The 254,975-nt window shown below is 49.1% G+C and overlaps 3 protein-coding genes and 1 long non-coding RNA gene across 7 annotated transcripts; 2 read left to right on the top strand and 2 right to left on the bottom strand.

The window, feature by feature from the left end:
* Positions 1-16,453: 16,453 nt before the first annotated feature.
* Positions 16,454-50,486, bottom strand: GOLGA5 (golgin A5). 2 transcript variants are annotated; one of them, XM_045060425.1, is made up of 13 exons: positions 50,268-50,486; positions 47,345-47,918; positions 40,058-40,285; positions 38,097-38,316; positions 37,518-37,641; positions 34,588-34,791; positions 30,741-30,911; positions 28,183-28,311; positions 25,604-25,702; positions 23,520-23,675; positions 20,300-20,405; positions 18,854-18,917; positions 16,454-16,980 (listed from the first exon to the last, which is right to left on the bottom strand). In XM_045060425.1, the coding sequence occupies exons 2-12, from the start codon at positions 47,886-47,888 to the stop codon at positions 18,880-18,882; spliced, it is 2,019 nt and encodes a 672-aa protein (XP_044916360.1). In that variant the 5' UTR covers positions 47,889-47,918; positions 50,268-50,486; the 3' UTR covers positions 16,454-16,980; positions 18,854-18,879. The 2 variants fall into 2 exon arrangements, with proteins under 2 accessions (XP_044916360.1, XP_023111737.2); XM_023255969.2 differs by having other exon boundaries at positions 23,450-23,675; positions 50,268-50,483.
* Positions 50,487-83,019: 32,533 nt separating this feature from the next.
* On the top strand, positions 83,020-119,442 carry LGMN (legumain). Its single transcript, XM_003987931.5, has 14 exons — positions 83,020-83,168; positions 93,317-93,482; positions 104,590-104,687; positions 105,936-106,017; positions 107,711-107,796; positions 109,109-109,184; positions 109,891-109,953; positions 110,739-110,805; positions 111,883-112,001; positions 112,088-112,177; positions 114,202-114,402; positions 115,488-115,658; positions 118,567-118,634; positions 118,903-119,442. The coding sequence occupies exons 2-14, from the start codon at positions 93,345-93,347 to the stop codon at positions 118,943-118,945; spliced, it is 1,302 nt and encodes a 433-aa protein (XP_003987980.2). The 5' UTR covers positions 83,020-83,168; positions 93,317-93,344; the 3' UTR covers positions 118,946-119,442.
* Positions 119,443-128,244: 8,802 nt separating this feature from the next.
* RIN3 (Ras and Rab interactor 3) lies at positions 128,245-252,666 on the bottom strand. 3 transcript variants are annotated; one of them, XM_045060423.1, is made up of 10 exons: positions 252,121-252,666; positions 212,537-212,741; positions 197,123-197,240; positions 172,474-172,546; positions 164,213-164,304; positions 155,192-156,751; positions 152,714-153,022; positions 137,540-137,671; positions 132,131-132,294; positions 128,245-129,401 (listed from the first exon to the last, which is right to left on the bottom strand). In XM_045060423.1, the coding sequence occupies exons 1-10, from the start codon at positions 252,135-252,137 to the stop codon at positions 129,081-129,083; spliced, it is 2,991 nt and encodes a 996-aa protein (XP_044916358.1). In that variant the 5' UTR covers positions 252,138-252,666; the 3' UTR covers positions 128,245-129,080. The 3 variants fall into 3 exon arrangements, with proteins under 3 accessions (XP_044916358.1, XP_044916357.1, XP_044916359.1); XM_045060422.1 differs by lacking the exon at positions 252,121-252,666 and adding an exon at positions 251,576-251,941; XM_045060424.1 differs by lacking the exons at positions 128,245-129,401; positions 132,131-132,294; positions 137,540-137,671; positions 252,121-252,666 and adding exons at positions 151,272-151,755; positions 251,576-251,944.
* LOC109500989 lies at positions 172,037-177,020 on the top strand. Its single transcript, XR_006599936.1, has 4 exons — positions 172,037-172,221; positions 172,418-172,538; positions 174,902-174,983; positions 176,159-177,020. It is a non-coding gene; the product is annotated as an uncharacterized LOC109500989 (long non-coding RNA).
* Positions 252,667-254,975: the final 2,309 nt, after the last annotated feature.

The following is a 254,975-nucleotide window of genomic DNA, read 5'->3' as shown; positions in this document are numbered from 1 at the left end:
AACCAAGAGTCGGATGCGTAACCAACTGAACCACCCAGGTGTCCCCATGTTGTTCCTTTTAAAGGCTGAATAATATTCCCTTGTATGGACACACTGCATTTTGTTTAAGACATTCATTTGTTGGTGGATATTTGGGTTGGCTACACCTGTTAGCTATTGTGAACACGCTGCTATGAATATGTAACCATGAACATATGAACAATATCTGTGTTTGAGTCCCTGCTTTCGATTATTTGGGGGATATACCTAGAAGTGGGATTGCTGAGCCATATTTTTAATTTTTGGAGGACCCTCCATCCTGTTTGCCATCGTGGTCACACCGTTTTACATTCCCACCAACAGCGTACAAGCATTACGATTTCTTCACGTCCTCGTCAACACTTGCTCTTTTCTGTTTTTGTTTTAAGTTTAAGAGCCCAGAGGGGTCAACTGGTGAGTGGTTCCCAAATGTCATGACTTTCATTTGAGCTCACGCTTCAAGAGTTGTTTGTCTCTCAAACACATTTACCAAGAATTCATTACTTTCCTGTCTGTACCCTTTGGTCCAGTGTGTCCAGGTCTGGGGATTTCCTGGGAACTGACCACTAGCTATTGTCCCAGGTCTGTGCCCTCTTCTTCCTGGGTCTGCTTCCAGCTGAATACTCTTCCCCACAGCCAGCTGTGGCCATGACGGTGTTCTCACCCATTGCAAGGGGTGCAGAACTGACCCACCCAACTTCTGCTCTTGGCTTGTTAAAGGCCTTGTCCACCCTGAGCTTTCTTTCTCTTTCCTGAAAACACAGCACAGGACAGTGGCCAAAGGGAGGGTGGAGCATTCTGTCTTGCCATCCAAGGTCTCCAAGCATTTGACCTGGTCCCCAACTCCTACAACCCTACAGGCACACCACCTGGGATGTCTATTGTCCCCTTAGTGTCATTCATGGGGGCATTGTTTGTAACAGCAGAAGATTGGAAGTGAGCTCAATGTCCACCAGCAGGTGACTTGCTAAAGAAATGAGACACATGTGTCCAGTGGGACTCCATTCAGTTGTTTAAAAAATGACGAAGTTAAAAAAAAATTAATAGACAATTTTTAGAGCATCTGTAGGTTCAGAGCAAAATTGAACCAAAGACACGGAGATTTCCCACATGCCCCCCTTCCCCCACATGCACAGCTGCCCCCACTATCAACACCTCCCCAGAGTGGTACACGTGTTAACAATTCATGAACCTATGTCGGCACATTATCACCCAAAGCCCATAGTTTACGTTAGGGTTCACTCTTGGCATTGTACATTCTGTGGTTTAGACAAATTTAGACGCACATTCATCATTATAGTATCATACAGGATAGTTTCACTGCTCTAAAGACATGCTCTCTTATTTAAAAAAGAAAAGGCAAGAATTAAAACAACGCAGTTGACCCCCTAACACGGGCGTGGGGGGCACCAATCCTTCATGCAGGTCAAAAATCCAGTATGACTTTGACTCCGCAAAAACCTAACTGCTAAAAGCCTATTATTCGCCAGAAGCCTTACTGATAACAGTTGATTGACGCGTATTTTGGATGTTATGTGTATTATGTACTCTATTCTTACACTAAAGGAAGCCAGAGAAACACTGTTATTAAGAAAATCATAAGGAAGAGAAAACACATATGCAGTACTATATTTATTGAAAAAGTCCATGTGTAAACGTACCCACAGTTCAAACCTGTGTTGTTCGTGTATATGCTAATATTTGGTTTTTGTTTTTTTTAAGTGGGAAACAGAGTGCATATTTGGATTTGCTTGTATGTGGATAACACAATTTCTGAAAAGGACCCAAGTTGCCTGTTTCACCCTTAGGTGGGGACAGGTGGGGGTACACGGCAGATGGGAGTCAGGGTTGGGAGGTCAGTTTGTCTTTTTGTGCATTTTTTAAAGTTTATTTATTTATTTTGAGAGGGGGGGGGGAGGGATGGAAGCAGGGAGCAGGGGATAGGCAGAGAGGCAGGGAGAGAGAGAGAGAGAGAGAGAGAGAGAGAGAGAGAGAGAATCCCAAGCAGGCCCTGCACTATCAGAGCAGAGCCCGATTTGGAGATCCCATGAACCGTGAGATCATGACCTGAGCCAAAATCAAGAGTTGGAGGCTTAACCAACTGAACCACCCAGGTGCCCCTTCTCACGCATTTTGACGGTAGAACCACGTGAATGTATTACCAGTTTAGAATTTAAATAAATACAAGGTAAAATTTTTAATAAACTGCTTTTCCATTTTATTGTAATTCAAAGTTCAAACACACTCCATCCAGGCTCCTGATAACGACTCCCTGAGCGTAAAGGTGCCGGCTGAAGGCAGAGCTGCTCAGGGTTCGAGCTGCCGTGCGGCCTCCACGCACCACGGGCAGCTGGGCCACAACCTCTCCCAGGACTCCTGTCCCCGTCTGTCCTACATCCGGCCCGCTATGCCCAGCTGAGCCCCAGCCCTCCATCTGCTGCCCAAACACCCAAGATGCTCCCCCACTTCCTGCCAACTGAGCATCTTAATTACACGTTAATAGTAATTGCCCGTGACTAGAATCTTCCACAGTCATAGACGTTAACCAAAGTCACGCCTAACGAGCCTCACCGTTAATTATCTGTGCTCGCTGCTCCAGGATTTAATTAAGCCTTGGCAGGAAATAGCAATCCGCTAGGAGGAGCGGGGAGAGCTGGCACAGATGCCCTCTTCCCGTCAGTGGTCTGGTAAAGCTGCTCCGAGTCCCGGGGTTTCCCGGTGAGCAGGAGGGGACGCTGGGGGAGGGGGGCTGCATTCACCCAGTGCTGGCTGTTTGCCAGGCAGACCCAGACTGCATACTCCGCCCGTCCAACCCGTGCAGTCACCGTGGAAGCTGGGTCTCCATTGCGCAGATGAGGAGACAGAAGCTCAGAGAGGCCCAATGACCTGCCCAGCAATAGACAGAGCCAGGGCTGAGTTGCAGACTCCTACATTTCCACTCCTCCCTGGAGGAATGATCGTGAGGCTGGTTTTCACTCTAACCTTGAACTTGTGCAGTGGTGTTTCCTTTCTCCCAAGTGTTCCCAAGCATTATTTCATCTCACTTCCACGTTCGTTTATTAGGAAAACAAAAAGTGGGGTGCCTGGGTGGCTCCATCGGTTAAGTGTCCGACTTCGGCTCAGGTCATGATCTCGCGGTCCGTGAGCTCGAGCCCCGTGTCGGGCTCTGTGCTGACAGCTCAGAGCCTGGAGCCTGCTTCGGATTCTGTGTCTCCCTCTCTCTCTCTGCCCCTCCCCTGCTCATGCTCTGTCTCTCTCTGTCCCAAAAATAAACGTTAAAAAAAAATTTAAAAAAAAGAAAACAAAGAGCTAAAGTAGCTGAAACTGAGACAGAATGTATTGCACACACAACCGCACGCCAGGGCCTCATGCTCTCAGTGTCACGGCCAGGAAGGCAATGGAGTGTATGGGTAAGAGCGGCCCTGGGGCCCGACTGCCTGGTTCCAGTCCCGGCTCTGTTACTAGTGGCCGAGCAACCTCGGTCAGATTACTTGTCCTCTCCACCAGTGGTGCCTAACTGGGCGGTTAAAAGGACCAAATGACAGACACACATACCCCTTAGCACAGGGTGTGGCACGTGGACTGTTTCTCGCGTGTCACTTTTCTTTCAAAGTCACTTTGATTGGAAAAACTGGGCTCAGCGATTCACGATTCCCTGCCCTGCCTTTTGCAACGTGACAAGAACATCAAGAGTGTGCATTTAGTTCCTCTTTTGATGCGTCTTCCTGCTAACATGACCTGATTTTATAAAACATATTCAAATAGTAAATATGAAAAATGTTCTTCCTGACTATACTCAACCTGACTAGTAATCAAAGAAACGAACGTTCAGCCGAGACACCACGTTCTCTGTTGGACTTCTAGAAATGTTCTCTCTCTTTTTAGTTCTAACGCCTACTGCTGGTGAGAGTGCACCAGGAATTGGATTCACTTCTGGGGGGTTAGGGGGTAAGCTGGTACTCTCTCTCTCTCTCTCTGGAGGGAAATCAGGCAATTTGCAGAGAGAGTTTGAAAAGTGTCTCTGCCCTTTTACCTACTAGGTCCACCCTAGGATATATCCTTAGCCACTCATTCTCAATTAAAAAAAAATATATATATATATATATGTATATAGAGAGAGAGAGAGAGAGAGACAGAGACAGAGGCAGAGAGAGACACACACACACAGAGAAAGACACAGAGAGGGAGAGAGTTGCACACAGCTTTCCATCACTGTGTTATTTTGAATGGTGAAAATGTTCTTTCCCTCCAAAATATCCAGCATTAATAGAATAGTGAAGTTATAGTCCAACCACCCAGTGGACATATTATGAAACAATTTAAAATGGTGTTTAGCAATTTTTAAAGCTTATTACAGAAGAGTCCCATGTTGAGATCTTTGTTTCTAAATATATCATTCTCCACTGAAAGGAACCAGGGGGCTTTTTGCAGAAATGGTTGATTCCAGATCCAAGGCAGGGAAAGTTCCAGGTTAGACTGGAATGTCTTGGTGTTCCAGAAAGCAAAGAAGTGCTTCAAAATGCATGGAGACAGGTGGACAGGATGTGGGAGCTGGCTTAAAGGGGCTCCCACTAAGCCAAATCTGGGATAATTTAAACATCAAGAGGTTTAATGACGAGAGTGGAGTTTATTTTGATTTTGATTTTTTAAGTGTTTATTTACCTGTTTTGAGGCAGAGAGAGAGTTAGCAGGGGAAGGGCAGAGAGAGAGGGAGAGACAATCCCAAGCAGGCTCTGCATTGACAGCACAGATCTCACGAACCGTGAGATCATGACACGAGCCAAAATCAAGAGTCGGACGCTTAACTGACTGAGCCACCCAAGTGCCTGAAGACTGGATTTTAATACACTGAATTAAAAAGAAACCATGAGTACAGAGTGAGCAAATAAAAAAAAAAAGAGGAACAGAGGGAAAGAAAAAGGCCAGCTAACAATGGTAGAAAAACAACGACAGATTTAGAAAATCACCATTTTGCAATTACCGATATAAAAATTCAGGCCAGGATTGTCAGTGCATTTTGAAACCACTGTTGGGAAATAGGACATTTCCATGGTCTCAAGGTATCACCCCCCAAGACACTTATTCACAAAAAAGGGGGAAAATATGCCTCTATGATGGCGAGATCTGGCAGGAACCATTGTAACCAAGTGGTCAAATACAGCATCACTGACACCGTGTGCCTCCCGAATTGATGTAATGACCCAACATCACCCGCATAGAATTCTTCCCCAAAACAGTAAGCCTGAATCTAATCATGAGGAAACAGACAAACCCACAAAGGACAAATGAAGGGGAAGGAGAGCTGTTCAGGATTAAAGGGATTGAAGAGGTAGGATAATCCAGTGCAACCTCGGATTGGATCCTGGATCAGGAAAAAAAAAAAAAAACAAAAAACAAAAAACAAAAAAAAACACTTACAAAACAGCTCACAAAGAACATTTTTTTTGGACTCTAAGAAAAATGTGAACAGGAACTGGACATTAGGGAATATCCGTGCACAATGTTGGGTTTCTTGGGATACGTCAGTGATATTGTTAAATAGGAGACTTTATTCTTAGATCCCAGCTGAAACATCCTTGGACGAAGTGTCATGAGGTCTGCAATTTACTTTGTCATTCAGAACAAAAGAAGAAAACAGGTGGGGCAACATGTTAACAATGAGGACATCTTGATGAAGGGTCTATGGATATCTATTGTGTTATTTCTTCAACTTACCCGTGAGTTAAAAATTTTTGGAGCCTATTTTCATCAACATTGGCAAAACTTGCGTGGGGGGGGGGTATTTATGACAATATTGTCAGATGCTTGTGTCATCAGAGTAGTATATAAACTTGCATATACATGTGGATATACAAATATGCAGACACCCGTGGTGGTTGGCTGTGATTTTTATCACTCGGCTTCCATTCCACCTTTGTCAGCTAGCAGCACCTTTATTTCCTTCTGGAACTCATCCCTTCCTCTCTTGGTTCATGAAGTTTGGATGGGGGCATAGGAACCACACCCATCCGTCCCCAGGGATTGGTGGGCACATGTTTTCAGTTAAGTCCAACCAGACTCGCAGAACAGTGGACATCAACCCCGGCGCTTTTGCGGGACCTATGGGGAAAAAGCAGTCCTCTTTTCCGCTGAGGTTTTCCTGTCCACCTGATGGGATGTAAACAGAAGCAGGGAAGTCATCTTTTTTGGGGAACAGCTGCCTGTGAATCAAGCCGACATTGAAGGAAACCTAAGAAGGAAGGAAAAGGTACCAGTTTACAGTATCTGATACTTGTGGGAATGCAAGCTGGTGCAGCCACTCTGGAAAACAGTATGGAAGTTCCTCAAAAAGCTAAAAATAGAACTACCCTATGACCCAGCAATTGCACTATGAGGCATTTCTCCACGGGGCACAGGTGTGCTGTTTCAAAGGGACACACGCACCCCCATGTTTATAGCAGCACCATCAACAATAGCCCAAATGTCCATCGATGGATGAATGGATAAAGAAGATGCGGTATATCTGTACAATGGAGTATTACTCAGCAATCAAAAAGAATGAAATCTGGCCATTTGCAACTACATGGACCGAACTGAAGGGTATTATGCTAAGCGAAATTAGTCAGAGAAAGACAAAAATCATATGAGGACTTTAAGAGACAAAACAGATGAACTTAAGGGAAGGGAAGCAAAAATAATATAAAAACAGGAAGGGGGACAAAACAGAAGAGACTCATAAATATGGAGAACAAACTGAGGGTTACGGGAGGGGTGGTGGGAGGGGGGATGGGCTAAATGGGGAAGGGGCATTACAGAATCTACTCCTGAAATCATTGTTGCACTATATGCTAATTAATTTGGATGTAAATTAAAAAAAAAAAAAACAGTATCTGAGAACTTGGATTTAAACGTGAAGTTAGGTGAACCTGTAGATCTCCTTTTTGCTTAAACCAGTTTGAGCTGGTATCTGCTGCTTACACCCAGGGAGTCCCGACCACTATGGAAGTGCTTAGAAAAGTGTATCAGCTTTCTCTCACCATATAACAAATTACCACAAGTCTAGGGGCTTAAAACAATACATACCATTATTATCTCATGATTTCTGTGGGTTAGGAGTCTGGGCACAGTTTAGCTGGGTGCTCTGTTCTGGGTCTTACAAAGCTACAATTAAGATGTTGGCCAGGGCTCCTGGGTGGCTCAGTTGCTACGCATCTGATTTCGGCTCAGGTCATGATCTCATGGTTTGTGAGTTCAAGTCCCACATCGGGTGAGCTCGAGCCTTGCTTAGGGTAAGCATGAGCCCTGCTTCGGTTGAGTCCTGCTTCTCTCTCTCTCTCGCTCTCTCTCTCCCCTCCCCCCTCTCTGCCCCTCACTCACTTGTACTCTCTCTCTCAAAAAAAAAAAAAAAAGATGTTGGCTGGGGCAGTGGCCTCCTCTGGAGGCTTGCCTGGAGGAAGAATTTACTTCCAATATCATTCACCTTGTTAGCAGAATTCACTTCCTTGTGCTTGTAGGACTGAGGGCCCTGGGTTTTTGCTGGCTGGAGGCCGGAGGCTGCCCTCAAGTCCTGGGTGCTGCCCACAGTGGGCTTGACACATGGGCTTCCTCTAAATGCCACTCATTTCATCGTCAACAAGGAGAATCCAGTTCACTAAGATAGGATCTTATGTAATGTAATGTAATGTAATGTAATGTAATCACAGGGCTGACACCCTATCCCCTTTGCCATGTAATGTAACCAAATCAAGAGGGTGACATCCCATCACATTTGCCGTATTCTATTGGTTAGAGGCAAGTTGTCGATCCCAGCTACACTCATGAGGAGGGAATTACCCAAAGGCATAGATGCCAGGAGGTGAGAAATCACTGGGGGTCAGCTCAGGGTCTGTCTGCCACAAAGGGGGTGAGGAGAATCTACTTAACAAATGCCACACCTCCACCTACCCACCCCTAAACATTTATTTGCTCTTTATGAGCAGTAAAGCACCACGTGTATCATCCCATTTCTTCCTAATTTCACTGTGGTTGCTACTGCAAAGAGTCTGGATGGGGAGGTGTTGAAAGGACACGAGAATGTTCTATATACCTTGTTGCTTGGAATTTTTTTTTTTCAATGAGCATGGAGTCATTTGAAACTATGACTTCAACTATACCTGCTCTGTCTCCGCTTCTGGATCTTCCTGCACATACGCAAGTGGGGGGAAGAAAAGACTGGAAGGAAATAGGCCAAAATGTGGAGGCTCATTCGTTTGGAGTGGTGGGCCTATGGATGAATGATATTTTCTTCTTCACACTTTTCTGTGTTTTTCACAATTAAAGAATATTATTCTAATAATCGGGGGGGGGGGAAGTCCAAGTGATCTGAATGTTTTTCAGGTCCAATTTTACAGTTAAAAATAACGCCAACCCTCTTTGTTTACCTTCTGCAGAAAGGCAATTTCCTGCTTGGGTGGCTGATGGAGTGTCTGTTCCTAGAGTTTGGAGAAATAAATCAGATGACAGCAGGGAACACACACCTGCTTCCTCTCACACTGATAAAGAACAATTAACTCTCATCAGAACATATCTGGCTTTGCCCCAGGACTAAGTGCTATTTGAAAAAATATGGCAGGTTTTCTCCAATGACTAAAAGCTCCTGGAAGGTTCTAGCCAAGATGGGAAATAGAAGACTTGGTACCAGACAGATTTGGTAAGCTGACATGTTCCATAACCACATAGTTTAACCCCATGACTATACAAAAACAAACAAGCAAAAGATATATTTGCTGTCATGTTTGTAACTAGCGGGAGAACCTTTATGGGTCTCTGAACTCGTTTGCTTGTGTGTGGAAGTAGAGAATTTAATACGGAGGGTCTTATATCAGAGTCAATTGACCAGACCATATCTGTGGTCAAAACAAATAAAACACAAACACCCAAAGTTGAAGCTAAGCTTGCTGCAGCAAGGGAGAATGTGTCTCAGGAGCACCTCCACAGGGGAGATGAAAGGGACTTCTTAAGGGTTGAGGCTTGTGTTGAATGATGGTGAGGGCATTAAAGATTTGGAGCAGTTCTGGGGGGGATACCATCATGGAGCAGGCACGATCTGGTGACTATCACAGTGATAGTTGTCTAGAAGGAGAGCTAAAACGGGGTTTGAATTAATATCGGTGAGAGAGCAGCAGATGCTCAGAGAGGAGCAGTGCTGGTTGGAAGAGGGGGTGTTTAGTAATTTTTGTGCTCACAAGAGTGGCCTTGTCATTATCTTGCTCTAGGTACTGTTTATGTTCTGCTGGGAACACGATCAACTGATTGTCAGCAGGATTGGTCTCCACTTTCTTGGTCCATTTCAACTTTAAAACAAACATACCACAAGGGACGCCTGGGTGGCTCAGTCGATTAAGTGCCCGACTTTGGCTCAGGTCATGATCTCATGGTTTGTGAGTTCAAGCCCCGCTTGGGCTTTCTGCAGTCAGCACAGAGCCCACTTTGGATCCTCTGTCCCTCTCTCTATCTGTCCCTCCCTTGCTCTTGTGCTCTCTCTCTCTAAAATAAATAAACATTTTTTAAAAATCTTACAAAATAATAAACACGCCACCAAATAAAAAAACTAATATTTGAATACATTTTCACCTTAGAAACTGCTGTTTCTTTTTTTTTCTTTTCTTTTTTTTTTTTTTTTTTTTTTTTTTTTTTTTTTTTTTACCTATGGGGAACTTCTTTGTGAGTCTTTCTAGTTTCCCCATTCTTAAAAATGAGGAAATGAAGGGTCAGAGATGTTTAGTGACTTTGCCACAGCTAGTTAAGCAAGTCAGAAAGTAGTAGCATCCAATTTTTGGTTAGTATTTCTTCAAGGTCACACATCACTGTTCCTCCTTAGTCCTAGTTTCTAAAATTGCATCCGTTCCAGAAATCTGTATTGAATACTCAAGTGCCATGCACCCTTCCAGGCTCTGAAGATATAACTGAGACAAGATGGGGTTGCAAGCTTGGAGTCTGGTTGGGGTGATGGAAAGTGGTGAGGCAGCTCCATTCAGCATGAGTATTAAGAGTAGAGATTTCTATGTGCTATGGGAGCTCATAACCAGGGAAGGACACTATTGGTCATCTACTGTCACTGTAGCAAATTACCACAAACTTAGTGGCTTCAAACAATTTAAATTACTTTCTATAGTTCTGGAGGTCAGAAGTCTGCAGTGGGTCTCACTGAGCTAATATCAAGAACTTGGTAGGGCTGCATTCTTCTGCAGAGACTCTAGGGGAGAATGTTTCCTTTCCTTTCCCAGCTTTTTTTTTTTTTTAATTTTTTTTTTCAACGTTTATTTATTTTTGGGACAGAGAGAGACAGAGCATGAACAGGGGAGGGGCAGAGAGAGAGGGAGACACAGAATCGGAAACAGGCTCCAGGCTCCGAGCCATCAGCCCAGAGCCCGACGCGGGGCTCGAACTCAGGGACCGCGAGATCGTGACCTGGCTGAAGTCGGACGCTTAACCGACTGCGCCACCCAGGCGCCCCTCCTTTCCCAGCTTTGAGAGGCTGCTTGCATTCCTTGGCTCATGGCCCCTTCCCCATCTGCAAAGCCCCCAGTTGAACCACTCTGACTCCTGCCCTCACATCTCCTTCCGACTCTTCTGCCTTCTTCCATCTTTTAAGGGCCAACATAGGATTACTGGGTAATTCAGGGTAATCTCCTTGTGTCATGATCCTTAATTTACCAGTGATTTGTAGTGTCCCTTTGGCTATAAAATGTTCACAGGTTCCAGGGATTAGGATACGGACATCTTTGGGGGGGCCATTATCCTGCCCACTATAGATACCCAGCTTAGTATTTCTTTTCTTTTTTGGAGGGAGGGAAGGGAGCTGTTCACCCTTCATAGAGAAAGTGGCATTTAAGCTGGAGGAGTGTGAGTGGAGGAGATACATGCCATCCTCAAGCAGGAGGGGACAGGAGGTTAGAAGGGAAGTGTCCTAAGCAGAGGGGAGGTCCGGAGGCTGAAAGGAGGCATGGTGCATGGGTGGACACTTAGTTAGCTATCGCTGGGTTACGTTGCACTAACAAGCAACCTCCCAAGTCTCAGGGCCCCACAGAAGCAAAGATTTACTATTCATTTAAGCCACATGTCCACCTTGGATACACTCCATGTTTGCTCCATGCCTTCACCCCATAGGACCTAGGCTGCAGGAGCAGCCACTGTCTGGAACATGCTGGGCTCATGGCGGAGGAACAAGCAGGGCCCAAACCACAAGATGATACTTAACATTCCTGCTTGGGATGGCACATCCCTCCTGCACTCACATTCCACCAGCCAAAGAAGTCAGTCTGTAAGGCTAAGGCAGACGTCAGCAGGACAGGAAGTAAAATCATCCCACAGGAAGAGGAAGTGAGTCATTGGGGAAGATCGGACTGGAACGGTACAAGAGACCGGAGTGCAGAATATGATGTGTGGAGCGGCTTGAAGCTTGGAGGTGGTGAGGACCAGACCATGCAAGGCTGCGATCTGCATCATTTCCCCTTGTTGGAGTGCAGGCTCCATGGGGGCAGAGCCGGGTCTCTGCTCCATCATCCAGCTCGGTGTTGGCCAGCCTCTTCCATCATCACCACTCCCCTCCATGAAATCTCAACGTCAGATCGCCTGGTGCACATTAGGTGCAAACCTGGCTTTACGTACGAAAACAGTAAGATATTTCTGCCCTCCTAGGAACCAGTTCTCACCCTGTGGGTGGCGATATCGGCCCGTGAGGAAGCGTGTTCTAGCTGCAATTACATTTAAGGTTTGAATTAATTCTTGAATTCCATTGATTTACACCGAATATGTGAGTTAAAGCAAACTGCCAGTAGCTGGAAAATTTGCATGCATTAACCTTACTACTTTAGGTAAACTTACCTTAACTAGCACTCCTCGAGAGGAGAGTGGTACAGTGAGCTACAGAGGAAAACATGATATGAGGAAAGAGCCTGACTATATGTGGGTGTCGCTTGGCAGAACTTCCAGAAATTGAACCTAAGCCTCTTTCTGCTTCCAGAAATCTTCTCCATTATCTTTTGGGAAAATCCATGAAGCACGACTGAACTTCCTCTGATGATTAAAGCTCTTCACTATGTACACCTCGGGTCAGCAGTGTCCTCGGGTCACCTTTTGTTTCTATATATTATTTATTTATTTTTGTATTAAAACTTCTGTAATGTCTATTTAGTTTTGAAAGAGAGAGACAGAGTGCGAGGTGGAGAGGGGCAGAGAGGGAGAGGGAGACACAGAATCCGAAGCCGGCTCCAGGCTCCGAGTCCATTGCGGGGCTCGAACCCACCCATTATGCGATCATGACCTGAGCCAAAGTCGGACGCTTAACTGACTGAGCCACCCAGGCGCCCCCTGTTTCTGTATTTTACATACTCATGGCCTGTCCCTTTTTGGGAAATCCTGGCGAGTTGCCTTATCGGAGTCCTCACTATTGTCAGTGCACCTGGCCAGCTAGTTTCTCTTCTTTGCTGTAGTTTTAGGAACTAGATGCGTTGCATGAACAGGAGAGATGCTGAGTGAAGGTCTAAGGCGCACTGGAGGGAAGGACCAGAGCTTAGGGCTTTGCCGGATAACAGTGAATGAAGCTCAGCGAACATCAACAGAAGGCCAGTTATGGGCCAGGCATGGGTCTAGGCACTGAGGATACAACAGTGGATAAAAAAAAGTACTGTCTCTGCCCTCTGGGGATGGCAAACGTCCGAAGACATTTGAGTCTATGAGTCTGACAGCGTGACAGCCGTAACACCGCGCAGTGAGTCATGCTACGCTTGGTTAGTCAAACATGGGATACGTTTGTCTGCAGCTGTACTCTTGGATTTCATTTCAGTTTTGTTTGTTCTTGACTTGAACAAACATGAAGAGTTAACTGTGAATGTGGAGGTTGAACAGTTATGGGGGAAATGAACAAATTCGTCGATCTGGTATTCCTTTTTTTTTTTTTTTAATGTTTATTCATTCTTGAGAGAGAGCAAGCAGGGAAGGGGCAGAGAGAGGGGAAGGCACAGAATCCGAAGCAGGCTCCAGGCTCTGAGCTGTCAGCACAGAGCCCGATGCGAGGCTCGAACTCACCAACCGGGAGATCCTGATCTGAGCCGAAGCGGGACGCTTACCTGACTGAGCCACCCTGGCGCCCCCATCTGGCATTCTTTGTAACTACATAGGAAAATGTACTTCCTGCCTCGGGTTCAGCCTGCCGTCACCTCAACGAAATGAAATCTATACTATTCATCATTTGTATGTAGAGCAATGGTAGTCTGTGGATTTCTAAAATACAGATTTTTAAACGTTTTCCCTGGTTAAAGACATTGGTGATTCAGGGTCGGAGGCGCTTACTAAGGAGAAACAAAAAGGGATTTCAAATTCCAAGTCCTTCCCTTGGACTACGGGTCCCTGCCACACCGGCCCTGAGGCTCTCCCTTCCCGCATTCTGCTCCAGCCACGCTGGCCTCCAGGGGCTCACCAAGCACACTCCCCGTTCTGGAGGCTTTGGCCTTGCGTAAGGCCCACCCACCCCTGCACTCGGACCCCGTGCCAGCCAGTGGTCACTTCTGCAGAGGATTCCCCCCGCCCCTCCCGCACTTCGTGGGACCTTCACGTTGTTCTTCCCAGCATTTAACACCAAGTGTCTCGTGAAGAATGTGTTGACAGCCTGCCTTCCCACTTAAATGTGAGCCCCACCCGGCCACTCCCAGTTCCTAGAAGGGACCAAGAATACTGGGCACTCAAAATGTGAATTACTTTGTAGCCTTATTATAGCTTAAAATACAACCTTCTGTGAATAAGGCTTCTGCAGGTAACACACTTGACCCTCCAATGTTCTGACAAAAGAAAAAGTCTTACCTATTTTGGGGTGTCTGTGTCTGGAAAGCAGGTCACCCATTAGAAGTGTGATGTTCATAGGGCACCCGGGTGGCTCAGTCTGTTAAGCATCTTTCGGCTCGGGTCACGATCTTGCGGTTCATTGAGTTCGAGCCCCACGTCGGGCTCTCTGCTGACAGCTCAGAGCCTGGAGCCTGTTTCGGATTCTGTGTCTCCCTCTCTCTCTCTCTGCCCCTACCCCGCTCATGCTCTGTCTCCCTCTCTCAAAATAAATAAAAACATCAAAAAAGAAAATTAAAAAAAAAAAAAAAACAAGTGTGATGTTCATTTAGTCCGTATTCTTCTCATTCAGGAGTCAATGTCATTCAGGAGTCAATGGGAATACTAGTCAAACGTGTTCAGAATGACCTCAAAGACGTTTTTCTCAGTAATTTCTTTCTTCTGACCAACCACAGCCCGAAGTGCCTGCCTTAGGCCATCGGTCCCTGACTATGCTCTTCGGCTTTTCCAGTTCTTTCCTTCTACTTCCACCTCCCAAGGTGCCCATGTGGGCCTTTTTCCAACACAGCTGGCCTCTTGCAACAGCTAGCGGGAGCCCAAGGAGGCGAATTCGAGTAGTTTGGGTTTTTGCTCCCACAGGGTGAGTTGGATGTAAGCCTTCTTAAACTAAGGCTGGACCGCCCAGCCTGGCAGCCTCCCCCCTCCTCCACAGACCAGGCTGTTTAATACATGTTCACAAAACCCCTGCTTTCCTTCGAAGGTTTTATTCTACAGAATAAACTTCAACAGAAGTGGTAGTTTTTGGTAAGCACAAAGTCTAGAGAAAGAGAAATATTCCTATAATAATAAAACAATCTTATTTTCCAATTGATGGCTGTAAATATAAAGCAATGCAAGCGTTCTGATAATATATGTATATTTGCATGTATATAATGTATATATAATAATATACCCTATATATGTATTACGCACACATAATGTCTTTAAATGAATACACTGGATTGAGAAGGAAAAAGACCGACTCTCATGCAATCATTATTTTTTTATTACTTTTTTAATGTTTCTTTATTTTGGGAGAGAGAGACAGAGCGTGAGCAGGGGAGGGGCAGAGAGAGACACACACACAGAATCCGAAGCAGGCTCTAGGCTCTGAGCTGTCAGCACAGAGCCCGATGTGGGGCTTAACCCTATGAACCGCAAGACCATGACATGAGTCAAAGTCAGATGCTTAACTGAGCCATCCAGGTGCCCCTCATGCAATCCTTTTAGTCAAGGTTTCATGCTATCTGAGCATAAATGAAAGGAAACACTGTTTAGAACTCCCTAGTTTGTTAGTGGCTAAGGATGGTGAAACTGAAACTCAAATTAAAAAGTAACCGCAGAAAAATAGTCTTGGAAACACTTTGTCAAACTATTTCCAAAGCCAAGAATGTACAAAGCCTTAAAAAAGATGTCAAGGCATCCCAACAAAAGCCAGGAAGACACGCAGAGACGGGAAGTCTGGCAATACACGATGATGAAGCATGTGCTGTTTTCCATTTTAAGTATGTAACCTGGTTTTAATCATTTTCCAGAAAAATTTCCAAATTAGAAGAGAGGGAAAACCACCTTTAAAAGATATTAACAAGATTAAACCCTTACTTTATTCTGGTTGAGCTCAGACCTGACCTCACAGCTCACGCTCCAACAAGCTATTACACCCGGGTAAGAGCTATGACATAAAACCTACAGGTTTATTAATGTGTCCCCACCCCAGTGTCTCATATCCACCTTTAGATGATGTGCCATTTCGGCCTTTTTCGTTCATGCTAGTTTGAGAAAAAGCTCAAACACACATAAGATAACCTTTAAAACTTCATTTTCTGATGAAAAATAAGAAACATATACGTCTGCTAGGGTATTAATTTTGAAGAATTTATAGGTCAATTAAAGTCATAGCACAGATGTCATTAAGAACGGAAACTCTGCTCAGGTGTTTGGTTAAGCACCAGCAGACTGCTTCGGAAACATTCCTGATAGAACTGTACCCCTGCCCAAGATCTACATGAATTAATCACATGCGAAGAGAGACTACCAGTAACCAGGGGACAAAATAAGAATTCAGGCATGTGGGGGAAAAGGAGTGCCAAAAGAGACATTATATTGAACTTCAAGCGAAGAAAATGTCTCTTTTCAAAGAATAACTCCATAATGTCTTTGCAGTGGAGTGTTTTAAAAATGCAAAGGTTGAAAAAACAGATTTGATTCCTAAACGCTACACGCAGGGGCTATGGACATCCTGAGCTGACTGACCCAAGGTCCAGGCTAGAGGAAAGGAAAAGAGGACGGTGACCGAATGCCCAAGAACCCGAGGGAGCTGGCACACTGGGACAGGAGGGAGTGGGGTATCCCGGAGAGGGGGCAAAGCACCAAGAATCAGTGACCGGTGACGTCACTGCTCATTTCTGCTTTTCTCACTAAAGCCTGTTCGGAAAGGTCCCATTTAATGGGGGGTGAGAAACTATTATTTTACAAAAGAAAAATGCACAGCAAATTTTATGTATCTATACAAAGCCTTAGACCAATCAGGCCTTTAACATGTAAGAAGCAAATCCATATTTGCAAAGCCAAATATATGAAAATACGAAAGCAGACCGAATTATCAAAAAGAAAACGTTTTATTTGTATCAGTAAATACAATTCGTTTCCCTGATTATAACCCATAATGCGTGTCACCTAAAATATAGGCTGGCCTGTACAGGGGCGAACGAGCCCAGCACATCTGTGTGCTTGCGTGCGTGTGCACGCACACGCGCACACACACACACGCACACACACATACACACACACACACTGAATCTTGGACTTCAGAGAAAGCAGAGCTGAGCTTGTTATGTTACTGTCGGTTTCAGAAACTCTTACCATTTGAAAGAAATGGGGGGAGGACTTAGGCAGCAGAGCACTTGTATAATAAGTGAACGAGTTCAAAGCTTGTAGTGATGAGATGAACTTGCACCCCGTTCTCCGCAATTTTAGGCCACTGGTCCTTCTGCAGATCCCAAGTCTGAAAACAGATGACCAGTCACCAAAACAACTGGGTTCGGTTTATTTGCCATGCGGCTGGTCATGGTGCATTTCTGGTGTGTACGTCAACAGAACGATCATGACCCAGAGGTGAAGCAAAGCCTAAAGAAAAAGAAAACAGTTTCTAGATTAGCCAAGAGATGAATCTGCACCAAAGGCCTACTGTGCAGTGCACCGAGGGCAGGAAGCATGTCGTATTTGTGTCCGTATTCCTGGGGCTGGCACCGTGTGTGCAACATCACAGGCGCTTGGTACGTGTTTACTGGGTAGAGGATGAAGAAACAAACGTGCAAGCAACTAAACTAGCTAAATGTAATGGACAGTAATAGTTGTGATGCCTGAAGAATTCTCAGTTGAGAGTTATCAATGTCCTTAACACATTCGTAACATGCACAGGTATACATAAATAACCAGTCGGGTGATTATAACGCAGAGTAGATGGCATAATGAAAATTGCAAGATGTACATGAACTTGGTTGGAAAGGCTTTATTTATTTTTTTAAAGTAGGCTTCAGGCCCAATGCGGGGCTTGAATTCACATCCCTGAGATCAAAAGTCTCACTCTACCAACTGAGCCACCCAAGTGCCCCCGGTTGGAAAGCCTTTCTGGAACAGAGCTACGGTTGGTGTTTTGAAAAGGGTGTAGCCATCATCTGGTGAAGGGGAGACGGAAAGACATTCCTGCAGGAATAACGTGTTGAGCTTCAGGAAGTGATTTAGGGTCTAGCACGGGACCTACAGTGATGAATTCCCACTAGTTCCCTCGTGGCAGCACTAAGGTTACGTGAGGCTCCCTTGCTACGTGCCTCGCCATTCTGTCGTGTGCCATCACACCTCGTGCTGACGGGGGTGCCAGCGCTCTTCAGTCTCTGACACCAGGAATCGACTCAGTGTAGGCCTGTTCTAAGCCTCTGTGATGCCATCAATTTTTTTCTCTTGTTCGCTCCATCCCTCACTTAAAAACTTTTTTAGTTAGAGACAGAGAGAACCAGCGGGGGAGGGGCAGAGGGACACAGAGAGAATCTCAAGCGGTTTCCACCACCAGCACAGAGCCTGACCCTGAGCCTCAAGACCCTGAGATCATGACCTGAGCTGAAATCGAGCCAGACACTTAGCTGACTGAGCCACCCAGGTTCCGCTCCTTAAAAACTTTTTATTTAAAGGAATAACTCTTCCCTCTAGTGGATCACAGAGAAATTTCTTTACTAAGTAAGCTTTTTTTCTTTTTCAGGAAAACTGCTTGTCTTAATTACTCTTAGCCGCCCTCACTCCGAACAGTTAGAGGGCTTTTTTGGGTCACAAGACACATGAAACAGTATCCCAAACTATGGTGACCATTTTATTAGAGCTAAGAAATCTGAAAGAAATCAACCTTACGAGCCTTTCAGAAAATAAAGCAAAACACATGAAAACAATCAAAGAAACTTTACATAAAATGAAATCGATTGTTTTGCATTGCATTTTTATCATCAGAGGGGCTTAGAAATGGAGGTAACTATAAGGGGCGCCTGGGTGGCTCAGTCGGTTGAACGTCTGACTTCCGCTCAGGTCATGATCTCGCGGTTCTTGAGTTCAAGCCTGGCGTTGGGTTCTGTACTGACAGAGTGGAGCCTGGAGCCTGCTTCAGATTCCATGTCCCCCTCTCTCTCCGCCCCACCCCTGCTTGTGCTCTGTCTCTCTCTGTCTTTCAAAAATGAATAAACATAAAAAAAAATTTTTTTTAAGAAATTGAGGTAACTATCAAACTTCACTACAGTTAATTTTGTTATAGGAAAAGCCTTTGAGCAATTTATATTTTAGATGTAATGAACTGTAAGTATACTTGCATACCTGAAGAAAAAAATCTTAATTTCCAAAAATGAGTTCTATTCTCTTTCAAAATTGATTGCTAGATTTTTGGTCAAAATGATCAGCAGCTGGAAAAAACTCATTAAAAATCAAGTGCAGCATTATTTTTTCAAATAGGTTTACTTACCATATATATAATTACAAAAACTCGTGCTATGGGGTATCTTCGGAGAAAAATTCCCAGGCGGATGCTGTGCAAATGGAGGGTGGGGACGAGAGGAGAGAGTTAACACTCAAAGCACATCTTCCTGTGGTAACAGCTAATGAGGCTTTTTAGGAGTCCTCTCATTTAAACTATCTATATGGCCACCATAACAGAAAAACCATTTTATAGTAGATTGTTAAATGATTACTTGGAATAACCATAGAAACATCATAGTAAACAAATATTTGCTTTATTGATTGTGGCTTGACTGTTAAATATATAGCACAATAGTTTCCCTTAAATCTCCAGCTACAACTACAGGAGGCAAGTTGGTCCCTCTCTAAATAATTTTTCTTTCAGAGACCAAAGAAGTTACAAAAGATAAGCCAAGTGTCAACACGTGAACAGGGAAAGAGTCTGGTTGGTTAATACCTGCAAAGAGCTAATCTGGAAGCTTCTGCACAGACGCATGCGTCTAAAAGGCAAAGAACTACAGAAACTCAAGCAAACACTTAACCACAGTAAACGCGGGAGCAGCGTGACGTTAGACCTTGTTAGGCCTCTTTGAAACACTTTTTCCCCATCAAGATGGTACATATACAAGCACATACACCCTTCTTCTAGGCCTTTCTGTGTCTTTCACCGCCATCAGCATAACGCCTCGCATATAGTTTCTCTAAAAATTATTATGTACATTGAATAAATGAGTAGCTGAAATAAATGTGCTTAACAGCCTGGAGATAACAACTATGGCATCTTTGGCCCGTGGCCTCAGCAACCTTAGCAAATCATCCTCCTGATTTTTAACACCATAGCTCTGACACAAAAAGGTAAGAAAAGATCGCTCTATTTTGCAACAACTCATTATAATTGTGTTTAATTATAAACACTAAGAGGCATAAGACTTTAGGGGGTTATTGAAACGTGAACTTTAACAAGGCATACATAAACTGTTAAAACATTTTCTTTGTAGGGTGGATGTATGCTAGTATAAAGTTATTAATATGTAATAACATGCATATAAATGATATATTACTTATGCAGTATAAATATACGTTAAAATGTGTACTGTTCATTCATATATAGTAGCATCTTTTATTCTCATCACACGATAAAATGAAATAAAGCATTCCAGTGGATGCATTTACATGAGGCAGAAGTTTTCTCAATGGAATTTAATAAGAGTTTTTAATAGGGTTTATTATAAGAAGAGAAATGATCAGGGTTAATAATCTTCAATAAAATACAGGCACTGGCAAAGCACATAAAGCAATTTCATGAGACTGAATGAACTATCATGAGAGGAAGTAGGGAAATGTCACTTTAAATATCAGCTCTGCCTGATGGGACTTACTGTGACTGAAACCACCAGAAAATGGTACAAAAATAGCTGAAGATCCATCATTCGTCATTACTGTCCTTGCTTACCTAAACTGGTCAATTGAACTAGCAGCTTTTCGGACTTTTCCATACATTCCTGCCAGATTAGTTTCTGTATCATTAAAAAGAACAGGAACGTTTCGCAGCCGTGTGCCTGTTTCAACAAGAAAAGAATGAATTAAGGTACAAACGCCAAAATCAATGTCCTAACATTTATAGTTGAATATATATTGTATTAAAAACAGATCTCAAGGCTAACTTTCAAATAAGCATTACATCCAAAGAAGGCGAGTCCATAAAGAAAGGACATAAATTTGATTATATAAAATGCTAAACTTCTATATCCACAAAAATAAAAATTAAAACCTAAAACAATTACTTCCCTACAAAATTAGCAAAAAAATTGAAGTTTACAAATACCATGTTGCTGAGAATCGGCATTAATGAGTAGGTTCTTCCTGTGCGGGCAAGAGAGAGGCCAGACACACCCTTTCTACAAAGCTGATGACTCCCAGCTCTGTGTCTCCAGCCCAGCCCACCAACTCCAGACCCATCCAATCGTCTTGTTTTGTTTCCATCTGGATATCTAACAGTCATGTCAGGCTTAGCACGCCCAAAACCATGATTCTGACGTCCTGCCCTCCCTGCCAACCTACTCACCCTGCTGTTTTCCCCATTTCAGTACACGAGAGCGTCGTTCCATCAGCTCAGGCCAAAACTCCTTTCTTTCTCTCAAACTCCACAGCCGATCTGCCCACTCACCTTTAAAATAACCCTCCGAACCCCATTCAGGTCCTCACCACCACCATCTCTCACACACGTTAATACGATGGTTCCTCCCTGGTCCCCCACCTCCACTCTCAGCTCTCTACAGTCTATTCTGGATACAGCAGCCAGAGGCATCTCACTAAAACACAGTCAGAGGACTTATCCCCTCAGGGCCCTTCAATGGCTTCCGACTTCATTCAGGCCAAAACAGTCTCCTCCAAGTTATCTGAATTCCCCTTAGACTACTCTCCCCCCCACTCAGTCTTCTCCAGCTGTACTGGCCTCCTTGCTGTTCCTGCGATATGCCAGCACCACTCCTGCCTCAGGGCCTTTGCACCTGCTCTTCTCTGCCTGGAAACTCTTCCTGTAGAGCTCCTTCTAGTCTGTTTTACCTCCTTTGGGACTTTTAATAAAGTGCCACCTTTCCAATGAGGTCTATTTAAATTACAATCCCATCTCCACACTTGGCACCTTGTCTCTCCCTTCTCCGCTTGAGTTTCTTCTGTAGCACCTATCACCATCTCACATAATTTACTGTCTAGCTCCCCCCACAGCACCAGAATGTAAGATCCACAGGGCAGAGATTTGACCTCTTTTGTCAAACACTGTATCTCCAATGCCTAGAACAGTAGCTGGTACTGAGTAGGTGCTTAATAATTACTTGATTTTGGCCACAAAAATCAAAAGCCTTTAAATGTGTATACCTAGGACTCAGCAAACTCCATTTCTAATAGCTTATGTTAAGAAAAATAAAAGATATTTACAGAGAATAGTTTCCTCAGAACTGCTTATATTAGTGACAAAATTGGCAACCTAAATCTCCAACCATGAGGAATTTATTAAACAAATTATGCCATTTCCACAATGGATGTATATAAAGCAATAGACATAAACTACTGTAAGAAAATACATAATTAAAACTGATTTATATGAAAAAGTTAATAACCAATAAAACAGACACTACAAACATATATAGGAAAAAAGTCTGAAAGGAGATACTCCAAAATGTTATCTGAGAGTAAGATTACTGGGTGATTTAATTTCTTTTTGATATTTTTAACAGTAACCATGCTATTAAAAAACATACACACACACACACACATATATATACATACAACAATGTGTTATTTTTTAAAAACTTAAAAAAACTTTTAATAAAACCAAAGAACTGTGAGGTTTGCTGAATGACTACTTTGTAGACTTTATGAAGCTCTGAGATTAAAAACCTGATCTGTTGAAGTTATACTAAAGTCTTTAACATTCTTCTTAGTTATGTATTTGGGAATCTACAGATTTCTTAATTATAGAGCATGGATATACTTACATGACTAAGTATTAGCTTTAATATTCATAATTACAGATAAGATTAAATTTTTTAAAATGTTTATTCATTTTTGAGAAAGAGACAGAGCGCGAGTGGTTAAGGGGCAGAATTTAGAAAGAGAGACACAGAAACCGAAGCAGGCTCCAGTCTCTGAGCTGTCGGCACAGAGCCCGACGCGGGGCTAGAACTCATGAACCACAAGATTGTGACCTGAGCCGAAGTCAGATGCTTAACTGACCGAGCCACCCAAGCACCCCCAGATTAGATTATTAAACTAAATCTTTCTTTAAGTCTTCATGAAAGCCCCTCTCTGCCAAATTATCTGCCTTGTCATCAAATCTTGATGAATGTCCTACATATTTCAATATGATCATCGGTCTTTGGGCCTCTCTTCTCTAGGACCCAGACTAGCGAGGGATATATATAACCAGTCCATTGTCCTGTTTGCTAAGATCATGTCAAACAGATGGCTCAGGCCTCGCATCAGAAGAAAAGTGGGTGCTTTGCTGGATCAAGGTTCTTTTCTTTCTTTTTTCAAAGTTTATTTATTTAAAAAATGTTTTTAATGTTTATTTTTGAGAGAGAGAGAGAGAGACAGAGCATGAGCGGGGGAGGGGCAGAGAGAGAGGGAGACACAGAATCTGAAGCAGGCACCAGACTCCAGGCTCTGAGCTGTCAGCACAGAGCCTGATGTGGGGCTCGAACTCACGAACCGTGAGATCATGACCTGCGCTGAAGTTGGATGCTCAACCGACTGAGCCAGCCAGGTGCCCCTCAAAGTTTGTTTATTTTTGAGAGAGAGAATGTGCACATGCATGAGTGTGTGTGCACACACAAGCAAGGAAGGGATAGAGAGAAAAGAAGAGAGAGAATCCCAAGCAGGTTCTGTCAACACAGAGTCCGATGTGGGGCTCGATCCCATGAAATGTTGAGATCATGACGTGAGCTGAAACCAAGAGTGGGACACTTAACTGAGCCACCCACGCTCCCCGAAGCTTCTTTACAAATAAAAATGGTCTTTCTGTAACTTTTCAAAGTCATGTCTGAATTAGCAAGGTTGGAATTAAGGCAACGAAAAGCTCTTTGGAAATTCCTGTTTTTGTTACCTTCGCCATTGTCAACTCCAGACATATTAATGGAAGACCCGTTATTGCTACTTCCGCTGGCAGAGTTCACCTGCTGCTCAAGGCGCTCCAGCTGAAAGACCAGAGAGTTCTTCTCTGTGCTGAGACTCTCCAGCATGGTCTGCTTCTGGATGAGAGTCTCTGTTAGCTGATGGAGCCGGTTTTCTAACTCGGACTGACTGCTATTGCTCAAAGTTTTATTAGTAAGCTGAAAGGCAAAGTGTTCACAAATTACATAAAACTAAAGTTATACAACATAGAATCCACATTCCCACAGGTAAAGTGTGGCATTAATCAACATCTCAAACCTCTGTGATCCTACTTTCACTGCTACAGAAGAGATTTTCAAACTGTATTAATGGGCCACAAAATCAACTTGGTGGGTCATAATCCACATTTTATGGGACAGAGTATACAGCACATAGTATGTGAGAAGACTGTTTTGTGAAACTTCTGTTTCAGTTTTGTACTTCTAAGTACATGTGAACACGGGGAAACAACGTGTTCTTTGCTTCTTGCTGTGGCCTCGTGGTCAGAAATATTCGAAAGCACTGATCCACGATCCATGACAGTTTGAACTTCTCCACCTGGACTCAAAACCCCCCATAACTCAGCAGTTGTGGTACAGCGCAAAGACCACAGCCTGAGGTTTTCACCTCTGCTCTGCAACCCCGTGGCCAGTCCGACTTCGGACGACTCACTACACTGCTCTGTACGCGGTATGTAGGGGTACGATCGCTGATCACCGTTCTGATGGTGTAGTCACAGGTGTATCCCACTGAGGTTTTCGTTTGCATTCCCTTGATGACTGATGGTTTTGAGCACCAACTTATGTGCTTATGTGGCCGCTCATTTATGGGTGGTTGTTTTGGGGCAAGATATTAAGATGCTGATTTCTTTTTAAAGTGTATATTGATTGACTTTCTTATATGAGACAAAGGTTTTCCTCTGCTCCACTTAGATGAAAAATCTTTTAAGAGATGTCCTCCTACAGTTAATTCTTAATTAAAATAGCCCAATTATCTTAGGCTTAGTAGGCACTCAATAAACATTTAATAAATATAGGAATCTCTATCTAAGGATTAAACCAATTGGCGGTTTCTGCTCCTCTCTTTTGACTTTCTGCTGGCAAAGTCACGTTACCATTTAGGCACTTCACAAAGGCAGGTGAGGGAAGAATAGAACACTGAAATCAGTTAGCTGTTTCCAACTTTTTTTTTTAATTTTTAAAAATTATTTTCATGTTTATTTATTTTGAGAAAGAGAGAAAGCAAAGCAGGGGAGGGGCAGAAAGAGGGGGAGACACAGAATCTGAAGCAGGGTCTGCACTGTCAGTGTGGAGCCTGATGCAGGCTCGATCTCACGAACCTTGAGTTCATGACCTGAGCTGAAATCGAGTCAGATGCTTAACTGACTGAGCCATCCAGGCGCTCCTATTTTCAACTCATAAAAATTAAAATATTCTAAAATATCTTAAGTTACAGACTACTATGAAGTCTGAGAATTTAAAAACCAAAATTATTTGACTTTTTATGTTCAAACTAAGTCATTAACCAGCTAAATCTTTATATAAATTATTTAAATGTTCAATGGGTTCATTGCTTATTAAGTCAATAAATATAAGGGACAAAAGGATAATGTAGTTACAGGGTAAGTGAATGCATGATTCTGTCACAGTTAATGATAAATATGGGTAAATCTGGGTGGTGGGCACATGTTATTTCCCATGTTTTACATTTTCAGGGTTGAACATAAGTCTTGGTGGCTTTATGAAAAACATATCAATTGTTAATAAGAAGATTTATCATTGGATTTTTCTCAGGAAAGAAACCGTAATTATGAAACTGGCAACTGGCACAACCATCACTGAAGTTAGAAGACATGAAATTTGAGGTAAATCACGTGTCCTCAGATGGCCTTGGCTACAAGACACTTTTAGGAGAAGCCACAGAACACAGCAAATGCAGCCTCAAATGGCATTAGAGGAATTTCTGTATCAGACTGAAAGTAACACCTCACTACTGCAACAGCAGAATTCAGGTGAAAATATGGGAAAAGAAGGTCATTCTGTAGCCTCTACAAAAAAATTAGCTTTGCAATGGTATCTCTTCCCAAGTTGTGAGCACTCATTCATACCTGATTCCTAAGTTTTTGAATTTCTTCTTCCCGATCCTTAATCCTGCTTTGCAATGTGTTCTTTGTTCGATACAGATCTTCTTCTATGTAGTGGAATTCCTACAAAGTAAAACATGAATAAACAGAAGCTCTATCCGTGTCCCCCATTTCATCCCCAGTACCTAAAACAGTGCCTGACACACAGGAGGCCCTCAGCCAACATGCGCTGTGTCTATCCTGAATGAACAAATGAACAGACTTGGATGGGTCTGATGAACGGTACTCCACCGTGCTGTATCAATTCGTACATGATGAATAACCAAGCACGATTCTGTAAGTGATCGTGTGTCTTCATTCTTCTTGGGTAGATGTGTAGGAAGAGATCTGCTTGATCACGTAAGTGTTGTCTAACTTAGAGGAACAAAACCTGCCAAATTATCTTGTGAATTGTTTTCAAAACACCTGCACCAGTCTGGATTCCCACGCAATATGACAGAGTTCTAGTTCTTCCACATCCTTCCCAACATTTGGTACCGTTAGTTTTGGTAAGTGTAGCTACTCTATGGGTACGTACTGGTATCTCAGTGTGGTTTCTATTTGCATTTCTCTACTGATTAATGATGCTGAGCAGCTCTTTGTGGACTTATTTGGACCAGGCAATATCGTGCACCTGTTTTGCTCTATCATCGCTAAAAGGGAAAAAAAGAAATACCTCCAGGGGCACCTGGGTGGCTCGGTCGGCTAAGCATCCGACTTGGGCCCAGGTCATGATCTCACAGCTTGTGGGTTTGAGCCTCACGTCGGGCTCTGTGCTGACAGCTCACAGCCTAGAGCCTGCTTCTGATTCTGTGTCTCCCCCTCTCTCTGCCCCTCCCCTGCTCACACTCTGTCTCTCTCAAAAATAAATAAATTTAAGAAAAAAAATTAAAAGAAAGAAATACCTCCAGATTCATTAACAACTGCACGAATGTGCTGCTGGTTTGTATAATGCATATGATGAGTTGGTGTCAGTTGCAATTTAAGACAAAGCACATGCCAGGGAAGACAGAGTAATGAACTAAAAACCCTCAAAAGCATTATGCTTAACCGTGCAGACGAAGTAAAGGGAGCTACGTGAAGAAGTAAACGTGAGACAGGATCAAGCTGCTAGACTATGTTAAAACATTTAGTTCAGCCTGCTTATTTTACTGATTAAAAAAAACTGAGATAAGTGAGAATAAAGAAAATGAGGCAGTAATTAGGGTAGGAGAATCTCAATTTACAAGAAGGTCTGATTTCTTTTAAGCTCTTAGGCTAGCAAAAATTTAAGGCTGAAATTACTTAAATTAATAAGGAGCACCATAGGACTATTTAATCCCAAGATTAAGCACTTACACCCAGAACATCTCATGACTAAATAAACAGCCTAGAGCTACATTCAACTGCACTTGCCTCTACTTAATTATATCATTTTAAAGACAGGCACTGGCAGTGGATGCGGTAAAACCATCTGCCATAATAAAATGAAAATTATCTAACCATCAAGGCCATCAAATTTTTGCCTTTCACTATATAATAATAGCCCCTTGAATAAATTAAAATGCAATTTCTGAAAGGGTGGCCAATTTTATAACTAAATTATCTAAGACGGACTATGATGTATCTGCAGGCTGCTACTTGGTGAATTTTTTTCCTTCCTTACTACTCAGGAAACAGCTCCAAGTGGTACGTTCATAATAAAAACAAATTATTTCTCTGAGAATAGAACAAGTTTCAGAAATGATAAATCCTAATAAAAAAGATCTAAGAATATAAATGCACAAGGCCGGAAATGTTATAAGTGATGCACAGATAATTCTAAGAATAGTTTTCTGTAAAGTAAATACAGATTTTATTGTAAGGATAAAATAAGATAATGTGTACTATGTGCTTACAACAATGTCATTATTCAGTAAATTACAGATGTTATTAACATTAGATACAGCATCTTGTTCTGAAAATGTGGCTGTAAGCATGTTTAACTGTTTTAATAATGAAACTATTACGTAAGTCTATTAAAGTAAAATAATTTGGCTTGGGGAGCAAACAACTGCCGAGTAAACAAAGAAATACAATTATAAATATGACTTATAAGAACACTGTATAAATATTTCTTCTCAAACAGAAAGAACAGCTTAATATGGCAATAATGTATTTTGTATTTCTAGTAAATAATATTACTGTTGTTCCTAGAAAGTACAAATGTAATAAAACGTGAGAATCAACTGATGTTTTTTAAGCTTTCTGTACATACACACTGTGACGAGGAGATATACCGAAATACAGGTGAGGTAGTAGAAAGAACTCTGGGATGGGAATTCTGGGTTCTATTCTATTCTCTAGTTAGCTGTGTGCTAAGAGGCAAGTCCCATAACCGTTTTGTGGTTCTATTTTTCATCTGTCAAATAAACAGTGAAGGGGTGGGTAGTGACAAGGCAGGAGGGACCCAGAAGGTCGCATTTACCATCACTACTCCAAACCCATCCTACAAGAGTGTCAGTGAGGTCCTTTACTAGAAGAGTAGCCTCACGGGACCGCCAGCAGAGCGCCTTCCTTGGTAATCTCCCATCTAAAATCTTTACCTGCTTCTGTCGCTCCAATTCTGCCTCCAGTTCTTGTTTAGATGCTTTTTGTCCAGCTATTTGGTCCTGCAGATCTTGTAACTGTTCTCTTGCTGATTCTGCTTCACTAACCTGCTGAGCCTCCATATCCTAAAACGATGAGCCTTATATGTGAAAGCAATAATTAACCATTCATTTCAACATTTATTGAGTTATCACTGTGCACCATGCCCTGGGCTCCGCGGGCACTAGAGGGATACAGATGAGAGGACATGGTCTCAGCCCAAAAGGAGTGGATAAACAGACGCTTCACTGTATAATATGGCAAATGGTGAGAGACACGAAGAGGTTACCATAGCTGCCGCAGCACATGAACCATGTGATTTAATGAGCATGCGTAAACAGTGGCTCCCTGGGAGACTTATAGCTCTAATCAAAAGCTAACAATTTCAAAAGGAACAGAAACATAACATCAAAAAGGACTTTGCTGCACTGGTCCCATGGGAATGCAGGTTATAGTTAGTTTTTGCATGTGTGCTAAGTACTCAACAGAAACTAAGAAATAACTGTTCTCTCTTACCCTCAGGTTAGTCTATTATTTCATTTTTTTTTTAGCTTTATTACCATTATGTTTTTAGATCTTTCTATATTTCTCACTCCTTCACTTAGCGTCATTATTCTCACTTCTTCAAACTCAAAAACCACCTTCTAGATTTCCTATCAAATCTGCTAGTGGCAAAGAAGAGAACTCTAGGTTTCTCTATTTCCCCTGTATGGGTTAAGCATGCGTCCATTCATACAGGCCCACAAGAGATGAAAATCAGCATCTCAATCTGCTTTTGATCTTTTGGTACAGTCTGTCTTGAACTCCTCTCCACAACTCCGCACTTCACATACTGTTTGGAAGAACGGACAGATTAATGATACTTCCAGATAATAACAGATATTCCCAGATAACACAACTTTGTGGATTTAGAGGAAAACAGCAATAAGTACAATTATTTTTCCCTACCCCTGAGTTTTCGGGGTGAGTAGTAGGTAAATTAATCTTGCCATCAATTTGACTTAATCAAATGAATTCTTGAGCAGCAGGTGGGATGGGCAGTGGTTAAGAACGTGTTCTGGAATCGGACAGACTAAGGTTCTAACCCTGAATCTGCTACTTTACTAGTCACAGGGAAGCTACTCTCCTTCTCTATGACAGATTTCTTCAAACTACAGAAAGAGAACGCACCATACCTCCCTTCCAGGTTTATGGTGAGGAACAAATGGAAAGATGTACACTCAGAGCTCAGCGCGATGCCTGGCACAGAAGTGCTGAGTGAAGGATAGCTATTGTAGGCCAGTAACAATTCTCTCATTCTGATGGATATATTTTAATCCTTACTATAGACTTCATCAACTTCTTGAGAATAGTCAACGTCATCAGTGATGCTGGGGTAAGGATGAGATATTAAATACAACAAGTCCTATTTTTCATAATCTCATCCAAAATACATGTATAAATAAGACAAGGTGTGAATAGAATTAGCATCCAGTCCATTTCTAAATTCATGGGACTGAATTTTTGGAATTCAAAATTACACGAAAAAAAAAGTCCTACTTTACAGACTATGAGGACAACAGTCTTTATCAGCTCTTCTACTTGGCCAATATGAAAAAATCCAGAAGTAACATCAGCTAACAGTTGCTGAGGGCCTAATCCATGTTGGGAACAATGCTAGGCCCTTTTACACATATCCCTTATCCTCAAGAGCAGCTCTGTTTGCCTTCAGTTTACAGATGAAAAAACTCAGGCTCAGTGAGACCAAGTGTTTGGCACGGGTAACACATCTGCTAAGTCTGATATCCAAGCCACACGCCAGACAAGAAACCCTACCCTCACGACTTCCACACCTTCCTTTGTAGGTCATCTCACAAACCAATCACTTGCTGAATTCGCGCATGGATGAATATTCTTTGCAAAATTTTTTTTTTTCTTTTTTCTTTTAAAGAAGGCTTGTTAGCCAGCACTTTATGTTCTCTCGTTCTCAGAGACTCCGCCTAGGATATTTACATCAAAGACTCCATGTTGAATCTAAATGAAAGGCCCCATTTACTTGTGGATTAAAAACAGCAATTCACATAAGCCATAGATTATTAAGATTATGCCTGTAACTCTAATGAAGAGACCGTCCTGTGTCCATTCCAGTATCAGAAAACATCCCAGTTTTATAGACAAGCCCAAATCTCATGTGTGTTTTAACCACTAGATTGTAAATTCCATAAATACGAAGGTTCTGTGTGGTTCCTTGCTGTTACTCTGAGCCTACAGGATGCCCGGCACATGGGGGACGCAGGGTAAGAATTTGTTTAACGAACGAATCTAGTTACCTATGTTTGTTATTCCCAGAACTTCATAGTCAGTGGACAAGAAACCTATCGCTTTAGATTCACTTCTACATGGTCACTGCTGGTCCCACACAAGTTCCACTCTCTGTCTCCCTGTCTTCCCTCAAACCACAGACGCCCCCTCTTCTCACCTGCCGACAGCTGGGGGTGGGTGGTTGTCTGTGCAGCCGACCCGCAGTGACTCTTACCTGTAGTTCAGACCTCAGCTGATGGATGTGGCCCATCAGCTTCTGTATCTCCTCCTTCTGCAGCTCCTTTTCATGGCGAAGTTCTTCCAGCTCCACGCTGTGGGCAGTACTGCTGTCGAGGCCTTCAAAGCCAGAGCCTTCCTTCAAGCTGTTAATCAACTTTTCTTTAGACTATTACAAAAAAAAGAAACCTCTTTAAGCAAAACTGAGATTAGCTTGTATACCGAACACCATCAATCTTGCACTACCGAAGCCACTGTGCAAACAGCCCAATTACGTTCTCCGCCAAAGAAAGTCCACATTGGGATGAAAATGCACTAGAGCCTTGTCACAGACTGTCCTTGGGTTTTGGTCCCCAGGCCCGTGTTATTGTTGAGAACTTGTTATTAACAAGATTCTTCTCATATGTTCTTCTCCTCCCTCATGCTTTTTTCCTCCATCACATTCTACTCAACAAATATTTACGGAATGCCTACAGAGGGTTTGGCACTGTGCTAAGTGTCTGTGTCATGAAGATGTCCCCCGTTGGGATGGTACCCTCAGCCTTATAAACCAGAAGGGAAGTTACAAGTATCCAGTAAAAGGCAATAAGCAAGTTGAGAGAGGCATCTGCCAAGACTACCTGCAGAGTTCCAAGAAGGAAAAACCACTTCTGGGGAAGAGAAGGCTTTACCGGAAAGCAGCAGTTATGCTGATCCTGAAAAATGGCTAGGATTTGGACAGGTATAGAGAAGACAGGGCAAAGCATAAAAATGCAACAGCATCAGGGTGAACAAGGGTATACAAGAAACAGCATCAGGGTATTGAGAGATGTGCTGAGGTACTATGTTAGGCCCAATCTGTGGGGGCTTCAGGTGCCAGGCTAAAATGTTTGACTTATTTGGCGGGCCAAAACAAATGATCAAAAAGTAGACCGGGAAGTGAGATGACCAGAGCTGTATTTTAGGAGGGCTAATCTGGCAGGGGTATAAAGTAGGCATCACAGACTATGGCTGACGGGCCAGATCTGGCCTGTGGCCTGTCGGTGGACAGCCCATAAGCTAAGGAGGGTTTCTACACGGTTATAGGATCATAAGAAAATAAACAGTATGTGATGGTGACCACAGAGAGCCTGCGAAGCCTGCAACATGTACTATCTGGCCCTTTACAGAAAAGGTTTACCAACCCCTGGTAGAAAAGAGGAGTTGGAAAAAGCGATTTAATGTGGGAAGACCAGTTTAAAAAAAATTTTTTTTAACGTTTATTTATTTTTGAGACAGAGAGAGACAAAGCATGAATGGGGGAGGGGCAGAGAGAGAGGGAGACACAGAATCGGAAGCAGCCTCCAGGCTCCGAGCCGTCAGCCCAGAGCCCGACGTGGGGCTCGAACTCACGGACCGCGAGATCGTGACCTGAGCTGAAGTCGGACACTTAACCGACTGAGCCACCCAGGCGCCCCATGGGAAGACTAGTTTAAAAAGTGCTATTGTTCTAGGCCAGCAGTAATGACCATCACTCTCTTCCATCAAAAATAGTCTTTCCTTTTTATGTGGTAGAACTCTGGGCGACTTCTTCAAACTTCTCTGTATTTTTTTCAATTTTCTATAATAAACATAATTCTCCCTCTCTCTCTGGGCTAAGGCCCAGACCTCTGTGCTGAGCTCCAGGCCTGTATTTCTGATCGCCTTCCAAAAACTTTCACCCCAATGTCACATCAGTTTTGCAAACTTGTCATCGCCTGTCCTACCCTCCAGTGCTAGCCTACCGGCTTCCCTGTTTCTCTGCCACACGGCAGGGGAGTATCTAAACCAGAAAACCGGAGTCCTCCTTCCTTGCACTTCCATTCCCCCCCTCCTCCAGTTAAATCTCTCCATCTCGCACACCCCACCTCCTCCAAGTCTGTCCCGTCTGCCACCCTCACTACCACAAATTAGACCAGTCCTCACTATTCCTCACCATCCGTTCTGATACCCTCCTCTTTACCGTCTCCATCTCGCCATCCCGTCCTCACCCCTCAACATCTGTGGCAATTCACTGAGCACCTCCTAAGAGCCGGGTCTCGTGCCAACTCTCCCCTCGCATCCTCATCACGGCCAGTCCTTCCGCTCCTTCTCTTTCTCGCCTCTTCATCCCTAACCGTCACGGTCAAGGCAACTAGCTGCCGTCCACCACATATGCCATGCCATGCTCCCTCAGGCCCCCTTTGCAAGGGCACAGGCTGTCCTATCAGAAATCTCCTCCCCACAAGTCTTCCTACTCCTCCTCCAATTCCTCTTTATACGGCATCTCCAGTTGCCCCTGACTCCCCCTGGCAGATTTTAAGGGCTTAATGCATCGATAACTTCATCCCGCCAATTACCTCAGGTTTTTTTTTTTTTTTTTTTTTTTTTTTACTAACTTAACTGCTCTTTTCAGAAAGAAGACATACCCTCAGCACCTACCATAATGCCTCGTGAATAGTTAAGTACTCAATAAGGACCCTTTTAAATGAATTAGAGTGACATAGCAAAAATAATTGGAATGGTTTGGAGGAGACAGACATGCTGTCTCATGAAGGTGCTCATACCCAACAGGAGGCAGGAGCTAAAGGAAACAGGTGGAGTCAAAATGTCATTGTGGTTCAAGCTCTATTGCCTGGGAAGAAGGCATGATATTTACCGAAATAAGAGAATGAAGGAGAAGCTGGTTTGGGGGATGGGACATCCCATGTAGAGAAACACGGCAGGCACTTAGAAACAGGTCAGGAAGTTAGGCTTGGAGACAAGCTGAAGTCACATCAAGGTGGCAGGCACAGGCAGGGGGGATATATACATGATAACGCGAAGAAAGGAGTTAGAGAGGGCTTAGGATGGAATTTGGGAGGACTCTCCTCTTTGGAGACTGGGAGAGGGCCCAACAGAGACAGAAAGAGCAGTGAGAGAGGATAGAGAGAGAGAAGGCAGTGCGAGTGGCACCAGAAGGCAGGAGTTTCAAGAAGGGAGGGGGGCTAACAGTGTCCAATACTCCACCAAAATCAAAGTGGGTGGAAACTAAGAAAGGAAGAAAGTACATATTCAGGTCATTAAAGGCCTCTGGGAAGACAATTTCAGAAATGTAGCAGGGACAGAAATTACACGAAGGAGTTAAAGTTACCAGGTCTAAAATAGAGACAGCATATTCACAAAAATTCTGGTAAGTCTGACATTGAGAGAAAGGACAAGGAAATGGATCGAAGTGGTCAAAAAAGCCAAAAGTATGGTTTTTTTCCTTAGGCAGGAGTTCGAAGACCTTGTCTGCTCTTCCGCTAAGTGACCATGTGCTCTTGAGTATGCTGAGCCAGAAGAAGGCAGCAGAGAGGGGAAAAACAGGGAGAGGACAGACTCAGGAGGAGGAGCTCAAATGAGGTGGAGCGGGAACCAACGCACAGGCTGAAAATGCCTCCTGACGAAAGCCGCCGTTTCCCTCCGATGGCAGGCAAAGGAAGGAGAAGCTGAAGCCTACGTTAGCTGGAGACTGACACAGTGTTGCTCAGCGGAGTGGAAGGAAGGTCGGCTGAGATACCAGGCGGGGGAAGCTGCCTGAAAAACCTGACGGAGGATCAGCAAGGAAGAAGGAAGTGACTGCTTAACAACGATCATCGGTATAGCCGTGGTTAAGACGACAGGTGGCGGGCCTGGCCTGGGCAGTGGCAGAATGAATTTTAAGCAGAAAGAAAGAAAGGTGGTTGGAACAAGCGACATCTTAGCCTTTTACAAAACCTCTGAGTAAGGCACCTGACGTGAGCCAACCCAGCCAAACACGAACAAATCCTCTCACAGATCAACGTGGAGTCAAAAAGTGTCTCCCAACTGGCGAATCCCAACATCCACAGTGTACATCTCAAGCTTACTTGGAGTATTCTAGTGGCTTTTTGCTTGTAGTCGATGAGTTCCTGCTTAGAGGACTCCAAGTTGGACTTAAACACTTTGACTTGTTGCTGCAGCTCGTCAACTCTCCTCTTCTCGTCCGAGTATTTTCGTTCGGCCAGAGTAACCGCCTCTGCCAAATTCTGCCGTTCCGCTTCCATGTCATTAAGGCGTGCAGCAAACTCGTTCTGTGACAAATTTTTATATCTGCTTACATCATTTCCTTTGAGATATATTTTACAACCACCTAATCAGATATCTTACGGGATTTTTTTTAGCTCAGTCCAACAACCTAACAGGGAGGTTTAAAAACAAAACAAAACAAAACAAAACATACCACCTCATTTGTTAAGAACTAAAGAATAGAGAATTTAAGGTTGCTGGCTCCCAAACGTGGCAATGCATCAGAATCAATTAGGGAGTTTTAAGAAAAATGCAGCCACCGAAGGCCTTCCCCAGGCTTACTGAATTGGAACTTCTAAGACTAGGCTTGGAAATCTGTTTTTTGGTTTTTTTTTTAATTTTTTTTTAATGTTTTTATTTATTTTTGAGACAGAGAGAGACAGAGCATGAGCAGGGGAGGGGCACAGAGAGAGAGAGGGAGACAGAATCTGAAGCAGGCTCCAGGCTCCGGGCTGTCAGCCCAGAGCCTGGTGCAGGGCTCAAACTCACAGACTGTGAGATCATGACCTGAGCTGAAGTCGGACACCCAACCGACTGAGCTGCCCAGGCGCCCCTTGGAAATCTGGTGGTTTTTTTTTTGTTTTTTTTTTTTTTGAGACAGAGAGAGACAGAACATGAATGGGGGAGGGGCAGAGGCAGAGAGAGAGGGAGACACAGAATCGGAAGCAGGCTCCAGGCTCTGAGCCATCAGCCCAGAGCCCGACACGGGGCTCGAACTCACGGACCACGAGATCATGACCTGAGCTGAAGTCGGGCACTTAACTGACTGAGCCACCCAGGCACCCCAAGAAATTTGTTTTTTAAGAAACTTCCAAGGTAAATCTGGTCACTTGGATACAGGTGAATCTGGTCAGCCTGATACTAAGCTGATCAATGAATAAAAGGCCTACAGAAAACAGAAAAGTCTATTAGAAAGCAAATGAAAGACGTAAGTAAATAGCTACATCTTTTCTAGCATTATGGCTAATGTTTTCCTTTTATTTCACATTTTTCTAATCAACTGCTCAATGTAATTTTTTAGCTTAAGAAACTTTTAAAGCCACTGAATGACTGAATTAAGTATAAAATATACCATATTTTGAAAATTAGGTATACAAAAAAGAATGTAAAATATCTCATTAATGATATTTATTGTTAACTATATGTTGAAATGATAGTACTTTGGATATACTGTATTAAATAAAATACACTCATAAGATTTTCAAAAAGCCCACACTAGCTGATAGTTACTTTCAGGACTGAACTATTTTCACCTGTTGAAAAGACAGCCTGGCCCAGTGGTTCTCAACCTCACTGCCCAATGGACACACCTGTGAATCTTATAAAACTCAAATACCACCGCTTATGCCTACCTCACACAATGTGATCAGGCTCCCTGGAAGTGGAGACCTGGCATCAGAAAGTAGTAAAAGCTACATGATCCTAATGTATAGACGGGGTTGAGAACCACAGAACTGGATGCAAAAATTAATTTAAGAGTAAAATTTGGGGCACCTGGGTGGTAGTTGGTTAAGCATCTTTTTATTTTTTAATGACTTCAAATTGAAGTCATACTATTCTTTTTTTTAATGTTTATTTATTTTTGAGACAGAGCATGGGGAAGGGGTAGAGTAAGAGGAGGAGAATCCGAAGCCAGATCCGGAGCCAGAATCCAAAGCAGGCTCCAGGCTCTGAGCTGTCAGCACAGAGCCTGACGTGGGGCTGGAACCCACAAACCTTGAGATCATGACCTGAGCTAAAGTTGGACACTTAATCAACTGAGCCACCTAAGCGCCCCTAAGCATCTGACTCTTGATCTCAGCTCAGGTCTTGAACGCAGCCCTGCGCTGGGCTCCGCACTGGGCATGAAGCCTACTTAAAAAAAATTTTTTAGGGGCACCTAGGTGGCTCGGTCGGTTAAGCGTCCCAACTGCAGCTCAGGTCATGATCTGGCGGCTCATGAGTTTGAGCCCCATGTCAGGCTCTGTGCTGACAGCTCAGAGCCTGGAGCTTGCTTCGGATTCAGCATCTCCCTCTCTCCCTGCCCCTCCCCTGCTTGCACTCTCTCTCTTTCAAAATAAATAAACATTAAATTAAAAAAAAAAATTTTAAGAAAAGGTGTTTTTAAAGAGTAAAAGTATATATTAGGTACATTTCTCTAGAAATAAATGAAATCGGATAAAATGGAATCAGAAAAAGCTTAAATAAAAACATAAACAAGATGCCCCACATCAGCAACTTTTTTCTAAGTGTTTTATTCAAAAGCTTCTCAGCACCATCTGGTTGTAAGAAAGAAGCCCCAAATCAGCTTTTAATCAGATAATGGTAATGTTGGTTGCACAACAAAATTAAGTGAAAAAATGTCTGTCTCTAATGAACATTAACTATTTTAATTGTATTTCTTTTTTTAAGGGGTGCTGAGGGGCTGCTCCCCTTTTATTATCTGACAGAGCTTTCTCTCACGAGAGTGTAACACCCCTCCCCTCTGGGACCCTTGTCCGACCTGTGCGTCGTCCCTTCAAATACCCTCTCAGAAGAAGAGCCCCCACGTCCCCCTGCCGATGCCTTGTCAATCATAAAGGATACTGAACTTCATTTTAAATGTATTTCAATACGTAGGATTAAATTTAGCGAGGATCAAGCTAAATTTCCAAGTACTTGGATTTTGTCACAGAAAGAGAATTTTCTGAAACGCACTGCAGAATTTTATTTGGCAGAAAATGTGTTAGGAAAGCCATGCCTCCTCTCGAACCTGCATCTGTTTACAGCTCTCCTGCTCTCTCTTCCGGGCGGCGTCCGCTTCATGCAGTCTCTCCTGAAGGGTTTGCAGAGCTTGGTTCTGTAGGCTACTACCTTCGCTGTGATCCTGCATTATTCTAAAAGACAAGACATCACTCGAAGAGGCTCGTTTCCACAGTGTACAAGTGGTCAGGTAGAATAATTTTTAGAGCATTGGCTTATAAGCACAAAAAAGATGGCTTGACTAAAATATTCTTAAAGAAATCTTTCTGCCTTTTAATGGAACGTAACCTATATTTTTAGGCATCCAAATATAAGCACACAGCACACATCATCATATGTCAAAAGATTAATGACCCGACGTTCTTCAAATATTTTTAAATGCAGACTCTGCTAACAATGCATCTCAAGATTCAACTAGTAAGTCGACTTTTAATCACACACATTTCACGTTAAAAAAAACATAAATTTCCCCTCTGTAAATTTCAAAAGCTAAGTTTCCACAAAGTGGGATATACTACAGTGTTTCTAATTACTTGTATTGGAAAGAAACGTCCCAGCCCCCTTGTTCATGACTTCTAGAGTGAGCTACCTCGATTTTTCGCTCTGTAAGGCTTCCAGGGCTTCTGTGCGGGAGCTCAGTAGCTGGTCGGCTTCCTGCAGCCTCACTTTCAGCACACCCAGCTGCGAGTCCTTTGCGGCCACTGCTTCAGTCAGATCGTCGACCTGGGCTCGAAGTTCTCGAGTTATTCGATCACTCTTTGAGTGGTCAACATTCCACTTTTCAACTCTTGCTCTTGCTTTGTTCAATTCTAAAAAAGACAGAGAGAAATGTCTCTATGCAAGCAGACACGCCTTTCTCACAGCACACACAGATTCTCCTCTGCGCCTTTAGGACTGACTGCCAAAAGTGGGGGCTTAGACGTATCTTCAGATTATTTGCTCCAAATGGGATACCCACTTCTCAAGGCCAACACTCACATCTACATTATAGTTAACAGGCTGGAACGGGGCATGGTAACAGCTGCTCTTCTACAAAAAAAAATTTTTTTGAGACATAGCATAAAGTATTTGGGAGCCAAAACCAGTATAGAGCAGAATTCACAACACTAAAATGGTCGGTGGATTCGTAGAGTTCTGCTAGAGACAGGACGAATGCAAATCCAAACCAAGGGCACACACTCCAGTAAGACCAAACAAACAAAATCAAAACCTGAAGATAAACACAGGAAAGAATCTGTTTCTCTCAATCATCATAGCAAAAAGATGCTATTTTTTTAATGTTTTATTTTTTGAGAGAGTGCAAGTGGGGGAGGGGCAGAGAGAAGGAGACAGAGGATCCAAAGTGAGTTCTGTGCCGACTAGAGAGAGCCCGATGCAGGGCTCGAACCCACAAACCATGAGATCATGACCTGAGCCAAAGTCGGACGCTCAACCAACTGAGCCACCTGGGCACCCCAAAAAGATGTTTTTCAAAAAATTTTTTTTCATCCTTATTTATTTTTGAGAGAGAGAGAAAGAGAGAGAGACAGAGTGTGAGTGGGGGAGATGCAGAGAGATGGAGACACATACTCCAAAGCAGGTTCCAGACTCTGAGCTGTCAGCACAGTGCCCAACACGGGGCTTGAACTCACAGACCATGAGATCATGGCCCAAGCTGAAGTCGGACGCCTAACCGACTGAGCCACCCAGGTGCCCCCTGTTGTTTAAATCTAGAAAGAACAGTGCAGTAAAGATTTCCACATCCTTACATATGATCTGTAACAACAGTCTGCCGGCAAAACAAAATGAACATCAAAGCAAACTCTACATGGTCTCAGGAAAGGCTCTATTTCCATGTCCACGTTAGTCTGGTAAAGTGAAGTTTTTTCTAAAGTCAGCCCAACAAGTCTTAAACTTCCTTCTTCTTGTACTCTTCTGGGCATCCATCCACGTCTTGGCCAAACTTTCCCACTGTCCCTACACTCCTTTCTAATCACTGCCAGGATCCAGGGCAGAGACTTCTCTTATTTTCCCTTGGCCACACTTACATTAACATTAACATACTCCCCACCACTACCTCACTTGTGGGATTTTTTTACTTTTAAATTACCTATTTCTGAGGAATCCAAGGGTTTTCTACTCTAGGGCCACTTCACTGCACATTTCGAGACAGTACTTTTCAAACTGAATTCCATGTTTGCTTTACAGCCCCAGGAGCAGTGCAATACCGTGACCTTGCCCACTGGTGCCCACTACTTTGTTTAATCACACCTTTGGCTCATGAGCAGCTCCCCCTGAATGCTCAGAATAAATCGATCAAATGAATCAGATGATTACTGATGTTCCGTTCTCAGTCCCTAAATTTCATGACTCCTAAAGAATGACCAAATAAGCCAATGTTCTGGTTCAGGTCGGTGGGAGGATGACTGGCCTAAATCTGGGCCCTATTTCTATGAAAATGCTATTTTATAAGTCTCATCTGAAATATTTCTAAGTTTTGATGTAATCAAACCTTCGTTTATTTTTGAAATGTTAAATTCCTAACCCTGCACAATTGAAATAAGGCTCTACCTTCTTGAGTTTCCTTGGATCTTTGAAGTAATGAGGCCATTTCTTGATTTAAAGACTGAACCTCATTCCTCAACAGTTGGTTCTCCAACCGAAGATTAGACAGTTCATGTGATTTGCCATCAGGAGTAGGTGCTGGGTTGTGGTCAGTGCAGGAAGCACTTGATGATACATTTTCCTTTGAAGAATCCTCTTGAACTTCATGGCCAGAATCTGAATTATTAGAGGTTTCTGTAAAAAAAAAAAAAAAAAAAAAAAAAAAAAAGAACACACTTTTGTTACACCAGAACAGGCACTGCATACACATTAGTAGCTTACTTTGGTAGAATGCCTTTTGGCTCAAGTTGACTGCTACAGCTAAAATGACGGCTTAAATTTAAATAAAATACAGGTTAAAGTTTCAATAGACTTCCTTCTGATGAAATTTCATGCTCCTACTTGGAGGCTACAGACCTCTAAGGATCTCAAAGTCTGGATATACTGAATGAATGGTGATGCAGAACAGACACAAGAATACAGTTCTGGGAAGGAGAAAACCAGAGAGAATTTAAGTGGCTGGGTTTAGGTAAAAAGGGTTTCAGTCTCCCTTTGGGCTTTAAAGTATTTTCTTAAAAAAAGAGACAAGTCCCAACAGTGAAACCACTGGAAAGGCACGAAAGAACAGCTGTGGGTTTCCAGGCAAGGAGAGTAATAATATGTGGGAGCAATTTGTTACATACCAAACTTGAGTCTAAAAGGTCTTACTCAAGGAGCTAGAGATTCATAAATTCAGATTCATCCTGCTTTTGTTACAAAATGTGATGCAGATACATTTTTAACTTGCTCTAAAAAAAACTAGGTAGTTATATAGCTAAATGATAAAATGGACTAAAATAGTAACAGTACAGGCAAAAGAGCTGACACTTCAGAAAGGAAGATAAACTACTGACCAATAATCGTATAAAAAAGTTCTCAACATCATCAGTGATCAAGGAAAAATGCAGATTGAAACCACGAGAACCAATGCACACCCACTAAAATGGCTACAATTAAGAGGACGATGCCAAATGCTGACAAAGACATGGAGCAGCCAGAGCTCTCCTAGATTTTACTGGTGGGAGCACAAAATGGTATAACCACTGTGGGAAAAGGTTTCAGTTTCTTATGAAATTAAATATGCAGCTACCATTTTGCCTAGTAATCCCCTTCCTAGCTTTCCACTTCCTAGAGACATGAAAACATTTTCCCGCAAATAGACAAGAACAAAAATGTTCATAGCAGCTTTATTTACAATAACCCAAAACTGGAAACAATCCATTGTCCATAAAAGAGACTAAAGTGTGGTATACTCAGAACAAATTACTGATATATCCATGGATCTTACTGATGTGGTGAGGAAAAAGATAAGAGAGTGGACATACTATATGATTCCATTTATATGGAAGTCTTAGGAGAAAAACTAAGGTGAAAAAAATCAGAACAGTGGTAGTTGGGGAAATGGGGTAGAAAGATGAACTGGAAAGAGACATGAGGCAAAGGGACAAAGGAAATGTTCTTTATCATAATAAAAGTGTGGGTTACATAGGCATAGCCATTTATCTGTATAGCTAAGATTTGTGCATTTCAATATACAGAAAAAAATTATGAGAAATCGAAATCTGAACAATGATTAGGTATTAGGTGATACTGAGGAATTATTAAAATTTTAGGGTGATTATGGTGTGGATGTTTGTTTTTAAAGCTTGCATTTCTCTAGGGTCATCAAATGAAATATTTCTAGAAGAAATGATAGGAGATCTGTGATTTGTTTCAAAATAATTCTGTGGCGGGTAGAGGAAGGGATGGAAAACGGGAGGGTATAAAAGAAATAAGAACGGCTGTAAAACTGTTTAGATAATGTAGCCAGATAATAGGTATTATTGGAGGGAGTCATCAAAATCTACTTTGATATATCTGAAATTTCCAAAATCAAAATTAAAAAAAAAATTTTTTTTTTAATGTTTATTTATTTTTGAGACATGAGCAGGGAAGGGGCAGAGAGAGAGGGAGACACAGAATGTGAAGCAGGCTCCAGGCTCTGAGCTGTCAGCACAGAGCCCGACGCGGGGCTCGAACTCACGAACTGCGAGATCATGACCTGAGCCGAAGTCAGACGCTTAACCGACTGAGCCACCCAGGCGCCCCAAAATCAAAATTTTTTTAAAGAAATAAAGTATATATCCAAAATTGTGGGATATATATAAAGTAGCATTTAAAAAGACATTTATAGGGGCACCTGGGTGGTTCAGTTGGTTGAGCATCCGATTCCTGATTTTGGCTCAGGTCATGAACCCAGGGTTGTAGGATTAAGCCCTTCATTAGGCTCTGAGCGGACAGCACAGAGCCTGCTTGGGATTTTCTCTCTCCCCATTTCTCTGCCCCTTCCCTGCTTGCTCTCTCTCAAAATAAATAAATAAATACACATTAAAAAAAATAAATAAAAAGACATTTTTTGTATTTAATATATACATCAAAAATGAAAGGAAGAAAATTAATGAGTTAAAGGCTATAAAAACAGAATAAACCCTGGGGCGCTTGGGTGGCTCAGTTGGTTAAGCGTCTGACTTCAGCTCAAGTCATGATCTCATGGTTCATGGGTTTGAGCCGTGCCATTGGGTTCTGTGCTGACAGCTCAGAGCCTGGAGCCTGCTTCAGATTCTGTCTCCCTCTCTCTTTGCTCCTCCCCCACTTACACTCTGTCTCTCTCTCTCTCTCTCTCAAAAATAAACACACACACACACACACACACAATTTTAAAACAGAATAAACCCCAAAGCAAAAATTAACAATAAAGACCAGAAATTAACAAAATAGAAATCTGCTAGAGAGAATTAAAATGGTCTTTTGAGGGACATATCACAAACATTATGCCAATAAATTTTTAAATGTATATGATGTTGAAACCTATCAAATTGTATACTTAAGTATGTGTAGTTTATTATACGTCAGTTATACTTCATTAACACTGTTTAAAAAAATAGGCATTTATCACAGTGTCAGATACTGATATTCTTCTAGTAGTATCTGTGATCAAGCTTTGGTTTCTGCAGGGTTAGTATGAATGATTAGGTTGGTGTCCAACTGGGTTAAGGTTTCAGCTACGACCCTTTTACTATTTTCCTAAAATTAAGTAAAATAAACACAATCCCCCAAAGTACATATGAAATAGACAAACTCTTAGGGAAAAAAATGTAACTCACCAAAAACAGAGGAAATAGAAAACCAATAGAATCAATAGTTAAAACTCCAGACCTGATGGTTTTACCAGTGAGTTCCAGCAAAATTCAGGGAATAAATAATCTCGGTTTTACATCAAATAATTAAGACAACAGAAAAAGAGGGAACACTTTCAAATTCATTTTATAAGGCTAACATAACTGTAATACTAAAACCTAACAGTATTACAGGTCACTCTCACTTATGAAATAAATGCAAAATCCTAACTGGAATATTAGCAAACTGAAAGTCAAGTCTGGTTTTAGGTTTTAAAAAAGTCAATTGATTTGTATCCCATATTAATATTAAGGAACAAAAAGCATATTAAAAAAATCACATGATATCTCATACATACAGGAAAAAACACTGTAAAAATTCAACATAAAAACTCAAATTAGAGGGATGGCTGGGTGATTCAGTAGGTTAACCGGTTTCACCAGCTGTGGGTTTGACCCCTATGTTGTGCTAACAGCTCGGAGCCTGCTTGGGATTCTCACTCTCTCCTTCTCTCTGTTCCCCTCGCCCGCTCGCTCTCGCTCTCAAAATAAATAAACTTAAGAAAACACAACTCAAACTAGATACACATAGAAACAGTCTTCACCTGACAAAAAGTACCTATAAAAAAACTAACACAGACATTATATTTGGTTAAACTGTAAACCATGGTTAAGACAAAGAACAAGATACTGGTTCTCAGCCCAAGCCAATGCAGTGAGGCAAGAAAAAGATTCTTTTTAAAGATTAAAGGGTTAAGAAGGAACCAAACTGTCACTATCCACAGATACTGTGTTGTTGAAAATCTGAATGTACAGAAAAATAAAAGATGAAGAGCTATGTAGGCAGCTGTGTGTCAAAAGCCAATACATCAGGAACAGAAAGTAAAACTTTAAAAAGGATGCCATCTACAAGTTTCAAAAAATATAAACTACCAGGAATAAATCTGACAAAAAATATGCAAGACTTTGATGAAGAAAATGATAAAATCTTAAAGAAAGACACTTACAAACTAAGTTGAAATTGTACCATGTTATTATGGGTGAGAAACCTCAGTTTTGTAAAGATGCTGATTCTCATCCAAACGGAAGCAATAGACTCCCAATAAAAAGGCCAAAAGAATTTTTGTGAAACTTGGAAAGCAAATTCTAAAATGAATATGGATGTACAAAAAAGTCCAAGAATAGCCAAAACATTCTTGAAAGACCAGATGGGAGAAATTGCTCTAGGAGATATCAAGACACTATAAAACTACATGAATTAAGACAGCGTGGCATTGGCACAAAATGCCAGGGGTGATATTGCAGATTGACAGGGAAAGGAAATATTTTCAATGACTAATGCTGAGATAACAGTATGGGGGGAAAAAAATGGAACTAGATAGGCATCTACCTTACACCGTTTATCTAAAAAACCCCAAAATTTTAAATAAACATAAAATATGAAAGGCAAAACTATAAAACCTTTAGAATACAGGAAAATATCCTTATGGCCTTAGGACAGGAAAAAATTTTCTAAGACACAAAAAAACATACCACAAAAAAAAGAATGCTAAATTCATGTACATTAAGAACTCTACTGAGATACCACAGAGAGAAGTGGGGGAAAACCAAGGTAAAACAGAAGGAGGTGTAGAAAGAATCACCATCTGGAATATATAAAGAATATCTATGAATCAATAAGGAAAAAGACAAATGATCCATTGGAAAAAATTGATCAAAAGACTTGAATAGCACTTCCCAGACTGAAAAGATGCTCAACCTCATTAGTAAGGAGAAAAATAACAACACACCTGATTAACAAAACACAAACAGTCACTGAAAATATCCAATGTTGGTGAAAATGCAGAGCAGAAGCAATATTAACCATAGTTGTTCAAGTATAAATTGGTACACCTCTTGAGAAAACAATTCTGGTATACTACTGTACCTGGAACCCTGTCACACCCTACAACCCAGCAATTCCATTTATAGACGTTTCTAGGCATCCTAGGGCACTGCTTCTCAACCTAGGGTGATTTTGTTCCCAAGGGACATTTGGCTATATAGATATAGATAGATACACAGACAGACAGACAGACATAGAGAGGGGGGCAGGGAAGAGAGAGACATTTTTGGTTATCACAATTGGGGATGCTACTGGCATCGAATGGATTAAGAGGCCAGGGATGGTGCCTCCTACAACAAAGATTTATTCCACCCAATAGTCCCAAGATTGAGACCCTGCCCTAGAGAAACAAAACTTCATCTTTATAACTCCCATGTATTAACTGGTTCTAACTCATTTCCCTGTCAACAGGTTTCCTTTGACTCATCCTTTACAATCAAATGTAAGTGGTTTTCCTTAAAAGTAGGAAAATATCATCAACTTTCTTTGAAAGACCTCTATTAGCATGCCATTGCTATGGCACTTACAATTTATCTGGCCCTAGTAATCACCTGGAGAACAACAACAAAAATATCATATGCCCTACCTCCAGCCCCAGAAAGTCCGATTCAAGAAGTCTGGGGAGGCACACAATAATTCACTTTTATTAATCACACAAGTGCTTCTAACGCGTGTTGTTCAGGGACCACTCTTTAAAAGAGAATGATGTATACGAATAATGGGTTTGAACATGTAAACGGAGGCAAACAAGGGCCTTCACAAACAACTCCCAACCTTCTTTGCTACCTTCATTTTCTTTTGCTGTCTCCTACACACTGTGCCCACAACAACTACTCTACCAAACGTGTACAGAATCTCTGCATTGAATGCTGTCTCCAACCCCTCTTCTTTTTCACCTGGAAACTTCTACTCATTCTTTGAGACTCAACTCAAATCACAGAGCCCCTGTGAATCCTTACCTGAATACCTTAGTTACTTTCTCCTTAATGGCTCCACAATACTCTAACCGTATTTCAATTTCTGTATTTACTATACTATATACTAATATACTATAGTTTTGTTGTCGTTGTTGTTGTTGAGAAAGGGGGGGAGGGGCAGAGGGAGAAGGGGACTGAGGATCCAAGTGGGCTCTGCACTGAGAGCAGTGAGCCTGATGCAGGGGCTCAAACTCACGAACTGTAAGATCATGACCTGAGCTGAAGACAGACCCTCAACTGACTGAGCCACCCAGGTGCCCCATAAATTATGTTTACATGTCTCTCTCGCCCTCTTGACCCTGTTAAAAAGAAATTTAGGACTGTGTGTACATAGTCAACTGTTACTGCACGATCCTGTCTTGAAAGCCCCAAACACTTGCCTCTTTACCACTTTATCTTGACAGATTTTATTCACCAACAGCCAGGACTACGGGAGAAGCTTTAATATTTAAGAAAATAACAAGCTTCCATTAACCATCAACTTTATAAAGAATCTCTGCAAGAACCTACCATGTTCGCTATTTTAAAATGGTTAGTAGGTACCTGAATTAGCCATATTACCACGTTAACCTCATTTCTGCAGGTGAGAAGATCTATATATACAGGTAATTTCACAGCAATGAAAACCAGAATTCTAAACTGTTACTTCACTACCAGGTCAATGCCTTCAACCCTTCAACTCGGATCGAAGTCAGTCTCTCAGCTTTATTTCTGAGGGATGCAAGGGGTAAACACACACACACGTGCGTGCGCACACACACACACACACACACAGAAAAAGCCCTCACAATCCAGAATAAATGTGAAGTACATCCTCCTATTTTATCATCCCAAAAAGAAATGAATTGAGATAGTTCATTTCATAAAGAAATTATGTTTTCTTTCAGATTTCAAAATTGTCTTTTTTTTTTTTTTTTGTAGTTTAAAATATCTTAGAGAATCATCCTGGGCAGAATTTCTTAGATGCTAGGCTGGGTAAAGGTACCCAACAGACAACATTCAAAGGTCCCTATTATAACTGTACGCTGACTAATGGCTTCCGTGTCGTCTACCACGTTCATTCCACATTTTAGAAGCTGCCTTTACACCAGTGGGGAAAGGTGACATAACAGAGGATGAGAAACACTACCAGAACATTTCAGGTTATGACACGTCCCATGGCTTAACTCTAAAAGAAACCAGAGGGCTGATTAACTACCATCGCCTTGGCTCCTAGAAGGATTTTCCTCAACGGTTTTGACGGTGGTCACGCTGGTGTTGACAGAACCGACACTTGCTGTCCGAGAACTCTGAACGACAGGTGTCTTGCTCCTTTCTTTTTTGATTTCCACCCTCCCGGTAGGCTCCTTCTGTGAACTGTTAAGAAAGTCAAACAGCAGCTCATCATCAGGTTCTGACTTTTTTCTTCGAACAAACTGGGATGAAGGCCTAGGAACAGACGTGTTTTCACCAGAATGAGAGGTCTCCACTGATGTCCTAGATCCTACTTTCACATTTGCTGTGCCAGCTAAGAGAGTGGCTTTCTGATTTCTAATGTTATCAGCTGCTGAGGAAATATAAGCAGCTTTAGATCCAGTCTGATAAGTCAAATCTGTATTTTGCTGAAGTTCAGGATAGTCAGCATTTTTGTTATATGTGATGTTGCCGGTGTTCTCTTTTCTACTGAGAGCTGTTGCAGCCCCTTGATCAACTCGATTTAAAAGATCTTCTGCCTTCCCAGCAAGATCAGCAAACCAGGACATGATGGTAGCAGAATAATCCTATTGGTGAACCTGTAAAAAGGACATAAAGTGGTCAGTATGGCATAACAGCAGAGCACAGCAGTGAAGACCAGGCTCCGGAGTCAGACAGTCCTGGACTGAAAGCCTAGCGCTGCCCCTTACTAGCTATGCAACCTTGTGCAAACGACTTCACTGAAACTGAGAACCTTTACCTGGAAAATGAGGAAAATAAGTGTATTCACATTATAGGACGGCTTTTTTTTTTTTTAATTTTTTTTTTCAACGTTTTTTATTTATTTTTGGGACAGAGAGAGACAGAGCATGAACGGGGGAGGGGCAGAGAGAGAGGGAGACACAGAATCGGAAACAGGCTCCAGGTTCTGAGCCATCAGCCCAGAGCCTGACGCGGGGCTCGAACTCACGGACCACGAGATCGTGACCTGGCTGAAGTCGGACGCTTAACCGACTGCGCCACCCAGGCGCCCCTATAGGACGGCTTTAAGATGAAGTAATCTATTAAAAAAACTCTGCAAAAGGCCTGACACACAGCAGACACTCATTTTAGTAGTTGCTATTACCATAATAATTACAGCTATCTCTACTGTTATAACTCCTATTTCAACAATAGGCAAAGGTTACTGTAGCAAACGTAAGTAGCAAATAATCAATATAGTAAAATTCCAGCTCAACCAAATAAAAAGAATTCCCTGAAGTTTGTTTTAAGGTGCTAAAACTTGAAGAAACTTCTGATTGATACTAAATCTCCATGTTCAAATGCAGCAGTATTATGGATAATTTAGATGTGCACATATATCATCTGTCTAAAGTACACTTACAATAATTTACATTCTCAGTACCTATTATGTGCACACTGGCTAAGTTCAGAATAAAAAAAAAAATGACTGCACAGCCATTTATTTGATAAACAGATCTGAGTATTTTTTGGTGTGCCAGAATGAATCGGAATGATGAATTAGTCCTTACAGATACAGAAGCGTACTAAAAAAGTCAACACCCATTTCTTGAATGTGCACATTGCGGTGCCTGGCATGCTCTTTCATCATTAACTCTTTCTTGTTCTTAAACTTCACCTGAATGTCATGAGCTCCAAAACACAGTTCTCTTTCTCTCCATCTAGATTAGGTTCTATCATTCTCTGTTCTCATGCTAGGCTTTACTCTCACAACCTTCCATGTTTTATATGATTTTTTTTTTTTCTGCCTCTTCCTATTGGAAAGAGGAGGAGGGAAGTGGCTGGATGAAGGCCAGGTCTGTTTTGCTTACCACTGAATTCTCCGTAAATACTGCTGAATGTAGTTTGTATGTCAAATGCCATACAATCATTACCTTTATCACACATAATTTTCACAACCACATCACGCAGTAAGTAGCAATGTTCTTTTTTCACAAACGGGGAAAAGATTTAGAAAGATCCCAGAGTTTCGATGGCAGCTTAGCAACTCAAATCTAAGTCAGCCAAACACAGTTTTTTTTTTTTAACCGCTGCCTTTCCCATCTAGCCTCTCAGTAACTGAATAACCTCAAGAAGAAACTCACCCTCTAAACCTGTTCCTTACAAAATGGGACTATTATATACCTGTATATTTCACAGTTTATGTGACCTCAAATGAAAATGGAGGTGCAGTGCTCTGTAACATATAAAACTCTTTACAGATGTCAAGTATTATTCTCAAGCAGACATTGGTGGCGATTGGGCGGCAAATGATCCTTACTAATTAAAGGAGTCAAAGCATACTTATTAACCCCCTATACCTCGCCTCCTATTTTAAAGTTAATGGGGCTTTAAAACAAAACCCTATGCCTTAATGTTGATTATCCAATTAAATACAAACAGCGGTCCTGGGCACTTGCCCCACTGACAACTCCAGCGGACTTCAGAGGTGCAGTGCCCCCAAGTAATTAACTTCTCAGGCAATGCCCCAGGAAATGGCCCACAGGGACGGAGATGAAGAGAGGGTGACAGTGCGTGGGCTGGGGATGGGTCCGCAGACAGCAGTGGCAGGGTCCTGCTTCGAAGGCCAGGTGTCAACACAGAGGAAGGGAGGCTGGGGGTCAGTCGGTCGGTCCCAGGGACTTTGTCGTCAACAGATCTCCGGTAGGCGAGTACAGACCCCCGCTTCGCTCCCCACCCGCCAGGCTGAACCTCTGGAGGGGGAGGAGCTGCCACACCAGGCTGGGGGCGGGGGGCGGGGAGGGAGGAGAGGGCAGGGCACTAAACAATGCCGGCTGAGGCCCGAGGGGGCTCTCCTGCCCTCTCCCTCAGCCCCCCAAAAACGCAGAGACCAGAGTCTCCGCTTAGGGGACGCCAACCCCGCGCCTACGGCCGTTAACGCCCTAGGCGGACCCGTCCGGCCCACTGGGCTCACGCTGCCGCCTCACCTGAGGACTCTGGAGCGGCTGCACCGCGGCCTCGTCGCCCGCCAGGGCCGCCCCCACCTCGGCAGCCGGCGGCGAGAGGGCCAGGCAGACGAAACCTGGTCCCGGCCCGGCCGCGGCCCCGCGACTCTTCCGGGAGACGTGGAAGGGCGGCGAGGACCCCAAAACAGAGTGGCTTCCGAGCTGCCTGAGCGGCCCGGGACCGGCAACAGCCACCTGGAGGCGACTCAGGCGGTGGCGCAGGCGGCTGCGGGGGCCTCGCTCTTGGCCACGCCCTTCTTCCGCCTGGTGCGTGCGACGTAGCTCTCCTCCCTTGGAGGACGACGGTCTGCACGCGGCCGGCATAACATTGTAGGCCACGCCCCCCAGGGGGGCGGGACCCTGGGCGGCACCGCGGGGTGACTGAGGCGGTACCCCGCCTGGAAGGAATTTGAGGCCTGAGTTGGGCGGGGCGTGAGACCTAGGTGGACCCCCAGCCTTCACCTTTCCCTCTTCCCCTGCCAGTTTTTAGGGTAAGGATGCTGAGGACCCAGGGCAGGAGATGGGAATACAGAAAACAAGACCCCTGAGTTCCTGGAGATTCCTTTCTAGTGGCAGAGACGGATTTTAAATAAACCAATGACTGAACAAGACGATTTTAAGAACACTATCAAAGTTGCACAGACAAAAAGGGAGAAGTGACTGGAGGTGGAGGAAACACTTTAAATGGTGTGATCTCTCTGAAGAGGTGACCTTTAAGCCGAGACCCAAACGATGGAAAAGACCCATAATGGGTCTTTCCATACAGCAATATTGTAGTTATGTTATGCATACAGTTCCTAGAATACTTGAAAATAGTCTAAAATCCACACTCAATAATTAAATGCTCAGCTCCTGCTATGGTGCACAGGATTGGGCTAATCTGGCTCTAATTGTTGACAAGCCTACAACAATAGTCCCATACATCCCCATTTTCAGGTTGCGGAAACTAAGGCTCAAAGAGGTTAAGTAGCTTGTCTAAAATCATCTGTCTTAATGAGGAGTCCACAGTTCTCGAAAGCTTGTGCCCTTAGACTCAGTGTTTTATATTCTCCAATTGAATATTGGGAGTGATTACAATTCCTGTTTCTCTTCTTCCCAAGTCAGGTTCAGCCCAGGCTAGTGAATGGAAACACTTTCAGCAGCAGCTGGAAGTAATAATAATAATATCTAACAGTTTCTGAGCCCTTATTAAGTGCAGAATACGGTTATGCATCGGATGTGCCTCACCTCATTTAATTCTTGGAAGGCAGCTCTGCTCACCACTATGCCACCAATGCTCACCTCATTTAATTCTTACAACAACTGTAAGGAAGGTGCTGTTGTTATCCTGTGATAGGTGGTCTTGTTCTCAGGTCTTATGTAGCTTTTCCTGGTAAGGATTATACATCACTACCTGTTGCCAGGTGGTTGCAATGTTTTCTGTAGGAGGAGTGTCCTTTCTAGCCTCCCTGAGGTCAAGCTTGATCCTGTGACTTGCTTTGGCCAATGAAATGTGAACGGAAGGCTTTTCGCCACATCTGTGCAAAAGTGTTAAGACCCATTATATTTCTATCAGCTCTCTCTTTCTTTTTTTTAATTTTTTTTCAACGTTTATTTATTTTTGGGACAGAGAGAGACAGAGCACGAACGGGGGAGGGGCAGAGAGAGAGGGAGACACAGAATCGGAAACAGGCTCCAGGCTCTGAGCCATCAGCCCAGAGCCCGACGCGGGGCTCGAACTCACAGAGTGCGAGATCGTGACCTGGCTGAAATTGTACGCTTAACCGACTGCGCCACCCAGGCGCCCCTCTATCAGCTCTCTTGATCCTTTTCCTCTCTCATGAGAATGGCTAGTCCAGTTAGGGCTGCTCCCTCCCCCTGGGACCTGGAAAGAAAAAGATGCGAAGCAGCCCACATCTAACACATTACAGGAGTGAAAAATAAACCTTCACTTTTATTTATTTAAATTTTTTAAATGTTTGTTTATTTTTGAGAGAGAAAGACACACACAGCATGAGCATGGGAGAGGCAGAGAGAGAGAGTGGGAGACACAGAATCCGAAGCAGGCTCCAGGCTCTGAGCTGTCAGCACACAGACCGATGCAGGGCTCAAACTCATGAACCATAAGGTCATGACCTGAGCTGAAGTCAGAGACTTAACTGACTGAGCCAGCCAGGTGCCCCATCCTTTGCTTTTAGGTGGCACTGAGATTTGGCACTGTATCTTACACAGCCTTAACTAATGAGATTAAGAGAGAGATTAAGACAGAGAGCCTTAACTAATACATAACCCCCTCTTATAGATGAAGACACTGAGATTCAGAGAGATTTAGTTACTTTCCCACGGTCACTGTATGGTACCTGCTGGATAGCTTGTTTGTGCAAGCATACCCTGAATGCCCCTGTTAATCACTATCTTGAAAATGTAGAAATCTTTTCCTCTGTCCATGTTCCTATCAAGCAGAATGTGCGGCAGAATGTGTTGTTCAGTGTTCAAGGTCAGGGGCATTGGGGGTGGCCAACCCAGAGTATCTCCCTTATAACAAAGATTGTCCAGAATGACCTAACACTAATATCATCCTCAATGGGGAAAAACTGAGAGCTTTCCCCCCAAGGTCAGGAACAAGACAGGGATGTCCACTCTCGCCTCTGTTATTCAACGTAGTATTGGGAGTCTTCGCCTCTGCAATCAGACAACACAAAGAAATAAAAGGCATCCAAATCGGCCAGGGGGAGGTCAAACTTTTCCTCTTCGCAGATGATATGATATTCTATATGGAAAACCCAAAAGATTCCACCAAAAAACTGTTGGAACTGATTCTTGAATTCCGCAAAGTTGCAGGATATAAAATCGACGCACAGAAATCGGTTGCATTCCTATACACCAACAATGAAGCAACAGAAAGAGAAATCAAGGAATTGATCCCATTTACAATTGCACCAAAAACCATAAAATACCTAGGAATAAATCTAACTAAAGAGGTGAAAAATCTATACATGGAAAACTACAGAAAGCTTATGAAAGAAATTGAAGAAGACACAAAAAAATGGAAAAAAAGATTCCATGCTCCTGGATAGGAAGAACAAATCTTGTTAAAATGTCAATACTACCCAAAGCAATCTACATCAAATCCCTATCAAATCTACGATCCCTATCAAAATAACACCAGCATTCTTCACAGAGCTAGAACAAATAATCCTAAAATTTGTATGGAACCATAAAAGACCCCAAACAGCCAAAGAAATCTTAAACAAGAAAACCAAAGCAGGAGGCATCACGATCCCAGACTTCAAGCTATACTACGAAGTTGCAATCATCAAGACAGTATGGTACTGGCACAAGAACAGACACTCAGATCAATGGAACAGAATAGAGAACCCAGAAATGGACCCACAAGCGTATGGCCAGCTAATCTTTGACAAAGCAGGAAAGAATATCCAATGGAATAAAGACAGTCTCTTCAGCATGCAGTGCTGGGAAAACTGGACAACGACATGCAGAAGAATGAACCTGGACCACTTTCTTACCCCATACACAAAAATAAACTCAAAATGGATGAAAGACCTTAATGTAAGACAGGAAGCCATCAAAATCCTTGAGGAGAAAACAGGCAAAAACTTCTTGGATCTTGGCCGCAGCAACTTCTTACTCAACACGTCTCCGGAGGCAAGGGAAACAAAAGCCAAAATGAACTACTGGGACCTCATCAAAATAAAAAGCTTCTGCACAGCGAAGGAAACAATCAGCAAAACTAAAGGGCAACTGACAGAATGGGAGACATATTAGATAAAGGTTAGGATCCAAAATCTATAAAGAACTTATCAAACTCAACATCCAAAAGACAAATAATCCAGTGAAGAAATGGGCAAAAGACACGAATAGACACCTTTCCAAAGAAGACATCCAGATGGCCAACCGACACATGAAAAAAAAGGCTAAAAAATCACTTATCCTCAGGGAAATACAAATCAAACCCACAATGAGATACCACCTCACCCCTGTCAGAATGGCTAACATTAACAAGTTAGGCAACAACAGATGTTGGCGAGGATGCGGAGAAAGCAGATCTCTTTTGCATTGTTGGTGGGAATGCAAGCTGGTGCAGTCACTCTGGAAAACAGTATGGAGGTTCCTCAAAAAATTAAAAGTAGAACTACCCTATGACCCAGCAATTGCACTACTAGGCATTTATCCACAGGGCCACTGAAAATTGCTAAGTTAAGGTGCTGTGATGTAAAAACTCATTGCATGTAGATCCCAGCAGCGGATGCTTTGTCCAGTCGGCTGCTCCTGGGCTCCCTATATGTAAATTACCCCAGTAAACCTGTGTCCCAATCGCTGTCTCCAGGTCTCTCCTCTGACCTCACCAGACCATCACCTACCCTAAGCTTAGAGTCTGCTGGGGTGCAGCTGCACAGTCACACAGGGAGTGAGTAGTATGTCTGGGACTCAAGCCAGGTTAGTGCTTTTAAACATTGAAGGGGTTGAGGATTAAAGAAGTTGAAGCAGAGCCAAATCTCCATGTCAAATATATTAGCAGCAGGCAGGCCCCCAGAAGAATGTTTCAAGAATTTTTACATATACTCCCTGAGAGAGTCAGCATATAGAGACCTGCCACCCAGAAGTCCTTGAAACCAGGCTGGATTAGCCAGAGAAACAGCACAACCAAGAGAGAGAGGTCACAGCCTTGTCCAGTAGGTAAGAAAATGTGCTCTTTTCTTTTCCCTTCCTCCCTGTCCTCATGCCACCAGAGGAGCTAACTCCTCAAAACAGAAGGGAGAGAAGGCATGTGAGGACCGGACGGAGACCTCAGCCTCCACTCTAAGCCTCTAGTGCAACCAAGCTAGTCTGCTCAAGGGGGAGCAGGGAGGGTGCTCCTCCAGGGAGGAGAACTTGGAATCGAGTTTAAGAATAAAGTTTTAAATGACCAGAGCTGTATTGTGACTTGGGAAATGGTAGAGTGAGGAACTCAGCAAATCCCGTCCCCAGCATTGGCAATGATGAGATTATACAAAACTGTGACAAAAATCATTTCAATTCCCTGGAAAGCAATCAAAGGCATAGCACAAATTAAGAAGTATTTATTCAAGAAAAGTCACTAAACTTTTGGTAGGAAGAGTGAGGGTGTATGACATTTTAGCCCAGAGAGATGCCCAAACTCCCACCAAAGGTCCATGGAGATTGTTCTACCAGGGCTGGGAAGGCTGGGAAAGCAGCAGCTTTGTGCAGGAGAGGGCAACTTGGTTTGGAGTGGAGCCAGAAAAGCCTCATGACCCAGGGGAAGCCTCCGTTTGGAACTCCAACATTGCAGCTGCCCAAGGTTGCAATATTGATTGAGCCAACAACTGACAAGAAAGCCTCCTAGAAGTTTAGCAGGGAGATCCAGGTAACGAGGCAGCCATAACGGACTTTGATAAGCTCCCACATACTCTGGGGGTCTGGGAGGAGGCTGTTTGCAAGGCTGTGTAAGCTCAGGAGAATCTTGAGAGAGCCTGGCTCTCTTATCCTGGCTCAATACAAAGCCTTGCACAGATACAGAGGAGACACTAGAAAGCCCAGTAGAATAAAAGATGGGGCAGGCAGACTTGTAAACTGCCTGACTTTTGAGTGACTCATCACATACAGGGGATAAGAATAAAGGTTGATGCCACATCAGGAACAATAAAGGACAGAAGGCAGTGGGATGGCGTATTTGATGGGCCAGAGGAGAAAAAAAACTGTCAAACAAGAACTCTTTAACAAAACTACCCTTCAAAAATGAAGTCAAATGAGGACACTCCCAGATAAACACTGAGAGAATTTGTGGCTAGTAGATCTGCCTTAGAGAAATAAATACTACATAATAATATATAATATATACTAAATATTAAAGGAAATCCTGCAACCCAAAGGGAATGATACCAGGTGATAACTCGAATCTAAGTGAAGAAATTAAACAGAGCTGAATGTTAAATACTAGGACAACTCTGTCTTAATAAGTTCTAGAATCAGGCAAGATCGTCTCAAAGAAACTATCATTCAGAAGAAAAAGTGGGATCTCCTACAAATCAAAAGTGTAGTTGAAGAGAATGAATGGAAGAAATTGAATTTATTTCCTTGCGGTGCCCCAAGTGAGTTAAGATTTCCTAATAAACTGGATACGCTAACATCTCAGAGTGTTTGCCTCCCCCAGATGTAAAAATAGAAGCTCCTTGTGGGGAGTGACTCCCCTTCTGTGTCTCCCACCTGACTAGCATCACACAGCTGTTTCTTCCACCCTATTCCTCTGCTTCATAGCATTTACACAAGAGTGGTTACGTGAAGGAGGGCAGGGAGTGTCTGTCTTGTCTGTGGCTGTATCGTCAAAGCACGGTGGATGGTCTGACATATTGAGTAACGAATGAATAATAATGTACGAGTTGAGACAGCATGGGAAAGAGGCAGAAATGGGATGATCTGGATTCTTACGTGGCTATCGATTAGTTTCAAGTGTCTTAATCTCTGACTCTCAATTTTATCAGAAAATAATTGTATCAGACTATAATGAACTAGAATATGTTTAGGCTGAACGTAAGAAGACCTTTGTTCTGATCATAGTTTTATTCCTAGCTGTGTGAGCTTCAGCAGACTGTCCCACTTCCCAGGCTTCATTTTTGAGATGAATAATTGAACCGGGATTGGTGGTCCTAAATTTGCAACCTCAATTAATTGCTTTTGTTTTGTTTGTTTTGTTTGGGCCATAAGCCAAACGTTTAATTTAAAATCCCACAAACATACACTCATGTTGTGTTAACGAGAGTGTGGAGAAATAGATATTCTTACATATTATTAACAGAAATGTAAATTGATACAACTTCTATGGGGGGAGGCAATGTGGAAATGCATGTCAAAATTGAAAATGCATGAACCACTTATAGAGTTTGATATCCACCTGGGAAAAAAATGAATCTGGGGCACCTGGGTGGCTCAGTTGGTTGAGCATCGACTCTTGATATCGATTCAGGTCATGATCCCAGGGTGGTGGGATGGAGCTCCACATCAAGCTCTGTGCTGAGCATGAACCTGCTTAAGATTCTCTCTCTTTCTCTCTCTCTCTCCCTCTGCCCCTCCCCTGCTCATGCTTGCGGGGGCACATGAGTGCATACATGCATGCATGTACACTCTCTTCCAAAAAAAAAAAATAATGAATCTTATCCCCTTTCTTTTTTTATTTAAAAAAATTTTTTTAATGTTTATTTATTTGTGAGAGAGACAGAGACAGAGTGTGAGCAGGGGAGAGGCAGAGAGAGAGGGAGACACAGAATCCAAAGCAGGCTCCAGGCTCTGAACTGCCAGCACAGAGCCCGACGCGGGGCTCAAACTCACAAACTGAACTGTGAGATCATAACCTGAGCCGAAGTTGGATGCTTAACTGACTGAGCCACCCAGGCGCCCCATTTTTTAAAAAATTTTTAATGTTTATTTTTGAAGGAAAGAGAAAGAGACACAGTGGGAGTGGGAGAGGGGCAGACAGAGAGGGAGACACAGAATCTGAAGCAGGCTCTGAGCTATCAGCACAGAGCCTGATGAACTCACAAGCTGTGAGATCATGACCTGAGCCCAAGTCAGACGCTTGACTAACTGAGCCACCCACGCGCTCCTCTTATCCCCTTTCTATAGACCGAATGTTTGTGTACCCCCCAAATTCATATATTGAACTTATTTTTTTTAATGTTTATTTTGAGAGATAGAACACAGCAGGAGGAGGGGCAGAGAGAGAGAGAGAGAGAGAGAGAGAGAGGAAGAGAGAGACTGAGCTGTCACCACAGAGCCTGATGCAGGGATTGAACTCAAACTGTGAGATCATGACCTGAGCAGAAATCAGAAGCTCAACGGACTGAGCCACCCAGGCCCCCATATATTGAAATTCTAATCCATAATGTGATGGTATTTGGAGGTGGGGGCTTTAGGAGGTGATTAGGTGATGAGAGCAGAGCCCTCATGAATGGGATTATTGACCTTATAAAACAGTCCCCTTGTCCCTTCCACCATGTAAGATTATAGTAACAAGATAGCCACCTATGAACCGAGAGCAGATTCTCACCAGACACTGAATCTACTAGTGCCTGGACCTTAGACTTCCCAGCCTTCAAAACTGTCAAGAGTAAATTTCTGTTTTTTATAAGCCACCCAATCTTAGTTTCTTTGTTATAGCAGCCCAAATGGACTAAGACACTCCTACTTTTAAAATCAGTTCCAAAAGGGGCACCTGGGTGGCTCAGTTGGTTAAGCATCTGACTTTGGCTCAGGTCATGATCTTGCAGTTTGTGGTTTGGAGCCCTGCATCGGGTTCTGGTTCAGATTCTGTGTCTCCCTCTCTCTCTACCCTCCCCTGCTCATGCTCTATCTCTCACTCTCTCTAAAAAATAAACATAAATAAATAAATAAATAAATAATCAGTTACAAAACAGATCAAACTGTGAAATGGAAAATAATAAAGCTTCTACAAGAAAACAGAACATCTTTATGATCTTGAGGCAGACAAAAAAACCCTTTATAAGACACACACACAAAATACTAACTATGAAAGAAAATACTGATAACTTGGGCTTTGTTAAAATTAAGAATTTCTTTTCATCAAAAATTAGGAGGGCAAAAAGGTAGCCAAAGATTAGGAGGAGATATTTACAACACATACATTTGAAAAGGATTTGTATCCCACAATATGTAAAGCTCTCTTACAAACCAATAAAAAGGAGCAATCGACCTAACAAAAACGGACTAATCTCTTAAATAAGCACTTCACAAGAGAAAATATATAATTGGCCAAAAGCACATGAAAAAGCTATTAGTCATCAGACAAATCACAGTGAAATATCTTTATACAGCCGCTAGAATGGTTAAAGTGTAAAAAGATGGAAAATATCAAGTACTGATGAATTAATGGAGTTGCTAGAACACGCAGGCATTTCTGACAGGAGTGTAAGTGATAGAAGCACTTTGGAAAACTTGGCCTCTGTTTATTAAAGCTAAACATAGGTCTGTCACCAGCTAGACCCCAAGACTTGACCTTTACTGCCCACCTGCTGGTACTGACCTTTGTCTTACACTTTTCCGTAAACTTCTTTCTGGCTTACTTCTAAACTCAGGCAAATGAAAGCTGAAACCACCCCTCAGGTGGTAGTGACCGCCATGATAAGACCTCCCGCTGGCCAAGACCACCCAGGCCTTTTGAGCTAAACCCCCCCACTCATGCCTAGTGAGAGGGACCACGGAGTGACCCCTGGAATGATTGGCAATTACTTTTACCTTATTAGAATACTAAAATCTCCACCCAAGGAGGAAGCCTCAGTCTCATTTACATAACATGCAATGTGTGTGTAGGCATGTTTCCTTAAGTCACGTGCGTGACCTTATGCCTACCTCTACATACAATGACAAGTCTTCCCTACCTAAATATTCATCCCAACCCTAAATAAAAGGCACCCATTCACTTTCTGTCAGGGAGTCAGTCACGGCTTTGGAAGCTATTCCCTATGACCCCCTTCTTTGCTGCAAATAAAGTTTACTTTGTGCGCCAACCCCACCTGGTGTATCTGTGACTCACCAAGGAGCAAACGCATGTTGGTTCGGTTACAGGTCTAGTCTATAATCTGGTGAAAAACACGTACAATGAAAACCGAGAAACTATAACTACGTGCCACAACGTGGATGAATCAGACAGAGTTGTGTTAAAGACGTGGTGTTGAGTTAAAAGAAGCCAGTCCAAAGACTACATATTTATAATTCCATTTCTATGAAGATCAAGGAGAGGCAAAGCTAACCTCTGATTACAGAAGTTATAATAATAGTTACTTTGAGCGAGGGGGCCAGGTATTGACTAGGAGTGGTGGGGATGGAGGTTCCCAGGGTGCTGATAATGTCTGCATCTGGAGTTTGGCGTTGAGAATACGTGTGGATACACATGTAAATAGTCTTCATTAAACACTGTGCACTTGTTAATTTTTCTTGCATATATGTTATATCTCAAAACAATTAAAAAAAATACACATACTTGGGGCACCTGGGTGGCTCAGTTGGTTGAGCATCTGACTTCGGCTCAGGTCATGATCTCACAGTCTATGAGTTTGAACCCTACGTCGGGCTCTGTGCTGAGAGCTCAGAGCCTGGAGCCTGCTTCGGATTCTGTGTCTCCCTCTCTCTCTGCCCCTCCCCCACTCATGCTCTGTCTCTCTCTGTCTCTCAAAAATAAAGATTCAAAAAAGTTTAAAAAAAGATTACTACCTCGGACCACACATAAAGATGTCAGGGGCACCTGGGTGGCTCAGTCAGTTGAGCATCCAAATTCGACTGAGGTCATGATCTCAAGGCTCGCAAGTTTGAGCCCCACATCGGGCTCTGTGCTGACAGCCCAGAGCCTGGAGCCTACTTCAGATTCTGTCTCTCCCTCTCTCTCTCTCTGCTCCTCCCCTGCTCACACTCTGTCTCTCTCTCAAAAATAAATAAAGATTAAAAAAAAATTTTTTTAAATACACATATTCTTTAGGAAGGTAATTCCACTTCTAGGAAATTATACCACAGATATGCTTACACACATGCAAAATGACATATACAGAGTTATTAATTACAATATTGCTTATATAATAGCAAATACTGGAAATAAGTTAAATGTCCATTGATTTAAAAATCTTGGTACATTCATCTGACAGAATGTTACACACCTGTTTTGAAAAACCGCTCACACGAGGCTCCTGGGTGGCTCAGTCAGTTAAGCGTCCAACTTCAGCTCAGGTCATGATCTCACAGTTTGTGGGTTTGAGCCCCGCATTGGGCTTTGTGTTGACAGCTCAGAGCCTGGAGCCTGCTTCGGGTTCTGTCTCATTCTCTCTCTGCCCCTCCCCCACTCACGCTGTGTGTGTGTGTGTGTGTGTGTGTGTGTGTATAAAATCTTTTTTTTTTTCAATTTTTTTTTTTGGGACAGAGAGAGACAGAGCATGAATGGGGGAGGGGCAGAGAGAGAGGGAGACACAGAATCGGAAACAGGCTCCAGGCTCTGAGCCATCAGCCCAGAGCCCGACGTGGGGCTCGAACTCACGGACCGCGAGATCGTGACCTGGCTGAAGTCGGACGCTTAACCGACTGCGCCACCCAGGCGCCCCTAAAATATCTTTTAAGGGTAGAGTCTATCTCTTGAAGGTCACTTTCTTTCCCTCCTGGGAGGAACTTGCCTGGGCATCAGGGGTGAAAGGGTGGTTTATTCTTTGATGAATCCTTTTTTTTAATTTAAAAATAATTTTTTAATGTTTATTTATTTTTGAGACAGAGAGAGACAGAGCATGAATGGAGGAGGGTCAGAGAGAGAGGGAGACACAGAATTCGAAGCAGGCTCCGAGCTGTCAGCACAGAGCCAGACGTGGGGCTCGAACTCACGGACCATGAGATCATGACCTGAGCCAAAGTCAGATGCTTAACTGACTGAGCCATCCAGGGGCCCCTCGATGAATCCTCTTTTGTATGTACCCTTTGTCCTCTGTGCCGTGAGAAACCATTATTTTGTGAAAATAAATAGCATTAGAAAAAAGAAAATAAATAACATTAATTTTTTTAAACTTTGAGTACTGTAGGAGGCTACATGCACTCCCCCACGTCTTTGTGGTCCTGCCTCTTGGCATCACATGATATTCTTCATTTCCATCACCTGCCCAGCACCTAGGAATTTTGTGACCCTCACTTGAAAGGTCCTGTGTTCTTCAGCTCCTGGGTTCTGTGGTTCTACGTCCTTGTCGAAAAGATCTGAAGGATAAAATCTGTGCATTTTCATCTTCCAGCAGCAGGAGGCACTGAGTACTTAAAATATACGTATGTCTATTTGTACGTATTTATATTCTGTCTGGATTGACAAGTAAAAGGAGGATTGCTGTGTTCTTTTGTTTATGGAGCACAGAATGTAATCTTTCTATGAACTGACCCTGAATGATGCACAGGAACTTCATGTTCCCATACTTTTTTGGAAGTTCCTTCAGATGTGACAGGCCAATTCTATTTTCCATGCCATCTGGAACGCTAAGCTGCTCTGAGCCCCTGATGAAACTTCCTAGGCCCCCATCTGTGCCCCTCCTTAACCTGTCTCTGTCCCTGCTAAGAGGCCCCCAAACCCCATATGACTCTATGTCGGCAGCTGGGCCGGGTGGAGAAAAGGCTATAAGTTGCCCCGGAAACAGCACACGCCTGGGCATCAACAAACGGCATTTTGTGCTTTACTTTGGCATCATGGACAACTCTATCACTCAGGGCCTCAGGTTCCTTAGATGTAAAATGGGTCATTAGTGGTTTTTAAGGTATATGGGAGTGATCATTATACATAGAATTCTTTCTTTAAGGGGAATCCTATGTCTACAACCCATATATAAGATACATTAAAGTAGAGTAGTCCTGATTAAGGAGTGTGGATGAAGAGTATCAGCATGGGAAAGAGGGTACCCAGAGCCCCACCCAGTCATTCCCTGCACTCCATCAAGAATCTGCTGAGATAACCCAGAGGAGCCCTGAGGGAGTTAAATGTGTTTGCACTCAGCACCAAGTAATCTCCAAGTGCCTTCCAGCTCTGAGATGCTGGGATTCTGCGGACTCAGGAGAAACTTCCCCCTCCCTTAGCTAAATAGAAGAATTTCAATTGAAGGCCTTTCCAAGAATAAAGATTATTACCAGAGATAAATTTTATCTGAGTGTCCTATGTATATGGCAGGGCAAACATCTAGTTACCTAACATCTGTGTTTTTTATTGCCTCATGAAGCACATTCCTTCCCTTGAAGTCCCGGGAACCCTGCCCTCCTCTCCTTACTTAGGATGGAAATACACACCTCATTTTGCCTGACTGTCTTTGGAATTCCCTTGTCTGCGTGGATTCCCCCATACATATGCAATGAAACTTGATTTTCACCTGTTAATTTCTCATGGCAAGTTGAATCTTAGCCCAGCCAGAAGGACCTTGTAAGGGACAGGAATTGCGTGCCTTCCCGACAGAACTGAATTGTGCGTCTCCCTGAATTCACATGTTGAAGCCTGACCCCATTGTGACTGTACTTGGAGACAGAGCCTAGGAGAAGGTAGTGGAGGTCAAACGAAGCCATGAGTGGGGCCTGTTAAATAGGGTTCGTGGGCTTTGAGGAGATACCAGAAGGCTTTCCCCTCCCCGCCAAGTAAGAACACAGTGAGAAGACCCTATCCTGTTTCTCGTCCATTTACCTGCTGGATTTAGCATCCGTCCATGTTTCTTGACTGAATTAATTACTGCCAGGTGATGATTTGATGATTCTATCACTCCTCCCCCATTTACCAGGTACCATTCCACCACAGGAAGTGCTTTTCTCTCTTCTCACTCGCTGGATTCCTGTTTCAGGTGATGGAATGCAATCTGTTACTCTCACTAACTAATTGCTTTCCAAATTGCCCTAGAATCTGGCTTCTTTGTCCCTTTGAGATGTCACCCTCAGCAGAGCACGTCCTTGCTTTCTGACACCACAGCATGTTTCAGGCTCAGTATATACCTCCTGTACCTCACTCCTAGAGTCAGTAACTTCTCCAAGGGTCCCTTGTTCATGTTGCCAGGGGGGAAAGAAGGCATTTAGAAACCAAGATCTGAGTGCTGAGTTTGTTCATTGTCACTTGCTGTCTATTTCTATATCCATCTTTTGTTTTGCAAACCATGAGTTTAGCGATGCCCCCAATTCCAATCCAACACCACCAGGTTCATTCTAGATTGATCCCTTTTAAGACTGGTTAACTCTCTTTCCTGATAATGAGAAACCTGCTTCCCATTACCCATTACCCTCAACGTATTTATGTATTTGCTCAATCCCACTTCACGTACCTGATCTCTGCTTTGCCATTGGCCAACTTAGCCACCTTCCCTTCTGAGGCCCCAACTGCCAGGCCACTGACCCGCTGGGCCTCTTGCCTTCTTTAAGCCCTGACTATTGCTGGGGCACCTCCAGACCTGGCTGTCTTCCTCACCTGACACTGCCCAATCACTTTTCAGTGGGATTCTTAGGGAATGGAGCAAAGAAGGAACATGGGGAGCCCATATGAATACTTCACATAAATATAAAACAAAATTAAATTAAAAATAGAAACCTCTCAAATCAGAAGCAAAAATGAAATAAAATGTGTGTATTGAGTTGTGGCATTACCACACAGACAGAAGCTATTTCAAGTGACTTTAAAACAAAATAATTTGGGGGCGCCTGGGTGGCTCAGTCGGTTAAGCGTCCGACTTTGGCTCAGGTTATGATCTCGTGGTTTGTGAGTTCTAGCCCCGCGTCGGGATCTGTGCTGACAGCTTGGAGCCTGGAGTCTGCTTCGGATGCAGTGTCTCGCTCTCTCTCTGCCCCTTCCCTGCTCACGCTCTGTCTCTCTCTGTCTCAAAAATAAATAAAACATTAAAAAAATAATTTGACTGCACATTCTCATAGATACACACCCTAAGAACAAAAAAGAACTGCAAGAAAACTTAAACAGGTTTTAGTAATGATCCAGAAAGTCTACTCCTTAGTGTACCAGGAGTCACGAAAACGTGTCCACACAAAACTTGTGCACGACTGTTTATAGCAGCACTATTCCTCACAGACGAATGGAAACAACACAAATATTCACCAACTGTTGAATGGATTAAAAATGTGGCATATCCATACAATGCAATATTATTCAGCCATAACAAGTATTGATACATGCTACAATGCAGATGAACTTGAAAACATTCTGCTAAGTGCTTAACAAAATCTAGACACAAAAGAACACATACTGCCTGGAGCACCCGGGCGGCTCAGTCGGTTGAGCATCCGACTTCAGCTCAGGTCATGATCCCGTGGTTTGTGGGTTCGAGCCCTGTGTCGGGCTCTGTGCTGACAGCTCAGAGCCTGGAGCCTGCTTCAGATTCTGTGTCTCCCTCTCTCTCTGCCACTTCCTCACTGGCACTCTGTCTTTCTCTATCAAAAATAAATAAACATTAAAAAGAACACACACACACACATACTTTCTGATTCCATTACAGCTGACCCTTGATCAACACAGGTTTGAACTGTGCAGGGCCACTTCTACACAGATATATATATATTTTTTTATGAACAGTACAATACCATAAATTTATTTTCTCTTATGATTTTCTTAATAACATTTTTTCTCTAGCTTACTTTATTATAAGAATACAGTATACAATACATATAACAATAAAATACATGTTAAGCAACTCTTTACGTTATCAGTAAGGATGCCAGTCAACAGTAGACTATTAGTAGTTGCGTTTTGGGGGAGTCAAAGCTTATACATGGAGTTCCAACCGCATGGGGGGTCAGTGCTCCTAACCTCTGCCTTGTTTCTTCAAGGGTCAAGTGTAAATGAAATGTACAGAATAGGAAAACATAGTAACAGGAAGCAGATTAGTGTTTGCAGGGCATTGAGGTGGAGAATGGGGAGTGACTGCCAATGGGTATGGGGTTTCTTTCCCGGATGATGGAATTCTATCTAATTTTGGAATTAAACAATGGTGTTGGTTGTACAACTTTGTGAATATGGTGAAAACCATAGAATTATATACTTTAAAAGAGTAAATTTTATGGGATGTGAATTGGACATCAATAACGCTGCTACTTAAAAAAGAGAGAGAGGTAACCAGGCATGGAGTGCTTCCTGAAGAAACATTCTCATCAAAAATGAGAATCTGGATCTTATTAAGCCTCCGGGGTGGAACATGTGAACATCATGGAGATATAATCAGCAAAATCCAAAATGAGAGACATTCTATAAGACAAATTGATTTCCTCAAAACAAACACATTTAAAAAAATTTTTTTAATGTTTATTTTTGATAGAGAGAGAAAGCGCGAGTGGCGGAGGGGCTCGAACACACGAACAGCGAGATAATGACCTGAGCCGAAGTCAGATGCTGAAGCAACTGAGCCACCCAGGCATCCCCCTCAACAAACACATTTCGAAATAAAAAAGAAAACTGTAACAGAAATGAGAGACACAGAGAGAGACCTATAGATTCCTATGTATCTATGTAGGGCTGTTACTTGGATATTGATTGAAACAAACAAAACCAAGAAAGTGAAAGAGAGAAAACAAGCAAGCAGGCGAGTGGGGAAATTTGAATAATGACTGGATTTTGGTGATATTGAGGAATTATTTACTTAGGGTGGTAATAGTGTTAAGATTATGTTTATTTTATGTTGGTGAAATAGGTCTGTATCTTGACATTTTTTATATATGAATCTATGCATGTGATAAGGTTACCCCTTCCCTGAAAAGAGGAAGGTAAGAGGTCCTGGGAGTTTATTCACATTAAGTATTCCTAAGAGAATGGATGTTGAATGTGTTCATATACTCTGCATAACTTTTCATTGAGTCAAGTTCTGTCTACTCATTTCTGAAAGCATGAAGGTTATCTAAGAGTCTTCTTTTCGAATATAGTGCTTTGTTAGCCATTTATCACTTCCTGTTTTGATTTTTTATTTCTTCAGTCAGCAGTCTCACATTTAATCAAGTGCTTTGTTGTACAGGAAGAAAGAAAAAGAGGAACTCTGGCCTCCTACTAACTCTTTTCATTTCTGAGTTCATGTTAATTATTGTCTCTGTGTTTTGCTGAACATCACAAGCCAGTCTTACTATTTGTGCAATTCAGGCCGGGTTTGGGGAAGTCATGGGTCCCAGGATACCGGCCAAAGATAATAGTGGCTTTTGCCAATGTCTTTTCATGCTCATTGGGAGCTGAAGATAGATGATATGAAAAGAGATAGTACCGAAAGCATTTCCTTGATTTACTGAACCCTAAAATTAAAAAAAAAAAAAAGCTTTATAGGGGTGCCTGGGTGGCTCAGTCGGTTGAGCATCCGACTTCGTCTCAGGTCATGATCTCGTGGTTTGTGAGTTTAGGCCCTGCATCGGGCTCTGTGCTGACAGCTCGGAGCCTGGAGCCTGCTTCGGATTCTGTGTCTCCCTCTCTCTGTCCCTTCCCTGCTCACGCTCTGTGTCTCTTTCTCTCAGAAAATGGATAAACATCAAAAAATTAAAAAATTAAAAATAATAAGCTTTATTTGGGAGAAGAAGTATAAGAAAATGAAACAAGGTGATACCAGGAACTTGATTCAACAAGTGATTCTGAGGGCATGACCTGAGATCACCCCATTTAGTCCAAAGTCTTAGCCCCTTTCATCGGTAGCAACATCTTGAGAGGCATCGGGCCCAGAGAACAGAAGAGCTGTGTTCAAGTCCTGCTTTGTGGCCAACTTGCTGGATACTCTTAGGTGGCATGTTTCCTTCAGTCTCTCAATTTTTTTATTTGCAAAACTAGGGTCCTGTGCCACATCACCCCCAAAGTTATTCAAGTTCCCCATTGTTTATATCCATAAGTCATAAAAGGGTCTTCATCTGTTCTGGAAAGAAGATCACTAGAAGTTTGAACTAGAGGGCTCTTCTGCTCAACTCCCTTTCATTTATTTATTTGGTACTCAGCCAACACTTGTGAGGTGCTTACAATGTTTTGAGGTACTGGATAAAAACATACACCAGATGGTTGTCCATGGACTAAGCGGTGATTTCTGAGCAAGATGTCTTGGACGGGACCAGAACTGCCAAGAGCATTTTGGGGCTCTGATGTCTTCCACATCTAGGAGCTTAGGGAAAAGCATTCTTCTCAAAGATAATTCTCTAAGGAGGAGACTTTCTTGAAACCTTTAGCTTGAGTTCTAGGGTAAACTTGGTTTTAAGAACCTGGAAATTTTAATAAGATTGTTGGGAGGAAGAAAACATCTTTTTGAAAGGTTTGACTAGACTTTTGGTTTCATTTCTGGGACAGGCTATTACTCTTTGTTTGGGGAAGATCATGTGAAAAATGATAAGGGTAAATGATTCTGTGTAGTGCTTCTCATCTAGTAGGGGTTATACGAAGTCCGATTCAACGTATTCATTTAATCCTCATAACAGAATGCAAGAAACATACTTTTATTTACCCAATTTTATAGATGGGGAAGCTGAGGAATGCACAACTTTTATTTATTTTTAAATGTTTATTTATTTATTTTTAAAGAGAGAGCAAGGGAGGGGCAGAGAGAGAAAGGGAGAGAGAGAATGCCAAGCAGGGTCCACACTGTCAGCGCAGAGCCCGACGCGGGGCTCGATCCCACAAACTGTGAGATTGTGACCTGACCTGAAATCAAGAGTTGGATGCTCAACCGGCCAAGCCACCCAGGCGCTCCAGAAATAAACAACTTCTAAAAAACCTACTCGGGATGACATACAATAAATGGTAGAGCTGGATTTGAACCCATACACCTGGCAAATCGTGCTCTTAATTCCATTCACTGATGACTCTTTCAATGGGTCTGTTAGTAACGTGAAAGTAAAGCTGGGATTACCTTATAGCCCAGTGTATTTGTTTCCTGCAGCTGCTGTAACAAATTACCACTGTCTTGACAGCTTAAAATAACAAAAATGTATTCTCTGATAGTTCTGGAGGTCAGAAGTCCAAAATGGGTCTCACTGGCTTAAAATCAAGGTGTTGGCAGAGCTGTGTTCCTTCCGGAGGCCCTGGGAAGGAATTCCTTGCCTTTTCCAGAGGCTGCCTGCATTCCTTGACTCATAGCCTCTCTCCGTCTCCACACTCAGCGACAGCCAGAGTCTATCTCATGCTGTACCACCTGACACTTTCTGGCTTTTGTCTCCCCTTCCTTTATAATGATTACACTAGTCCCACTTTGATAATCCAAAATAATTTCCTCATCTCAAAATCTTTAAAAAAGTTTATTTATTTTGAGAGAAAGAGAGCTAGGGCAGGGAAGGGGCAGAGAGAGAAGGAGAGAGAGAGAGAGAGAGAGAGAGAGAGAGAGAGAGAGAGAATCCCAAGCAGGCTCCGCACTGTCAGCACAGAGCCCCATGTGAGGCTCAAACTCATGAACCGTGAGATCATGACCTGAGCCAAAGTCGGACGATTAACTGACAAGGCCAGCCAGGTGCCCCTCATCTCAAGATCCTTAATCCTACCCGCAAAGTTTCTTGCCACATAAGGCCATGTATGCACAGGTTCTGGGGCTTAGGACGAAGACATGGTTAGGGGGCCATTATTATGCCTGCTACATCCAGCAATGCTGCTTATAGGTATATTCGCAAGAGAATTAAAAACAATAAGAAAAAAAAAACTTGTATATGAACATTCCATACAAAAACTTGTTGACAGATATGTTCCTAGCAGCATTATTTATAATAGCCAACAAATGGAAATGACATTAAACAAAATATGGTATATCCGTACAATAAAGTATCATTGAGCCAGGAAAACAAATCAAGTACTCATACATGCTACAACATGGAGACCTTGATAATATTATGCTAAGTGAAAGAAGCCAGACAGAGGAGGCCGTACATGATTCCATCATATTAAATGTCCAGGAAAGGCAAATCTACAAAGGGAGAAAGTAGAATGACAGTTGCCCAGCCCTGGGGTGGGGGGGTGGGAATGGGGAGGGACTGCAAATGGGCAAAAGGTATCTTTTGGGGGTGATGGCAATGTTCTAAAATTAGGTCGTGAGATGGTTGCACAGCTCTATGCGTTTACTGTAAATATTGAATTGTGCGCTTAAAAGGAATGAATTGTATGATATGTAGATTATATCTTGATAAAGCTGTTTTTAAAAATGAGGAAGACAGAACCAGTACACGGCGTTGATGTTGCCAACCCCGTTCTTAACAAGAACTTTCATTCTGAGATTATGTCCTTCCTACTTTTTTTAATCTATCTTTCCTTTCTGAAAATGATGTGCTGGAAAACTGGCAGTAATAATAGTTGTTTTTTCATTGCCCTTCCATGTAAAGCAAAAAGAAAGCACCCCGTGTCCTCCCTCTCTCTCTGCCTCTCCCATGGTCATGCTCTGTCTCTCCCTGTCTCCCAATAATAAATAAATGTTAAAAAAAAAAAAGAAAACCAAAAAAAAAAGAAAACACCCTGTGTCAACTCTTGACTGTTTGTAAAAACTGTACTGATCTGAGAAATCCAAGAGTTTGGGAAGCCCTAGGCCAGGTGATCTGTTCAAGTGGGAAGAGGTCTGAGGGATCATTGAATTCAAATTTCTCATTTTCAAGATGAGAAAGGGGAGAAGGCCCCTGGTGGTGGAGCCCCTGGTGCAAGGTCGCCCAGCCAGCTTCTGGGTCGTTCATTTGTTTCCATTCTCTCTTCTCATTTTGATTCCGGGAGTCTAAGAATTCTTTGTCAGTCCTCCCATCAGTACACACTAAGGTAGGACATTCTAGGCAGGTCAACAGGTGGAGAGGCTTCGCCAGGGACACAGCTCAAAGGAAATGCTTGGCTCCACTGAGGGGAAATCATCTGGGTCAGTCACCTGACCCAGACCAGTCCACATCATCACATGACAGTCAAAGGTTCTGAAGTGCTTCTGCCAAATGACTAAGAAGCGTTTACTGGCCCAAGGGAGAAGATGTTGACTGTTTGTGTGGGTAACTAAGAGTACTTCCCCAAGACTCGGCAGAGTGGGACACGTGACCCCTGGGCATGGACCCCAACGTGACAGTCTCGGTTTCACTCCTGCTTCTGAAAATATACTACAAAGGCACCTATGACAATGTCTAAACCCCCAAAGGTCAAGACACTTGGGGAATGCAAAGACGAATCAGGTATTTCTGTCTTTATCTTTTTTGTTTACTCCCAGTCTTGTTCCAGAAAGGATTGAAGGCAGTTTTGAAGGATGAAGTTATGTAAATATGGACGTCATTTTCGGACCTGAAACTCAACTTTTCATTAAAAATGTCTAGAGGGGAACATGAATGGCTCAGCTGGTTAAGTGTCCAACTCTTGGTTTTGGCTCAAGTCATGATCTCATGGTTTGGTGACTTCAAGTCCCAATTCGAGTTCTGCATTGCTTGGGATTCTCTTTCTCTCTCTGCCCCTTCCCCACATGCACTGTCTCTGTCTCTTTCAAAATAAATTTAAAAACTTAAAAAAAATAAATTGGGGGCGCCTGTGAAGCTCAGTCAGTTAAGCGTCCGGCTTTGGCTCAGGCCATGATCTCGCGGTTCATGGGTTCGAGCCCTGCATCGGGCTCTGTGCTGACAGTTTGGAGCCTGGAGCCTGCTTCACATTCTGTGTCTCCCTCTCTCTCTGCCCCTCCCCTGTTTGTGCTCTGTCTCTCTCTGCCTCTCAAAAATAAATAAACATAAGAAAAATAAAAAAATAAATTGTTACAAATGTCCAGAGAAAATATTTAACTAAAATTTTTTTCCGAGACTTTATTTTTAAGTAATCTCCACACCCGATGTGGGGCTCGAATTGACAACCCCAAGACTAACAGTCGCATGCTCCAGCCGGATGCCACATAAATATTCAGCTAAAATTTTTATACCTCTTAGCTCTAAAGTACAAACTTTAAAAAATAACAATTATGTTGTGATGTAATTCACATACCACAAAAATCACTCATCGAAAGTGCAAAGTGGCAGTTAGCATATTCTCAGTTGTTGTATCCATCACCAATGTCTATTTTAGAACATTTTCATCACCCCTAAATACAACTGTACCTGTTAGCAGTCACTCCCCATTTTCTCCCAGCCCCTGGCAACCACTATTTTGTGACTCTGTGGACGTCACATATAAATGGACGTTTATAGTGGACGTTTCATATAAATGGAACGAGGCAATATGGCTTTTCTTTTTTTTAATGTTTATTTATTATTTTATGAGAAAGAGAGACAGAGCACGAGCAGGGGAGGGGCAGAGAGAGGGAGACACAGAATCCGAAGCAGGTTCCAGGCCCTGAGCTGTCAGCACAGAGCCCGATGCAGGCTCAAACCCACGGACAGCAGATGGCAAGATCATGACCTGAGCCGAAGTCGGATGCTCAACTGACTGAGCCACCTAGGTGTCCCGAGATTACTTCAAAAAAAAAAAAAGAAAAAAAAAAAAAAAGAAGTCAATCTGAGAGGGCTAAATACTGTAGGATTCCAACTATATGACATTCTGGAAAAGGCAAAACCCATAGAAACAGTAAAAAGAGCAGTGGTTGCCAGGGGTTGGTGGAAAGGGATGGACAGGCAGAGAACAGAGGATTTTTAGGGCAGTGAGACTAATCTGTTTGATACTATAATGGTGGCTACATCATACATTTGTCAAAATCCATAGAACGAACAACCCCGGAAGTGAACCCTAATGTAAACTGTGGACGTTGGGTGACAATGATGCGTCAGCATAGGTTCTCTGATAGTCGTAAATGGACCAAGATGTTGATAGTTGGGGAGGCTCTGTGCACGTGGGTGATAGGGGACATATATGAAAACTCCCTGTACTTTCTGCTCAGTTTTGCTGTGAATCTAAAACTGCTCTAAAAGGGGCACCTGGGTGCCTCAGTCGTTTGAGCATCCGGCTCTTGATTTTGGCTCAGGACTTGATCCCAGGGTCGTGGGATCAAGCCCTCTGTTGAGCTCCATGCTGAGCATGGAGCCTGCTTGGGATTCTCTCTCTCCCTCTGCCCCTCTACCTGGCTCACACTCTCCCTTTCTAAAATAAAACAAAGCAAAATAAAAACCTGCTCTAAAAAAAAGAAAGTCTATCAAAAACAAATAACCAGAAAACTATCATATACACCTGACTTGAGAGTCACATGTAAGTTGTGATGGTTTCAGTATAAGGGATGTTCTTGGTGCCCTGCTCAGTTCCCACCCTGCCAATGGGCTAAAGGAAGCTGTCCCCTGCCAGGAGATGCCTGGGAAGTAACACTCTCTCTTCATGGCCAGTGACTGGCTGATGTGGGAATTGACAGCTCAGCCCTCTTGCCTCTGGGTAGAAACACCTCTATGGTAAAACTGTACTTCAGAGTCTTCATGGGATCAGCCTGAGGCCCACTTCTTCCTGACCCTTTTCCCCTGCCCTGTCCCCTTCCAACACTCCCCTCCAGGTCTGTACCATGAGCGAGCCCTCTGCAGCTCAGTAGCACTAGAATCATCTCTCAGGCTTTGCTTCTAGGGACCTGATCTATGACAATTCCTAGAGGACATCTGGCACTGTCTGGAGACATTTGAAGTGTCACAGCTGGGGGAGGGGAGGCTGCTAAACATCCTGTAATACACACATGCAACAGTCTCCTACACAAAGAATTATCCAGCCGAAGATGTCAATAGTGCTGAGGCTACGTAGCCTGGCTTAGCCTTAATCGAGGAAGCACTCTAAGGCAATATGATTTACAGGGAATGAGAACTAGATTTAATCATCTCTCCACTACAATTCTTTTTTTTTTTAATTTTTTAATGTTTACTCATTTATTTTTATTAACTTTTGAAAAATGTTTATTTATTTTCGAGAGACAGAGAGACAGAGCATGAGCGGGAGAGGATAAGAGTGAGAGGGAGACAGAGAATCCAAAGCAGGCTCCAGGCTCCCAGCTGTCCGCACAGAGCCTGACGTGGGGCTCGAACTCATGGACCACAGGATCACGGCCCAAGCTGAAGTCGGATGCCTAACTGACTGAGCCACCCAGCTGCCCCCAATGTTTATTTATTTTTGAGAGAGAGAGAGAGAGAGAGAGAGAGAGAGAGGGAGGGAGACAGAACGTGAGCAGGGGAGGGGCAGAGAGAGACAGGGAGGCACAGAATCTGAATGAAGCGGGATCCAGACTCCGGGCTGTCAGCACAGAGCCTGATGTGGGGCTCCAACCCACAAGCTGTGAGATCACGACCTGAGCTGAAGTCGGCCTCCACTACAATTCTGAAGATCAATCTCAGATACCACATCCAGCCTTTAAAAAGAACTTAGAGCAGGGCTTTTCCAAGGCTAGTCAACAAGCACATATTGAGCACTTCCTGTTTACCAGGCATTATCTGAGCACCAGTGGTACTAAGATAAGCAAAACATGCACAGCTTTTGTCTTTCTGGAGCTCACATTCTAGTGGAGAACCATACAAAAACCAGGGAACCCCTGCATTATTGCCTGGCTCTGCCACTTATCGCTGTGTGACCTTCGGCATGTTAGTTAATCTCTCCAGCCTCAGTCTCTTCATCTATAGAATGGGCTAATAATAGTATCTGCCATATAGGACTGCTCCTCACGGGATTATTGTAAGGATTAAAAGAATATATGCAAAAAAAAAAAAAGAATGCATGCAAAGCCTTTAGACCACAGCTGGTATCCGTTAAGAAGAGAAATATCACTCAACCAAATAAATATAACATACAGTGTCAGAAGAAAAATAAATACAGAATACAATGTTGGAAGTTAAGAAAAAGAAAACTAGGGGCACCTGGGTGGCTCAGTCAGTTAAGCGTCCAACCTCGGCTCAGGTCATGATCTCACAGTTTGTGAGTTCGAGCCCCACATCGGGCTCTGTGCTGACAACTCAGAGCCTGGAGCCTGCTTCAGATTCTGTGTCTCCCTCTCTCTCTGCCCCTCCCCTGCTCATGCTCTGTTTCTCTCTGTCTCTCAAAAACAAAAAAACATTAAAATAAAAAAACAAAGAAAAGAAAACCAGGGGCTCCTGGGTGGCCCAGTTGGTTAAAGCATCTGACTTTGGCTCCAGTTATGATCTCATGGTTTGTGGTTCAAGCCCCCTTTGGGCTCTCTGCTGTCAGTGTGGAGCCTGCTTTGGATCCTCTCTCTCCCTCTCTCTCTGCCCCTCCCCTGTGCTAGCTCTCTCTCAAAAATAAATAAGCATTAAAATAAATAAATACATACATAAACTCTTAAAAAAAAAAAAGAAAAAAGAAAAAGAAAACCAGGTAAGAGGATGGTGAGTGATAGATGGAAGGGACCCTAGAGGGAGGGTGCGGGGTAGGGGTAAGGATGTCTATGTTATTTAATATTTGGGAAGGCCTTTCTGAGAAAATGACATTTGAAACTGAATTAAGTGAGGAAATACCTCGATCAATATACAAAAATCAGTTCCAAGTGGATTAAAGATCCCAAACGAAGTGCCATCATAAACCTACGGGATTGGTAAAAAGTCTGACAGTACTAAGTGTGGGTGGGGTCGTGGAGGAAATGAGAATTGCATACATGGCTAGTGGGAATGTGAAGTGGGACAACCCACTTGGAAACAGGTTTGGGTTTGTGAAGAAAAGTTGAAAGGTCACTTATCCCGCGTACTCCTAAGAGAAACTCACGCATAGCGTGCACCAGGACACGGAAATAATAATATTCATGTCAGCATCGCTCCGACTTGGAAACAGCCCAGATGTTCACTGACAGCAGAAAGATGATTCCTCGTGAAATGATACTAGGTAAGATGCTGCGATGAGAACGAACGGGCTACTTCTATAAGCGGCCGCGGGGAAGACTGTCCTCCACATAACATTTACCAAAAGAAGTAAGTCATGCAAAAGTGTAATAAGTCAGACAGAGGAAGACAAGTACCATACGATTTTGCTTATGTGTGGAACCTAAAAAACAAAACAAATGAACAACGAAACAAAAACAACAACAAAAAACCCAAAGAGACTCTTAAAATACGAGGGATGGTTCCCAGAAGGCAGGGGAGTGGAGGGCTGGGCCCGATAGATACAGGGGATTCAGAGGTACAAACTTTCAGTTATAAAATAAATAAATCACAGAGACGAAAAGTACAGCATAGGGAATATGGTCACTATTATTGTAATAACGTACGGTGATGACATTTATCATGGTGAGCACTGAATAATGTGGAGAATTGTTGATTCAATGTGCTGTATACCTGAAACTAACATAAAATTGTATGTTAATTATACTTCAATAAAAAAAGTTAGAGCATTATGTACCATACAGAATTGTCGAACCTCTGTGTTGTATACCTGAAGCTAATATAACATTTTATTTCAACTGTACTTCAATAATAAACATTAAAAAAATTTTTTTAATGTTTATTTTTGAGAGAGAGACATAGACAGAGTGTGAGTGGGGGAGGAGCATAGAGGGAGGGAGATAGAGAATCCAAAGTAGGCTCCAGGACCTGAGCTGTCTGCACAGAGCCTGACGTGGGTCTTGAACTCATGAAACGCGAGATCATGACTTGAGCTGAAGTTGGATGCTTAACCGACTGAGCCACCCAGGTGCCCCAGTAATAAAAATTTTTAAATAAAGGGGCGCCTGGGTGGCTCAGTTGGTTAAGCGTCTGACTCTTGGTTTTGGCTCAGGTCATGATCTCACAGTTCATGAGATTGAGCCCCGCATTGGGCTCTGTGCTGGCAGTGCAGGGCCTGCTTTGGATTCTCTCTCTCTCCCTCTCTCTCTCCTCAAATAAACATTAAAAAGTATTTTTAAATAAAGAAACAAGGCATAAAAGAACAGTATGATCCCAATTGTGTAAATTCCATGACTCACCTCTCTTGGAGGGCAGGAGGTGAAATCAAATTATATTGTTTAAAGATACAAACTTAGATGCTAACCATACAAAGAAATGCAAAGAAATAATGGTCATCACTGATGAGAGAGCATAAGGCAAGCTGACACCCCAGAAATGTGCCCTCCTCCCCGCAGGTGGGAAATGTATAAAATTCTTCAGGCTCTCCCAGCTGCCCAAGAACAAAGAAAAGGACAGAAAACAAATGGTTAAACTGATCGAGTCTCCATCAGTTTACAAATATCTTAGTCATATTAGGAGAAAAGGGCAATCTTATGAATAGCCTAATCTCCCAGACTTCCCTACTGTCTTAATGCTAATGCTTTGCTAGAGAGAAAAACAACCTAAGCTTGACAATAGCTAAGCCTCCAGTAATCTATGAGTCTTCTTTCGCATATGGAAATCGCTTTAAGAAATTTCCTCTTGACTTTACCTCCCCCAACTCCACACTATATAACCAGTGTTATATAGTGCACTGCAACCCCAGTGCAGCTCTTTCTGCCCACGGGTCCTGTCCCTGTGCCTTAATAAAATCATCTTTTTGCACCAAAGATGTCTTCAAGAATTCTTTCTTGGCTGTCAGCTCTGAGCCCCATCACTCCAAAACCCCATCCATAATGACAGGGTCAGTCTCTGGAGGGTAGGGAAGGAATTTTGGCCCGGTTGGGGCATATGGTAGTGGTGGGGGGTGGCTACTGAGGTGCTGGTGACATTTTACTTCTTGACCTGGGTGGTGCATGGGTGATTTTGTTATATAATTATTCATTCAACTATACATACATTTTATGCACCTTTCTGCGCACTTGCTGTATTTCACAATACAAATAAAAAAATAAGTCTTGGAAATTCAGTGGGAAGAGCCTTTCAGGCAGAGGAAAAAGCCAATGGAAGAGTCTGTGGTAGGAATGAAATGGGCATGTCTCAGTGTCACCAAGAGGCCAATGTGGCTGGCAAGGAGGGAGGGAGGGGGCAGGTGGTAAGATGAGGTCAGAGAGGGAGCAGGGGAGCCAGGTCACGGAGGGCCTTGTAGGCCACAGTAAGGTTTGGTTAGGACAGAGAAGAGATCTTCTTTCTAGAAGTGTAAGATCTAAAAGTGTCAGTTGCCAGGCTGCTGTGTAGGGGGCAGGTTGCAAGATGGTGGTAAGACTCATCTAGAAAGTGCAGTGGGGATGAATGAAGATGAAAATGAACAACTATTGAGTAATTACTATGATGTGGCTTCATCTCTATCAGCAATGAATCTCTACCACCAACCGGAGGCAATTGCTTTTGAAGGGCTCTCATGATTAGAGTAGGCTCACCTGCCCAGATAATCTCCCTTTGCCACATAACATAATCATGGGAGCGATATGTAATCTGTTAAAAAGGCAAAAATTCAACTGTATAAATGTGAAGATCAAATTGGCTTTATTCAACGATTCACGAATCAGACAGCATCCTGCTAGCAAGTAGAAAGAGGCTCAGAAGAGCTGTATAAAATGGAAGACTTACAGGCAGAAATGGGTGGGACAAGGAAGTTATCGGTAAAAGAAAAGACAGGACTGTTTCAGGCAAGGTCACTTTTCCTGGAGGGTAGGAGGCCATCGGGGTGGGAAGGGTAGGCATCTATCATGCAGATTATCTCCTTAGTGTAGATCAGGAAATTCCAGGCTGATTGATTTAAAATTCCACTCTTGGGAAAGGCTGAAACTGCAATTAGGTTAGGCACGAAGTCTTGGTTTGGTACGTGGGGCTTAGCATAAGCGACTCCATTTTGGATCTGCCATTTCTTTTTTAATACATCATATTGAGAGGTTTCACCCACCCTGAAGGAGGAGGAGATTATACATGGGTAAGGGTTACTTGGGCAGGCCATTCTAAGAACACTGTCTACCACAGAGTTAAATAAATGTTTACTGATTGCTTGGAAATCTTTCAAAAACAACCAGGAATAGACGGCACCCCCCACCCCCATGTGTTCAGGACCACAGCAACCTGAATGTGCCTTTGTCTTGCCATTTAATTCAACTGATATTTATTGACCGACATGGCAGCTACTATTTGGGGCACTGGGGTATAGAAATAAATAAGAGGGACTCAGCCTCTGCTCTTCAATTTTATTGGGGCGCTAGGGTAGGAAATTAAGAAACGTATAAAGAGAGATGGTAAAGCAGGGTGAAAGGCTATAGAGTAAACGGGCTTTTCTGTGCTATCTTAGGTCAGCTGGCCCAGGATGTCATCTCTCAGGAGCAGGAGCCAGCTGTGCGACTGGAAGGGGAAGGAAGGGCATTCCAGGAAGAGGGAACTGCATAGGCAAAGACCGGACTCACTCACCGGTGAGTGAGTCCGGTGGCAAGAAACGAGGTCATGGGAATAAGCAGGAGTCAGATGATATTAGCCAGGTAGGATTTTATTCAAGGAAGAGGGGGACAGTTTTTAAGCTGATGAAAAGTTTCAGAAGTGGATAGGCCACACGGCCATGTGAATGTGAGTAATGCCACTGAACTGTACGTGTAAGAATGGTTTAAATGGCAACTTTTATGTTATATACATTTTACTAGGTCAGGGAGCAAGAATTCTGGTCCCCTCAAAGGTCCTTCCAGCTGGACTAAGAATCAAATTGACATAAGACAAGTTGACAGGAGAAAATCAAGTTTCATGGTGTATTATGTACTGGGAATCCACACGGACATGGAAATTCTAAACACAAGCAAAACGTAAGTTATGCTGAACTAAGGAAAGGGGATAGGGGTCTGGAATTCAGAGAAACCTATGCACTTCACGTAATAAGAGGAGCAGGGGTGTCTGGGTGGCTCAGTCGGTTGAGCGACCAACTTCGGCTCAAGTCATGATCTGGCGGTTTGTGGGTTTGAGCCCCGCATTGGGCTCTGGGCTGACAGCTCAGAGCCTGGAGCCTACTTCAGATTCTGTGTCTCCCTCTCTCTCTCTTTCTGTCTCCCACTCCCACTCTGTCTCTCTCTCTCTCAAAAATAAGTAAACGTTTAAAAAAAAAAAAGTGGCACATTCTGGGAGGGTGGGGGCTGTCCTGAACCCCTTCATTTTCAAAACTGGTCTCCATTTGAGTTTGATTCTAATTAACTTCTAGCTGAACTTTCCCCTGCCCCCAAATACAACCTACCCCAAACCCTCAATGGACTCCCCTGTAGCTTGGGACAGTTTGCTTGTCTCAAATTGCAATTCCTCTGCTATTCCCAAATAAACTCATCTTTTTTGCACTTGCCTCCGTTTACCCCTTTATTTAGATCAACAATATTACATACTTCAGTTGAAATAGTTACATTTAAAAAAAGGTCAGTCTTGGGGCGCCTGGGTGGCACAGTCGGTTAAGCGTCCGGCTTCAGCTCAGGTCACCATCTCGCAGTCCGTGAGTTCGAGCCCCGTGTCGGGCTCTGGGCTGATGGCTCAGAGCCTGGAGCCTGTTTCCGATTCTGTGTCTCCCTCTCTCTCTGCCCCTCCCCCGTTCATGCTCTGTCTCTCTCTGTCCCAAAAATAAATAAATGTTGAAAAAAAAAATTAAAAAAAAAAAAAAAGGTCAGTCTCTCTGCAGTGGGGACAATTGACTGTAGGAATCCTCAGGGCTCAGGCTAATGCCTGACACTTTACCATGCACTCAATAAATAGCTGGCACTTGGCTAGACTCTGTTCTGAGTTTTTTTCACTTTGCGTATCAAGTCACTTGAACTTAACGACAACCCTACAAAACCCAGAGAAGTGAAGGGACGGTCCAGGACCCCCCCGGCCAGGAGAAACCCAGGAAGTCTGGATCCAGAGTCCATGCCTTTAACCTTCACATCGAACAGAATGACTGACTGACTGAGTGACTGACTGACTGAATGGTATGTTGAGCCCTCTCTCTCTCTGAACCAGTGGTTCTCAAGGTGGAGGGAGGCACAGATTTTGCCCCTCCCCTCCCCGCCCCCTCCCCGGGGAGACTTTAGGCAACCTCTGGAGATGTTTTTGGTTGTCACAACTTGAAGGGAGGGTGCTCCGGATCGCCTCCAGGGATGCCGATGCTGCTGAACATCATTCAAGGCGCGGGACAGCCCCCCAACCTCCCCCACAGGGCAGAGAATTACCCGGCCCCAACGTCAGTCGTGCTTAGGTGAAGGAACCTTCCTCTAAACTTAACCTATTTCTTTCATGCTCTCTCCAACTCTTATTGCTTTATAATCTTAATCTTGCCCATAGTCTCCCACTATTAGATAAAAAAAAAAAAAAAAAAAAAAGGACCGAATGTGAAATGGCTCCTCAGTGCTCTTATCTCTGTGACTGGGTTATCTGCCGCATTCTTGCGGTATCACATATTTATATCTGGTTTGAGCCTCGCTAAGCCCTGAGTTTCACACTGTGACTTTCCTTGTGAGAATTCTTCTGGGGACATTTGAGGGGGTGTCCCCATGCCTATATGTTTACAGGAAGCCTGCCACCCTCCTGCCACCCTGGAATTGTTTTGTGCCTCCCTCTTCCCTCCTGGTGCACCCCACTGGTGCTGCCCTTCCCACACCATCCGCTAATGCACGTACAGGTATCAGAGCACACGCGGTGCCCGAGGTCAGAGATTCCCATCTTCTTGTTCTCATCATGCTCTTCACCCGGGGGGGGGGGGGAGCTAATATTCGTGGGGCATGTAATTTACAAAGAGACCTTACAAAGTAGGTGCTGTTCTTCCATTTTACAGTTGAGGAAACCCAGGCACTGAGAAGCTAAGTAACTTGCTCATGTCACACGGCTCTTAAGTGCTGGAGTTGGGATTGGAATCCAGGTGGCTGGACGGCAGAGCGTGAACCCGGTTCTCACTCCAGGCCCCTCTCCTCTCAGCCTCCTCGTTGCGAATGGGCTAAGCTGGCCGCCTTGCAGTCTCTTCTGAGGTTCGCCCGGCCATTACCATGGCAAACCCCAGCAGCTCATGAGTCCTCCCTCAACTTTCAGCCATCTTCTCTTGTCCCACACTCTGAGCTCAGAGTTGCTGAGGGAGACGGAGGGGACTCTCCCTGGCCCCTCATTTGCCTAAACATGTCTGGCATCAGGCCACCACTTCTTTTCCCTTTCACCTGTGAAAACCTACCCAGCCAAATGTCACCATTTATTCTGGGTGACTTGAGGGAGGGGTTGAGGACACGCTCTTCCTCTTTTACTAGACAGTGAATTTCCAAGGGGGAAGGAACAGACTCCCGTTTCTCTCAAGGCTCAGCTACACTTGGCACATAAGGGAAATCCACTAAATGTGCCCTTGAATAAATGATCGAATGACCTCCCAACACTCCCCTCGGAGGAAGACTGTGACAGCATAGCGGTCTTGAGAATTGGTTTTGGACTTGGACAGAGCCAGGCTTAAAGATCATGGTCACTTTGAAGCTATGAGTGTGGAGGAGTACTTAACTCAGGGTTGGCAAACTTTTTCCGTAAATGGTCAGACAGCAAATATTTTTGATTTTGTGGGGCACATGGTCTCTTGTGTAACTACTCAACTCTGCAGTGTTTGCAAAACCAGCCAGAGATAATACCTAAGCCAGTAGGAGTGGCTCTGTTCTCACAGACCTTTATTTACAAAAATAGGGAGCAGGCCCAGGGCCTGCTGACACAGGACTTACAGTAAGAAAAGATTAAAAAATAAGATCAAATGAGGCAACCCATGAGTGTGGCCCTAGATCTTACACTTGATGTCCTTGGGTAGGATTGCACTTATTCCCTCACATCAATTCCATTCAGTTCAATTTACTGTGCCACATGGCACTGGCATGCATAGTATTTCTTCTTTTTCCCATTTCCTTGTGAGATAATACCAAACATTTGAGAAACAGCATTGCATAGGGATTAAGAGGCTAGGAGTCTGGAACTTAGACTGCCTGGGTGTGAGTTCTGGCCCCACCACTTCACAGCTACGTGATCACAAGATTAACTTACCTTCCGTGAGTGACCGAACCTCCCTCAGTCGTCCTACCTGCAAAGCCAGGGCCACAATAACAGTGCCTATCGCTCATAGGGTTGTCTCGAGGATTAAACGGATCTGCATATCCGAATCTCCGGGGGATCTTTAAACATTCCAAAACCCAGGACACGTGCAGACCAAGGAACTCACAACATGTCTGGGGCGACACAGGGCCATTCAGTACTTTTGAAACTTCCCTAGATGATTCCAAAGTGCGACGAGTTTGGAAGCCACTGGGTTAAAGTGCTCCGCGCGCTGGTTTTGATCCTTTGGTGGACACTTCTGGAATTACTGCATCACCAGGAGGTCCCGCGCACCCCGGGACCCCCCAACCCTACTTCGTTGCTAACCCTGTTCCCCAGGCTTAGCGAGACCCTGGCTTAGAAGCCCCGGCCGGTGCATGCTGGGACTTGTAGTCCCTTTGGTTTGCCGGCCCCGCCTCGCCCCGCCTTCCATTGGCTTTCTCAGACGCCCACCCCGAAGTTCCACCAATCACCGCAGCGCGGCTGGCCATTAAAGTCTGGAGCCGGCCGTTGCTCCGCAATCACTGCAGGGCGGACATCACGAGGTGGCTCGTCTGAGGCTGCGCGCCGCGAGGAGTTCCCACGGTCCTGCCGCCCGCCGCTGCCGCCGCCTCCGCGGTCGGTCTGCTGCAGGTAATTACAAGCCCCATCCGGGGACCCGGGCTAGGCCGCACGTCCCGGGCCAGGGTTGCTTCTCTGCCGCGGCTCTGGGTCTCACGGCCGCGATTTTCAATTTCCCCGACCCTTTCTGAATAATCCTTTTCTCACCCTGGGAAAGAGGATTTCGGGAAGCGGTGAATCCCAAGGGAAATGCGGCGACCTCTCAGCCCGCCCTCCCGGAGGGTGGTCGTGGGCTGATGGGGGCCCTCTGTTGCGCGAGCTCTGGCTGGAAGCCCAGGCTCTTCTTCCCAGGCGCAGGGAGAAGCGGGCGCGCGGAGAGAGTATTTTGCTCTGGTCCCACAAGCAGGGCGTGCCGGACAGGGTCTGGGGCTTGGTTCCGACCTTCAGGATCTAGGAGCAGTTCAGCTTCTTGGTGCCTTTTTTTTTTTTTTTTTTTTATGTTTATTTTTTGAGAGAGAGATTGAGCGAGCGCGCACGAGCGGGGGAGGGGCCGTGAGAGAGGGAGACGCAGGATCCCCAGCAGGCTTCGGGCTCTGAGCTGTCAGCACCCAGCCGGAGGGCGGCTGGAACTCACCAACGGTGAGATCGTGACCTGAGCCGTAGTCGGACACTGAACCGACTGGGCCACCCAGGCGCCCCAGCTTCTTGGTGTTTTTAATGCGGAGGGTTGCATCCATTTCCACCCACTTAATTACTACAACAGAAATACCCGAACGTATAAAAACATCCCTTCCCAGAAGTTAGAGGTGTCCTAGTTCCCAGAGGCTTGAGCTGGTGGGACTCACAGGATGATTCACTTCAAGCATGAAAGTGAAAGCTTGGTTTGGTCCCCTGCCCCTAACTATTAGAGGTGAGGTTGTACCGACATGGGTCATTCCAGGCCAAGAATTGTAGGATCCGGGAGTTGGAAAAAGGAACTTTTACCACGTGCTTCGTTTTATAGATGCAAATAAATGCCTGGGGTTTGAGACTTGCACTGTGTACGTGGTGAGTGGCGTAGCTCAGCTCTTTTACTGTAGGGTTCCATTAGTTAGCAAACGTTTATTGAGCCTTACTAAGCTCTTTGAGCAGGGGGCATTTGTAAAGGGGAGAGGCAGCCTATAGAGAACCAGTCCGGTGTTAAAAGGGTTTGCCCAGGGGCAGCCCATTGGCAAATCTAGCCCAAATCTAGACTTGTGGGAAGAGGTAGAACTTAGTTTGAGGGATGCGCAAGAGCTACTGTGATGGAGAAGAACGTTTCACCTGATAAACAGTGGGTGAAGGCATAGAGCAAGGATTTTGGACTCGAATCTTGAAACCTGGTTGGAACAAGGGATTTCATGCGGGTGGTGGATTTCATGAGCTCCGTTTCATGAGAAGATAGCGGTATATCTTGCAAGGAGTCCTGTGCTGCTGTAAGAGGTTTAGAGCTTGTCCTGGAAGCTTGGGAAGCTGAATTCAGTAGGTGTGTACGTTAGGTAGTCTGTAGTGTGGAAAAACATTGGAGAGAGGTCACAGCAGGGAGCACAGGCAGTAATTCCCAGGAGAATTGGCGAGGCTTTTTGAAAAACAGTTGCAGTTGGGAAGGAGAAGAAAAGAGAAAAAGTTCTGAACTGTTAAGGAGGTGAAATACACCATACCCAATATTGTTCAGTAAAAGTATATTGAAGTGAGTGCTGTTTCTTGAGTTTTCCAACCTATACACTATCTCGAGAAGAACCACCCAGCACTTCTTTTTTTAACTGCAGAAGTTGCTTTGTAGACCATAATTCACATCCCAGTTAATGATGGGGAAATTGTCACATGTATCAAAGATGTTGAAATCTGAAAGGGTAAGCTGATGATAACACTTAAATTTTCTTGTAATCCAGAAAATGCAAATTAAACCTATAATGAGATCACTTTATGTCCATCAGATTAGGAATTATAAAGTTCAGTGCAGTTAAGAAATGATAGGTATTTAAGAAAAAAAGAAATGATAGGTATTTGAGGGAAAGATTCACTACTGATAGAAGGGTATCTTAGAACAGTATAGCTACTAGCGAAATGAGTATACCTGAAGACCTAGTGGTTCCACTTCTAGAAAGTAGCCTAAAGAAATATACATTTGTATGCAAGGAGAGGAGTATTAGGATGTTTGTTGCAACTTTGTTTATAGTGATAATGTTTTGAAACTGCCTAAAAGTCTTTTAGAAGGGAATGTTTATAAAGCGCACATATGTGTTTTTAAAGGTATAATAAAGTGAATGAAAAGAAATGCTAACTTACGATTGTGGTTATCTTGTGGTGTGGGAAGAATAGAACAGGATATGGAAACAAATTTCATCTGTAACATTTTATTAGTTTTATGGGGAAAGACTCTTCACAGATTTGCAAAATATTAACAGTTCATGCATGGGCTTAGTGATAAGTTAACAGTTGTTTTACATTATACTTTGTACATTTCTGTAATTTAATGTTTACCCTTCAGTTTCTTTTTTTACAGTTTATTTATTTGAGAGAGAGAAAGAGAAAGAGAGAGAGCAAGCAAGGGAGGGGGAAGATAGAAAGAGAGAATCCCAAGCAGCCTCCCCACTGCCAGTGCAGAACGCAATGCGGGGCTTGAACTCATGAACCGAAAGATCATGACCTGAGCCGAAACTAAGAGTCAGACACTTAACTGAATGAACCAGCCAGGTGCCCCTACCCTTCAATTTCTTGAAGTATAAATTAACAAAATATAAGTTAAGAATTAACATCTAACTGTAAAAGTCTTTCAGTCATTTTGGTAAAATTCTACAAACTAAACTGATATCAGGTTTCAAAAATAGTAATTTTGGTAAAAGGAATTCAAGTGTCAGATAGCCGTGAAAATAAAAATTTGGATAAACTTAACCATTGGGCAAATTTTACTTTGCTAAATTCCGAAATTATTCTAACCATTAGGAGATTTTAAAAGTGTTTATCGACTGTCCATTTTGAAATGTGTTTCAATTGCTCAGACTTTTTGTAATGTTAAAAAATAATTTTTAAAAAGGTAAAGTCGTCACTCTATAGATACAAGGGTGAACAAGTAGTAAAGATTACATTTAGCTTATATTGAGGAACCTTAGTGCGATGGTTACAACCAGTTCAAAGGCGACTCCATGGTATGGATATATTTGTAGATCAGAAATAATGAAATAAATATGCAAATGGCAGGCAAAACTGGCTTCTTTCTACAACCAGAAATCAACTGAACCTCAGCTTGATAGAACTCATTTGTATATCTTTAGGTAAGAATTGTTTGGGTGGGGTGCCTGGGTGGCTCAGTCAGTTAAGGGGCTGACTTTGGCTCAGATCGTGATCTCACGGCTCAAGAGTTGGAGCCCTGCATCAGGCTCTGTACTAACAGCTCAGAGCCTGGATCCTGCTTCAGATTCTGTGTCTTCCTCTCTCTCTGCCCCTTCCCCGCTTGTGCTCTCTCTCTCTCAAAAATAAAGTAAACATTAAAAAAAAGAATTGTTTGCATTGCTGTTAATCCAGTTTATAGAGATGTGAAGAAAAAGTTCCATAGAGTCAGAATTAGGTAACCTTGAAGGACGTACTCTAATCTAGAATCCAGTTTGCCATGGACTCAGAAATTTTCCCTATAGGAAAAATATTGATTACCCTGAATAAGATACAGTTTTCAATTGAGATTTAAGATACGATCCAGTTGGGTTTGTTTTAATCTCACTCTTCACACAGGAAGTTTAAAGGTTTGAGAGATGAATCTGCCCTAAATAATTTAGTTCTACTGTCATTGTACAGATAGACAATTCCCTAGAGACGGAAGCTTCTCCTGTGAGTTAGTAGCTGTGTGTCCTATGTTAGAACTTGGCACTACATGCTTGTTAAAAACAGCAAGACAGGTTTTATTCCAGCAGTTTTATTAGGGACAGGTGCTTGAGTGTAGATCTGAGCTCAACTCAGAATACAGCAAGGATAGCTAGGATTTATAGGTGGACGGGGTCAGTGGACGGAAAATTACTAAGTGGAACTTGATTAGATATCAAAGGGGGCTCTGATTCTTGCTAAACTGAGCTCACCACGCCAAGACCTAGTGAGAAGGGGGCTCAGAGGGACTTGACTCCAGTTCGGTCAAGGATGGGTCCTTATCATTTCTCCCTGTGTCTTGCATACTGTCAGTCAGGGTCCACTAATGTTGATCTTATTGTAAGCCCCAGGAGAGTAGAGAGCAGGATCAAAGACCTTCAGGATCGGAAGGTTCTTTTCAGATGTCCTTGGCTAGCTAGCTGCTTTGCTTGGCTTTGATGGTTCCCTGTTTCTAAAGAGTCAGTAGCAAATTGGGGACTGGCATTGAGGTCACACCCAGTGGTGGTTAAGGTGTGGGCTTTGGTGTCAGACGTTGGTTTGAACTTGACTGTGCTACTTAGGGTAGTCCTGTGATTGGGGCCTCCTCATTACTTGTATTGCTGGTGACAGTTTATCTAGAATGGGCACTCTGTCCCACACCTAGCAAATGAATGGAACCTTACTTGCTAGTGTACTTCAAGTCAAGTGGAGTCCTTTGATGGAATTACTGACCTTGTGTAACCCTGTAGCCTGAGAGAGACGCAGGGCTAGTGGGAACAGCAGAGGACTTGTCATTGGAGGCGGGTAAAATTCATTCGTAAAGGTTTGACCGATGGTCTTGACTTTGTGTGGTTCAGGTTCTCCTTTGGTAGGTTCTTTTAAGAGAAGAACTCCTTGTACAGATGGCCCACAAGTGCCTTAAAATAGTAAGGTGGTGAGGAGCACCGGGGACGACCTGCTGGTGGAGGGGTTGGGCCCTGGGTAGGGGGTGCTGTGCACCCACCTGTGGTTACCCGGTTTTGCAGACATCCACATAAACAGCTCTTTTTTTGTGACGAGCAAGGTGACACAGCGAAAAAAGCAGTCTCTGGACCAGATCTGTGTGTCAGCCCCAGGCTTGCCGCTTACCAGCTCATTTGTCTCCCTGTCCGGCCTCGCTTTTCTCAGCTCTGAATAGAGCGATGAGACTGGCTCACAGGCTTTCGCGAGGATTGGGTGGAGTGAACATGGCGTGGCTCATTGCAGAAACCCGCAAGCATCCCACTCTGCCGCCCTGTGCAGCATGTGAACACGTGTCTCTGTAGGGGAGACCTTCTCTCCTCTGGTAGGGGTAACACGCGTCTGTGTCATTTTCTCCCCACAGAAGGTTAGCAGACTAAACACATCCCTACTACAGTCCCCTTGGAGATCTTTCCACTGTCTTAAAACAGGTTAAAACAGTGCCCCATCGCAAGCGTGTGCCGTGGCTGATTTAACTCAACAGCCCTCTGTAGAGGACACATTTTGCCATTAGAATGGGTGGGCTTCCTCACTTCCTTAAAGTCTTTCCCTTTTGACGAGATCGGGTGCGTTTAGGATGGTGTGGCCGTGGACAAGTCTTTCCCTTTTGAAAAATAATGCCTCCCACTTCTACTGGACTCTGCCTCCTGCCTTGTATTTGCTCCTGATGGTCATCCCCCCTGACAACGTGTGGATTTCAGTCGTGTGTCTTCCCACTAGAATGTCAGCTCAGTGAAGGATTCTGTTATTTGGTTTGCCATTCTGTGCTGTGTTTGTTGGATGGATGGGTGGGTGGGTCGGACTGTAAAAATAGCCATCATGGGGGTGCCTGGGCAGCTTAGTCACTTAAGTGTCTGACTCTTGGTATCGGCTCAGGCCATCATCTCACGGTTCATGAGTTCAAGCCCTGCATTGGGCCCCGTGCTGGCAGTGTGGAGCCTGCTCGGGATTCTCTCTCTCTCTCTCTCTCTCTCTCTCTCTCTCTGCCCCTCCCCAACTCACTTTCTATCTCTTTTTCAAAATAAATAAATAAGCTAAAAAAATATAGCCATCCTGAAGAGCTAGTTCAGTAGGGATCATTTACTTTGCCTTCGTGAACTTTTCTCTTTGACAGAACAAGAATCACAGGCATGTTGTGAGATTATTTGTGACTTTTGCCTGATGCTTGGACTTTGTCAAGAGCATTGCTGATCAGGAAATGGCCGGGTGAGGCTGGCTGCTTTGAGACGTGTTCTTGCTGAAGGCAGTGGAAAGCTTATGTTACTCATCTTCATTCTAGACCCCAATATGTTTCCCCAAATGGTATTAACACGTGTTTTCTTTTTTTTTTTTTTTTAATTTTTTTTTTCAACGTTTTTATTTATTTTTGGGACAGAGAGAGACAGAGCATGAATGGGGGAGGGGCAGAGAGAGAGGGAGACACAGAATCGGAAACAGGCTCCAGGCTCCGAGCCATCAGCCCAGAGCCTGACGCAGGGCTCGAACTCACAGACCGCGAGATCGTGACCTGGCTGAAGTTGGACGCTTAACCGACTGCGCCACCCAGGCGCCCCAACACGTGTTTTTTTAAGTGACACTTTCCATCAGTGTCATACTGTGAGGCCTTTATCCTGCCATTCTGTTCAAGGAACTGTACTGTGTGTTTATAAGAAACAGCAACAACAAAAAATCGCAGACAGGAACCGTTGCCAAATGTTAGCTATGAAAATGTCACTTGCATATTAATAAAGCACTTTTCCCCACTGAGGGGTAGCAGGCTACTGTATTAGTAGAAGAATGACAAATGAATTTGAATTTGTAAAAATAACCTGGCGGTGCTTTTTCGGTGCCTGCTGTGTTGTTTGCCAATATAGGCAGTTAAGCTGGTGGTGTCCCTTCTAGGGTTCACAGTCAGGCCAACTTCTTGATTCTGGGTTTTTTTTTTGTTTGTTTTTGTTTTTTTTAATGTATCTTGAGAGAGAGAGAGAGGGAGGGGCAGAGAGGGAGCGAGAGAGAGAACCCCAAGCAGGCTCCATGCTGTCCTCGTAGTGCCCGACACAGGGGCTCCGTCTCACAAACCGTGAGATCATGGCCTGAGCCAAGATCAAGAGTCGATGCTTAACCTACTGAGCCACCCAGGCGTCCCTTTATATATTCTTTTTGTCCCTAAACGTGAAGGGAAAAAGTCACATGGCAGGGCCTCCAGAGGAATGAGCCTCCTTGTGATTAAGTCACGTGAACCAAACTTGGAAGAGACTGGTGTGCTCACCAGAGAGCCCGCTTAATGACTGCCGATGGAAGATGATAAGAACCGGCCGCCGTGCCCGTCACGTTATGTGGGCTGTCTGGGAGTATATTCTCGCTCCCTGGGGCGGGTCAGAGAGACCTGGCCCTGGTTTTATTGGAACATCACCACGCCCACCGGTTTATGTATGGTTTCTGGCTGTGCGCACAGGACAGCGACAGAGCCGGACAGTTTTGAGGGAGATGGTGCGATCTGCAAGGTAAAATAGTTCTGTCCAGCTTTTTAGAGAAGAAAGGTGCCAGCTGCTGCCCCGGGGAAGGCTTCCCAGGGAGGCTTAACTGCAGTGAGGAGGCCGCCTGGCAAGCTTGGGGTCAAAGAGCTCCTGGGGGGTCATCTCCGTCGTCACTGTCACCTCTGCCGTTACCTCCCAGCCCTATGGCGAGCCCCCATCAGGTCCAGAGGACTTGGGAGAGTGTCCTCACGTGCACATTAATACATTAATAGGCCAGCTGGTTTGGGTACCAGGATGGCCTCCTGGGCAGTCTACTGCCCTCATTTGTTCTCTGACTTCATCTGTCATATACCGTCCTAAAAAACAGACCAACTATGGCATTTGGGTGGCTCGGTCAGTTGAACATCCGACTCTTGATTTCAGCTCAGGTCATGATCCCAGGGTCGTGGGATTGAGCCCTACATTAGGCTCTACAGTGAGCATGGAACCTGCTTGAGATTCTCTCTCCCTCCCTCTCCCTCTCTCTCTCTCTCTCTCTCTTTCTCCCTCCCCCCGCCGTCCCCCTCCTCTGCTCCTGCCCTCTCTCACTCTAAAACAAGCACAAACAAAAAGCATGGCCATTTCTGAATAAGCTTAAACACAAATCTGGGGCACCTTATCGTGGTTCCCCGTTCATCTGTGGAAGACCTTGTGTGGTGCTAAAGAAAAGTGGATCTAGCACTAACTCGGGTTACACGTTAAGAATTGAGTTCCTGGAGGGGCTATCACCCTGGAGGGGGTGGCGGGGAAAGAGTAGCCTCAGGTCATGAGACTTTGGGCCAGAGGTGAACTAGAGCCCGCCAAGGTTAATGAAGAACGCCGTTGCATCAAAATGTAGTCCTGGACATCACCTGTAGCTCGTTAGAAATGCAGAGACTCAGGTCCAGCCCAGGCCTCCTGAATCAGAATTTGCATCCTAACAAGATCTCCAGAGGATGGGGGTCACGGTCAGGTTGGAGAAGCACTGGACTAGGTTTTTAGAAGCACTGTTAGGTTTTTAAACTTTTATTGGATTCAGGGCTTCCTGTTTCCTCACTTTTGGGGGGAAATCCACTACTCAATCCATTTTTGAATTTGAGCAGTGTTAGGTACAGAATGCTAAGGGTGGTTTCTTAGGCTTTTAGGTGGTTCATCCCTTAGCCGGCAGCATGCTCACCAAGGATAGAGGCTGTGTCCTGTCCTGCTGCGTTCAGAGCATTCAGCATGTTTTCTGCCAGAGTGGGTGTCCAGGAGACTCTGGCCAACTGGGTGAATGAATGAATGAGTAAGTGAATGGGTGAGTGAGCCCTATTTGACAAATGGCATAAGTGTCAGAGGTCAGCTTTGCAGACTGTTCTCCCGAATCCCTAATCTCAGAGACTGGTTTTCCTCTTCTCTCAGTGTGACAGGCTTGGTATCTGTCACAGGAAGGCTGTTATTTTAGAATAACATTCAGGACGCAGGGCAGTGTCTGATCTGAGTAAGGCAAAGTGGCCGGGACTCGGCCTGGGTACTGCCTCTTATGCGTTAAAACTTTAAAGTTTTGGCCATGCAGTATAAAATTGGGCATGTACTTCATTAAGAATAAAGTCTCAGGGCACCTGGGTGGCTCAGTTGGTTAAGTGTCCGACTTCAGCTCAGGTCGTGATCTCACAGTTCGTGAGTTCGAGCCCCGCATTGGGCTCTGTGCTGGCAGCTCAGAGCCTGGAGCCTGCTTCGGATTCTGTGTCTCCCCTTCTCTCTGCTCCTCTCATGCTCATGCTCTATCTCTGTCTCTCAATAATAAATAAACGTTAAAAATTAAAAAAAAAAAAAAAAAGAATAAAGTCTCAATGTAGAACTGTGTGGCAGAAAGCCTGAACCAGGAATTCAGAAGGCATGGGTTCTGGTCTCTGGCCAGAGCTGGCTGACTGGATATTGGACAAGTCACTTCTCTTGCTTTAATCTCCCCTTCCTATAACAAGGAATAAAATATTTGCTCTGCCTGCTTTACTGAATTCGTGTATGGTTGTAAATATTGTACAAAGGCATTGAGCTGAGCTGCCAATGTTTGACTATAGCTTATCCAGGTAACTCACTCAAACTTATAAATTGCCCCTCAGTGTTTGAATTTTTACGAACTTTATTGCATAATAATATCTGTTAATTGTAGTAAAAAGAGAGCTAGGAGGAAATCATCCTGAATTCTACCTGCTGCCAATCACTATCTACTGTTAAATTTCTATGTCTGCCCTCCACATTTTTCTACACACACATTACATATGTATTCTTTCCTTGCAAACATGTCATACAGTGTGGTAGACCTTCTTCTAATACAGTAAGTTTTGTTGGTGGTGGTGGTGAGTTTTATCTGCTGTATTCCAAGTTGTGATAAAAACTTTTTAAGTTTTTTTAATGTTTATTTATTTTTGAGAGAGAGAGAGAGAGAGAGAGACAGAGCGAGAGCAGGGGAAGAGCAGAGAGAGAGGGAGACACAGAATCCGAAGCAGGCTCCAGGCTCTGAGCTGTCAGCACAGAGCCCGACACGGGGCTCGAACTCATGATCCGCGAGATCATGACCTGAGCTGAAGTCAAACGCCTAACCGACTGAGCCACCCAGGCGCCCATGACAAAAACTTTTTAAAGAGTTTTCACAGCATTCTTTGGTTTATACCCATAACTTCAACCTGTAGTGAGGGAGATATGAATAGACCTTTTTCCCCTTAGGGAAAGGGGCCACAGAGCTAAAGATAAAATTCTGCTCAGTCATCATTTTTGTCCTTAGCCTGTTCTATCTGATGACCAACTGGTCTTCTCTTTTTGACCCATTTGCTGTGATATTTCCTCAGGGGCCAACAATGTTCTGTTTTTGTCATTCCTTTTTTGCTTGACTCTCTGCTTTTTTCTCCCTAGTTCCTGCCGTTGAACTCTGAGGCACAGAATGATTTGGGAAGGAGCTGTGTTGCTCAGCGTGGTCCTGGGAATCGGTGCTGTTCCCATGGATGATCCCGAGGACGGGGGCAAGCACTGGGTGGTGATTGTCGCAGGTTCAAATGGCTGGTATAATTATAGGCACCAGGTAAGACCATGCCTAATGCTTTTCTTTATGACCCTGGTATTCTGTAAACAATCCTGCACATTGTCAATAGAACAGACTTTTTAAAAAGTCATTCACACTCCCAAAGGCTGGCTAAAGGGTGTGTGTTGGCAAGGATGTGGAGAAATGGGGGGCTCGTAAAATGGTGCAGCCATTTTGGATCACTGGCAGTTCCCCAAAAGGTGAGACATTGAGCCACCACATGACACAGCAGTTCCATTCCTAGGTATGCATCCAGAGAAATGAACACATATGTCCACACAGATGCTTGTACATGAATGTTCATGGCAGTATTGTTCATGCTGGTGAAAAAGTGGGAACAGTCCAAATGTCCATCAACTGATGGGTGGATAAACAAATGTGGTACGTCCATACAAGGGGTATTATTTGGCCACAAAAAGGAATGAAGTACTGAAGAAGGCTTCAGCGTGGATGAACCATAAAAACATGCTGAGTGAAAGAAGCCAGTCACAAAGGACCACATAGGATGCCACTGATATGAAAGGGCAGCATAGGGAAATCTGTAGAGATGGAAAGTTGATCGGTGGTTGCCAAGGTCTGGGTGGAGGGGGGAATGGGGAGTGACTCTGGGGTAATAAGAATGTTCTGGAATTCGAGAGGGTGATGGTTACACAACTTTGTGAATATCCTGGATATCACTGGGTTGTATATTTTGTTTTGTTTTGTTTTAATGTTTATTTATTTTTGAGAGTGAGACAGAGAACATGATCAGGGGAGGGGCAGAGAGAGAGGGAGACACAGAATCCGAAGCAGGCTCCAGGCTCTGAACTGTGAGCACAGAGCCCAACCGTGGGGCTTGAACCGGTGAACCAGGAGATCATGACCTGAGCCCAAGTCAGATGCTTAACCGACTGTGGCTCACCATGGGCTGTATACTTTATAAAGCTGACTTTTATGTGAATTAGAGTTCGGTAAAGTTGTTGCTTAAACCATCAGTTAATCTGTCAATTCTCAGAAACAGGATGCAGGGTGTGCTGGCTTCTCGTCTAAGAGAGCTTCCACAAGTGAACTCATCTCACCCCGTCGTCGTGGAGCAATGCACAGTAGGCCCAGTTCTTGTTTCCTCTTTGTGAACGGGAGGACTGAGGCATAGAAAGTCAGTCCTCCACCCAGTGAGGCACTGATGGCAGGTGGTTGAGCCTGGATCAAACCTGGGCTGCCTAGCTCTGAACAGCGCTGTCTAGTAGGAGGGCCACGTGTGTTGTGGTAAAATTTCTAGTAGCCACATTTTTTTTTTTAACGTTTATTTTTGAGAGAGAGAGAGAGAGCATGTGCATGCTGGAGGACTAGAGAGACAGGGGGACAGAGGCTCGGACACGGGCCCTACACAGACAGCAGAGAGCCGATGTGGGGCTCGAACTCACGAACCGTGAGATCATGACCTGAGCCGAAGTCAGATGCTTAACCGACTGAGCCACCCGAGTGCCCCAACCACATTTTTGAGAAATAAAAAGAAACGGATGAAAGTAACTTTGCTACATCTTATTTATCCCAATATATGCAAACTATCATTTCACTGTAATCAATATAAAAAGTTAATGATGAGATATTTTACCTTTTTTTTTTTTTTTTTTTAACGCTATATCATGAAAATCTGGTGTGCATTTACATTCACGATCTATGCAGTTTGGACGGGCCGTACTTGAAGTGTTCGGTTGCCCCTGGGAGTTGCTGTACGGGACAGCGCAGGCCTGGAGTCTGTGCACCCACGGCCTGGGCAGCGCTGCTCGCGCGTTACCCTCCGGGGCTGTCTGTTTTCGTATCTGTTAGGCAGGGCGTTGGTTTCGAAGACCTCCCTACCAGCTCCGGAACGTGATGATTATTGAATGACCTGTTTCGTGAATGTTTTTGTGTGTTTGCCGAGCAAGAAATTTGGCTTGACTGAAACGTTGTCGTCATGGCAAGATGATCCCTTTTAACATCTTAGTACTTAACCACAGACCTGACCTATTTACAGAGGAGCAACCTGAGTACATGGCTGATCCGGCTCTCAATTTTCTCCTCCCTCTCCCAGGCAGGAGAAAGATAAGGTATTAAATAGAGGTCACCGATGGTGAACAGGCTGATTCATCAGTCAGCCTTTTTTTTTTTTTAGTTTATTTATTTTGAGAGAGAGAGAGCGCGCACACGTGTGGGGAAGGGACAGAGAGAGAGGGAGAGAGAATCCCAGGCTCGAACTCATGCACCTGGAGATCATGACCAGAGCCGAAGTCAGACACTTAACCGACTGAGCCACCCAGGCGCCCCTTAAATGTTACTTATTTAATTTTGAGAGAGAGAGAAAGACAGAGACAGAGGGAGAGGGAAATCAGAGGGAATCCCAAGCAGGCTGCATGCTATGGAGCCTGATGAGGGCCTTGAACTCCTGAACCATGAGATCATAACCTGAATCAAAATCAAGAGTCAGATGTTTGAAACCGACGGAACCACCCAAGCACCCCTTGCCACGCTGGTTTTTGGATAACCCGTAGAAAGAATATTATCGGTTAAACATTATTAAGTATAGGGATCCAATGACCCTTTCCTCTGAGAAAACCCTTTCTGCTTTTTGTTGTTGTTGTTGTTGAAGGGTGCTAGTTTCCCCTGGTAAAATAATATCGAAACAGAATGAAGGGAAGCACTCGCTTCCCAAAAGAAAGAGTGAAAAACACTCATCCTTGAGTAAAGAGGACAGAGGCCGAGCGGAGGAAACGCGAGCGCTGAGTCATCGCTGAACTCAGCACTTAGCACTACTGGCCTGGTTCTGTCCTCAGCCGCTGCCAACGTTGGCCTTCTTGGCTTTGGAGACTAATCATTAAAAGAGCATTTGAAAGAACTTTCCTCCTAGAACCTACACAGACTTTTCAACCTATGTTTTGTTTTTTTTTTTAATTTTTTTTTTTCAACGTTTATTTTTTTTGGGACAGAGAGAGACAGAGCATGAACGGGGGAGGGGCAGAGAGAGAGGGAGACACAGAATCGGAAACAGGCTCCAGGCTCCGAGCCATCAGCCCAGAGCCCGACGCGGGGCTCGAACTCACGGACCGCGAGATCGTGACCTGGCTGAAGTCGGATGCTTAACCGACTGCGCCACCCAGGCGCCCCTCAACCTGTGTTTTGATGGAGGTTTACCTTCTTGGATTGACACAGCGCTTGTTCCCGCGAATTCCTTTTGTTGCGGAAGGACGGGGACACCAGGCACAATTTAAATAACTGCTGAGTGCTTTGCTGTGTGCGTGATGATGGTTATTTAAATCATATTTTGTCTTGACAAACTGGGTTTCTCTGGTTTCCATATTGGGGTGGGATTACTGGATGGCCTCGAGGGGGTTGGTCTGAGGCGAGGTGGGTGGAAGGTCTGCATCTGGTGCCCTCAGCCGGTTGCGGGGGAGGGGGGGGAGGTAAGGCCTCGCCAGGGCAAGTGCCTGCAGTGTCCGGGCGGAGGAGAGAGGGAGAGGTCCGGAAGTGCAAACAGCACTCGGGGACAGGCTTGTCAAGGTGAATGGAATGGGCCACTACAGGAGGAACTGGGGTTGGAGGAGGGTTTCTTTCAGGACAGGTCTGAGCATGTGGAGGAGGAAGACCTCAGGTGGAACCGTGGGGGTGGCTGTTGAAATAGATTGCTGGCGAAATTCATGGCCCCCTGGGGACTTTGGGGGTGACAGGAATTGAGAGGCACATGTGACCAGGTGTCACTCAAAGGATGGGGGTTGGGAGGGTTTGAGGCCATTGCTGGCAGTGGGGCTCCAAGGTTTGCCATGTGTTGGCAGACGCCCTCCCACTCCGCTGGTCTGGTCTGGAGTTGGGTGGTGGTGGAGAGAAAGGGGGCCGCCACCTCCTCCTGGAAGCTTTAAGAGCATCTGTCCCAGGAGCTGGGAGGCAGATAGGCGGGTTTCAGTTGAGGCAGAGAGGGAGAAGGAGAAGCCTAGAACTCACTCTTCTTGTTGGAACTGGGAGAAAGACGTGTGATAGAGGGCCAAGCGACAGAGTCATCACGTTTCTAAAAGACCACCTTTAGGGGCACCTGGGTAGCTCAGTTGGTTAAGCATCGACTTCGGCTCAGATCATGATTTTGCGGTTTGTGAGTTCGAGCCCCACATCGGGCTCAGTGCTGACAGCTCAGAGATTGGAGCCTGCTTCAGATTCTGTGTCTCCTCTCTCTGCCCTTCCCCTGCTCATGCTCTGGCTCTCAAAAATAAATAAACATTAAAAAGTTAAAAAAAAAAAAGACCAGTTTTCATTTTATAGATTTTAAAAAATGTTTTTATTACTTTTGAGAGAGAGAGCAAGCTCCACACTGTCAGCACAGAGCCCGACACAGGGCTCAAACCCACGAGCCATAAGATCATGACCTGAGCCGAAATCAGTTGGATGCTTAACTGACTGAGCCATGCAGGAGCACTTGATTTTATAGATTTTTTAAAAAACGGGTGCAATCACCACTTTTTAAAACAGCTCTATGGGGGCGCCTGGGTGGCGCAGTCGGTTGAGCGTCCGACTTCAGCCAGGTCACGATCTCGCGGTCTGTGCGTTCGAGCCCCGCGTCGGGCTCTGGGCTGATGGCTCGGAGCCTGGAGCCTGTTTCCGATTCTGTGTCTCCCTCTCTCTCTGCCCCTCCCCCGTTCATGCTCTGTCTCTCTCTGTCCCAAAAATCAATAAACGTTGAAAAAAAAAAATAAAAAAAATAAATAAATAAAACAGCTCTATGGAGGCATACCTTTACATGTCCTACAGTTCATCTGTTATAATTGTATACTTTCTGTGAGTTTCAGCAAATTTATACAGCCCTGCGAGCATGGCCACAGTCCATTTTTAGGACACTTTCATTATTCTAGAAAGTTCCCTCATGCCGGTTTGCTGTCAGTCCCTGCTCCCATCCCAGCCCCATGCAACCATTGCTCTCTGTCTCTATTTTTTTTTTTTTTTCAACTTTACCACCCACTCCCCTGCCATCTCATTTTAAACCTCTGATTCTCCTCTGGAAAGTTCGAGTTGGTGGTGGGCTCAGTGAGGCAACTCTGCAAAGTCCCTGACCCAGGGACTGCCTCACCCAGGCAGCACACAGTATGTACCAGGAAGTGATAATATGCATACATCCGTCAATGAGCAGACCAGGAGGCGCCTCTCTCAGATCCTTACCTGGCTCGCAAGTGGACCCCTTTACACTGACCATGACCGGAATGTGCCAATTGAGCTTAACCTTTGTTCTAAAGCGGTGGTTCTCGTTTGGCTCACAGCTGGCCTGAGGTGGCAGCATCACAGGCAGGCATTGTCGGACAGTGGCTTGCATCAGGGAATCACGGGATGCTTTACAGGCCTGTCGTCAGAACTCCTAACACAAGCTGTGAACCAAGCTGAGTCATGGCAGTGTCTGCTCAGTAGCCCAGAGGGCCTTGCCTTCTTTAGAGAATCTTTCTCAATACCGTCCTCACATACTGCTTTGTAGACTTTTCTGGTTTTCAGGGAAAATAACATACGGGCCAGATAGTGCAAAGGAAGTAATTCAAGTGGCTTTTAGCACCATTTCTCAAGTATTTGACTTGGTTTAACCCTACTCTTACTTGTTTTGAGCAGCAGTCAATACTGAGTCTAACAAGGAGCCCCTTTAGGTTAACAAAGTTAGAGGCAACCAAGTACCTCTGGACCTCGGAGAGACCCATGACCTGACTGTGAGACTGCTTCTCGCGGAAGAAGGGCACAAGGCATGGTCGGGGTCAGGAGACCTGTGTTTGAATTGCCGAGTCTGTGCTGAGTCTGTCCCCATTTGCAAAATATGGATGAAAGCATGTGCCTGCCAAGGTGGTGGTGAGGAGTCCAAATCGTGTAGGAGAAGTGCCAAAACAGGACACGCTGAACCTGCCCTTTCTAAAATCCGTAGCTTTATTGAGGCATGTTGTACATATCACATGCGATTCACCCATTTCAAGTATATAATTCAATGATTTTTTTCAGTAAATTTACCAAGTTGTGCACACATCACCATAAATCAGTTTTAGAACATTTCCATCTACCCAGTTAGATTCCCTCCAGCCCATTTGCAGCCCCAGCCCCCGGCCTCAGGCAACCACTGAAAATATACCTTCTGTCTCTATAAATTTGCCATTTCTGGACGTTTCATATCAGTGGAGCCATTTGACATGTAGTCTTCTGTTTCTGTGAACATAATGTTTTTGAGATGTATCTGTGTTGTAGCATGTCAGTACTTTGTTCCTTTTTATTGGCAAGGAATAGTGAATAGTATGTATAGGCCACGTTTTATCTGTCGTCCTACCAGTTGGTGGACATTTGAGTTGTTCCCATTTTTTGCCCATTATGTGCAGTGTTGCTAAGAACATTGGTCTGTAAATCTTGGCTGGATAAATGTTTTTGTTTCTCTTGGGCAGAAAGAATTGCTCGGTCATGTGGTAACTTTAAGTTCAACCTTTGAGAAACTGTTGAATCACTTTCCAAAATGGCGGCACCATTTTACATTCCCACAAGCAGTGAATGGAGGAGGTTCCTGGTTCCCACATCCTCACCAACACTTGTTATTGTCTGTCTAGCTGTGAATTGGTGTCTTGTGCTTTCAATTTACATTTCCATAGTAATTAATGATATTGAGCATCTTTTTATGTGCTTTTTAGCCATTTGTGTATCTAGGTGAAATGTTAATTCAAATCCTTTATCCACTTTTGATTGGGTTGATTGTCTTATCAATGTTCTTTGCATATTCTAGATGCAAATTCTCTATCAGATACGTGTTTTGTATATATTTTCTCTTACCCTGTTGCTTATCTTTTCATTTTCTTAATGGTGTCTTTTGAAGTATTCAAGTATTTAATTTTGCCGATGTCCAGCGTATCAATTTTTTTGGCTTATGGACCTTACTTTAGGTGTCATATCTATAACATCTTTGCAGTTATAACTCAAGGTCCTGAAGATTTTGTCCTAAGTTATCTTCCAAAAGTCTTATTGTTGTAGCCCTTACATTTAAGCCTATGACCCATTTTGAGTTAATTTTTGTGAGTGGTATGAAATGAAGGCCCAAGTTCATCTTCTTGTGTGGATTTCCATATGGTCCCAGCACCATTTGTTGAAAAGACTGTTCTGTCCCTGATGTACATTTGATCCTTGGAACAACATGGGTTTGAATGGCACAGATCCATTTATATGCAGATCTTTTTCAATAAATATGATACAGTACTATACAGGCATTTTCTCTTCCTTATGATTTGCTCAGTAACATTTTCTTTTCTGTAGCTTACTTTCTTGTAGGAATACAGTACATAATACATATAGTATGCGAAAGGAAGTAAAAGTCCTTCAACTTTTTCAAAATTGTTTTGGCTGTTCTTGGGTTTTTGCAATTTCCTATAAATTTTAGGATCATCTTGTTCACTTCTGCAAAAAAGCCTGCTGGCCATTTAAAAACATTTTTTAAATAGAATTAACTAAGTCTTCTCATCCATGAACATGAGGTGTTTCTCTGTTTATTTTGATCTTCTTTAATTTCCCTCAACATTTTCAGATTTTCAGTGTACCAGTCTGACACTTTTGTTAGAGTTATTCTTAAGTGTTTTTATTTTTATTTTTTTTAAATGAACCTGGCTTCTGACAAAAGGAATAAATAATAGGATGGTTGTCACCAAGGGGAGTGGGTGGGAATACCTGGTCACTTTCACTTTCATCATAAGAATAAGTTAAATCTGACATAATATTGGTTTGATTTTTTTTTTTAATGAAAAGGAAAGCAAAGAACTATCTATATGACCTGTGTGTGCAATTTAAAGAATAATAATAATAATAATAATAATAATAATAATAATGAATACCTGTATCAGACTAAAAAAACCAAAAAACAAAAAACATTACTAAGACCCTATGCCCTGTCTGATTCAGTCCCCCTCCCTTCCTGCCTGATGGCAAGCTCCTGAATTTTTTGTCAATCATTCCTTCACTTTGCTTTCTGGTTTTACCATATGTGTATTTAACTATAAACAACAAAATGTTTACTTTCGCCTGTTTTGGCCTTTATATAACTGTAATCATAGTGAATGCATTTTTGTGTGACTTATTCTTGTTTGCATTATGTTCCTGAGATTCATCTATTTGAAACATGGGTTGTATTCCTTCCTTCCATCCACCCACCCATCCATCCATTCATCCATCCATCCATCCATCAGAGCTTTATGGTATTCCATTATATGAGCATATAACAGTTTATTTTTTCCTATTGATGGTCCTTTGGGTTATTTCTTTTTCCCTTTCTTTCTTTCTTCCTTTTTTTTTTTCTTTTGCTATGAATAATCCTCTACTGCACAGGTTAGAGTTTTTTTAGGGTCTCGCTAGGAGCAGAATCCCTGGGTTGGAGGGAATGTGCTTCAAGTTGATTGGGTAATGGCAAGATATTCTCCCAAGTAGAATGCCAATCACACTAAACTTCCACCATCAGTGCATTAGTTTTTCTAATGTTGCTGTAACAAATCACTACCAGCTTAGTGGCTTAAAACAATGCACATTTATTATGTTACAGTTCTGGAGGTGAGAAACTTGAACGGGGGGGTCTTACTACATTAAATCAAGATGTCAAAAGGGCTGTGTTCCTCTCTCGTGACTCTGAAGGAGGTGCCATGTTCTTACCTTTTCCAGCTTTTACGGGCTGTCCTCATTCTTTGGCTCATGGCCCCTTCCTCCATGTTCAAAGCCAGCAATGGCGCAATTGAGTCTTTTCTGACATTGTATCCCTGCAACACTGATTCACTGCCTCCTTCTTCTACACACAAGGACCCCTGTGACCACACTGGGCCCACTGGAATAATGCAGGATAACCTCCCTCTTTTAAGGTCAGCTGATGAGCCATCTTAAATCCGTCTGTTTTAATTCCCCTTTCTTAGGTAGTGCAACATGGTCACCAGGTCTGGGGATTAGGAGGTGGACATCTGTGGGGGCTATTTTCTTTCCTACGACTGTTAGTATTGAAGGTCTTCCTTGTTCCACAGAAACGGGGATTTAAACATTTTAGCAATTTGTATATGTATAAAATACTTATCTCAGTAACTATCTTAAAACAACCTGTTCAGATTTTCAGCTCCTCCCCCTCTCTGGGCTTCTCTAATTTTTCCGATTTCTCTGTTGTCCCTGCATGAAGCACCGTCAAGTTCTGGAGGCAGAGTGCCTGGGATATCTCGCTATGAGCTGGGTGGCTTGGGTAGGTCACCTTACCTCCTTAAGCTCCAGATTCCTCTCCTATAAAGTAGGGATCATTACCTTAGTCATGTAGCATTGCTATGAGAATCCCATGAGGTGGCACCTAGAAAGTCTCAGCACGGTGCCTGACACGTACTAGAAAGTCAGTAAATGTATGAGCTTTTGTTATATATTAGATTCAGTCACCCATTCATGCAACAGCTCCGGAGTGCCAGACCCTGGACTCACTCGCCCAACATTCAGAACTGTGTATTTAACACCCATCGCTAGCTGTGAAGTCCATTTGTTGTGAGGCATCTACACCGCCGGGTTTAATGCTCGATAAGCTTTATTGCCGTGCTAAGTACTGTGTAGAATGTGATGTGTACTGAAGGTCCAGTTCCTAGAGCTCCCTTCCTCAGAGAGGCAGAGAGCTGGGCTCACTGTGCTCTTCATGTGTGTCTATTTGTTCGTGAAAGACACACAGGAGCAGAAAGTGAGAGAAGTTTTTCCTCACTGACCTCAAATGATTCCCAGGTTCCGGAGTGGACCACGTGTCATCTGAAAAAGGAAGCAAAGAATGTCTTCACCCTTTTATGGACAAGGAATCACGTTAACAGAGTTTTTCTTTAAGCCCTAATGTTGTCACTCTTGCTTTTTTTTTTTTTTTTTTTTAACTAAAGAGTACATTTCCTCCTTTCAATACCTGAGCTGACCTTCTGAGTTTTCAATTCCCTGAACAGCGACGATGGCAGCCAAAATTACTTGAATTGGAAGAATCCTGTCTGATACAAAACTAAGTTTTTAATCTGTGGTTCATCATTCTGTTTTTCAGACCTAATTCTTTGCTTTTGGGAGACTTTTATGTGGTGTGGAAAAATGAAAATAAATTCTTCAAGACTTTTTAAGGCCCTTGTTATCCATAGTGGTGGTGCTGTGTATGTGTGTGTGTGTGTGTGTGTGTGTGTAACCCACATATGTGCCAGCTACCAGGTGAATGAGAGTTTGGATAATGGGTGTGAGGTAGGGAGTTAAAGAAAAAAATTTTTTTAATGTTTATTTATTTTTGGGAGAGAGAGACAGAGACAGAGCACGGGCAGGGGAGGGGCAGAAAGAGAGGGAGTCACAGAATCTGAGGCAGGCTCCAGGCTCTGAGCTGTGAGCACAGAGCCCAACGCAGGGCTTGAACCCACAGACCGCAAGATCATGACCTGAGCCGAAGTTGAACGCTTAATGGATTGAGCCACCCAGGTGTCACCTCCCTTAAAAAAAAGTGTGTTTTTTTTTTAATGTTTGAGGTGGGGAGTTTTAAAAATTGAGTTAAGGGGTGCCTGGGTGGCTCAATCGTTTAAGCATCCGACTTCAGCTCAGGTCATGATCTCATGGTTTGTGGGTTCAAGTCCCACAGAGGGCTCTGTGCTGACAGCTGGGAGCCTGGAGCCTGCTTCAGATTCTGTGTCTCCCCTCTCTCTCTGCCCCTCCCCTGCTCAAGCTCTGTCTCTCTCAAAAATAAATAAAAACATTTCAAAAAATTGAATTGAAAAAAGACTAATGTATATGGTTTAAAATAATTGATTTTTAATTTATTTTATTTTATTTATTTTTTGAAAGAGACAGAGTGTGCGAGCAGGGAAGGGGCAGAGAGAGAGGGAGAGAATCCCAAGCAGGCTCTGTACTGTCAGCGCAGAGCCTGACCTGGGGCTCTGACTCATGAACCATAAGATCCTGGCCTGAACCAAAACCAAGAGTCAGATACTTAACCTACTGAGCTACCCAGGCTCCCCTAAAATAAGTTAAATACTCGAACAATAAGGAGTGATTTATAACATGTGTTACATGAGAAAGAACCGTGTTGCTCCTTAGAACTCCAGAATTGACCTCCTTCTGGGCAGAATCTAAAACTTGACAAAATCCTTTCTCCCAGGCGGATGCATGCCACGCCTACCAGATTGTTCACAGAAACGGGATTCCTGATGAACAGATCATTGTGATGATGTATGATGACATTGCCAACTCTGAAGAGTAAGTAGGGAGTGTTTTTGAACTTGGTGATGAATTCGGGATTTTTTTTTTTTTTAAATGCATACCCGCTCATAGGAATCTTTAGAATTAATATTAGAATATAAACGTTAGAACGTGCACAGACTGGCAGATGAAATCCCACAGGGCTGCTTCATGTAGAGCTTTGAACACAACTGTGGTGGGGGGGGGGCACCCCGGCAGTGTCAGTTGGCATAGGAGCTGCTGAAGGGTGTTTGGGGCTCGTGGCTTTGGGAGAGTTTAAAGTGTAAGTTCCTTCTTGGGACACCTGGGTGGCTCCGTCGATTAAGCATCTGACTTCAGCCCAGGTCATGATCTCACGGTTTGTGGGTTCGAGCCCCATGTCGGGCGCTGTGCTGACAGCTTGGAGTCCGGAGCCTGCTTCTGATTCTGTGTCTCCCTCTCTCTCTGCCCCTTCCCCCGCTTGCACTTTTCTCTCTCTCTCTCTCTCTCTCTCTCTCAAATAAAACATCAAGAAAAGAATTAAAAAAAAAAAGTGTAGGTTCCTTCTCAGCTTGGAGAACTCACCATTGGGCTCTGCGGTGCTCATTCCTGACCTCCGAGCAGGGGCAGGCAGCACAGGGGGGTTGCCTCGGTGGCCCTGGGCGCAGGAGACTCTTATTTGTAGGCTGGATCCTACTGCCCTTCTTTCTGTGCTAATTTGCTTTTATTGTTTGTTGAATTCAGCTTTACAAATAGTCGTCTCGTGCCTGCTTATCTGCCGTCTTGAGATCAGGAGCAGCATTATGGCTACTAAACTGCACCGGTGCTAGTCTCCCCCACTCCTTGTTTTCCCTGCTGTGGCCAAGGACGGCTGATCACACGACAGCACAGAGTCCATTCTGAGCTCTCTCGCCTGAGCTCTTGTATTAAAGTCTTGTCTTCCGTCCCATCTTTTTCTGTAAAGAGCTTTGCTCTGAGACATCTCTCGCTCGGGTCTTGCCCCCAGAAGGCCGTACGGTTCCCGCAGGAGGCCGGCCACACCTGTCATTTTCAGGACAGCCCTTCACTGCTCCCACCAAGAACCGGAGAACTGTGGGCTGCCTGAGACCCCCAGGCTCTAAAGTCACTAGCACGTTGGCAGCTGTGCAGGTGATGAGAAAGGTCTCTGACAAACGTGGTCACTCACTGTTTTTGTACGTAACGGGGGCATAGTTTTGAAGAGAGATTTCAGAGCCATATCACACCACGTGCTTCAAATGTGTCCCTCGGTTTCTTTGTTTTCTTCAGCAACCCCACGCCAGGAATCGTGATCAACAGACCCAATGGCTCAGACGTGTACGCGGGGGTCCTGAAGGACTACACCGGCGAGGTGAGGGGTGCGAGGTTGGAGCCAGCAGGGCTTGTGTTCATTTCAGTGACAGTACGCCCCTCGTTCTCGCATTTCCGGGATCAGAACCTCGCGACACTGATTTCCGGGCGGTGCTTCGTGTTGGTATTAAGATTTGCACTTGAGTAATTTCTGAGAGTTTTGAAAGAAAGCTGAGGAAAGAAAAGGAAAAAAGCTAGAAGTAAGTTGTAGTCTACTGATCTTTAGTTTCTAGTCTTTTTTTTTGTAAGTTTATTTATTTTGAGAGAGAAAGAGAGCATGCGTGCGTGAGTGGGGGAGGGGCCGAGAGAGAGGGAGAAGGAGAGAGAGAGAGAGAATCGCAAAGCAGACTCCACGCTGTCAGCGCAGAGCCTGATGTGGGGTTTGAACTTACAAACCTTGAGATCGTGACCTGAGCCGAAATCAAGAATCAGGCGTTTAACCAACTGAGCCACCCAGGTGCCCCATCTAGTCTTCTACTTTAAGCCTGATAATGGATTTCCTTCAACAATACCTGATTTTCTTGAGATCTTAGCAGAGATCCTTGCTGCTAATCTGATTATAGAGCTGTGCTCTTTTCTGAAAATCGATTTTCTCAGCACCAGCCCTGGTGCAAAGAAAGCATCACTGGATTTTGCTGAGATAGTTTTTCATTAATTGTAATTGTGTATCACTTATGAATTATATCGCTCCGGATTGAATTCTATCCCTCCCAATTGATCGAGGCTTTATCAATTGACACATTTTTGAAGATACCATAATGACTGCCACCTCATGGTTTTCCAGATTGTAGAGGGATCTCTTAGGAACTAATATTCTTGGTAATAAAGGAGCATCTATCTGAAATTCAGCAATTCTTTCAATTTTTTTTTTTAAATTCCAGCACAGTTGAATTGAACACATCATGCTTGTAACATAGATGGTCTCATTTTTATGAAATTGTTTTTATATAGTGTGATAAAGAAATACCTGGAATCTTAGTGGTAGGGGGTAGGATTTTTGGTGATTTTTCCCCCCTTTGTACTTTTCTGTATTGCTTTATTTTTATTTTTATCTTTTATTTTAGAGAGAGCATGTACAGGAGAGGGGGGCAGAGGGAGAGAGAAAGAATCTTGAGCAGGCTCCACACGCAGCACAGAGCCCGACTTGGGGCTTGATCCCATGATCGTGACCTGAGCTGAAATCAAGAGTCAGATGCTTAACCGACTGAGCCACCCAGGTGCCCCTGTATTGCTTTTTTAAACGATCAGGCATCAGCATTATAAAATCTTTAAGGACATCAAGTGTCCTTGGGATTTGACCTCCTAGGCAACAAGCTGGATGCAAAGGGAGGCCCAGTGCTGGTGCTTCTCCCTTTCTGCTGTGCCTCTGAGGTGCTTTGCTCTTCCCTGGCTGTGTGTCCCTACCTACCAGCATCTTTGGGTTTCCGCACACGGACTCTGGGATGTTTAGGAAGGAAAGGCGGGCTCGCTGAGTTGCCATCAGCCAAAGGCAAGATGATATTTGAGAAGAGGTCATGCACAGGCCCCAGAAACACTGGCCTTGCTTTGGGTCTACCTTGGTTCCAAAGTGTTTGCTCTTAAACCTTGAGCCTCGGAGATCTGTGGACCGCTGGCTCAGGTCTGCTACAGACTCAGCAGATGCTCTGATTGAGAATGACACCTATGTCTGATTTTGACTTCCAAATTCTGTGTAGGATGTGACCCCAGAAAATTTCCTTGCTGTGTTAAGAGGTGATGAAGAAGCAGTGAAGGGCAAAGGATCTGGAAAGGTCTTGAAGAGGTAATGTCTGTTTTATAAAGGCTCCCACACTATCCTAATGACTTGGCCCCCAAATAGGTGTTGTTCTTTGCTCCCGTCCTGTTTACTCATGAGAAGTAACAGAGCGGGAGCTTTGTCCTGACTTACGACACGCCGCACGGAAGTGATGGCTTCACTGGGGAGCGTATTTCTGTACTGAATTAACGCTAGGAGCCAGGGTCCTTCATTATCATTAATGAAATGTTCTCTGTCACTTGAAGCGACTGCTTTTTGTTGTCCACGATCCTAGGGCTGGTATTTTTCACTGCCAGCACAAAACACTGAGACAGGCGGGAAGCCCTGCAGCCGGTCAGGTCGTAGGGTCTGGCCTTCCAGTTCTGTGCTGTGTTCGAGGTCAGCCCAGTGGGGGAGAGGCGTACATGCGTATACACAGCTCTCACCTTCATCCTGGGGAAAACCACCCCACTGCTTGCTGCTGGCTCTGGGTGACCGTGACCGATGGCTTGTTAGCATCTCTTGATGTAGCACTTTAAGTGATGTCAGGGACTTCAGTAACATGCCCTCAGACTCTCTCAGATCCTTGGCAAATGGTGCTGTTCCTTTCATGCCAGAAGGGAACAGTGGGCACAAGGATGGGCAGGTGGGCCGGGCACACAGTGGGCAGACTGCGTGCAGGCTGAGGGGCCTGGAAGGGAAGAAGTCTGAGCTGAAGGACTGTGTTCAGCTGTGTGTGCTGACCTCCTTCCCTCATCTTAGGGCAATCTGGTTGGAGAGTATGGCCGCTGGCATGAGGCCCGATTGCCAAAGGACTTCAATGTTTGAAAAAAAAATTTTTTTTTTTAATATTTATTTATTTTTGAGACACACACACACACACACACACACACACACACACACACACCGAGTATGAGCGGGAAAGGCACAGAGAAAGAGGGAGACACAGAATCGGAAGCAGGCGCCAGGCTCTGAGCTGTCAGCACAGAGCCTGATGTGGGGCTTGAACCCACAAACCTTGAGATCATGACTTGAGCCAAAGTCAGACGCTCAACTGACTGAGCCGCCAGGCGCCCCAAGGACCTCACTGTTCGAATCATGCCTGGTCCATAAGCCAAGCCACCCGGCAGATGTCTCCTCCCGGACTGCAACTCACAGCTCTGAGGCTCTGGGATGTGCCTTGTGGTTCAGGATCACCCTCAGCAGGAGCAGAGGGCACCACCCAACAGTAGACCATAGTCCTGGAGCATCTTCTTACTTTTTGGATGGAGCAACTTTTCAGAGAAGTCGAAGTGAAATAGTGGAAATTTTGACCTTGTGTGTCCCGCTCTCTCGGCAGCGGCCCCCGGGATCACGTGTTCGTTTACTTCACCGATCATGGAGCTACTGGAATACTGGTGTTTCCTAATGACGACGTGAGTTTTCCTTAAAATTATAAATACAAAGTAGGAGACTCGCAAACAAAACCTTGGCATTGACATGAAACCTGGGATGTGTGTTTCTCATGTCCTGCCAGGGTTGGTTTCTGTGTGTGGCAGGTGAGTGTGGGGGACACGCGTAGCGGCTTGAAATCTGTCTGGCAAGTTTTGCCTACATTTGTCTTCGTATCTGAGCCTTAGTAAAAGGTCTCCAGACCTGGGTGCATTGCAGTAGAGGCAGTAATAGAACACGGTCTCTGAACGCTTCAGACGAAGTGATGGAAGAGAGAGCACATTCTTGTCCCCTTTTTATTTTTTTTCTTTTAATATTTATTTATTTTTGAGAGAGACAGAGACAGCATGAGCGGGGGAGGGGCAGAGACAGAGGGAGACACAGAATCCAAAGCAGGCTCCAGGCTCCGAGCTGTCAGCACAGAGCCCAACACGGGGCTCGAACCCACGAAGTGTGAGATCATGACCTGAGCTGAAGTCGGATGCTTAACCGACTGAGCCACCCAGGCGCCCTTCTCTTCCCCTTTTTAAATATTTGAATAAAACACATGAGATGCCACTTCGGGATAGTGCTGTTCACCGTGATTCTTTCTAAGGACCGGTAAATAACAATTTACAAAGCATCATTAGGACTTTTTTAGGGGGGTTCTCTGGAGATGTTGGTCTGAATGTCCGTATTCTTACGTTTCAGCTTCACGTAAAGGATCTGAATAAGACCATCCAGTACATGTACAAACACAAAATGTACCAAAAGGTAACGTCAGCGCTTGGGGCAGCCTGCGGGGAGGAGTACAAGGAGGGCAGTAGACGCACAGCCTGCCGTATACCGTGACTGCCCCAGCCCCAGATGGCTGTTATCTGGGGAGTCTCCTTGGGATCGGTCTTGACCGCTGGTTTCCCGGGATTAAACTGTTGTAATTCTAGGGCTTTAGCTGTTAGATCAGGATCACTGGAGCTCTTGTTAAAACAAAGCATGGACCCCACCTCCAGAGTCTGACTTGGAGGCCTGGGGAGAGGCTTGAGAACTTGCCTTTCTGAGTTGACATGGATACTGATGGTCCAGGGACCACTTTGAAGACCACTGTTCTAGCACTGACCTCAACTGGGAGCAGCCGGGGAGGAAAACGCCATCGTCTTATTTTCACGTTGGCCGTTGCTCGCCCTTGTAGCACCCTTTGTAGAAACTGACCAGCTCGGGCATGCACGTGATAGAAATGTGGAAAGGGCCTGCCGCACCGTCTCCCTGAACTGGACGGTGGAACAGTTTTCCTTAGCATTGTCTATGGCACCATTCGCTCTGCACCATTTCAACTAATGGATCATTTTCGTCTGTTAGCGATGAATAGATTTGAGTCCTTCCGGTTCGCATGACAGCAGGTTCTGTAGCCTCCAGCAGCAGCCTCTCACGGCAGAGATCTCTCCCAGAAGCAAGAACTAAAAGACCCTTAAGGATGGGACAGGAATGTGAGCAGAGCCCGCATTTGTGAGAGGTCCGTGCCTGGCCAGGGTGTGAGGTCATGTGTCTCTTTCACCTCACAGATGGTGTTCTACATCGAAGCCTGTGAGTCTGGGTCCATGATGCGCCACCTGCCCTCCGACATCAATGGTACGTGGTGGTCGTGCTGGCCTCTGAGCCAGGCTGGGTGGGCAGGTTGCTCGGTGGCGCAGTTGGTCATTGATTCTGCCGACGTGAAGAACCGGGCGGTGTGCATAAGCAGGGGCTTAGGGCAGCCTGGTGCACAGAAGCGGGGGTGAGGGGTTTACTGTGGGCAGGAATAAAGAATAAATAAACAAAGAATGTGATGTGAGCTTCATGGTGCTCTTCCAGGTTCTAGTAAAGCTACTTAACTCCAAGATCACATAGCCTTTGGACCAGCTCTGGTCCCTTTGTGATGCACTGCTTGCCGGCCATCTGATCTTGGGCAGTTGACTTACCCTCTTTGGCCCTCAGTTACCCCCGTCTGTGAAATGGGGATGAAGATGCTGTCTGTTGGGAGAGTTGCATTTTTTTTTTTTTTTAATGTTTATTTATTTTTGGGACAGAGAGAGACAGAGCATGAACGGGGGAGGGGCAGAGAGAGAGGGAGACACAGAATCGGAAACAGGCTCCAGGCTCTGAGCCATTAGCCCAGAGCCTGACGCGGGGCTCGAACTCCCGGACCGCGAGATCGTGACCTGGCTGAAGTCGGACGCTTAACCGACTGCGCCACCCAGGCGCCCCAGGAGAGTTGCATTTTAAGTGATACCACTTACCCAGCACGATTTTGAGCCCATAGCAGCTGGGTAGTAAACGGTAGCTATTGTGTATATTCAAAGTGTTCGTTTGTTTGGTAAATGTTAGCTTTCTCCAGAAATGAAATTAGGTACATGTTCTTCAAGTTTCCAGAGCTATTGAAATGGTTCAGATTATTCTAGAATCACTCAATATCCTAACAAGCATGCGGGCTGCTTATTACCACCCGGCCGCGTCCGTTAGCCAGCTTCTCTGTCTTCCCCATTTCATCTTAGGCAGTTGCTGTAAACAAGTGAGCAGGGCTGGGTACGGCCGTGTCTCTGTCCTGCCCGTGCTGTTGGCAGGTGGCGAGCTCTGATCACACCGGGCGGGAGGGAGAGGCTCACACATCGGGTGGGAGCCACGGCAGAGAGGAGAACATAATCAAAAGATGTCTTTAACTCCTACTAGTTTACGCGACCACGGCTGCCAACCCCACCGAGTCGTCCTATGCCTGTTACTATGACGAGAAGAGGTCCACGTACCTGGGGGACTGGTACAGCGTCAACTGGATGGAGGACTCGGATGTGGTGAGTCCCGAGGGTCCGGCCGTCCAGCTGAGGCTGAGCCGTCAGCTCTGACTTGTCAGAGGACTTCAACGTTTGCATCTTTGCAGGAGGACTTGACCAAAGAGACCCTCCACAAGCAGTACCAGCTGGTGAAATCCCACACCAACACCAGCCACGTCATGCAGTATGGAAACAAGGTGAGAAGGGCAGCCTGCCCCCCCCCCCCCCCCCCGTGGATTCCCGAACCTCAGGCTGACTCGCCTGGAACGTCGATATCTTGGCGAAGAGAGATGGGGACCCAGGGGAGAAATGGCCGAGGTGGCGATGGCCCTGCCTCTCACAGCCAACTGCATCCTGGGCCCCGGGCTTGGGCTCTGGAGTCGGACCTTACCAGGCTCAAACTCGCAGAGTTGTGAGATTTGGGGTGAGCTCCTTAGCTTCGCCGAATCTCCCTTCCCTCCTTGGTCAGAGCCTCAGTGTACAATTAAAGGTCGTGCACCCAAAGCACTGAACAGGGCTGGCACACACTAAGAGGTCTCTGGATTGAAAGCTTCTGCCTCCTAGGACCCCACATCCTGCACGTTGTACTTGTTACTTTCACCCTTTGGCTAGAACTTAGGGACTTCTGCTCCCCCCCTCCCCCTCCCCGCCACTGCCCAGAAGGGACCTAGGTGGTTAAATGGGTAAGATGATCAGGGCTGCCTAGACAGAGGTCACAGCAGGTGTCTGCTGAAGGCTTGGGCCTTACGTGCCACCACGGGCGGGCGTGGGGGAGGGGGGGGGCAGCCCTTGGGATGCGCAGAGAAGGAGGTGGTCTGTGTACCTCTCCATGTGACCAGACACCACTCCCCAAGCGGCCTGCCGCCATCTGAGTGCTCGCCGGCTGAGACCCGTTCCTGTGATGCAAGCATGGGCCTTCTAGAAAAACTTGTGAGCAGGTCAGGCCAGCTGCCTTCAGCTCGTCCCCGACAGAGTGTGGACTGGGGCCTGGAGGCCACGAGACAGACCTTCAGGATGCCACGGGCCTGGCCGGGCTTCTGAGTGGGGGTTCCGGAGCGGGGAGCAGAGAGAAGGCAAGGGGGGAGGTGACTTGGGCGAGGCAGGGTCAGACGTGGCACCGCCCTGGCCGTGTGGGGGGTTCACGGGGGAGAGGGCACCCAGCCACAGCTCCTTGTCCCTGGCTTCCTGTTCACTTTGTGATTTCCTCGGCGCTGGCCCTTCCTGGTCTTGGTCGAAGAGGTATGACGGATCTTTGCCAAATGTTACATGTTTCTGTATATTTATTTTTTTGTCTTAGAACTTTTTTCGAGTATTGTTGCTTGGTTTAGGAACAAGAATACTTGTAGCATTTCTCTCCCTCTGATTGGGATCCAGTCTGGAGTGACCTGTGCAGGCAAACAGAGTGTGGCCATCGTGCTTGTTTGGCCGCGACTGTCAGCCGGGCCCTCTGTGGCTGGACCCAGGCCTCAGCCGCAACCTGAGTGGACGCTTTGCACTTTCCTATTCCTGGTCTCTAGGGACAGGCAGGTTAACATGGATAGGGGAGCACAACCCAGGTCGTCACTGGTTGAAACGACTCTGGCCCCAGCTCTGCATGACTGTGGAGTAAGGATCGTCTATATATGAAATAATTAGCAGTTCTCCTCCAAAGGATGCTGGATATTTATTTTATTTTATTTTTTTAATGTTTATTTTTGAGAGAGAGAGTGAAAATGGGGGAGGGGCAGAGAGAGAGAGGGAGACACAGAATCCGAAGCAGGCTCCAGGCTCCGAGCTGTCAGCACAGAGCCCGACGTGGGGCTCGAACCCACAAGGCACGAGATCATGACCTGAGCCGAAGTCGGACACTTAACTGACTGAGCCACCCAGGTGCCCCTAGATGAAGTTCATCATCGGTGGATTTCAGGAGCTCAAATGTGTTGCGTTGCTCACTGCTGAGGGCCAAGCCTGTGTTTTCCGGCTGCGACTGTGGCTGTTTGGTGGTCCTGAAACCAGGTGCCCCTAGATGAAGTTCATCATTGGTGGATTTCAGGAGCTCAAATGTGTTGCGTTGCTCACTGCTGAGGGCCAGGCCTGTGTTTTCTGGCTGCGACTGTGGCTGTTTGGTGGTCCTGAAACCACGTGGTATGAACTGTGAGCCTCCCTCGGAGAGGCGGGACCCAGGGTATGTGTGGCACATCCACTCTTCCCACTCAGACTGGTTCTCTCCCTCTCTCCTCAGTCGATCTCTTCCATGAAGGTGATGCAGTTTCAGGGTATGAAACACAAAGCCAGTTCTCCCATCTCCCTGCCTCCGGTCAAGGACCTTGACCTCACCCCAAGCCCTGAGGTGCCCCTCACCATCATGAAAAGGAAGCTGATGAGCACCAATGATCTTCAGGAGTCCAGGAACCTCGTGGAGAAGATCCACAGGCATCTGGACGTAAGTAGTGGTTAAAGGAACCATCTCCGGATACTGCTCCCAGCCTCACCGGGCAGCATGTATGAACTTGGTCTCTGCCTCCTGACAGTTATCCAGCATTGTTGGAGCCAGGTGACAGCACTCTGGGGCCACTCCGCCTGGCACATGGGGGTATGTGGGAAAGGAGACTAGTCTGTGCTCTGTAACAGGAGTGAGCAGCGGCTGTCCTCATCTTCATTATTCATTAGTAAGCTGACCTTGACCTCTTTCTCTCTCCTGTATCCTGCTAAGAAGTCATGGCATGTGGGTGTTTCCCTTTTATACCTAGTTGCTTAGAAGACATTTTTATTTTGCTACTTGAACACTAGATTAAAAATTTTTTTTTAATGTTTATTTATTTTTGAGAGAGAGAGAGAGACAGAGTGTGAGCAGGGGAGGGGCAGAGAGAGAGGCAGACACAGAATCCAAAGCAGGCTCCAGGCTCCGAGCTGTCAGCACAGAGCCTGATGTGGGACTCGAACCCCCGGACCATGAGATCATGACCCGAGCCAAAGTCGGATGCTCAACCCACTGAGCCACCCAGGAGCCCCTGAACACTGAGATTTTAAAAATATTAACCGATTTAGAAATAGCAGTAATAAACTCATTTTGTGCGAAGGTATTTTTTTTTATTCATCATTTGGGAAGGAAACGATGCCCCGCTCTGTGCCCCTCTATCTGTCTGGTGGTTTCTGGAAGAGGCAAAGTGCCTGTGAACACACTGCACCGTTTGTGGGACAACAGTCTACTTTGGCACAATTTCTACGTCCCCCTCCTCTTCTCAGAGTGGGCCATGCCTGCTCTTCAGGTATTTAGATTTAAATGTTAACGTTGTGCGAGAAGACATCGGAAAGGCAGGGTATTTCTAAAGGCTTCTAGCTGTTCCAGAAGCCTCGCGTGCACAACCTCTTGCCTTCTGTAGGACGCCTCTGTTGGCATCTCTTTCGACATCCTGGGTTAGCAGTTGCACGAAGAGAAGCCTTTAAATGGGCTCCTAACCTGATCCAGGGTTCCAGGAGAGACTGCGTTAAGTAAGGTACATTTTGAAAAGATGTGTTTCTTCACAGGCTAGGCATGTCATCGAGAAGTCAGTGCAAAAGATCGTCTCCTTGATTGTGAGGTCCGGTGCTGAGGCGGAGGGGCTGCTGTCTGAGAGGGCCGAGCTCACGGCGCACGACTGCTACCAGGCAGCCGTGTCTCACTTCCGCACACACTGCTTCAACTGGCACTCACCCACGGTAAGCCCGGACCCCCGGGGGCCGCTGGCTGCTCCACCCTGCCTCCCCTGGGTCAACTTAGCCTTTCCCTGTGTCTTCAACCCCTAAAGCTAAATTAAGGTTGTCCACTAGAAATCACGTGGGATGCGTTGCCTTGTAGAAGGTTCCATCCAGGCTGAGGAAACAATGGACTCATTCAGAGGCCTTTGATAGGGACGAGAGGAGGAAGGAAGTTCAGCCAAATTCACTGACCATAAATCCTGGCCCCAGACACACTCAGTTGTTTTGTGGGTAGGAGCTTACCAGTCATGACTCAACTCCCATTTATATTTGACTGAAGGTGCATTCCTTCTCTGTACACTTGTGCTGTCCCGGCCAAACACCGGTCACATAGGCTTTCTCCCTTTCGGGTCTGTTCTGACCCCTCCCCAAGCCTTATTGTTGGAGTCAGGTGCTGGCCCGTGGAGGACAAGGTAACAAGCTTCTGCAGATTGTAGAACGTCAGGTGGGAAGCCGCCTGTGGTCAGCGCTACGTGATGCCGGGATCCTCCTACGGAAGGGGGTCAGCAAACCGGCCCACGGGCCAGATCCTACCCGCAGCCCGTTTTTATAAATGGTTATATTGGAACACGGCCCTGCTCTGATTGTGGCATCGTGTCTATGGCTGCATTCACACTGCAGCAGAATCGAGTAGTTCATACGGCCCACAAAGCCTGAAATATTTCCAATCCGGCCCTTTACAGAAAAAGTTTGCCGACTTCTGCTTTAGAGCTGTGCTCTTTGGTACGGTAATTGCCAGCCTCGTATGGCTACTTACATTTCAACTTAAATGAATTAAATTAATTCAAACGCAGTAAGATGTAACGCTTAGTTTCTCAGTGGCATCGGCCACATTTCACTTGTACAGTTGCCACAGGCGGCCAGCGGCTGCCGAACTGGAGAATTTTGTAGAATGTTTCCGTCCTCGTAGAAAGCTTTGTCGGGCCGTGACGGGCACACCTGGTCATGCTTGAATGCTTCCAGAGATGGAGTCCTTGGCACTTCGGATGTCGCTCTCCATTACTTGGAAGCTCTCGATTTTATTTTTTCATTTATTTACCTTTGAAAGGAAAGTATTTTTCTTACCTATTAAATGATTAAAAATGTCCCCCTCATTTAATAAATGCACTGTCTCCTGGTGGTGTCACTCTTTTTAAAAAAATTTTTTTTATATACGTGTTTTTAATGCTAATGAATTTTTATGAAAGACACAAACACAGCCAGGTGAGAAATGAGCAAAGGAGCTAAATAAAAACTTCACAAAGAAAGATACCCAAATGGCCACACACACAACAAAACAGGCGCAGCCCCTCATTATTCATCAGGGAAATGCAAACAAACACACGAAACAGAACACGAAAAAGGCAAATCTAACAGAATGGCTAAAATGAAAAAGACAGAGAACGATGACTCCCGGTCATGACGAGGTGCGAATGGAAGTCTCATTCATTGCTGTTGGGAGTGGAAGTTGGTCACCGCCTGTGGAAAACTGGTACCATTTATGGTAGATTTGCAGTTAGGCCTGCTCCATAACCCAGCAGTCCCACTCCTGAGTATATGCTGAAGAGAAGTGTCCACACTTCTGTCCTACGAGTCAAGTACAAGTACATTCCTAATAGCACTATTCGAAATAGCCAAATACTAGAACAGACATGTCCCTCAATTGTAGCACTGATTAAAAAAAAAAAACAGCACTGACAAATGCGGTATATTCATATAATGAAATACTGTACAACCGTGAAAATGAACCAGCTCCTGCAACATACCACATGGATGAACCTCACAAATACAATACTGAGCAAAAGACACGGACCCAAAAATGTATATACAGCATCACTCCATTTACATAAAATTCAAAAACAGGCAAAATGAATCTTTGGTGTTGGTAATTACTGCTTACCTTTGGGGAAGAGTACAATTAATGACTGGGAAGGACCTTCTAGGAGGTTCTGGGGTTCCTAGGATGATGGACCATCTGTGGTGGTTATACACATATATTCACTTTTTCAAATTTCACTGAGCTATGCCCTTGATTTGTACACCTTCTTGCTTATATGTAATATTTTTTAACTTTACTAAACATAAATGTATTACAAGTTTGTAGAAATTTTACTTCTCAAGATCCATTCTTAACTTTTTTTTTTTAAGGTTTATTCATTATTGAGAGACAGAGAGAGACAGAGTGTGAGCAGGGGAGGGGCAGAGAGAGAGGGAGACATAGAATCTGAAACAGGCTCCAGGCTCCCAGCTGTCAGCACAGCTGTTCAGCGGGGCCTGAACCCACGAACTGTGAGATCATGACCTGAGCCGAAGTCGGACGTGTCGGACGCTTAACCAACTGCGCCCTGGTGGTGTTACTCTTTTGCGCTCTGGAATCACACAAAATGAGTCTGCTCCTTCTTCCCCATGAGAGTTCTCAGATTCTCCTGGAGGTTTTTCAAGATAAACATCTCGGTTATTTCAGTCTTACCTGTTGCGTGCCATCCAGTTTGGTATCCACTCCCCATCCATCTCTCATCAGTGTGTCCCTCCCAGAATGAGGTTCCCAGAACCAAAAGCCAGGTGGGCGGGGTGGGGGGGTCCTAGGTAATAGAAGGGAGCAGGACCATGTGGACTCTTCAGTCAGGAGGCCTGGCCCGGCACCGAGAACGCTCCGGGAGGCTCGCCAGCCCTCAGGCAGGGCTGCATTTTTCACAGGAGAGGGAGCCCATGAATCTTCTCCAGATTATCGAAAAGTGGAGAGGGGGCATCCATGAGCTGAAGAAGCTCAAGAGGCACAGATCGAGGTGCTTTCCCCCCAAAACCACAACAGTGGGATATTCCCAGGTTAGAAGTTGCTTGTGTGGTGGTGATGGTGTTTGACGATGTCTTTTTTGGTGTTTTCCTCTAGTACGAGTATGCTTTGAGACATCTGTACGTGCTGGTCAACCTTTGTGAAAAACCTTATCCGATTGACAGGTGAGCCAGCCCTGGGCCTTGCAGGGTCAGTGTCATTCCAAAAGTAGAAGCAAGCAGCATTGCTAAACCTTTTCTGCAAGTGGACACTTTTACTTCTGCCAGCCACCCCCTCTCACGGGAGAGGAATCCAAAACTGATGCATCCTCCGTGAGATAATTGTTGGGTGGGTCCGTCATAAAGGATGACCTGTTCCAGGTTGGATTAGGTTTGTGTTAATTTTCTTCAGAGTTGACATGGGTCACCAACTTCTTCTTCCTGTTTTGCACAGAATAAAATTGTCCATGGACAAGGTGTGCCTTCATTACTACTGAAACACTGCCTTCCTGACGGGTTTCCACGTGGGAACACTGCTGCTCAGAACGCGTGCTAATCCAGGCAGAAGAGGTAGAACAAGAGGGAGGTGAGCCTCCCAGGCCCTCCTGGGGAGCGCGGACATTCCCGGGCCACCCTCTAGGCCTTGCACAGAGACCTGCTCACCACTGCCTACTTCCCCAGCCTCCTGCAGGTCCCGTGTGATGCTCCTATAAAACCACAGATTGGTGTGGGGAAAGCTCTGTGTTGAGTATAATTGCTTCTTGGGAGGTGTTTGTGCTCATTGGTTTGAAGGAGCAGGAAGTTCACTGGAGCCTCTGTAGCCAGTGAAAGTCTCTGTTCTGCGGAATTTGAAGCAGATAGGGTGATTTTATCGAAGAGGGATGTATGCCCCAAATGGAAAACTATTTTTAGGAAATCTCATGATTTTTGATTGCTTTTGTATCTTATTTATCAATAATGGGCAAATCTCAAAAAATAAAATTTTATAATGGAATCTGAGTATTAATTTCAGGCCCCTGACTTGGTTAGTGTATGCTCTGGGCCTCAGCTCCCTCACCCCTTCCCACGGCTCTGCCCTTCCTGTCCCTCTGTACTTCTCGGATTTCTCAGCCTCTTGTGCCTTTGCTACTTACTGGTCCTCTTGCCCCAGAGTGCCTTTTCCTGTGTGTGGTAGGTTCTGTAGGTGTATGTGAAGTGCCATGTCTCCCTTGAACCTTCTTCCACTTCCTCCTGGCCCCCTGACCCCCTCATCGAAAGTCCTCTCCCCTTTCTGTGTTGATTTGTATCTCTTACAGCACCTGTCAAGATCTGCCTTTACTGGGGAGGGGGTATCTCAGCTCCTGGAGGGCAGAGACTGCCCAACTTACTGTTGTTTTCTTGGCCCGGTGCCCCACACTGGGAGGTACTCAACGCCGGGCTCGCTAAAGACACCTAAGTAACACTAACCATATCCACGCAGCGGAATATCACAGAGCATTAAAACGGAACGAAGCTCTTTATGTGGGAATGTTAAGCCAAGTTATCAGTCACCAGAGACCACATGCTACACGATTCCATTTGTATCTATTTGTCCAGAATAAGCAAGTCTATAGAAGCAGAAAGTGGGTGAATGGCGCCAGGCAGTGGGGCGAGCAGGGAACGGGGAAGGAGCTGTAGCTGATCGCTATGCAGATTTCTTTTTAGCGGTGACTGAAAATGTTTTATATTCGCACAACTCTGAAAATACAAAAAAGCCCCAGAATTGTACACATTCGGTGGGATTATGCAGTTTACTCGTTACATTTCAGTGATGCTGTTTTTAAAAACAAGCCATATAGCCAGATGCTGTGTAGCTAGCTAGCTAGAGAGAAAGCAAATGCGAAACACTAAGTAAACCCCGATATTCATGACCACCTGTCTTTATTAAGTGAGACCTGTCTTACTTAACAGGGATTGATGCCCTTAAAAATTTTTTTTAATGTTTATTTTTGAGAGAGACAGAATGTGAGCAGGGCAGGGGCAGAGAGAGAGGGAGACACAGAATCTGAAGCAGGTTCCAGGCTCTGAGCTGTCAGCATAGAGCCCAACGTGGGGTTTGAACCCACGAGCCATGAGACCTGAACCAAAATCGGACGCGTAACTGACTGAGCCACCCGGGCGCCCCCGATGGATGCCTTTAAAGTTTGGAGTTATGGATCGGACGTTGGGACACTGGCCAGAAGGGTTATGTCCGTGACAAATTCCAGGTGTTAACTTTTGTTTCTAATGGGCCCACTTTCTATCAGCACAGGTTACCCTTTCTCAGCGAGGTTGTCCTCCGGCTAATCAGAGGACCTCAGGATAAAGAACTCTTACCATCCTACAGATTTGGGGGAGCCCTAGGGTGTTAGGTAACAAGTACACGAAGCATAGTGTGTGTGTCGTCACTAATGGTCAATGATGGGTGAAACGGAGGGCTGGCTGATGTTCAAAGAAACCTGAGCACTGAAAAGAACTTTTAAAAGGAGTACTTTAAAAAGGTCTCAAGATACAGGTGGGAAGAAGCTCTGTTCTTCTATTTCCACGAACTGTGATACTCTTGTTCTCCATTTGTCCTCTGGAGAATGAAAATATGTTTTATCTACTGAATAAATACAGAAACTCCAACAGCATTCATGGTCCTAAGGGTTAAGAACAGCTATATTTTGTTTCTGAAATAAACGGCAATTGCCTAATTCACAGTGCTTTGGTTTCTTTTTTTTTTTTTTTCCCTTCCTCTTGTGGTTCCACAGGCCCCCAGTAGAAGTGGGCTGTCTGTGCCTCATATTGTAATTTTCTGTTCGATCTCTAATGAGGTTGAACTTTCCATGTGTGTCACAACTAAGATCAGTTTTTTTTTTTTTTTTTGTAATTATATCCAAAACGTAGAGACATGTTCTGGCATAAGAGTCATATAACACAAAAATATTCAGAGCAAATTGTGGCCATCTCTTTTCCTCCCCATAAATCCCAAAGAGCAGTTTGGTATTCATCAAGAATCCCCTTCCTCTCTATTAACATACCTATATGCAAATTAGACTTTTTTTTTAACCTTTTCATTATAAAAATATATAGGAGACCATGCAAAACAAATATGTTGCTTAGTGAATTATAAGGTGACCATCCTTGTAACTATCACCGAAGTCAAGAAACTGAACTTTACCAGCCGTAGTAGTCAAGGTCGTCTGCAGAAACAGAACCAATAGCAGACTGGAGACCCGGGGGTGGGGGGGGGGGGGGTTGCAGCGTAAGTACAAAAGCTGTCTGCAGGCAGATTCCTTCTTGCTCCAGACTTCGCTCCAGGCAGGCCTTCCACTGATTGGATGGGACCCACCCACATTACAGAGGACGATCCCCTTTGCTCAAAGTCTTACCAATTTCCCTGTTGGTCATTACATCCAAAGAACACCTTGGCAACAAACATCCAGAATCACATTTGACCAGATATCTGGGCGCTGTGGCTCACTCCACGTCGACGCATAAACCACACCAGCCATCCAGAAGCCCCTCCTGTTCCATCCCGGTCACGGCATTGTCCCCCCCCCCCCCCCCACCATGACCACTCTCCTGTGTTCTTTGTGGCGTTCACGCATGTGCATCCCCAGACACTGTTCGCTCTTGGCCACTTAACAAAAACGGTAAATGTCTTTTCAGCTCCTTTAACCTACGGATTTCCTCCCCATCTCTTTCCAGCTTCTGTTGAGGAACCTAGGCTATTGAGTGGTGGAGTTTCTCAGCCTGGGTTTTGATGACTGCATGCTATGGTGTTAAGCATGTTCCCGGCTCACTCCTCCGTGTCCCCTACAAATCAGCAGCTCAAGCATGCTCAGATTGGTTCCTTTTGGCAAAGGATGAAAGCAGAGTGTGCTCTTTGGTCAGGAGGCACACCGGCTGAGGTTTGTTCCTTTAAAAAAAAAAGTTTATTTACAGAGAGCAAGCAGGGGAGGGGCAGAGAGAAAGGGAGAGAGAGAATCCCAAGCAGACTCCTCACTGCCAGCATGGAGCCCAATGCGGGGCTCGAACCCACAAACTGTGAGATCATGACCTGAGCCGAAACCAAGAGTCGAACACTTAACCGACTGAGCCACCCAGGCGTCCCTACTCCTTTCTGATAGTAGTTGACGCTCAGTGCCTGTATCCATTAATTCATCAGAGTTGCAAACTGGTAAAATTCTATCATTTTCTTCTCCTTTATTAGCTGCAATAACTTCTCTGCTATGTATTTGTGTTTGAATTGGTTCTCTCCCCCTCAAAAGGTGACCCAGTAAACTTTCTAAATATTTTGAACTCATGGATGTAAACACATCTAATGGGTTTCAATCCGCTGTACTCTGTTGAAGCTGGGGCAGTCGGGTCCCCCCTCAAACCTGCATGCCCCTCGAGCTCAGTGGAGAGCACATCCCTCCGCTGCTGCATGCAAGCCGGGAATCCAGAGGCCCACCTAGGACCCTTCCTCTCCCTCACACCCTCCAGTGCATCCTGCTGCCGCTGCCTCCTCAATGCTTCTCAGGTTTAACCTGCCCCTCCCCAACCCCCTCCCAGTCCAGACCTCACCTCTGCCCTAGGTTCCTGCGGCCGGCTTCTGTAGACCCCCTGCCTCCTGCCTGGCCCCCTTCCAGTGCCACTCCAGGAGAGTGGAGACTTCCCACCCTCCTTGTGATGCCAACCAGGATTACTCAGGGCTCGGCCCCGCTCCATCTCTCACTTCCCCTGGCCTCAGGCCACCTTGAAATGACCGGTTACCCTACATACAGCATTCTTCAGTCTCGTTTTTTTCTGAGGTTTTTAATTTTCTTATCTTTGTCAAGAACTGTCTGGGTTGGGTCACCTCAGTCTGACTTCAGCTCAGGTCATGATCTCACAGTTGGTAGGTTCAAGCCCCACATCAGGCTCTCTGGTGTTAGCACAGAGCCTGCTTCAGATCCTCTATCCCCCTCTCTCTGCCCCTGCCCTGCTCACATTCTCTCTCGCTCTCAAAAATAAATAAAATACAGGGGCGCCTGGGTGGCTCAGTCGGTTAAGCGTCCGACTTCAGCTCAGGTCACGATCTCGTGGTCTGTGAGTTCGAGCCCTGCATTGGGCTCTGGGCTGATGGCTCAGAGCCTGGAGCCTGCTTCCGATTCTGTGTCTCCCTCTCTCTCTGCCCCTCCCCCGTTCATGCTCTGTCTCTGTCTCAAAAATAAATAAAACGTTAAAAAAAATTAAAAAAGAATAATAAATAAAATACATTAAAAGGAAAAAGAACTGTAGGTCTGAGATTTTACCCCACTTGCAAGCTAACAAGGTCACTTGCCGCAGTTTCATAGGTGCTGGCAGAAGATAGGAGACCCCTGGGGCAGAGACAAAGGACTTTATGTTACTCCCCACACTCAGGTTGCATGAGCTTCACATTTGCTTCCATCCTCCCTTCCCACCATGTGTACGGAGGCCGAGGTGGGCCCAGGCGGATGCTGTGTACACAGCGGGGTCTGGGTCATGGCTGAGAAATCTTGAGCTTAGGAAAACTCCCTGATCTTTTAAAAAATGCTGCTAGCAAACCTGTGCAACTCCTGCCCTGGAGGGTGACACTGTCTTCCAAGGTGAGAGAGAGTATTTCATTTTCCTGGTCAGGAAAAAAAAAAAAAAAGTCTGCCTTCTTCCCCAGAGGGAAAAACTATATAATTCAAGGCTATTCAAACACTCTTAAAAAGATGACTAGAATAAAAGCTGTCAATGACCCGTCACTAGACATGTGGAAATGCAAGGGACATGCGGACTGTCTCCTGGTGGTGTTGCAGGAGTTCTAGTCCCTCCTGCCCTTGGCCAGCTCCTGATCCTTCAAGACCCAGCTCAGATGTCCCTGTCTCCAGGGAGCCCTCTTTGCATCATCCAAGTGGGTTACCCTCCACTCCCTCAGGCCCCAGAGCATCCTGTGCTTACTGCTGTCATCAAACTGGTGACAGCTGAAAATCGGTGCATGGCTCAGCAACCCCCAGATTTGAGCTCACCTCTACCCTATAGACCACAGAGTGCCTTCGTATAGATTTGGAAAAGGCATCTCTTCTTCTGAGCGGACATGGTGCTGTTCCAAGGAGCAGCCAATCTTGGAGTCCAGATTGAATTTCAGTCCACTTAATCACCTCAGCTGTGCAACCTTGGCCGTGAATGACCTCCCGGCCCATATATGCAAGCCCTCAATTTATTTACCTTTTCAAAAAGATCTGAGGCTTCCCTTACTTGTCCCCCGCCCCAGCAGGAGTTTGTGTGGTCCCTGCAACAAGCCTGGGAAATCGGGACATAAACGCTCATTTTAAGAGCAGGGAAGGGCGCCTGGGTGGCTCAGTCAGTTAAGCATCCGACTTCAGGTCAGGTCATGATCTCGTGGTTCGTGAGTTCGAGCCCCGCGTCCGGCTCTGTGCTGACAGCTCGGAGCCTGGAGCCTGCTTTGGATTCTGTGTCTCCCTCTCTCTCTGCCCCTCCCCCGCTTGTGCCCTGTCTCTATCTCTCAAAAGTAAATAAACATTACAAAAAAAAAAAAAGAGGGAGCTGGAGATGTTCCGTGACTTGCTGAGGGCTCCCAGCTGGGCTGGAGCCGAGGTTCTTCCCACCCTTACTGCTCAGCAGGTCTTTCTGACTTTGAAAGCAAACAGATGTTGGAGTTTCCTTTTGGCTTAGGGTTGCGTGGGCTGAAAGGATTCCTGGAGAGCCTTCCTCAGAAAAGAATGTTTCCCGGCAAATCGCGTGACGGCTGGGGAAGAGGGGAAGCCACCGCTGTGAGCTGGCACTTTCGTCCCCAGAGCCCAGCTCTATATAGCCTTCCTGCGAAGGAAGGGCCTGGTTCCTGCCACAGCTGCTGCCCACTTCCTCCCAGATGACACTGCCCAGCAGGAGGCAGCTCCGGTCCCGGAATCCAGGCCAACTGAGGGCATACACAGCAATCGCGTCTGCAAATGTGTGCCAAGACTTCTGGACACAGCCTCGGCCTGCCAAGTGGGAAGATGGGTGTGTCTGTAGTGGGGGACGGGGCGGGGGGAGGGGGTGTCTGCCGCAGCCAGACGGCTCCCTCCCCCTCTCTCTGCCCCTCTTCCCTCTCAGGGCCTCTGTTCTCTGCGCATCTCTCCTGTAGGCCCGCCCCTCGTCCCTCCAGCTCATAGTTGGGCAAATCGGATACGCCACCTTAAGGTGTTGTGAGGCCATCACGGGCCAGGCACCTTCAGGGCCTGTTTGAGATTTTTTCTCGATGGGCAGGACTTTGTACCCAGCTGTCACTGGGAGGCCTGGGAGAAGTAGGAGTAGCAGGGCAGAAAGCTGGTGGCTGCTTTCTCCAAGGCTGGCCCCAGCTCCGGCCTCAGGCTGAAGGCTAGTGAAAGTAGAAGAGGGAGCCAGCCTGCCAAGGGGAGAGGGGACACATGCCAGGGAGGAGACAGATGAGCCCCTGTCACATTCTTTGTTCCTGTCACCCTTGGACACACACACACACACACACACACACTGATGCACAGCTCTGGACTCCTGACTGCTTGCTCGGGGCCACCCTGTGACACTCACCATGGCTGGCTGCCTGAGGCAAGTTCACCCAGAGCTGGGACCTAACAGGCAAGGTTTGATGACTGGTTTTCTACCAACAAGACACTTGTGATGCTGTGTGGGTCAGGAAGAAGAGCCTTAGATTTTGGGGTAGGTCAGCCCTGAGTTCAAACCTCTGACTGCACAAGCTTGGGTACAACACCCTGTTATCAGCTGAATTGTGTCCCCCCAAAGTTCCTATGTGGAAGCCCTAACCCCGAGTATCTCAGAAAGTGACTGTATTTGGACACAGGGCCTTTAAGGAGGGGAGTAAGGTTGGGGCGCCTGGATGGCTCTGTCGGTTGAGCGTCCAACTTTGGCTCAGATCCTGATCTCACGGTTTATGAGTTCGAGCCCCGCATAGGACTCACTGCTGTCAGCCTGTTGGCACAGAGCCCACTTCGGATCCTCTGTCCCCATCTCCCTGCCCCTCCCTGCTTGTGCTCTCCCAAAATATATATGTACAAAAAGAGGGCATTAATGTAAATTAGGTCAGAAGGGTGGGGCCCTAATCTAATAGGACTGGTGTCCTTAGAGGAAGAGACAGAGGGGGGCTCATGCAAGAGAAAAAAGGCCACATGAGGACACGGCGAGACGCAGCCATCTGTGAGCCAAGAACTCAATCCTGCTGACCCCTCGGTCTCAGACTTACGGCCCCCAGAACTGTGAGAAAACAAATGTGTTGTTTACGCCCCCCAGTCTGTGGTATTTTGCTAGGGCAGCCCAAGCAGACTCGTACGCCCCGTTCTTCGAGCCTCGATGTCCTCATCTGCAAATACCTCCCTGCAGGGGCTGTTTGCAGATTAAATAAAATAATGCAGGGGAATCACTAACCAGTGCCAGGCTCCCCCTGAGGGCTCAGCGTGTGTGATGCCCTGGATGAGGCCCGCACCCCTGTCCTTGTCCGATCACACCTCCTTGTGGGCAGAGACATCTAGACAACAGGGAGTCCGGGCAGCCCCACCCCTCCTGCCTTCTGGCCTCTCCTGGGTGAATCCCGGCATTGGCCTGAGGATGCTGGGCCCTGCACACACCCACACACACGTGCGCACTGATCTTACAGCGGCCCCGTCAGCCCAACTCTCTGGCTGCTTCTGCCCTTCCTGGGAGCTGGACATAAGACCCCAGGGCTGCGCTAGGACCCAATCCACCCCCTGAATCCCAAACCCACCCCATGTTGAGGCCCCGCCTTGGGCAAAAGGCTCCCTCTGACTTTCCCCAGCTGCCTCGGGCCTTGTCGGAGGCGGTGGGCACTTCCCTTACAGCTGGGGGTACAAGGCCGCATCGCAAGCTCAGCTCAGGGCTGTGGGGACTGGAACCCCAGGAAGGGGACGGTGTCTGCATCCTGTAGCGGGGGGAGGAGGAGAGGGAGGGGCAACCTGGGACCGTGCCTGGCTACCCTCGGTTTCTGTACATTTGCCCGTCTACGCTCACCCCCAGCCTGGAAAGTCCTCCCGGCCAGCAGCGTCCTGAAGCAATCCTGTATCTCACACCGGGCTGGCCTGGAGCCAGAGCCCAGAGCCCAACAGCTGTTTGTTGACTGGCTAAACGAGCTGGCTGATGCCCAGGGGGTTAATTTGGGCGAGTCCAGCCATCCTTCCCTGGGCACACTGCTCGCTGCCGTTCACGCTGGGGCTCCGTTCGAGCTTTGTCTGTTTTATTCTCTGTTTCCCAAGGCCTAGAAGAGTGCTGACAGTTAACAGGCACTCAACAGATACATATTTTTAGTCAGCGTGGACGACCCAGATGTGAATGGTTGGAATCTGGAGGACAGAGCAGAAGTATCAACAGACAAGAGCAATTTGCTATCTCTCGTGAGGAGATGAGCCTGGGGGGCTGTGCAAACGTGTATAAGGACTCTCTTGCCAGCCTAGGAAGTCAGAGGAGTCTTCCTAGAGGAGATGGGCTTTGAAGGATGAATAGGAGTTTGACCAGTGACTCCAGGAAACGGTATTCCTGGGATAAGAAGCAGAAGCAGGAAGGTGTGAGATCATTTTTGAAATGATACAGAGGTGGGAATGACGGGAACCAAGGGTGGGGTGGGGCAGGCAACAGATGACCAGGCCGAGGGGCAGACGGGGGCCACGGCCATGGGATGATTGATAGCACACTGCAGATTCTGTCAAAAGACAGGGCCTTCGGGAGAAAGGAGGGGGAAGTCTTCTGAACCCCATCTGGGAAGGGAGTTAGGCATTCATGGGGGGAGCGGTCTGGCCGGCTGAGCAGGGCTCAAGCCTCTTGAGGAAAAAAGATGCCATTTTTAAAAGGGCTTTTATTACATTCTCCCCACACGGCGTCTCTGGCCACATTGCCACAGCCCTGGGGCGTGCCCACCAGGGAAAGGGCTCCGTCAGTGTTCTCCTGTGGCCGAAGCTGAACTTGTCCTTGTAGACGCTGAGCCGGCCTTTACTTGGTGGATCTGGTGTTTGGCTGCTTCCGGAGGGACTCAGAACCTGGGGGCGGGAGGGCCACTGCGGGCACTGGTAGCTGAGGGCAGTCTCCGGTGTAGGGGGTGTAGGGATGGGGGGGGGGGCTCGTCTCAACGCACACCCTGAGAAATGCTCCTGAGATGCTGGGAGGGGCCAAAACGTCCAGCTCCGTCCTGGGGGCGCGGTGGGCAGCTGTGGCCAGGCCGCTCCTCCTAAGGACAGTCCTGGGGAAAGTCAGCCCTTCCCAGAAAAGACAGGACTGGGCGGGCCGGGGCTGGAGCAGGACCGGCCTGAAGGGCTGTGAGTGAACAGGGGGCCAGGCTTGGGCTCTGTTTGCCGCAGCTGGCTGGAGAGTCCCTTCTCTCTCTCAGCCTCAGTCTCCCCTTGTGTCTAACGAAGAACTTGGCCCCTCGAGCGCTCCTCACAGGATCTTCACAGCTGTTCTGCTGTGTTGGCCTACGCATGCTCGGTATGTTGCAAATGAGTGTGCCAGGTGGGCATCCCATCCACGTTGGGAGTGTGCGCGTGTTCAGATGGGGGGCTCCTGCATGCACGTGTTGGGGGCTTGGTGAGGGAGCCGGAGCCCAGTCTGCCGGCTTCGGCGCCAGCCAGGCTTTGAACGCTGCCACTGGAGGGGCCGGGGCGGGGGGGAGCCCCGGCCTCAAAGGAAGTTGGGCTCCCGCACCACGAGGCAGGGCGGGCCCCCGCCGCCCCCGCCGCCATCCAGGGGTCGGTACACGAAGTGGAAGTCGCGCTTGGGCTCGCTGCGCAGCAGGTAGCCCTTGATGCGGTGGGGCAGCGCCTCGTCCGCCAGCTGGAAGCAGCGCCCGTCGACCAGCACGAAGAGCCGGTAGTCCTGGGGCTGCAGCACCTCGAATTTCTCCGCGCACTGAGCGCACAGCGCCTCGGCCAGCGTGTCGGTCCGCGACGCCAGCGTCCGCGACTGCCGCTCGGGCTCCAGGTACGACACGCAGATGAAGTCCTGCGGGAGGGAGACGGAGGGGTCTTGCGTCACCGGGGGTGGGGGGCATCCCGTCTCAATCCCGTCTCACCCCCACCCCGACGCTGGGAGCTTGCAAGGCGCCGAGGGGCTGAGTGGCCTCGGACAAGTCCAATGCCCTCTCTGGGCCCCCGGCTCCTCTCTACACAGAGAGGGGACTGCAGGGGCGGGTTGGAAGTCGGGGGGTTGGAAGTAGGAGCATCTGCGGCTGACCCTGCCGTGTGACCTCCGCAAGGCAAGGTCCTTCTCTCTCTGAGCCTCGCCTCCCAACGGGCTGACCATTCTGGGGGAGTCAGACGGGGCGGGTCTCGGCAATGAGGAGTGAGCACGCCCCCTGGTGGCCAGTCCGCGGGTTCATCCGTCACCCACTTTCTCAACAATTCCTCCCGAGGCTCCCCCTGCATTCCCACCCCAGGCCCGACGCTGGGGCACCGAGGCTGGCATAAATAAAATCGAATGTGCAGACCCCAGGACCAGCAGCCCACGGTGCAGCTGGAGCTAAGGCTGGCGAAACAGTTCAGTCCTTAAGGCTGGAAACAGTTCAGCCTGGGGGGTGGAGGTTCCTCGTTGCAGGGGCCGGAGGGGGGCTTAGTGAAAGGGTAGGGGAGCTGGGCCTGAAGGCGGGTTTAGGACGGAGGGAGAGGGGCACCGCCCGAGCTAGGCGGGCAAGGGTGAGGCAATGCCTGTGGGGCTGGGTATAGGAGCACACGCACAAACCTGAACAGCATCTACACCTTCCAAGAGCCCCAGAGGGAGGACCAGGTGGTGGAAGGATGGGCCCTTGAGTTCCCGCCTGGCTTTGAATCTGCTCCCATGCACTGTGTGACCTTGACCTCTCTACGCCTCCATTTCCTCATCTCTAAACTGGGATGACACCAGTCCCTTACAACCTTGGCTGGGAGGAAGCAGACAAACTAGCTCAGCGCCTGGAAGAGTCCCCTTTCCCCCCAGCACTTTGAGGGCAGGTAGGAAGCGGTGTGTGAGGGGCTGCCCCCTTGTGGAAGGCTGGTCGCAGTACAGCTGTCTGACCATAGGGAAGATGATGAGGACGAACAAGGCGACCGCGACTTAAGAGTGATGATAACTATGGTTACAGGGTGGTGAGTGCAGACGAGTCGCTGAGAGGAAGCAGGGGGTGGTGCCCTCCCTGGACCCCGGAAATAGTGCTGGGGGGCTTCCTCATCCCCCATCCAAGCCTCTCTCTTAAGCTTTACCTCCCCAGTGAGAGGCACTGATGCTCTGCCTGGTTTAGCACTGGGAACCTACAAAGTAGAAGCAAGAAGTGAGCAATGCCATGGTCAGACATGGGCCAGCAGAGCCCCTGTTGCCAGAGTTGGTGGAGAGACGGGTGTTCCAGGAGGGGATGGGGAGCAGTGATGTGCTGGAGGCCTCCTGTACCAACTTATGCTGGCTCACAACCAGCTTGAGAAAGCCAATCGCGTACATCTCTTTCCAATTCCAAGTTCAGCAATCCCAAGTTAGTAGATTGAAATTGGCCATGATGGGAGTATTTGCACCATGGAAATTGACAGCAGCTAAAATCAGAGCTGCCTTTTTTCTCCCCAGAAGCCAGTTGGTAAATATTATCAAGACACCATTGATAAGTGGTGGGGGGATATCATCTTGGCAGCCTAGAACATGTACTTGGGAGGCAGAGCTCATCTGATCCACTGAGTCCCGAAGAGGGGCAGGGACTGCTCCTGGCCACATAGCAAGCTAGTACAGAGCTGGGTCCAGACCTCCACGCTTTTGCCTCCCGGGCCTGGGCTCTATCTGTTACAGTGGGGCCATCTTGAAAGCCAGGGGTGGGGTTCAGGTCTAGTGTGCTCCAGGTGCCAAGGTGAGACGGTAGAGTGTTTACAGCTCTGGATTGCTGCCTGGCCTGATGTTTTAATGTCTTCGTTCTGCACACACCCCTATCCCAATCTGTCCCAGGCCCTGGGCTTGGGGCCCCTCAGACATGTGAGTCACGGGCCCTCCCTTCCAGGGCAATGGCTTCATACACAGATGGTCACAACATGGTGTGATATATGCCATGGAGATATAATGGGGGAAGTAGCAGCAAGAAACACAGAGGAGGGCATCCAACCTGGGCCATAGGGAGTGGGAGACGGGTGGGGAGGTCGTTCAAAGAAGACTTCTCAGTGAAACTGAGGACAGGCTGTGGCAGCAGTGTGGGGCCAGAGGCTGAGTGCCAGGGAGTGGAGCTCCGCACGTTCAGGGTATCGGGGGCAGCTTGACTGGACGCAGCGTGGGGGTGTGTGGGGTGATGAGACTGTAGGAGGCAGGATTCCCGCCGTCCATGGCTTGAATACTGAGTGTGTCTAGAGAGAGGTGGGGAGGGATGGTGGCTGGATTGGAGGGGCAGGCTAGGCGCAGAGGCACCGTGGCAGCATTTGTCCAGAAACAAAAGGGGCAAGGCCGTGGATCAGGCCGTGGGCTCCCCAAAGTGGGACTGGCAAGACTATGTCCATATCTCCAGGCCCAGCTGGGCACTAGGACATTAGGACACTCAAGACACTAAGGAGTGTTGGACAAAAGTCTCATTCCTCCCATCCTGTCTTGCCTGCTCAACTAAAACACCGATGCTGCCTGGAGAGACTTTTCTAAAGTATCCCGTCGATGTCGGGCTCCTGGGCTGGGGGGCCACGGGATTGGCGTCAGCGGGACGGTCCCGCCGGCCCCCACCCACCCTGAGTCCCACGCATCACCTGCACGGAGGAGCGCGAGGCCCGGGCCTTGTTGAGCGTGCGCCGGCGCTCCCAGCGGTGGATGGAGTCCTGCACCTCCATGCTCAGCTGCCGGGTCACCGTGATCTTGTCGTAGTTCTTGATGTGCTCCAGAGCCCCGTACGTGGTGGTCAGGTAGTAGGAACCTGCGGAGACCAGGATGTGGAGGCTGAGCTGGGACCCCTCCGCCTGCTTCTCCAAGCTCCGCCCACCGCCGCAGCACCCTCCCCTGCGGAGCTGCAACCCTGAGCTCACCCCTGCAAATGCACACGCTCCCTGAAGTCCAGCGTTACCCCTCCCCAACCCCGTCCCAGCTGTCAGGCTCTGCTCAAAGACTGTCTTTGGCTCCCCTTCCGGACGGAACTTATTTATCTTTTTAATGTTTATTTATTTTTGAGAGAGAGAAAGAGAGCGTGAGAGCGAGAGCGCACGTGCCGGAGGCGGAGTGAGTGGGGAGGGGCAGAGAGAGAGAGAGGCAGAGGACCGGAAGCGGGCTTTGCCCTGGCAGCGGCGATCGGATGCAGGGCTGGAACTCAGGAACCGAGATCATGACCTGAGCTAAAGTCTGTAGCTCAACCGACAGAGCCACCCAGGAGGCCCTCCCAGGACTTCTTGATTGAAGAGAGGAACCAGCCCCTTACTCTGATTCACACCATTATTATTACACCGTGAGTCACCTGCAGCCCCAAGCATGCCTGTTGCATTGGATGAAGCTGCCAACACATGTCTACAAATTCCACACCAATATGGAAAAAGTCCACACCCTGGCTGGGGAGGTTGTGAGCTAATGTCACGGCTAACACAGAACTTGGGCTGGCATCACGTATCAGAGAAGAGCCAATAAACCACGCATGCGCATCCCTTTGTAGTTGAGCTTAAAGCCAACTGTGCCGGGCACCCTTCCCTGGGGCCCCAGCCCTTGCTGCCCTGAGAGCCCATCTCCTCTAGTTGGCATGCCTCCAAGGCACTGTCCCCACCTGTGATCATGTCTCCCTGGCTAGTAATGGAGGAGCTGAGTACAGTGCACTGACTGGGAGCGTTCAGGTTTGGAGTCAGAGAGCACAGTCCAGGTCTGAGCCCTTCAGCAGCCAGCCCTGTGATCTCGGGGGAATCACTGTCCTCTCTATGCCTCAGTTTCCTCATTTACTTTTCCCAGAATGTTGTAAAAAGTAAATGAGATGAATACTGTCGAGTGCAGGCCTTAATCGAATGTGAGTAATGCAGGTAGTTAGGTGACCTAAGGGAGATGCTCTAGAGGCTTCTCACCCTCTCCCAGACAACTTCCCCTTGACTTGGGGCCATGCCATGCAGTGCCTGCCAGGACCACTAGGTGGCAGGCAACCCCTCCCACCGTGAGTTTGGGAGCTGGTTGTTTCCTTTGGGGAGAGTGTTGTCCTTTGATGGAGAAAACTCACGACCCCTTTAAAGATATTTGCACAGGGGCACCTTGGTGGCTCAGTTGATTAAGCGTCCAGCTTCACCTCAGGTCATGATCTCATGGTCCGTGAGATCAAGCCCTGTGCTGACGGCTCAGAGCATAGAGCCTGCTTAGGATGCTGTCTCCCTCTCTCTCTGTCCCTCCCCCACTCACACTCTGTCTCTCAAAAATGAATAAATGTTAAAATTTTTTAAAAATTAAAAAAAATGTTTAAATGTTAAAAATGTTTAAAAAAAATTTTTTAATAATAATAAAAAAAGATATTTGCACAGCATGGCCAGCTGTCAATCAGTGCAGAGGGGATGTGGGCAAAGGTGACCATGGGGGTGCTTCTAGAAGAGGTTTGGATTTTGAGCTGGCTCCAGCCAGGTGCACAGCAGCTGCCAGGGTCTCCCGTCTGCCCGTATTTGCCCAGATTTGTGGGAGCTGCAGAGAGAGAGGCTAGAAGGAGGCTGGGATCCGATCAGCCCAATGTTCAGGCGCTCTCTACTTCTTATATGAAGTCCCTGATCTCTCATGCCTGATAAGCCTGCTTCAACGAAAGCAGGACCCAATCACTGGTCTTTTTACCAAATTAGCAGCACTCAGAACCAGCTGAAAGAACATGAGGGTCTCAAAGAATGCAGTCAGACTCGCAGGGCCTTTGGTTGAATGCAGGATGCTGGGGCACCCAGACAGTGTGAAAACCCCACATCTAGCCCAGCACATGTGCTTTCCCAAGCCGGAGACGTTACGGGACTTGTCCAAGGTCTCCAGCCAATCAGAGGCAGAACCGGGGCCGAAATCCAGCCTGCAAACCGCTCTTTTTACTACACTGGTATTAGTTCTCCTCTTAAGATGGAGGAACTGACGTTCTCTAGAGTGGGGGCTCCCTGAGAGCCTGCCCCGTCCCAGGCATCTCTGAGCTCCTCAGAGCACCCACCCCCCTATAAGGCAGGCTCTTCTTTGTATCTGAGCCTCAGGGGCTTTGGGAACGGAACACCCTGTGTGCCATACCAGCCAGTTAGGACAGGCGGCAAAGCTGGGGAAACGCAGGAACGTTGTCCCCCTCGTGCTCTGTCCCTCTGCCCCTCGGCCCAGTTACTTCTAGATGAAGGTCTGCTGGCTGTCAGACTTGAAGGGTGGACGCCCCGGCCCAAGCTGAAGACACCCACATCATCTCACTACCGGAGGCCTCGCCTATGAGGCCGGGCCTGTCCTGGGTGCTGGGACTTCCCACCTTGACTAGCAGAGTAGGAACAGAGAGAGGTACAGGGAGGCCTCTTGGTATATGCAGCATGATGTAAAGCTGGTCCTCTGGGCTTCAGAGCTGCCACGGGCAGGCTCTGTCACCAATGTCGGTGGGGGCCGGGAAGGGATGCTGGGAGGGACCGTATACAGTGCATGGCAAGGCTGTGTGTGCCCTGCCCGCCTCTTTACTTCCAGCAAACACCTCAAGGATTCCTTAGAAATCTTCCCACGTGGGGGTGCCTGGGTGGCTCCACTGGGTAAGCATCTGACTTCAGCTCAGGGTTCGTGGGTTCGAGCCCCGCGTTGGGCTCTGTGCTGATAGCTCAGAGCCTGGAGCCGGCCTCAGATTCTGTGTCTCCCTCTCCCTCTCTGTCTCTCCCCAGTTTGTGCTCGCTCTCTCTCAAAAATAAAAAAATAAACCTTAAAAAAAAAAAGGATCTAGGTTCTAAAAAAAAAAAAAGAAATCTTCCCATGGAGCCAGAGACTGACTACTTCAGTTTGAAAGAGGGCAGGGTACAGGGTATTCAGGCAGCCTTGGGTCAGAAACTGTAAACTAAGACCTTTATGTATTTACTGGTACTTGCCTTATCTCAAAAGCACTTAACATAGCCCAGAATAGACCAGCATTCCCGCCTGAAGGACCTTTGCTTTCCTACCCAAACCCCGGGTAGCCTCAGGAATAGAAAGAAGGATCCTAGGAGGCCATGGCAGGATTGTGGTGGGGATCGCAGGCCCATTAGGAGAGGGTAGCTGGGCCAAGGACGTCCCTGCCCTCTCCCTGTTCAGCTGCTATGCCTGGCCTGGAGCCTCCTTTGGCCATAAAGATTCAGGCTGAGAAGGGAGTAGGGGTCATAGTGGCCAAGGCTTGGCTGACCACTGCTAGAGAGCAAGCCAGGATTCAGACCATGGCAGAGCCCCATGGTCTAGCTCCATTATTCCACCCCTCAAGTGTTTTTCTCCAACACTGTGTCTAAGACACTAGAAAAACCTATGGGGTTGGGGCTAGTTTTTTAATAGGATTTGTAAGTGATTTCTTCCCAGGTACATCAGCAGCAGTGCCCTTGGTGGAAAATTTGAAAGATGGATAGGTGGGTTGGTGGATGGATGGATGGATGGATGGATGGATGGATGAAAGAAAGGGTGGGTGGATGGGTAGGTGCATAGGTATACGGGTAGATGAATGAATGGGTGGGTGGGTAGGTATATGGGTAGATGGATGGATGAATGGATGGATGGATAGATAGATAGATAGATAGATAGACAGATAGATAGATAGATAGATAGAATAGATGGGTGGATGGATGATGGATGGATGGATAGACAGATGGGTGGGTGGATGATGGGTGGATAGATGATGGATGGATGGACAGAGAGATACATGGGTGGGTGGATGATGGATGGATGGGTGGACGGGTGAGTGGATGGATAGGTGGATGGTGGATAGATGGATGGAAGGATGGATGGATAGATTGGATAGATGGGTGGGTGGATGATGGAGGGATGGATGGATGTACTGGGCAGCAGATAAGCACTGCTTAAGGAAGCCTGGCTTCTACTGAATTCCTACACCCTCTGGAAGACAGGTTGTTACAACTGCAGAACTTTTTTTGAGAGGAGAGAGAGAGAGAGAACCCATGCAAGTGCACGCACACACGAGTGGGGGAGGGGCAGAGGGAAAGGGAGAGAGAGAATCTTAAGCAGCCTCCATGCCCAGAGTGGAGCCCGACACAGGGTTAACTGCAGAACATTTTTAACTAAAGAGGAGAAAAAATAGTTCCGGGGTTCCCAGGGCCCTAGTCAAAGTTATATGGGACAGCAAACTTCAAGGCTTTACATGCTCCCCTGAGTTTCCAAGAACTCACAGAACCACCCATGTCACACTGTCACCCCAGAGGCCAACACACGCTAAAAATGCAAACAGATGTAAAGTGGGCCAGCTTATCTCAAGAACCACAAGGCCCAAAGGGGACACTCGGGCCCCGAGAGTCTCACTTCATCCTTTGGGGCTGACGTGTCAGAGCTGATATCTGGGCTGTCTGCACCTCAAGGATTGTTGGTGGAGGAGTGGCCAAGGCAAAGTGGGTGGGGGGGAAGTGGTGGGAAGGAGGAAAGGGGAAGGGAAACTGAGCATGGGGTGAGCAAACACACCTCTGCCATCATCCTACTCGGGAGTGCAGGTTCCATGTCCCAGCACCAACCTTCTCTCACGGACACAGGACCTGGCCACGGCTGAATGAGGAGGGGGCCGACAGTTCCCAGGGCCACCCCTGTCTAAGAACTGATCATTATTCCCTGCTCAGACTCCTTCCCTTGGTGGGTCCACCCACTGATTCAGCCTTGTCTTTTATGCTACCAGCAAATGCTGTTCCCTCTGTGAAGAATGCCTCTCCCACTTCTTTCACGGTCTGGCTCCTCTCCAGCCTTCAACACTCAGCTCAGGTATCACCTCCTCCTGGAAGCCCTCCCTGACTGCACAGCCTGGGCACCGCACGCCTATACACTGTGGACTTCCCATCATTCCAGCATCCATCACGCAGTGGTGACAGGGTCTCTTTACTGGCCCAGCTCCCCTGCTGGTCTGTGAGCTCCCGCAGGACAGGGCCCGTGTCCAGGCCCTGTGTCTTGTCCTCGGGGCTCAGTGGAATCTGGCATCCGGGAAGTTGCTTGTTGGGCTGTGCAGCGGACCCTGGCGGCCTGGAGAGGGGCCTGGGGTGGGGACTCACCCTCGCCCAGCTGCAGGGCAGGGTCCATGAGCTCCATCATGTACTCCACGTTGAGGAGCATCTCCGTGAGGTTGCTGCGGGCCAGGACGTACATGAGCACGGGCAGGAAGTCGTCTGCGCCGTAGGGCTTCCCTGGGAGGAGAAAGGGTGCAGAGAGTAGTGAGTGTGAGGTTCTCCTTGTGAGCCATTCTCTGCCCTCGGGAAGAGGACAGCGGTTCGCTGGGTGGGGGCCGGTCTCCCCTGGAAGAGGAACCTTGCAGCCTTCTCATGACTCAGGACAGGGGCAACCTGGGACCAGCCTACTCAGGGATGTCTGAGACACAGCCCAGGGTTAGGAAGAAGGAACTGAGAGAGCCACCCTCCACTGGAGTGGTCAAGTCCCAACCCCTCCCTCTTCCCCAGCTCTTCCCCCTCAATGCCCCTGGCTGCTTTTTTTTTTTTAAGATTTTATCCCTAAAGCAATCTCTATACCCAACGTGGGGCTCGAACTCACAACCCTGAGAATGAGTTGCACCCTCCACCGACAGAGCCAGCCAGGTGCCTCCCACCCTTGCTGCTTGCTTGGCAGTCAAGTTCATATCACACTTATTCAGGAAGCCATCCAGAAGCAGCTGTCTAACAGTGATGTATTCGGGAGGGTCCCCTGTCCCTTTTAACCACATCTCCCTCTGCATCTGCAAAACAGAAAGCCCTCCCTCAATCAGTACTACGTGGTTGGAAATCCCACCATTCAACCTTTACTCTATTGGGTTAAGCAGGGCCCTGTCCTGAGGGGTTCTTTTAACACGTAAATACCTCTGAAAGGAATAACTCATCACTTCTGCTTTTGTGGGAGATGTTCTCATGGCTCAGAGGATCTTGACAATAATAGATGCTGTGGGGAAGAGACAAGGGTGGACAGTGGGCCTGTGAGATGCCTCCCCTGTTGGGCTCCGGGATGGCTCTGGTGACTGACTGGCAATACAAAGGCACGGGCTGGATGTGGAGGGAAGAATTCCTACAAGGACAGAATCCCCTGGAGTCCCTCAGTTCGCACATTGGCATTCCCCCCTGTTTTTTTTAATGTTTGTATATTTTTGAAGGGAGAGAGAGAGCGTGAGTGGGGGAGGGGGAGAGAGAGGGAGACACTGAATTGGAAGCAGGCTCCAGGCTCCGAGCTGTCAGCACAGAGCCCCACGCGGGGCTCGAACCCACGAGCTGTAAGATCATGACCTGAGCCGATGTCGGATGCTTAACTGACTAAGCCCCTCAGGCGCCCCAGGAGGAGTCTTGCTCATAAGAGCCCACCCGCTCGCTCGCTCATTCATTCATTCATTCATTCATTCATTCATTCATTCACTTAAGCCCTCGTACTAACCACCCTATTCCTTGGGTGTCACCTGCCCAGGTGACAAGATCTGATTTTTTCTGGATTCCAGCAGGGACCAGAAAGATGTGAGTAAAGGAGATGGTGTGACAGAGGTTTGAGAAGAGTGGAAGCTCAGTGTTGAGTTTAGCAGCCCCTCCGAGGCCCTGTGTCCCGCTGCCCATGCCTGCACAGGCCGCCCACCCCTGGGCGCCGGGAGGCACGATCGAGCCGCGCTTCCGTGGGCTCCGTGTGTCCACGCCTCTCCAGCACAGGCCAGCGCGCTCCTCCTCTGTCCTCCACGCTCCCCACGGTACAGTGCTGGCACCGCGGGGGCCTCTGACGATGTCTCTCCCATGGGGGCCCCTTCTGCTTACAACCCATCCTTGGTCGGTTTCCCAGAGAACAGTGTGCCCTGTGGCCGGCTTCCTGGCCACACTCAGTTCCTACATCTGCAAAATGGGGCCAGCAGCACGAGCCCTGATGGCCTTTCGGGGTTTTTGAGAGAATAAGGTGAGCAAAACAGCAAAGTGTTTGGTACCTATCAAGTGCTACGGAAAAGTGAGCTATTACTGACGTCTCTGTTCTGCTGTCTCAAGGGGCCTCCGTTTTCCCACCTGTGAAATAAACAGGCTGAAGGGGTTGGTAACACACAGCACTGAAAAGCAGAGTCGGACCCAGAGCGTGAGCCTCAATGCACTTCTTACCAGCTGTGTGACCTGGGCTGACTGCTTGACCTCTCTGAGCCTGTATTTCTAGTCATGCATGATGTGCCACAGATTACACGACATCCCATAGGATTTTGGTGAGAATTCTATACAAGGATTTAAGGATTTACCCATAGCACTCCCACATGCTCCCATGGAAATGTCTTCTTCCCATTCCAGTTCTGTGTGTGTGTGTGTGTGTGTGTGTGTGTGTGTGTGTGCGCACACAGGTGTGTGTTTAATGTTTATTTACTTATTTTGAGGGGGGGAGGGGTAGAGAGAGAGGGAAAGCAAGAATCCCAAGCAGGCTCCGCACTGTCAGCACAGAGCCTGATGCAGGGCTCAAACCCACGAACCATGAGATCATGACCTGACCCGAAATCAAGAATCGGACACTTAACTGTCTGAGCCAACCCAGGCACCCCTGCAGCTCTGTGTCCCAAGGCTCTCTGGTTATTTGTTTCAAAATTCCTGTCCCGTCCCTACACAAAATTAATCCATTTTGGAGAAAGCTCTCCCCTAAACCTTTATAAGCCAGAGACACAACCAACGAGTTCCTGGGGAAAGATTTTGTGCCGGGGGATGTTTTTCATGCTGATAATTTAATTATTAGAATCCTGGCCTACAGGAGATTCTTTTCTTGTTTGAGTTACGAGTTAGGAACTGATGTGAAACAGTCCTGTGCCTTTTGGAATGCACCTATAACTCACGCACCGGCTTAGAGCTGATTGAATTTTTACTGAATTTTACTAGAACACTGATTTCGTCCTGGTATTGTGTTAATAGCTCACCAAGGGATACAATCAGGCAAGCAAATTTGCTTTTGAGCAGTGGTTCTCCGCCGGGGTGGTTCTGCCCTTCAGGGGCCACTTGGCAGTATCTGGAGTCCTTTTGGGTTGTCACATCAGAGTGGGGGTGCTACTGGCACCTGCGATGCCCAGGACAACCCTCCATCATAAAGATTTACTCAGCCCCAAATGTCTATAGTTCTAAGGGCCAGAAGCTCTGCTTCCGGGGGCAGTGACTTTGGTCCAGCTCTGGCCCTCAGTTTAGGCTTCAGAGGCCCTCCGGACTGCGGCTCTGTGCCTTGTGGGGGGACAGAATGTGGTTCATGTGTTTCTTTGTCTCCCCATGCTCTCCCTGAGAAGCCTGGCCAATGCTCAGGAAGAGCTTTGGGGCCCACTTCCTCAGTCCCCAGCACATTCTGCTTAGCCACCTACTGCAAGGGCTCCCGTGATCCCACGACTGTCCCTCCAGCTACCCGTGAACATCCCCTTTCTGTCTCCCCGGGACACAGAGCAGGGCACAGCAGCGGTGAGCAGGAAGGGGTGCCTCCCCAAGTTCCCCAGGCTCCGGTGGACCTTTACAGACACCCCACGAGTCCTTCCCCTCGCCAGGGGCCAAACCAAGTGTTTCGTCATTTCCTGGAAACCAGCCCTGGCTGCAAACTTTCCCATTTCTGTCAAGGAGCCCACGGCTCCTTGCCCGTCCCAGGGTGCAAGGCCTGGGAGTCCCCTTCTTCCTCTGGGGTTCTCTGTTCCCTGTGGCCAGGCAGGTCAGAGCCCCAGACGAATCTTCCTTCTAACTGCTCCCTGCACTCACATTTTGCTTTTTCCGGCCCTACTTCCCTGTGCCTGCCCTCCCAACAGGGTCTCTGTCCTTTGATCCACTCTGTCCACTAACCCATCTCCTGCGAGTATAGCTCTGATCATGCTATTTCTCTTCTCAAGAACCATCAATGGCTCCCCCCTGCTTAGAGAATCAGGTCTGGATCTCTTACCCTGACATTCAAGGCCTTCCACAACTGGGCCCATAAACACCTGTCCAGTATGATTACTCTCTTGCAGCCACACTGTCTAGCTGATGGCCTGAGAACAAGTCACCTGCATTCCGGCCCCTTGGTATTTGCCACAGTCACCTATCGGGCATGGCTTGTCCTTACCTTCCCCCTCCCACACAGCACCAACATTTGTGGGCCATTCTAAAAGCAAAGCATATTTTATAAATATTATACCAATGGATTCCTGAAACAACTCTGTGAGGTGGGTTAGATCCATTGTGCCCACTTTATAGATGAGGAAAGTGAGCCCCAGTGAAGTTAAGCTACTTGCCTAAGGTTGCATGGCTAGGATGTGGTGAGCCAGGACTTGAATCTAACTTTTTCTTACCCACAATCCCAGGTACCTGGTACCTCAACATTCTTCCTTCAAGTTCCACCTCCTCCACGAAGCCCTCCTAGACTGCCCCCAGCCACCACTGCTTATTCTACATTCCAACTTCCAGCTCAGAACGACATGCTGCCTTCATCACCTTCTCACACAACATTCCTCCGAATCATGGGCCATTCCCCGAACTCCATTCCTCGTGCCTTTGCACACCCATTTCCCTCTGCCGGGGACACCTTCCCTAGCTCTCCCGAACAAACTTCTCCTTCCTTGCCCTCTCCCACATCCTCAGGCACAGGTGAGCACTTCCTGCTCCAGCCCCCAAACACCTCGACTTCAGAGCCTGCCCTTTTCCTTGGACTATGAGCTCCTCGAGGGCCAGGACGGAGGCTGGGTGAGCTTGGGCAAGTCTCTTAACCTTTCTGAGCCTCTGCCCCATCACTGCCTTTCCAGTCCCCAGCACAGGGCTTGGGACGTTGGACATTGACAACGGACTGAATGGAGCCACATGTGTGCTCCCACTGGCCTCCGCTCTGTCCTGTCCAGGGCTGGGGCCATGGTCAAGGATACTAGGATCCTCTGTGGGTCTTAGACAGCGGTGAGCTGGGAAATGGCCAACAACTGCCTCTCCGAAGGGAAAAATAAGCTCCGATTTGCAGGGTTTGCCAATTTCTGTGGTATAAATATTTCCACAGCGGCCCATTTCAAGCTACCGACATGAACGTGGAACGGGAGAGAGGCACATGATTAGCTCTCATGGCATGACCAGCTGACTCAGGACACCAGCGGCCCTGGATTCATCAAGCCCAATCTCACTGTGAGGAGGCCGAGGTTCAGAGACCAGAGAAATTTGCTCAAAGCCCCACAGCCAGTTAGTGATGGATCTATGACTAGAATCTGGGTCTCTCTTCGCTGATGTAGGTGGGAAAGGCCCACACAGACTCTCTGACTTGATAGCTACTTGCAGACAAACATAAGCCACAAGCATTGTTTAAATGCTCCAGCTCTCTGATATTCCAGGGCTAGGTAGGGCTGCGGTCTCCTTCCCATGAAGCCAGGAGCCCAAGGCACGAGCTCAGCCTGTGCACAGGGGGCCTCAGCCAGCAGCACTGGGATACGGAGGCACAGCTCCAAAGTAATTCTCCGTGATCAGAACATCTGGCTTGCACGGGTCAGAGACCACGTCCATCAGGCTGTGCCTCCCAGAGCCCTGCTGGGCCACAGCCCGCAGTGCCTGGTGATTTCTGCTTTCTTTTCGTGCCAAAGTCACATCTGTTTTCCATCAGTAGGTATGGGGGTGGGGGGCGGTGGGCAATCACACGTTAAAGGGCTGGCTCGGTGCCTCGTGCATATTTCATCGGCGGGCAGGTTTTCGAGGAGAGTTCTTTTTTTTTTTTAATTTTTTTTTAATGTTTATTTATTTTTGAGACAGAGAGAGACAGAGCATGAATGGGGGAGGGTCAGAGAGAGAGGGAGACACAGAATCCGAAGCAGGTTCCAGGCTCTGAGCTGTCAGCACAGAGCCCGACGTGGGGCTCGAACTCACGGACCGTGAGATCATGACCTGAGCCGAAGTCGGACACTTAACCGACTGAGCCACCCAGGCGCCCCTCGAGGAGAGTTCTGATAAAAAGGCGCTGAATGCGCTCGCCTCGTGCAGGCCGTGTGAGTACTGCATCAGGAAGCCCCCAACTCTGTCCCTTCACTGTGTGATCTGGGGCCGCTCACTCTGAGCCTCAGTCTTCTCACGTGAAAACGGGCTGATGATAAAACTCACTCAGACTTCAGACTGGGGGCGCCTGGGTGGCTCAGTCAGCTGGGCGTCCGACTTCAGCTCAGGTCATGATCTCACAGCTCGTAGTTCAAGCCCCGCGTCGTGCTCTGTGCTGACAGCGCGGAGCCTGGAGCCTGCTCTCTGCTCCTCCTGGAGCCTGCTCTCTGCCCCGCCTCTGCCCCTACTCACACTCTGTGTCTCTTGCTCGCTCTCAAAAATAAATAAACATTAAAAAAAAAAAATTAATTCCGATTGTCATGCCAGGTTGCTGTGAACCTCAAGTGAGTGGCTGGGTTAAAAATTAGGTTTTAGATCATTTGTCAATGATCTAAATGAGCAGTTGGCCTATCTTTCTGTAAAGGGCCAGGCAGTAGTTATTTTTAGTTTCGAGGGCTATGTGGTCTCTATCCCAACTACTGGATTCAGCAGTTGTAACAAACGCAGCCACAGATACTGTATATGAATGGGTGTGGCTGTTTCTATGAGTTTATTTACAAAATCAAGTAGGGGGCCAGAGTTGGCCTGCAGGCCATAGTTTGCAGACTCCTGATCTAGATAGAGGAAGGGTGTATCATCTTACTATAACTGTCCCTCCAAATTTGTTGACCGGGCTCTTACTGAAAGTGGTGGCTGATGCAATAGTCCTGGGGCAGACAAGGTACAGGACTGTGATGTGCTTTGACTCTTACTTTCCACCATGATTCCCACTTAAAGTCACTTCCTTCCTCCAGGAAGTATTAACTGAAGACCCCCACTTCCCACAAACTAGGTTAATGCCCTTATGATGGGTTTCCCCTGCCCTGTCCCTGCAGGATGGGAAAACGGATACTGTACATTAACTCAGAGAGGCCTCCCCTGACCACCCAACGCAGAGCAGCAAACGCCTCTGACATTCCCCAGACGCTTCTCCGTGTTTGATTCAGCCTGCTGGCACGTTTCAGCATCTAATGACATAGTTTATGCTTCTGGTTCCTTATTTATTACCTGCCTCGCCTCATAGAACGAAAGCTTTGTGAAGGCAAGGGTTTCACCGTGCTCACTGTTCATATCCAGTATTTCCACTGTGCCTGACCTGCACTAGGTTCTTTTTTTTTTAATGTTTATTTACTTTTGAGAGAGAGAGAGACAGAGACAGAGACAGAGTGTGAGCGGGGGAGGGGCAGAGAGAGAGGGAGACACAGAATCAGAAGCACGTTCCAGGCTCTGAGCTGTCAGCACAGAGCCCGATGCAGGGCTCAAACCCGTGAACCGCGAGATCATGACCTGAGCCAAAGTCGGACGCTTAACTGACTGAGCCACCCAGATGCCCCACGCACTAGGTTCTTAATAAATATATCTGCTAAATGAATGAATGGATACCATTTGTCACACAGTATGACTGTCGCTTGTTTAATGCTCCATTATCCCACTTGAATTGTGACCATCTTAAAAACAGGGACTGGGTTTTCCTGTTACCATCCATATTGTCATTTCTTGTCAGTCCCACTGTTGAATGAATGAACTTATTTGATAAACACACGGGATGGTAGGAAGTAGAGAGCAGCACCTATAACAGGAGGTGTTCAGTTTACTTTTATAGTGGAAGACTTTCATTTTTTTAATGTTTATTTATTTTTGAGAGGGGGGGGAGCACGTGTGTGCTGGGGAGGGGCAGAGAGAGGGGGAGAGAGAATCCCAAGCAGGCTCCCGACTGTCAGCACAGAGGCTGGCTCAGGCCTGGATCCCACCGAACCGTGAGATCACGACCTGAGCCAAAATCAAGAGTCTGACGCTTAACTGACTGAGCCACCCAGGCGCCCAGGGAAGCCTTTCATTAAAGGGTATTTTAGGCAGAACTTGGCTTCTCTGGTTGATTCACAGTGGGGGCTGGCCTGCTCTTCTCTCCCTCCACTGTCCCCTGCAAATGGCCCTCAGCTATGTCTGTGGCCTCTGGGGAGCTCTCGGCTGCCAGTTTGAAAACCACTGGTCTAGTCTGAACTCCCAGCTGCACGGCTGAAAGAGCGGGAGCCCAGGGAGGAGGGAAGAGGGGTGGAGGGTTCCCCACAGTCTGTGGCTGACGTGGGATGAGAAGCCAGCCCTCCGCCCACTGAACCCCCCTCCAAAGCTGCCCCGTTGGGTCATGTGGGCTTTCTGCAGACGCCGCTGAAGCCTCAGTTCTGCTTTGAGCCACACCGCATCCCCGAGGAAATTACTCCAGCTCACCAGGTTCCTCTTCGGGGAGCTCAGCCCGCGAGCCAGTCCAGCCACACAGGCCGCGGGCTCGGAGCCCTGCGGCCCAAAGTCCCAGCCTGGCTGGAAAAGGCGCGAGGCCTCCTCTGACTCGGGCCTGACTTCTCTGAGGTCCTCGCTGACGCCAGGACACCCCAGAGAGGGAGGACGGCGCACAGTTGGGTGCGGGACCTGGCTCCACTTGCCTGCTCGGGGATGACGCTGAGTGTGCTGCCCAGCTTCGCTGAGCCTCAGTCTCCTCGGCTCTAAAGTGGGGGCAACAATAGTGTCTACGCCTCAAGAAGTGGTTCTGAGGCTTCGGTGGCAAGACAGGTGGGCAGTGATGAACACGGTGCCCGTGGGGCTACCGTCATGTGAGAAATGCCAGCCAGGAGGGCAATGTGTCTTCTGATGCTCAGAGCACGACATCTTAGAGGGCCCGAGTGCCATTTCTGTTGTGCGGTGGGGGGGCGTAAAAGCAAGGTTGTGCTTTGCTTCCAGGCCTGGCCCTTGTGTTCTTTCTCTCTCTCTGTCACCTGGATGTCAATGCCCAGGAGGATTCAGACAGTCTCCCTCGGCCTGGATCCCTGAATGACTCCATGCAGCAGAGCCCCGCCCCCCCTTCTCCATCTGCTTGGACTTACATGAGTGAGAAATGCACTTTTATTGGGTAAGAGATTGCGGGGATTAGCAACATAGCTATAATACATAGCGATATATATATAATATATAGCAATATGTTACCGAATATAGCAGCAAGTATTTTCCTTAACTAATGACCTATTTATCTACCTATCTATATCTCTGTCAAGAAGACCAAAAAGAAATCCAACAAGATACTCATCATCTTTTTTCAACAACAAACATTATTAGTGACTTCTGTATCAGAAATCGGAGGAGACTTTTTTTTTTTTAACATAGATTAAAAAAAAAACCCAAGAGCCTGACCTCCCTCTGTGTCCCCCTGACCCGTGGTCAATGTCACAGGCTCCCCGGGGTCTGCCCTCGCAGCCTCTGCCCCCACCTGAACCAGCTATAGATTCCCAGCTGGCTCTGCGATGTCTGCGAGTGGGGTGAATGGTGAGGGGCTAGAGGGGCTCCAGGACCCTCAGACCACCACCCCTTTGGCCCTTACATCCAAACACCTGGCTGCTGGACACCCCTCCCCCAGGGTCAGGGGCCAGGTTCCATCTCGTGCGGCATGGCATCGGGGTGTTTACACGGACTACTGAAGGCACAGAAAAAAGGCAACCTCTTGGCCGTCATTGCCCCCCTCCTGCTGCCTGCTCTCCATCAAAAGAAGGTTCTTTCTGTTCTTTTAGAAAGCGCCCCGCATACGTACACACCACACTCCTCCCTCCTTCCTCCCTCTTGCATTTTGGGGCGGGGCTCTCGGGCTTGAATCTATTTCTCCTCAATGGCGGGGCCAGCCCTGTTCTTCGACACTGAGAAGGTTCTTAGACTTTGAGAAGGTGGGAAGAGCTTGTTGGTGGAAGCAACAGGAGAAATGATTCTAGAAGTTCTGGCTGCTCTCCCCAAGCCTCGCGAAGTCCTTGCTGCAGGATGGAGGGCCAAGCTTACCCAGAGCCATTTGTCTGCACGAACACCTGCTCTGCCTGACTCGGGCCCCTAAACTTGCCACCGTAGAGGAAGCACGTGACTGGGATTCAGGAGCCTTGGGATCTGTCCCTAGGCTGGCTGCTGCCTATAGTCACAAAAGCACAGGCTTTGGAGCGAGGAACTGTTGGCTTCAAATCCTGGTCCTTTTGAACGCTGGGCATAAAGAACAATAACCCTTCTGGGAAAGACGGCCCGGCCAGTTAACTCAGACGTCTCCAAGTTCAGTCCTTCTCTTTGAGCGCCAGTGGGCCTTGCCAGCATCCAGGCCACAGGGACACCACAGGCTATGGCCAGTGTCATGTCAGAGGTAGGCAGGTGGGGCTTCTTCCCTGGAGATGAGGGGGCTGGGGTGGGGGTGGGGTGGGAGGGAAGGGCTGTTTTCGGCTTTGAGTGGGTCAGTGGTAGAGGTAGGCGGGACCCAAGCTGGAGTGTGCCTCTCCACGGGGTCACCGATAGCTCCCAGAGCTTCCATGCAGGGCTGCTGGTCTGCGGGCCACACTTTTGAGCAGCAAGCCTCTGGAAGCATCTGGCAGGAGGGAGGTGTCGGCTGAGTGTCTGGGGATAGGGGGCCGGGTCCTAAGATCGCAGAATGTCGAAGTCAGAAGAGAATTTAAGAGTCAGTCGGGATCTGGCTGCAAGTGCATAACCTCAATCTAATCATGAGGAAACATCTGACAAACACAAAATGAGGAACTTTCATCAAAAAGAACCAACGGTGAGGGGGTGGGGTGGTGGGAGGGAAACCCGTATTCCTGCGAAACATCAATGTCATAAAAAAGCAAAGAGAGAAAGGCTGTGGAAATGTTGCAGGTTAAAGGAGGTAAGAGACACATGACAGCTAATTGTGATACCTGACTCCTGACCGGATCCCGAACGGGAAGAGGAAGAGCCAGCAAGGACCTTATTAGCTCCAGTGACAACCCGGAATACAGAGGGTGGCCGAGGTAAAAATATTGTATCAGCGTGAATTTACAAAGCAGACAACTTTACTGTCGTTATGCAAGGGAATGTCCCTGATACTGTTTTCTAAGGAAAAGTATCTAGGGGTAAAGGGCCAAGATGTAAGTAACTTAAGCTCAGATGATTCCGGAAGAACACTATGTATGCACAGAGAGTGTTTAAGTGATAAAGCCAATGAAACAAGATGTTAACAATCCACAAAGGGTATGTGGATGTTCCTATTAAAAAATGTTTATCTATTTTTGAGAGAGAGAGAGAGAGAGGGAGGGAGAGAGAGAGAGAGAGCCAGAGCGAGAGCAGGGGAGGGGCAGAGAGAGAAGGAGACACAGAATCGGAAGCAGGTTCCAGGCTCTGAGCTGACAGCACAGAGCCCGACGCGGGGCTTGAATCCACAAACCGGGAGATCATGTCCTGAGCCAAATTGGGACGCTTAACTGACTGAACCACCCAGGCACCCCTGGATGTTCTTATTTTAGTGTAGTATTTCTATTCTCAAGCTTTGTGAAGTCTGAACCCATTTCCAAATGGAAGTTTTAAAAGCTAAAATATTTAGCAGCAGAACTGGTTATTGCAAACACAATCCCATGTGGGACAAACAAGGTCGTGGCCCAGCCTGTGTTGTGTCCCCTTGGTGGCCCCTGGGGTGCCTCCTGGAACCCAGCATGGAGACCACTGGGTGGTGGGGAGGCAGCAGCCATTCCCGCATCCTAACATGTCAGACACTCACACAAGTATTTGGTTGCATCTGGTCCTCGAAACAGCCCTGAGAGGCATTCCCAGACCCATTTTATGAGTGAGAAAACCAAGGTTCTAGGAGATGATTAGTCCCTAGGAGATTAGTCCCTCCTGGATGGAAAACATCCAGCTGCCTTCTAGGTGTTCTCCCCGCTCCTGCATGACAACCTGATTAGCAGGTCTTATCATCCTTGTTTCATATGCATGCAGAGGCCCCATGAGATTCACGTCCAAGGCTACAGCACTGAAGCTACAGTTCAAACCCAGGTCTATGAACGGGGCCAAAGCCCCCGCTCTTCTTGGCAGAAGCTGCTTCCTCCCAGGTGAAGAAGCCGGGGCTCGGAGCGGGGCAGCCCCAGCCTGCTAATGGCAGAGGTGAGATTGGAAGCCCGCGGGCTCACAGCCCAGTGCTCCCCCAGCAGCGGGAGGGGAACACACTGCTCCTTGACGAGAGAGTCATTTATTCCCAGCGGGGAAATCTTCCCACGGAGCCCCGGCCCTGGCCTGAATTTCTGGGCTCAGAGTTTCCCTGCCTGGAGCTGGCTTCTGAATCAGCGGAGAAGAGTCCAGCCTCCCTCCCGCGAGGACAGGGAAACTCTGAGCGTCCTCGTTCCTCTCTGTTCGTCCATGTGCCTCGCCTGGGCACATCCTCTCCAGCGACTGCCTTTCTTTCCTTTCCTTCTCCCTCGACATTAGCTATTCCTTCCCCCATTCCCTGGTCTCTGGTAAGGTCTGAGTGAGTAAATTCACCATCAGCAAGAATCATGGTGTTTGAAGTCACTGGCAAGAGATAGGGTGTTTAAAACAACTGCAGAAAGCCCAAGGCTTCTGAGTAAACCAGGACTTACTGGGAATGGAACTGTCCCCTTCAGGCCCCAGACCGTCTCCCTGATAACGTCTCAGGGTCTGCAGAGTCCTTAGCTCGGATTTTACCCCGAGCCTCGGCGCGGCCCCGGGAGAAATGATTCCCCAAATGAGGAGTTCAGACAGGGAAGGTAATTGCCCTGATTAAGTGACAGCCGCTGGGCTAGATGTAACTTTACAGACTTAATTACATCTCGTGATGGCCCCATAAGGGCTGTGCCCGTTTAACACAGGGGTAAACTAAGGCTCCAAGCACCTATGTAGCCAGGATACAGTCACATAGCTGGGAAGGAAACCTGGATCTTTCCCGACCACATGCCTCTGAGGTCCCAGGCCAGCCTCTCTGTTCTCTCTCTGAGGCTGCTCCCAGCAAAGGGTCCTGCGGGGCTCTGGCTCCTCTCTGGTTCGATCCGGTTGTACTGTTCCTCCCTGCCCACACTGGGCAGGACACCCGGAGCTCTCCTCCCCAGTTGCTGCACATCTGGGGTAGCCTGGCTCTGGGAAGGACTGAGAAGGTCCTGGCCGGCCCCTTGCCACCTGACAACAGGGTCTTAACCTTCCGTTCCACATTGCTGCCGTGAGCCACACCGGATACTTTCCCAGGGCCCCACACCCTCGGGACCAAGCACGTCGAACTCTGATTGAGAGCTCGGGGTTCTGAAGGCTGCTTGCTGCCCTCACCTTATTTCCTTGGGGATTTTTAAGGAGTTTACTTGGTTGTGGAGTTCACATGCTGGACTGCTCTCTGGGGTCCGGACTGCACAGGACGCTGGGTCTCAAAGTCTGACATCCGCCCCACGATAAGGAAACCTCCACTTTGCCATACTGTCCCCACTACCAGGGTCTCTTTTCCAGTCATATTTCCAACGTTATGCTAAATGGTGAAGGCGCGGCTCTAACGGCTCTAACTGAACATGGTATCTGCTTAGAGGGAACAGTGTTCGTTCTAATGACAGCAATGGGACACAAGTCAATTTAACCCCAAAGAGTGACTCCAACCTGGAATGGTGGCCAGTACCAGGCCTATGAGGGAGCTTTCCTAGGGGAAGGGGACCTTGCACCATCCCTCAATTGCTTTTTGCTGGCCTATGGCCAAACGGGCCTGCTCTTCTCCAAGGTAGATGGAAAGAATCCCTCCCCTAAAACAGCCACCATTTGTTGGGTCTGTTAGGTCCTGCGCATTGAGGTTGACATTTTACATGTCATTTTATATGTTGCTTCTAATATTCATAAGTGACTGAGTATGGCTTTTGAACCATTAGGGGTCTGAGTTTCCCCTTTGTAAAACAGCTTCCTTGGGTGAAGAAACTGAGCTTTAAGGGGTGAAGTTAATTATTCGAGGTCACAAAGAGAGTAAGCGACAGATCAGAAATTTAAACCCACGTCTGTGTGACAACAAAGGTAACAATCCTTTTGCTCTCTATTACCACGGCTGTCATGTACGGGCACACAGGTTGCTCACTGCACAAGGGCATCCAGCTGAAGAGGTGATCGGGGGATAAAATCCAGCCATCATTCTGTTCACCAAGGCATACACCATGCTGCAATAATGCCTGTTCTTGTCTGCTAGAGGAGTGCTGTGGTAAACGGATTGTAAATGGTCCCAATATTCCCTTCCCTACATCTGTACCCCCTTGCAATGTTACTTTGCAGCTCTTCCTATCAAGAGAGTTTAGTCCTTTGCCCCTTGAATCTGAGCCAGTCTTGTGACTAAATAGGTCAGTGAAATGTCAGAGTGGTGTTGTGCCAGTCCAACCCAGGTCCTAAGAGGCCCTGCAGGCTTCAATTGCTCTCTTGGACCCCAGTGACAGTGATGGGTACAGGCCCAGATTCACCTGCTGGAGAAAGAGAAGCATGGCCCAGTAACCTGCATTCCAGACCAGTCAACAGCCACTCAGCCCCCCAACATATGAGCAAGGCCGCCCTAGCCCAGCCAGCCTCCAAACAACCCCTCTGACCACAGACCCATGAGCCAGCCCAGACAAGCCCGGGCACGCCCGACCAGATCAGCATAAGTGCCAAACCTCCTCATGAGCAAACAATAAATCCTAACTGCTTGAGGTGGCTGTTGTGGGTTGAACTGAGTCCCTCCAAAATTCGTACGTTGGAGCCCTAACCCTCAGTATCTAGGAGTGTGACCTTATTTGGAAACAGGGCCGTTGCAGATGTCATCAGTTAAGATGAGGTCATACCAGAGTAGGGAGGACCCTTGATCCAATGTGACTGATGCCCTTGCAAAATGGGGAAGTTTGGACGCACACGCACGCACGCACACACAGGGAGAATGTCGTGTGAAGACTGGAGCGTGTTGCCACAAGCCAAGAACTACCAGAAGCTACCAGAAGAGAGGTCTGGAACACACTCTTCTCCAGAGCCTTCAGAGGCAGCATGACCCTGCCCACAGCTTGATCTTGAACTTCCAGCCTCCAGAACCATGAGACCATCAATTGGTGCTGTTTCAGCCACCTCGTGTATGGCCCTTTGTGACGGCAGCCATAGGACACGAATATAGCACCTTCTCCTGATCAACACACACACTGAGCATGGCCTGTGTGCCGTCCTCTATCGTGGCAGCTAATCCTGGCCCCCTCCTGATCCCCAGGTAATGCTGGAGAGGTGCCCGGGGTTCCACTCGGCCATGCCTCGTCCTGCCCCAACAGGGCTCTGGACCTGGAAAGGCCTCCCCGGCGCCTGCTAAGGGCTCCGGAGTCCTTGACGGGGCGGGGGTCAGAGACCGAACAATAGTGCTGTTCCTAGAGAGAGCCCCTAGCCCGGCTCCTCCGCCTGCTCACCTACCTGGGTTGCCGAGGGCCATGGAGTCATAGATGAGCTTACAGGTCTTGAGCAGGATGGAGATCTTCTTCTCCGGCGAGTAGGCCTTGTACATGCTGGTGAATTTCTGCAGGATCTTCTCCATGATAGGCACCTCCGGCACACTGGTGGTCACGCCCAGGTCGGTGGTGGTGGTGGCCAGGATCACCAGCTGGTTCTCCCTGAGCTGCTGCAGCGAGCCATCCTTGCTGTGGATCTCACGCAGACACGAGTTGATGGCTTCTTTCAATGGCTTTAAGACGCACTTGTACAAGGCAGACTCCACAATCGCTTCTGTGGGGGGGGGGGGGCAAGAGCGGGACGGTGAGGAACCCAGCCCAGCGGCCGGGATCCTACCAGCAGGCTTTAGTGTTCAACAGTGTGGTGTCCCCATCTCCTTGTCCCTGGAAGGACACACTCGATGCCCCAGCAGTTATGCCCTGCAGTTCTGACACATAGGACAGTGTAGTACCTTCAACAGAAAGCCACACTGCCAAGACACTGGCGCAGTGTCTGGGACTGAAACCTTATATCCTGACGCTTTTCATAGGGCATGGTACTGATTAAACTCTCACAGGGTTGCCTACCAATGTACAACTTCAGAGGGCACTGTTTACATGGGAGTTGTGCAGTATACAACCTGTGCAGTTGTACGCGGAGGGCCTGGGTGCCCAGTAAATGTTTGGTAGAAATCTTTTTTTTTTTTTTTTAAATGTTTATTTTTGAGAGAGAGAGACAGAGAGGAAGGGAGAGAGAGAATGGCAGTGGGAGAGGGGCAGAATCCGAAGCAGGCTCCAGGCTCTAAGCTGTCAGCACAGAGCCTGAAGCAGGGCTTGAACCCATGAACCTTGAGATCATGACCTGAGCCAAAGCTGGATGCTTAACCGACTGAGTCACCCAGGTGCCCCTGGTAGAATTATTTTTGATGTCTCTCTTTGAATTCTCAAATCCACTTGACTCTAGTTTCAGGAATACAGTATATCCAGAATCTAACTTCTTACCACTCCCATGGCTACCACCTCAACCTGGGCTCTCTTTTGCTTGAGTTATGTGAGTAGCCTCTTGCCCTGGCCCCTTTTTATCCATTCTCGGCACAGCAACCAGCACAATCCTGCTAAGGCATGTTTGATCATGATATTCCCATGCTCAGAACTCTCCAATGGCTCCCATCTCATGCACAGTAGAAGCCAATGTCTTCCCCGTGGCTTAGAAGTCTCCCCCGTGATCTGTTCTCACTCATCACCTTGCTAGGTCCCCTGTGCTTATGCTGCTCCAGCCCCCCCGGCCTCCCTGCTTTTCTGCCAACCTGCCAGGCTTGCTCCTGCCTCAGGGCCTTAGCACCTGCGACTTCCTTTGCCTGGAGAAGTCACTCCACAGCTATCTACATGACCTATTCGTTGTTCAAATGTCATCTTATGCAAGAGGCATCCCGATCAGCTACTGGAATGGGATTTAGTCAGCTTTGCTCTCACAGCAACTCTGCAGCCTACACGTCATGACCAGCCCCCTCTGCAGATGGACCAGCTCGGGCTCTGATGGTTGGGTCACAGCTAGGTGGGGCTGAGCAAGGATCTGAACCCATGGCTACTTGCCACCGTGGCTGCTTCGGGTGACAGTAGGGAAATGTTCTTGGGAAGTCTTTTTAGCTCCACCCCATCCCCAGGGAGCAGGGAGGGTCTCGACTATTGCCTAGTAAGGGGAGGCCCCCAGGTCCTGTCTATCTAAGAACACACCTGAGCTGCCCTATCCCTGGGGGACAAGGGAGGGACCCACGCTCTCGTGGTTGAGTCTCAGGAGAGATCCAGATAACGCCTTCCTTCCATGCAGGCCTGGGCCTGGCCCATGTCTGGGTTTGGTGCTGGTCCTAGCTATCTGCCCTCCTCATCACACCTCCTTCTTCCCCTTTGCTTCTCCAGCCTGTGCGACAGGACGCGCGGCCGCCCCGGTCCACCTCAGCCCACTGCTGCCCGTCCTTCCAGGCCCGCATCACGACCCCACTGCCCCAGAGCAGAGCGGCTAGAGAAGCGGTGACCCGAAGGCAGGGACTTGGCGGTTAGCTTCCCCCGAAGCCTCTGGCTCCCGTGGGAGCTGGGCCGAGTCCTTTCTTCATCTACATCCACAAAACGAGAGAGGGCTGTGGCCCGTGCCCTCTGGGGGCCCGGCATCTCTGAGAGCCACCAGACCCGCGGAGACTGCTCTGGCCCTCCGCAGCCACGTTTGTTTGTACCTCTTGCCTCCAACTGCTCCTCGTGACTCGTCTCCCTAAGAAAATCAGGAGCACCTGGGGGGGCAGGGGGCGCGGGGAGGTCCCGCCGGCCTCGTATGTGGCTGGGGTTCTCCCACCGTCTACCTGGCCCAAGGGCAGAACTCGGAACGGCAGAGGGGTTCGTTCACGGAAAGGGTGGATTGTCTGGAATCGGCCCTCCCTGCTGCCCGCGCCCGGCCCCCCTGCCCGGGACTGACCTAGCTCCTCCTCGGAGTGCAGGGTGGGGTCCACCAGGGCCTTGAGCTCGGTGCTCTGCAACAGGTAGCTCTTGAGCTGGGTCATCATGGTGCGGATCTCCTGCAGCATCTCCGTGCTGGAGGTCTGGCGTGCCATCATCTCCAGGCTGTAAACTTTGTAGTCCTGCACCAGGTTTCCGAAGTACGAGGCCTTGTCCTGGGCCAGCTCCACCACCTTCTTGTACAGCTTGCGGTTGTTGGAGAGGAAGGCGTGGAAGACATTGGTGAAGCTCGCGAAGCTGAGGCGGTGGCGTGCCTTGCCCAGGACCGCCGAGGGCTTCTTCTTCCCGCCGGAGCTGCCGAAGTGTTCTAGCTCCTCCTCCGTGCTGCTGGTGGAGTAGGAGTCCTGGTCTGTGGCCGAGGCGGGCACTCCCAAACTGTCCGCGAGCGAGGCCAGGGAGCCCTTGAACTCTGGAGAGCTCTGGGGTCGGGCACCGGTCTGGGCGTGCGGGCTCTGAGTCCTGGTCTGGGGGTCGGGGCTTTGGCCTCCTCTGGACGGACCGGGTGTGGGTTTCTCACGGGCTTCCTCCTTCGTGGGAGGCTCCGTGCTCTCCGAGGGGCTCGCGAGGCCCGAGGCCAGCTGCTGGGAGATCCGTCTCCTCCTGGGGGGCGGGACTGGGGGTTGCCGGATCTTCCTCGGCGGCTCTGGCATGCTGCCCGGATCACTGGCCTTGGCCACCGCTTCCTGACCTTGCTCTTTGGTCCTCGGAGGCCGCTCCCCAGGACTGTCTGAAGTCCCCCGGGGAGGCAGGCTGAGTGTGGATGCCCTACAAAGACCCAGCTGGTCCCCCTCTGCTGCCATCCCCCTGTCCGCCTTCCCTGCACTCTGGTCCTCCAGGGAGACCTTCTCAGAGATGCGGCGTCTGGGAGGAGCCGCCGGGAGGTTCTTCTTCACGGGTGTCGGAGGGGCAGGGGTCTGCGGCAAGGGGCTAGGGGGCGGCCCTGGCTTCACCTCTTCCTCCCTGAGGGGGCCCAGGCCTGTGGGAGGGCGTGGAGACCTCTCACAGGCTGCCATGGGTGGCTGGCTTGGAGGGTCTGGGGGGCCTGGGGCATGGGGCGCAGGGTGGGGGGCAGAGGCTGGGGGCGTGGGAGGAAGGGGCTCTGGAGGCGGGGGAGCAGCCACTGGGGGGGAAGCGGGCAAAGGACAGGCCAGAGCAGGAGCAGGAGCAGGGGCTGGAGGAGGCCGGAGGGGGCCGGAAGGATGGAGAGGGGGTGCCGGGGGAGGGGGTGCTGGGCGGCGAGGGGCCCACTTGGAGGTGGGAGGCAACGGGCGTGAGGGACAGCTCTCGGGGGGTGGCTGGTCGGCAGGCAGGGCACCGCCACCGCAGTCCTCGATGAAAATAGGATTCACAAACCACAGGCGGTCATTTCCTACGGACAGCTCGATTTCACATGAGCAGTTTTCGTAATGGGCGCTGGACTTGAGGCTGGAGGCTGGCGGTGCTCCGGGGGCTAGGTCTCTCGGGGGCTCCGCTGGGCTCCCACCTCCTCGCCGGGGGTTCAGCGAGGAGTCCCAGAAGCCTGCAGAAACGAGAGAGGGAGAGGCTGGTCAGTCCCAAGGCCGGGCCCCCTACCTGCCCGATGGCGTCAGTGGGCGGGGTGGGGGGGCAGGGCCGGTCACAGCATTTGCTTCACTGCTCCGATGGCTGTTTCCCCTCCTGGGCTGTTTTAAACCTCTCCCACCACTTCCTGCCTCGAGAGGGGAAGCCCGGCTTGATCCTCCCAGGCGCTGCTGGGGTGGGGCTGGGACACGGCGGTGGCAGGCAGGGCTCCAGTTCTGCCCCTTGGAGTGAGACAGCCCCCCACAGAGGGCACCAATGGATCGGGGTGCAGGCATGGGTGGGGGGACAGAAGGCAAGGAGGTCTGCAGCCAACCAGCTGGGTGCCCTGGGGCAGGTGACGTGACCTTACCAGGCCTCTGCCTGGTCATCTTTAGAACGGAGGTCCCCACAGGGAAGGGGCTTTGGGCCTGTCCCGGCCACCACGGTTGGTTGTGCGCAGGGAGAACGAAGGACACACCGTGGCCTGTGAACTCAGACCTGACCATCCAAATGGGGGACACCGGCCCACTGCAGAATGCTTCTGTCAATCTCCGTGTTAAAATAGGAAAATGGCCCACGCCCTGCATTTGTGTATCTGTGTGTGTGTGTGTGTGTGTGTGTGTGTGTGTGTGGTGAAGGGGATGGGTCAGAAAGCAGGGGATCCTCCACTGCTGGCTGGCTTCCAGCACATGCCTCTCTCCTGACCCACCCCTCACGGACAGCCCACGGCCGTGACCACCAACGCAGGCCCGGCCCGATCTAGATGTGGTTGGTCCACGCCAGGCTTGTTCTGGGTAACGGGCTTGGAACGTCCCAGCTGAAAGGGCACGGGGGGTTGGCTAGCTCAGGAGTCCTTGGGTACCAAGCCCTGTGGAGAATCTGAGAGAAGCTTGGGCTCCTTCAAAAAAGGGCACAGGGGCACAATGTTTTGAGCACAATTTCAGATGGTCTGCAGGCCACGCTAGACTCACTCCAGCTGCTCCTCCTGGATAACAGCGGGGACTCTAGTCTGTTTATTTTTGAGAGAGAGAGAGAAAGCAGACGAGGGGGAGAGAGAGAGGGGGACAGGGTCCGAAGCAGCCTCTGTGCTGACAGCAGGGAGCCTGATGTGGGGCTCGAACTCACACACGGCGAGATCCTGACCTGAGCTGAAGTCGGATGCTCAACCGACTGAGCCACCCAGGCGCCCACTCTTTTCGAAAAAAATTTTTTTTCAGCCTGTTAATGTTAGACACTGATAGTGCACCGTCCCTTGTTAACGATGGGGCCAGGCCTCCAGCCTCCCGTCCTAGAGCTCTTACCTTCTGGGAGGGATTCATCGGTAAGAAAAGTACCAAAAATAACATCAAGAACAATAACAGGTGCAAACACGTCTTGGGTTCTGGCTGTGTGGGCCACTTGCTTTACACGGACCATCCCACTGACACCTGACCACAGGCCTCCGGTGTGAGTCCTAATATTGTCCCCATATCACACGAAGATGAGAGACCCAGAGAGATTCAACAACTGCCCAAGGTCACAGGTTGGTGAGTGGAGGAACTGGGATTTGAACCAGGTCAGGCTAGTTCTGAAGCCTGTGTGCTCACCCCCCGTGGTGTGTGCCTTCCTTCGTAGGAACTTGCGACACTTTCCGGGGTCAGAGTGATAGGGTGGTGTGCACCCCAGAACTGGCGATGTGGTAAGAACACAACAGCCTCTTGAGGGCAAAAGAAAGAGGCCACCACAAGATGGCTGGCAGGACGATGGGGCTGCCGGGACACTGACTGAAAGCGAGTGTGTGCATCAGGAAGGAGAGCAGGGCTCCCGGCTCAGCCCCGTCCTGGGCAGAGACCCCGTGTCGGGCATCCTGAGTGTCGCGGCCAGCTGTCTCCACAGTAACAAGGGCGACAGACGTTCACGTGACCGTTCCCCATCTGCCAAGCCCTGCGTACATCACAGCCACTGCCTGAGGACATGGGGTGCCCGGGGTGGACGGGAGCCTCTGGGCTCTCTCACGTCCGGGGTGGGATGCTCCTCACGACCGTCTGGGCCCTGCACTTGGCTCTCTTGGGCAGCTACTGACCTTGCCGTGACTGATCCGCTCCCCCGGGGTGCTTCACACCAAGCACACAGATGTTCTGGCCCCGAGAGGCGAGCATCGGAAGCACCGTGCCCTGACTACACAGGACCAGTAGAGAGTCATCTCGTCTGGAAGAATTCCCAGCAAAGAGAAGCCAGTCTGGCTCAAGGGTGAACTGGCAGCCGCCCCACATGTGAGCTGAGGTCCCTGATGCTCACCACCAAGTTCTCTGAAGACCTTCCTTTGGGTGAAGATGGTGGTCATAGGCTAGATGGTGAACACAACTGTCACCGATGCCTGGACGTTCTCGTCACTGCTGTCTTAGATCGTGGCCATAGCCTGCCCACAGCCCCATCCAGTTTCCTCCTTGGGACACCATGCTGGGCTTGGTTGCTCTTTGTTCAGAATCACTGCCGACCCTTTACTTTTGTTTTTAATGTTGGTTTATTTTGAGAGAGAGAGCGAGAGAGCGAGAGCGAGAGCGCGTGAATGGGCAAGCAGGGGAGGGGCAGAGAAAGAGGGAGAGAGAGAATCCCAAGCAGGCTCTGTGCTGTCAGTGCAGAGCGCAATGTGGGACTCCATCCCCCTAACCGGGAGATCATGACCTGAGCAGAAATCAAGAGTCAGACATTAACCGAGTTCTCTGAAGAACTCGCTGCCAGCCCTTCAGGCTGGCATTCGAGGCCTATGGGATCTGGCACTGCGCATCTTTTCCAACTTCACCCACTCGCTTCTTCCTGGATGTGTCACGGGCTGCCCACCTTAAGGTCTTGGCTAATGCTGTGCCCTCTGCTTGGAATTCTTTTCCTAACCTCCCCACCTGGCCAACTCATACTATCTGTCACGACTCAGGTCGACAGCCTGCCTCAGCATAGCCAGGTGGGTCCATCATGCACAGAAGAAAAAAAAAGAAAAAAAAAAAGGACACATTTTCCACCACTCAGATGTAGATTCTGACAGGAACAGACATTGGGGTTCAGAACGACGGGCCCCGGGCCTGGGTGACTAAGGACTGCTCCCCTGCCCCTAAGCTAGGCCTGGTGGCTACGCTCTGGCAGAGCAGAGGCCTCAGGGCCAAGGCCACTCTGGGGGTGGGGGGAAGCTGGGACCCGAGGACCTGTATCTTAGGGTCTGGGGGCCTGTTAGGGAACCACAGCAGCAGCACAGGCCTCTGTGCTGGAAAAAAAAAAGGAAGTAGGTAACTTTCTCTGTAGCCTGCAGAATGCCAAGGCCAGAGGAGAACCGGAACACTGTCGTGCAATGCCAGTGGTTGGCATCCCGCCAAGCCCTGGCTCAGCGGCCGGAGATCCCCTGAGCACCCGTATCTTCACGGCCTCTGGGCTGCTGCAGACTGAGGCGGGCGCTTTGCCGGCCCTGTAGCATCCTACAGCTCGGCCGGGGACGCCTCTCACCAGGTGCCCACTCCTACGATCCTCAGAGGGGCTGGGCCAGGCCAGGCCGGGTCCTGGGCTGTAGGCTCTGAGGGCAAAGATGGTAAAGGTTTCACCCTTGGGCGGGGGGGGGGGGGCGGACTCGTGGCAGGGCAGAGAGGGGATGAGTAAACGCAGCAAAGCAGTCCAGATGTCATGGAAACAGCCTGAAAGTCCTCCGAGTTCAGCGAATCACTGTTTCTGTGGCATCCCCAAGATAGGCTGTTGGACAGTCATTCACACGTGACTTTTCACTGAATTTTTAATAACTAGGAAATTTCACATTGTATAATGTAAAGGAAAAAGCAAATTACATGCAAATGTGGGAGAGCTACAGAACATGTGCTTTCTCTGAACATATTTTAAAAATATTAAGCATAGCGGGTTCCTGGGTGGCTCAGTCGGTTAAGCATCAGACTTCAGCTCAGGTCATGATCTTGCAGTTCGTGAGTTTGAGCCCCGTGTCGGGCTCTGCACTGGCAGCTCAGAGCCTGCTTGGGATTCTCTCTCTCCTCCACTGTCTCTCTCTGCCCCTCCCCAACTTGTGCTCTCTCTCTCTCTCAAAATAAATAAATACACTTTAAAAAATATATTAAGCATATATAGATTGCAAGCGTGTCTGAGAACCTCTACAAATCTGACCCCTGGTTGCCATTAAGTACTTGCTCTAGGTTCCCCTTGTGCTAAGAATCAAATGCATGCAGTTTAATCCCCATGTCAGCTTTGCGGCCCCAAGACAACCCCTCTGCAGCCTGGCTTCCTATTAAACGCCAGCCTTTCCAAGGCCAAACCTGGACTCTCTTACATCAGTTCATGAGCTACAAGCACCCGCTCTGGGCCACCACGTGGTGCTGACCCTGCAAATAAATATCTCTGTCTTGGCAACATCACCCCTGCCTGAGTACCAGGGCTTTGCTGGGAATTGGATTTTTATCACATTCTACTCACTGTGTAAAAAGTGAGTAGAATGCCAAAAAAATTATATTGCAGACACTTGGTGATAGGAGGAAACACACAGCCTCACAACTTCTTCCAACTGCAAGGTCAGCGGGTGGCATGAGGCTGGCACCAGAGCCCGGCCCGGGGGAGGCAGGGGGTGTTGTTGGGGAGCAGGGACCCGCGGTTAGGGAGGAAGCCAGCGAGGCAGCTGCTGCTGCCCGCAAAGCCTGGCTGGCCTTTTGCTCTGTTTCTTGGAGACTCCTCAGTGTCCCTTCACGAAGTCACCTTTCATCTCTGCCAGTTTGAGGGGGCTTCAGGTCTTTGTCACGAGAATGCCTTGCCTGGAACAATGAGATGCTGGGGGCACAGTGCCCGGCGCTCCGGGCTCTTGGCAAAGCTGCTCCCTGCATATTTGGTATCATCGTTACGGGTGAAGGTCGGGAGGCCTACAGCTGCCCATCTCAGAGGCACCTCTGGCCTATGAAGGCATGTGCACTTTGGGCTCTGGGTCTCTGTCCATTCTGGGCATGGCCTGAAAAGTTAACCCTTCCTTGGCCACAGGGAAAAGTGGATTCTGGAGGCCTTGCTTTGCATTACAGCCTCTAGGGGGCGCCAGGTCTGACCAGAACCCTCCAGTTCCCAGGCTGCCGCGCACCCGGGTTCCATTTCAATTCGCTTCTCAGGGAAGCAGGTGCTGACAGACGAATCTGAAATGCCACTGTCCTCCCAGACGGCAACCTCTCTTCTCCACTTCCATAAGGTGCCTGAGGTCGAGCACTCCCAGGACAGAAGGGCTTGTCTCTTCCAGATTCTTTTAAACACAGTGTGTGTCTAGGGTTTAGCGGGGGCAGCCATGTTCCTCCAGGTGAGCAAAACCTTTGGGGAGCCCCTGGACACCTGCCTGTTGTGTAATCCCTACCAGTTTTTTTTTTCTTTTCACAATCTAAGTGCCTGACTTAAGCTTTAATTGCTGAGGTATCCATTCCAAAGGGGCATCCTTCAACGGTATTTTGAATAAACACGTCGCCAGTCACAAGACTAGATAACAGCCAGGCGGCCTTCCTCCACTGAGGCTCCTTTGTTCTAGAGATCTTGGTTGATTTAGACAGCTGACCATTTGGGCCACTTTTATTTTCTCTCTTCCTGCACATTAAATTTCCCTCTCATAGTTTGTTTGAAAGAGAGAGAGAGAGAGAGAGCGAGAGAGAGCGAGAGCTCACACACCCATGCATGCATAAGCAGGGAAGGGGCAGGGGGAGAGACAGGATCTCAAGCAGGCTCCACACCCAGAGTGGGAGTGGGGCTCCATCCCGTGACCCTGGGATCATGACCTGAGCTGAAATCAAGAGTCCGAAGCTTAACTGACTGAATCACCCAGGCGCTCCATCCCCCCTCATGTTTTAAATTCACCAATTAAGAGTGAGCCTGTGAAACCCTAGGTTTCCACTGTCAACCTCCAAAAAAGCAGAACCCCCGGCCCACATGTGCTTTCTCCCCATGACCTCACTGTGGGGCCCCAGGGGTGCTATGTAGTTTCTAGGTCTTGTAAGCAATAAACCTTTCTTTTTCTTCTTTTCAAATTTTTATTTAAATTCTAGCTAGTTACCGTACAGAGCAATACTGGTTTCAGGAGTAGAATTCAATGATTCATCACTTCCATACAACATCCAGCGTTCATCCCAACAAGGGCTGTCCTTAGTACCCATCACCCATCTAGCCCATCCCCACCCCCTCCCTCCATCAACCCTCAATTTGTTCTCTATCTTTAAGAGAGTCTCTTAACAAACCTTTATTTTTTTTCAAAGTCTCCCGATGGTTGTTGCTGAAGGGTGTCTTGCAAACGTAATAAGAACCACAAGGGCCGGTCCAGCCACAACACTGGTCACTTGTAGGCCGAGACCCGCACACGGCACGGCCTGAACCCCACTGTGGGGCCGAGGGCTGGAGCAGGCAGACCCCTCCCGTCAGAAGTAAACCTCTCCAGATGCAGCCCGTGCGTCTCACTTTCCCTGCTGACTTGGCCTCGGACTGGCCCCTGACTGCTTGCTGCAAACCTACTGTGAAGGCCATGGGGTGCAGGTGAGGGGCAGTGGAGAGGTCGTTCTTGGAGTCAGAAAGCCCTCGGCACATACCCCAGCTTTGTTCCTTCTGCCTGGGCCACCTTGGACAAGCTTCTCGGCTGTGCTCAGTCAGACTTGATTTTGTATTTTTTTTTTTTTTTTTTTTAATTTGAGAGAGAGAGAGAGCGTGCGCATGAGCAGGAGAGGGCAGAGAGGCGGAGACAGAAGAATCGGAAGCAGGCGCCAGGCTCTGTGCTGACAGCTCAGCCCGACGCGGGGCTTGAACTCACCAACAGTGAGACCACGACCTGAGCCGAAATCAAGAGTCAGATGCTTAAATGAGCGAGCCACCCAGGCGCCCCGATTTTGTGTCTTTGAAATGGGGACACAAGGATTACACGAGACAATGCCAAGCAAGTAGGGAGCACCGAAGAGTGTCATTATGCCACTTTAGACCTCAGAGGAGACGTCACTTGGGATGTGTGAGTTACAAACCTGTTACCCATCCCGCATTCAGCTCACAGTCACGTTCATGCCGCTCTTCTTTCTGGCGAAGCGGGGGAGCCCAGGGGGGCGGCAGGGCTGGTGCCCAGCTCTAGTCAGCGGACAAAGGCCTGGGAGTTTGGCTCGGCCTTTCCCAGAGCCACGTCCTGACTGCGGGTCAGCTTGTGCTGGTCCTGACTGGCCCCGGCTCCCCCAGACCCAATACGGCTGCGCATCAGACCTTCTGGGTAGCTGGAAAAGGTGCCACTTCGGAAACTCGGAGAGTCTGCGGGCTACGGGGGCTCAGCAGCCAGGGGAGGGAGAGGGGTGGTCCCACGGGAGCTGGGTGGGACTCAGCATCCAGCTTGGCCTCAGCCCAAGGGGCTGCCCCCGTGCATAGGTGAGCAGCAGTCCTGAGGCCCCATTGCCAAAAGCCCTGCCACCTGGCCTGAACCTCGGCGGGGACTTACCCAGGCCCAGGTTGGAGATGGTCTCGAGGTCTGTGAAGCTGTGGGCCTCAAGGATGGCCTGGGGCAGCCTCAGCGTGAAGGGCAGCAAATCTCTGTGGAGACAGGAAAGGTCGGAGGTCATGTGGGGGAGAGGGACCCATGTGTCCATTCCCTGGCCCCACAGCCCATAAAGGAAGCAACCCTGATGGCTGATGGGTCTCCATGCAGACTGGAAGCTTCCCTGGGGGCCCAGGAGCTGAGCCCTGTGGCCGAGGGAGCAACCAGTCGGCTCTAGTCCTGTGCCAGCACTGAGGGACCCGGAGAAATGGGAGACTGTGCTTGGGAGTTTGGGGGGGGGTCACGGCTTCTCCCTGGTTTTCCTGTGGGAAGCCCAGGAAGTTTCCTCTACTGGTGCTATTCTGGGTAGTGACCCACCCCTTCCTGCCTGCTAACCATTGTGGGTCCACGCTGAGATGGGCAGTGAGCACACAGTCGGGCTTCCCCTGTGAAGGTTACCAGTCGGCCCCTCCGGGCAGGCCGGGCCTAGACCCAGACTGCACCCTCAGTGCTCATTCCCAACTCAGGCCACCACTATCCCAATCTCTAACTTTGAAGGATGGTGCAATTTATCCCTGTGTTGCCTCAGTTTACCCGGTTGGCTCTCTGGCCTGCCAGCAGGGTTTCCAGCGGCTCCTCGGTCACTGTGTATGTCGTAATGGCCTGCAGAGTCCCTCAGCTCATTTGGTGCCCACCCCTGACCACCAGGACAATCTCACCTCCCCTTCTCTGTGTGCTGCTCAAGATGCCATTGTGGTGGCTGCAGACCACCCCCAGCCTGGGACCCCTGCGTCCACGGCCTTCCCTGGCCTTGGCTCTGCCCCTTGCCTCTCCCGCCGGCTCCTCGCTTCTGCACCACAGACCCTTCTCTTGTACTCAGGGGCCTCCTGGCTGCCTCCCAAAAGGGCATGCTCATTTTCCTGTAGGGAGTATGCTTTGCTATGCCGCACCTCTAAGTTTTGCATAGAGGGAAGGCCCCTTCTTCCCCCCGACCACGTCTACTTAGATTCTACACATCCTTTGAGGCTGTACCATGGAACCCCTCCTTCTCCATGACCCAGTGTTGTTCAAGGACTTCATCTGTCCCCACTTCCTGACACTTCATCCAATTCAACACTTCACCCAGGGGCTGCCTCTTCTGATCCAAGGCAAAGCACCCACAGGATAGAGTGTTTGTTGAGTGAGTATTATGTGTCAGGTACTGAGCTGGGTGTTTTCAGGCTTTGTGTCACATGATATTATTACTACTATGACGACGACGACGATGATGATGACTGTATCACAGCATGTGGGTAGGTATTAATACCTTTGTAGTACTTAACGCTGGATCAGAATCCCATGGGAGGGCTGCTAAAAATGCAGATCCTCAGATCTACGTGCATGGGCTCCCAGGGTCAGGTCTGGGGGTGGGCTAGGAATCCATACACACACACACACACACACACACACACACACACACACACAAAGAGACAGAGAGAGAGAGAGAGAGAGGGGGACAGAGAGAATCCCAAGCAGGCTCTGTGCTGTCAGTGCAGAGCCCAGTGTGGGGTTCATCCCAGTCACCCTGAGATCATGACCTGAGCTGAAGTCAAGAGTCAGACGCTTAACCAACTGAGCCACCCAGGGGCCCCAAGAATCCATATTTTTCACCAGCTCTCAAGGGGATCCTGATGGACACAACCTGGGATGGGAATCACAGCCCCCAAAACAAAAGCTATCCATACAAATAAAAATTGAGCGCCTCTCCGGTTGTGTGTATGTGTATGTGTGTACCATTAAGTCCCTTAAAAAGCATTCACAAAAACAGAAATTTGAAAAATGGAATAATGCTCCAATGGAATAAGCATGAATGTTCCAACATGTCCCCCCGACACGTGGGTGGGTCAGCCTGTGTACCTCCCAGGGTAGGAGATGCCCGTCCCTAAAGGCCTCTATTCTACTCAGTGGTTTTTGAACGTTTTGACCATGACCGCCAGTAAGAAACACATTTGGCATCTCGACGCAGTGTATATTCCCATGCACACGCTCTCTCCCTCACACACACTCATACACACACATAACTAAAGCAAGAGTTTAGCAAAACAAGACTTATCCAACTTATGTGAGACACATTCTGATATTTCCCAGTCTCATTTAAATTTTCCTTTAATTTTTTTTTAATGTCTATTTATTTCTGAGACAGAGAGAGACAGAGCATGAGTAGGGGAGGGGCAGAGAGAGAGGGAGGCACAGAATCTGAAGCAGGCTCCAGGCTCCGAGCTGTCAGCACAGAGCCCGACGCGGGGCTCGAACTCACAAACCGTGAGATCGTGACCCGAGCCGAAGTCGGTTGCTCAACTGACTGAACCACCAGGTGCCCCTAAATTTTCCTTTAAAAGGAGAGCAGTCCTGATCCACTAGAGTGATTTTATGATCCCCTCCAGGGTGTTTTCTAACACTAACCACCAATTTTGCAATTTTCCACACACCAACAGGGTGTCCCACGAGTTAATTCCATTCTGGTGCTAATTACTTAGAAGCAGTGTAGCCCCCACAGGTAAGGGACTCCGCCCCACCTTCAGAAGCCTGTTGCAAGTCCCGGACCACCTGCACTTCCCGACTGACTGGCTATAACTTGCAGGTTCCCACAGCCCCCTCCTCAGGTTTGACCATTTGCCAGAATGGTGCACAGAACTCAGGGAAATGCTTTCCTTACATTTACCAGTTTATTATAAAGGATGCAACTCAGGAACAGCCCAAAGAGGTGCATAGGCAAGGTATGGAGGAAGGGGCGCTGAACTTGGATGCCTCTCTGGGTGCGCCACCCTCCTGGCACCTCAGTGTGTTCAGCAAGTGGGAGGTGGGTGGGTGGGGCTGCAAGTCCCAGCCCTCTGAGCACTTAGTCTTCCTGGTGACCAGCCCATCCTGAGGCTCCCTGGGGGTCCTGCCTATGTCAGCTCTTGGCACAAACTCAGGTATCACTAAAAGGGGCTCATGATGACTAACAAAAGACACCCTGTCACTCAGGAAATCCCAAGGGTTTTAGGAGCTTTGTGGTGGGAACGGGGACAAAGACCAAAGCAAATATATTTTCGTGTTCTACTATACTCCCATTATAATGGGAGTATAAACAGGATTGAAATAAAAACAGGGAGGGAGACAAAACAGAAGAGACTCATAAATATGGAGAACAAACTGAGGGTGGCTGGAGGGCTTGTGGGAGGCGGGATGGGCTAAACAGGTAAGGGGCATTAAGGAATCTACTCCTGAAATCATTGTTTCACTATATGCTAACTAATTTGGATGTAAATTTTAAAAAATAAAAAATAAAATAAAAAAAAATAGGATGGAAAAACACCACATACCAAGCACACTATCTCATTAATGCTAATTTTCTCTTCCCCTGAGGGCTGGGCAACCCCGCCCAGTTCCTGTAAAGCCTTGGGGTGACCTGGGGAATGCTTATTTCCATGGAATGTCCTGGCTTGTGGGAACAATATGTGTCCCCTCAATGCCCCCATGGCACCCCCAGCTCCATCCCCTGAGAGCCCTTGGGTGACTTTTGTGGTTTTGAAAGTTCATCACTGTAGAGAGAAAAACATGATCTTATTTTGGTAACTTTTTTATTAAAAAAATTTTTGTTTCAATTTTTTTAATGTTTTATTTATTTTTGAGAGAGAGAGCACACGCGAGTGGGAGAGGGGCAGAGACAGAGGGGCAGAGAGAGAGAGGGAGATACAGAATCCAAAGCAGGCTCCAGGCTCTGAGCTGTCAGCACAGAGCCCGACGCGGGGCTCAAACTCACAAACCGCGAGATTCATGACCTAAGCTGAAGTCGGACGCTTAACCGACTGAGCCACCCAGGCACCCCTAAAACATTTTTGTTTGTTTATTTATTTATTTGAGAGAGAGAGAGAGAGAGAAAGTGCAAGTTGGGGAAAGGGAGAGAGAGAGAGAGAGAGAGAGAGAGAGAGAGAGAGAGAGAATCCTAAGCAGGCTCTGCACTGTCAGCACAGAGCCCAACACGGGGCTCGATGATCTCATGAGCCACAAGATCATGACCTGAGCCAAAATCAAGAGTCAGACGCTTAACTGACCGAGCCACCCAGGCACCTTGCTTTGGTAAACTTTCCAAGTGAGAGAGAGGGAGAAGGTGGAAACCAGCATGAACTTCGACAGACCCTGCGAAACCCCTAGCTCTGCCAGTCCTGGCTGGGTGTCATCTCCTTCTCAGCTTCCCGGTCTGACGGAGGGGACACGATGCCCTCCCACGGGCTTGTTTTGAGAATTCAATGAGCCGGGGCATACAAAATGCCGGCAGCGCATGCCAGCACCTAGTGGGGGCTTGTGCGTTTCATTCCTCCTCCTAAAAGCACAGGTCATGGGTGCTTCCCAGCGTGGTCGGGCTCCTTCCCTCTCCGCCGCTCACGGGCACCACCCCCAGGCAAGACCACGGCTCCTGAGGAAGCTGGGAAGGCAACACCAGAAACAGCTTTCTTCAGAGGCAAAGAGGACCGGCCTACCACCCCGTCCCCCTGGGAAAGGAGGGTGGTAGCTTAGTCACAACATTGTGTAGTCAGGCCCGAGGGTCTCCACCCTTCCTTCCTTATTTCAGCTAACGGCACCCACTTCACGAGGCTAGACGCCTGGCCCCTGGGTGCGCTAAGGATTTGTCCTCGCGGTCCTTGTAAGGGGCTTGGTAGAGTGCCTGGAGCACAGTCAGTGCTCCAGAAAAGACCCAGTGTGTTCACGGCCCTGTTGCCCAGGAGAGCAGCCCCAGCGCCCCCTCTGGCTCCTCTGTTCCCTGACTCCCTTCTGCAGTGGCTGTCCCCCCCCACCCCTCTCAGTTCCTCCAGCCGGCGCTGGGGCAGGGGCCTCCCCGCAGGCACTGCGTGGCTGTGGTGGCCCTGGGCTGGTCTCCCCTCTCCCCTCCTCCCCTCTGCCGTCTACTGCGGCCACGCAGGTGTGCTAGAGTGGGCCCGACTGGGAGCAGCGGTGGGGCTCACAGCAGCCGAGGAAGGATGTCCCCACAGCTCCCGGGCTTGGCGTTCGAGGCCTTCCACCTCATCCCCACCCACGTGTCCAGCTCTCCCACACAGCCGTTCCCAAGCTTCCCACCGGTGGCCAGTCTTTCTCCCTGCTCTTCCTTGCTTGGTCTCCAGTGTCACCTGTTCCACAGGAAGGCCTGGACCCTCCCACCCGTGGAAGGGGAGGGCTGCAGGGGAACAGCACATGCACTCTCTAGGCCCCAGGCCCTGCATCGTGTGCCGGGGAGAAGCAGCTGGGGTCCAGGGGTCCAGATAAGCTTGGGTTCAAATCGGCTTAGGACGGAGCTGTGTGATCTGAGCGGGCGACGGCCCCAGCCTCAGTTTCCTTGTCTGTAACAGCTGTAAGAACACCCGTGATGGCCCCTGGAGTGTTTACGTCACGCCAGGCCCTCTGGCAGGCCCCTTACAAGGAACTTGGTGTCTGATTCTTAGCACAACTTGGGGGCAGGGGGCATCAGCCTCTGAAGTGGGTCCGTAGATGAGAACACCTCCCCACAAGCCAGCTGTAGGGGTTAGAAAGAACTCTGTGGGCAGGGCGCAGACCAAGCCTGACTCTACACAGATGCCTGGTCAATCAACGGGAGCCGGTTTGCACAGTCTGCTGCTGCCCCAGCCTGACCCACGGATGCCTCTTACCAGCCCTGCCCACCCATCGCCCAGCCTCAGTGGGGTCTGCTCCCGAAGACTGGCACCTGTGACCCTCAGAGGGTTGTCCTGAATGCTGGGGCCTCGCTGTCTGCCCCACTGACCCCGCGGAGAGCCACAAATGCCTCTGTCATGGGGGCTGGTCGGGTGGCTTGGTGGGTACGAAAGCCTAGCCCCGCTGGCTTTAAGGTGGACAACGCTGAGGTCTCTCTTCTGCTCCAGAGCCGCCCTTGGGATCCTGCTGAGGCTGGGATGGCCCCTGCAATCTCACCTCTGCTGGACTCCTCTCCCTCCCGCGTCCTAGCTCCCCCTCCCCCTGCTGCTCTCTCCTTGGGGGCAAGTCCTTTAGCACCACCTGTATGCGTCCTCTAGGAGAGCCCTAGCTAAGCTATGACTGCGCCCCACCCCAGACCCGCTGGGTCAGAATCTCTGGGGTAGACTCCAGGAGTCGGTATTGTTTTAAAAATTTTTGTCCTGTTTATTTGAGAGACAGAGAGAGAGAGGCAGGGGGAGGGGCAGAGGTAGAGGGAGACACAGAATCCAAAGCAGGCTCCAGGTTCCCAGCTGTCAGCACAGAGCCTGACGCAAGGCTCGAACTCACGAACTGTGAGATCATGGCCTGAGCTGAAGTCGGATGCTTAACTGACTGAGCCACCCAGGTGCCCTCAGGAGTCTGTATTTTTAACCAGCTTCCTGGGCGACTGCAAAACCCAGGCAGGTCTGGGAAGGCTCTCTAGAGCCCTCACACCAGAGGACCATCCAGCCCGGAACGTTAGGGTGAGCACTCTGAAGCGGGGCCCGTGTCTTCCCGCATGGGGACAGGGAGGGGGGAGCGTGTGCTCCCGAGGAAAGTGCTGGCTCTATGCTGTGCCACCCCTTGAGAGATAAGGCATCCACAGCTAGGAGAGGCCGGACGACAGCGAGGTAACGGGTCTCCAGCTCCTGGCCTGGGGCTCTTCCTCCCACAGCATCTCACTCCTCACAGACGGCCTTGGTGCGGACACCAAACACGGTAATGTTGACTTCGAGACATTCGGGCTCTGTGCCCTGTGATCTCGTGGGTTCCCTGAGCAGCTGAGGGTGGGCAAACAGGCACCTGTTTTTCTGGAACGCAGAGAAACAGCAGCCAGAGGCGGAAAGGCCGGCAGGTGACAGCGTGCGCTTGGTGAGTATGGCTCCAGATCTCTCTGGACACAAAGTCACTACTCCAGCACACCCTCCCAGGGCCCAACCCACGGAAACAGAACCAGAACGCCTGCTAGCTGCTGGGTGGCTCCTTTATCCGCTTTCTTTCTCTGGCATGTGTCAGCGGGTGTGAGCGTTCCCATTTTACAGAAGAGGAAGTTGAGCCTCAGAGAGACGAAGAGACGGGTGCAAGTCCTGGGCTCTGCAATTATGTCATTGTTCATTTATTCATGCCAGGCACCAAACGCCATGCTGGGCACTCGCTCTCTCCTAAGACAGGAACTTCTCAGAACAAGAAAGCTCCCTGGGAGCTCGGCAGGTCATAACATATGGAGGGCCAGGGGGCCTCTGCCGCTCCGCCTCGGAAAGAACGTGCCAGATCATTGAAATTATTGTGAGAGGCACACAGCGTGGGGGGCGGGGGCGGTTGTAGCAAAGATCATAGACCTTGGAGATTTACCTACTTTCAATCTCCATCCCGCCGTTTACCACCTATGTGACCTGAACAAGTTGCTTCTCTCAGCCTCAGCGTCCACATCTGTGAAATGGGAACTTCCCTCAGGGAACTGTTCGCAAGACTTACAAAGGTAATGGATATAAAAACTCTCAGCACAGTGCTGGGTACCGGAGAGCCCTCAACAGGTGCTGGCCGTTAGCGGCTGCTATCACCCAGCGTCACATTTTTCTGCCCATCGCAGCCCAGGAGGGTGCCGGCAGGTGGGAAGGGCGTACCGGGTTGAGCATGGTTTTCACGGGAGGCAGCAACGATGGTCTCTCGGACGCATGGAGAAGCGAGCCTGGAGCCCTGGAGCCCAAGGCATCCTGTCCAGCCCTCATCGAGGGCCTGGAGCTTAAGCCATTATGACACCAAAATACCTTTTTACATCCCTATTGGCCTGCAGCCAGTTCTGAGGAAACAGAGCAGCTCTGAGGGTGGTGATCAGTCACTCACCCCACCCAGCAGCTACTTAATAGTCACAGGCTCTGTCCCACTGAGGGGTATCAGCCCTTCCTGTTGTCCCCACAGGAAGTGCCATCTATAACCCCTGCAACAGGGCGGGTCAGGTCCTCATGGGACTCCAGGCTGTCCTGGAAGCTGGAGCACAGGAAGTTGGGGTAAGGGGCTGTGAGCCAGGGGGCAGGTGGTGACGAGGGAGGGGTCCTTACCGGCCAGACTAAGATAGCATCAGAGCCAACACCTCCCTCATGGTTACCAGGGCAAAACCAGGGACCGTCCCCTCTCTGTGCCTCCTCTGGGCTGAACCTTTTCTTCCCTCTGGGGGCTCCCCTGTGACCCTCACCCCCACCCAAGGGTGCATGAATGTCGGTTGCAACCAGATGCCCTTCTGTGGGGCCAGATCTACTCACCTACTGACACAGTAGAACGCGATCAGTCTGAAGATGTCCTCAAACACAAGAACCGAGCCTTCCAGGTACAGTACTGAGGAGAGATGACAAAAGGTCTGGATGAGTGTCCCTGCCAGGCGGAAGGAGACTCCCTGAGGGTTGGGGCCATATCTGCCGCCTTCACAGGGGTCCCAGTGCCAACCACAGTGCCTGGCATCCTGCAGCCTCATACACATCAGCTCCTAACCAGACTGTAGGCAAGTGGGGACTGAACTTCTGTGGTGTTAATCCACTGAAATTTCAGGGGACTATTACAGTAGCTGGTTATTTTTGATATACAGTCATCATTTGGGGCAAAATGACACAGGAGACTCTAGGTCGTAAAAGCAGAATTAAACATTGAATTGATGAGGGTCATCTCAATCTGACAAGGAACTGGGAGGGGCCAGCAGGGGGCAAGTTGCCCAGTTCTGTCTGGGTCTCCAGGAGGTGCAGGAGGGCAGGACCAGGGCCACTGGCCTTTCACCCAAGAACCCTTGGGCCTGTTGGAACCTTACTCAATTTGGCTATATGGGTAATCCAAGAGTGAGGGTGACCCTGGTATTTCCCAGCTCTGAGAACAAAAACGGATCAAAGCACTTGCCCAAGATGCCATCCCAAGGTGGATATGGCTCCTTGGAGGGGCATGGTGCTGGGATGTGCCTGAAGGTAAGTGGGGGTGGACCGACCAAAGGGGAATGTGGCACCCTGCTTTGGGTCCTCAGGACAAGGGGCTCAGAGAACCTAAGCCATTTGGTCGAAGTCCACTGCCCATCTTGGCTGTCATGCAAGTTCACGACCCCTGACTGTCATCCCAGGGCTCCGTATGCCCAACAGGTGATGCTCCCTGTGTTGGGGATCCCCCGCAGTGAACTTTCTCAGGCACCAGAGATACCAAGAAACAGAGGGCCACACTTCAGTTCCAATTTCCTAAGGTTCTTCTCCCATCTGTGTGGTGGAGGGGAAGTCAGGACCTGGGTCCCAGGCCTGGCTCCAACCATGGGTCAGGGCCACCACCTGCAAAAGGAAGAAGCCCTTACAACCACACATCTAGATGACAGGAGGCTGTTCTGTTTTCAAAGCCTAGGACAGCATTTCACTGCACTGTGCTCTGCGACACGGGCACACACGAACCAACATGTTTTGTTCCAATAGCTTGGTATCATTTTATTTTATTTTTTATTTTTTTCACATTTATTTATTTTTGATAGACAGAGAGAGACAGAGCACAAGTGGGGGAGGGGCAGAGAGAGAAGGAGACACAGAATCCGAAGCAGGCTCCAGGCTCCGAGCTGTCAGCACAGAGCCCGACGCGGGGCTCGAACTCGCAAACTGCGGGATCATGACCTGAGCCAAAGCTGGATGCTTAACCAACTGAGCCACCCAGGCGCCTCTGAATAGCTTTATTTTTATATTTGCCTTCTTTCAACGTACTAGACACTGTTCTAAACGGTTAACAGGATTTTTAAAAAGAAGTTACACTCATCATCTATTTACGGCAAAGAAGTAATGGTTTCCCATAGACACTTTAAAAGGGAGTTTAAAGAAAAACACTAAGTAAAATTTTTTAAAATGTTTATGTATTTCTGAGAAAGAGAGACAGAGAGGGACAGAGACACAAAATCCAAAGCAGGCTTTGGGCTCTGAGCTATTAGCACAGAGCCCGACACAGGGCTCAAACTCACTAGCCGTGAGATCATGGTCTGAGTCCAACTGACTGAGCCGCCCAGGCGCCCCAAGAAAAAATACTAAGTAGATTAAAGTACCAGTGGTACTTGGAAGGTGCATACAAATGACTTAGTCAGAAACATCCATCCCTGGAACTGCCACCCTTTGTGAATCAGTAGCAGTTGGGGCGGGCCACAGCGCCACCTAGTGCTGGCATTTGGGGCATCACCAACTCTCTCAAGAAGCGACAGGCCAAGGGATCCGGGGGGCCAAAAAAGACAGCCTGTAGCCTCAAGAGGTAGAGAGAGCTCCATCTATCAAGCGGGGAAGTAAATAAAGACTTCCTTGCGAATCCCTCAAGGGGAGGCTAGTAGCGATGCATGCAGAAAGCCTAGCATACCTGGTGCGCGTACTCAACAGTTAGTAGCTGTCCCTAGCCACGGGGACACGGGGACATGTCTGACCTTTGCAGGACACACTTGAAACTTTTAAGATAAAGTCAGCCACTCCCTCTTCTGTGGGGACAGCATCCCTTCACACCACGGACACCCCTGGGGGAGCTCCTGCATGCCAGGGCCAGGGTGTGGCCCAAATCTGAGTCTCCCCTCCCCCAGTACCCAGCACAGTGTGTGGCACGCAATTTGGGAGATCACTATGTGTATTACGTGTCTATCTGGGAGGGAGACCCCGGAGGAATAGAGGCCTCGGGACACTTTGGATGGCTCATCGCTCTCCCCCGCAGGAGCCCAGAGGGACACCTCAGACCTGAGGGAGTCCCGACAGACAGCTTCACGTCATCCTGGAGCACGGGCTAATGCAAATGGGTAAGCACTCGACGATCCTAATGTTGGCTGGGCTTAGCTTCCAGGACCGTCCAGAGTTCTGTGCTGTACCGGCCTGGTGCCTCGTGTGTGGGCGCCCGGGCCCAACTGCCCAAATGTGAACATGCCTCCGTCACTCTGTTGCTTACCCTCTCTGTGCCTTGGTTTCTTCAGCTATAAAACAGGGTTAATAAAGTATCCGCCTGTTATGGGTTGAATTGTGTCCCCCAAAAAGATATGTTGAGGCCCTAACCCTGATTTGGAAATAGGGTCTATGTAGGTATAATCAAGTTAACGTGCAGTCAGACTGGATTGGGGTGAACCCTAAATCCCATGAATGGTGTCCTTACAAAAATGCGTAAGGATGTGGGACACAAATGCAGAGAGGAGAAGGCCACATAACGATGCAGGCAGAGATTGGAGCAAGGCCTCTATGAGTCAAGCAACACCAGAGAGTGCTAGTTTTCACCAGAAGCTAGAAGAGGGGCGTGGAACAGATTCTCCCTGATCTGCAGAAACAACGAACACGTTGATTGTTGATTTCTGACCTCCAGAACTGCGAGAAAATACACCTGTGTTGTTTTAGGACCACAAGTAGCACAGCGGTCCTAGGACACTAATGAACCCACTCATAAGCAATGCTCATCCCCAGAAGCCGCTAGAATGGTGCACAGCACGCTCAGTCAGTGACAATACAGGATTACTAAACCGTAACTTTAAACCAGTAAGCCAGTCATGGAGGTAGAAGGGTTTCTGTGGCTCTGCTTGGCATTATTTCGTATGGCTCCTCAAAAGAAAGCCTGTCCCTTGGGGGGCCCATTTTCCTCACTTTATCCTGTCAACACAGTCCATATTCCTACCACCGGGCCTTTGTTCGTGCTGTTGCCCTATGCACAAGAATCCATCTTTTTATTATTATTATTATTATTATAATTTATTGTCAAGTTAGCTAACATACAGTATATACAGTGTGCTCTTGGCTTCGGGATTAGATTCCCATGATTCATCACTTACATAAAACACCCAGTGCTCATCCCAACAATGCCCTCCCCAATGCCCTTCACCCATTTTCCCTGCTCCCCTCCCCCCCTGCCCCTCCACTCCCTTCCACCCTCAGTTTTTTCTCTGTATTTAAAAGTCTCTTACGGTTTGCAATCTTTGCCCTTTGCCACTTTCAGGATTCAGCTCTACATCTACCTTCCGGCCCAAAACCTTTCCCGAGTGTTCCGACCTCCCCCGGGGAAAGCTGCACACAGGAGGGACTATGCAAACCACACATTTTCCCATCAGGGAAACGTCATACATACCCTCACATTGTGATGTGAGGTCATGAGACTGTGGACCCCCTGAGAGCAGGAATAGGTCTTAACTTTCCTCATCACCTGCCCTGCACCTGACACCGTGTTGGGCACACAGGAGGACTCTGAAAGGGACAGCCGGGCTGACCAGGCCCTCCGGGGCTGGAATCGAGAGTGGACCAAATTTATAGAGACAAAAAGTAGGTTAGTGGCTGCTTAGGGCTCGGGGGTGGGGGAGGGAGGAGAGGTAGGGAGATGATATGGTTTTCATTTTTTTAAAAATCATGTTGAGTTACAAAAACACACAATTTAGCATTTTAACTATTTTAGGGGTGCAGTTCAGTAGCATTAAGTACAAACACATTGGGCAACACGGGGCTTCTTTTTTGAGGTGATAAAATGTCCTCACACTCACTAGGGTGGGGATACACTACTCTGAACCAAAAGCCGCTAAAGGAGCCCCCTAAGTGGGTGAATTGTGTGAACTAAATATATTATATGGCTATCTTTCAATAAAGCCACTACATAAAAAAAAGGAGTGGACTGAATTTCACTGCCTAGATTGTGTTTTTCTGGGAGTTTTATAATGAGCATATATGACCTCAGTAAGCAGAGAAACTGTAAAGAGTCTACATTTTTCTATAGCCTTTAAAAAAAAATGTTTATTTTTGAGAAAGAGAGAGAGACAGAGTGTGAGCAGGGGAGGGGCAGAGAGAGAGGGAGACACAGAATCCGAAGCAGGCTGTAGGCTCTGAGCTGTCAGCACAGAGCTGGACGCAGGCTGGAACTCACAGACCACGAGATCGTGACCTGAGCCAAAGTCGGATGCTTAACCGACTGAGCCACCCAGGTGCCCAGTAGATTTTTAAAAAAAATTTTTAATGTTTATTTATTTTTGAGAGAGAGAGAGAGAGAGAGAGTGAGGCTCCAAGCTGTCAGCACAGAGCCTGACGTGGGGCTTGAACTCACGAACCGTGAGATCATGCCTGAGCTGAAGTCCAATGCTTGACCGACTGAGCCACCCAGGCACCCCTCTTTGCTCATTCTGTACTCAAGTTGTTTGCTGTTTTGTTTTGAAGGGCTCAGAGTTCCTCTTTAGCTAGGACATTTTCATAACGTATTCATTTCTCCACAAATATTTATTGTGCTCATCACCTTGATAAAAAGGGTAGGTGGATATAGAAATTGAGAGGCACCCTCACAGGTAGAAGGATGACAGGGAATTTGCCAATGGTCTGGCCATAGGACATCGCTCAAGCTGGGTCCCCGACAGGAAAGGCCACAGGCTCAGAACCTGAGAATAAAAAGCCACCGTGACGACAGGCTGGGGAATGGTTCGCAACTGGGGAGCAGGAGGGACAGACGTCGGCAGGCCTGGCAGGTGCAGCCAGGCCCGCTGGTCCTCGTGCCTCCCACCCCTCGAGGCTCCTTCCCCGCTTGGAAGGCCGCAGTTACCTTCTGACGGCCCAGCAGCACGGTTGCCATGGGAACCGCCACCTGGGCAGTTTGTGGCTCAGGTGGGCAAAGGCCTCTTTGCTACTCTCATCGGGCCTGTCCAAAGGCTCGAATTTCTGCAGTAGATGAAAACTACTGCCCCTGCTCCCAGGGGTGAAAGTGGGGAGAGTAGCAGTTTCTCCGGAGTCCGGGGGACCCTGTGGGTCCAGGCCCAGCTCTGGCGCCCACTTGTTTCCAGAAGCTCCCGCAGCAGCTGCCTGACCTGTGAAATGGGAGAACAGCCATCTCCCTGCCCGAAGGAAGGGTGCTGCCAGACTAGGGCTTGTGGGATCGCTGGTCCCAGCGGAAGGAGAAGCGGCCAGGAGGGAGCACAGAGAGTCCCACGCTGGGCAGCAGGTCGGCTGTGCTCTCTGGACGGGCACAGATCCGAGCACGAGTGGTGGACACCCTCGTTCCCGCTCCAGGCAAAGCCCACGCGGGAACGGTACCGACCAGGCATGGGCTCCCGGTTCCATCGGCCACATGCCCAGAGACCAAAGCCCTTACTCTCAGAGACTTGCTTCCTGAAACCGCCACGTGATGATAAGAGTAACCGAGGCCCTCCTTGGCCCTCTGGCTCCTCGTGCAGAGGTCAGAGTGGTACCCTGCAGAGGTGCTGAGCGAGGGCTAGCAGCGGCCCCTGCACCAGAGGGAACACAGAGGTCCGAAGGGCTGGGGAGGGAGCCCGGAGGGGCGAGTTAGGGCTCAGGGACCTGGAGAGGATGACAATTTGAAAATGTGCTGGAGACAGTTTCCTCTCTCTCTCCTTGCCTGGTACCGACGGTCCAGGTAGACACCTTGGCCTCTGGCTCATTGGCTGGCCCTGGAGCCCCTTGATTGTCTATTTACAAGCCCGCCTGAGCCTCCCTCTGTGAAACTTCCATCCCCTCTGAGCCCCGAGGCTTCTCAGTGTAAGATCATCCTTCCTTAGCTCCCCTCCCAACCCCCACCACATCTCCTCCATCAACCACGGGTCCCTGACAGGAGGGGCATGAGCTGCAGGGAGGCTGACAGGGAAAGGAACAGGGAGGAACTGCCAGTCATGGGCAGGGGTCCAAACAGGGGGCTGCTTCCAAATGCCCCTAATGCTCTGTTATAGGATCTGGCAAGGGAGCAGAAAGGTGCCTTCTCTTCCAGGTGGCTGTAGCCCTGCCCTAAACTGTACAACTTGTCAAGCAGAACACCAGCTGGAGTTCATCTCCCACCAATGAGGCACTTTTGGACAGTGCACAAGCTGTGCAACTGTCCATGGCAGCCCTGGATGTGAGTCATGGCCATCTTTGCTGGTTGCAGTAGGCATAAGGAGCAATTTCCTAGTAATTTCATCTTAAGAATTTTAAGATGAAAAAGTACTGCAATGTCTTTTTACTGAGTTCTATCCCACATCCCAAATTTGCTCAGACTGGAGACTCCACCACACCCAAATGCCCCTCCCACTGGACTGAGAACCATTGAAAGCCAGAAAGGAAGGGCCCTTAGAGACACGTCTGGTCCAAACTCTCTCACTGCACAGATGAGGAAACTGAGGCCCAGGGAAGGTACATCATTGTGCTGTGAGCCGGTATTAATTTGGGTGCTCCCCAGAGTTTGATTATGGTGCTCTCTGGAATCTGATTGTTATTCTGATTGTTCTGCCCCCTTCTCCCAGATTCCTGGCTTTAGGAACCATGGGCTTTAAGCCTCCTGATTAATAATGGAGGGGTACAGTTTTCAAGGTTTCAGAATAATAATAACAATAACAATAATAATATCGACCACTTATTAAGTGCCTACTGTGTGCCAGTCTCTGTTTTTAATCATTATCCTCATCTTACAGGCCAGGAAGCTGAGGCTCAGGGAGGTAAAGGCCACAGTCATGATTAAGTGCCACCAGCCTGGGAGCCTGGTATATCAGGTGCCTTTTTTTTTGTCCAGAGAGGTGGCCTGGGGTGGAGGGAGGGCGTCCCAGCACTTCACGCTGGAATGCACTCATTGGGTCCCTGCTTCAAGTGAATAGGTCAGCTAGCAGAGACGCCTGCCCACGGGCCACGCATTTCCTCCCCTGTCGCCAGGCAAGCCCCATGTCCCCTGGGTGACACCCTCCCAGGAAGACCCGTGGCCTCCCTCCCTCCGGCCCTGGCGCTGGGTACACACTCGGCTTTAGAGCAGGATTACACCGCGTCATGCTGTGTTCCAGCTCTCGGGAGAGCTGGAGTCAGGCCTTCCTCCTTTTCCTTGTCCCAGAGCCAGGACCTTGCCGGGATGATACCGCAGCCCGGGAGGCATTTGCTGTCGCTAAAAGCATCGCCCCCGAGCCTCACGCTGGCAGCCACATCCGCCAACAGCTGCGGCTACACGGTTCGAGCTGTAACGAAAGATTCCTTTTCTTGGATGGCGCTCTTCCATAGTTAGCGACTGTGCAGAGGAGGCCGTAAGTCGGGGAAAAGGAATACAGAGCAAATCGTCACGATGCAGATGGGGACTTTGCCTGGGAACTATTTATGGGTTCAGAGGCCAAAACAGAAGGGGCGACTTTAGACAGATGAGTGAACTGCCACGTGTCAGGGAAGACTAAATCACGCGTAAGCAGACGGAGAGGAGTTTGGGGAGAAGGGGCAGGGAGGGTGGAGGACAGCAAAGCAGAGGCATGCCGCCTGCCATCTGGGGGTCTAACTACCCACAGGGAACGAGCTGCCAGTCTGGGAAAGCCATCCACCTGCGCCTCCGCTCACATTCAGCGATCAGCAGGTGTCTTTGTCTCCATCAAGAAGAAACACTTCGCTCTGTTGGGCCAAAGGAAGAAAAGGAGGTGGCCCGAGGCACCACCCTATTGGCGAGAACACCCCCAAGTCCCACGGAAGGACCCATCAAGGCACAACCCAGCTCAGGAAACAACCTGGCCTCAGGGTCTTACCCCCGGTTTGCAAACTTTAATCTGAGGTCTAGAAGAAAAGCGACGACCACTTACAAAAACCGGGAGGCCCAGAGAGGTTCAGTGGCTCGGCAGAGGTCACAGAGAGCTGGGAAGTGATCCCGGGACGTGACTCTACAGCCCGCGCTCTCACAAAGCACACGCTCTTGGTTCTCCGGACCCCGCCATCCAGGAGAAACAACATGCAAGCTATGCGTGCAATTTTAACGTTTCCTATAGTCACGTTGGAAATGGTAAACAGAATCAGGTCAGGTGAATCCTAATCATATATTCTATTTAACCCCAAATATTGAAAATATTATCAGTTCCATAAATTATAAAGATAAAAAATTACTAGTGGGATATTTTAGATATTAAAAAAAAATTTTAACATTTATTTATTATTGAGAGACAGAGACAGACAGAGCATGAGCGTGGGAGGGGCAGAGAGAGGGGGAGACACAGAATCCAAAGCAGGCTCCTGGCTCCAGGCTGTCAGCACAGAGCCCGACGTGGGGCTTGAACTCACAGACCGCGAGATCGTGACCTGAGCCGAAGTTGGACGCTTGAAGTATGCTGAGTTTCAGAAATCCTGCTGCGGAGGGAGAGCTGGTCTGTGCTCCCAGGACAACTGGCAGGAGCCCATGGGCGCTGCGGATGCCCACACCTAGCGTGCCGCCGGGTGCCCAACATCGGTGCTTAGAGTGGAACTGGATGGAAGACAGGAGCGCCCACCAGGACTCTGAATCACAGGGATCTCATTCCCATCCTCCTCCCCATCAGCGCCATGCACGGAGTCATGGAATCAAGAACTAGGGACCGGCCTCGGGGCAAATGACCCTTCACTTGCTTCCAGATGCTGCTGGAACGCCAGCTTGGCAACATCCAGCCCAGGGCTCAGGACGCAGCTTGCTTCTCTGCAAGCATCCCGGGGCAGGCTCAGCCCTCGCCAAAGGGGAGGCCTATGGTTCTGGGGAGCAAATTCAGCAGGGGCGATAGGGTACTGCATTGCGGCTGTAGGGTCAAACGGCACTCCCAAAATCAGCCCATCAGTGGGCGAGTGGGTGCTCTGATCTTTTATCTAGCTCCTCACTGGTTCTGAATATGGGGATGGACAAAAGGGGTGTTATTTATAGACACCCCCCCATGTCCCCATAGGCATAGGGCCGGGTGCTCTCTTGAATCACCGTAAATACCCCTGGTCAGGAAAGGACACACTGTTGCTGCACAGAGAAGAGACTGCTCACACAGGGAAGTTCCTGTGCCGCCCAGGGGTCAGGGCCCCACATCCTCAGGCATTTCCTCCCGCCCCAGGTTCCTCCAGCCCGTCACCTAATCCAAATTCCCCTTTAGCTACCAGATGGCAACTCTGTAGAGCAGCAAGAACAGAGATGGAAACGGGTATCTTGACCCCAAAGGGCGTGACCACCAGGGAGGGTCACTGCAGAGTTAGCATCTCATGCCCCGGAGACTCTCAAATCTCCGTCCTGAGCCCTGGACCCATGGGTTTCTTCAAATATTTGCTGAGCACCTACTATGTGCCAGGCACTGCTCCAAGCCCTGGGGTGATGGTGGTGGCTTCTTTCTCCTGGGCACGGTGGTTCCCCGTGTCCCTTGCTGTCACCCCCGCCCACCATTCTTCCCCTGGACCTAGGGTGACACTGCCACAGGTCCCTGACACCTGGTGCTTACAGGCCCCTCTTCCTTCTTCAGCCATTTCTGCCCACCTGTGCTGCCCAAGTGACTCCTCTTCCTAAGTGTCTCCTCTGTCCACACCCACTGTAGGAGCCGGTGCGGGCCCCACCACGCTCCCCTCTGGTCTCCATCCTGGGTTGTCCCCTGCCCACCCCTGCAGTGGGGGGCTTCTGTGTGAAAGGCACATCAGACCACGTCCCCCATCTTTTTTTTTTATTAAAAAAATTTTTTTTAATCTTTATTTATTTTTGAGAGAGACTGTGTGAGCAGGGGGAGGGGCAGAGAGAGAGAGGAAGACACGGAATCGGAAGCAGGCTCCGGGCTCTGAGCTGTCAGCACAGAGCCCCACGCAGTGCTCAAACTCATGAACTGTGAGATCATGACCCGAGCCGAAGTCGGACAGTTAACCGACGGAGCCACCCAGGCGCCCCACGTCCCCCCATCTTTAATGCCCTTCTGCCGGGGGTTCTTCCCCAGGTCTTTTAGATAAAGGCCAAGCATCAGGACCTGGGAGCACCCTGCCCTGGGATCGACCCGGGCAACGGTCCCCGTCTCTGCCTGTCCCTTCCTTCCACACACCCCGTACTCCAGGCAACTAAGCTTCCCTTGCACACACCCCAGCATCCTGTGACTCCATGGCCTTTTTTGGACTGGCTGGCAGCCTCCCATGCTCCTCCTCACTCCTCCCCCTGGGGTCTCACTCACCCTCCAGCGTTGGAGCTCTTCCCGCTAACTGCAGTAAAATCCTAACACTTTCTTGATATCATCGTCTGTGTATCCCTATGGCCTAGTGTCCTTAAACTGGGTAGATGAATAAGTGCACGCTTTATACAATTCTCCAGTTATGTAGTGTGCGTGATCCTTGCACCCCAAAGCAGGTAGAAGTCTCCTCGAGAGCATAACCATGTTTGGCACTCAAGAGCAGTAAGTACAGCAGAGTGTTAAGCATACATGTTGGGGAGCCAGGCTGCTGGGTCTAAACCCTGGACCCACCCCTTACTCGCTGTGACCTCGAGCAAGCCACTGAGGCTCTGTGTGCCCCAGTTTCTTCACCTGTAAAACGAGGCTCATACTTGTCCTGGTTATCTATTGCTGAGTAACAAACCACTTGAAAAACCTGGCAACACAAAACAGCCGTCTTTTTGCAGCTCATGGTTTAGTGGGTCAGGAATTTGGGCAGGACTCAGCTGGGAGATTCTTCTGCTCATGGCACTGACTGGGCCACTTGGTGGCATTCAGCTGGGGACTGTCCTGGTCCAGAGGATCCAGAAGCCTTCACTCACGCCTGGCGCCTTGGCAGGAAAGGCTGGAAGGCTAGGCTCAGCCGGGCCCTCTGGGGCTTTGCTCCCTCTCTGCATGGTCTCCAGGTGGTCTTTCCGGTGTGGTGGTCTCAGTCATCAGATTTCTTACATGGCAATCCAGGGGTCCCAGAGTCCAAGCGGAAGCTGCCAGTTCTCTTAAAAGCTACACAGGGAACTGGCGTACTGCCCCTTCTGCTTTCCTCTGTTGGCCAAAGCAGCCCCACGCCAGCCCAGATTCAAGGGGAGGGCTTGTAGCCCCTTGATGGGAACAGGGTCAAAGGAAGGACCGCCATCTTGAATCTGCCACACGACAGTGTTTATATCTTAGGGCTGATGTGCAGATTAAATGGGTTAATTCATACAAAGCGCTCCGCAGATGATTGCTATCAGTATCCTACATCCTTAGTCTCTCACTGTACCCAGGAAAGGCCCGGGCTCGCAGCAAGTTCTCAGTAAATATTCTGTGTCATAACTCAGTAGAGGAAGAGGCATATGGAGAGCATTCTAGGTTGGGCTGTGTAGAGGGAGCTTCCTGTACCAAGCCCTGAGCCACATTCTCCACACTCGGGGTCACCTGGAGTCCTAAGACAGTGCAGTGAAAATGGGGAGAGCCCAAGAGAGCAGAATTGACACCAACCCAGCACACAGCTACGTGTGCCAAGACCCCACAGGCCCCTCTCCCAAGCATCCCCCCAAACCCGTATGTTATAGCCGAGGAAACTGAGCTCAGATGGGCTCAGGCTCTTGTCCACATTCAACCCGGGGCTGAGTGACGGGCTTCAAATCCAGGTCTGCCTGGATCTGTTGGTTCCTTCTACTACAGCCAAGGAAACCACGGAAAATGCTCTCTTCTCAAAGACTGACAGGGCTTTGGTCCTCGGGACTCGGACACCAATAAGAAGGAGGCTCTCAGCCTCCCACTAGAAAGTACCTCATGGTCTCGAATGTGACCTTGTCTGTGACCAGCTTGCCGTGTCACGTGATCCACGTGGTGTCTCTGGGAATCTGTGTCACACCTGCTGGGCCACCCCGACTCTGACGTAGTTCCTATTTCTACACACAACCAACACACACACACCTGCCTGTTTTAGAAAAAAGATACAGCTGGGGCATCCAGGTGGCTCAGTTGGTTGAGTGTCCAACTCTTGATTTTGGCTCAGGTCATGATCTCACGGTTCGTGAGTTCAAGCCCCACAGGGGGCTCTGTGCAGAAAGTGTGGAACCTGCTTGGGATGCTCTCTCTCTCGCTCTCTCTCTCTGCCCCTCCCCCACTCATGCTGTCTGTCTCTCTCTCTCAAAATAAGGAAATAAACTTAAAAAACATAAATAGAGATACAGTTTTTCATATAAGAATTGTTAACAGATTGCATGTAAATGCACACTTCATATCTACATGTACACACTCCAGGCTTCAGTTTGGAAAGCATGCACATAGACATCAGCTCCCAATGGTTCTAGAAGGTGGGCGCCCATTTTACAGATGAGGAAACCGAGCGGCAGCCTGCTGGCAAATGTGTAATGACCAGCTCTCTCGGGAAAGAAACCTCAATTTTGTAGCAGTGGCCAGCTCCCAGCACGTAAGCACTCCTAGTATCAGGCCCAGAGTCGGGGAGCAATGTGCCTGCTCACATCGCACAAGCCGGAGCGAGCTGTCTCCCGTGTGCCACCAAAACCACGGCTCTGAGCCAAATCCACTTTCAGATGGTTGTTATGAGGCAGAACCATCGAAAGGCCTGGCACTCAGGTGACCCACTGACTCGAGGGACTCGTCCTCCGCACGGCTGTCCTTGTTGAAACCACCTAGTCCCCTTCTGCTGCCCTGCGGTCCAGCTCTGGTTCTGTGCCATGAACACAAAGGACTTGGGTATAATTTAGGCTTAGGCCTCAGATTCGGAGGGTGATTCCAAAGTCCTTAGACATGCTCGATGATCGCCCGCGCTGCCTCCTTCTCCTCCACCTCCTCCTGACTTGGAGAGCCTCCTGCGTAAGGACCACGGGAGATAAGACAAGAAACAACCTGGCTCGGGGGAGGCACGTCGAACGTGGAGGTGACAGCCTGGGTTCAACCCCAGCTCCGTTCATGGGCATGATTTCCTCAGTGGCAAAATGAGGGTCCTAGCATCTGCTTCCTAGGGCTGTGGTGAAGACAAGAGGAATGGCTTCTATACAAGCCCATCCAGTGCCTGGCACACAGTGAGTCTAGTACAGTCCCTGGCACACAGTGAGTGCGTTACAGTGGCTCGCCCACAGCAAGCCCCCAGTAACTGGGGCTAGAGCTACATAAGATTTCATGGTGGGACCTAGTTACTGGGGAACTGGGTCTCACCTGGGGGCTGCTCAGGGCAGTCTTGGACTGAGAACAATGCCTACATTAAAGAACATTCCAGCAGGGGAAGTCCTACTGGGGCAAGTTCCTTAAAAGTTTCCACTATGAAAACCAAAACGAAGACAAACAAACAATAAGCACAACACAGCGTATGTGATAAGATCGGGACTGCTGACAAAGCAGTGGAAACTATTCACTGAGCCTCCACAGACAAAAGGAGATGGACACAAAGAGCCACGGAAGACACCAGTCCTTTTCTACAGAACTTTCCAGAAGGTCTCACCTCTGACTTCTTCCTTAAATAGTTTGGGCAGAAAGAAGAAGTTGGCGGGACAGGCATCATAACGTGGCTTCCCAAGAGGCCAGCCCAGCTGCCTAGACACGGAGAGGCAGGTGTCTTCCTCAGCCACGGCAAGGCTTTAGAAAAATCCAAGTGCTTGGGATGTCTGGGGTCAGGCAAACAATGAATAGCACCTTCTCTCTGTGTGGGGCTTTGTCCTTCCGAGGCACTCTGCATCCGTCTCTTGCCAGGTGAGGTCAGGGATCCCTCCCCCCAGGAGTCCCAGAAACATCAAGTGACTTGCTGAAGGTCACGCAGCAAGTGACTGGGAGAGCCAGATTAAAACCCAGTTCAATGACACCCACCCATGGCTTTGCCCAAGCTCCCACCGGCCCTCACGCTGCTCACGCTTCCTAGTGGTAAGCCGTCTCGAAACTCCCAGAGCAAAGTACATCTAGGAGGTGCTCCAGAGGTGCTCAGAGGTAGCAACTGACTTTCTCTTTCAGGAGAAAACCTAAAACTTGTAAGAACATCTCTTCACACGTCCTGAACCTGGGGAAATCCTCCTAGAGCAAGCCGAGCCTCCACACAGGGTCGCCAGGAGAGCCACAAAGCACTTGGCTTCGTTTCTTCCACTCTTGTCCCAACCCACTCAACTTCCCCAGCGATCTTTTTAAGAGCAGCATCTGGTCTTATCACGGTCCTCAATAGATCCTAGCTACATACATATGCGAATGAATGAATGAATGAATGAATGCAGTGTCACTCTTGCATTTCTGCCTGGTTTTAGGTGTATTCACATATGTCTTCTTGTCTGTTTCTCATAACAATTTCCTTACAGGCATCATTCACTCCATTTGTGGTTGAAAGTGAGGCCCAAGAGGGGTGCCTGGGTGGCTCAGTTGGTTAAGGATCTGACTCTTGACTTCAGCTCAGGTCATGATCTCGTGGTTCGTGAGTTTGAGCCCCGCACCAGGCTCTGTGCCGACAGTGAAGAACCTGCTTAGGATTCTCTCTCTGCCCCTCCCCGACTCGCTCTCTCTCAAAATAAATAAATAAACTTAAAAAAAAGTGGGGGGGGGGCGCGCCTGGCTGGCTCAGTCGGTTAAGCGTCCGACTTCGGCTCAGGTCGTGATCTCGCAGTTTGTGAGTTTGAGCCCCGCGTTGGGCTCTGTGCTGACAGCTCAGAGCCTGGAGCCTGCTTCGGATTCTGTGTCTCCTCCTCTCTCTGCTCCTCCCATGCTCACGCTCTGTCTCTCTCTGTCTCTTAATAATAAATAAATGTTTAACAAAAAAAGGAGAGTGAGTCCCAGGAGTCAAACATCTTGCTATAGTTCACAGAGCTAGTTTAGTGGGAGAAGTGAATGTAAATCTAGATTTTCTAACCCTAAGACCCAGGCCAAAGGGAAAGACAGGAAGTCAGGGAAGGGGGAGGGCAATTCACCTTTTGTGAACACCTCCTGTGTGTAGTGTGAGTTTGCCATCACTAGGAGTCCATTTCACAGTTGAGAAAACCAAGACTTAGTGAGGCAGAGTACCGAGCAACATTGCCAAGACCTCACAGCCAATGAAAACAAAGGGATTTGAATCTGGGTCCACTGGGCATGAAAGCCCACCCTCTCAGGCCTTCTGGACCAGGCCATCTCTCTGTTCGAGTGTGAGGTGTTATAAAGCAGCTGATCAATGGCCTGGTGTTTGCTGAACACTTGCTACAGCTCTACTCTATGAGGGCTGTGGGGACCACATCTCTTGTAACACACAAACCCTCGGAAGCTTCCAGCCAGTGGGGGAAGAGGAGACAGGAAAATGTGGAACAGACAACGAAGGCCGAAGGGATTGGGGAGAGCATCCAAGCACAGGTGGAGGTGGCTTAACCTGGTGAGCACAAGGGAGGGGAAAGAAAGGGGCAGGGTGGTTCCAGATGAGGGCATAGGCATTATTACTCTCCCAGGGGGGCTTTACACTGGGGGGGAAACTGCCCTGAACAGGCAAGAACAGGAGAGCACATTAGGAAACTTCACTGTCCACCCAAGGAGAGGGCCCGGGTGAGCGGTGGGCCTCAGGAGGATTTTGACAGTCAGAATGAGCCTTTTCTAGAACAGGTAGGTTCCCCCTCCTCTGCTATTTCAGGACAGCCAGGACAAACCAATTCCCACTCCTTGCAGGCTGAGGCCTGACATTTCACCACTGTAACATCACTACTATAACTTTTATTCCTATTGAGAACTGAGACGCACACCCTCACGGCTGTGAGCACAACTTTATGGTGATGTTAGTCTTTCACATGTTAGTATAAATCTGTTTATTGGCTAGAGAATTCCCAGAGAGCAGGTTTTCCCAGGAGGTGGCAGAGGGAGGCAGAAACAGCTAGGAAGGAAGGTGAGAGTCCCAGATGCAAACGTTGAGCTAAGATAATCCACATTCCCCCGCTCTCCAGTGACAGAAAGCCCAGGACCCCTGACACTTCTGTAGTCACCCCCAAAAGAGGGGTGGCTGCACAGAGAACCCTGGCTCTCTGAAACAGTTGGGTTGGACTGTTTTCCCTTGGACAGATTTTCGGAAGCTGCAAAGCCCCTGAAGGTGGTGGCCATTGTGCACACGGGCCACCCACTCGGGCCTGGTGCTGGCATGAAACCTTCACTCCCACAAACCCATTTCCCTCATCTTCCCCTTCTCTTGCCTCCAAGGCCCTGTGTTCTAGAAGTTTCTCTCATCTCTGTCAAAACTTCTTCCTGTGTCCCACTTCTTCAGGGCAAAGTGAACTCCCGGCAGTCCCTGTGTTGCTGTGCCCCAGAGAGGCGGTGCAGCACCCCGCCTACTTAGGAAGCTTCATCCACTGGAAGGGCCTCCCCTCCCACCCCCCTGCAATGGCCACTCCAGGCCCCGCCCCTTTTCTTGGCCCTGCTGCCCCGCCCAGTTCCCACCTGCCGCCGCCGCCATCGCCATCGAGGCCCTTAACTCGGGCAGGTCTCTCAAACCCTGACTCCTCCTGCTCCTACCGCTCCTGGCAGGGAGGGCCGTTCCATCCCCCACCCACACAGCCCAGCTCTCTTCAGAAGCACCGATTTCATCCGGGCACTTCCTGCTCCAACTGTGTCCATGCCTTCCCAAGATGCTGCAGAGCGAGACCCTGACACCCGGGGGTGGTTGTCAAGGCCCATGGTGACCCGGCCCAATCCCACCTTCCCAGCCTCATCGTCGATTTGGCTCCCCTCATCACCTAACCCCCAACACCGCCCACCCTTCCCTGAATCTCTTTCCTGCGTCTGAGCCCTGCAGGGTGTGGTCTCAGTTTCTCCTCCTCACAGTGATTTCCCAACCTCACGGCCCAAGGAGTCCTGGATGATATCTCCCTCAGCCAAAAGTAGTCTGTTTGGGGGCACGTGGGTGGCTCAGTTGGCTGAGTGATGGGCTCTTGGTTTCAGCTCAGGCCATGATCTCACAGTTTGTGTATCTGAGCCCCGTGTCAGGCTCCATGATGACAGTGTGGAGCCTGCTTGGAATTCTCTCTCTCCCTCTCTCTCTGCTCAATCTCTCTCTCTCTCTCTCTCTCTCTCTCTCTCTCTCTCTCTCTCTCTCTTAAAATAAATGAATAAACTTAAAAAAAAAGTAATCAGTTTTGATGCCTCCAAAGTACCCATTCAGGGGCGCCTGGGTGGCACAGTCGGTTAAGTGTCCGACTTCAGCCAGGTCACGATCTCGCAGTCCGTGAGTTCGAGCCCCGCGTCGGGCTCTGGGCTGACGGCTCGGAGCCTGGAGCCTGTTTCCGATTCTGTGTCTCCCTCTCTCTCTGCCCCTCCCCCGTTCATGCTCTGTCTCTCTCTGTCCCAAAAATAAATAAATGTTGAAAAAAAAATTAAAAAAAAAATGTCAACAAAGTACCCATTCACATTCTGGCACTTACGACAGAGTCTAGCCTGCACTTTGGTTAAGTGTGTGTGTGTGTGTGTGTGTGTGTGTGTGTCTGCCCTATGGATCCGATGTCAGGAGCCATGTCTTACAGAGCCCATTGTAAGTGTCCTCCTTCCGAAGCCATCTAGAACATATTCAATTGGTTGTGTCGTTGTCAAAATGTTTAATAACTCAGAGAAAGCTCATGGTAAAATATTTAAGTGAACAAAGGGAGGCTAAAAACTACATGCACCACCATGATTCAAAACACATTCACGGCGGGTGGCAGGGGGGAGGGAAACAGGCGAAGGGGGTGAAGAGAACACTTATTGTGAGCAGCAGTGAGTGATGTACAAAAGGGGTCAATCACTCTATTGTACAACCGAAACTAATGTGACCCTGTCTGCTACCCATACTGGAATGAAACAAAAATTTTAACGCATTAAAAAAAAAACCAAAAGAAATTCATCAAAGTTTTACAATAAAGTTCTTGGAGTTAAATGATCCAATGGTGTGTTTTTTTTCCCTGGACCAACCCCAATTTTGGAGGCTGAGAAGGGAATTGCTGAAACCAGAAAGAAACAAACTGTGGTTAGCTTTTAGCCCAAACCTCCCTGGGTAACAACCGCTGTGTGATAAAAAGAATGAATCAGCCTCTTAGAGGAGTTCTCTGGAAACAAGGCATTGCAGGAAACAATGGTTTTGAGGTGTAAGTTGATGTTTTTCAATCCCCACAGCAAATGACGACTGGTAGTGTTTACTGAGAGTGCTTACTCCATGCGGACGCTGGGACAGCTCTTCCTCAGAAACATCCCCACGCCGTCCAGGGGACAACATGGTGATGTTGGGAAAGTTACTCCAATTCTGATGTCAGTTCCAACGGGTCTCTTTCCCCACCACACCAAGCGATTCTCCTCCACCAGCCGGGTGTCCTACGATTCAGCTCAGTTCTGATGCTGTCCCCCTGGAGGTGGTGTCAGACCCCACAGGTTAAAGGCTCAGTCCCTGGAGATGGGCCCCTGCCCCACCCCTTCGGATGCTAATTACAAGTCCAGGTGCCTGTGGCCAAACAGTAACAGATGGGATGTTCCAATGACTCCCTTCTTGGGTTCAATTAATTTGCTAGAGCGGCTCACAGAATCCAGAGAAACATCTTACATATTAGATCACCAGTTTCTTATAAAATGATATAAATGACAAATAGCCAGATGGAAGAGGCTCACAGGGCAAAGTATGTTGCCCCAATCCAAAAGCTCTTTGAACCCCATCCTTTTGAGGTTTTGTGGAGGCTTCACTACATGGGGATGCATTGGCCATGCATTAAATGATTAAATTGTCGGCCGCTGGCCATTGGTGACTGATTCAACCTCCAGCCCCTCTCCTCTCCTTGGAGGTCAGGGTGTGGAACAGAAAGTTCCCACCCTCCAATCATGAAATTGGTTTCCCTGGCAACCAACACCTCATGCTCCCCAGCCCTCACTGAGGTCTTTGTACAAACTCTGGTGTGATTGAAAGGGACTTGTCATGAATATCAAGACACCTTTATGGCTCCTAACACTCAGGAAATTCCAAGGGTTTGGGGAGCTCCGTGCCAGGAACTGGAATGGAGAGCAAACATATATTACTTATTATAAATCATGATAACATGGCTACGATGCTGTTGAGTGCTTTCCTCCCACCAGGCGATACTGTCCCCCATCCCTACATGTATTCACTCATCAACCCTCCAACAGTTGGCTCTGTTGCAGGTGCTCCCATTTTGTACGTGAGGAAACTGAAGCACAGATAAGTAGCTTGTCTGATGTCCCAAGGTGACAGAGACAGAATAAAGATGTAGAACCATCTGCCTTTCCAGAGCGCATGCTCTCAAAAGAGCTCTGCTTTGACTAGAGTGTAACTCACAACTATGGGAGTACTGCCTCCCCGATAAAATATCACGAGCTTGCCTTGTCCTTCCCAACCCCGACGTTAACGATGATCGTTCCTTCCCTTTTTATGGACTTAATACGCTGTGGTCCAAATATGGGTTAAATCTCATTCTAGGATGGTGGGCCAGTTGGTGAAGGGCTCAAACCCAAGAGCAGCAGTGCAAATCTCCCGTGTGGACCTCAAAGGCATTCTGGTCCACACAGGGCCATCTGGATGACGCTCTGACCTGCCCATACATACAGATCTCTACTGCCCAGGAACACTTATCTAGAACTTCTCTCCTCCTTGGTTTAAAGGTTCCCCCAGTCCAGTGGCGGTAACACATCAGTGCCAGTCAGCACGACATTCACCAAATTTCCCAGGGAGGTGGGCTTTGTTCCTAATCACAGGTGGATCTATCAGCTTCAACTACTTGGCCCCAAACCACAGAGCTCAGAGTGGGAGATCTGTTCAGGGTAGAAGACACCCTTCCTGAGCTCAACACGCCAGCTTTTCTAAAGCCAGGGGGTCAGCCTGGGTAGCAGGGAGTAGGCAGGGAGTACCGTGGGGCTGCCCCCGAAACGGGGCCTGTGGCTCAGACTGAGTGCCAGGCAGTGGCTTTCTGTAGGGGCCAGACCACATCATCCGTCCCTGTCTCATGGTTCCTCTTCTGGAGACAGGGCCAACTCATTTTCTTTTTCTTCCTTCTCCTTCTTTTGTTTTTGCTTTCGTTTGGCAGCCAGCAGAAAAAATGCCGTCACGTGAATGTGTCAGTGTCACCATCTTCAAGGGTGCGGATGAATGAAAAGGGGCTAGCCTTTCATTAATTTCAGCCATTTCAGCTGGCCTAGCCTCCGTCCGTCCTGTAGCCTGCTCCTGCGTTCCCTGCGTCCCCGGCCCTAGTGCCTTCTTCTGCCGGTTCTCTGCCCCCACCTGCCACGCACACGCAGCTGGCCTCTGAGGGTCCCTGTGAAGCTAAGTGGTAGCTTAGCTACCCAGACACGGCAAAGCCTTCTTTTCACCTCGGAGCGGAACAGAGGTAGACTGGGGGTGCAGGAGATGGTGATGCCTGCTCGGAGTGGTCACCGCCCCTCCCTGCGTAGAGCGCAGACAGCAGCCGCTGTTGCTCAGGGCTGTTCGTCCCCACAGCATCACTAGCCTGAGCGACTGGGTCAGCGTTTTGCAAAGAACCCCCCCTTTTTTTTAAATTTTAAGCATTTATTCATTTTTGAAAGGCAGAGAGAGACAGAGCATAAATGGGGGAGGGGCAGAGAGAGAGAGGGAGACTCAGAATCTGAAGCAGACCCCAGGCTCCGAGCTGCCAGCACAGAGCCCGACGCGGGGCTCAAACCCACGGACCGCGAGACCATGACCTGAGCCGAAGTCGGCCGCCCAACCGACTGAGCCACCCAGGCGCCCCGCAAAGAAACTCTTAACAAGGAAGGAGAGGGGGATCCAAGCACACAGAACCACAGAGGTGGTCCAAGTGAGCCTTCCTCGTGGGGCCACGGGTAAGGCTGACCTCCTGTGTTCGGGGGATCCCTTTGTCTCCCTCCTTTGCCTGAGTTGCGTGGGAAATCCCAACAAAAGGCCCCAGTCCCAGGCCTGGGCCTTCCCCTTGCCCACTTCCTCCTCAGGCTGTCCCCCGCTGAGGCCACCACAGCCACAGGGGGACTCAAACGCTTGGTGGCTCCCTCCTCCCACGAGGGACTACGAGGCAGGCGCACACGTTGGAAGGGATTTACCCAGAGCCTGGAAACCTCTGTGTAGGCTCATTCCACTCTTCCTTTTAGCTTAATCTTGCAGGAGAATTAGTAATAATAATAATGATAATAAGGCCCAACAGATATGATTATAATCTTCTATTGTGCTCTTGGTACTGTCCTAAGTTATTTATTTATTTATTTATTTTAAAGTCTGTTTATTTATTTGGAGAGAGAGAATCCCAAGCAGGGTCCACGCTGTCAGCACAGAGCCTGACTCAGGGCTCGATCCCACTAATCATGAGATCATGACCTGAACGGATACCAAGAGTCGGATGCTTAACTGACTAAGCCACCCAGGTGCCTCTGTCCTAAGTAATTTAGACACACTAATTCCTGCAAGCACCCCTATGAGGGAGACACCATTATCCTTCCCATCGTAGAAGCCTGGAGAGGCTAAGTAAGGCCTGGAGAGGTCACACAGGTAGTGAAAGACAGAACTGGGATTCAAACACAGGCGGTGGCTTCTGTAGTCTGTGCTCGATCGCCATGTTAAGGAGACAGGTACTGAATGAGGAAAGAGACCAAAAAGATCAGAACGGTGAATCAAGGAAGCACAGAAACACATCACCTGGTACATTCTTGATGTTGTCTGGGTTCAGGAGTGTGAGGTTTGGGGGAGCGCCAGAGTAACATACAGAAAGGGCCAAAGAAAAACACATGCAAACTTATAGATGACATCTGTGCGGTCACAGTGAATGGACACACATCATGATTGGAAGAGTTATGTCACAGGAAGGATTTGGGGTTTGGGTTTTGACGGTCCTTTCGGCAAAGCTGAGCACCGAGTGTTTCAGAGTGGGAAGTGAGATGCTACCACACGGTCCTGGGAGGAAGATATGAATCTGGAAAAGGGAGCTAAGTGCCTTGGTTTGTGGCTTGGGCTCCCGATTGGAAATGAGACATTTGCAGCCAGACATGACATCCTGGTTCCACTGGGTAGGACTTGTGCGTGCTTTCTGACCAAGTCCCCAAAGGTCAGGAAGTGTAACTGGGTTGGAAAGACTTAGAAGTGATTACCCTGGAGCTAGGGCGGGGAAGTGGGAAGGAAGCGAGGGGCAAAGGAGAAAAGCAGACCTTCCAGTCTGTCAGTCCAGCCCGGTTCCCCTCTCCTCTGAGAAGCCTTGCTTATCGGCCTGCCCTTGAGCAAAGCTCCCTCCTTGCACTTCTGGAGCACGTGTGGATGGGTAACATGCTCAGCACATCGCTACTGCCCACCTTCAGCTACTTTCTCCATGCTGGTGTTGAAATTCAAGAGCACAACTGGCTATCAGGTTTCTAAAGGACTGCAGGTAACTAGTGCCTGGGCAGGCGAGTCTTTGAACTCGGCTGATGGTCAAACACGCACCCGGGGTCTGTGCACCCCCAGGCACCTGCTGAGAACATCCATGAAAGGGCCCGGGTTCTTGGAGAACAGTAGGAGCCCCAAACAACCTCCCCCTTCTGCAGTCATTAGAAGGCGCTGTATACCCTGGCTTGGGAAAACTATGACCCTCCTTCCTCTTTGAGATCCCTACACTTTCTTCCTTGCTGGACACTGCGGGACAGAGGTCACTGGTTTGCTATCTAGAGTAACAACCCCACATACTCTACCCCCTCACAGACTCTCAGCCTTTCACCAAAATCCAAGTCCTCTGCTTCTGCCTGGGCACAAGCCAGGACCGCATTTCCCAGTCTCCCTTGCAGTTGGGTGTGGTCATATGACCGCACTCTAGCCAATGGAATGCAAGCACAAGTGACAGACCCATTTCCTGCACAAGACTCTGAACTGGGAGGCTGCCTGCTCCTGCTGCAGAGCCCCCCGCCCTCCTCCCCCCCAAAGAGCCTTCCCCGCTGCTGCTGAGGAATCTTGCACAGGAGCAGACACTAGCCTCTTCTGGGCTTAAGCCCTTACGCTTTTTGTTGATATTGAGGCAGCTGGCTGATCTTCCCATTTCCACATTCTACACAGCAGGGACTCTTCAGCTCAAGGTCACCCTGTATTGTTACTTGTTTACCGTCTCCTCCCTTCACCCGAACATCAGCCCGGAGAGGCTGAGGCTGTGTTTTGTCCCATGTTGTGGTCCCAGTGGTAGAACAGCTCCTGACACAGGGGAGATTCTCAATAACCATGTGCTGAACATACAGTGAGTCAGGGTCTCTGTGGAAAGGCCCCCTTGAGCAACCTGCTTCTGCTTGCTCATCCACATCCACCTCTGGAGCTAGATTAGCTTCTAAGCGCATGAATACCCACTGGTCTCCCCTTTGGGACCCAGCCTGTGTTCTCTCCTTGTTCCTGCTCTCCTGGAATCCTTCCCACCTTCTGCAGTCACCCCTGTCACACTGCACAGCAAGTGTGTGTCTGTGTCCCTCCCACCCCCACCAAGCCCCCCCACCCCCACCCCCAACTAGACTGGGAGACCCTTGAGGCCAAGAGCCTATTCATCTGTGTATCTGCTCAGTGTTGGGCACAAGTGTTTCCTGAGAACTACTCCAGAATATTTAATAAATATCTCAAAATATTTATTATATTTACATGTTATATAAATATATATTTACGAAATATACTTCGTACATATTTTATTGTCTTCTTTAACTCTTTTCACTCTAACTAAGGGTAAAAAGGTTTCCACACCCCCGGATTTTTAAGAGGACCTAAGCTGGATGCCTGGAATATTCTATAGATTCTTCTAACTTCTAGGCTTTTTGGCTCTTACTACCTGGCATGGTCTGCGAGAGGCCCGGACCCTTTCACTGTGTATCAGTACAAACCGCCCTTGATCAGAGGCCCCAAAACATTTTCCCACGGGCCCCAGGCCTGCTCCCCACAGCCCTGTGCACACACAGGATTTCCGTCTTCCAAACTGCCTGCCCATTTGACCCTCACAAAGGCCCTGTGACTCAGGCGGGACAGTGACTGTTATGTGCATCTGACAGACGAGAAAATGGGCTCAGGGAGGTTAAGTGACTTGTCCAAGATCAAGGTTGGGGTGTGTGCCGAGCTATCACTGGGACCAGGGATCCAGACAGTTCCTCTCCTTTTATTCAGTTTCTCCAGCGTGAGCTAACCAGAAGAAGCTTCACGGCGGCCAAGAGGAAGCAAAGCCAACAGGCTGTGACAGGGGTGAGCGGAAACACATCGACTGTGAGTGATAAACTGAGTTCACAACAAACCTGGCCAGATAACTCTGGGGGGCTGAAAGTCCTCCCAGCCTTCCTATTTTAAACCCTTCTGACCAGATGGGAGTGTCTGTGGTAGTGTGGTATAGCATCTTCTGCTGCTGTGTGGTCAGGGGCCAGCACAGGAAGGTACTTACTCGATTTTTCTTCTTTAATGGTGTATTCGAGCACCTCGGACGAGCTGTCGTTCAGGGAAGGGAAGTGGACACAGAGCACCAGGTGCTTCAAGCTGCTGTCCCGGCAGACCAGGAACGTCTACAATGGAAGGAGGGGGCAGCTCCATGAGTCAAAGATTTGGGTGAAGGTTAGAAGGACAGCAGTGAGCTGGAAGTCATCCAGAATGTTCCAGAAACAAGGAGGCAAGCATCCCTCAGGGGAACTGGGGATTCTGCCCCAAGAGCCACGTGTCACCTGGCCCATGTCCGCTGCTCCTGAGTCTCCATTTCTCATAGGCCCACAGAGGGGGGGCGGTCAACTAAATCAATGTTTCCTAAAGAATTCTGTATTGTAGACACAGAGTTTGATGGGGGTGTTTAAAATGCGGATTCCTGGGGCGCCTGGGTGGCGCAGTCGGTTAAGCGTCCGACTTCAGCCAGGTCACGATCTCGCGGTCTGGGAGTTCGAGCCCCGCGTCAGGCTCTGGGCTGATGGCTCGGAGCCTGGAGCCTGTTTCCGATTCTGTGTCTCCCTCTCTCTCTCTGCCCCTCCCCCGTTCATGCTCTGTCTCTCTCTGTCCCCAAAAAAATAAATAAACGTTGAAAAAAAAAAAATTTTTAATGCGGATTCCTGTGCCCCACCCCGGGGATGCTGGTTGGGCGGGAAGGGTTCAGAATGGGCTGATTCTGATATGGGTAGGGGTCCGGCATACACACACAGAAAAGCTCTAAGGTAGGGGCAGTCATGTTGATTTTCAAGTCACACCCCAACATGTATGCTCGCCTCCACCCCTGTCCCCACCCTGAGGTCTAAAGCCTCCCCCACTCAGGTCCCAAGCTCCTGGGCTAGAGCGTGGAAGACCAGGAGCCTGGCCAGAGATGCTGAGGGAAGGCTGGGGAACAGGGCCACCAGGGCATCCCCGAGAATGTGGCCCCAGGGATGTGGCCCCGGGCACGAGACGCTCTGGAGAAGCATGAAAATGGCACGTTTTCCCTTTCCCCACCAAGGCACACTGTCCTCTCTCCCCTTTCATGATACTCCAGATTCTCTGCTTTCGTTATTATAACTGTTAAGAAAACATTATACTAATATTGATTAATAGCAGCCCACACCTACTGCCTCCCTAGTCTGCCTCAGGCTTTAACCCCAGGTGATTAGATTCCATGATCTCGCTTAGTTCCCTTATTAAAGCTATGGGGGGGGGGTTGCTATTATTATTACTATTATTTTAAAATATTTATTTATTTTTGAGGAGGGGAGGGGCAGAGAGAGAGAGAGAGGGAGACAGAGAACCTGAAGCAGGCTCGGAGCTGTGAGCACAGAGCCCGATGTGGGGCTTGAACTCACAAACCGTGAGATCATGACCGAAGCCAAAGTCAGACGCTTAACTGACTAAACCACTCAGGTGCCCCTGGAGGGTGTTATCATTATCCCCATTTTAGAGAGGAGGAAGCTGAGGTAGAGAGAGACAAGTAATGCCCTTCGACTTGGATCCTGGGCACTCAGTCACCCCCATACCCCCTGCACCCTGCCCAGAGAAGCTGGGCTCCTTTGGGAGCAGTGACACAATGAGCCCATGAGTCACTCAACTGTGGTTGGAAGTTTACCAGCCCCTCGCCTGGAGCAAGGCAGAGTGGAGAGAGCATGAGAGCCTGGAGTGGATGGGAGAGGACAGGCGAGGACAGGAGGGAGGCTTCTGGGGGTGGAAATGCAGGTGACATGCTGCCTGCAAATGTGCCCCAGCCTGGAAGCTGGCCTTCCCTAGGGGACCCAGCAGAGGCTGGCTTACCTCTAGAAGCCTTCCGCAGCCCCCACCCTGCACGCAGAGAGGACGCCTGAGCCCCCTGCACGGCCTCGCCTTACGCCAAGCTGTGGCATCGCTGAACGGATGTGTTCACCTGAACCTGATCTGGCCTCAGGAACACACGGTCTTGCAGAGAAAAGGGTTTATCTGGCCTTTGCTTCAGAGGCCCAAGGTCAAGCTGTCTTCCGCCTGGGCTGGATGGGAACCGGCAGTGTGTGTGGGAATGTGAGGGTGAGTCTGTGGGGGTGTGGGGGTGGGGGGGTGGGGGAGTGTAGATCTGGTCTGGTCTTTGTCTCAGGTTCCTGGCACAGAGCTACAGAAACCCTTGGAATTTCCTGAGTGATAAGTGTCCTTTATTATTCATAATGAGCCGTTTTTGACTGTACCTGAATTCACACTAACAGGTGACTCATGGCAGCCCTTGGTGTCAAAGGAGGGGCTGGCCACAGAAAAACCAGCGGGGGTGGGGGTGGGGGTGGGGGGGGAATGGAAGGTTGGAACTTTCAGCCCCACCTCTGCCTCTCCGGGGAGCTGCAGGCTGGATGGCCAACATGTTAGTCGGCCCAGTCATGCCCAGGAGATAAAACTCCGTGGAGATTTCTGGTTGGTGAACACGTAGATGTGTCAGGGGTGCTGTGCCTGGATTCCACCAGGGGGAGGGAACGGGAGCTCTGTGCGCCCCTCCCCACCCCAGACCTCACCCCTATTCGTCTGTGTCCCTAGCTGCTCTTGAGTTGTGTCCTTCAGAATAAAAGGGTCAGCAGAAATAGAGTCTCTGCAGTGAGTTCTCAGAGTCATTCAGTGAATGACCAGCTCTGAAGGGGGGCCGTCATGTTTAAAGCCAAGTCAGAAGTCTGGGTAGCCCGGGGACCCCACTTGTGTCTGGCGTCTGAAGTAAGGGCAGTCTCGTTGGGGACTCTGCTCTTTAACCTACGGGGTCTGCGTCACTCCAGGTACTCAGTGTCAGAACCGGGTTGAATTGTAGGACCCCCACGGGCGCTGGAGAATTGTTGCCAAAGCAGTGAGTGAGTGAGTGAGTATGTACGTGGGCGGGGGGGGGGGGGGTGAGTGTGGAATCAGTGGACTCCGGGCTGCCCCAGGGCCTCTTGCCTGGAGCTCTGGGGAACAGGGCACGGGAAGGAAGGCCAGTGTTTTCCAAACTGTGGCTCATGACCCGTGAGTGCAAATGCCACCAACCATTTTTACTTTTTCAAATAAAAGAGAAGAGAAGACAATCAGGATGCCTATAAGAAGGATGAACGCGGTCAGAGAGTGAGAGAGAGCGAGAGACCCACAAAGGGCCAGGGCCGTAGCTCCAACATATATTTCTCCCTCTACTGGCATCGCCTTCTTCTTGGACTATTGTGACCCCACGCTGAGCTCTCTCTTGGTTGACTGCCATGACAAAGCACGGGTGCCAGCCTCAAATGGGACCTCCTCGTGCCCTGCAAGCTCCCTGGCTCTTTCACACCCAGCACGGACTTATTTCTAGATTTCTCCACTCTGCTGACACATCAGCCCTGTGCTCCACCCCCATGTTTACGGAAAGGAAGAAGATAACTTCTCCAGCTGGGAGGAGAGTCAGTCTGTCACAATCTGTATTTTTCTTGGGCCCCCGGAAGGCCCTGAGCAGCCAGTCATGAGCTCAGTGGCCCTGGGTGATTCTGTGGCTCCCCTGAGCCTCAGTGTTCTGATGTGATCTGTAAATGGGGAGAATAACACCCAGACTACCCAGCAGAAACAAAAAAAGAGCCAAGGACCCGTCCCTCCGTATTGGAAGCCGCGGAGATATTGCACAGGGAAGCACCCAGTGGGACAGTCGGGTCTCTACAGATGCTCACTAAGGATTCATTCTCCGTTTGCAAACCCCCCCCCCCCCAGCTGGGTTTTGGTCTTCTGTCTCCCGGTCTCGGGCTCCACCTAGAACTGAGGATGAGTCTGCCACACGTGTTTACTGTGCAAAGGAACCAGGAGGAGCTTCCCTGAGAGCGTGGTTCAGTCGACGGTGAGGAGCCAGAAGCTGAAACCGCGGCTGACGTCGGTGCTCTGCGCCACGTTCGTCCCTTACATTTGGCCTCACTCGTTCTCCCCACAGCCCTGTGAAGTAGCTACTGTTGCCATCCTCTCTGACGGGTGAAGACTCGGGCTACAGAGAGGAAAAACAAACCCAAGGCCACGCAGATGGGAAGGGCAGGAGGAAGACGCAGACCAAGGTGTCGCCAGGAGCGGCTCACTTATTTATAGCCCTCCTGCCTGTGTCATCTGCTTTTTGAGGGGCAGGGGCGTGGGCAGGGGTGGAAAGTCCCCCAGGCTGACAAGTCCCCAGTTCTGAATGCCCAACACCCACCGTTTCTGCATGGCCACAAAGCCTCACATGGCACTTCCCTCTACCATGGCCAAGTCCTGGGGCTCTTATCTGAAAAGCCAAGGTAAGGCACTGGGGAAAGTTTGGGGGGGGGCGGTGCACAGAGAGGCTGCGGGCTAGTGGGGCCATGAGGGAGGGGGGCCACTGACAGGGGTCTGCCTGGGCCACTGTCCTTTGGACAGTGTTCTGTGTTCCCCTTTGGGGGGGGTTAGCTGCTCAGCTAGTCACAGGGTCCCTCCTGGGAAATAGCCACAGACCGCACTCCAGACACAGTGTCGCTGTGCAGCCAAGTGAGGATAGGCACGATGATGCATATTATAATATTCTAAATAACCATAGTGACTCCTGCAAGCATTCTAGGTTATGGTGAGTCTCCTATGCTTAGACTCGGCAGAGTCGGGCCAAAGTCAGCGTCGGGAGGAAGGCCATCGGTGCGAGCTGTCTGTGAACCCCTCACCCCCAGCCTCACGACTGGTGACCACGACTTCTACTCTAAGGAGGTATCGCCCACGATGGTTGCTGCAGGTGAGTACGTAGGAGGCCGCAGTGCTGGATGGGCCCCTCAGAGCTCGTTCTCCCACACCTTTGGGGGTCCTGTGTGCAAATTCTCCAGGCCCCCTTCACTTCTCGTTCTGCCCCCGCCGCAGCTAGCTTTTTAGAGATACAGTGGGACCCAGATCCCAGCTCTGCTACTCACTAGCTGTTGGATCCACGGGCAAGTTCCTTTCCTCTTCTGAGCATGAGAATGGTAACATCCACCTTTCGGGGCTGCCGTGAGAATTGCTGATGACGTACATAAAACACCTGACACTGGGTGTGCACTTAATAAATAAATAGTGCTAATAATCTTTATTATTATAGTAGACTGCTACCATTTACTGAGCACTAAACCACATGCTAAGATTGTTACAGGCATAATCTCATTTGATAAATACATAAATATTTGAGGGGTGCCTGGGTGGCTCAGTCGGGTAAGCATCTGACTCTTAATCTTGGCTCACATCGTGATCTCTTGGTTCATGAGTTCCAGTCCTGCATCAGGCTCTGCACTGACAGTGCGGAGCCTGCTTGGGATTCTCTCCCTCCCCACCTCTCTCTCTGCCCCTCCCCTGCTCGTGCACTCCCCCCCCCCCAAAATAAATAAACAAACTTTAAAAAACACGAGTTATTAGTAAGATGATTATTATGTATCTTTTTCCAAAGGGAGATATAGGAATAAGGACGAAAAGACTGTTCCCCTGCATGGGGGATTAAAAGTGGCCACAAATTCTTTGTAGCTTCTCTCATCAACTCCCCCACACCTGGAAGGGTAGCCTTGGGGCTTGCTTGGACCAAAAGAACGCAGCAGATGGGAACTCTGGAGTTCCGAGCCTAGGCTTTGAAGAGGCAGGTCAGCTTCCGTGTTGACCCTTTTGGACCATAGGTGTCACGTGAGGACATCTGAGTGAGTCCGCTGGAGTCACGCGGCCCAGCCAGCAGCCCACCCCCAGGGGCCAGACAGGTGAGTGAGCCCGTGTCAGGCCAGCCAGCCCCAGCCCAGCTGCCAGCTGACTGCGGCTGCGTGGCCGAGCCCAGGTGAGCACCAGCCGCGGTGCTCAGCAGAACCCAGCCCGGATCGCTAACCCACAGAACTGTGAGCAAATCAAACGGTGACCATTTTAGGCCACCGAAATTTCAAGTGATTTGTCATGCAACAGTAGGTAATGGTACAGCCATCCGGGGTATGGACTTGGGCCTCATCCTTTGGGAACCCCCTCCTCTCTTCTTTCTGTGAGGAGCCATGCAGGGGCCCCCGAGTTCTCTGGAGGCAGGGGTGGGGGGATATTTGAAGGCCAGGAACATGCCCAGATCCCCACTCTCCAGCCAAAGAAACGAAGACCCAGCAATGCAAAAAGACCTCCTGAGGTCACATCAGTCGTTAGTGACAGAGCCAGGACGAGAATGCGAGGCCAGTGACCTTCAGGCCACAGTTGTGACCACTACAGGACACGTCCTCCAACGCCACGAACCCACGTTGTCAACCGAGCATGCGTCCTATGCCAGGCGCCAGGCTAGAGGTTTTAGGTACCTTGCAGCAACTCCCTCCCTAGGGTCTGGAGTATTTTACCCATTGTGCAGATGAGAAGTATGGGGGCAGGACCAGCAGAAAGAGAGAGAGAAAGGGGAACGTTCAGAGCGTTGGGCTTTGGGGCCCTTCCACGTACAACTTCAGCCTGCAGCTCTAGAGCCAGATAACTCTGAGTTCTGTTCTTAGCTCAGCCACTCCGAGCTGTGTGGTCCCTCTGGGGCTGCCTCTTCCTCTGGAAATGGGATCATGATAGTTCCTGCTGGTGACAGTCGCTAGGAGTTAGCTCCCCGAGAACTAATCTCTTCCCTTTCTTGCTAACCAACCCCAATTCTGACCTGGGTGCAACGGATCCTGCCTCAGGAGATGAATCGTGTTTGGTCAAAGCCAATCATGGTTCTTCTGCTCCTTTCTACCATTCACCCCCTTTCCCAACCTCCCTTGCAGTTAGGGGTGACCAAAAAGGCATCTAAAAAATATGTGTTCCCTGGCAAAAAGACTGAGTCTAGGAGAAGAAAGCCGTTTGCCTGTGACCACCTGCCTTTGAATGGGAGAGATGGCTGGAGCTGCAGCTGCCCTTTTGTAACTATGAGGTGACAAATCTGAGGACACAAAGCCAACACCTTGAAGATGGGGGAACAGAAAGGTGGAAAGACCCTGGGTTCTAAGGACATCGGTTAGCTGCTAAACTAACCCTGGGCCCCAACTTCCACATTCCTCATTAGACAAACAGTCATAGCTTTATGGCTCAAGTTACCACAGGCTGGGTTTGCTGTTACTCGAAGCCAAAAGCATGCCCGGCTGACGCAGTGTCTCAAGTGATTATCAGAAGAACTGCACAGGTGCCTTCCGGAGAATGCCTGCTACATAATAAGCTCTCAGTATTTGGTGCCTCCCTTCCCCAGGGACCCTCTACCTGCCTCCGAGCCCTGAGGGCAAATGGCACAGAAACCCCTACTGTACAGACGTAGCATTCCTATCCTCCACTGTTTGTGGATGGCTCCATGAGTCAGAAAGGAAGCATGTGAGGCCCCAGGCACTCGCAGCGAGGCCGGGTCCAGAAGTCAGGCCTCGGCCCAGAGACAAGGATAAGCTCAAGGTAGGCAGTGAGGGAACAGGAGGTGACAAGTCCAGCCTTCTTTGTCCACCTGCAGGAAACCTGTGCCTGTGGGCTGCCCGGGGTCATAACGAGTGCAACAGTTCACAGTCTTGCCCTCTGTACCATCCACCGCCACTCCTGAGTCTTCCCCCGTTAACCAGGCCACCAACAAACCTTGCTGTGCCCCAGCGTCCTCACTCAACCTCTCTCCTCTGTGGGAACAAGTACAGTTTGGTGCCCCGTTGGGCCGACATCTGAATCAGCCCACTCCTTCTGTGCCCTCTTCCCACCCCCCCCCACCCCTGTCTTAAAAAGTTTGTTTATTTAGAGAACCAGCGGGGGACGGGGGCAGAGAGCGAAGGGGGCAGAGGATCTGAAGCAGGCTCTGAGCTGTCAGCACAGAGCCCGACACGGGGCTCGAACCCATGAAGTGTGAGATCATGACCTGAGCCGAAGTCCGAGGCTCAACTGACTGAGCCACCTAGGCATCCCAGGGGGTCCGATTTTCTCTAAAGAGCTAGGGTTCTCCCGTCCCCACGCCCAAAACAACAGTGGGGTAGTGGTCAGAGCACTGGGCTGCAAGGCAGGACACTGGGTGTCCCTCCTAGTTCCGACCCTGGTTTGCTGTGTCCTCTGGCTTTTCCAGTCTAGGGAGGGCAAGGGGGTGGGAGGGTCCCACAACTCCTTCCTTCCAGAAGGTTCTCTCCCAGCACCAGTGCCCTGGGGGCTTGCCCAGATCCTGACAGGCTTGCACAGGGCGTTTCACGGGTAAATGCCTGCAGTCCACGAGGCCGCAACAGACGGCTGTAGGAGCCTCTTCCTGTCTACCCTTCGCCAGTGTGGGTTTTTGGAAAGCCCAACTGATTTCAGTAACAGCTGGACAGAATATGCTTCGGGAGAGAACTATGCAGTCACTGCAGGCCCTTCCTCCTCTCCAAATAAATATATACAAACCCAAAGCCCAAGACACAATAATGATTTTATTTTTATGATCCATTTTTGGCCTGGACAATCCAGAGCTGTCTGCTTTTCTACTTCTGTTATTTTAGGACTATTTTCCCATTGCTGGGGGAAATTTTCCAATCATGCCCATCCGTGCAGCAACAGAAGTGGCTGGTCCTTCCCAGAGGCCACAAACTCAGGGGCTGCCATGACTCTAGAGGCCATTCTGGACACATGACCCACGTTTCCCGTTACTGATAATGAAGTGGTGGCAAGGCATGGAGTGGATGGAGTTTCTCAATCCTGGCTGCACATCAGAATCACCTAGGAGCTGTTAAAACACGTTGGTGCCTGAGCCCTTACTCCAGACCAAAAAAAAAAAAAAATCCGCATTTCTGGGAATGAGGCCGAGACATTGTATTTTTTTTAAGTTTATTCATTTTTGAGAGAGAGAGAGAGAGAGACAGAGCATGAGCAGGGGAGGGGTAGAGAGAGAGGGAGACACAGAATTGGAAGCAGGCTCCAGGCTCCAAGCTGTCAGCACAGAGCCCGACACGGGGCTCGAACTCACAAACCGTGAGATCATGACCTGAGCTGAAGTCGGACGCTCAACTGACTGCACCACCCAGGCGCCCCGAGACATTGTATTTTTTTAAAGCCTTTGAAGGCAGTCAGTTGGTGGCTTCCAATCACACTTGACCATTTAGCAGCTATTACTCAGGGCAGGCTCCTTACCACGGGTGTTGGGTTTCCTCAGGTATAAAATAGAAAGCCCGCCCCCTGTTCTGCAGGGCTGTTGGAAAGATGATAGATGGTGTGTGGCACACAGTAGGTCTGCCCTAAGTGTTGACTGTGCCTTCCTTCCTGGCCCCAGCACCCCGAAGGGGCAAGAGAGGGGCTTCCCTGATGCTTTTGCCGAACTAATCTTTTGAAGTTTTTAAATTTATTTTGAGAGTGCGTGAGCAGGGGAGGGGCAGAGGGAGAGGGAGAAAGACAATCCCAAGCAGGCTCCATGCTATCAGCACCAAGCTGGATACAGGGAATGATCTCACAGTTCATGAGATTATGACCTGAGCTGAAGTCAAGAGTCAGATGCTTAACCGGCTGAGCCACCAGGCACCCAACCCCTTTCCAAACTCACCTTGAACGGAATCGGTATTCCTTGACTCACACCTGGGGAAGGTGCCTTGAACCACCTGTGTGGCTGGTCTGTATCACAACTAGGCTGCTGCAACTATTGAGCTAAACCCCCACCACAAAAGCAATCTTACAAGAGATTTCTTTCATTAAAAGCTATCTTCTGTCCCCCAAGCAATGATACTCCCGTAGCAATAAACAAACCTAACACCCCGATCTTGCTTTCTAATATTATTTTCTAACGAAAGGAACCAGGGCTTCTTGGAGAAATGGCTGATTCCAGGACTGGGGCAAGCAATATACACGTGCGCCTGGGTGGCTCAGTTGGTTAAGTGTCTGACTTCAGCTCAGGTCATGATTTCACCGCTGATGAGTTCAAGCCCCACATCGGGCTCTGTGCTGACAGCTCAGAGCCTGGAACCTGCTTCAGATTCTGTATCTCCAGCTCTCTCTGCCCTGCCCCTGTTCATGCTGTCTCTCAAAAGTAAATAAACATTTAAAAAAAAAAAAAAAGAAATATACAAGAAGCATGCAGTCAGAAAGTAAGGAAGTGCTCCAAAGACCAAACACACACACACACACACACACACACACGCACACACGCACGCAGGCAATGATGGGCATATATCAAAGGGACTCAGGAGGCAACTGAAAGAGCTCCCGATGGCCAAAGTTGGAACAATTTGAGCAACAAAATAATTAAAATAGTATTGGATTATAACACAAAGCATTGAAATCAATATCCATGAGTCCATATTGATACAACTAAATGACTGAATAAACAAATAAATGGAGGGGTGCCTGGGTGGCTCGGTTGGTTAAGCGTCTGACTTCGGCTCAGGTTATGATCTCACAGCCTGTGGGTTCGGGCCCCGCATTGAGCTCTGTGCTGACAGCTCAGAGCCTGGAGCCTGTTTCAGATTCTGTGTGTGTGTGTGTCTCTCTCTGCCTCTACCCCGCTCGTGCTCTGTCTCCGTCAAAAATAAATAAACATTAAAAATTAAATAAATAAATGAATAAATAAATGGAGAGGACACAAAAAAGATCTTGTGCAGAAGAGCTCCAAATAATTGACGTAGGTAGTAAGGATTCCCCACTCCCTGAGGGTGGGCCGTATGCACAGTGGCTTCTTGCCAAAGAGGGCAGTACAGAAGGGGGAAACAGTTAACTTTGCCAAGGGGAAACCTGAGCACAACCTCAGCCAGGTGAGCAAGGTCAATATTAACAGTGAGTGGTAAGTCATGTTGATAGTAGGTGCCTTCGACATGATGTGATGAGAACAGCCCGATAACGCTGGTCTAACCATCAGATAAATCCCAACCGAGGGCCCTCCTACAAAATACCTTAAAATACCTGTATCCCTCAACACTGTCAAGGCCATCGAACAACAAAGAAGGCCTGAGAAACTGTCACAGTCAAGATGAGCCGGAGAAGACACCGCGACTAAATGTAATGCGGTGCCCTGGAGGAGACGCTGGGACAGAAAATGGACACTGGGTACAAGCTGTGGGCTTTAGTTAACATGAATGTATCGATATTGTTTCATTAATTGTGACAAATGTATCCTACTAACGTTAGATGTTAACTATAGCAGAAACTGGGTGAGGAGTATTGGGGAGCTCCCTATACTATCTTTGCAACTGTTCTGCAAATCTCAAATTTCCAAAACAAGTGTGGTTTGTTTTTGTTTTTGTTTTTGTTCTTTTAAACACAACAATGTTTGGGTGCAGATGGAATAAAGGTGGCTTTTCGATTGCCTGGTTTCTGGATACACACAAATAAAAAATGGGCCAGTATGTTCCCAACACCTTATCAGAGAAGCAGGCTGCAGGGAGGAGAGACAGGGAGGGGTGGAGGGGGTGGGTCGTGGTCAAGGTCACAGAGATACTGGTGTGGGGGCAAGGGGGCAGGATGCCCAGTCTCTTGACCATTCGCATGGACAGGAGGAAGTACCCTCCACATCAGGAAGGGTGGGTCCAGGCCATCTCTGGAGACCCTTCTCTCTCTCACAGCCTGGAAGTCACCTGCAGTGGCTGCAGCTTTAAAAACAAAGAAAGCAACACTCTAGCTGAGTTTCAGGCCATCGTGTGGGATGAAGGTACCCAGCAAAGGGCCTTCGATGAATCGCGCCAAGCAGATTCTGTGCTCACCAGTCGTGTGGCCTCAGGCAAGTGAGTGAACCTCTCGTGCCTTTGTTTCCTCATCTGGAAATGGGGACACTAGTAACACTTACTACCTGATAGAAATCGCCGTGAGAATGGATCAGGTTGTGCAAAGAGCAACTCTGGGGAAAACTCTGGGGAAAAGTTGGCCCATCGTTGTTACCAGAGTGTGAGCTTAGGGCTTGGCTTCTGCTTGAAAATATAGAAGAGGAAGAGTCCGGGGTAAAGGCAGAGGGCAGGGAAGCCGACAGAAGGTGCATCTGCTCTAGTTCTGTTGTTCTCAGGGCAGGCCCTGCTCCTGCGGCCCCCGAGGGGCAGCGAGCGGGAACCGAGCGAGGGCCTGGCTGACCTCCTTTAGGGCAGTTGCCTTCTGTCTCAATGTTAGCTATGGTCTTACTCCCAGGATCTGATTCAGGCCTCTGGGCGTGGGGTCACTTTAGGACCTAGCCCTGGAGAAGCTTTCTATTTGCTAGACTCAGCCCCCGGATCATAGGTCCATCGCCGTGTGCCCCAGCCCAGCTCATGCCGACCTCTGGGGCTCAGCCTGTACGGTTCTCGCACCCACCAACTCTCCAATGAACCTCTCAGCTCCCCCCATCTCAGTCCTGCCCATCCGTGCCACATGACCCAGCTCAGCATCTGCCTCCTCCAGGAAGTCTGCCCACATCACTCCAGAGCTCAGCACCGCTTTCTGGCCAGGGTCAGGTCTTCTCATACCCAGGGCAGACAGGAGGTGCTGGAACATGAATCCTCACCTCCACAGCCTTGAACTAACGGTTCTCAGGGGTTGGCAGACAACAACTGCTTTCTCCTCCCTTGAGAGTGGGGGAATGACCTTGAGATGTGGGATGACCTTGAGATTGCGTGCTCTACACTGGCTCCTAGAGTGCTCCAGCAAGATGCACTCCTCTTTGCCCAGAGGTAACTTGCATGATCACATACATACCTTTTATCAGCTGCCTCCCTTCCCTTCCCTTCCCTGTCTTACTTCCCCTGCTGGTGCTCCCTGGGGTCACCTCCCAAATAAACCTCTTGAACTCAAATCCTCATCTCGGGGTCTGCTTCGAGGGAAGCCCAAACTAGAAATGTTCCTCTTAGCCTCAGTTTCATCATCTGTAAACTGGGGATAATAGCAGAGTCAGTCCCACAGAATTATCCCGAGGATTCAATGAGACGACATCATATAGTACTTGACGTTAATGCTAATACAGGGCCTGGCATCAGTAAGCATTCTTCACATAGAACCACTGTTGTTGTTGTGCGTTGGGGTTATCTTAAAGTTTTTGAAGCGAGGGCTGAACCCTTCGGGGGCAGAGCAGTCAAGACCTCGGCCCGGCCCAGCCAGCCCTGGAGACGGATCTGCCTTCTCCTGGGAAGGGTCCTGACTGTGCTATCCGCCCACATCTACACCCACGCCCGGGGCACACCTCTCCCAGTGACCAAGAAAGCTCCAGAAAATGGCCATCCCTCAGCATCAAAACATTGCACTTGGGGCTGTTTTTGAGCTGCATCGCCTCCGGGAAGGGTGGGAAGCTAATCCCCTCAGAACCTAATAGAGAAGAGTCGGGGCTCCTGGGTGGCTCAGTTGGTTAAGCGTGCCATGATCTCACAGTGGCATGAGTTTGAGCCCCGCGTTGGGCTCTGTCCTGACAGCTCAGAGCCTGGAGCCTGCTTTGAATCCTGTGTCTCCCTCTCTCTCTGCCCCTCCCAGCTCTCTCTCTCTCTCTCTCAAAAATAAATAAACACTTAAAAAAAAAAAAAAAAAAAGAACCTAATAGGGAAGAGGATGTTTCTCAGGGCCTGGGGCCTGGGAACATTGACTGGGACACTCACTGGCCTGAGCCCCCGACTCCGTTTTTCCACACGGTTTTATCATTCGCTCTGAAGCCGTCGGTTATTTCCAAACAGAAAACTTTATGGAGGGGAAGGACGGAACAACAGACCTTGTTTTCTCGAGCACGACAGTCTTACAGCCTGCCCTTCGAGCTCCCTCCCTGCTCATCCCTCCAGAGGGATCTACAGACTCCCAGGCTGCCCCTGGTGCTGCGGTGGGACTCGCCTGGCCCGCAGGGCACCTGCCACCATACCCAGAGGAGGCCTCCCTTGAGCTGGGAAGGATCCTGCTGGGCTGTCCGGCCTCACTCCCTAAGAGTGAGGGTCCCCACTCCCTAGGGCAGGGGCACCTGTGACAAAGGGAAGTTGGGACGTGGCTGGAAGCCCCTAAGTTCCAGTAATCCTGGAACTGCGGACTTGATGGATTCTATCTAGTCCAAGGTGAATGAGTCCACTAATCAGCTGAGCCCCGTGTATTCGGGAGCTTGGAGCATTCCCTGGACACAGCGCACTTGATGGATTCTATCTAGTCCAAGGTGAATGAGTCCACTAATCAGCCGAGCCCCGTGTACTCGGGAGCTTGGAGCATTCCCTGGACACAGCGCACGTAGACTGCATACTGCATCGCCGCTGAACCCCGGAGGAGTGCTCAGCGGCCGAAAGGCATGATTCCACCTGCACGTGCGTGTATCAGACAGCACAGCAGCAGCCAGACTGCCTGGGTTCAGCTCGGGCCCTTGCTCACTGAGTCATCTGGGGGAGGTCACTCAACTTCTTTGCCTCCCAGTTGCCTCCTCTGTGAAATGGGCATAATTGTAATGCCTACCTCAGAGGGCTGCTGTGAGCCCAAAGAGTGATGATTCTCAGACAGACCTGAGACTAGTGCCTGGGACTCAGTAAGTACCTGATGAATCCTGGCCGCTATCAACATGGGGCTCTGCGTACAGGATGCCTGGAGGGACACACCATGCACTTAGAGCAAAAGAGGCTTCGGCAGCAGACTGGAGGTTGCCGGGGGCAGGGGCGGAGGTGGGGGTGGGGGGACGGGATGCAGGGCTTCACGTTGGGGCCAGGAAATGTCTGGCAGATGTCTGACAGGACCGGTGCTGGGACAACACTGCGAACGTACTAAATGGTGCACTTGACAATGGTTAATTTTCTGTCATGGGAATTTCACCTCGATAAAAAAGAAAACCGAAAAAAAGACTCCTGGGGAGTGGAGTAGAAGCTAAAAGAGAATAGATGGCAAAAACTTTGAGAAGACTCTACTCCTTACTTTGTCACATCTGTCCAGTTTGATTTTTTTTTATAGTGAATACATATGCCTATCACTTTTATAATTAAACAAAATTTTTTTTTTAAAGGAAGTGGCATGGAACAGAAAATGCGTGGGGTGGTGGTCGGTGGCATTTGATGAGCTCTGATTCACTATCTACGGATCTTTCTTCCCCTGCAATGCCCCTATCACCTAGAGCAAAGCACTTTAATTGATGGCCCCATTTCAAAGTGAGAGAAAGGGAGGCTCACTCAACTCACAGAGCCTGACTCAAGAGCTTTTGCCTCCATCACACACAGCCCCCTAATTCTCATATGTCAAATAAAGGGGTGTAAAATGATTTCTCAGGTCCCTCCAGCTCTGATATCCTCTGGTACCCTCTGGTCCCAGATGCCTGGTCCTGTCCACAATCCAGTCTCCTAATATTGAAGGCATTCCCTTTCTTCTCCAAGTGTCAACGCAGGTGCACGAATGCCCAGAGCAGCCCATGCCAGCCACACAGTTCCCTGCTCTCCAGCAGGGACACCAGACCTCCCGCCAGTCTCTCGCTCCTGAGTTTGGGGAAAAGACACCCCAGTCGAAAAGCTGATAAACCCAAGAAAGGAATGTAGGTGGGCGGTTGTGCAGAGGCCAGCTGCTTGGGTGGGAGCCCAGGCAGCTCCTCGTGGCTGTGCCCACCCACCCGTCACAAGGTGAAGAGACCCCGACTCACCCCAGCCGCCTCCCGCCGCAGGATCCTGGCTGCCTCCACCCGGCCCAGACCCAGCTGCAGCCACACCGGGCACGTTTTGATGAGCTTCTCCAGGACGCTGATGCCCCGCCGTGGAAGGCAGTTCTTCGGGGTGACCGGCAGACAGGGCCCCATGCCACCTTCCTCCTCTTCTTCCTCTCCTTGTTTGCCAACATCTGGAACAGGACTGAGAACAGAATCAAATGATCAGCCCATCCTGCAGCCAGCCCAGAGACTGGTGTGTAACAAACGGGGTTTCGGTTCAATGGGTCAGTTATTCATCTAGCATCTGTGAAGCCAGGAGTCCTTTGGGAATTAAAAAAATAAACCATGATCTTCCCCTTAGGGTGCTTACAATAAAATGGGTTGGATACGCACAGAAACAAGCAGTGGAAGCATTGGGATAAACATAACAGAAGCACAGTGTAACAGAAGTAGCTAATTCCAACCCAGGACGGCTTCAGGGAAACACAGCGGGCATTGGAGCAGAGCTCTGAAAAGAACTTTTAAAACTTTTATTATTTTTTTTATTATTATTTTTTGTACCTCTCTCTAGAGGGTGCAAGTGAGCCAGGGGCAGAGAGAGAGAGAGAGAGAGAGAGAGAGAATCCCACAAGGGTCAGAGAGAGAGAGAGAGAGAGAGAGAGAGAGGGAGGGAGGGAGGGAGGGAGAGAGAGAAGCAGGGCTCTCTCACAAAGTGGGGCTGGTGTTTTAGCTGAAGCCGGTCTTGTGCTCACCCGAAGCGCGGCTCAAGCTCACCTGATGTGGGACTTGAACTCACGAACTGTGAGATCATGACCTGACTCGGTCAGATGCTTAAGGGCTGAGCCACCCAGGTGCCCCTTTTATTATTTTTTAGTTTATTTGTTTATTTTGAGAGAGAGAGAGAGAGAAGAGAGGGAGAGAGAGGATCCCAAGCAGGCTCTGCACTGTGGGTGTGGAGTTTGATGTGGGGTTCAAACTCACAAACCAAACTCACAAGCCAAAACCAAGAGTTGGATCCTTAACCGACTGAGCCATCCAGGAGCCCCTTAAGAACTTTTAAATTGAAGTGTAACCTACAGTGAAACATACAAGTCTTTAGTATACATCTAGACAGAATTATATATGTATATATATATACATGCTATATATATACCCGTGTTAATTATGTATATATGTATGTATACATATGTATACATACATACATATACCCATGTTAACTACCACTCAGATAGAGACCAGTGCTATTGAGCTCTTAAAAGTGGGTTGACTAAATTGAGACCTGATAGGAGCTGAAGTCTTGATATGAAAAAAAAAAAAAAAGACTGTAAAATTGCTCATTAATAATATTTTATGTTGACGACACGTTGAAATAATAGTTTGAGTGTATTTGGTTAAAGAAAACATTATTAAAATTAATTTCACCTGTTTCTTTCTACTTTTTTTAAAGTTTATTTATTTATTTTGGTGGGGGTGGAGGGGTGGAGACAGGGAGACAGAGAATTCCAAGCAGATTCCACACTGTCAGTGCACGGCCCGATGCGGGGCTCAAACCCATGAACCCCAAGATCATGACCTGAGCCAAAGTTGGATGCTTAACTGAGGTGAACCACCCAGGCGTCCCTCCTTCTATTTTTTTAATGTGGCTACGAGAAAATTCAAAACTTCATTTGTGGCTTGCATTATGGTTCTATTGCTCTGATACAGACATTTCCAGAAGGCTCCCTTATGTCCCTCCTAGTCAACACTCTCTGCTCCCCAGGGTGAGGATGTGATAGGTCGGGGGGGGGGGGAAGGAGGCCTATCACAGGCCTAAGAAAGAGCAAAACCAAAGTAGAGGTCCAGTTTAAGAGACCTCAGACCCTCCCCCAAATGCTCACTCCACCGGAACCCCTGCACACACAGAGTTTTGATTCTGAGGAACTAAATCTCTCGGTGTATCTGCAGGGATGGTAACCCTTATTACCTAGGAAGCTGTGGCTGGTGCCCCTCTTTTGCCTGTGTCCCTGACTAGCGGGTGCTAGTAAGGAGACGCCCCGTGGAGGGACAAGGCCAGGATGAACCCCGTTACAGGCACAGAAAAGTGGAACCAGGTGGTGGGGGAGAGGGGGTCAGAGGGCAGCAAGACCCAAAAGTCCTGATGAGGGAACGGCATCTCCTAAAGGGAAGGGCAGGGTCCTGGCAGGTCTTAGGTTGGAGGGAGGCTGGGAAGTGCTGGACCAAACAGGTCCGGCAGCGCTGTGTTGTTTAAGCAGCCGGGTTTTGCAGAGACCCGGCTAGGCGGGTGTGCAGTCAGCCAATGTGGGTGTGTGCTAAAATTCCCTCCTGACGCCCCCACTCCCAAATCCCTGGAGAAGCCCTCCGTCTCAGGGATGCTGGATGTGCAGGCACAGATACTTGTGGATTTCCCCTCCGGGTCCACGCAGAGAAGTGTGCCTGGTCACCAGGGCAACAGGAGTGGGCCGGGAGGGGCCGTAGGGCCGCCCTATGGATGTCCGCAGGCCGTGGGGCTGGGGCCCAGTGGGCTTCATTTGGAGTTCAAGTCCAGGGAGGCCCAGCTGATACTGATGTAACCTCTTCCCAGGCCCTGAAGGATGAGGGTGGTCACAGCATCTCCTCTGGGACAGAAGTGAGAAGGGTGGAGGCCGGAATTACCCAGAAAAGGGCCTGTTCGTTTGCTCTAACCCCTCCCCCCACTTGGAAACACAAAACTGTCTTCTGGAACCAAAAGTCTTCCTGATCATCTTTAAACCTCCTTACTTGGCCTGGGGCCTCCCCCAGGGGCAGGTTAGGGTTCTAATGGCAGCTGGGGGCGAGAGCTCCAACTTCCTCTCTACCCCCAGCTAGGCTTAGGCCTTGAAACGTCCTTTCCCTCAGAGTCTGTTTTCTTATCTGTGCAATGGGCAGGGGGTGGCCCGGAATATTCCTCCACTTACTGGGTGGCCTGAGGCGGGGCCTGGGCTTTGGGGACAAAGGTCCTCATTTTGTCCTATGGAACCAAAGCCGTGATCAAACAAACAGGCTCTGTGAGAAAGGAGGGGGTCTGTCTTGTATTCACTTGTACTGTGAACAGTCTCTGAGGGTCTGCAAGCTCCAGATGTTGTTCCAGGCACTGGGTTAGAGCAGAGAAAACAAAACCAAACGAAAACAACAAACCTCATGTCTAGGAGAGGGGCCAGGTGACAGACAAGGTGAACGAGTGACCTAGAGTGTGTCAGGTCGTGCTGAGCTGTACCGAGGACGCAGATGTCTGGGGAAGGGCGAAGGCCTTTGAGCAATCTTACCCGGAAGCCTGGGGGCTGGCAGGTGCAGGGGTGGGGATGCGGGGGGAGGTGGAGGGGAGGTCGGAGGGGGCAGGGTGGGGGTCCCTGTAAGATTCTGGAGCCACTGGCAGAGGTGGCTCTAAATCCATATATATGAACACCTTCCCTGGGCTTCTGATTAGCAACGAGCCCACTACCACGCAAGCTTCCTCAGCAAGAAAAGGGCCCTCTATGACCTCATGGGGCCCACGGGGCCTCATGGGGGTGGCTTCTGGGCCCATGGAGAGTCTTCAAGGATCCACAGAGATGAAGCTGTTCCCTGCCCCCAGCTCCCTGGGAGTCCCACCTGCATCCCGAGGACAGGGTGACCAAGGAGAAACTGCCCAGCCTCCAATGTCATGGGCACTGTGCCACCCTTGTGATCACATCCCTTCCAGCTCTAAAACCTTCAATGGCTCCCACCGCCTGAAGGATCCAATCCAGTCCCCTAATATTGAAGGCATTCTCTTTCTGAGCCTTGCCCCCTGCCAACTCCCCTACAAAGGGCTGCCCTCCATCAGCTCAGCAGAACCCGAGCTTCCCCACCCTGCTCTGTCCACCTGCAATTCCTTCGGGTTCCCTGTTACTCCCTCCCAACATTTTCTCCAACGGGCAGCCAAAAGTTTAGTGGATTGGACCAGAAAGCAAGAATCACACGAGGAAAGATGGATAAATTGCACATACCAAAATTTATACACGTGTCATCAAAACACCTCGTGAAGAAAACGAATACTCAAACCATAGGCTCAAAGAAGATATCCGCAAAGCATACACCTAACAGAGAACAACCAAGTCGATGTTAAAAACGGACACAAGATTTGAAAATACCTCAAAGAAGAAGGCATACGAATGGCTAGTAAGCAGGTGAAAGACTGCCCGACACCATTAGTCATTAGGGAAATGCAAATCAAAACCACAATGAGATGCCGCGACACAACCACCAGAATGGCTAAAATTAAAAAGACTGTCGTCACAAATTGGTGAAGATAGGAAGTAACCAGACTGTTGCATGTTATTGGAGGGAACGTGAGTTGGCACAACCACTTTGGAAAAAGGCCGGTTTTCTGTTTTTTTTTTTTAATTTTTCATTTTAAGAGAGCATGAGTGGGGGAGAAGGGCAGAGGGAGGGAAAGAGAGAATCTTAAGTAGGCTCCATGCCCAACACAGAGCTCGACAAAGGCTTGATCCCATGACCCCGGGATCATGACCTGAGCCTAAATCAAGAGTCGGACACTCAACTGACTGAGTCACCCAGGCGCCCCGAAAAAGGCAGGTTTTTTGTGTGTTTTTAATAAGTCTAAACAGACACCTACCATCTGGCCAGCCATCCCACCCAAGAGAAATAAAATATGTCCACACAAAGACCTGGACATGAATATTCATGGCAGCTTTCCTTTTAATAGCCTGACACTGGTCCAGGGGTCCATCAATGGCAGAATGAACGACAGACAGTGGTATCTCACTGTCTATCTCACAACAGACTAGGAAGTGCTGATCCATACAACCACGTGGATGAATCTCAAAAACATACTGAGTGAAAGAAACCAAATGCAGAAAAACATACATACTGTCTGAACCCATTTGTATGAAGTCCGAGTGGTATACTAAGATATGTGTATTTACGTTGCATCGTATGTAAATTTTACACCAAAACAATACAAAAGCACCATCAATGAATACTGAACTCGAGCTAATGATACGTATGCTAATATATCCAGGGGTGCCCGAAACTTTCTTCGAAATGGTTTAAAAAGTAAGGTGGATTCACAGGAGGATAGAGGGATAGATGGGGGTGTAATAAAGTAAATATACAAAAACATTAAGGGTATGTGGCGGGTATATGGGTGTTAACTGAAAAATTCTTTCAACTCTTCTGCAAGTTTAAAATCTTTTAGGGGCACCTGGGTGGCTCAGCCGGTAAGCGTCCGACTCTCGGTTTTGGCTCAGGTCATGATCTCATGGTTCTTGAGTTTGAGCCCTACGTTGGGCTCTGCACTCACAGTGGGGAGCCTGCTTGGGATTCTCTCTCTCTCCCTCTGTCTGACCCTCCCTCACTTTATCTCTCTCTCTCTCTCTCTCAAAATAAATAAACAAAATAAAACAAAATATTTTACAGTAAACTACTGGGGATAAAGTTCTCCCCATCCCTTGAGACCCATTGAGAAGAAGCCTTTCTGTTATACTAGAAGCCCTGGGTTTGAATCCAGGCTGTGTGACCTCTGGCCAGTTACGTTACTTCTCCGGGCTTCAGTTTAAGCATCTATAAAAAGGTAGTAATAACCCTTACATAAAAGGGTTATTACGAAAACTCGGTGAGACAGAGGTCTGCCGGGTGCTTAGCACAACTCAGCAGATGTTAACTATTGTTTTTCTATCACTCCAACCCTCCAACTGGGTTCTTGTCACTACAATTCTTCCCCTTTGTAGTCTTGATTTTAGGATTTAGCACATTTGATTAGAGTGACTGGGGTAGACATCTGTGTGCTGCACTTGGCTTGTAACCTAGACAACACCTGGCCCCGGGGGTAACCCACAAGTTCCAGCACCTTGTGGCTCAGCGACGGCCCCTGGCAGTGGGAGCTGATGTGGCCAGGCTGCTCAATACCAGTCATCACAGCAGCGAAACCAAATCCGACACGGTCTCAGCTCTGGGTATTTCCACCTTCGCTGTTGTGCTTGAGCCCCACAGCCCAGCCCCAAGCTCCATCACTGGCGCTGGCATTCTGCGGTCGCAAGTGGGCGCTCAGAGCGCCCAAACGACCCCAAACCCAAAGTCAGCAGGGATTCGAGGATCAGAGGGTCCGGCCCCGCTGGCCTTCTTTGGCCCGGTCAGAGCAGACGCCCTTGTGTGCTCGTTCCTTCGGGACTCTGGTGCTTTCGTGAGTCGGAGCAAGGCCCAAACCTCCCCAGCCTTGGCTCGCTCCTTCTCTGCTGGCAGAGCAGGTGACCCCGACACCCACATCCTCCCCCTCAGCGGCCAAACTCCAGCAGAAGGCCCTGCAAAGGCAGCCAGAGGAACCTTTGAGTAACGAGCGGCACTGTTGGCGAAAAGTAAGGAGCCTCAGAAACTTTAATGTTTTAATTTATATTTGAAAGAGAGACAGAGCTTGAGCAGGGGAGGGGCAGAGAGAGAGAGGGAGACACAGAATCTGAGGCAGGCTCCAGGCCCCGAGCTGTCAGCACAGAGCCTGATGTAGGGCTCGAACCCATGAGCAGTGGGACATGACCTGAGCTGAAGTCGGACGCTTAACCGACTGAGTCACCCAGGCACCCCAAGGCTCAGAAACTTGAGAGCAACTCCACCGGAAAGAGCAATTGTTCATGACCTGTTTCCTTCGGCTCACCGGTGGGGGGCTCCAGTCAGGGCCTGCTGTCCAAGGACACCAGGCTGCCAGCCCAGAGGCAGTGTGGTCTGACACCCGAGGAGACCCTCACCCTGCACAGCATGGACACAGCAACCTGGTGTATTTGGGGGACTTTCTCACCAGCTTCCCTGACGGAGGGGTGAACTGGCATGTCCTCGTCTCCCTGGTCTGGTTTCTATGTCCCTGTCACGGGCCTATGAACCTGGCTTTGGAGAGCAAAGCTCTGCTCGGGGTGGACAGGCTGCCCCAGTGTGGGGTCAGGGCAGTGAGGGTGACGGCTTGGGGTGTGGGGCCTGGCTCGATGCTGCCTGTTTGGAAGGAAGAAATGGAAGGTGCCCAGCTCATGAGTGCCCCAGGCCCAGGGAGGCAGTTCAGAAAGTTCAGCGATGCCTCACTGTGCGGAGAACTGAGGCTCCCTTGTGCAGACTCAGCCAGCACTCAAGTGGAATGGGGGATCCACCCACGATCCCAACACCAAGAAGCTTCCAGATCAAGGGGGTCTATTGGGATGCAGAAGCCTGGTCCCTGCCCTCACAGGCCCTCAGGTCCGTGGGTGTGCTCCAGTGACGGATATTATGGGATGGCCAGATAACTGTACAAGGTGCACGGGCACGCAGATGGCATCGGGGGGGTGGATGGGAGGCGGCCCTGGTAATGCCAATCAGGGCAGTAGCCCGCCTGTTTGGTGTACAAGTAGCCCCCAGCACAACCATGTGTGGGTCTGCTCTGAGTACTCTACACAAGCCCTTAACTTGGGCATCCTCCTACCTACACACCTGGGCTGCACTGTGCCCCCCAACACGGTACGTCCAAATTTTAGCCCCTTGTACCCTAGAATGTGAACTTATTTAGAAAAAGGATCTTGTAGATGTAATTAAGTTAGGGATGAGATCATCCTGGGTTGAGGACGGGCCCTAAATCCAGCGGGAGGTGCTCTTACAAGAACAGGGAAAGTCCGCGAAGAGACACTGGAAAGTCACGTGAAGGCAGAGAAGAGATGGGCTTAGGACGTCCCCAAGCCCAGGAGCACCGTGGGCTGAGGGGGCCACCACTAGAAGCTAGGAGAGAGGCATGGAAGGGATTCTCCCCCAGGGCCTACAGATGGAACCAGTTCTGCAGATACAATGCTGGCCTCCAGAATTGTGAGGGAATAAGCTTCTGTTGTTTCAAGCTGCAAAGTTTTCAAAAGCTGCCACGGTCCTGGGAAATCAATACTCGACACCTGACAGTCCCAAGTCAAGATGAGGACGCTGAGGCACAGAGAGGTTAAAGAGCTTACCCAAGGTCACACAGCCAATACGCGGCAGAGCTGGGATTCAAACCCAGGCAACGTGGCTCTAGAGTTTGTACACTATTCTAGCTCTGGAAGGAATTTAAAAAATTTCCCATGTATTTGCGTCTTTGTCATACACGGCAAAGGAGGTTAGATAATGTTGTTATATCATCTGGAATGTATACAAACATACACAGAGACATGTAAAAATGTACACAGAAATAACTTCCAGAAGGCTACGTAAGACATCATTAAAGACCGTTATTTCTGAGAAGTGCAGGGGATTTGTTTCAATTTTTTATACTGATTAGCATTACTTACATGATTAAAATGTATCTTAATTAAATAAATGTGGGAAAATACACCTGTTTGTCACATAAACGAATGCAGGGTGGAGAGCTGTTGGCTTTGGGGTCTCCCGAGCCTGGCTCGTAACCCAGTTTTGCACAGACTCCGGTGGGGCTTGGATGCCTTATCCAACCACTACGACCTCCAGTTTCCTCTTCTGCAAAGGGAGTAAGTACAACCAGCTGAGAGAATTTCTCTTGGGAGCAAAGGAGACGCGGCAGGCAGGCACGTGGCATGAAAAGGGCACTCCGTGTTCAGAAGTCCAAAGTCCCCTCCTTTCCTTTTGAGGTGGCACCTGTTTCTCCAGCTGGGACAGGACTATCTAAAGGTCGTGGAGGGGAGTGTCCCTGTCTGTGACTCTGGTGGCCCTGAGATGCAGCCATGCCTCAACACTCCCAGGGTGAGACAGGACAGTTGCCCAGTGCTGCCCCCAACACCCCACCCTTTTCCTTGTCCTCCATGCCGACTGCTCCTCAATGAAACGACTCCTTCTGCGCAGAGCGGGAGGGACCAGAAACACAAGGACCGGCGTGTGGGAGGTGTGAGACCTGGCAGGAACGGACATCAACCTCTCAGCTGGTGCCATCTGTCTACAAACTCACCACTCGAGGGTCGGTGGACATTTCACACATTCTGCCCAGCACAAGGGCGAAGACCTGGGGCTCATTAGCCTCTGTCCCAGCCCCTGCCGCGCCCTGGCCAAGTGACCAAGGGCAAGGTATTTAACGTCTACAGGGCTCAGTTTTCTCATCTGTACAATGGAGCTGGTAACACCTGCCACATGCAACGCACACCAAGCAGCACCTGGTACGTGATAACACTTCAAACAGGTCTTTATTCTGGCTGGGGCAGCCACATACACAGTCATGTTCTGTTTCTCCCAGGAACACCTGTTGCTACAGTGGCAACATACGAGATGGCCCAAGATAAGCAAGAATCCACGGCTCGGCCCTCTAGAAGCCGCTGGGGGCACCAAGAGGGTTAAGCACCACCGAGAATGAAGGCAGGTGCACCTGTTCTGAAAATGATTGTCAAAATCTAAGAGAGACGGGATGGTGTGGCCCAGGCCCAGCGGCCCCTCCCAGGATGCACACGGGCACAAGGAGACGATGAGGATGGCTGGCTGCAGGGGTGTTTGCAGTGACCAGACAATGGGAACGACCAAAGTCCATCCCTAAGAGAATGGGTCTATAATTTGTGATTCTATCCACCGGGGACCATCACGCAGCTGCTAAAAGGCAGGAACCAATGCAACACAGTTAACTCTCAAAATCCTGTTAGTGTCCTGATTTTAGTCCTTGTGCTGAGGGTAGGTAAGAGAATGTCCTTCTGTTTGAGAAACACCCACTCAGATACATTGGGGTAAAGAGGCACCGTGTCTGCAACTTAGAACGAGCAGAGGTGACAAAATGTTCACTGGTGGGTCTGGGTGAAGAATGTACATACAGGAGTTCTCTGTACTATTCTCATAACTTCCCTGGGAGTCTGAAGTTACATTAAAAGAACAAATTTCGGGGGCGCCTGGGTGGCTCAGTCGGTTAAGCATCCGACTTCAGCTCAGGTCACGATCTCACGGTCCGTGAGTTCGAGCCCCACGTCAGGCTCTGGGCTGATGGCTCAGAGCCTGCAGCCTGCTTCCAATTCTGTGTCTCCCTCTCTCTCTGCCCCTCCCCCGTTCATGCTCTGTCTCTCTCTGTCTCAAAAATAAATAAACGTTAAAAAAAAAAAAAAAAGAACAAATTTCAGGGGCGCCTGGGTGGCTCAGTCGGTTAAGCGTCCGACTTCGGCTCAGGTCACGATCTTGCGGTTTGTGAGTTCGAGCCCCGTGTCGGGCTCTGTGCTGACAGCTCAGAGCCTGGAACCTGCTTCGGATTCTGTGTCTCCCTCTCTCTCTGCCCCTCCCCTGCTCACACTCTGTCTCTCTCTGCCTCAAAAAAAAAAAAAAAAAAAAAATTAAAAACATTTAAAAAATAAAAAAAAGAACAAATTTCAAAATCACTCAAACCTAATGTTGAGTGGAATAAGCACATTACAGAAGGAAGGAACATAAGCAGGTGTAAAAACACACATGCCACAGCTCCGTGTCTTGTTTGTGGATACGGACACACCCAGTTCAGGATGCTGGTTCCTGCCGAGGGGAGAGGAAGAAAATGGGATTGGGGAGGGGTCTGCAGGAGGCTTCGGCCAGCTCTGTGACCACTGATTTATTTTTTAGGGGATCTGCAGCAATAAGCCAAAATGACAAGGATTTAACAAAACTGAGTTATGGGTACTCAGGGCATCGTTATGTTTTCCCCTGGACTTCTGTGTGCTTGAAGTACTTCATTAAAAAGCAAACAAAACACCCACACACCTTCCCCCAAGATCTCAGCGTGTGTCACAGGCTGAGGAGACACAGGGTGGGAGGTCCCCAGGCAGCCAAGCTTATCATTCCCTCGGCCAGCTCAATTTCTACGGTACACTCCAGCTTTTGTTTGTTTGTTTGTTTCGTGTCGTGAAGTCAGTTCTGGAGCGTGAGGGCTGTGCCGAAAGGCAATGAAGATAAGCCCAGCCTGGGGGTGGTTCACCAGTTCATCCAGAGAATCAAGCCCCAGGGGACTTGTGGGGAAATCCTCGGAAAACTGCCACAAGGTCACTAGAGAAGAAGCCAGAGGTCACTGGGGCCATTTTTCTGGAAGCCACAGGACTCGGGCCAGGAGCAGCAGCTGATGCCAGCTGGAAAGGCACCCCAGAGGCCCTAAGGTAATGACCAAAGCCAAGCCACTCCGCCTGGCTGAGCTCCAGTGCCCCCCACCGTGATCAGGGAGACCAGGCCACCTCCCGGAAGGTTGTCTGAGGATCACGTGGGACGGCATACGGAAAGAACCCAGCCACGGCTGACGCATAACAGGTGGTAAGCACTAGAGGGGATGGGGCATTTGGGACAGTTCACAGAGACGTCCAGATGTACAGCGACTGCTGATCTCCACAGGGTAAACACTGCTGGCCTTGCTGACAATGAGCCATCAACGGTTTAACCAGCAGCTCGCAAGGTTCCTGAATAGCTACCCACAGGCCTTTGTGAGCCTCCAAGCCGCTGGCCTCTGCCTCAGATGTTCCCCTAATGCTGAGGTTCTCTCTGTAGCATCCCAATATGTACTCGTTGTATCTGTTTGACGACTTCTAGTGACAGGGCGGCTGGCTCACTACCTCACTGGGCAACCCATTGTGAGAAGCAATTCTCCATGTCTATGGAGACGAAATGTGTTTCTCTCAAGCTTTCCCTCTTGTTGCTTTCTCTATACGTTATAGGGCCTTGGGGACCACTCACCCGCCCCCACAGAGCCCTTCAGCTATATGAAGATGGCTGGCACACCCCCTCCCCCACCCTCTCCTCTTGGATGAACAGCCCTACTCTTTGACAAGGCTTCCCAGAGCTAACGTTTATCAGCTGTTACCCTGTTGGCGGGCCTTGAGCTTTTTACATACAGTGTCTCTATGAATTTGCAAATGAAGTGATTTTTTTTTAAATTTTTTTTTCAACGTTTTTTATTTACTTTTGGGACAGAGAGAGACAGAGCATGAACGGGGGAGGGGCAGAGAGAGAGGGAGACACAGAATCGGAAACAGGCTCCAGGCTCCGAGCCATCAGCCCAGAGCCTGACGCGGGGCTCGAACTCATGGACCGCGAGATCGTGACCTGGCTGTCGGACGCTTAACCGACTGCGCCACCCAGGCGCCCCGATTTTTTTTTTTTAATAACATTTTAACATACACAACTCAACCATTTTTGGTATAGTCACAGAATTATGCAGCTATCAGTATAATTTTAAGACATTTCCATCACCCCAGAAGGAATCCCATACCCATAGGCAGCCATGATTTCCTCCCAACACCCCAGGCAGTGGCAACCACTAATCTACTTTCTATTTCTGTCTTTATAGATTGGCCTCTAGATATTTCATATAAGGAATCAGATAATATGTGGTCTTTTATGTTTGGTTTCTTTCACTTGCATATATATATATATATATATATATATATATATATATATATGTATATGTATTTTTTTTAATTTTTTAATGTTTATTTTTGAGAAAGAGAGAAAGAGAGAGAGAGAGACAAAGCATGAGTGGGGGAGGGACAGAGAGAGAGGGAGATACAGAATCCAAAGCAGGCTTTAGGCTCTGAGCTGTCAGCACAGAGCCCGACGCGGGGCTCCAACCCAGGAACCATGAGATCATGACCTGAGCCGAAGTCAAACGCTTCACGGAGCCACCGAGGCACCCCGCATATATATATTTAATTCCAGTGTAGTTAACATAGCATGATATTAGTTTCAGGCATACAAAACAGCGATTCAACAATTCCATACATCACTCAGTGCTCATCAAGATACATGCACTCCTTGTTGATTGATAGGGGCACATGTACCCCAATGTTTATAGCAGTGCTTTCAACAATAGCCAAATTATGGAAAGAGCCTAAATGTCCATCAACTGACAAATGGATAAAGAAGATGTGGTTTATATATACAGCGGAATACTACTTGGCAATGAGAAACAATGAAATCTGGCCATTTGCAGCAACGTGGATGGAACTGGAGGGTATTATGCCAAGCGAAACAAGTCAGGCAGAGAAAGACAGATACCATATGTTTTTACTCACAGGTGGATCCTGAGAAACTTAACAGAAGACCAATGGGGGAGGGAAAGGGGAAAAAATAGTTATAAACAGGGAGGGAGGCAAACCATAAGAGGTTCTTAAATAGAGAGAACAAGCTGAGGGTTGATGGGGGTGGAGGGGCGGGGCTGGTGGGGAAAATGGGGGATGGACATGGAGGAGGACACTTGTTGGGAAGAGCCCTGGGCGTTGTATGTAAGCGATGAATCACGAGAACCTACCCCCAAACCAAGAGCACACTGTATACCTGAGCCGAAGTCCGACGCTTAACTGAATGAGCCACCAGGCACCCCCATGGCACCCTTACTGAAAACCAATTGAACGTAAGTTACAGCGGGGTTTGGAGCTCCCTAATCATACTGTTTCACCATCCTTCTGAGCATGCTGAGTATCCTCTTTGTATTTTCGAAATGCAGAGTCTCAAACAGGGACTCTTTTGAGTTCCCCCGATGTGCCCTGAGCAGTGAAGAAAGACACATTACCATCACTTCCCTCATCTAGATATCCTACCCCTATTAACGTGACGCGACACGGCACCAGCTTTTCCCCAGCTACATACGCAAGCAACACTCTGATAAACGGTGGGAAACTGTTGCATTCTGAGGTCGGGATTCCCACAGTCGAAATGAAGGGAAATAACAGACCTACGAGAGGAGCAGCCGTTGTGACAAACGCCGTATTCATCAGGAGAACAGGTAGGATATAAAGGCGGTGGCACTGAGCTCAGACTCAGGAGACCACGGTCTCGTTCTGTTGTTCACTATGTGACCGTGGGGCACTCACTCCTGCTCTCTAGGTTCCGCGACCTCTTGAGAAAAATGAGCAGGCCGAACTGGACCTGGGACGGCAAGTAGGTTGAACGTGCACGCGGTCGGTAGCCGCTGCTTAGACTGATGTTGAAGGCTCCGCAGGAAAAGAAGGCTAGGACACAGCGTGCTGTCTGCCACGGGCTCCGTCTGGTTCTGCCATGCACCGACATGGACCCGACCAGGGACTAAGGCTCTTTCCAGCACTATGAATTCCACGATTCTGGACTCAACTGACCCGTGGCTGGATGCCACCTAAAGGCTTCTCTCCCTAGCTGGGCTGGCTCGGCCCCAGCAGACAGCCTGCGAGAAGGCAGGCGGCCAGCCCAGCTTCTCTGTGGCCTCCTTCCTGCCAGATGCTTTTCCTCGACGTGTAGAAGCTGAGCCACAGCTGCTGCCGGATTCTACCTCTGGCCCAGCGTTTGGTGCACACGGGACCAAAAACGCGGCTCCGGGCTGACCACGGGGATGGAAGAGACGGGGCCAGTTTCAGAGTCAGAATGTCTTAAGCCTGTAACGTGCACAACCCACGGCCCGGTTTCACAGGCTAAATAAATGCCTGAGGCCCTGGTGGGTTCCCACCGACGCCTGGGGGCTCTGAGGACGGTGTTTGGAAAATCGTGTTGTGAGAAAGTTCCCTGGCTTTCTCTCCACCCAGAAACCGAAAGGCCTTCTGCGAGGTGGTGGGACACAGGGTGCAGCTTAAGCCGCGCCCCGCCCCCCCCCCCCCCACCCCCCCACCCAACACTTGGTGGGTTAGCCTCAGGAACCTGGGATGCGGTGCTGTGGGCCCCTGCCCACAGCTTCTCAGAGGGGAAGTCAGCTTAAGCAGGTCTTCCGGACCCCGGAAGTGCTGAGAACGGGTCAGGCTGTCTCAGTTTGCACGTCACAGCCCACATCAAGGGGTCTAGCAGGTCAAAGGCCTTCAAACTTTCCACACCTGTGTGTGCTGCCGACCGCTGTTGCTTGGCACATGCCAGGCACTGCCCGGCTCCCAGCCCTGCCTTCCAGGCTGTCTGCCGGGTCCTCCGCTGACCCCAAGGGTTCCACCTGCTTAGACTGAGCCACTCCGGGGCCCCGGTGGAGCCTGGTGGAGCCAGGCTCCAGTGCTGAGCCCTCGGGTGGCTGCTCCCACTATGCCGGGCCTGCCCCCAGACCCCATGTCTCAGGTTGGACTGCTGGCTCATAGCTTCTCTCTGCATGGCCCTTGGCCCTGGCCAATCTGTGCTCCTGAGAGCCTTGGACACCACAGCCTCCTGGGAACCTGGGTCAAGTTCCTCCACCTTCCTGATGGGTAGTAACTTCCTCTGGCTCACAGGTCACAGCCTCTGTCCCTATCCCAGCCAGCCCCTTGAACCCAGCCTTACTTGACTCAGCCTGCTGGCCCTGCCCACACACCAGTCCTAGGCTAAGACTACCCACTCCCATCAAGACCCAGCTCATGGATGATAATACCAATTCTTTCCCCAGTGCTGTGTGCAATTGGGCTCTGAGCAATGGCAAGGGGTGGGCTGATTAGTGGTTTGAGCACGGGCTCAGGAACCAGACAGCCTGGACTAGAATCCCAGCTTGGTGACCTTGACAAGTGACTAAAGCTCTCTCTGCCTCACTTTCTTTACACTTAAGATGGGAGGTATGAAAGGCACCTGGGTGGCTCAGTTGGTTAAGCGTCCGACTTTGGCTCAGGGCACGATCTCACGGTTCATGGGTTTGAGCCCCATGTCGGGCTCTGTGCTGACAGTTCAGAGCCTGAAGCCTGCTTCGGATTCTGTGTCTCCTTCTCTCTCTCTCTCTGCCCCTCCCCAGCTCGTGCTCTGTCTCTCTCAGTCTCTCAAAAATAAAATTAAATAAATAAATAAAATTTCAAAAATTAAAAAAAAAAAAAGATGGGAGATATGAGCATTACTACCCTATGGGATTCTGTAAAGAGTTCGGGATAGTGCCCGGCATACAGCAAGCATCAATGATGTTACTCTCAACCATTCATTCATCCAATGAGTATTTATTGAGCATCTACTATGGACCAGACAAAATTCTAGTCTTGCCACGATAATAATTACAAAAATAATCATACATAGTGAAAAAGCAGCTGACATTTCCCTCCTTCCTCGCGTCCCCCGCCTCTGCCCAAATCCTTAGAAACTTAACTGAACATGAAGATGGCTACTGGAAAAGAGAACATTTGGGGGACAGATTTCCTGCCTGGGACTGAAGCTGGATGCAGTGGGGACACAAGAACCCAGGTCACCAAGGGCATTGGGCAGGCCCGTGAGCAGCTGTGACACCTGTATGTTGACATGGGCTGCGGCCACCTCTGCAAAGACACACAGGAGAGGGACCAAGTGTTGCCCTCAGTGGGGGACGGGGAGGCTGGGGCACAGGAGTGGGAGGAAGGCGTTTCACTGTATACCTTCTTGCACCTTTTGAATTCAACTCATGTGACTCTACCACCTGTTCCCAAAATAATTAAAACAATTTGTAACTGTGAAAAAGAAAAGTTCTCATCAAGGGGATTTCAGATGTGGAACCGAGCTGGGTTCTGCACAAGCACATCTAGAGAACGCTGCTTTCTTGTTTTGGCTGAGATGGCACATGCAGGCCATTTCCCTTCTAGAACTTATCTCAGAGAGATATTTCAGAGGTGAGATAAGGCTCCACGGACAAAGATGTTTACTGCAACGTGACTTACAGACGTCAAGAAGGAGAATCAAATGGTGAACAATGTCTCTTGTCACGGCCCGTCTGCTCCCGGTGCTCTGTGTCAGTCATGTCTACCGCTGTGCGCCCAGGCTCAGCACAGAATAGGTGCTCAGTGAAATTTTTTTAAATGCTTGAATGACTGGGGAAGGATTAGTACGATACGAAATTGGCAACAGCCAATTATTTTTGATCTATAAAGAAAGCAATTTTAGATATTCAATCTAATACAAACCCTGGAATCACATATCTATAAAGATACAGCTGCACATGTGCAAAATGATAAACAGACAAAGATACTCGCTGGGTTCACTGCAGCATTGTCTGCAATGGGGAAGAGACTGGAAACAATCTAAACGTCCATCGGAAAGGGGCTGGGTGAATGAATGGATACCAGGCAATTGCTACAAGAAGAATGAAGAAGCCCTCTGTACACTGACATGAAAAGGCTTCCGGGACATATGGTTACATGACAAAAACAAATTACAGAACAGTATGTATACTGTGTTCCCTTGTTGGGGGAAAAAAAAAGATCATTTGCATTTGGAAAAAAGGCACTGGAAGAAGATGCAAGAAACTAATCACTAGCTGAGCAAGTATAGGAACAGACACACAGGAGACAAGGTGGGAAGAATTTTTCACTATACATCTTTAAAAAATATATATATGTATATTTAAAAATATATAAAAATATATAAAATATATTAAAAATATATAAAAATATATGTATATATTTTTTAGTGTTTATTTATTTTGAGAGAGAGAGAGGGCAGGACAGGGGCAGAGAGAGAGAGGGAGAGAGAGAATCCCAAGCAGGCTCCAAACTGTCAGTGAAGGAGAGCTCGATCTCATGAACTGTGACATCGTGACCTGAGCCGAAACCAAGAGTCAGATGCTTAACTGACTGAGCCGTCCAGGCACCCCTAAAAATATATTTTTATTTTGAACCCTGTGAATGTATTACATACTCAAAAATAAATTAATACTGTTTCCAGAGATTTCTGTGCACCAGGCATTGCTCTCTATTAACCACATGAATCCGTTAAAACAACCCTGTACCATAACTCTGGTTATCATTCCCATTTTACAGAGGGGGAAACTGAGGTACAGACGTTAAGCAACTCACTAAGGCTATGGAATTGGTAAGGGCAGAGCTGGGATTTGAACTCTCTGAGTACACAGTTCTCAACCACTCTGCCACGTCCCTCCAGGTTCCTGCTCGTGATGTAAAATGAAACGTTGCAGAGTACAAACATACGAGAAGAGAATAAAGAGATGGAAAGACAGATCTGGTCTGCGGGGTGTCAAGGTATGAATTCTACACAAACCGATTTGAAGAACCCATACAATCCCAGCTGGATTCCCAAAGGTGTTCCATGAAAAGGCACGCAGAGGCGACAAGGGTCAAGGGTACCCCTGACACACTTGAAGAACGGGGGTAGGACTTGGTTTGCTGGGTACCAAGACCTGTTATAAAACTACAGTGATTGGGGTGCCTGGTGGCTCAGTTGGTTGACTTCGGCTCAGGTCGTGATCTCGCAGCCGCGCGTCGGGCTCTGTGCTGACAGCTTGCAGCCTGGAGCCCGCTTCTGATCCTGTGTCTCCCTCTCTTTCTGCCACGCTCTGCCTCTCTCAAAAACAAACATTTAAAAAATTAAAAACAAAAAAGTAAATCACTGTACAGTGATTAAGATGTTGTGGTACTGGCACAGGGACAGACAAGTCAGTGGACTAGAACAGTCCAGAAACAGACGGACACATACACAGGTCCTTGACCTATGCAGGGCCACAGCAGGACATTGAGGAAAAGAGCAGTCTCTGCAACAGAACGTGCTGAGACAACTGGGTATCCACGTGGGAAGAAAAAAGAAACGTGACCTTTCTTCACAGCATATACAAAAATCAGTTCCAGGGAGACTCTGTCCTGACCTAAATGCGGAAAGCAAAGCAAAGAGCTTCTGGAAGAAAATAAAGAAAATCTTCATAATCTGGTGGAAGAGAGAGATTTCTAAGCAGCGCCCATGCACACACACACACACACACACACACACACACACACACACACACCAACCATAAATAAACTGATACATCTGACTAGATTAAAATGAAGATTTTCTGGGGCGCCTGGGTGGCTCAGTCGGTTAAGCATCCGACTTCGGCTCAGGTCACGATCTCGCGGTCCGTGAGTTCGAGCCCCGCGTCGGGCTCTGTGCTGACCGCTCAGAGCCTGGAGCCTGTTTCGGATTCTGTGTCTCCCTCTTTCTCTCTGACCCTCCCCCGTTCATGCTGTCTCTCCCTGTCCCAAAGATAAATAAACGTTAAAAAAAAATATGAAGACTTTCTGTTCATCAAAACACTGTTAACAGAGTAAAGGCAAGCCCTCAGGGGGGAGAAGATCCCTGTAACTCACGTAAGCAACAACGGGCTGATCACTGGATTATGTACAGAACCTCTGCACATCAGTAAGGAAAAGACAAGACGTATATAAGCAAATAGAAATATGGGCAAGAGGCTTGAACTTCACACTGAGGACATCTCAGTGGCCAACAAGCATATGAAAAGATTCTCGACAGCATGAGGAATCCAGGAGCCCGGAATTACAACTCCAAGAGCCCACAAGAACAGCCAGCGTGAAGAAGACCGGCTTTGGCAAGGACCAGAAAGGAGTGGGAGCGCCGGGGCCTTCCTGCTCCATCGGCGCAAATATAAACTGTTCCAGCAGCGATTGTTAATCCTGAAACGAAGGGGTTGCTTTCTCCTTCTTTCGCCCTTTTCTGCATATTGCAAATGTTGGCACCGAGTGTGCGTTATTCTGAAAATCAAAAAATAATAGGTGAGCATTACAGGGGAAACAATGACAGCGGAAGAACGGAGGGATGCCTACGAGCGCGTCTCCCCCAGAGACCAGTCTGCTCCTCTGGGTCTCCCCATCGCATAAAGTGCCACACGTGGGGATTCGGAGAGATCACCGCGGCCCCCGCCTAGCTGTGCCTCAGCCACCCTGGACAAACCAAGGGAAGGGCTCCTGTCCCTAGGGATCCAACCTGATCCAACCCTCCCCTGACCTATGGCCCCTCGTCCTTTTCAGTCTCCTCATCTGGGGAAAAAGCGGGAGACATCACGCTGACACCCACAGGGCCAAGGAGCTGGGCGGATGAGATGGAATTATGTACGTGGAAAGGTGGACACCCAGACATATGTAACACAAAACAGGTCCAAAAAACCCAAACCGATTCCAAAAGTTATTTTTCAGCCAGTAGAGATTTCCCAGCTTATGGTCTGGTCGGTGCTGTCCGAAGGACCGGGTGTGATAGTGGAAACGTCCTATGTCTGCCCTATCCAGTGTGGTCACCGTTAGCTGCCTATGGCTATGGGGCACTTGAATTACGGCCAGTGTGACCGCCACTTTGTTTTAATTAGCTTAATTTGTAAAACAGCTATAGGTGGCCGGAGGCTAATGTATTGGACAACAGGAGTCTAGACTTTTGCACTGTTTAAATCTCCATGCGCGTGAACTCACGTACTACGTGGGGGATTTGTTTTAATTAAAAAGAAGAAATAAGATACGAAGGAAAATTCCATGCACGTTGAGGGTTATTACCATTAGCCGTTACTCTGTTCAGAAAGCTTTTCAAGGGGGAGATTCTGCTCTTGGCCACCTGTTCCGCTGTGTAAGGGCCCCTTCTCTTAGGAGGCCGGCTGCGGGTCTGGCTTTGCACACGGATCCCGGCCCACCCCTTCCTGAGCTTCTACAAAGTTCCCAGAGTCCATGCCCACCCTTCTGCTGCCTTGTCCTTCCCAGGGGTGGACCTGGTTAGGAAAATTGGGCTCAGATGGCTCTGGGGAGGCGTGTCCCTTGCCCCTGCCGGCCCCCTTTCCTTCAGGAGCACCCACAACATGTGGTAGCCCTCATGTCCCCCGGTGACCCTGGCCTCTGGCCCCGCCTGCCACTTACTCAGTGGTTCCCCATCATCTGGGGGAAAAAGGAAGGGGAGCAAAGTGCTCCCTTCCCCCACCCGCCACTGGGGCTGAGGAAGGAGAGGAGGCAAGGGGGGTGGGGAGAGCAGCAGCCCATGGTGGACATGACTCACCCAAGAGAGACAAGGGGCCTCTGTGCCCTTACTCAGGCCCCTCCTGCTGGATCTCTGATGGGATTTCTTTTTTCCTTGCCCTTAGCCTCTGGGGGCCTGCCCAAATTCCACTCTGGGCCTGGCCTTTCAAGGTCTGTAGAATGAGACTGAGAACAGCACCGACCCTTCGGTGCACTGTGAGGACAAGACAGACCACTGTGTGCGGAGCTTAACGGTGGGTCATCGATACATGGTCACTGCAGACATTACTCATTCTGGACAGCGGAGTGGGGCCGAAAATGGCTTGCCCTGGAAAGAGAGCCGGGGTCTATCCTAGCCGTTCACTGCCGTCGTGTCCCGGGACGCGTCTCCCTCCGTCTCTGGACCTCAGATCTCCCAACAGTGAAGTAAGAGGAAGAATGCGTCCCCCTCCCCGCCACGGCTACCTCAGGGGGTTGCTGGAAGGGTGAAACGTGACCATAGGGTGTGGGGATGTGCTTTGACAAGGTGAACCCCCGTTTCTAAACCGGGGGCGAGGTCAGGCACAGAGCCGGCCCGGGGCTGATTCCCGACGGCTGCCTGCCCGCGGGCACTGCCACGGGCGTGGGTATGCGGGCTGCAGACCACCCGCCTGGCAGCACCTTGCAGGAAACTGCCTCAGCGTCACATTCCTCCTGGTGACACTGAGTCACCCTGCCACCCACCCAACACTTGTTGTGACCACATTTCCTCTGCCGGGGGATAAGCGAATCATGTGAACGACCCAGCCTAACCAGTCCCGGTGTTTCTTGGCACCTGCCACGTCCTGGGCCCGGGCCCGTCTAGAAAAGCAAAAGGGATGCCCCTCTCCCTGCCTGAAATCCCACCCTTCGGGGCTGCATCTCTTGCAGGATTTGTTCCCGGCTACCAGCCACGCGCCTCTGCCCTCCTCAGACCATACAGTCTGCACGGTCCCCGACGACTCAGCATGAGGGAAGTCACTAGTGGTGACTTTGCAAGAGTGGGAGGAAGCCGAGGACACTGGCTCGCAAACTCCGGGGGCTGCTGGGAGGCGGGGGCGGGGGGGTGGGGGTGGACAGAGTCGGGAGCTGTGAGCAGCGGTCCGGAGGCATGGCAGGCACGCTCCAACCCCCCCAGGTTGAAGCGCCTCCCGGTGACTCCGGGGCCCGGGTCGCAAGGTGGGACTCCGCCAGAGGATGAAGGGGGGCGCTGGCAGGTGGGACCAGGTGTATTTTTCCGCATGTCTCAGGTTCTTCACCTGGCCCATCCGTCCGGGGCTCAATCGGGGAGGGGGGCTAGGAGGTCACCCCACCCTGCCGGAGGGGCTCAGAAGGCTGGGGAGGGTCCAGCGGCCCTCTCGCGGGGTGCGGGCTCACCCGGCAGCAGGCTTCCAGGCCCTTGGGATGCAGGGGGTTCAGGGGCTCAGGACAGTGGCTCTGGACTCAGACAAAGCTGGGTCCAGGTCCAGGCTCTGCCCCTGACGGCTGGGAGCTCCGATCAGGTCACTTGCTGGGTCTCGTTTCTTTGCCTGTTAGCCGGGCACTGAAACCCCAGCCTCACGGGGCTGTGACAATTAACTGAGAACAAGCTCTCAGCGAAGGGGCCTGAAGTAAACCCTCGAGACCTAACTGCTGCCATTATAGCGACACACCTAAGAGTGCCAAGAATCCTCGCTTTAAAAGAAACTTTTTTTTCAAACATCTATTTATTTTTGAAAGAGAGAGACAGAGCACAAGCAGGGCAGGGGCAGAGAGAGAGGGAGACACAGAATCCGAAGCAGCAGGCTCCAGGCTCTGAGTTGTCAGCACAGGGCCCGACGCGGGGCTGGAACCCACCAACCGTGAAATCGTGACCTGAGCCGAAGCGGGACACTTAACCGACTGAGCCGCCCAGGCGCTCCGAGAATCCTCGCCTTTGATCTGCCTTGACTGATATGCGGCTCCCTGTAAAGATTCTTCTATTGGAATCACAGAATACGAAATAGTAGCACTGACCACTCCCCTTCTTGGAAACTTTCCAAGTCTCGAATTTCACTGGAAGGGAGAGGACCACAGGACAGTGCCCATCCCAAGGATCTGTGCATTTTAAAGGCAGACTGCACATAAAACGGGCACTCGTTAATTCAGAGGAACAAAGTGCTAGTAGCAGGAGAGCAGACGGTGCAGAGACTTGGGGCCCACACACCTATACAATGTAGATACAGTCGGTTCTCATTTCTTTGTGGTTGTTACGTTCTGTAAAGTCACCGTGAACACTGAATTAGCGAATACTGAACTACCGTGTCCAGGGGGAACACAGGGTGACGTTCCTGTGAGCTGCTGGTCACATTTTCATCACCTGATAATATATAACCTTCCCTACGTGCATTTTTAAAAAATGTTTATTTATTCCTTTTGAGAGAGAGAGAGGGAGAGGGAGAGAGAGGGAGAGGGAGAGGGAGAGGGAGAGAGAGGGAGAGAGAGAGAGAGAGAGAGAGAGAGAGAGAGAGAGAGAGAGAGAGAATCCCAAGCAGGCTCCGAGCTGTCAGTGCAGAACCCTACGTGCAGCTCAATCCCACAAACCATAAGATCATGACCTGAGCCAAGATCAAGAGTTGGACGCTTAACCGACTGAGCCACCCAGGCGCCCCATGTGTATTTATTTTTAAAGACACTCTACTTAATATATATTCTTGATGCATGAATATCAAATTCACAGCCGACAGCACGTCTAACTTGCCTAAATAAAGCTTCTTTAACACACACATTTTCTTGCAAGGCCATCACAGTGCTCTTGCATTTCGAAATGCAAGTACGGGCTTCAGTTCTGTGGTCGGGGGACATTTTAAACGGTGAAATCACCAACAAAATGCATACAAATGCAAAAAAAAAAAAAAAAAAAAAAAAACACGGCACTAAACAGACCCCGGCAAGGACCCTTGTTTGAAGGGTAAGAACTCAAACAGGAAGGTAGAGTGCCTCACCTCAACTGGCCTCAGGTGGGAATGTGCGTGTCAGAAGATTCCAATTTTTCCACCGCTCTGAGCATGTCTGCAAATGACGTCTGAAGGACTATGATTTGGGGGTTACGAATACTTTTAGCAAGTAGGACAATGTGCAAATGGGGAACGTGTGCGTAATAAGGCAAGTGTCCCTCCCTTAGGCTGGCACCAGTCATGACCTGGACGTGAACCCTGGTCTCAGAGCAGAGCCCTGCAACAGACCTCGGGGCTGCAGTGGCATCTGAACAAGGACACAGCCCACCTCTCCCTGTGGAGCCCAAGCCGGATGCCTGCTCACCTCCAGCTGAGGCTGCTGGGGGGCCGCCTCGGTCAGTTCCCATCAGAGATGGAGGAGGTATCTGGGAGGAACACAGGAGGACGATATTTGTGGCAACTACAGGAGGGGTCTCTGCCAGCGCCCCCCAAACCTGGGGGCGCCCCTAAAGTCACTCGCCTCCCTACAGACTGCCGCGAGCAGGTCGCCTGCGTGTCTTGATGAAGTTCCCACTGTGCGTGGCCGCCATGCGTCACGTGCTGTCCTGCATAGAGCCTGGCGCACAGTAGGGCTTTGTACCTCCACGCGGTGTGATCAGAGAGGTAAGGAAGCCAGCTCAAGTTCTCACAGCAGGTCAGGACAGACCCGGGACGGCGCCCAGATGAGGGTGTCGTCCACGGCACCGGGGAGCCACAAGAGGGACCACAAACTGGCTTATTGCCAAAGGGATGAGTGGAGTAGATGAGACAGCATGGGGCTAGGGCCCTTCAGGAGACCACTGACCATGGCTCAGGGTTATTTTTTTTTCACTTATTTTCCAAAGTTTATTTTATTTGTTTGATTAGGCTCCACACCCAACGTGGGGCCCGAACTCACAAGCCCGAGATCGAGAGTCACACGCTCTGCTGACTGAGCCGGCCAGGCGTCCCTGGTTCTGGCTTCCTGAACACCTACTACGTGTCAGACTCTGTTCAAGCTCCTTGCGCGTGTTAACTCCTATGATACGGTAAGAGCTCTGTGAACTCAGAACCATTAGTATCCCTGTGTTACAGAGGAGGAAACTGAGGCAGAGGGTAGACTGTCAACGCTGACAGTTGGCTCCAGGGTTCACGACACCCGTAACCATTGCACCGTGATGTTCCGCTCATCAGCTCCACGCGTCCAGCCACGCTGAGCTGCGAGGGCTACCCTCCCCTGGGGAGGCGGGGGCCGGGCCCCCATGCTGCCATGGCACAGACCCAGTCCACCACCAGGCTCCGTCCACTCTACCTCCTAGATATGCTCCAGCGGGCCCACTTCTCCCCTGCCGAGACCCTTGTCCAGGCCAGCATCACTGCTCGCCTGGAGCCCTGCGGGTGCTTCCTTTCGGTCTCCCCACACACTGCTGCCCCCACCCTGCGTCCTTCTTCACACAGAAGCCCGAATGCGAGCCGGCCCTCGTGGTTCCCTACCTGAGACCTATACCCTTTGTGCAACCGTTTGTGTGACTGTATTTGCCACTGCCCGAAACTGGAAACGACCCAAATGTGCTGCCATGGGTGAGTGGACGCACCAGCAGTGGTGTGTCCGATACGATGAAATATTCTCAGCCGTGAAAACGAACACGATCCTGAGACACAGCCACGGCCAGATCTCCCATGCACTCAGCTAAGTGAAAGGAGCCAGGCTCACAAGGCAGCGTGCATATGGCGTTCTCAAAAAGGCAGAATTCGAGGACCTAAGAAATGAGTGACTGCCAGGATTGGGGCGCGGGGGGCGGGGAATTCTGCACAGGGACAGGCTATTCCATATCTCGGTTGTGGTGGCAGTTACACAACCGTCTACGTTTGCCAAAGTGTGTAGAAATGAACACACAAGAAGGTGAATTTTACTCTATGTAAATTTTAGCTTGTTATAGGTTGGACTGTGTCCCCCAAAAAGATACGCTGAAGTCTTAACTGCCAGCCCCTTGGAATGTGACCTTATTTGGAAGGAGGGTTGTTGCGGATGCGACGAGTTGAGATGAGGTCATACTGGAGCAGGGTGGGCCCGGATCCAGTATGACCGGTGTCCTTATAAGAAGAGAACAGACAGACACACACACAGGCAGCTGACGGTCACGTAACGAACAAGGCAGAGGCTGGGGTGATGCTGCTGCAAGCCAAGGGCCCCCACGGACGGCCTGGGGCCCCCAGAAGCTGGGAAGAGGAAGGGCGAGTCTGCCCAGTCTCACAGGCCCCGATGCCATCTTGATTTCGGACCCCTGGCCTCCAGAACTGTGAGAGAATAAATTCCTCTTGCTTTAACCCCCCCCTAGTCTGTGTTACGTCGTTAGAGCAGCCCTGGGAAATGGATACACAGCTGAGATTTTTAAATGCGCAACAAACCTGTCTCACTCTCCGTGGCCTTCGGGGGACTGCTGTCTGGTCCCCTCTCCGGCACAGGCCATCCTCCATCCATGCAGAGTGCTAATGTCCGGCCCACTGAGCCTGCAGCACCCCCCACACGGCCAAGCTGGCTCACCCCACATTCATGCGGGAAACTCCCAGGCGTTGCTCAGCCTGGCTCTCGCCCCCAAGAGAGCTGTCCCAGATGCACCCGCGTCTGAGCAAGATACCCTCAGCCAGCTGGCACCCCGGCACTCCAGGTGACTATCCTGCACCCCGTAGGCACAGCACTGCACGTCGCTCCTATGTCCCCACAAGACGGAGGGTCCTTGCGGCCAGGGTGAGTCGTCAGGTCATTGCTGGACGAGCGCCGTGCTCCCGGACACTGAGCTGGCTGGGAGTCTAAGGCCTGGGGAAGAGCTTGGGGCTTCGGCAGTTACCCCGCATCGTGCCCAGCTCAGCCCCGGCCCCGCAGAGGTGGCGCCAGGAGTCGCACCAGGGGTGCCTGCTTTCCCCAGCCACAGCCTCTGCGCTTAGGGCCTCCCGCCCAGAGTCGGCCTCGACAGCTTGTCCAGGACCCCCACCCCTGGTCTACTGGTCCCCCCGCAAGATGCAGGCCTCCCAGGCCCCTTTCCTTCTCCCACGTGCCCTCTGTCCTGTCACCCTCTCCTGACCTCTCTCCTCGGCATTAACCTGCCATATATTCACTCAACAAACATTTTCCAAGCCTTGTGCTGGACACTCCTCCCCAGCCCTCACACCTCTCGCTCAGCACGACTGTTCTGGGAGTTGAACACCGCCTAGCACGGTGCTCAGCTGGCGATGACACCCTGCCAAGAGGAGCCGCTTTCTGCCCTCGGGAGCTTACGGTCTACTGGGTCAGACAGTACACCACGAGGGCGTGAGGAGCAAGGCTCTGAGGGTGCTGCGGGGTCTTCTACTGTCCGGGCTTCCAGCTCGCCTGTTTGACGCCTCTGCACACGTTAGGAAAAGACACTCCTTCCTCCCCATGAATGCAGGCAATGCCCTCACCACCCTCTCACCACTTGACATCGTGCGTGGCTTGGCAGGAGAATGAATTTTCAGCCCCCATGTGTTTCTCTCTCAGCCAGGTGCCTCTGTGCAGTGAACAACCTGCACAACTGTATGCAACAGCCCTGGAGGCCTGACAGTCTCCTAGGCTTTTTACAGGAGGTGTAAGTGGGGTGCGTGTGCGCAGTCTCCGAGGCAGGAAAGAGCTCACCTTTCCAGAGGCTGGAGGGAGAGGCAGTCGGTGAAGACTGATGTGCCAGTACCCCTCCCCCCGCCCCCATCTCCAATGCCTCATGCAAAGGAATGGCCTAGGCACCTTCACAGAGCCTTGGAAAGAGCCTGGGTCCAGCTGTTGAGACATCAGGACGATCACTTCCCCTCTCTGTGCCACAGACTCATCTGTAAGCAGGGGCTGGATTAGGGAGTCCCCAGAGAAAAACTGAGCTCTGGACATCTGATGATGCTAGAAGCAGGGATGGGGGCTGCTTTGGCCTATAAAAAGAAGACGACTGTCTTTCAAACCCTTTCCAGGGACACTTGCTCAGCCTGTCAAGACAGCCCACCCCACTCAATCCCAGGCCACACATGGGACCTCTCAGACACAGGCAGACCTGAGGGCCTCTGCATGCCCAGGGGGCAATCCTGGGCTGTGCAGGACCACTCCGAGCAGGCTCTGATAGGCTCCAAATAAGTCTGTGCTATCCTCAGAAGGGGATGTCAAGCCCTGGCCATTTCTGGACAAATCTTTCCCAAGGCCAGGCAGAGAGGTCATTCAGGACCTCCAGCGGCCGGTGTTCAGCACAAACCCACCCTGGCACCCAGCAAGCGCTCAATAAAGAGGCAATGAAGGAAGGAAGGAAGGAAGGAAGGAAGGAAGGGAGGGAGGGAGGGAGGGAGGGAGGGAGGAAGGAAGGAAGGAAGGAAGGAAGGAAGGAAGGAAGGAAGGAAGGAAGGAAGGAAGGAACGGGCAAATGGTGCCAGCCAGCAGGGATGCAGGCGCTGCTGAGACTGGGCCCGGCCTTTCTCGTGCTTGTGTGACAGGAGACTCGATCTCAGAAGGAGCTGCAGAGGTCAGCACAGGGCGGGTTAACCTATGAGGGTTCTCCATCTAGAGCAGAGATGGGGAAACTGAGGCTGAGAGAAGAGACACAGTGGCTCAGCAGTATTTAGCCCTGTCAAGGCACAGAACTGGGGAGTCAGAACTCAAGCCAGCATAGCTAGTCTGCAGCTTCTGGTGAAATCTAAAACTCACAGACACCCAGTATGAAGAAAATGTTTGCAATCTAGTCTTTGAAATAAGAGCCCTAGTCGACCCAAAACTGCCTTTTCTCTCTCTCCTCCTCTTCTTCCTTCCAACCTCCACTAGGAAATGAAGACTCGCAGGCAGCCCTGCAAAGCAGCTTTATTATTTCTGACACAATCTGCTGCTGGATGGACGAGAGAGAAAAGTTTTTATGTTAGTTAGGATCAAGTTTGTCTGTGAGTATCAGAAAATCTAAAATAACAGTGACTTAATTCACATAGAGATGTATTCTTCTGCTATAGAAAAGCCCGAGGAAGTGGTCCAGAGTCGGGATGACGCTCCAACATGTCTAGGACCCTTACTATATTGTTGCTGCCCCCTATATAGCTTCCATTCTCAAATTGACTTCAAAGTCCAAGATGGATGCTTCGACTCCCACCATCACATCTGCATTCCAGCCAACAGGGAAGAGGAAAGGAGAGAAAGCCACGCCCCTTCTCTTTAAGGACATGTCCAAGCACACTGCACTCCTCACTTATATTTCACCATCCTGAACTTAATCACATGGCCACACCTAGCAGTGTTCAGCTAAAATTTACACCCAATTAAAATTCAGGGACCAATCAACAGGCTCTACTTCACCCTTGAGTTCAAATACTCTAGGGTGGTGATCTATCTCAAAGAATTGGGCCTCAAACCCTAGCCCCACATAAGTTTCCACCTAAGTTTTCAGGAGCTTCATTTAAAACAGAAAGGACTAGAAAGAAGTTGACCAGTGTCTGTGCCAACTGCAATCATTAATCATATGAGGCCACCAAAGATGATACATGGGTAACATATGTCCATAGCACAGCATATAAAAATGCATATAGGAAACAATGAAAAAAAAGGAACACAAATTAACATATACATGGAGATCAAAACTGCATGCAAAGACTGAAATTAACAGGCACTCAGACTGGGTGTAGCCTCAAAGAGATTAAAATATTTGATGCTTTAAATGCCACTACTTTTGTGTGACCTTTTTCAGGTATGTAATAAATTTTGGGGAGAAAACCAATAGTGTATGAATTCGTGTGCACACACACACACACACACAAGAGCTCCCAACCCCTTGTAATGGCAACAACCTTGTAAAGCAGGGATCCTCCTTGCTCCATGTGGCAGAGAAAAAAAAGAAAGGTGTCCTGGCGGGTAAAGGTGCAGGGACTTGCCTAGGGTTGCCCAGCTCTGAAACATACCTGTGGTCTTCGCCACCATGGTAAAATCCAAACTCTTCCACCTGTTACCAAGGGGGCCCCAACTCCCTTTCTAGGTTCACCCCACACAGAACTCTCCCTCCCTGTCCCCAAACCAGGCTCTTGAGGGCTCCCACACGCAACTTGTCCTTTCTCACCTTCCTGCTCTGTGCTTTTCTCCTATGAGGATGCCCTTCTCTGCATACACCTGATTTCAGCTGTTAAAAGCTTACTTATCCTTCAAAACCCAGTCCAGATGCCACCTCTACCAGAATGTCATTCCTGCTTACCATAGCATAGGCATGTTTGTATGTTTTTATGTAGTGCCCTGTGAGTTAGTTATGTGCATATTTCTCTTATTTTCCCTAACAGATAAACTGGAAACTCCTCGATGTTCAGTAAATGGACAGATAGATAGATGAATGAATGGGTGGGTGAATGGATGGATGGGAGGATGGGAGGATAGATGGATGGGTGAATGGATGGAAGGATGGATGGATGGATGGATGGATGGATGGATGGATGGATGGATAGAAGAATGGATGGATGGATGGATGGATGGATGGATGGATGGATGGATGGATAGAAGGATGGATGGATGGATGGATGGATGGATGGATGGATGGATGTGAAGACAGATGGATGGAAGGAAGGAAGGGAGGATGGATGGAAGGACAGATGGATGGATGAATGGATGGAAGGAAGGAATGAAGGAAGGATGGATGGAAGGGAGGATGGATGGATGGAAGGGAGGATGGATGGATGGATGGATGGATGGAAGGATGGACGGACGGACAGATGGAAAGAAGGGTGGGTGGGTGGGTGGGTGGATGGATGGATGGATGGATGGAAGGAAGGAAGGATGGATGGATGGATGGATGGATGGATGGATGGAAGGAAGGAAGGAAGGATGGACGGATGGATGGATGGATGGATGGATGGATGGATGGATGGATGGAAGGATGGATGGATGGAAGCAAGGAAGGATGGATGGATGGAAGGATGGATGGATGGATGGATGGATGGATGGATAGATGGATGGATGGGAGGACGGGAAGATGGATGGATAGATGAATAAAAAAGATACTAGTTGAGAAAAGAATCCCTGAATGTATTTTAGATGGATGCTCTCTCAAAAATGACAAGAACAGAAAGAAGTAAGCATAATAAATGCCATCATCAGAGGCACCTGGGTGGCTTAGTCGGTTAGGTGTCTGACTTTGGCTCAGGTTATGGTCTTGCGGTTTGTGAGTTCAAGCCCCACGTTGGGCTCTGTGCTGACAGCTCAGAGCCTGGAACCTGCTTTGGATTCTGTGTCTCCCTCTCTCTCTGCCCCTCCCCCCCTTATGCTATATCTCTCTCTCGCTCAAGAATAAATAAACATTTTTTTTAATTTTTTAAAAAATAAATAAATGCCATCATCAGATGCCATTGGTAGAAAGCTAAGTCCTTGCTTCGAACTGCAATATCCCTAGAGAAACTTAGAGTAGTCATCTCTGACAGTGATTGAGATTAAGGAAGCTGGAGACATGGAGGCTGGGGAGAAAGATCCTTGGTGAATTCCTCCTTGATAGCTTGCTCCTTTAGCCAAAGATCATCAGACTGAGAATTTCAGATGCAGAGTCCTTTATTTCTTTGGTTTCCAGGGGTGGGTGAAAAAGCACACTTACTGACCCCAGGAATAATTTTGCTCTGGGGAAACCTGTGCCCAAGAAGAAGTCTTCTCTGCAACTGTCGTGGCCCCCTTTCCTCCTTCCAGGCTGTCCCTCTCCACATCCTTCTCTCCTCTTTCTATCTTCAGAAAACAGGCTTTTTCATCAGCCCTGATATCTCCTATCAAATGTGAGTCAAGGAGCTGGGGTGGTGTTGACATCTGAAGTCCCATCTCTTAACTAGGGGATAAAAAGTTCTTGGCTTTGACTAAGATCCCAGAGTCAGTGGTGAAGTGGGGGCCACCTTCATGGGGGAAGGGTCGCACAGGATGGTCCCTCTAAGGCAGATCTTACCATCAGGATCCAAAGGTCCCCAACCCTGGCCTCCCCTGCCTAGAATCCTTATGTCCCCCACCCCAGGCTCCAGGCTTGTGGGTGGAGCCAGGTTCGGGGTAGGGCGGGGCGGGGCAGGGGGGGAACCGTCACTCTGCCTGGTCCTAGGATAGAGCATGCAGGGGGGGCCTGGCCCTGAGGCTGGTGCCATGAGCCCATAGGATGTGGCCTGAGTGTGCACTGTTACCACAGTGCACACGACACAACAAGCCTTGACCACAACCGCTCTCTAGCCCGTTTCTTTTAAAAAGGAACTAACATTTTTTCATAGCGGGCCGGTTCGTTCTCTCAAATGAGTACAAATTGGAGTGGGAACACTCCCAGGAACTCCCAGAAATTACTGGCGAGATGGGGGCAAGGCACTCTGATGACCCCCCAGAGTTGTGTCTGACCCCTGGAAGTTTTGACCCCCAGAATGATTTTAGCCACTGGGGCGGCCTCCTCAAGCTCCACCCCCCTGGGCAGAAGAGCTGCCTGGGGCAGCAGAGGACTTACTGGCAGGTGGAGAGAGCCTGAGGTGGCGGCCATGATGGTGGCTTCCAGATGCTTCTATCAAAGGCCAAGGCTGACAGCCACATAGGTATGGAGTCCGTAAGGCCCTCCCCACCGCCCTGTGGACACCGAGTCAGAGGGAAGGATTCCTCTGTGCCCACCCATCGCTTTTCTCTCTTTCCAAGTCACGCGGGCAGGAGGGAAGATTCTGAGTTCACTGGATAGCTCTGTGGGGGGTGGGCAGGGGAGGCACGAGGTGCCATCTGCGGCCTGCAGGCACAGGGACAGCTGTCTACTTCAGGACGGTACCGGGTGTGCTGTGGGGAGGCCCCGGGGGTTACCCGGCAGAGAGCCCCCTCCCTCAGATGTCATCCCTCTCAAGCCCTGACGGGACAGCCTTCCCACCAGAAACTCCGCGACGTGAAGCTGCCTGTGATCTCCTCGGTGTCTCCTCAGCAACCACCCAAAATGGCCAGGGCGGGAATCCAGTCACACTCAGAGACGACACTCCAATGCCGTCCAGTCGGCACATTCTAGCAGGACACCAGAGGCCTATCCCCAGAGTGGGCTTCCACAACCCATGCACTTTTTCTTTAAAAACAGTTTTTCAAAAAATAAACCCACAGCAGTGAGAAAACATTTCCTTCCAGGTACTCGGTCAGGGTGATGACCCAGAAGTCTCCCTTCTGAGTCTGTTTCATATGAAAGTGTACCCATATATTCTAGACTGTTCCACAGGCTGCCCTTCCAGCCATCAGAAGGAAGAAAGGCTAGGTCATCTCCAGGTGGCACGTCCATCCCCTGAGCTCTGATATTACTCCAGGACACCAGCTTCTGCTGCCCGTTGGCCAGTATTCGGAGAATCACCGAATGTCAGACCAAGGGGGAACCTAGAGATCACTGAGTTCGTTGAAAAATGGGGCCCAGCGACAGACACTTGCTTCCTAGTATTCTCCCAAATCACCACAGGGACGGGACTCTGGAGACATCCTACATCCTCAGCAAGCCCCTAGCATCTTCCAGATGAGCAAAGGATGATACAATTAGGGGGACTCCGACCCCCAGGTCGTAGCTGGCTCTGGCGTGGGCATGAAGGGGGTGCAGGACGGACGAATCCTCCTGAAGCAACTACAGTGGCGTTTCTCAGACTTTCCTTCAGCAATTTTTATTTTGCAAAAAAAGACACCAAAAACTAACAACCACCATCAATTTACCCAATCGTTTCATAGAAAAAAGGAAGCTTAACATGGCAAACAAAACAAAACTCCCATCTCAGAATAAAAGACAGTTCTGCCCTGGGGGCGCCTGGGTGGCTCAGTCGGTTGAGCGACTTCAGCTCAGATCATGATCTCTCGGTTCTTGAGTTCGAGCCCTGCCTCGAACTCGAGCCCTGCTGACAGCTGGGAGCCTGGAGCCTGCTTCGGATGCTGTGTCTCCCTCTCTCTCTGCCCCTCCTCTGCTCCCACTCTGTCTCTTGCTCTCTCAAAAATAAAACAGTTAAAAAAAAAAAGTTCTGCCCAGGAAAAGAGGTTGGCAGCCTTGGCTGATACACATCACACACACACACACACACACACACACACACACACACACACACACACACACACATCTTCCTAGTTTTTCAGTGGACCACAGACCTGCCCTCGGGACACAATGACCCAGGCTGGGCTCACCCAGAACCTGTACAGCCAGCTAACTCTGCTCTCTCAGCTGAGGACGAAGTATCTATTGGTAATCCAGAGCCGGCTTCACCGTCTCCCACCCTCTCTCTCGGAGAAGTGAGGGAGCGCAGCTAGAATTAGGGGACCCCGCTGAGGAGGATAAAACGAAGTGACTGGTGCCTATACAGGGTCCCTACCCAATTTCCTGGGTGGCCAGCTGCCTTGTTGTCCCACAAGGGAAGGCTGCGAGGCAATTTTTAGAATCCTGTTCAGTATGTCATTGTTCTCAAGCGTTTATTGAATGCCAGCTGTGTGCAGGACAAAAAGATATGGATTTAAAGATTTGATCCCTTTTATTTGGAAGTTCATAATCTAAACAGGAAGACATGATGTCAATGGGGTTTTGGTTTCTTGCTAGCTAAATAAGTAGCTCGTGCGTAAAGTTTTTTGAGGATTCAAAAAGAGTTGGTGTGGATGGAAGGCTTCATGGAGGAGGTGACGGCATTCCAGTTGGAAGGAACTTTGTGGGCAAAGGCAGGGGAGGCTATGGCAGCTGTGCGTGCCAAGGGGAACAGAAAAAGTAAGGCTGTACATTGGCTTCGTGAAGGACTGGAATGGGGTATGGAAGACAAGGAGTCCTTAAGGGGTTTTTAAATAGGAGATCACGGCACCTAAGGGTGACCAGGGGTTATGGGAGTCATGCTGTTTTCTCCACCCCTCCAGGGGGACCTCGATGTGGCTGTCTGTCTGTCTTCTGTCTCTAGCAGCAAGAACCATTTCACCAGAAGGGCTTATTTTGGGGTGGGTGGGGGGAGCGGGTGGTGGTAGGATGAGATCAAGGGGAGATCGACAGTTTAGAAAAGTCATTAACATCGTGATTTTCCTCTTTAGTTCCAGTGTTGAAGAAAACATCCAGGTTTTGGCCGCCCCTGGGGCATGGGACAAACGGCAGGTTCAGGGTAACAGTTACGTAGCCAAAACTTCTAGAGCTGGCTGCCAGAGCAGCACTCACTGTCTCCAAGCCAACTCGCCAAGAACAAGATGACTCCTGGGCCCTCACTCCCTTCTGAAGGTGACTCCCGGATGGGGGGGGGGGGGAGGGTGGGCAGAGAGCCACGGGGGCAAACAGGAAGTCTGGGACTTTTCCGAGGCACTTCCCCCCGGTTGGGGCTCTTTCTGGGCACCCAGACGCTGAGGATGGGCCCTCTCCCTACGCCAGGCCTTTCTGTTAGTGTCTCCCAACCAAGATGTGCCTCTCTCGTTCTGATAAGGGAGGGGTAGACCCTCCACTTTCCCCCTTCCAAGTTTGCTCAGACACTTCTCCCCTCCAAACCTGCCCCCCCTCCTCATTGCTCCCTACCCAGTTCTGCTCATTTGTCATGGCCTGCGTAGGCATGAACTGGCGACAACCCTCACTCAAGGGACAGATGGACTCTGGGAAGTGATGTAAGGGACCGAGTGTGTGGTTGCCCATCAGCATTCCTTCCTCCCCTCTGCTCTGGCCCCTTCCTGAGAGGCACTGCAGGTCAGCTCAGATTCCTGTCTATAAAGTGGAGCTCCAGGAAGGCCTGAGAGGGCAGTGAGGGGCCTGGGTGGGTCCCCCACATTCAACCATCATACGTATTTTTGGTTGGGTTCCCTCTTTTATTTCCCGATCCCCTGGATTAAAATGCAGGTGCCTTTATAGGATTTGTAGTTTTTAATGCTTTCAGTCTCAGTAAAGATCACTAAACAGGGACCCAGGCCCAGGATAGGTCCTATCAAGTGGTAGGGGAGATGGGGAAGAGGTCCCCAGGGACAAATGTGCTGAGACTCCCCGGTCCCAAGCAGACCCTGAGCCTTCACCCCCTAATGCTTCCCAGGGGAGGCACGGGGGCTTCTCAGGGTTCAGAAGTGCGGGCCTGAGCTGGTTAGGTAACCCTTTGCTGCCTGTGGGCTGCAGCCTCTCTTCTGGTCTGGAAGGGGGTGGGTCTCCCAGCTGAGTGCCAGCCAGGACCACCCAGAGGCATTAGCCCCTGCAAGCAAGGAGGCCCAGGTCGGCGGGCAGAGCTGGAGTTGGTATCTGGGACCCTGGATTCATCATTGCTCTGGGTGGGCCCCACCCCAGAGGAGTCCCCTGTCTTAGAGCTGGGAGTGAATGAGGGACTTCTCTCAAGGAGTTCAGCAGGATCCCCACATTATGTTAGGCACGAGGCAGAAAGCCAGGGGTCTCCCAAACCCTGGGGCTTTGCCCAGGCAGCCCTTCAAGGCCCAAGGCTCAGGAGACCCAATTTCTAGGCCCAGCCCCACCTCCAGCTCCTAAGACCTTGGGTAAATCACTTCCTCTTTCTGGGTCTCCTTTCTCTTGTCGTTAAATTAGGGGATTGGAGGGGCGCCTGGGTGGCTCAGTCGGTTGGGCGTTCGACTTCAGCTGAGGTCACGATCTCGCGGTCCATGAGTTCGAGCCCTGCATCGGGCTCTGGGCTGATGGCTCAGAGCCTGGAGCCCGCTTCCGATTCTGTGTCTCCCTCTCTCTCTGCCCCTCCCCCGTTCATGCTCTGTCTCTCTCTGTCTCAAAAATAAGTAAACGTTAAGAAAAAAAAATTAAAAAAAAATTAGGGTATTGGATTAGATGCAAGAGTGGAATCCTTTTTCAAATAAAATCTTAAGCAGACTCTCAATTCATCAAACATAAAAGTGTGGGCTTTGAGTATACGCGTCCTCAGTGACCCCTGCACACAGGTTGGCGTCCGGCCCCTCCACAGGTCACAGCTTCACCGGGGTCATCTCTGCGCCTCCCCACTCCCTCCTCACCTCCAGTTCATCCCTTCAGAGGTCAGCGCCTCTCCCTCTCCTGTCTCCCTGGTCACTACCCGCCCTCCTGCCTACTGAAGAACTTCCTTCCCAGCACATTTCTCTGCTTCTGCTTTCTCTGCTACAGTCTGTCTGCGATATAGCCCCAATCCGAATCAGATCACCTCTGTGTGCGAACCCCATCTGCAGCCCCCAGCACCCCCCAAGCCTTAACCCCACCAGACCACCTTCTGTCATCGTCTCCCACATCAGCTGCAAGCGGGAAGGGGCTTGGTTTAATGCTGGGGGCCCGCCCCCACCTAATGTAAACACTGTTTGTTGAACCGAAGGAGAAAAAGTGTCTACACCTAGGATACTGGGCAGTCTGCCTTTTCTTTCTCCCCCGCCGACATCTGCACCAAGGAGGAGACAGACCTTGCTTGCCAAGGTCCTCACACTCCTATTCCAGGGGGCTCTCTGAGCTCTGGGGGGTCAGAGTAGGAGACATTCTTCCCAGCTGTCTGAACATCACAGCGAGAAGGAGAAGACTTTTGGAAGCCCAGTGGAAAGAGGAGTCCTCCTCTGAGGACTCAGAACCCAGCCCCAAGTGGTCGGTGGGGTCTGGGGGTGGCATGGGGGTGAGGAATCACAGATGATTGCTCCTCCTCATCTTTGGACTGTAACACAGGTGGACATGCGGCCCGGGGAACAGGCGGTGCCTGGGGTGCACCCGAAAACTGCCTTGTAGTACTTGAGAGTCAAGGTCTGGGCTCCCCAGGGCAGAACAGGGTCTGATATGGTAAGAAGTTAGAGGGAGGCACCTGCAACTCAAGTTCAGGAATTCCTGTCTTAGGACTGCCACAGTGGTGGCAAGTTCTCCGTCCCTGGAGGTATGCAAGTACCTACCAGGTATGAGTTTCGGTGAGATACTATTTAGGAACCCTTCCAGCACAAAAGGTCCTCTTAAATAAAGTGATGTTTTTAGCAGCAAACCAATAATAATTATTATTAAGAGTTTACCCTATAGGCCAATGTGCAAAACTCTTTATGCATTATCTCATTTAACCCTCAAAACAACCCTGTGAGGATAGTTACTACTACTTATCTTCATTTTATAGATAGGTAAACCCAGGCACAGAGAGGTTAAGTAACTGGTCCAGTAATGAACAAAGAAAAGCAAGAGGAAGTAGGTGAGGGGGGGGGGGTCACTCCTGGGGAGGGGTGGGGAAAGGGAAGCTGGACAGGTCAGGACCCTGGCCCCTCACCACCCCTTCTTCCATGGGAAACTCCTCCTAGCTCCACCCTGCAATATTGGGTGTGGCAGAGACTTGCCCCTGAGGGGCCCCCTCCCCAACATAATTTCCAATTCTTCCCACCGGATGGCATTTGTCTTTCCAGAGGTTACTTCCAAGAGAAAGCATACAGGCAGAACTTCTGGGGAAGGGTGGCGATGGGGCAAAAGGGAGGAGGAAGGCATTCAGATCCAGAAGAGTTTAGGGGGTATAGCTCAGTGGTAGAGCATTTGACTGCAGAAGAGTTTAAGCCCCCAGCCCGCCAGAGTGGGAACCAGTCACCTCCAGCTGTCCCCCAGTCCAGAACTGCACAAGATCCACCCATACCTCTTGTTTTACATAGCAGAGAACTGAGGCCCTGGGAGCTGGAGCTAGGGGTCATGGAGCTCCTGGGGTCACGGAGCTAGGCCAGGCAGCAGCTGGGTGTCCATCACAGAAACAGGCCCGGGAGTTTTAAACCAAAAAGCCAGGAATGGCAGCCTCGGGGCGGGGGTGGGGGTGGGCGCCCGTCAACCTTGACACCCCGAAAGGTTCTAAGAGGCTTTCCCAAGAATCCACCACTGAAACTGAAGCCTCTTCAACCCCCTGAAGCTTCGCGAGACGCCCGCTGGGCTGGGCGGCGGGGAGGGAACCTTCTCCCCGGAGCGCAGCCCTGAGCAACGTCCAAAAGCAACTTCGGTGGGGGTGGGGGACATAAGACGAGGCACACGAGACCCCTCCCGAAAGTCAGTTCCCAAACAAGTTCGGCTTCACGCATGCCCAGCTGTGCCTTCTCCCCGGGACCCCCCAGACCCCAGCGCAACCGGTGCGCCCCGAACCCTCTTTAGGGCTTGATAAAGGCAGGTCCGAAGGTCACCGTCCCCGGACCCGCCTGAGGGGCGGGGGGGAAGGGGATCTCGGTGGGTCCGCGGTCTAGGCGGACTCGTCAGCTGTCGGGGCCGCTGGCGCCCGAACTTACGGGGACCCTGGCCCCCACCCCACGCCCGCCTGGTCGTCAGCGTCCCAGGACGCGCGCGGGGACGCAGGCGGAGCAGGAGGTGCAGGAGGCTGGCGCGACCCGGACCCCGCGTGATTGCTTCTGAAGTTCAGGCGAGACAGGAGCCGGGGGAAGGGGCCGCATCCACGCAGCCCCTCCGCCCCGGCTCTGACAGGTAGAGACGCTTTTCTCGCACCCGGCCGCTTAGCTGGTTTTCCAGCGAGCGGTGACGTTTGAGCTTCGAACTTTGGCCAAGTCCCCGGGTCCTGCAGCCACCAGCGCGGCCCCCTTCCGCGCAGAAGCGGAGTCCGGCCCCGGCCGTGGCCGCGGGGCTCGGACTCACCCGACGCCCCGAGGGCCGGACGGCCGGGGATCCCTCGCGAGTTCCGAGCACTCCCGGGGGGGGGGGGGAGGCAAGACTTACCCCGCAGGGTCCCCGCGCTCGGGCGCCCCGGCCCGTCGGATCATGCCGCCGGCAGCTCCGGGACCGCGGACGGAGGGGCTCAGGCGCCGGGCGGCGCGGACCGCCGTGCCCCGGGCGCCCGCATGGCCCTGGCGCTGGCCCTCGGGAAGGGCCCGGCCGGGCGCCGCCGCCAGCCCCGCGCCGAGTGGGAAGCCGCCGCCGCCGCCGCCGCCGCCGCGCTCTGGGGCGCTCGCTGGCTTCCACTTCCTGTATCCGAGCGCGCGGGGCTTTCAGGAAGAGGCTGGCCTTGGTGGTCAAGGGGTTTTTGTCAAAAGCCTCTCGCCGGCGGCGGGCGGCCCGGAGCCCCCCTGGGGCACGCGGAAGCCCGGCGGCCGCGCCCCTCCCCCCTCCCCCCTTCCCCCCCCCCCCCCCCCCGGGGCCGGGCCTGGCGGCGGGCGGCGGGGGGACCGCGGCTCCGGGCGCGGACGTCCAGCCGCCGGGAGCTGCCTCCGCGGGCAGGGGCTGCGGCCCGGGCGGCTCCCGAGAGCGCCGCGAGGGAAACTTACAGCAAAGTCTCCCACATGGCGAAGAGTCGCGTGGGAAGAAGGAAGGCGCTCCCGGCTCCTGCGGACCGGCAGGTGGGGAACTCGGGCCGGGCTCGCCAGACAGGGAGGCGCAGCCTTGCCTCCCGCCCCAAGGAGCCCGAGACTCGCCCAGGGGCAGCCCCGGACCAGAGGCAGGTGGCCTCTTGGATGCCTCGGCTAACGGTGAGCTCACTACTTCACAAGGTGGTCTGTTCATCCACGGGCACGTGATTCACTTATCCTGGGTACCACCCCTAGGTGGGATCGGAGTGGGAAAGCCAGTGAGCTCACACAAATACCACAGCCACAGCAACTCCCGTGGGACCAGGAGGCCTCTCTTCTCTAAGCGCCGGCAGCACTCAACACTGCCTCCTGAGCCCAAACTGCCCTCAGAGCATTTCACGTGACTGGGCACGACTGGACCTTGCAAGGCCACCTCAGTCTAACGCAGGGTTTCTCGGCCTTGGCACCACTGACATTTGGGACCAGGTAATTCTTTGTCGTGGGGGCGGCCCTGCATATCGTAGGATGTCTGGCAAGCATCTCTGACCTCTATGCATTAGATACCTGGAGCATCGCCCATCCCCTGTAACAACCCCAAACGTCTCCAGCCTTTGCCAGATAGATGTCCCCCCGTTGAGACCCATTGGTCTAATGCCTTCATTTTATAGATAAGGAAAACTGAGACATAAAGAGAGGAAGAGACTCACCTGAGGCCACCCAGCAAGTTGGGCGCAGGCAGGACTGAGACCCGGGGCTCTGGTACAAGCATCACGAGGCGTCTTTGCCCTCCATGCCTCTGCCCTGCCCCTCCCCTCACACCCTCCTCTCCGCCTTTCATGACATTTCCACCATATCAGCCTGGCAGAAACTAGAGAGGAAAGAATCCCCATCCCTAAATAGAAGTGCATGCAGCCTCCTGGTGGGGACGTAACGTGGTGCAGCCACTTGGGAAAACGGTCTGACAGTTCCTCCAAAGGTGAGACCTGGAGTCACCACATGACCCTGCAGTGCCACCCCCCACGTGGGTATCCAGAGAAATGAACACACGTGTTCGCACAGATGCTTGTACATGAATGTTCATCGCGGTATTGGCCATATCAGTGCAAAAGTGGAAACAGTCCAAACGTCTATCAACTGATGAGTGGATAAACAAAATGTGGTACGTCCATACGACGGCATAATGTGAGGCCATAACAAGGAATGGCGTACTGATACAGGCTTCAACATGCATGAACTTGGCAAAGAGCTCAATGGAAGAAAGCCAGTTACAGAGGATCACATACTGTAGGATCCCATTTACATAAAATGTCCGGAATGGGCAAATCCATATAGAAAGAGAGTAAACTGGTGGTTGCTAGAGGCTGGGGGGAAGGGAGCATGGGGAATGACTGCTCGTGGCTCCGGGATTTTTTTTTAGGGGGGTGGATGGTGAAGAAAATGGTCTGATATTGACTGTGAGGATGTTGCACAACTTTGTGGTCAAACTAAAAACCTTTGAACTACACTTTACGTGGGTGAATTGTATGGTACGTGAATTCTATCTCAATTAAACTGTTATTTTGTTGTAAAACTGCAGTGTCTAAGAGGCTACGCGGACTCCTCCAGCCATATCACTTCCTCCTCTGTCTGCATCCCTCCAGACTCCCTCATTAGATCATAGCCAAGCTCCCACTCACCTTTCCTCTCCTCCGGAGGCTCAACCGTCTGCTCCCTGGACTAGAATCTTTTCTACGTCTCCCTGGATAGGACTGTAGCTCCTGTTTGAACGCATGAGCTTTGAGGACAGACTTGTGTTCACGTCCAACCCCAGGACCTTCCAGCGGGGGTAGCCCCAGGAACATCACTTCCTGGTGTCTCAACTTGCTGGGCTGTAATAGTGATGAGTGTAAGTGGGCACCTGCCCCAGGTGGCATTATTAGTCTCTTGTTGTTGCTGGAACCAGCCTGTTGGCCTCCCTGGCCCCCAGGGAAGAGGTCTATCCGACTGTCATATCTACAATGATCCCTCAGGCCCTACCATGCTGATGCCGACTGTGACTAACCCCCCTCTTCCCCCGCCCCCGCCCCCGCCCCAAATAAAGGTTTCCTTCAGCTTCCTAGGCTGCCGCTGAGAAACAGGACAAGCCCCTCGAAGCCTGGGTTCCATGGGACCAGCCCCAAGGTTCTCACCACATCCCGACAGAAGCCTCCACGAGGCCTGTTGCTCACCTGCTCTGTGAAGACCGAATTCCTCAGGTAGACACCAGATGAGGTCCACCCTGCCCCTGTTGCTGGTAACTGACCAAAAAGGAAGTTGCCGAGATTCCAGCAATCCAAGCAGCTTCTCTTAGTGGTGGCCTCTGACAAGTTGGCCCTGAGTGTCCTTCCTGGGTCCCTGTTTGACTCGCTCAAGCCCTCACACACCCCACTCCTCTCCCCAGACAGATCTCAGGACGCCTGCTGGGGGAGTGAGCATCTGCTGCTGTTTGGGCCCGCAGGTTCCTTCCCCCTGCCCCTAGCCTCTGTTTCTTTGTTAATACTGGTACCGGGGTACCTGGTTTCCCTTTAAGGAGCTACTCCTCCCGGCTGGGTTCAGGTGGAGATGACAACTACCCCCAACTGACCCGGAACACATATTCTAATCTAGCCAATCAGAGCCCTACACTTAACTGGGCACAGTGATTGGCTGGTTCACGGATCAACACGTGACCCAATTGGGCCAATAATATCCTTCCCTGGGACTTTTCGTTGGCACTGTTCAGGAAAGCCAGCAGTCTTCCCCCCACCTCAAGCTGGCTAAGCTGGCAAAGTATGAACTTGGGGTAGCACAATAGCTCTCTGAGCCACCATGTGGTA

Source organism: Felis catus, chromosome B3 (genome assembly GCF_018350175.1).
Source record: "Felis catus isolate Fca126 chromosome B3, F.catus_Fca126_mat1.0, whole genome shotgun sequence".
NCBI classification, from domain to species: Eukaryota; Metazoa; Chordata; class Mammalia; order Carnivora; family Felidae; genus Felis; species Felis catus.
This window is presented reverse-complemented; position numbering and strand designations above follow the sequence as displayed.

Bases quoted from the DNA above. Each gene is read 5' to 3' on its own strand.
- GOLGA5 (XM_023255969.2), bottom strand. From the start codon at position 47,888: ATGTCCTGGTTTGCTGATCTTGCTGGGAAGGCAGAAGATCTTTTAAAT. The intron at 30,912-34,587 runs GTAAGCTTGAGA...TTTTTGTAATAG, and splicing joins AAGCCACTAGAATACTCCAA to TCTAAAGAAAAGTTGATTAA. The intron at 25,703-28,182 runs GTAAAGATTTTA...TTTACTTTGTAG, and splicing joins AATTGGAGCGACAGAAGCAG to GAATTCCACTACATAGAAGA.
- LGMN (XM_003987931.5), top strand. From the start codon at position 93,345: ATGATTTGGGAAGGAGCTGTGTTGCTCAGCGTGGTCCTGGGAATCGGT. The intron at 104,688-105,935 runs GTAAGTAGGGAG...TGTTTTCTTCAG, and splicing joins GACATTGCCAACTCTGAAGA to CAACCCCACGCCAGGAATCG. The intron at 106,018-107,710 runs GTGAGGGGTGCG...AATTCTGTGTAG, and splicing joins TGAAGGACTACACCGGCGAG to GATGTGACCCCAGAAAATTT.
- RIN3 (XM_045060422.1), bottom strand. From the start codon at position 251,619: ATGATCCGACGGGCCGGGGCGCCCGAGCGCGGGGACCCTGCGGG. The intron at 212,742-251,575 runs GTAAGTCTTGCC...TTCTGTTCTCAG, and splicing joins GAGCGCGGGGACCCTGCGGG to TCCTGTTCCAGATGTTGGCA. The intron at 164,305-172,473 runs GTGAGTAGATCT...CTGTCTCCACAG, and splicing joins GCGTTCTACTGTGTCAGTAG to AGATTTGCTGCCCTTCACGC.